This window comes from Leucopleurus acutus (genome assembly GCF_964270905.1).
Source record: "Leucopleurus acutus genome assembly, chromosome: 13".
NCBI classification, from domain to species: Eukaryota; Metazoa; Chordata; class Mammalia; order Artiodactyla; family Delphinidae; genus Leucopleurus; species Leucopleurus acutus.
Genome location: NC_139155.1, coordinates 820,770 through 1,108,330, shown reverse-complemented (window position 1 = coordinate 1,108,330; position 287,561 = coordinate 820,770). Strand labels below are relative to the sequence as shown.

Below are 287,561 nucleotides of genomic sequence, written 5' to 3'. Positions count from 1 at the left end.
TGCTAGTCTGGAAAAACTGCATGTTCTTCAAAAGGGCTTTTCTGCCTTGAGTTTTCCTCTGATGTCCTGGCCTTCCAAGTCCTATCAGTAAAGTTAAGAATACCTAAAATTTTCTTACGGCATCTTCTGTTCAAGAATTTGTGATACGTGTAGTTTTCTGTTGTTTTTTTTTTAATAAAAAGAGTAAGTAGTTTTCATCATATGTTTTAAAAAGCATATTCAAGTCATCACCATCAAAACTGTGACGTATCTAAGCTCTAGAGTAAAAGATGGGGAAAGCCTGAGCAAGTGAACTGCCCCATCGTCTACCTGCCTGTGGGCTCAACACCAGCCTGTTGAGAGGCGTGGACACCCGTATCCGAAGGTCGCGTTTCAGAATTTGCTCAACACTTAATTGAAGGTTATCAAAGCTGTGTAGAATGGAACACTGGAAAGAATAATGCATCATGTGACAAAGTAGAGCTCAAATTTGCCTTTTAAAGACAGTTCGAGATGAAGAACCAAAATCTATCAGATGAAATTTGACAGGAATACACAGAAACTCCTGTGTTTGAGATTTAAAATGTTAATAAACTACAGGATTGTGGGTTAGGTGAAAAGGGTCTGGTGGTCCCACTGAGTTCTGGCTGAGCTGAGGCGGGCGCACTGCTGGGGCTGTGGATGGAAGCTGCGGCTTGGCGGGGGTGGCTGTCACTCTGGCACCGGACCCTGGAGCCGAGTTTAAACAGGACTTCGATGGTAGGGGACAACGCCCTGGGAAGGGTTGGCTAAGCCTGTTGTGAGACACGCAGGGGAAGCTGCAAGGTTATTCCGTGGCAGAGGAGAGCTGAGACCAAGACCGGCAGCAGCAGCTGAGGAGGAGGCCTGAGCTCCCCGCCTGGGGCACCTGCAGGTCAGCTTTGAATCTGCATTTTTACCTTGAGATGTTACCTCTGTTAGAGGCAAAGGCTCCTTGCTAAGTGTTTGACTCACATGCACCCCTCTTTTCCCCAGCCCCCCACTTGTCACCCGCCTGCAGGCTTGCTTCTCTCCAGGACCCCTCAGCACAAGAGGCCACTCAAGCCACAGCCCTGTGGGCAGGGTCCACGCTTGCGCACAGCCTCCCCTCCCGGTGCCTCACTGCACTTGCTCCTGCGGCTGCATCAGGCCTCACGCTCGTCCCGCTGCTCCCGCCTCTCCTGGTGAAGAGCCCACATGCCCATAACCCGGTCCCCAAGGCCCTGAAATGTGAGCGTCAGCCTCTCGGGGAGAGCCACGGTCCTCGAGACCTGCTAGGCAAGAGTGAAGCACGTGTCGATCCTCCAGCAGTGGACTGCTGTTCAGGTCTGCCCCAAAGTTGAGGCAGACGTTCTCGCTGCTCAGAGGAAGGAGAAGACGAGCAGCAAACGCAGGAGTGGCTTTGAGGCTCTTTCTCACCCTGTGCCTGAGAAAAGCAGAGAAGAAACAGATGCGGAGCCAAGAAACCAGACAGACGTTGGGCATTAGGATCACTGGAAAAAATCCGGGTTTGAGGGTGAGTGGGAGAAGCAGAAAGAAGACAAGACACGATTCTCTGCATACAAGGAGGGTGGAGCCCCGGGTCATCCAGGTCCGACAGGCGGAAGCGGCAATGTGCTGCAGAGAAGGGCTTTCCAGCCATTTGACTCTTAAACCTGCTGCCCTGGGTTCAGTGCTTGGATCTGACACTTGGTGGCGGAGTGGCCTCTGCTCCGTTTTCTCCGTGGATACTGGTAGCATCTACCTCAGAGGTCACTGGGAGGACTGCCTGGGTGGCACGTGTGGCAGCACTTAGCAGAGCCTGGCACATGGTATGTGCTCCACGAGCCTCAGTTCTCGATGCTGCCTTCCTAGGGCTTTGGTTTCAGTGACAAGTAAAGGGAATGAGGGGGGCAGTTGGTTCCGTCATGTCCTTTGGTGGAGATGCACACAGTCTACCTCGTGAGGACGTGCAGAGCAGGACTGTAGGTGCCCCTGGCTGGAGCTGGCTGGGGCTCTGCAGGGTGGGCCCACAGACGTGACTGAATTGTACACGTGGCCAGGTTTTCATGTCTTTGGGACATGAAGATGAAAGGAGGAGATCAAAGCCTGCCTGTTAGAAGTGAAATTTGTTGATCAGAACCCAGAGCACCAAGGATACACCTGAAGAGGCTTATTGATGCAAACATCTCTGCAACCCCAAAATAAATCCTGTTGGGAAAGCAGAAGCACAAACAGCCTTCTCTCTCAGGTTTTGTCTTTGGAACATGAGTACCCCTGTGTGGCTCTTCTGCATTAATTTGAATACCGTCCAGCAGTAGACTTGAATAACACCCGAACAGGAAGCTGAATGTTGACAAGTTGTTTTCATTCTGGAAAGTGAAGCTTAGTGTGATTCTTAGGTGTGGACTCCTTATAACCTCCTATGTTGAGATTCCCAAGCTGCGGCCACAGTCCACCCGGTTAAGCCGGTCATGGGGTCTCAGGAGCCCCCTCGGAGGAGATGGGACTCAGACATCCAGGATAAACAGTATGGAGGAGATGAAAAGATGCAACAGAGCATCACACAGTCCAAGGCCAGTGGTCAACGAAGACCCACCAGGTCCCGTTAAGGACGTCTCTGTTTTGTTTCCAAACCTCCCTCCCCAGCTTGGCTCGTTTGCAGGCCGCAAGCTCCGCGTGCTCGGATACATTGCCTTGTCTTTCTGGATGCCTCCTGGGCGTTTCTGATGCTCCTGTCTTGCCAGGCCAAGACCAGAACTCACACTCATGCCCTCAGAGGCTGAAGAGATGACGTCTCAGTTCTGCATGAAAATTCATGGCGCTGCAGTAGCATTCACGTTGAAGAAACATGTCTTCTGCTTGCATTGGGAGGAACCCCTGCTTTGCAGTGGTAACAGCACCAAACTGGCCAAGTCTAGTCGGATGGCAGCAGAATTCCAGCTTTCCTAGATCTCGGGGCACCTTCCCTTTTAAATCCCCCCCCCCCCAACACGCACACTCTCAGCGCAGTGTCTTAGTGCAAGAGTCTTGGTAGCCTTCCCTGCCACCAGGCCTTGGTTTCTGAAACTCTGAATCTTGGTGCGACGAGGGTTGGAGGCAGGGTGGAGGGAATCATGCTTCTTTCCCTTCTAGAACAGGAACTATGCAGATTGGCCCATCTTACAGATTTCGGCCATGCAAGGTGTCAGGAGTGAATTCTCTGTCCTCCAGGTGCAGAGGGCAGATGGAAGGTACTGTCACATTCCCCTGGGGGTGGGTGCTTGGGTGCCCAACGACTCACCTCTAGAAACATCCAAGCAGCATCTTCTTTCCCTGAGAAAACTTAAGCTCTGTTTAACCAGGCACTTTGCTGGCCATGCTGTGTGGGAAGCAGCTCTGACTCAGCCTTTCACCGTCTCCCCTTACCCTCCGTGAAGTGCACACAGGTAATCAGACCAGTGTTAAGAGAACTCCCTTCCCTTCGCAGCTCTGAGGAATCTTTGGTGGAAGACGGATGTGGGACGTCTCATTGTGCCACATAATCCAAGATGACATGCAGTCACTATACAACTACTGCTGAGATCAGAATCCAAGTGTTCCTGGTAAATGTGGAAGCAATCTAATTTACATCTATTTTAAAAAATAGGTTTTCAGTAACTGAAGGAAAAAAATGTAGCCTACAATATATTTTATTTAGCTCTGGACAATGGTTCCCAGTTTTATAGAATGCAGGTCCCTGCAACACTGTTTTCTGTACGTATTTTCAAATTCACTTATGCCTAGCACCTCTCAACATGGAGCATGACATTACTAGGAACAGCTTTTTAAAGTAAGCTGTTCTGGGAAGAATGTGTATAGAAGGAACTCTCAACTGTCCAATAAAGCTTCTTCCCTCAGCCCCAAACATAAAATTCCCCTCTGTGCCTCCACTGCATGCAGATGGCTCATGCACTGGCTTTGGAAACGTGCTTGATGCAGGTTCTGCAGAAACTGGTGAAATGCAATGGGGAGAGATGCCCCTGAAGCTGGCAAACATTCGGTGTGGGGTGGGGGCTGGTGGGCGGGTGCTGAGCCATGTCAGAAGAGCAGCCAGCTGTGTTCATACCGTGACCAGCATGATGGTGGCATCTGTGTTGCGTAGGCTGGTCCTCCCATCTGGATAAGCGGAATTCCTGATGTCAGTCCCTGCTCAGGCCCACGACTTGCAACTTGGCTTGTGGGCTGGATGGCTGCGTCACACACTATTGGGATCAAGAAGCCGCATCTGGCTCCCATGCCCAACTACTGGATCTTCAGAGCAGGTTTCATCAGAGATATATTAATCTTGGTCACAAAGCCAAGAATGATTGTGTGTGAGTGTATTTTAGTGACCAGAAGAGGAAAAGTGGAGAAAGTACCATTGAGAAATGACAAAAGATTCATTGCAAAATCTTGCCTGAATTCTATCTGTGTAACTCTTAGAGGCTGGCAGTGTAGTACATATAACAGAGCACTGCATCCTAACTTTCCCCCCCAAAATGAAGAGGCAGGAACGCTTCCTACCTTTCTCTAGAAGGCCAGTATAACCCCAATACCAAAGCCAGACAAAGACACTACAAAGTAAGAAAAGTAAAGACCAATATCCTTTGGACATTGATGTAAAAATCCTCAACAAAATACTAGCAAACAGGTTTCAGCAGCATGTTGAAAGGATTAGGACTTCCCTGGTGGCGCAGTGGTTAAGAATCCGCCTACCAATGCAGGGGATATGGGTTCGTGCCCTGGTCCGGGAAGTTACCACATGCCACAGAGCAACTAAGCCTGTGTGCCACAACTACTGAGCCTGCATTCTAGAGCCCACTGTCCACAACTACTGAGCCTGTGTGCCACAACTGCTGAAGCCCATATGCCTAGAGCCCATGCTCCACAACAAGAGAAGACACTGCAATGAGAAGCCTGTGCACTGCAACCAAGAGTAGCCCCCACTCGCCTCAACTAGAGAAAGCCCACATGCAGCAATGAAGACCCAATGTAGCCAAAAGTAAATAAATTTTAAAACTTTAAAAAACTAGCCTTAAAAAAAATAAAAAAGGATTATACACCATGACAAAGTGGGATGTATTCCTGGAATGCAAAGTTCAACACAGGAAAGTCAGTGTTACATGCCACATCAACAAAATGATAGGAAAAAACACATGATCATCTCAAATCATGCAGAAAAATACGAGACGAAATTCAACAGCCTTTCATGAAAAAACACTCAACAAAATAGGAATAGGAGGAGACCTTAATATTTATAATATCTGTATATGAGAAACTCACAGCAAACATAATAATGGTGAAAGACTGAAAGCTTTTCCTCTAAGGTCAGGAACAAGACAAAGATGTGTGCCTGCTTTCACCATTTCTGTTCAACATAGTACTGAACGTTCCAGCCAGAGCAAGTAGGTAAGAAAAAGAAAAGGCCTCAAATTAGAAAGGAAAAAGTAAACTCATCTGTTTGCAGATGAATGGTCTTATGTGTAGAATATCATAAAGATACCACATTCAAAAAGCTGTTAGATCTGGTAAATGAATTCTACAAAGTAGCAGAATTAGAAGTTAACACACAAAAAGCAGTTGCATTTCTATACATGAGGAATGAATGATCTGAAAACATTACAGCGAATTCCCTGGCAGTCTAGTGGTTAGGACTCAGCGCTTTCACTGCCAGGGCCTGGGTTCAATCCCTGGTTGGGGAATGAAGATCCCACAAGCTGTGTGGTGCAGCCAAAAAAACAAACAACCCCCCCCCCATATTACAATAATAATTACATTTACAATAGCACCAAAAAGAATAGAATGCTTAGGAAATAACCAAGAAGGAGAAAGACTTGTACAATGAAAACTACAAGACATTCTGAAAGAAATTAAGAGAAATAAGTGGAAACCTGTGTTCACTAATTGGAAGACTTACTATTAAAACGCCAATATTACCAATATTACTATTAAAACACCAATACTCAAAAGTGTTCTGCAGGTTCAGTGCAATCCCGATCAAAATCCTGATGATTTTTTCTCAGAAATTGTAAAGCTTATACTAAATTTCATAAGGAATCTCAAGGGATCCTGATAGTCAACACAATCCTGAAAAAGAACAAAACTGGATGATTTTCGGTTCCCAGTTTCAAAACTTACTGCAAAAACTAGTCAAAACAGGGTGCTACTGGCTTAAAGACAGACATATAGACCAATGGAATAGAATAGAGAGCCCAGAAGTGAACCCTCACTTATATGGCCAGATGATTTTTGTTTTTTAATATTTTACTTTTTATTTATTTATGGCTGCATTGACTCTTAGTTGCAGCACACAGGATCTTCGTTGAGCCACACAGGCTTCTCTCTAGTTGTGGTGCGTGGGCTCAGTAGTTGTGGTGCACGGGATTAGTTGCCCTGTGGCATGTGGGATCTTAGTTCCCTGATCAGGGATCAAACCCATGTCCCATGCATTGTAAGGCGGATTCTTAACCACCGGACCACCAGGAAAGTCCCTGGCCAGATGATTTTTGACAAAGGTGCCAAGATCATTCAATGGGGAAAGGAGAGTCTTCTCAGTAAATGATGCTGGGAAAACTAGATATCCACATGCAGAAGTATGAAGTTGGGCTTTTACCTAACACCAAATACAAAAATTGACTTAAAATGTATCAAAGACCTAAATGTAAGACTTAACAGTATAGGGAGTAACCTGGCAGTCTAGAGGTTAGGACTCCATGCTTTCACTGCCGAGGGCATAGGTTCGATCCCTGGTTGGGGAACTAAGATCCCAGAAGCCGTGCAATGCAGCAAAACAAACAAACAAAACCCACTATAAAACTCTGAAAAGAAAACATAGGATAAAGCTTCAGAACATTGAATTTGGCAATGATTTCTTGGACGTGTCACAAAATGCACAGGCAACAAAAGAAAAAATAGGAACTTCCCTGGTGGTCCAGTGGCAGGGGTTAAGACTCCATGCTTCCAGGCTTCCCTGGTGGCGCAGTGGTTAAGAATCTGCCTGCCAATGCAGGGGACACGGGTTTGAGCTCTGGTCCAGGAAGATCCCACATGCTGCGGAGCAACCAAGCCCGTGCGCCACAACTACTGAGCCCACGAGCCACAACTACTGAGCTCACACGCCTAGAGCCCCTGCTCTGCAACAAGAGAAGCCAACGCAATGAGAAGCCCGCACACCACAATGAAGAGTAGCCTCCGCTTGCCACAACTGGAGAAAGCCCGTGCATAGCAATGAAGACCCAACGCAGCCAAATAATAATAATAAAAAGAAATTCATGAATCCTCATTGGGTCATAGATTTAAAAAAAAAAAAAAAGACTCCACGCTTCCACTGCAGGGGGTGCGGGTTCAGTCCCTGGTCGGGGAACTAGGATCCTGCATGCTGCATGGTGTGGCCAAAAAGAAAAAGAAAAATTAGACAAATTGGACTTCATGAAAATCTTATAATTTTGTGCAGAGCCAGTATCAGTAAAATAAAAAGGCAGTCCACAGAATGGGAGATAATATTTGCAAATCATATATCTGATAAGGAATTAATATCTAGAATATATTAAAAATGACTACAACTCAATGACAAGGACAACAAAACAATTCAAAAACAGACAAAGGACTTGAATAGAACTCTCTCCAGAGAAGATGTACAAGTGACCAAAAACCATATGAAAAGATGCGCAATATCACTAATCATTAGGGAAATGCAAATCAAAACTACAAGATACCAACTCACAACCATTAGGATGGCTACTATTTTAAAAAATAACAGAAAATTACAAGTGTTCTTGGGAATGTGGAGAAATTTGAACCCTTGTGCACTGTTGCTGGGAAGTAAAATGGTATAGCCACTGTGGAAAACAGTATGGCTGTTCCTCAAAAAATTAAAAATGGAACTGCCAAATGATACAGCAATTCCGCTCTTGGGTATACACCCCAAAGAATTGATAAACAAAATGTGGTATGTCCATACAATGGAATATCATTCAGCCTTAAAAAGGAAGGAAACTTTGCAATATGCTACAACATTGATGAGCCTTGAGGACATTATGCTAAGTGAAATAAGCCAGTGACAAAAACCCAAATTACTGTATGATTCCACTTATATGCAGTACTTAGAGTGCTCAATAATCATAGAGACAGTCAGTAGAGTAGTGGTTGCCAGGAGCTGAGGGGAGAGGGGATAGGCAGTTAGTTTTTAATTCTTATAGAATTTCAGCTTTACAAGATGAAAAGAGTTACGGAGATGGATGGCGGTGATGGTTGCACCACAATATGAATATTTCGTGCCACTGAACTGTGCACTTAAACATAGTTAGGATGGTATATTTTGTTTCGTATATTTTACCACAATAAAAAGTTTGGGAAAATGTGTGCAAATAGCTGACATACAAAGATTCAAGAAAGACAAAATTTTATCTTATTTATACTAGTAACACCTCTGAAAAGTACCCATAGGCCTGTAATCCCTTATCTGAAATCCTTAAGGTTTGAGGCAGCAGCACACTGGCTCAAAAACATTAATATTTATGCAGTTAAGCATTTAAGTATCCACACTAAGTAGTTTAAGTAGAGGAAGGCCCTTGGGAGAAAGGACGTAATGATAGTCGTAGCAGCTGACATTCGCCACACTCTGACCGAGGGCAGTCTCGGGTGTTCCTTAACAACACCCCGAGGATGCAGGTGCTGGCAACCCCACATGACAGAGGAAGCTCTTTAGCTCTGCGCGCTTCAGTAACTCGTAGCAGTAACTCTGCTAGTAACTGGCAGGTCTGGACTGTCCACCAGTTTGACCAAAGTCCCACTGTTCCTGGTGGGCTTCTTGGGGTCGAAACATCACAGCATGTGGGGGTAATGGGGTCCCCCCTCCTCCTTGCTAACCAAAATCCTACTGGGGCAGCAATGTGTTCCCTGCTCTTCATGCCAGCACTGGGTTTAGAAATGGACACTCGGCCGATGAGAAGTGGGGGCCAGAGGAGACCGCCCCTTTTTCTGCCTCTGGACACCGTGGCTGAGGTGTGCTGGGCAGACGTGACGCAGCACAGAGAACCATGGCCTGGGCATCTCTGCCCCTTTCTCTCGTTAGTGAGATGAGGAGTATCTGTACTGTTAAAGCACATTCACTTGTCCTGTCAATTGTGTCCACACGTACCCTGACAGATGTAATCCCTGAGAATTCCCCAACTGAAATCCAGATGCTGCACGGAGGGGGATAGGCTAACTCACTACTGGCCATTAACACCTCAGTGGTGATGAGTTTATCAGACACAACCTACCACGTTTGAGAGCAGAAGCCTATGGTGCCAAGGAGAGTAACAATAGAGCGCTTTCGGCATCCGCGGAGGCAGACTCCATTATCGCCTTTATTTATAGATGAGGACACTGAGGCAGAGGCTACATAACCAGCCCAAGGCCACAGAGCCAGAGGCAGCCTGCCGTCCTGACCTCCGCTGCGCACCCTCATCTGTGGGCGGGGAGAGGCCGCTCTGATGCCACCTTTAGTAGGGGAAGCGTGCATCCCTGGACACACCTAAGATGGGCAGGCTATTTTCTTGCTACCAAAGATATTGTTGCCTTCGTTTTGTCTCTGGGGTCCTTTCCAGCGTGTGACAGGACTGGTGTGTCCCGGGGCGGTGAGGCCGGCACACTGGAGAAATCCAGGGACGGGAAAAGGCAAAGGGGGGGGGGGTCGGTGTGGAGAGCGGGACAGAAAGGCGCCGGCTTGCAAGCTCAGTCCTCATCAGTCCTCACCCATTCTCTGGAAACACCTCTCGCTGCGAAATGGCTGCTGAAACGCGAAACGAGTCTACGCGTTTCAGTCTGAGAAACTATTGTATCAGAGCCTGTTATTTTGTTAGATAGGTCAGCGGTTCTCAAGCTTCAGTGTACACCCCTGGGGCGCTGGTAAGATCAGACGCAGGCCAACCCTAGCCCTCCGGATTCGCAGGCCTGAGGCCTGAGCACCTGAACTTCTGTCGAGCTCCCTGGAGATACGCATGCTGCCGGCCCAGGAAGTACACTCTGCAAACCACCGAGGCATGTCCAGGAGAACTTCTCCCAGGAGGTAGCACCACTCGCCGTTCCCCGCTGCACCACGGGGGCTGCGCGCGGACCGGCTGCACGCGTGGACCGGAGCTCTCATGGGCAACATTGGCCGTCTCGGGGCCGCTAGCGCAGCGCGGGCCGCCGCGGAGTGACCGAGACACACCTGCGTCCGGACCCAGGCTCAGGGCTTGGAGACCTGGGCGAGCCTCTTCCCCTTGCGAACCTCCGTCTCTGGTCTGGGTCTGGGGACAAGGCCCCCAGCCTCCGGCCAGCGATACCGGCCCGGCAGAGGTAGCGGGTAGGAGTTGGCGCCGCGTCCGCGCCGCCCTGAACCGCAGCCCCGGCCCAGGACGGCCCCCTGAGCGCGCACAGGTGTATTATCTTTGGGCCTCATCCCCGGCCCCCTCCCGCCGCCCCGCCCCTCCCGCCGCCCCGCCCCTCCCGCCGCCCCGCCCCCAGCCCCTCCCTACCGCCCAGCCCCTGGCTATAGTCCGGGGCCCCCCCCCGACCGCCTCCCGCACCTTTCCGTCCTTGGCTCCTGCGCCGAGAGCAGGCCCCGCGCCCCGCCCGCCCAGGCTGCGCCCATGCACGTGCGTGGGTCTTGCGCACCGAGGCTGCCCGCCTAGCTGCCCCGCCTCCGCGGCTCCGGCTCCGCCCGGCTCTCAGGAGGGTGGTCTTCCATCGGCCCGGCAGCCGTCCACCTCTCCCGCGCCCCGGGCCGGGGTCGCCTGCAGCGGTGGAAGGAAGGGCGGGAACCCTGAAGCCTCGCCTGCTCCGAGGTCTGAGGAGGAAACTACTCGAGCCGCCGAGCCAAGTGGACGACCTTCGCTCCGGCCCCCTCGTTCCGGCCCTTTTCACCTGCAGGCGGACCTGGGAGCTCGCGCAGGTGCGGCGCGGGGTGGGTCCGGGACACGGCGCGTGCGGGGCTCAGTGGCAGTGGCAGGGCGCTGCGGGCCGGCGCAGCCTTCCCCCAGGCCGAGCGGGAGCAGCTGCCGGTCCCGCCCGATGCCCCGGACACGTGGCGCCGGCGACCCCGGGCTGTCCCCTCCCCTGACCGCGGGCGGGCAACTCCGAGGGCGACGTGCTCTGGCCGCGCGGGTGCCGGCGGAGACGCGGGTCTCCAGCTGTTGCAAGTACCGCCCACCTCCTTTGAGCCGGGGAGCGGACCTTCTCTTTAGCCTGGATTGGGGCGGGGGACGGCGGGGCGCGGGGCGGGGTCGGGAAGAGGAGTCTCTGACCCTGGGCCGTGGGGCAGCCGGCGGGGAGCCTGCTCCCAGAGTTTGCTGCCCGCGAGGTCGCAGATCCCGCCCAGGCCGGTCGGCTTCGGCGGCTCTAGGTGGGAGAACCGCTAAATGTTCTTCGCAGGCTTGTAAAGCAGAACGTGGAAGCAAGGTCGAGGGGAAAAGACGTTAGTCCCTTGTTTAAAAGAAAATCTAGCAGATGGTTTTCTCCTGTGTTTTGTGAAAGTCAGCAGGTAAAGGGGGCGGGGACCGGACCACCTGCTAGAAACCCCTCAAGTGTGAAGCCCGGCCTCTGGTGCTCTCGCCAGATTCCTGAGCGACTTTGAAGGGACTGGATCATTCGTCCTGGGAAGGAATGCGCCAAAGGACGGGGTAGTGTGGTCTTTTCTGAGCTGACGATTATAAGCAGAACATCCATTTGCGTTTTCTTGGTCTGAGAGCCAAAACCCAGGAGCCCTCTGCTCAGCTGTCCTTGTGAATCCCACGAAGTGGCTTGCTGGATCTTATGGTAGTTCTATTTTTAATTTTTAAAAGAACTTCCATAGAGGCTGCACCAATTTACATTCCCACCAGCAGTGCGTGGGGGTTCCCCTTTCTCCACACCCTCACCAACATTTGTTATTTGTTGTCTTGTTGATAATAGCCATTCTTCTAACAGGTGTGAGGTGACATCTCGTAGTTTTAGTTTGCATTCCCCTGATGATTAGATGTTGAGCATCTTTTCATGTGTCTGTTGGCCATCTGTATGTCTTCTTTGGAAAATGTCTGTTCAGGTCCTCTGCCCGTTTTTTATTTGGGTGGCTTGTTGTTTTGGTGGGGGGAGACCAGGGAGGGGCCCTGGTGAGCGTTTGTCTTGGACTAGAAAGGGGCGCGGGAGGCCCAGGGACTCCTGTTGGCAGCGGCTGTGCCTCCCCGTTCTGAGTCTGAGGGACTTTGGGAGGCTGGGGCCCTGGAGGCCCCTCTAAAGGCTGGAAGCAGGCGCTGTCGCAGGACATCAAAACAGGACTGCACTGCCCGCTGGTCCTCACCCTCCTGCAGCTGCCGCTGGGGGCGCAGCTGTCCCCCAGGATGGCCAAGAGCTAGTGCAAACCCAAACTGTCTACAGGGCAGACGATGTAGGTTCCTGTTGATGATTTTTGAGCATTAGCAGTGTAACAGGGCAAGGCCGGACGCAAATTTTACTTCTAATTTTATAATTTGGAGTTAGATAAAGGACAGTGAAACCCCCAAGGAGAAGGATAGGAGAAGATCACTAAGGAAGAAAAAAGAAGTGAATAGACGACACATATAAAAATTACACTACATTGTGCAGACAAGCTTCTGTGTGACATGCGATGCTGGAGACGGGGGAGATTGCTTTTATCTTAAAGCCTAAGTTTTAAGCTTTGTGCCTGTTTGAAGAATGGTGAGCATTCTGCTTTTATAGGAAAAGGAGTAAAATTTATTAAAACATGACAATTATGATAAAGGAGAAATTCTGAATTAGGTATTGTACTGTTTTGTTTTCTATATAAAATATATAGTTTGCATTTTTGTAAATGTCTACCTTTAAAGCTTCCTTCACTGCATTCCATTTCATCTGCGCCTGCCAGGGTGCAAGGCAGAGTAGATGTGACTGTATGCATGTTACCTGCAGAGCCATCCTCTTAGCTGAGTGAGTTCAAATGAGTTCTCAAAGTGAGCCTCACTGACATTTTATTTTAAAGTGCAGTCATAAACTTTTCCTCTAAACAATTCAGAAATTATTTTTCCCATGGCTTTTTGAAAGAAAGTGTGTTCTGGTATGTAAATGAACAAGAATCACCTCCATTTCCGGCTGGTTGGGACCAACAGTTTATGAAAGAAAAGAAAGGCAGTGACAAAGGCGGGAGTGGAGAGGTGTGTCCGGCAGTAAAAGCTGTTTCAATCACAGTGGGGAGAACGCAGAGGAATGACTTGGCAGACAAGTCCCAGTGTCATTAAGTGGTGGCTCTGAACTTGAATAAAACCCAGAAAGTGAACCTAAATTAGATATGGAGGGAGAAGATGACCAAAAACGCGGTTTAGAAGACCTCAGTGTTCAGGTAGTTCTCTACTCAACTTCCGCGCCTCATGGAGGGTTTGCACTCCACCTGCCGTGCGGGCTCCGTTCCGGTGTTGGAGGTGATTATGACACCTGTGGCAGTCGTGCAGGAAAATGGGAAGGACCAGGAGCGCGCAGTCCGGTGGCCTGTCTCTGCACACAGCTGGGGGTGTGAATTCAGTCACCTCCTTCGTCTCTCTGAGTTGCAGTTGCCTCACCTGTAAAATGAGACAATAACATCTCTGTGATTTTTGAGAATTAAGTATTAATTCTCCTTTCCCTTTGCTACCTTTTATGATAACTGTGTGTTTGTTTTTTAGTTTGGGAATAAGTGTGTGTAAACCAATTTTTAAATGATGACTTTTTCCCCCTAAAAATACTTGCATTCCTCTTCTTTTTTTTTCTTTGGCGGTACGCGGGCCTCTCACTGTTGCGACCTCTCCCGTTGCGGAGCACAGGCTCCGGACGCGCAGGCTCAGCGGCCACGGCTCACGGGCCCTGCCACTCCGCGGCACGTGGGATCTTCCCGGACCGGGGCACGAACCCGTGTCCCCTGCATCGGCAGGTGGACTCTCAACCACTACGCCACCAGGGAAGCCCTCCTCTTCTTTTTTAAGATTTATTTGGCTGTGCTGGGTCTTCATTGTGACATGCGGGCTCTGTAGTTTTGGCGCTCGGGCTTAGTTGCCCCGCAGCATGATCTTAGGTCCCCGACCAGGGATCGAACCCACATGCCCTACGTTGGAAGGCGGATTCTTAACCACTGGACCACCAGGGAAGTCCCACTTGTATCCCTCTTCTAATAAAAACTTAAAAATACCACTGGGAGGCCAGAAGTTCCCAATGTTTTGCTATTTCTCCATTATGGCGGGATGAATCTGATTAAAACAGCTCGTGAGACTTAATTCTGGGGAACCTGAGAGGCAGAAGGAAATGACTGGGGGAAAGACTGGAAACACGAAAGGAAATGAAGCGAGGAGGGGCTCGGGATGCAGCCACTCTGCTCTGTTAACAGTCTGCTCTGTGGTGAGACATTGCTGGCTGTGTTCTCTTCCGTCAAAGGGGCAGAGGTTCGTGCTCTGCAGAGCACCACAGGGGCACATACAGTTGATTCTTAGGATCTGAGGTCCTTATGCACAAAAAGCCACTGTGAACCCTGAAGCCTGGCTCCTCGGGAATTACCCGGGCAGCTTCCGCCAGGCCTCTGGTCACAGCATTCTCCTCACCCGACCAATAGAACCTTGCTTTGTGCGTGCTTTTGTTTAAAGATGCCCTTCTTCTACATATTGTCGATGCATTAACATTGACCTTGTGGCCAGCAGCGCCTGATTCAGCCTGAATGCAGCTCATCTAACACTGTGTTTTCTCCTCCTGGGCTCAGGAACCCTGAAAACACAAAGAAAAGGCACCAAAATGCAAAGAAAGTGTCACTAAATGGACCACAAAAGAATATGTGTACCTGTGAGCTGAAACAGCAAGGCAGAGTGTGGCCTGTGCCACGTCAGCTAAGTCAGGGTGTCCAGAGCACGCGGCGGATACTCAGAAATCAGCCTTGTCGTCAAAGGCTGCGAGGCTCCCGGGAGGAACCAGAGAGGGTGCTGCTCTCGAGACGCTGGCTGGGTGGCCCAGGAAGGATGCGCACTTCATACCTCACTGGTAGAAAGCTTCCTTAGTAACAACAAGTTTTTACTCTTTTTTTTTTTCTTTTTTTTTTGGCCGCGTCACGTGGCTTGTGGGATCTTAGTTCCCCAACCAGGGATTGAACCTGAGCCCTGGCAGTGAAAGCGCCAAGCCCTAACCACTAGACCGCCAGGGAATTCCCCTTTACTTTCTATTTGAAAGCAGAATAAACCCAGCAAAGTCTTCAAGGAGCGAGAGTGACTGCGTTCTTCTCTAAATTCGCTTCTCTTGACCTTGAGCCTGCCCTAGGCTTTCTAGGGCCCCTGCCCCACACCCTCCAGCGTATTTCAGCTCTGGTCTGTGATGCGCGTGTGAGCTGCGGCCTCCACGCCTCTGTGCTGTGAAGGCCCCCACTTGGCTTCTCCTACCTAAGCCATCACTGCTGTTTTCCGAAACACCAGACAGTTTTGGAAACTTTCTCCTCCTCCTCTTCTCTGAATGACGCTGTACTTCCTCTTTTTTTTTTCTTTAAATTGGAATATAGTTGATTTACAATGTTGTGTTAGTTTCAGGTGTACTGCAAAGTGAATCAGTTATACATACATCCACTTTTTGGTTTGTTTTTTAGAATCTTTTCTCACATAGGCCATTACAGAGTATTGAGTAGATTTCACTGTGCTCTACAGTAGGTCCTTACTAGTTATCTATTTTTTTAAAAAAATTATTTATTTATTTATTTAATTTTGGGCTGTGTTGGGTTTTCGTTGCTGCATATGGGCTTCTTCTAGTTGCGGCGAGCGGGGGTCACTCTTCGCCGCAGTGTGCGGGCTTCTTACCATGGTGGACTCCCCACCGTTGCGGAGCACGGGCTCCAGGCTGGCGGGCTTCAGTAGTTGTGGCATTCGGGTGCAGCAGCTGTGGCTCGCGGGCTCTAGAGCTCAGGCTCAGTAGTTGTGGCGCACGGGCCCAGTTGCTCCACAGCATGTGGGATCCTCCTGGACCAGGGCTCGACCCCGTGTCCCTGTATTGGCAGGCAGATTCCCAACCACTGCCCCACCAGGGAAGTCCTAGTTTTATACATAGTAGTGTATATATGTCAATGCCAATCTCCCAATTTATCCCCCCTACCTTATCCCCTGGTAACCATAAGTTTGTTTTCTACCTTTGTGACTCTATTTATGTTTTATAAATAAGTTCATTGGTACAGTTTTTTAGATTCCACATAGAAGCAATATCATATGATATTTGTCTTTCTCTGACTTACTTCACTCAGTATGACAATCTCTAGGTCCATCCATGTTGCTGGAAATGGCATTATTTCATTCTTTTTATGGCTGAGTAATACTCCATTGTATATGTGTACCACATCTTCTTTATCCACTCCTCTGTTGATGAACGTTTAAGTTGCTTCCATGTCTTGGCTATTGTAAATAATGCTGCAGTGTAAATTGGGGTGCATGTATCTTTTCAAATTATGGTTTTCTCAAGATATATGCCCAGGAGTGGGATTGCTGTGTCATATGGTAGTTCTATATTTAGTTTTTTAAGGAACCTCCATACTGTTCTCCATAATGGTTTACATTCCCACCAACATTGTGGGAGGGTTCCCTTTTCTCCACACCCTCACCAGCATTTATTGTTTGTAGATTTTTTTGATGATGCCCATTCTGACTAGTGTGAGGTGATACCTCATTGTAGTTTTGATTTGCATTTCTCTAATGATTAGTGATGTTGAGCATTCTTCATGTGTTTTTGGCCACCTGCATGTCTTTTTTGTCTACTTAGATCTTCCACGCATTTTTTGATTGGGTTGTTTGTTTATTTGTTTTATAATATTGAGCTGCATGAGCTGTTTATGTACTTTGGAGATTAATCCCTTGTTGGTCACTTCATTTGCAAATATTTTCTCCCATTCTGAGGGTTGTCTCTTCTTTTTATTTATGGTTTCCTCTGCTGTGCAAAAGCTTTTAAGTTTCATTAGGTCCCATTTGTTTATTTTTGCTTTTATTTTCATTACTCTAGGAGATGGATCAAAAAAGATATTGCTGCAATTTATGTCAGAGAGTGTTCTGCCTATGTTTTCCTCTAAGACTTTTATAGTATATGGCCTTACATTTAGGTCTTTAATCCATTTTTAGTTTATTTATGTGTATGGTGTTAGAGAGTGTTCTAATTTCATTCTTTTACATGTAGCTGTCCAGTTTTCCCAGCACCACTTATTGAAAAGACTGTCTTTTCTCCATTGTATATTCTTGCCTCCTTTGTCATAGATTAGGTGACCATAGGTGCATGCGTTTATCTCTGGACTTTCTATCCTGTTCCATTGATCTATATTTCTGTTTTAGTGCCAGTACCATACTCTCTTGATTACTGTAGCTTTGTAGTATAGTCTGAAGTTTGGGAGCCTGATTCCTCCAGCTCCGTTTTGCTTTCTCAGGATTGCTTTGGCTATTCAGGGTCTTTTGTGTTTCCATACAAATTGTAAACATGTTTTTTTCTAATTCTGTGAAGATGCCATTGGTAATTTGATAGGTATTGCATTGAATCTGTAGATTGCTTTGGGTAGTATGGTCATTTTGACAATATTGATTCTTCCAATCCAAGAACATGATATATCTCTCTGAATCTGTTTGTGTCCTCTTTGATTTCTTTCATCAGCATCTTATAGTTTTCTGAGTACAGGTCTTTTGCCTCCTTAGGTAGGTTTATTCCTAGGTATTTTATTCTTTTTGATGCAAATGGGATTGTTTCTTTAATTTCTCTTTCTGATCTTTCATTGTTAGTGTATAGAAATGCAACAGATTTCTGTGTATTAATTTTGTATCCTGGAACTTTCCCAAGTTCATTGAAGAGCTCTAGTAGTTTTCTGGTAGCATCTTCAGACTTTCTATGTATAGTATCATGTCATCTGTAAACAGTGACAGTTTTACTTCTTCTTTTCCAGTTTGGATTCCTTTTATTTGTTTTTCTTCTCTGATTGCCTTGGCTAGGACTTCCAAAACTATGTTGAATAAGAGTGGCAAGAGTGGAAATTCTTGTCTTGTTCCTGATTTTAGAGGAAATGCTTTCAGTTTTTCACCATTAAGATAGATGTTAGTTGAGGGTTTGTTGTATATGGTCTTTATTATCTGAGGTAGGTTCCCTCTATGCCCACTTTCTGGAGAGTTTTTATCATAAGTGGGTGTTGAATTTTGTCAAAAGCTTTTCTGCATTTATTGAGATGACCATATGGTTTTTATTCTTCAGTTTGCTAATGTAGTGTATTACATTGATTGATTTGCATATATTGAAGAATCCTTGCATCCCTGGGATAAATCCCACTTGGTCATGGTGTATGATTCTTTTAATGTGTTGTTGGATTCTGTTGGCTAGTATTTTGTTGAGGATTTTTGTGTCTATGTTCATCATAGATATTGGCCTGTAATTTTCTTTCTTTCTTCTTTTGTGTGGTATCTTTGCCTGGTTTTGGTATCAGGGTGATGGTGGCCTCATAGAATGAGATTGGGAGTGTTCCTTCCTCTGCAATTTTTTGCAATGGTTTCAGAAGGATAGGTGTTAGCGCTTCTCTAAATGTTTGATAGATTTCACCTGTGAAGCCATCTGCTTCTGGACTTCTGTTTGTTGGCAGTTTTTAAATTACAGTTTCAATTTCATTACTTGTGATTGGTCTGTTCATATTTTCTATTTTTCCTGGTTCAGTCTTGGAAGGTTGTACCTTTCTAAGAATTTCTCTATTTCTCTACTTCCTCTTAAAAGGAGTTTGTTCACACAGGGCCACTTCATTTTACTACCTTGACTCCTAAAATGGTCAGACCTTTATTCTGGCTTTTGAAAGCACTAAATCAAACAAAACATGAACTGACAGCATTAAAAAGGTGTGTGTGTGTGTGTGTGTGTGTGTGTGTGTGTGTGTGTGTTTTAATTATGGAGCTTCTCTGAGCTTCTAAGAGAAACTCATTGCAAATCTCTAAGAGAAGCCCGTGAGGATCCCCTCAAGGGTGAGGGGCCTTCAGGGTTGTCTCAGATAACTCTCAGGTAGGGTGGAGACAGAAAACAATAATGAGGACATAAACGAGGTGAAGGATCCAGAGAGGAGAGCTCAGAGCAAGAAACTTTCTCAGAGTAATAAAAGCAGGGCTTGTGGAAAGGGGCTAAAAGGAAATCAGGGAATACTGTGCGGGAACTGAGGTCTTGGATGTACTGATGGGAAAGGGGCTTGATGGGCTGGGCAGGAACTTCCTGCACACAGAGTCCCAAGGACACCAGGTTGGTTATATTTTCCTAAGCTGTTCTCACTTAGAGTCAAAAGCAGGTGGGCTGGGCCCCAAGCTGTAAAAGAGCCCACTTCTCTGTGTTTGACCCAAATCTTATCCTTCAGGTTTCTGAAGAACAACACAAGATGACGTCACACCTCTCCAGGCATTTTACCAAAAGGGCATTGACTGGGGAAGAGAGGAGCCCTCAGCAGTGGAATAGGGATCTTTGGGTGGATCCTGATGAGTATGAGAAGCTCGAACCTCCAAGTTCCTCTGCACCTCCCTCACTGCTAGAGTCCAGTGTCCTTCTCCCATCCGAGGAGACCAACCTCCCCTTGTGAAGACTTTGTAATGTTCTCAGCGAGGCAGTTAGCTTTCAAGAGAATGCCATTCTCAAGACCCACCCACCACAGTCAGATCCCTGTGCATGGGGGATGCATACCAAGTCTGGCCCGGGGAGAGAGGTGTGCAAAAGGCTTGTTCTAGTTGTTATCAACGGATATCTGAGCATAACATTTGAAAATGGATTTTATTGATATTATACGAGGAGGAAAACAATGTTGGGTTGAACAGAATCTATTGATATGGGGTACTTAGCAGATATTCTGGACTCAGCGTTGGCCTCAGCAGCTGGGAGTTGTTCTCACAATTTTCTTAGTTGGTTGACTGACAGCCAGAGTAATTGGTGGCCACGTTAAATGAATTTGAGATCCATAACTTTCTTGATTTAATGTATACAAAGGAATCTCCTGGCTTAAGGAGTTAAAAAATAATGGAATGGGTATGTCAAGTAAGACCCACTTATCCATTTCCTCCCTAGGTTCTGGTAAGAAGGCCCTGAGACACTCTTACCAAAGCATGGAGAAATATATTAATTAAGAGAACACTAATATAATCCACTTCTACTTGAGAATGGGATGCTGCTGCACATGCACAATTTGATGCCTCTCTTGCCTCAGCCTGAGGATGGTCCTGGGGTGGGTGTCTCTTATCCAGAATCAGAGCCAAGCCTCATTATTGCTTTCTCCTTGGGTAGCAGGAACTCTGGAGAAGGTGCTCATTTTAGATGCGGTCATAGGGTGGTGAGAGAAAAATTAGACTGTTCTGTGATACAGGAAGGCTCCTCGTGCAGCAACTAAGATCCAGCACATCCAAAAATAAATAAATAAAAATAAATTAATTAAAAAAAAAGAACAGACATTCACTGTTGATTCAAAATTTAATGACCAACATGCACTTAAGAATGTGTATTCTGCTGCTGTTGAGTGGAGTTTTCTGTATATGTCTGTTAGGTTTAATTGGTTTTTAACGTTGTTCAAGTCCTCTGTTTCCTTATTGATCTCCAGTTTAGATGTTCTATCCATTATTGAAAGTAGAGAATTGAAATCTGCAACTGTTCTGGTAGAACCGTCTCTCTTCCCCTCCAATTCTGTCAATATTTGCTTCATATGTTTTGAGACTCCACCTTTTTAGTGCATATATAATTATAACTGTTATATCTTTTTATTTTTTATTTTTATTTTTTTAATTTTATTTATTTATGGTTGTGTTGGGTCTTCGTTTCTGTGCGAGGGCTTTCTCTAGTTGTGGCAAGTGGGGGCCACTCTTCATCGCTGTGCGCGGGCCTCTCACTATTGTGGCCTCTCTTGTTGCGGAGCACAGGCTCCAGATGCGCAGGCTCAGTAACTGTGGCTCACGGGCCCAGTTGCTCCGCGGCATGTGGGATCTTCCCAGACCAGGGCTCGAACCCGTGTCCCCTGCATTGGTAGGCAGATTCTCAACCACTGCGCCACCAGGGAAGCCCTGTTATATCTTTTTAAAAAATCACTGAAGTATAGTTGATTTACAATGTGTTAGTTTCTGCTGTACAGCAAAGTGACTCAGTTATATATATATATATATATATATATATATGCACTCATATATTTCTGTATATATATATATTTTTTCATATCTTTTCCTTTATGGTTTATCACAGGATATTAAATATAGTTCCCTGTGTTATACAGTAAGACCTTGCTGTTTATCCATCCTATATATAATAGTTTGTATTTGCTAATCCCAAACTCCCAATCCTTCCATCCCCCCTACCCTTGGAAACCACCAGTCTGTTCTCTATGTCTGTGACTCTGTTTCTGTTTTATAGCTATGTTCATTTGTGTCGTATTTTAGATTCCACGTGTAAATGATATCATATGGTATTTTTCTTTCTTTCTGACTTACATCACTAAGTATGATAATCTCTAGGTCCATCCATGTTGCTGCAAATGGCATTATTTCATTCTTTTTTTAAAAACATCTTTATTAGAGTATAATTGCTTTATAATAGTGTGTTAGTTTCTGCTGTATAACAAAGTGAATCAGCTATACGTATACATATATCCCCATGTCCCCTCCCACTTGCATCTCCCTGCCCCCGCCTCCCTATCCCACCCCTCTAGGTAGACACAAATCACTAAGCTGATCTCCCTGTGCTATGCGGCTGCTTCCCATTAGCTCTCTATTTTACATTTGGTAGTGTATATATGTCCATGCCACTTTCTCCCTTCATCCCAGCTTACCCTTCCCCCTCCCCATGTCCTCAAGTCCGTTCTCTACATCTGCATCTTTATTCCTGTCCTCCCACTAGGCTCTCCAGAACCATTTATTTATTTATTTATTTATTTAGATTCCATATATATGTGTTAGTGTATGGTATTTGTTTTACTCTTTCTGACTTCTTTCACTCTGTATGACAGACTCTAGGTCCATCCACCTCACTACAAATAACTCAGTTTCATTTCTTTTTATGGTTGAGTAATATTCCATTGTATATATGTGCCACATCTTCTTTATCCATCCATCTATCGATGGACACTTAGGTTGATTCCATGTCCTGGCTATTGTAAATAGAGCTGCAATGAACATTGTGGTACATGACCTTTGTTTTTTTATAATTTTTAAAAACTTATTTGTTTGTTTGTTTATTTATTTATTTGGCTGCATTGGGTCTTTGTTGCTGCTCATGGGCTTTCTCTAATTGCGGCGAGCGTGGGCTACTCTTCGTTGCGGTGTGCAGGCTTCTCATTGCAGTGGCTTCTCTTGTTGCGGAGCATGGGCTCTAGGTGCGTGGGCTTCAGTAGTTGTGGCACACAGGCTTAGTTACTCCGCGGCATGTGGGATCTTCCCAGACAAGGGCTCGAACCTGTGTCCCCTGCATTGGCAGCCAGATTCTTAACCACTGTGCCACCAGGGAAGTCCCCATGACTCTTCTTGAATTATGGTTTTCTCCAGGTATATGCCCAGTAGTGGGATTGCTGGGTTGTATGGTAGTTCTATTTTTAGTTTTCTAAGGAACCTCCATACTGTTCTCTATAGTGGCTGTATCAATTTACATTCCCACCAACAGTGCATGAGGGTTCCCTTTTCTCCACACCCTCTCCAGCATTTGTTGTTTGTAGATTTTTTTATGATGGCCATTCTGACCAGTGTGAGGTGATACCTCATTGTGGTTTTGATCTGCATTTCTCTAATGATTAGTGATGTTGAGCATCCTTTAATGTGTTTGTTGGCAATCTGTATATCTTCTTTGGAGAAATGTCTATTTAGGTCTTCTGCCCATTTTTGGATTGGGTTGTTTGTTTTTTTGATATTGAGCTGCATGAGCTGCTTGAATATTTTGGAGATTAATCCTTTGTCAGTTGCTTCGTTTGCAAATATTTTCTCCCATTCTGAGCGTTGTCTTTTCGTCTTAAGGTTTCTTTTGCTGTGCAAAAGCTTTTAAGTTTCATTAGGTCCCATTTGTTTATTTTTGTTTTTATTTCCCTTTCTCTAGGAAGTGGGTCGAAAAGGATCTTGCTGTGATTTATGTCATAGAGTGTTCTGCCTATGGTTTCCTCTAAGAGTTTTATAGTGTCTGGCCTTACATTTAGGTCTTTAATCCATTTTCAGTTTATTTTTGTGTATCGTGTTAGGGAGTGTTCTAATTTCATTCTTTTACATGTAGCTGTCCAGTCTTTCCAGCACCACTTATTGAAGAGGCTGTCTTTTCTCCATTGTATATTCTTACCTCCTTTATCAAAGATAAGGTGACCATATGTATGTGGATTTATCTCTGTGCTTTCTATCCTATTCCATTGATCTGTATTTCTGTTTTTGTGCCAGTACCATACTGTCTTGATTACTGTAGCTTTGTAGTATAGTTTGAAGTTTGGGAGCCTGATTCCTCCAGCCCCATTTTTCTTTCTCAAGATTGCTTTGGCTATTTGGCGTCTTTGGTGTTTCCATCCAAATTGTGGAATTTTTTGTTTTAGTTCTGTGAAAAATGCCATTGGTAGTTTGATAGGGATTGCATTGAATCTGTATATTGCTTTGGGTAGTATAGTCATTTTCACAATGTTGATTCTCCCAATCCAAGAACATGGTATATCTCTCCATCTGTTTGTATTATCTTTAGTTTCTTTCATCAGTGTCTTATAGTTTTCTGCATATTGGTTTTTTGTCTCTTTAGGTATGTTTATTCCTAGATATTTTATTCTTTTTGTTGCAGTGGTAAATGGGAGTGTTTCCTTAATTTCTCTTTCAGATTTTTCCTCGTTAGTGTATAGGATTGCAAGAGATTGCTGTGCATTAATTTTGTATCCTGCTACTTTACCAAATTCATTGATTAGCTCTAGTAGTTTTCTGGTAGCATCTTTAGGATTCTCTATGTATACTATCAAGTCATCTGCAAACAGTGACAGTTTTACTTCTTCTTTTCTGATTTGGATTCCCTTTATTTCTTTTTATTCTCTGATTGCTGTGGCTATAACTTCCATAACTATGTTGAATAATAGAGGTGAGAGTGGGCAACCTTGTCTTCTTCCTGATCTTAGTGGAAATGGTTTCAGTTTTTCACCATTGAGAATGATGTTGGCTGTGGGTTTGTAATATATGGCCTTAATTATGTTGAGGTAAGTTCCCTCTGTGCCTACTTTATGGAGGGGTTTTGTCATAAATGGATGTTGAATTTTGTCAAAAGCTTTTCCTGCATCTATTGAGATGATCATATGGTGTTTCTCCTTCTGTTTGTTAATATGGTTTATCACATTGATTGATTTGCATATATTGAAGAATCCTTGCATTCCTGGGATAAACCCCACCAATCATGGTGTATGATCCTTTTAATGTTCTGTTGGATTCTGTTTGCTAGTATTTTGTTGAGGATTTTTGCATCTATGTTCATCAGTGATATTGGCCTGTAGTTTTCTTTTTTTGTGACATCTTTGTCTGGTTTTGGTATCCGGGTGATGGTGGCCTTGAAGAATGAGTTTGGGAATGTTCCTCCTCCTGCTATATTTTGGAAGAGTTTGAGAAGGATAGGTGTTAGTTCTTCTCTAAATGTTTGATAGAATTCACCTGTGAAGCCATCTGGTCCTGTGCTTTTGTTTGTTGGAAGATTTTTAATCACAGTTTCAATTTCAGTGCTTGTGATTGGTTTGTTTATATTTTCTGTTTCTTCCTGGTTCAGTTTGGGAAGGCAGTGCTTTTCTAAGAATTTGTCCTTTTCTTCCAGGTTGACTATTTTATTGGCATATTGTTGCTTGTAGTAATCTCTCATTATCCTTTGTATTTCTGCAGTGTCAGTTGTTACTTCTCCTTTTTTCATTTCTAATTATATTGATTTGAGTCTTTTCCCTTTTTTCTTTATGAGTCTGGCTAATGGTTTATCAATATTTTTTATCTTCTCAAAGAACCAGCTTTTAGTTTTATTGATCTTTGCTGTTGTTTCCTTCATTTCTTTTTCATTTGTTTCTGATCTGATCTTTATTATTTCTTTCCTTCTGCTAACTTTGGTGTTTTTGTGTTCTTCTTTCTCTAATTGCTTTCTTATTTGAGATTTTTCTTGTTTCCTGAGTTAGGATTGTATTGCTATAAACTTTCCTCTTAGAACTGCTTTTGCTGCATCCCATAGGTTTTGGGTCATCGTGTTTTTATTGTCATTTCTTTCTAGGTATTTTTTGATTTCCTCTTTGATTTCTTCAATGATCTCTTGGTTATTTAGTAGTATATCGTTTAGCATCCATGTATCTGTATTTTTTATAGGATTTTTTCCTGTAATTGATATCTAGTCTTATAGCGTTGTGGTCGGAAAAGATACTTGACACAATTTCAGTTTTCTTAAATTTACCAAGGCTTGATTTGTGACCCAAGATATGATCTATCCTGAAGAATGTTCCATGAGCACTTGAGAATAAAGTACATTCTGTTGTTTTTGGATGGAATGTCCTATAAATATCAATGAAGTCCATCTTGTTTAATGTGTCACTTAAATCTTGTGTTTCCTTATTTATTTCATTTTGGATGATCTGTCCATTGGTGAAAGTGGGGTGTTAAAGTCCCCTACTATTATTGTGTTACTGTCGATTTCCCCTTTTATGGCTGTTAGCATTTGCCTTATGTATTGAGGTGCTCCTCTTTTGGGTGCATAAATATTTACAGCTGTTATATCTTCTTTTTTGTGTGTGTGGTACACGGGCCTCTCACTGTTGTGGCCTCTCCCACTGTGGAGCACAGGCTCTGGACACGCAGGCTCAGTGGTCATGGCTCACGGGCCCAGCCACTCCGTGGCATGTGGGATCTTCCTGGACCGGGGCACGAACCTGTTTCCCCTGCATCGGCAGGCGGACTCTCAACCACTGAGCCACCAGGGAAGCCCCGCTATCTTCTTCTTGGATTGGTCCCTTGATCATTATGTAGTGTCCTTGTTTGTCTCTTGTAATAGTCTTTATTTTAAAGCCCATTTTGTCTGAAATGAGAATTGCTACTCCAGCTTTCTTTTGATTTCCATTTGCATGGAATATCTTTTTCCATCCCCTCACTTTCAGCCTGTATGTGTCCCTAGGTCTGAAATGGGTGTCTTGTAGACAGCATATATATGGATCTTGTTTTTGTATCCATTCAGCCAGTCTGTGTCTTTTGGTTGGAGCATTTAATCCATTTACATTTAAGGTAATTATCGATATGTATGTTCCTATTACCATTTTTTAAATTGTTTTGGGTTTGTTATTGTAGGTCTTTTCCTTCTCTTGTCTTTCCTGCCTAGAGAAGTTCCTTTAGCATTTGTTGTAAAGCTGGTTTGGTGGTGCTGAATTCTCTTAGCTTTTGCTTGTCTGTAAAGCTTTTGATTTCTCTGTCAAATCTGAATGAGATCCTTCCTGGGTAGAGTAATCTTGGTTGTAGGTTTTTCCCTTTCATCACTTTAAATATGTCTTGCCACACCCTTCTGGCTTGCAGAGTTTCTGCTGAAAGATCAGCTGTTAACCTTATGGGGATTCCTTTTATGTTATTTGTTGCTTTTCCCTTGTTGCTTTTAATATTTTTTCTTTGTATTTAATTTTTGATAGTTTGATTAGCCTGTATCTTGGCATGCTTCTCCTTGGATTTATCCTGTATGGGACTCTCTGTGCTGCCTGGACTTGATTGACTATTTCCTTTCCCATAGTAGGGAAGTTTTCAACTATAATCTCTTCAAATATTTGCTCAGTCCCTTTCTTTTTCTCTTCTTCTTCTGGGACCCCTATAATTCGAATGTTGGTGTGTTTAATGTTGTCCCAGAGGTCTCTGAGACTGTCCTCAATTCTTTTCATTCTTTTTTCTTTATTCTGCTCTGTGGTAGTTATTTCCACTATTTTGTCTTCCAGGTCACTTACCTGTTCTTCTGCCTCAGTTATTCTGGTATTGATTCCTTCTAAAGAATTTGTAATTTCATTTATTGTGTTGTTCATCATTGTTTGTTTGCTCTTTAGTTCTTCTAGGTCCCTGTTAAGCATTTCTTGTATTTTCTCCATTCTATTTCCAAGATTTTGGATCATCTTTACTGTCATTACTCTGAATTCTTTTTCAGGTAGACTGCCTATTTCCTCTTCATTTGTTTGGTCTGGTGGGTTTTTACCTGCTCTTTCATCTGCTGTGTTTCTCTGTCTTCTCATTTTGCTTAACTTACTGTGTTTGGGGTCTCCTTTTTGCAGGCTGCAGGTTCATAGTTCCCATTGTTTTTGGTGTCTGCCCCCAATGGGCAAGGTTGGTTCAGTGGGTTATGTAGGCTTCCTTGTGGAGGGGACTGATGCCTGTGTTCTGGTGGATAAGGCTGGATCTTGTCTTTCTGGTGGGCAGGACTGCATCTGTTGATGTGTTTTGGGGTGTTTGTGAACTTATTATGATTTTCGGCACCCTTTGTGCTAATGAGTGGGGTTGTGTTCCTGTCTTGCTAGTTGTTTGGCATGGGGTATCCAGCACTGTAGCTTGCTGGTCGTTAAGTGGAGCTGGGTCCTAGTGTTGAGATGGAGATCTCTGGGAGAGCTCTTGCTGATTGATATTATGAGGGAATGGGAGGTCTCTGGTGGATCAATGTCCTGAACTCAGCTCTCCCACCTCAGAGTCTCAGGCCTGACAACCGGCCAGAGCACCAAGACCCTGTAAGCCACGTGGCTCTCGGCCCTGGTTCTTGTGCTTCCCATCACTCTGCCAGCTCCTGCCTCTGTGCTTCCCTCACTTTCGGTTTGATATTTACTTCCCACACCAGGTCGGGGGGCGGAGGGCAGTGCAGAGAATGCCAGCAGGCAGCTGCCCCACCGCGTCCTCGTCCGCACCACACACCAGGCTTGCCAGGTCCCTCCCAGTCATGGGGCAGTGTCCACAAAGACAGCCTGACCGCTGACAGATCCACAGACCTGGCGAGGAGGGAGGGATTGGAGCAGGCATGGCCTACATGTCACCCACTGGCAGCAGCACCAACCTATTTCATTCTCTTTAATGGCTGAATAGTATTCCATTTTATATCTATATATATACCATATCTTCTATATCCATTCATCTGTCAATGGACATTTAGGTTGCTTCCATGTCTTGGCTATTGTAAATATTACTCTTATATCTTCTTGATGAATTGACTGTTTTATCAATATGTAACGCCCTTCTTTCTCTCTTGTAATAATTTTTGACTTAAATCTACTGTCTCATATTAGTATAACCAGCCACCCTGGTTCTTTTGGTAACTATTTGTATAGAATATCTTTTCCCATCATTTCACTTTCAGCCTATTTTTCTCTTTGCATCTAAAGTGAGTCTCCTGTAGGCAGCACACAGTTGGATCATGTTTTAAAATCCATTCTGCCAATATCTGCCTTTTAATTGATGTGTTTAATCTATTTACATTTAAAGTGATTACTTACAATGATGGATTTACTTCCGCCAATTTGCTATTTGTTTTCTATATTTGTTATTATTTTTGTTCTTTAATTCCTCTGATACTGCCACCTTTTTTGGGGATTGATTTTGGTTCCCTTTTTTTTTCTGTATAATTTTTAGGTTTTTTCTTAGTGGTTACTATGGGGATTAGAGTGAAATTCTAAATTTACATGACTCTAGACTGAATAAACACAGACTTAGCTTCAACAGCATATGTTGACTCTGCTCCGATCCAGCATCATCTCCCCTTTGTGTTGCTGTCATCACTAATTGCATCTATATATGTTGTGTACCCATTAACATAGATGTAGAATAATTGTTTTATGCATGTGTCTCCTAAATCATATAGGAAAAAAAGAAGAGGAGTTATAACCCAACAACACAATAATACTAACTTTTATATTTATGTATATATTTACCTTTCCCAGAGATCTTTATTTCTTTGTATGAGTTTGTGTTACCATCTAGGTTCCTTTAATTTCACCCTGAATTTCCTTTAGAATTTCTTGTAGGGGAGGCCTAACCATGATGAATTCTCTTAGCTTTTGTTTCTCTGAGAATTTCTTAATTTCTCCTTCTTGAAGGATAATTTTGCTGGACATAAAATTCTTAGTTGACAGTTTTTTTCCCCCAGTAATTTAAATATATTTTCCCATTACCTACTGGCTTCAGTGGTTTCTGAAGAGAAATTGACTTATTGGCTTATTGAAGAGTGCTTTTACAAGTTGCTTCTCTCTTGCTGCTTTCAGGATTCTCTCTTTGTCTTTGTCTTTTGACAGTTTGATTGTAACATGTTTCAGTGATATCTCTTAGAGTTTATCCTGCTTGGAGTTCATGGAACTTGAGTGTGTAGATTCAAATTTGGGAAATTTCTGGCCATTATTTCTTCAAATATTTTCTGCTTCCTTTCTATCCTACTTCTTCTTCTGGGACTCCATAATGTGGATATTGATACACTTGATGTCTTGTAGGTCTTTTTTTCTTTCTGCTCCTCAGACTGGGTAATTTCAGTTGCCCTGTATTCAAGTTTGCTAATCCTTTCTTCTGCCTGCTCAAATCTGCTGCTAGATCTCTCTAGTGGATTTTTTTTTTTGATGTGGACCATTTTTAAAGTCTTTATTGAATTTGTTACAATATTGTTTCTATTTTATGTTTTTTTTAGGCCACGAGGCATGTGGGATCTTAGCTCCCCAACCAGGGATCAAACCCACACCCCCGTGCATTGGAAGGCAAAGTCTTAACCACTGGACCACCAGGGAAGTACCTCTAGTGGATTTTTAATTTCAGCTATTGTACTTTTCAGCTCCAGAATTTCCATCTGGTTCCTTTTTTATAATTTCTATCTCTTTATTGATATTTCCTACTGTTTATGCATTGTTCCCCTGATTGCCCTTAGTTCCTCGTGCATGTTTTTTTTCTGCTTCCTGAGCACATTTAAGACAGCTAAAGTCTTCATCTAGTAAATCCAGTGTCTTGGTTTCTTCAGAGATGTTTATGGCCAGTTGCTTTTTTCCCCCTGTGAATACACTACATTTTTCTGTTGCTTTGTATGCCATGTAAATTTTTTGTTGAGAACTGGATATTTTGAACATTGCTATGTGGTAATTCTGAAAATCAGCTTCTTCCCCTTCCACAGGGATTGGTGATGTTGCTTGTTGAGGGGTTCAGTCATCTGTACAGTGACTTTTCCAAGGATAGATCATATGTAAGGCATATAACAATTCTCAATAAATTTTTTTTTTTTTTTTTTTTTTTTTTTTTTGCGGTATGCGGGCCTCTCACTGTTGTGGCCTCTCCCGTTGCGGAGCACAGGCTCCGGACGCGCAGGCTCAGTGGCCATGGCTCACGGGCCCAGCCGCTCCGCAGCATGTGGGATCCTCCCAGACCAGGGCATGAACCCGTGTCCCCTGCATCGGCAGGCGAACTCTCAACCACTGCGCCACCAGGGAAGCCCCTCTCAATAAATTTTAAAAGGTTGAAATCATACAAAGTATCTCTTCTGACTACAGTAGAATGAAGCTAGATATCAATAACACAGGAACACTGGAAAATTAAAAAATATATGGAAATTAAACAACATACTCCTAAACAACCAATGGACCAAAGAAGAAATAACTAAGCAAATTAGAAAATAATGTGAGATGAGTGAAAACAAAACCACAATATACCAAAACTCATGGCCTGCAGTGAAAATAGTGCTCACAGAGAAATTTATAGCTACAAATGCTTACATTACTAAAAAAGAAAGATATCAACAGTCTAACTTATACACCTTAGGAATGAGGAAGAAGAGAGCAAGCCAAACCCAAAGCCAGCAGAAGGAAGAAAATAATGAAGATTAGAGCAGATTTAAATGAAATAGAGAATATAAACATGATAAAGTCAATGAAACCAAAAGTTGGTTCTTTGAAAAAATCAACAAAACTGACAAACGTTTGCTAGATCAACAAAGGAAAAAACAGAGAAGATGCATATAACTAAAATTACAAATTAAGGGAGGTCATTATTACCTAACTTATAGAAATAAAAAGGATTAGAAGAGAATACTATGAAAAACTGTATGCCAACACATTAGATAATCTGGGGGAATTTGACAAATTCTTGGAAACAGACAAATTACCAATACTGACTCAAGAAGAAATAGAATATTTCAACAGACCTATAACAAGTAAAGATTGAATCAATAAACAAAAATCTCTCCCCAAAAGAAAAGCCCAGGTCTTCCCTGGTGGCACAGTGGTTATGAATTTGCCTGCCAACGCAGGGGACATGGGTTCAAGCCCTGGTCTGGGAAGATCCCACATGCCACAGAGCAACCAAGCCCGTGCACTACAACTACTGATCCTGTGCTGTAGAGCCCATGAGCCACAACTACTGAGCCCACGCTCCACAACAAGAGAAGCCACCGCAATGAGAAGCCCGCGCACCGCAATGAAGAGTAACCCCCACTTACCACAACTAGAGAACACCCACGTGCAGTAATGAAGACCCAACACAGCCAAAACTAAATTAATTAATTAATTAATTAATTAGTTAGTTAGTTAAAAAAAAAAAAGCCCAGAACCAGATGGCTTCACTGATGAATTGTACCGAACATTTAAATAAGACTTAAACACCAATCATACTTAAACTTTTCCAAAAAACAGAAGAGGGAACACTTCTTAACACATTTTCTGAGGCTACTATTACCTTGATTCCAAAGCCAGATGAATATACCACAAGAAATGAAAACTACAGACCAATGTCTCTTATGAATATAGTGTATTAGTTTCCTAGGGCTTCCGTAACAAAGTACCACAAACTAAGTAGCTTAATACAACACAAATCATTGTCTCAAAGTTTGGGAAACTAGAAATCCAAAGTCAGTGTCAACAGGGCCATGCTCCCTCCAAAACCTGTAGAGGAATCCTTCCTTCCTCTTCCTAGCCTCTTGTGGTTTGTCAGAAATCTTTGGTGTTCTTTGGTTTGCACTGCATAAATTCAGTCTCTGTCTTCATCTTTACATAGCATTCTCCCTCTGTGTCTCTGTCTTCTCATGGCTGTCTTCTTATAAGGACATCTGGAACATTGAATTAGAGGTTCATTCAACTCTAGTATGACCTCATTTTAACTAATTTCATCTGCAGTGAGCTCATTTCCAAATAAGGTCACATTCATAGGTATCTGGGATTAGGACTTCAACATACCTTTTCTTAAGGGGAACAGAATTCAATTCATAACCTAAAAATTGAGCAAATTGAGTCCAAAAGCACATTAAAGAATTATACCCCAAGACCAAGTGGGATTTATTCTAGGCATGTGAGGGTGGCTCAACATAAGACAATCAATCAATGTAACCCACCATATTAACAGAATGAAGGAACCCCCCCTCCCATATGATCACCTCAATAGATGCAGAGAAAACACTTGACAAAATTCAACACTCTTTCATGATAAAAATGCTCAGCAAACTAGAAATAGAAACTTCTTTAACATGATAGAGGACATTTATGAAAAATCCACAGCTACTAAAAATCAGCGTCCTACTCAATGGTAAAAGACTTTCTCCCAAAGATAAGAAACAAAACAAGGATACTCCCTTTCACTACTGCTATTCAACATTGTACTGTATGTCCTAGCCAGAGCAATTATGCAAGAAAAATAAATAAAAGGCATCCAAATTGGAAAGAAAGAAGTAAAACTATCTCGAATTGCAGATGATTCTACATATAGAAAATCCCAAAGAATAATAAAAAAAAGTAGAGCTAATAAATAAATTTAGCAAAGTTGCTTGTAGATTAACATACAAAGAGCAGTTGTGTTTCTCTGAATCAATAATGAACAGTCTAAAAGAAAATTAAGAAACAATTCTATTTACAATAGCATCTCTCCAAAATACCGAGGATCTGATTTACCCAAGGAGATAAAAGACTTGTTTATTGAAAACTACAAGACATTAATGAAAGAAAGTAAAGAAGACCTAAATAAGTGGGAAAATATGCCCTATTCTTGAATTGGAAGACAATACTGTTAAGATGACAATACTCCAGAAGCAAACTACATATTCAATGCAACCCCTATAAAAATTCCAATGGCCTTTTTTTTGCAGAAATGGAAAAGCCACTACTCAAATTCATTAGAATTCAAAAGAATTGCAAGGGTTCCCAAACAACCAACAACAAATAGAAAAAGAAAAACAAATTTGGGAGACTCATACTTCTGGTTTTAAACCTGATCACAAAGCTGCAGTAATCAAAACAGTATTGGTACTAGCATAGGGATAGACACATGTACTAATGGAATAGAAGAGTCCAGTAATAAACCTATATATTTATGGCCAATTGACAAGGGTGCTGTGACCCTTCGGTATGAGAAAGAAGAGTCTCTTCAACAAATAGTGATGCAGCAACTGGATGTGCACACAGGAAATAATAGAGTTGGATTCCTACCTCACTCCGTGTACAAAAATCAACTCAAAATCAACAGCCAAAGTGTGAAAGCTAAAACCATACAACTCTTTGTAAAAAATATAGGGGTAAATCTCTTTGTCCTTGGATTTGGCAAAAGGCATTCTTAGGTTTGACACCAAAACATGGGCAACATAAGAAATAATAACTGGACTTCATCAAAATAAAACTTTCGTGTATCAAAGGACATCATCAAACAAATAAAAATAAAAGTACGGAGTAGAGAAGATATTTGCAAATCATGTGTTGATAAGTTTAGTATTCATAACACATAAAGAATTCTAACAACTCAACAACAAAAGGCAAACAACCCAGTTTAAAAATGGGTAAAGACAGGCTTCCCTGGTCGTGCAGTGGTTAAGTATCCGTCTGCCAATGCAGGGGGCACGGGTTTGAGCCCTGGTCCGGGAAGATCCCACCTGCCGTGGAGCAACTAAGCACGTGCGCCACAACTACTGAGCCTGCGCTCTAGAGCCCGTGAGCCACAACTACTGAGCCTGAGTGCTACAACTACTGAAGCCCGTGTGCCTAGAGCCCATGCTCCACAACAAGAGAAGCCACTGCAAGGGAAAGCCTGTGCACCACGACGAAGAGTAGCCCCTGCTTGCCACAACTAGAGAAAGCCTGTGCACAGCAATGGAGACCCAACACAGCCAAAAATAAATAAATCACATTTTTAAAAATGGGTCAAGAATCTTAGTAGACATTTCTCCAAAGAAGTATATAAATGGCCAACATGTACATGAAAAGATGTTCAACATCACTGGTCATTAATGAAATGCAAATCAAAACCATAAAGAGATACAACTTCACATCCATGAGGATGGTAACAACAACAAAAACAGCAACAGCAACGATAACAGCAATGAAAAATAGCAGGTATTGGCAGCATGTGAATAAATTGGAGCTTTCCTAAATTGTTGTAAAATGGTGAAACCACTATAGAAAAAGGGTTTGGCAGTTCCTCAAAAAGGTAAACACAGAATTACCACATGATCCAGCAATTTCACTCCTGTATATATAACCAAAGATATAAAAACATATATCCTCATAAAAACTTGCACATGAATGTTTATAACAGCATTATTCCTAATAGCCCAACATGGGAATACCTCTAACGTTCATCAGTGGATTGAATGGATTAAAAAGTGTGCATATGTACAGTGGAATATTATTCAGCCGTTAAAGGGAATGAATTATGATAGATGATATAGATGCTATAATTCGGACGAACCTCAAGAACATTATTCTAAACGTAAGTAGCCAGTTACAAAAGCTCACATATTGTCTGATTCCTTCTATATGAGTGTCCAGAATAGCCAGATCCGTAGACAGAAGAGACCAGTGGTTGTCAGGGGCTGGGGGTGGGGGAGGGGAGTGACTACTTCATGGATACGAACGTGATCCTGGGGGGATGAAAATGTTTTTAAACAGGAAAGAGGTGGTGGCTGCATGGCACTCTGGATGCACTAAATGCTCCTGAATTGTGCACTTTGAAATGATTCAGTGCACACTGTATAAACTTCACCACAGTGAAAGCAAACATTAGTGATCCGTGGATCACCCTCTGCCTTCCTCTCATCATCTTCACTCAAAAATGACAATTTCTCTTAGATTTTTGACCCTCCGTAAACACTGCCGTGACATATTGCTATGTGTTGAAGCCCCCCGCCATTCTCCCTTCTCCATCTACACAATCTTGTAAAATCAGGTAATAAAGTAAATTATTGGGACTCTTTTGCCATCTTCCAATCAGTAATGGACAATTACAACTTATCTTTGATGCTACCATTCTCTAGAAGTAAGGCTGATAGCACTCAGCTGACACAGATACACGTCTGCAAGCAGAGAGACAGGTCACCCGAGTGCTGGCTGGTTTCAGGCACTGTGCCCAGATACTTAGAAACGACATCTCATTCCACCTTCACACAAAATCCTGAGATAAATCTGATCGCCAACTCATAAATGTGGCGGTGGCAGTGGGGTCCCGCCGCGGTCACTGCCCAGAGGGGCGTCCAAGGCGGGGGACTGGACACCCAGGGTGAGGCTGCCTGTCCCCGGGCTGTTAGTGCGCGGCCGCAAAGGGGCCTGCACGGCCCTAGGGGTCAGGAGGAAGGGACCCTTTCTCAGGTGAGCAGGTCCTGAGGGCCACCAGTCCACCGTCACAACTTCACTCCCTGCGTCTTAAGGACTTTCTGGGGTTGAAGCACAGACGCCTCAGGGGAGGCCAGGTTCCCCTGACTTACGCCCCTTTGTCTGCGCACAGGTCAGGTGAGCGCAAAGACCCCGAGCTTCAGCCCCGGCTCCAGGGCCTGAGAGAGGAGGTGGGACGTGGCCATGATGCAGCCGCCTGGTCTCTCACCCTGCTTCCAGCTCAGAGAAGGCGAAGCCTGAGACACGGGGCGCCCTGCTTCAAGGAGCCACCTGCAGCGCCCTGGTCCCGGAGCCTCCTTGCAACACACAGAGGCTTCCCTTTGACCCACTCCAAGGCTCTCCCACGCCCCACCAGCCTGTGACGGGGGCGGCTGACCCCTGGCCACAGCAGCTCTGATACCCAGCCTCTGCTTGCTCTCATTTCCAGTCTGTCCTGCCTGTCACCGCCGACCCCTGCCTCTGACCGGCTGTGGTCCCCACAGAAACCCTTGCGGGAGGTCCCACTCTCTTTGATGTGAGTTCCTAAGCGTTTACTGCGCTTGGTGCCCAGGTCTTGTTATTGGTTCCCATCTGTGCGGCATCCTTGCTGGAATCAGACCATTCCTTTCTGTCCTTTTTTGCCATCTTGGCGTTGCTGTTTTGCGCTGTGCTGACTAAAAGTAGTTTGGTCATAATTATAATCACAGAGTAGAACCTGGCATAGGTCCCATGAGCCTGTGGCTGGAGCTGGCCTCCCAGACCAGCGGTCAGTGATTCCTGTGGACCAGCGTCCTCTCGGGCAAACTCTGCTTGGGGTCGGCAGTGACATAGGATGAGCTTGTTCTTTCATCTCAAGCCTGTGTCCTGAGAGCCTGGCTTTGGTGCAGAGACAGCGGCTCTCTCTGGTTCCCACCTGCTGGGGCCAACGGTCAGGGGGGAGCTAAAGGCACCATGTTCAAGAGCATCACATTCCTTCCGACTGGCAGCAGCTCTTGTGGCTCATCCACGCCTACATCCCCCGCCCCACCCCGCTTCCAGGACAGCCCCCGCTTCTTATATGTTCTCTCATTGTAGCCCCAGTTATTGCACCTGTCATTCTCAATGACATCACTTCACCAAGGACAACCTGGGCCTTCAGTGACCCCTCTGGGGAACATCTGGCTTGAAAAGAGGTCCATTTGAGAGGTGTGTAGAAGAGAAAGGGAGCCGGATCTCTCAGGCTCAAATGGCGCTGAGAGATCTCAGCACTGTTTGATTAGTGGAGGCCTCCCAATTAAATTCTGAATCCAAATTCTTTCGCTGGAAGTGTATTTGGCCAAAGCTAATGAACAACTTGACAAACTTCAGCTCCCACCAACTCCTCTCTGAAGTAGGAAGCCCCGTCCCGAGGGGCCTCCTGCACCCAGCTCTCCCTCCCCCACTCCTATCACTTCCCTTCCGCACCTGCATCCACTCTCCCTGCCTCTTCCCCCGTCCAGGCCCCCTGCCTTTCCCCAAAACTCTCCTAAAACCCCAAATTGGCAGGTACCTTTCATAAGCCAAATATGTAGGCAGCTGTAGACTGTAAACCATGGACTCGAGCCAAATTAAAAACTATAATTAAGGATTTCCCTGAACCCAGATAAAACCAGCAACTCTTCATAGGATTTAAGTTCTTTCAGATTCAGGGGCCCCCCGGTGGCCCCGCAGTCCTTCTCCCAGTGCGGGGGGCCCGGGTTCATCCCCGGTCAGGGCACTGGATCCCGCATGTCGCAGCTAAATAAATAAATAAGTAAATATTTTAAAAATAAATTCTTTTGGACTCATATGAGCCAGGGTTGCCTGACCCATATCAACAGAACCTCAGGTTCTAAATCCTGGATGGCAAAAGCTGACTGGACTGACTTGGAGAGGGATCTACAGAATAAACCTGAGGGAGCAAAGAAGGCCAGATAAGTAGGTCAGAGTTTCCTAAAAGCCATACAGGAAACATTTGCTGTAAAAATTTACTGGACGAAATTCATCATGCAAACAAAGAAAGGTGAAACTATAGGAGATTTTGAGGACATTCTGGAGTTAAAGGAGGTGCTGATGAAACAGCAGCTCTTTTGTCCCATCTGGTCTATGCAGTTAGACCCGAGATTGGAGGCCTAATTCAAGAACAGAAATCAGAACGGGAAATAGCCCTTCACCTGAACGACAGCACCTGGCTTTAGAACAAAAATGAGGCAGGACCCAGAATAAACCTGGGACCCTGCAGATCAAAGAGCCAGCTGGCCCATCCCCCAACCAACCATCTCCTGATGGAACGTGTGTAGATACTGTACACAGAGGGACACTCGAACAAAGATCATCCCTTCTTGCAAAAGAAAGACCAAGACCAAGACCAAGCCCCGACTCAGATCCCTGAGGGTGCTCCAAGGAGGGAGCAGTGCCCTGAAACACTCAAGGTGAATTAACTCAGTTAAGATCACTGAGGTTATGGTCAACTTCATCAGTTCCCGGTCCATACGGGTGCTACCCTTCCTACATTAAACTCTGCTACCTTTTAGTCAACACATCACAACAGGTGGGAGGTATTTCTGATGACCCCCAGATTTTCCAGATCTCTCAGCCCTTAATTGTAATGTCTGAGCCACTGGCTGAGAAGCATTCCTTCCTGCTCTGTGGTACCACTCCAGCAAATGCCATAGGGAGCGACTTATTCTGCTAATGGAATTGTAAGATGAAATGCACACCACAGGGACTATTTCTTGAGTCCCAAAAGACTCCTGTATTCATAATCAAGTTGTGTCTGCCCTGGATATACCTTTGCCTCCCCCATGATATTTATGCAGACCCCAGATAAAGGTCTTGGTGCAGTACCTGACAAGGATAAACATAATTGGACCAGACCTGTAATAGTTCAGCTAGATCCTACCAAACCATTCCTAAGCTTCCCCCATATTCCTTGAAGCAAGAAGCAAAGGAAGAGATCAAACCTCTGTGGAAGGCCTTACGTCCACAGGCTTCTCATATCCTGCGCTAGCCTTCGCAACGCTCCGTCCTGCAAGCAAAGGAACCAAATGAGTGAGGCTACTGCTTTGTTCAAGGCCTCAGGGCCATCAGCAAAATGGTGATTTCTCAGTTCCCAGCAGAGCCCAGATACCATCCTACGTCCAATTCCTCTGGAAGCCACTTGGCCACTGTGGTGAACCTCTGCCCCTTTCAGGCTGCCCCCCGGATCCTGAATCAAGACCTAAAGGATCTAAAGTTCTCTCAGGATTTAGTGCTGGCACAACATGTACATGATTTCCTACTTTTCTCAGAGAACAAAGCCTGTGAAAAGGACTCCATTCACTCTCTCTCAGCTTTGGAAGAAAAGGGACTTAAGGTTTTGAAAGGTAAGTTACCAAATTTTACCAAAACAGTCCATTATTTAGAGTATGACCTATCTAAAGAGGAAGGCTCACTCCTGGCAGACTAAAGACGAGCCGCACTTACCCCAGACCCCTCACCAGATGACACGGGGGAGGACTTCTAGGCTTAACTGGATGTTGCAGACAATGGGGGCCAAAGTTTTCTAAGATTGTATCATGTCTTTATGAAGTAAGTCCTCAGTGAGGGTCCTCTTCCTCTTGGCGCCAAACATCAACAGGCATTCAGAACCTGAAGAAAGCTCTTCACCAGCCTCCTTCCCTGCACATCCTGGCTACAAACTCCCCATTGTCTGTTTGCGGAGAAGCAGTCTGGACGAGGCCTTGGAATTTTAACTCGGTGTCCTGGGAACCAGCAAACCCCTCACTCACTAGAGACCTGGGCAGAATTGCTCCACTGTCGAGGTCATCAGCTCACTCTGAATGTCTTGTCTGAATGGGCTGCTTCTCAGGAATCCCGGGATTTTGAGGTCCCTTCTGAAATAGTCTTCCAGCTAGATGGAATTCTGGGCTGCTTCTCTAGTTGGGAATCATGAACCGAGCTGTGAAATGGGACTCTGGAGTTTAACTGCTGGGTTTTGTTGTTAACAGTGGGTGGTAAGGGGCCTTTCAGTGAAATTTAGGAGCAGTTTTCTCAGGTGTCTCTTCCAACAGACGAGCCCCCTGAGCTGAAGATCATGAAGAGACTGCTTAGGATGATGCTGCGGGGAGGCGGCCTCAGCCGCTGACGATGGGACTGGGTGTAGTAGGTGAGTCCTTTGCAACGTTTCGCCGTGACCTGTGTGCAGGAAGGCAGAGTCTAGTGTTGGAGGTGAAACCCCTAAATGCATCGGCCTTCCCTGTTATCAGATCACAGGGTAACTGATGTATCCCTGGAGGAGTCAACCATATGCCCATAGGGCTATTGGAGCGCTCTTGGTCCAAGGAGCTCAGGGTTTCTGAAAACAGCTAACTTTTTGGGGTTTTTTTTTAGTTTTTTTTTGCGGTACGCGGGGCTCTCACTGTTGTGGCCTCTCCCGTTGCGGAGCACAGGCTCCAGACGCGCAGGCTCAACGGCCATGGCTCACGGGCCCAGCCGCTCCGCGGCACGTGGGATCTTCCTGGACCGGGGCACGAACCCGTGTCCCCTGCATCGGCAGGCGGGCTCCCAACCACTGCGCCACCAGGGAAGCCCTATAACAATCTATTGATCAGATTCTAGGTAATTATAAATTTGAATTTAACAACCTTCATAGAGCAATGGGCCAAACACTTGCCACCTGAAAGAGCCCAAAGCATGTAAGCAGCTGAGGTAAGGCCTTGCGTCCCAGGCAACTTCTCTTTAACTGGGTCTCCATGGGCCCCTCCTGGGCACTAGTTTTGGGGGACCAGGACCTTAGGTGCTGCTGCCTCAGACCAACCCCTCATGAACTTTAGGAAGAGTTTCTCAGACTTGTCTATACACAGAGGCCCTAAATCTAGAAGTCACTAAGGCTGGAAATTCTAACTGAGACATGAGCTCTGAAATGAGGCCACCTTGATTACTCAGGCACTTTTGCTGGAGGAATCAGACTCATTGTGATGCCAACAACCAGAGCAGTGTTCCCAAATGTGGGACCATACAAAGAGAAAGGCTCTAAGAGAGTTACCATTAACTCTGGGGAAGCTATGACCACCACCCCACCACCACCCCCGCCTCCCCACCCCCGGGAACTGCAGACTGGCAGGGCAGAGAGAGATGACCACAGTGCTCTAGATTTCGGGTTGGCCAGTCATGTGCCACTGCTAATACTTGCTGTGCTTGGATCAATGAAACAGGCCAAGCAGAACACATGATATGTCACCTTAAAGAAAAAGCTATTTGTCTCTTTAGGGTTAATCCTCATGGTCTACGGGACTTTCTTCTCTCGCCCTAGGTTGGGCAGCTGGTATTCCTAGTTCAAAGCAACCTACAGGGACTACTGATGGCTCTTGTTTTTGTTGTGGTCACGACATTCCATCCAGCCTCACAGGCTTCTGTGCAGCTGCTCCCTCATCAGCTCAGATGATTGCCATGACGGGACAACTAAAAGAAAAAATAAATCTCGTGATATGATTGTTGATGGAGACAGCTAGAGAATCCCCAAGCTGTGAAGACCTGGATCCCTCACCGTCCCTGAACTGATCAGCTTCCCACAGGTGAGACAGAGACCCAAGTGGGAAGGGGACTGAGAGACTAAATACACAAATGGACAAGGGTCAGACCATATATGACAGTCTCTGACTCACAGCCTCTGCAGCGATCAGCCCGGAATGATCAGGACTTCGTCAGTGACTGCCAGCTTCCTTATTATTATTTTTTGCTTCCACTTCCAACTTAGGACCAGCCAGAAAAAGCCAAATGTGCTCCCTAGCCCGGCTGCTCCACAACTCTAATTAGCCGCCCGCAGCTCCCCAGGGCACCTGCCTGAAGCCTTCCCTTTTCGCTCCAAAGGTTTCTCACTCATCTGCCTGCCTCTGAGTCTCTACCAAACACAGGTGATGGCGGCTGACACGCCTGCTACAGCCAGACCCAGATAAATAGCCTCTGTTTGTTCTCATTTGGGGGATCTTCATTTATTTCCACGTGACAAACTGGACTTACGGAGATTGTGAAACTGTCTGAAAAAGAAGGATGCTAACAACTGAACCTGGAGTGACCGTTCCAAAGCCTGTGCTATTTAGATCCCCGCCCCCGCCCTGCTCTAGAGCCTTTACTGGCTCCCCTGCCGCTGCTCTTCTATCTTGGTTGGCTTGCAGCCTCTCTCCCTCACACTGGTAGCCAAACTGGCCTTTTATTTTCTGGAACGTGCCTTGCTTTCTTTTCCTTCCTGGCTTTGGGACAGGCAGCTTCTTCTACCTGGATTTCTCCCCCATTTCTCTCTCCAGCTGGATGCGCCCGCGCTGCCCCTCAGGCGCGCACGGACATCACTTTGTCTGGCCAGCTCGCCTCCATGCCGGCCTGTGTTAATTGCCCCTCCTCTTGTCACCATAACAGACCATTTTCCCACTGATTATTTGGTTGCGTTCACCATTCAACTGTAAGCTAAATTATAGTGGCCACACACCACACCAAGCCTAATCCCATCAGCCCTCACAGTAGTTTTGCAATTCCTTATCTAGATAATCTGAATGAACGTATCTGACACGTTTCCTCTGAAGAAATTATTTCTAGAATTATTTTCTATTAGTATGGGATCTAATGCTTTGCTGATTACATAGTACCACCAACTGACTGTACAGTTCAACTTTTCCGTTATCTTATTTGTCATAACTAACCTAGGAAGGCAGTTGTCTACAAAGTGTTTTGTATTTTAACTTTATTATTATATTAAAATCATAGAATCTCAGGGTAGAAGTGACTTCAAGAACAAGTCCCATCTAGTACATTCCTTTGTGCTGGTTCACTCTTTACTCTCTCTCACCCATGTTCATGGCTTTGTAACTGAGCAGGACCCTATGGGGTCTTCTCGGGACAGACCCCTCCCCCACATGCTCTGCTGCAGCTCCTCTCTGAAGTACCTGGATAATAGTATCCGATGCACGCTTCCTGAGTTGTTTTACAGATGCTAAAACCACCACCAAGTGGAAGAAATTAACTACCTGATGCCCATGAGCATATAGCCCCCAGGCCTCCTGGAGCCTAAGGATTGAGCCTAAGGTGAACCCCTGTGACACCACCTTGGTACCCCATCATCAACCAGTCAGAGAATTGTGCACGAGCTGATCACATACCCTGCGACCCCCACTCCCTCCCTCACCCGGCCTTTAAAAATGCTTTGCTGAAACCCTTCAGGGAGTTCGGGTTTTTTGAGCACTAGCTGCCCTGGGCTCCTTGTACGGTGCCTGCGATAAACGCTGCACTTTCCTTCACCGCAGCCCAGTGGCAGTGGATTGGCTTTGCTGTGCGTAGGCCGGCTGACCCAACTTTGGTTCAGTAACAGCTTCGATTATTATCTGTATTATGGTGACTTTATATTTCTAACGCAGACCTGCATTCTTAGATCCAGACCTGTATTTCTAACTATTTGATTTTAGCATCTAGAGGTCTCAACAGCCTTCTTCAACAATGTCAAGACCAACCTTGTGATCCCTTCATTCCCTTTCCAGTGTTTCCACTATCTGTCCTCACTGCCCTCGTTCTTGACACTTCACTCACAGCCCCGTCCACACTGTCAGGTCTGGTTCCCATCACTTCCTAAATACCTCTTGGAGCTATCTGCTCTCCATCTCCAGGGCTACCCGCCAAATCCCGGTTCCAAATGGCCATCGTCTTCCCCCTGCACCTCTCCGGCACTCTCCTCTGATTCCCACACCTGCTCTCCTCCACACTAGAGCCAGCTGTGCTCTCCAAAAGCAAATCGCACGCTGTCATCCCACTCACTGAAAACACTTCACTGGCTTCTCACTGGTCTTAAAAAAGACCCAAACGGTTTACTGATCTGGCTCCTAGCTTCCCCTCATAGTGTACTTTCTTCCTGTGACCTGACCTGTAATTCAGTCCTTCTGGTTTCCTTGGTCAGCCTGTGCCACACCTGCCCCAGGCACCGGGCTTTGCAGGGCTGTTCCCACTGCCCGGAGTCATTTCCCCTCACCACCTCTCTCTGCCTTGATCAACTCATGCCTCCTTGCCCTCTGACCTCAGGTTGCCACTGCAACAGGATTGCTCAGCCGGATCAGGTCTCTGGGCTATAGATACCTGGAGAGCCTACCTTCTACTCAGCTGGTAATTAAACTTTCACTGTGTACTTATTTCACTAACGACAATCTCCCTCACTGTTCTCTAAGCTCTGTGAAAGCAGGGATTGAGCTTCTTTTTTCTGCTCATCGCCGTCTCCTTGGCGTCTAGTAGACACACAAATAAACGTAAAACCAAGGTGAGAAAGGGGAGATCCCATGTCGGGTTCACAAGGAATATCATCTCCCCTTCTATAGACATTTCAGCGGTTTTGGATTAAGCGTAGCAATTAATTTTATTGTAGGTGAGCACGCGGACAGTTGTCTCTGTGTGTTGCCAGATGCAACAGTTGCAGAGGGTGCTAGCCCAGCTCCTCCCAGAGGAAGGGACACTCCTTTCTCTTTCTTTGTCTGGAAGCTGGGTGGGGCCCTCAGGGCAGCACACGCCCAAGGGCTCCCTCTGTGGGCCAACGTGTCAGGCTCTGGGGCCAGTTTAAGACTTCTCTCCGTTCTGTGGTCACCCAGATTTTGCTCTTTTTACGGTGGACAGTGAGTTTTGCAAAAGCTGATGCTGATTTTATAGAAGGAACCAGATGAGAGAGTAGGAAAAGCCCAGCACATCTGTAGACTCAACTGAAGCTGAAATCAAAGCATCTGTACTCGTACTGACACCAGGTAGGTTGAGAAGAAGCAGAACAAACTTGTTTGTGCTACGACGTGCCCAGCATATAAGTCCTCAGGTCTACCTTCTGATTTTGAATGATTTGATGACTGAGTCCCTCTGGGTCATATTGCTCATTCCTCTGTCATGGGGAGGGACAGTCCTTTCAACATCAAAGCCGTTGATTGTAGTTTTAAATGTCATTTGTCACATATCCATGCGTACTCAAGTGTTTAGCGACATTAGCGACATAGTAGACCAATGTCTGCAATTTCCTTTGAATGCATCCAAAAAACAACAAAAAAAAGATGGAACAAGAGATGAATAGTTGATTCACATTAGCCAAAACATGGAAACAACCTAAATGTCCATCAACAGATGAATGGATAAAGAAGATGTGGTATATATATACAGTGGAGTATTACTTAGCTATTAAAAAGGGTGAAATAATGCCATTTGCAGCAACATGGATGGACCTAGAGATTATCACACTAAGTGAAGTAAGTCAGAAAGAGAAAGACAAATACCATACGATATCACTTATATGTGGAATCTGAAATATACCACAAATGAACCTATCTACGAAACAGAAACAGACTCACAGACGTAGAGAACAGACTCGGGGTTGCCAAGGGGGAGGGACGTGAGGGAGGGAAGGACTGGGAGTTTGGGATTAGCAGATGCAAACTGTTGTATACAGGTTGGATAAACAACAAGGTCCTCCTGTAGAGCACAGGAAACTATATTCAATACCCTGTGATAAACCATCATGGAAAAGTATATAAAGAAAGAACGTCTGTATGTGTAGAACTGAGTCATTTTGCTGTACAGCAGAGATTGGCACAGCATTGTAAATCAACTATACCTCAATAAAAAAAAGAATTGAAAGAGATGAATAGTTAGATAGCTGGGTGATAAAGCAAATAGAGTAAAGTTGTTCATTATAAGATCCAGGTGGTGATGGGCTTCCCTGATGGCGCAGTGGATAAGAATCCGCCTGCCAATGCAGGGGACACGGGTTCGAGCCCTGGTCCGGGAAGATCCCACATGCCACAGAGCAACTAAGCCCGTGTGACACAGCTCAAGCTCTGAGCCCAAGCTCTGAAGCCCATTGAGCGACAACTAATGAGCCTGTGTGCCACAACTACTGAAGCCTGCGCACCTAGAGCCCGTGCTCCGCAACAAGAGAAGCCACCGCGATGAGAAGCCCGCGCGCTGCAACAAAGAGTAGCCCCCGCTCGCCGCAATTAGAGAAAGCCCACGTGCAGCAACGAAGACCCAACACAGGCAAAAAATAAATAAATTAATTAAAAACAGAAAAGAATACTGGATACTCTTAAAAATAATTGTTAAAAAAAGGATCTAGGTGATGGTGTTCACTGTGCATTTATTTCAACTTTTCAGTATGTTCAAAGTTTTGCATAAGATGTTGGGAGAAAATTCAACATTTATTAAAACCTTGTGATATTTATTAAAATATTTATGAATATAAATTTTATTAAAGTAACCTAGGCATCAGGGATACAGTGATGATCAGAAGACATGGCTCCTCTTGGTACAGCACTCGCTGGGAGAGACAGACACGTCAGCAGGTGATGATCAAACAGCATGGTGAGTGAAGTGATGGATACACACAGACTTCTCTGGGCGTGTCAAGAAGAACCCACCACATTTCGCCATGTGTATTTGTGCGGTGGTGTTGGTCAGGGAGATCTTCCTGGAAGAGAAGCCACCAGAACTCAGCCTCGAATGGCAATGGGATAGAGATCAGGTCAGGTAGTAGGGAAGGAAGGAATTCCATGAACAAACCCTGTATAGTGTTTGCAGCAGCGGGAGATGGGCTGGACTGGTCAGCTCTGGGGAGCTTGTGTTCCAAGCTGGCCAGCTGGGCTTGCTCCTTGGTGGGGGGGGGAGGTGGAATGGCTGAAGGTACGAATGGAAACGGCAGGGTCAGATTCGCTTTTTGCTGCGTCTCTACCTAGCTGACTGCAGAGCATCCCTGAGACACCAAAGCTGGAGGTCAGGTCGGTGCCTGACTGTGCAGGTGTTCCTGTCAGGAGATGCACACATGGCAAGAGGGCTGTAGGTGGGGGAACAGATTTGAGGAGCATTAGGATGTAAAATTAGAAAACTGGAGATGGGAAAGATGAAGGGTGGTAAGCACGCTGCTTACGGTTAGAGGGGCTGTTGAGGGATGATGGGCTCAGCCTTGAACACCTGGGGCACCCAAGTGGAGCTGCCAAGTTGGCAGCCAGAAAACAAAGCTGAAACTTAGGGAAGAGGTGGATACACTTCATTACTGGAATCGAAATAATGAAGTTTGAATCTGCAGTTGAGACTAACAAGGGAGAGTATGGAGAGTGATAACTGAAAGGGATGGGGTTTCCAATACCTGGAACAGTGCCTGGCACATAGGACGTGGTGATGAATATGAACAAAAGTGGGAAGAATTCTGGGACAAACATTCAAGGATGGGCTGAGAAAGGGAAGCTGGTAAAGGTGTAAGGACTGATCAAAGAGGGTGGAGAAGATTAAAGGTCATGTTTGGGAAGGAAGTGTTTCAGGACAGGGAGGAGGTTACAAATAAAAGATGAGGCTAAAATCTGTTCATGGGTGTAACAGTCGGGAGGTCACTGGTAGCCAAGGGATATCTACAGAGTGCAGAGGGTGGGGACAAGAGAGCACAGGGTGAGGAGTGGAAGCAGCTGAGGCATCGGGAGAAATGTGACACAATTCCTCCATACTGGAGCGCCGTGGTCTAGATCAAGGGTGACTGGAAGGCTTTAACTTTTCATCACACCCATAATTACTTGAAGAAGGATATCTAGGGACGTCATACCCATTTACTGCTGTGATTTATTATCAAATTAAATCATGATTCATAAATAACTATAAAGAGCAAATTCTCCTTCAATTATGGCCTGTATTCCTGTAGGAAAAAAGCAAATTGTGGCTAAGTAACATCAGCCCAGCATTCAACACAATTTTTAAAAATAAATTTTATGTATGTATGTATTTATTTTTGGCTGCGTTGGGTCTTCGTTGCTGCACACGGGCTTTTCTCTAGTTGTGGCGAGCGGGGGCTACTCTTCTTTGCAGTGAGTGGGCTTCTCATTGCTGTGGCTTCTCTTGTTGCGGAGCACGGGCTCTAGGTGCGTGGGCTTCAGCAGTTGTGGCTCGCGGGCTCTAGAGCACAGGCTGGGTAGTTGTGGCGCACGGGCTCAGTTGCATGTGGGATGTGGGATCCCGCGGCATGTGGGATCTTCACGGACCAGGGCTCAAACCCGTGTCCCCTGCATTGGCAGGCCGATTCTTAACCACTGCGCCACCGGGGAAGCCCTCAACACAATTTTTAAATTAACTCAGACATTTATTTAGTGCCTGTCATGTTTTTAGTCACTGGGCTAAACTGAACAGAAGTTACCAGTAGAAAGAGAGAAGCTGGAATTACGGGAGAGGGAGGGCTGGACAATGAGGTGCTGGGCAGGGCAAACAGGCCAGGGGTGAAGGTGCTGGCCATGGGTGTGAGCAGACGCAGCCTCTGATCAGGACGGGTGCTCAGGAAACAGGCGTGTGCGTGGGGCCAGGAGCGGGTTCCAGGGAGACCAGGTCTGATGGTCTTGGTGTTCTGGAAGAAGGAGGAGACTTGGTCTTCTGCTGAAAAGGAAGCTGAGGATTATTCCGGCAGCTTCAATGAAGTGAGAAAGGTCTGGAATAGTTATTGAGGAGCGATAAATTAAAGTAGCTGTGTGCAGACACACCAGGCCTCTCGTTAAACTGCAAGTTCTCTGAGGGCGATGTGGCCCTTTTCTTCCCCCTTGGGCGCTTGACTCCACGAAGGAAGACCCAAAGGCATTTTGAAAGCCTCCTACTCCATGATTTCATTCATTTTGAAAAATAATTATTGCCTCACAATTTTTTAAAGAGTTGGGCATCAGTGAACTTCTAGGCCGTTTAAGAGATTTAACAAATGTATGCAATTAACTTTTCTCCTACACAACATGTAGTAGCTCTAACTTAAAAATCAGAACTCTCAAGAAAAGGTGTGACATTAATTTTCTCAGAAAATAATTACAAAGTCAGGAGACCCTATCCAGTCAGTTCACCAAGATGTGTCAATCAAGGGCATACTTGTCAAAGTTCTGATAGTCCAAGTTCTATCCTCCAATGGCAGGGCAGGCTTCTCCTCACATCTGGTTTCCCATTGGCTCTGAGATGTGGGCGGGGCCACCCATTCCTGCTGCTGCCACTAGCTCCACCCCACCCCATGCAAATGAAATCAAAGCTTTGGTGAACCCACGTGATTGGTCACGTGGCACGACACACTCGCCCCACCCCCTCAAATGACATCATCACCCTCTCAAACTCTCACGAGAGTTTGCACAGATGCTGGTGAGAGGCTGGCAGGCCAGTCCACTGTGGCAGGAGGGGGGGGTCAGGGGAGGGAGCTTCAATACAGACCCCCATTCCCACTGCTGAGTCTCCAGTCCAGCTTAAGACAGGGGCCCCTAGGGGCCTGTGGGGCAGTGCCCAGGGGTCCCATGCACACTCTTCCCCCATTGGCTGGCTGCTCCGGCATGCAAATGAGGGCGCGCGTCACTTCCGGAGGCCAATCGAGCGCCATTTTCTCTTTCTGGCCGAGCTGGGAGGAGGGGACGGGGTCGCGCGGGGTGGGCGCGCGCCGAGCCGGGGTCCCGCCGCGCGGGGCTGAGGCGGGCGGGCGCGGGGCCCCAGCGGGCGCGGCGAGAGCGGCGGGGGACGCGGCGGCGCTGCGGTCGCCCAGCGGTAGGTAACCCCGGCCCGCGCCGACGCCCCTGGCCCGGCCCGGCCCGGCCCGCGAAGTCCCGGCGGCGGCCCCGCCCCATCCCGCCCACACCCCGCGGCCCGGGGCCGCCTCATGAATCCCGCGACGTTCTCCCGGCGCGGGGTAGCCGCCAGAAGGGCGCCCGTCGTTCCTCCGCGTCACGTGGGGGCCGGGGGTGGGGAGGGGGCGGGGATGGGGGTTCGGGGGGCGGGGCGGGGGGCCGGGACCGGGGTGAGGGGGACAAGGGGACTGGGCGGCGGCAGGGGAGGGCCGGGCGTGCGGAGGGCGGCGGGACGGGGATCCGGGGAGCCGCCCGGGGCGAGTGCGGACGCGGGCCGAGCGGATGCGAGCTCACCCGGCCTGCGCTGTGGCGGCTGTCTCAGGAGGAGAGAACAGCCGGTAGCAAAGCCCAGGCCCTTCACCCCTGAGCGTTTGGTGTGAATATTGACCACATGCAGTTGTTGACATGAACGTTTTAACTTTTCATATGTCGTCGCTTCCTGCGTGGACGTACAGTCTGGGTGCAGAATTTCTCCTCTCACTTGGCTTTGGAACGTCCAAACCTGTAGCCACCAGTTCACCCTGTACACAGTTGCAAAATGATAAGTAGTTAAATATTTAAAGTATTTTCTTTGAATTTGAATGGGAGGCTTACCTGAATGCTCTTAAAACTCGTTCTGATTGAATGGAATGGGTGATGGCAGCCTCTTGAGACCTGAAGGACTCTTCTGTGTGGTGATTTACAATGCAGATGGGCAAGTGCCGGCAGACAGCGGCGGGTACCCAGGTCTCGCCGGATAGGTGGGGCGGGGAGTCAAGGTTGTGGGGAGAGGACCGCGTGAAAAGTGCGGCTTCTGGGAAGTGCGTGTTCATCTTTGGAAGTGAAGTAATGCGTGCGTGACTTATTTAGCGCTGAACGAACTTTGATATTCCGGTTGGAGATGCAGCTGTGTTGAGCCAGTGGTCTTTAGGCGTGGAAGTGACAGACCTGTGTGCAGGAAGGGAACGGGTGCTGGCCTGGAGGGTGGGGCGGAGGTGCTCACCCGTCCGTCTGAGCAGTGGCGAGGACGTGAGAGCTGGATTCAGGGTTAGGAATTGAAGGTCGGTGACGGGAGGTGAAGGTGGAGTTGTTAAAAGATTTTTAGCTGCAGAGATCTGGGACACCTTTTTAACTTGAACCCAGGTTTGCGATGTGCTTTTGGTGAATTTGTGGTTGAAGTCCCTTTGAGGGGTCACGCCCCAGCTTTCTGCCGTGGCCGCCACTCTGGATGTCACACACCTGTTAGGGCAGTGTTTAACACGTGGGGAGACTGACTGAAAGATGATGACTTGCTGAAGGCCACAAGTCTGAGAAGGGGTCTTCCTGTGTTTGAACCCAGACCTTTGACTCTTGCTTTCATGCATTGTACAAATACTGTGTGTGTTTTTTTTTAAATTAATTAATTAATTTATGGCTGCGTTGGGTCTTCGTTGCTGCGCGCGGGCTTTCTCTAGTTGCGGCGAGCCGGGGCTTCTCTTCCTTGCGGTGCGTGGGCTTCTTCTTGCAGTGGCTTCTCTTGTTGTGGGTCACGGGCTCTAGGCGTGCGGGCTTCAGTAGTTGTGTCTCCCGGGCTTCAGTAGTTGTGGCGCACAGGCTTAGTTGCTCCGCGGCGTGTGGGATCTTCCCGGACCAGGGCTCGAACCCGTGTCCCCTGCATTGGCAGGCGGATTCTTATCCACTGCGCCACCAGGGAAATCCCTGAATATTATGTGTTTTCAAAGTTACTTAAAAACAACAAACCTGTATTCCAATAGTTGGGACATTTCATGTAGATTTTTTGGAGTTAGATAATGGCAACTCACAGTTCTAAGTGCTTTTCTTGTATTAAACTGTTCTTTCTCAAAAGTGCTTCTCAGAGTAGGTTGTGCAGAAGGAACTGAGGCCCCAGGATTAAGTGACTTGTCGAAGATCACACAGCTAGTCAGCTGTGGAGCTGATTTGAGCTCAGGCAGTGCAGCTCCAGAATCTTTTGCTCGTGAGATGATTGTGTGGGGTTGCTTCTGAAGTGAAATCTTTTTAGAACTGAAAAGAAACTGAACTGAAAAGAACTGAACTGAACTGAAAAGAAAGTTCTGTGGCTTTAAAAAGTATTATATTACCTGAATGATTTTCTTTTTTGCAGTGTATTTTTTCAATAATGGAATATTCTTAAATAATCATGATACTAAAAAGCAACAAAAGAAACCCTTTAAGTGCCTCTTTGGGAAGTAATATGTTCTTGTGCACATCAGCACAATTTTTGGTAATCCCGTGTCTACCACACACTGTGAAATTAAAGGTAATTTACTATGAACAGAGGTGGATAGATTAGTGCAGCTGCATTAGCCTGCTGTTTTCTAATGGTGAAGATACAGATTTAACCGAGTACTAAGAGTATATAGAGAACAGCATCAGTAAAGGATCTATAGCTATGGAAGCACTGAACAACTTCTTTCCTAGTTAATTAATCCACTAGGTCCTCTTTATGAAATCTTGCATCTCTTAGAATGGAGAAATAATGGTAAAAGGCACCTTCTGTTCCCCAAAGTGATTGGCAACAGTAGACCAAGGATTTTGAAAGAATTGTTTTAAGGTTATGAAACGTCTATGATTTACCTACGTTTTATTTTTTATTATCTTTACTTGGTTTCCCTAAAACAGCAAACTGCTGAAAAGGGGAAACTTTTTTTTTTAATTAAGAATGGATCTGTGTACTTGTTTTGGGAGGGGGCGGGGAACCACAATAGCGATGATGAGGGAATGGGGCACTTGCAGTTGAGAATAAAAAGCTCCGATTCTCCAAATTGAAGAAGACACACTTCCTTGGCCCTCCTCCCAAGCCTTGAACAAGTAACTGCCGAGCCCGTTAAAACTTGCCCAGTCACTGGAAGCCTCTTTTCAGTGCCTTCCTCCTGAGGGTCGGCCTGTCGGTAGCAGCCTTGGGAACCATCCTGTGAAAATTGGCCAATCCCTAAACTGCTTCTGAGAGTGTACCAATCCCTGTACTCCTTGCTTCTCAAAACTGTGATAAGATCAGCACTTGCTTTGTAAGGCCAGATTTCTTTGCAAGCAAAAAATTCAGCTTTTTTGTTTTGGATATATGTGGATGGTGGTCTTAACCTTGGACAATTCTATTTACCAGCTTTGGGGAAAGAAGAACCCCAAAGGATAGGATAGTGGGACTTTAAGGAGGAAATAACGGCAAGTCTGATAAAGTGAGTGGAAAGCATAAAGAAGGATTTTTGTTGAGGCATGCTCTGGCCAAGGAAGCCAGTCTGGGCTTGAAAGTGACCTTGTGCTTAATATTTAGGAATGCCACCACGAGGTTCTTGACAGCTCCTCTGTTAAATTATGCTTTTGAAGGCTAGAACCCAATTCAGTGAATTTTATTGTTAATAATTTTATTATTAGTTTTTTTTTTTTTTTTTTGCATGTACGCGGGTCTCTCACTGCTGTGGCCTCTCCCGTTGCGGAGCACAGGCTCCGGACACGCAAGCTCAGCGGCCATGGCTCACGGGCCCAGCCGCTCCGCGGCATGTGGGATCCTCCCGCACCGGGGCACGAACCCGTGTCCCCTGCATCAGTAGGCGGACTCTCAACCACTGCGCCACCAGGGAAGCCCTAATTTTATTATTTTTAACTTTACTTCCTATGATTTTTATATCTCCCAGTTCTAAAATGCTAAATGATCCTTCAAGCTCACTTTCTACTGAGCCTGAGATATACTTTTCACATAGATAACTTGTCTGAAAAGCGTGTCTGTTCCAAATCAGCTTCTCAGACACTTCATGTTTCTTTATTACCCACGAAAAGTTCCTCCCACTGTTAACCCTCCCTGCCCCGCTCATCTCTCGTTTTATTCCAGTCCACCTTTTTGGTTTTACTTACCTTTTGCCCAGTATATTCAGACTTTTACTACCTTACCTCAGTCATTTTCTGATGCTGATCTATTCACTTGGAATGTCTTGGACTCTAAGTCACCAACCCTCCATAGCCTTTCCATTTTGAACCTCAGTGATAGGCCCAGATGTGCAAAGAAAACATGATTCCTGCCCTGAAGAAGTTCAGTCCAATAGGGAAAATAGGTGTAGAAGTAGATAATTACAACGTAGTGAGGTGAGTGCAATGAAATAAGTATAAACTGGCCACTCTGGGAATTCCTCGGAGGGGCACCAAGCTTATCCTTGAGGGAGGAGGGGTTATAAGAGGGTATAGAAGCGGAATTGCGGGCTTACAGAAATTATTTAAGATCTTGGGAGGTACTGCCAGTTGTCCTGTAAACATGCAGAAAGTACAGTTTTTCTACTTATCCTCACTACCAGTGGATATTATCAATCTTTAAGTTACTGTTTTGATAATAAAAAATTGGCATTCATTTTTTTACCTGGCATTTCTTTAACTCGAGTTTAACTGATTTTGTTTTATAGCTTGCACATTAAAACTTTTTTTGAAATAGTTTCGGATTTATAGAAAGTTGCAAGTACAGTACAAAGAACTTCTTCCCCTGAATCATTTGAAACTAAGTTGACAAAAATGATGCCACATTACCCCCAATATTGTCTGTTTCCTACAATAAGAACATTCTCATATATATCCAGAACACAACCATCAAAATCAGGAGATCAATTTATTACCATCTAATCCTCAGACTCCATTGAAGTTTTGCCAGTTGTTCTAATAACATCATTTATAGTAAAGAATCTAGTTGGAATTGCGCATTGAATTTAGTTATCTTTAGTCTCTCTCAATCTGGAACAGTTCTTAGTTTTTCCTTCCATGATCTTTTTCTAAGTGTATAATTAGTTGATTTTTAGTAAATTTATAGAGTTGTGCAACCAACAGCGCAATCTAATATTAGAACATTTCCAGCACTCTCCCCAAAAACCTATCCATGTGCAGTTACTACCCGTTCCCACCCGCAGCTGACTGCTAATCTACCTTCTATCTCTGTAGATTTGTCTTTTCTGAACATTTCATGTAAATGGAATCAGACAGTATGAGGACTTTTGCGTCTGGCTTCTTTCACTTAGCGTCATGTTTTCGAGATTCATTCATGTTGTAGCGTGCATCAGTACCTAGTTACTTTTATTGCCAGATACTATTTTGTGGTATGGGTATGCCGTATTTTGTTCATCCAGTCAACATTTGGTGGACACTTGGGTTGTTTCCACATTTTGGCTATTATGAATAGTGCGCCCTTGTATCATCTGGACACTTTTGAAGATTGCAGGTTAGATATTTTGTACAGTGTCTCTTAACTGAATGTCTGCCAGACTTCTGTGAATTACACTTTCCCCTTTGGTTATTAACAAGTATTTTGTGGGGAGATGCTTGGAAACCATGTGAAATATCCCATTCCTCACTAAACTTTCAATTTATTAAATTGTTTATGTTACCATGGACTTAAGTTTACATTCTAGTGGGTTATATTTTGGTTACTATTTCTGAATACCAAACCACCCCAAAACTTTGTAGAATGAAACATTTTATTAAAAAAACTCAGTAATTCTTTGGGTCAGGAGTTCAGGTGGGAGCAGGGAAGCTGGCTTGTTTATATTCCACAATGTCTGGGGCCTCATCTGGAAAGACTCAAAGGCTCAGGGTGACTGGACAGCTGCAGGCTCTAGAGCATCTTCACTCTTGTGTCTGCTAGTTGATGTGGAGCCTCTCCATGTGGGCTAGTTGAACTTCTTACAGTAAGGAGTCTAGATTCCAAGAGTAATGGTACCCAGAGGCCAGGCAAAAGCATGTGGCATTTTTATGGTCTACCTTTGGAATTCACATGGCATTACTTCTGCCACACTTTATTGGTTGAGGTTGCCAGAAAGTTCTGCCCAGGTTCTAAGGGTGGGAGCATAGATGCCCCTACTTTTTGGGAGGAGTGTCAAGGACATATTTTAAGGAAAGCATGTGGGATGGGAGATCCTGTTACGCTATCTTTGGAAAATTCAGTGCCACAGATTAATCTGTTATTGTCATTACTTATTTGGTACCCACATTGTCCCACATTTGGCTTGTGGGAACTTCTTCAAGCGCTTGACTTCTTTTGAGTCCTTTTGACATGTCTCACCATTCTTTGAGCAACTTCGTTATTTTCTGGCATAAGACATTCTAGGCTCATCTTGTCTTTTATGTGCTCCAGCCCTAGAATCAGCCGTTTTTTCCAAGGAGCCCTGTTTCCTTTTAATGGAAAGCGGTATTTAGAAAGTAAGATTTGAGGGACTTCCCAGGTGGCACAGTGGTTAAGAATCTGCCTGCCAATGCAGGGGACACGGGTTCGAGCCCTGGTCTGGGAAGATCCCACATGCTGTGGAGCAACTAAGCCCATGAGCCACAACTACTGAGCCTGCGCTCTAGAGCCTGTGAGCCACAACAACTGAGCCCGTGTGCCACAACTACTGAGCCCATGCCCTGCAACAAGAGAAGTTGCCGCAATGAGAAGCCCCCATACTGCAATGAAGACTAGCCTCTTCTGTCCGCAACTAGAGAAAGCCTGGGCGCAGCAACAAAGACCCCACGCAGCCAAAAATAAGTAAATAAATAAATAAAATTAAAAAAGAAAAGAAAAGTAAGATTTGGGCCCAAGGAGTGCTCACTGCTACTGGGGTGTGTAACTGCTTCCAGGCTCTCGCAGTGGACAGAGCTATACAATATACACAGACACATTAACAAATGTATTTATTTTTAATCTGTGTATGTGTTAAAAATAATGAGGTCACAGCTATACCTCTTACCATGGTCAAGTACCACAGGATTTATTTTAATTTTATGCTTTTTCAGGTATTTTAAAAACAGCTTTATGGAGATGTAATTTACATACCATACACTTCACCTTTTTTTTAAAAAATTATTTATTTATTTATTTATTTATTTATTTGGCTCTGCCGGGTCTTAGTCGCGGCACGTGGGATCTTCACTGAGGCACACGGGATCTTTAGTTGCGGCGTGCAGGATCTAGTTCCCTGACCAGGGGTCGAACCCAGGCTCCTGGCATTGGGAGCGTGGAGTCTTAACCACTGGACCACCAGGGAAGTCCCCAGTTCACCTATTTAAAGTGTACTTACTAAGTGGCTTTTAGTAGGTTCACAGAGTTGTACATACATCACCACAGTCGATTTTAGAATATTGTCATTATTCCAAAAGGAAACCCTGTTCCCCTTAGCCATCACCTTCCAGTCCACCTCAGCCTTAAGCAACCAGTATTCTCCATTCTGTCTCTATAGATTTGTCTGTTCTGGATACTTCATATACATTGAATCATATAATATGTGGTCCTTGGTGTCTGGCTCCTTTCACATAGCATAATGTTCCCTCACACAGGATCTTTGTTGAGGCATGTGGGAGCTTTCGTTGAGGCACCAGGGCTTCTCTTTAGTTGTGGCTCATGGGCTCAGTAGTTGTGGCCCACGGGCTTAGTTGCTCCACGGCTTATGGGATCTTCCCAGACCAGGGATTGAACCCATGTCCCCTGCATTGGCAGGCAGATTGTTAACCACTGCGCCACCAGGGAAGTCCCCTTAGCCTATTTTTAAGTTGGGTTTTTTATTTGCCTTTTAATTATTGTTATGTATTCTGGATATAAGTTTCTTATCAGAAATAAGATTTACAAATATTTTCTCCCATTTTGTGGATTCTCTTTGCTTTTTTGATGGTTTCCTTCAAAGCAGGTAGGTCTTTAATTTTGATGAAGTCCAACTTATCTATTTTTTCTCTTGTTGCTAGTGCTTTTTGGTGTCATATCTAAGAATCCATTGCCAAATCCAAGGTCACGAAGATTTATGCCTGTGTTTTCTTCCGAGAGTTTTAAAATTTCACCATGTGCATGTATGATCCATTTTGAGTTAATTTTTGTATGTGGTATAAGGGAAGAGTCCAACTTCATTCTTTTGTATGTGGAAATCTGATTGTCCCAGAGTAAAAATTACTCTGCTTTACCAGCCCTGTTTTAAAAAATTTTATGTGTGTATGTGTATATGTACTTATTACAGTTTTGTTTTCTTCCCTTTTAAGGAAAATTTCAAAAATGTTTCAAATTCCCGTGGAGAATCTTGACAACATCAGGAAGGTACGGAAAAAGGTGAAAAGCATTCTTATGGATATTGGGCTTGACAGCTGCAAGGAGTTGCTGAAGGTAAGAAGACATAAGTAACAGATTAAGAGAAGACAGTAATATTGGAGATACTGGGGGTGGTGAGATTTGAACTGGGAGGTTTTGGAGAATGGGTAAGATGCCTCAAGATGGAAATTGCCGACTCTTGAAATGAGGCGTGGGAATAGCATTCGTTTTTATTCATGTCTTTGACTTAAAGTGGGCTACTTTAGGCTCTTCCAGTTTTTAACGTTACTTTTAGGAGGGACTGTTTATAGTCATTAGTTGCAACATATTTTTGTTTTTGATCTTTGAGGGGAGTGTCTTGAATTACATAAATTATTTTATCAGAAGAAAACTAACTCAATTTTGTTAGAGTGATCGTCAAATGGGGATGCATTCTTGTATGATAGGGTTGTTTGTTTTCTTTTTCTGATTTGTGAATTTAATACATTCAGTCTTACAAAAGTTTAAAAATTAAGGTCACAGTCACACACTTTATTGATAAATTATGGTCTCATATAATTTTATCTTTTCTTATAACTGGAGAATATATGGCTGGCATAAAGAAATAAAAATTGTTAAATAAAGCTTGCTTTGTAGCTTTATAGCCACTTATAATTCTATGCATGTTTAATTCATAGCTATTGAAATAGGGACCGTGTCTGCTTTGAATTTTTCAGACTTGTGAAGAATTCGATTCAAGGTGTTATTGGCCTGGGAAGGGTTCAGTTTCTTAATTTTCAAATCTCAGACTTTGAATCAGATTGACTTTTATTTCTAAAAAGGTGTTCAGGTGTTCTGATGCTGAAAGACCAATTCGTAACCAGGATTCTCATTAATGGTCAGAATTGATTTTTGCTCTAAAGTAAAATTTCTCAAAGGTAGACCTCAAATAGTTATCTTCAAACATTACCACCCCAGAGAGACCTTCCCCCTAAAATGCTGCCCTTTTCACTTTGTTATCTTACCTGTTCTTTCTTCAGAGCTCCTGCAATACCTGATGTTATTTGTTTATCTGTATCCCTCACTTGAATGTAAGAAGGCATGGACCACATTGTTTTGTTATCCACTCTATTACCTGTACATGCTTAACATATATATTTTTTTTAACAAATATTTTTCGAGTGAATGAATGAAAGTAAAACCCAAGTAGAGAAGTACTTTCAATAACAGACTGTGCCTGAAAGTTTATTTGGAAATAAAAGGTTGGAGGAGATACTGAATTGGAAGCTCTTAGACACTGTTGTTCAAGAACAGTCTTAAAGTGAGAGCACGGTCATTGTTCCTGCAGCTCTGTCTGTAAGTCATATTTTATGCATGAGGAAGAAAGCAGGATAATCTTTTGGAGACAGGTTTGAGAAGGTAGATAGTGGACACATAGTCCATTAATAATAGATAAGTATGTGAGTTTAAGTAATATTTGCAGAGAATATAAAAATAACAAGCTAAGAGCACAATATATATAGACTGAGGAAATTTCAAATGATAATGTATGAGAAAATTTTTGGAATGGTGCCTGGCACGCAGTAGATGCTCAAAAAATGTGCCCTGAAGGTATAGCAGTGCCTTCAGTAACAGACTGAAACTCTCTTTGGAATATTTGGGGGATGAAGGCGTGGCTTTCACTTTAGTCCTGGCTAGCAGCTAGCGGTGTGGCCTTGGGCACATCTGTGACTCTTTGGGCCTCGGTGTCCTCGTTCCAAGGAATGTAGAGAATTAGTCAGGATACTTACCCTTGAAAGGGGTTGACAGTCTAGCAGGAGCTGAGACAAACTTGAAACAGTCATAGTGAGAAACAGACAGATCACTTCTAGCTGAGGAGGCTAGAACAGCCTTTATGGAGGAGATGAGATTTGAACTGTTTTTTGTTTGTTTTTATTTGTGTATTTATTTATTTATTTTTGGCCGTGCCGCATGGCATGAGGGATATTAGTTCCCCAGCCAGGGATAGAACCTGTGCCCCCTGCGATAGAAGCACAGAGTCTTAACCACTGGACCGCCAGGGAAGTCCCCATGTTTTTAAAGATAGGGTAGGATTCTCCAGTGGAATTAGAAAGAATATTTCAGGAACATGGAATTTAGAATCACAACCCAGTTGATTAATCTCCATCACACTAGGCTAAGTGAATTCAGTTTTTTAAAAAACTGTTCTATTTGGAAATAATAATTCAAACTTACAGAATAGTTACAAGAATAAAAATAGTACAGGGAACACTCATTACCCTTTACCCAGACTTACCAGTTGTTAACATTTTCTCCCATTTGCTTTAATATTTGCACACTCTTGCCTGTGCTGTGTGTGTGTAGTATTTTTCCCTGAGCCACTTAAGTAGGTTGCTTATCTCATGACCCTTATTACCTAAATACTTAAAGTGTGTGTTTTCTAAGAATAAGATTAGTCTCTTATATTGCCACAGGATGGTTATGAACTTAGGTAAATTTAACATGGATATGACATTTTTGTCTAATCATTTATAGCATTTTTTCCCCCTGTCAGTGGTGGACCCAATTTAGGGTCAGGTATTGCCTTTGGTTGTCATCTCTCTTTAGTCTCCTTTAATGTGAATTTACTTTTTAAATGGAATTTTTACAGAATTAGTTTTATTTTTAGGTAAAATGCCAGAAACAACTAAAATTTTTCATCCTGGAGTCCTTTGTTTTTGACATGGCGTAAAACTGGACATTCCTCACTAACTTGCTTCCTCAGTCAGCCTAAGAATTGTTTACTCATCTGAATTTGTTCAGGACTGTTTACTTTTTCTTTCCAAGACTATAGTGACACAGAAACATACATACTTCACAAGAGAAAAGTAAGAGATTTGAATGGCATACCAGAATTGTTAATTAACTATTAGGTTAAATTTTACTATTTCTTTTGGGGGAAAATTTTTGTTTTATTAATTTGTAGTTGGTCCTATATTTTGCAAAATTTTTGAAAATTCAAGCAATGTAGAAGTTCATTATAGAAAAATTAGAAAATATACACAAACTTAGAGGAAAAAATGACTCAATTGTAAACCATTACCCCAGAATCTCCATGGTAAACACTGTTATATCTTTCCAGATTTTTAGAAACAGGACATGATCTAACTATAAAATACTATACTAGTAGCTTTGTTCTTACTTTTCTCTGAATCTCCTATGAAGAACTTCTTTCCACGTCAAATGCATTTATTCTTAATCCATTGTATTATTTAGAGTCTCTTGGTCTCAAGCAACGAAAACCAGTACTGACCAAGTTAAGTTAAGCAAGAGGGAATTTATCTGAAGTCTGTGGGTGCTTACAGAGAGTCAGCCCTGGGGACACCTGTCCATGTGGTCCTTTCCGTTTCCTTAGCCAGCATTTCAGATTTCATAGTGAGAAATCACTCTGCCTTCTCTGATTTCCAAGGTATATATGACTCCACTTATCCTAAGAGTTAGGCCCTCAAATCGTAGGCTGTACAGTTCTTGTCAAAAGCCTGGCTGAGAAAAGTGAATCTTAGGGGAAATAGGCTCTTCCAAGAACCTTATCTCCTTTTCTAAAAATAGATCTAAACCCTGCTACTCCTTAGAGTATCTTGAGGAGTTTTTTAAAAAGTTAACATTTGGGGCTTCCCTGGTGGCCCAGTGGTTAAGAATCCGCCTGCCAAAGCAGGGGACATGGGTTCGAGCCCTGGTCCAGGAAGATCCCACATGCTGCAGAGCAACTTAACTTCTGTGCCACAACTCCTGAGCCTGCGCTCTAGAGCCCGTGAACCACAACTAACTGAGCCCTCATGCCACAAGCCCGCATGCCTAGATCCCATGCTCCACAACAAGAGAAGCCACCGCAATGAGAAGCCTGCCCACCACAACGAAGAGTAGCCCCTGCTCACTGCAACTAGAGAAAGCCCACGCACAGCAATGAAGACCCAATGCAGCCAAAAATAAATAAAATAAAAATTAAAATAGGGCTTCCCTGGTGGCGCAGTGGTTGAGAGTCCGCCTGCTGATGCAGGGGACGTGGGTTCGTGCCCCGGTCTGGAAGGATCCCACATGCCGCAGAGCGGCTGGGCCCGTAAGCCGTGGCCGCTGAGCCTGCACGTCTGGAGCCTGTGCTCCGCAACGGGAGAGGCCACAGCAGTGAGAGGCCTGCGTACCGCAAAATAAAATAAAATAAAATAAAATAAAATAAATTAGATCAAGATACTCAAAAAAAAGTTAACATTTGATCAGTTAAATTAAAGGCTACCTACATAATTTGGAGGACACTGTGCAAAACGAAAATGCAGGGCCATGGACAGGCCCCATAGGCGCACTGTCCCAACCCACAGTAGATGGGTGACTCCCAAGAGATTGCAACTTCTGTGCCAGGATGCTTCTGTTGCCTGGATCCAGGGTGGGCTCAAGGCCCCAAGTTATCTACCAAACACCTTGGTGCTGCCAGTCCAGGGTTGGGCTGGTTACCACCTTCCTCCTCCTCTCCCCGGGTCTGCCTGGCTCCCACCAGGGCGACTGGGGAATAGGGACCTCTTGACAACTTGGTTATTGCCCCAGGTGGTGGACAAGAGTCTAGGAGTGGTTGCAGGGTGAGGGGAGTTTGGAGGGTTGTGGAGACTGAGGGCAGGGACAGAATCTGTCCCAGGACAGTGGAGGTAGGACCACGCGTGAGCTGACGCTTCAGGCCCCTGACACATGCTCCACGGTCCTATCAGACTTCACTTTATAAAATAAATTCAAAGATGAAATTATTAACACTTTCAAAATGCTGACAACAGGGATTACACCCCAGCACTGGCCTGTCTGAGCACAGGGCTCTGTGCAACTGCATCGGTCGTTTTGAAAACTTTCCCAGTTCTTTATTTTTTTAATTTAGTTAAAAAAAAATTTAGTTATTTAACCTCATGTTGAAAATATTATTTCAGTATGTAATCAGTATAAAATAAGTAATGAAATATTTTAACCTCTTTTTTCTCTTAAATCCTCCAAGTGTATTTATAGAATTTTTTTATTATGGTAAGATATATATAACATAAAATTTGCCATTTTAGCCTTTTTTTTTGGGCCATGCTGCACGGCTTGTGGGATGTTAGTTCCCTGACCAGGGATTGAACCTGGGCCCTGGCAGTGAAAGCACCGAGTCTTAACCACTGGACCACCAAGGAATTCTGCATTTTAGCTATTTTTAAGTGTACAGTTCAGTAGCATTAATGATATTAACACTGTTTTGCAACTAGATTTTCATCATCTCAAACAAACTCAGTAACCTTGAAGTAGTAACTCCCCATGTCCCACCCCAGCCTCTGATAACCTCTAATCTACTTTATGTCTCTATAGATTTGCCTATTAAAAATATTTCATGTGAGTGGAATCATGCAGTATTGGTCCTTTTGTGACTGGTTTATTTCACTAGCTTAATGTTTTCAATGTGGCATGTGTCAAAATCTTAACTCCTTTTTATGGCTAAGTAATATTCCATTATGTAGACATATACCACATTTTATCAGTTCATCTGTTGATACACACAGGTTGATTCCATCTTTTGGCAGTTGTGAATAATGCTGTGGTGAACTTTGCCTCACAGGTATCTGTTTGAGTCCCTGTTTCAGTTTTAGGTTATATACCTCAGAGAAATGCTGGGTCATGTAATAATTGTTTAGCTTTTTGAGGAACCACGTAACTGTTTCCACAGTGGCTGCACCTTTTTCAGTTGCCACCAGCCATGCATGAGGGGTCCAGTTTACCCACAGCCTTGCTAACATTTGTTCTCTCTTTCAGTCTCTCCCTCTTTCTCTCCCTCCCTCGCCATTGTGGCCACTAATGATGTTGAGCATCTTTTCATGTGCCTATTGTACTTTTTTGCCCATTTTTAAATTGGGTTGTTTGTCTTTTTGTTGTTGAGTGTAGTTTTTTATGTATTCTGGATATTAAACCGTTATTAGATATGTTTTGTAGATATTTCCTCCCATTTTTACTTTCTTGATAATATCTTGATGCACAAAAGTTTTAAATTTTGATGAGGCCCAATTTATTTGTTTATTTATTTATTTATTTTATTTATTTTTTTTTGCGGTACCTGGGCCTCTCACTGTTGTGGCCTCTCCCGTTGCGGAGCACAGGCCCCGGACCATGGCTCATGGGCCCAGCCGCTCCGCGGCATGTGGGATCTTCCCTGACCGGGGCACGAACCTGTGTCCCCTGCATCGGCAGGCGGACTCTCAGCCACTGCGCCACCAGGGAAGCCCGGTCCAATTTATTTTTGTGTTTGCAGTGCTTTCTATGTAGTATCTAAGAATCCATTGCCAAATTCAAGCCAAGAAGATTTTCTCCTTTGTTTTTTTCTAAGAGTTTTATGGTTGTAGTTCTTTTTGTTTAGGTTTTGATCCATTTTGAATTAATTTTGTATATGGTGTGATATAGGGGTCTAACTTTATTCTTTTGCATGTGGAAATCCAGTTGTCCCAGTGCCATTTATTTGACTAATTTTTCCCACATTGAATGGACTTGGCGGCCTTGTAGAAAATGATTTGGCCATAGGTGCATGGATTTATTTCTGAACTCTCAATTCTAGTCCATTAATCTTTATGTCTATCCTTATGTTAGTATTACACTTTTGATTACCCTAGTTTTGTGATAAGTTTTGAAATTGGGAAGTGTGAGCTCTCCAACTCTGTTCTTTTTTTTTTTTTTAACATCTTTATTGGAGTATAATTGCTTTACAATGGTGTGTTAGTTTCTTCTGCACTTGCCCTTAGTGTGTTTTCGATTACCTTCATTATTTTACTCAGGTTTCCCCATGTAAAACCCTAAAAGAAGTTTTTTTTCAGAACTCGCGCTAGGAGAGTATGTGGCATGTCTTGAGTGTGCTGGACCCACATCAGGGATCGGTCCTGACCATCCTTTTCATTGCTTGGTCAGCCTCGTTAGGCAGGCCCATCCCTTGAATCTCATTAAAGCGTAGAGGAAACTAGTACTGGGTTGCTTGATTTAAAAAAACAAAAAAACACATGTAATCAGTGGGAAAGTGGAAGAGACATTGGATGTTCTTTCTGTGTATGATGTGTGTGTTGCTTAGAGGAGAGATTTCTAATGTATGATGTGGACCCTTGAGGAATCATGAAGTTATTAGGGAGTACTACAATTTCTCTGGTGGCTGCAAATTCAAATGAAGCATTGTCTGAGAATTGAAAGTAATCTCTCCCATTAAATTACTGTTATATATCAAATGTTCATAGATACTGAGGTGATTAATATTATCCAAATTTATTTAAAAGTATTACTCTTCCTATCAGCTTTTGTCATCCTCTGTTTTCTCAATTAACAGCTATCAGAGATACAAATACTGTCACATGGAGGCCAGAAAGCTTTGAAGAAGCGGTAGGGAAAAAGGGGATTAAAAAAAGAAGGTCCCTAGGTTAGAGTGTCAAAGTATCTATCAGATTTATTGAGGGAGTTAGAGATAGAAGGAATTAATGTTGACTGTCTAGTAGAAGTTTGGATCCATGATCATTTTCGCCTTTTTGTCACCTTGTGGGTTATTACCTTGTAAGCCTTTTTTTCCTCCCAGTCTTGCCTTTGGTGCAAAAGCTTGACTACTCTAGCTCTTGCTTCTCAGTGCACTGCACCACGTTCCTTTCTGTGCTGTTCTGCTCAGAGCTGCCATTTCTGAGGCAACTAGTGCACTTCTTTGCATCAAGTTACAGATTAGATGAGAACATTTCAACCAATGTTTACAAATTTGGGGTTGCTGCATCTAAATTAGGGAAGCTTAAACAAAAAGAGTGCACTGAACCCACCCCATGTCAATCTTCTGAGACCTGTATATGTACAAACAGATTTTTAAAAATGTGTTAACCTATGTTTCTACATCTTATGTACAAAAATATATTGAAATATTCTTAATCCATTTATTTCCTAATGATTGTGGTTTTTTTCTTACTAGCTCTTTTTTTCCTGCATCTGACAATGGAAAGCACTCTTTCCTTTAAACCCTTCTCATCGCCTGTCATAGAACATTACTGCTTCCCTCTTCCTTTTCCAGTATTTTCTTATGAAAAATTTAAGCCTACAGAGATACTGAAAGGCTTGTACTGTGAAAACCCATGTACCTACCACGTAAAGTCTACAAAATTAACATGAATATGTATCTACACTCATCATTTTATCTTATTTTTTGATGCATTTCAAAGAAAGTTGCAGGCATTGATAAATTTGCTGTTTTTGTATTTGAAGTGAGACTTTCGTAGACAGCATATAATTGGATCGTGGTTTTTAACCCAATATGACATTCTCTACCTCTTATTTGAGTGTTTAGACCAGAGGTAGGCAAACTATGGCCCATGGGCCAAATCTGGCTTGCTGCCCATTTTGTAAATAAACTTTCTTGGAATACAGCCATGCTTATTAGTGTTTACATATTGTCTATGGCTGCTTTTGTGCACAATGGTGGGATTGAGTAGTTGTATCAAACAGAGACTGCATGGCTGTCAAAGCCTTAAATATTTATCATCTGACTCTTTACAGAAACAGTTTACCAGCCCCTGTTATTTAATGTGATTGTTGACATGATTGGGTTTAAATCTCCCATCTCACTGTTTGTTTTTACCTATCTTATCTGTTCTTTGTTCTTTTTATTCTTTTTCTGCTTTCGTTTGGATGAATATTTTTATGATTACATATTATCTCCATTTCTGGCTTATTAGCTATACTTTGTGGGTACCTTCCTCATATAATACTGCTTCACATATAGTATACAGCAGCATGCTTTCATTTCTCCTTCCAGCCTTTGTGCTATTGTTGTCATATATTTTACCTCTATATATGTTACAAACCTCACAATAAAAGCAGTGTTCTATCCAGTTTTTTTTTATTTTATTTTTTTTTGCGGTATGCGGGCTTCTCACCGTTGTGGCCTTTCCCGTTGAGGAGCACAGGCTCCGGATGCGCAGGCTCAGCGGCCATGGCTCACGGGCCCAGCCGCTCCACGGCATGTGGGATCTTCCCGGACTGGGGCACGAACCCGTGTCCCCTGCATTGGCAGGCGGACTCTCAACCACTGCGCCACCAGGGAAGCCCCATATCCAATTTAAATCCTTGTAATAATTTGCACTTTTCTCTAGTTCTGAATTGACCTGGTAGCAATGTATTAGCCTAGGTATAGTCCAAAGCAGATGTGATATTAATTGTCATTCTCTGGCTTAACTAATACTTTATTTTATATTAAAATAGTCTTTAATTATTAAAAAAAACCCAGTAATATATACTGTGAAAGTTAGAAAGTACAGGTTATCATTTCTTTAGAAAATAGAAATATTAAATGCCACGTACCTACCGTTCAGAGATTTAGCTTTCTCTTTGTGTGTAAACATATAAATGCGTGTAGTATTTACCACAGTGAGCTCATAGCGGTCACTCTTTTTTATTGCATGCTTTTTCAGTTACCTTCATCTTTCTGTGTCATTAAATGTTCATCCTATCTAATACCCAGTCCATATTCAGATTTCTCCAGTTGCCCCCAGATATTTTTCACACTCTGTCTCTTTGAAGCGGAATTCAGTCTGAACCCTGCTGCATCTGGCTTTAGTGTCTCAGAGTCACGTCCCTTTCCGTCTTGCCGTCCCTGTGGTGGTGTTAGCCACACACTTGAGCCCCTACGTCACTCCCCACCCTGACACTCTTCTCCGTGGTGCTCGCGCTGATGGAAGACAGTGTCTGCTCATGCAGTTTCTGTCTTTCAAAACTTACTTGTGGAAATCTCATCTGTTTATTTCTTATAAAACTGTAACTTTAAAAAATATATATATATATTTATATATATTTTTGAATTTACGGAAGACTAAATACATGGAAAAAAATCCGGTACCCTAACAAGTACGGCCAGGAAGGAAATCAGCTCTGTAATAGGATGGTTTAATGAACTACAATCAAGAAAGGATGGGAAAGGAAGAAAAAAATGTGCATTGAATTTAAGACACTGTAAAAACTCGGAAGACATATTCATTTATTATTCAAGTGTAAACTCAGTAAGTACTTGGTATAAATTAAAAGGCCGCTGCTGAGGTACAAAAACTGTAATATTAACTTGGATTATTTCAACATTTTCCCCAGGTCTCCAACTTGATGGGAACTCTGTCACAACTTGCCCTGGGCTGCATTTTCATTTCACTCTTCCCAAGTAGATTTCTTAGGTGCCAAGTAATCCCATCAGGTTCTAATTAAATATTTCTTTATCTTCTGAAATTATGTAATAATCTCTCTTTTTCTCCCTTTTTAAAAGGACCTTAAAGGCTTTGATCCAGGAGAGAAGTACTTTTATAACACATCATGGGGAGATATTTCTCTCTGGGAACCTTCTGGAAAGAAAGTGGTATGTATTTTCATTTTTGATTTTCATGTTTCCTAAGAACTTGGGGGTAAGTGTCAATTTAGTTCTGAGGAACATCATATGTTTTGGGGTTGCAGATGAATGAATGGGAGGAGGAGGAGGTGTAGTGTAAATATTCAGGGAAGTAGAAAGAAAAACAAAGTTAAACGTTTTGTGGTATAGGATTATTGATGCTTTGAGAGTTTTCCGCCTATCAAGTTGGTAAAGTGATGTAGTGAAACTATTATTTGTCCTTGATTATTATACGTCTCTGATGTAAGAAGGGCTTCTGATTTATATAACTGTTCTCAGTAAAAAGAAGTGTCATGACTTTATATGTAATGAAGGTGCATCCTGGTTTCAAAAATTAAAATAAGAATATGGAGTTTGAATCGAGGAACACAGTTTATAATAATTTGAAGCCTCACACTTAGGCAGATTCGAGCTAAAATATGTGACATACCGCTGAATTCTCCTTCTTAAAGTGTTTTCTTCTGGAACACCCTTCCTGCCCCCCAGCCACTGGACTATAGCACCTTCATCAGCGTCAAACCAGCACGTCCCAGATATGACGTCACTGCCTCCCCTCACCGCTCCCCACCCCCATTTGGCCAGATCATGCGTCCCAGATATGATGTCACTGCCTCCCCTCACCGCTCCCCCACCCCATTTGGCCAGACCGTGTTGACCTTGGGAATTCTGGCTTTAACAACAAATTCCTGTAGCCAGTGAGTCATTTCTCTGTCAGAATTTTACTTAAAAAAATTTCCCTTGTCACCTTGTCCTCCTGAGTCCTGCTTTCTGCCCTGTTTTGTGTCTCTTATCCTCCTTAACCCGAAACTCCCCTCTCTACCCACAGATACAGGGTTCCTTGAAACTGCTTTGATTTGGTTATTCTGCTCAGAACAGCTCATAGCTATTCAAATATGCCTTGTTTTGAAGACCTTGGCTTTGTGAATATTTTCTTGGGCCTCCCTGATTTTTCTCATCCGAATTCTTAAAAGATTCTGTAACATAACATGCAATATAATTTATAATTTATGCTTTTCATCAATAAACATATTTTGAATTCCTGTTACAAACTAGGTAAAACTTTGAGTGCTTGATACAGAGAGGTGAAAGTTAGGGTTCTTTTCCTCAGGGAGTTTATGTTTTTGTTCGGGTGAATAGGGCCTAGCATAAAAAGTTAAATAACAATATGAAAGAGTGGAGATTGAATTTGTTAAGTAGATACCATATTGAGAAGAAAAACCAATAAACCACTGTTGCCTGGCATGGTGGAGGCTGTGTTGTCTGCTCGTTTTAGTACCTTACCCCTCTCTGTGCCGTAGGTAGCTTCTTGCTTTAATTTGTCTCTGGGTAATAGGATATGTGAACAGAGACAGTTTCGGGCACCATAGCAGAAAAGTGTGACCCTGCTGGATTATGTGGCTCATGCTGCACAGAAGTGAGATGTGTTGGACTTTTGGGTTTGGGACTGAGACGCTCAGGTTATATCAGGTGATGGAGCCCAGCTGTTGTGGGACCTGAGGACGAGGCCTTAGGCTGACAGAGAGACAGGGACTATCACAGGGACAGGATTTCCACCAGCACCCAGAACACCTGACTCCCCTTCTTTTCTGCTTCTCTCCTTGGTTATTTTTTCTAACTCTGTTACAGTGAACCAAGGTCTCACGCTCAAATTGTTTCTGATTGGTCACTGTCCTAGAACTTTCACATACAAGTTTTTCTCTGAACATTTTGTCAGGGATTTTGTGCTTATGGACTTACTATTTATTTTCCATTTTAATAGGTTTGTAGTGGTATCTGCTCTGGTGTTAGTTTGCATTTCCCTAGTGACTAATGATTTTGAGCATCTTTTCGTGTGTTTGGCATCTGGATACCCTCTTTACTTTAAAGTATTTGATGCTTAAAATGTTTTGCCAGTTTTCTAAAAATTGGGTTATATGTTTTCTTACTGAGACTTTAACATGTCCACAAAAATGATTCTGGACACAAGTCCTTTATTAGATATGTGGTTTGCAAATATTGTCTCCTAGCCTGTGGTTTGTCTTTTTATCTTTTAAACAGTGTCTTTCAAAGAGCAGATTTCTTACTTTGATGAAGTCCTGTTTATCATTGTTTTCTATTATGGATCATACTTACGGTGTCATATTTAAGAAATCTTTTCTTAACCCAAAGATCTGTTCAATACTAACAGATAGTAACAAGTTGTTAGTAAGTGCTATTGACTCTTTAATTGGGTGTAATTTTCATTAAGTATCTGGTTTTCAGTACAGCATTTTGTGGAGTATAAGATGCACCATTTTAAAATGAACCACTAATGAAACTAAAGTAATACTTCACACTTAAGCTGTGTTGCAGCATTGAACTGTCAGTTGTAAGGTGTTTTCAGATTTCAGAGATATTAAAATATGGGGGGAAGAGTGTGTCAGAGTTAGTGAAAAATGTTTTTTTACTTTGTGATCTGTGGTTGGCTGTTGCCCTAGGTTTATTATAGATCCTCCTTGAAGTGCCAGAACCCGGGATTTCTAATTGCTGGGAAGGCAGTAGTAACATGTTGTTGAATGAGTTTGGGTGATTTCTCTGACCAGTGACCCAAGAGGAAAACTGCATGACTAGGAGAGAAGGTGACAAAACCCACTGGAGGGGAGTATGTGTATGTGTGTATGAGAGAGAGCGGTCACGAGAGCACAGATCTGGGAAGGAGCGGGGTGGCCTGTGGCCACTGCAGTAGCTGGAAAAAGGGTTGCAGAATGGGAAGGCCTCTGCCCCAGTGTTTAACCTGTCCGCACCTTAACCTCCCTCCTTTGTGAAACTAGGGCCCGTGTTTCCTGGGGCACCAGCTCTGGGGTCCGGAGGCTGTCATACTGCTCCAGGTTGTCAGACCAGCAAGGTTTCCTGGATGCTAGAACAGACTGTGCTCCTCAGTTGGCCAGCTGCTGTACAAATGTCTGTTCTTGTGCCCCAAGCTTGTTGAATTTCCCGTATTTGCCTTACAAAGAAATACCGTACTGTCAGAGTTACAGTCTGTGGCCTGAACTTACCTCGGGATTATTCACAGTGAGTTAGGCACAGTCCCTCTTTCTTCAGTGCTTGTCGCATGGTTTATTGGCTACTTGCTTGTGCCATGCGCTGTCTGTGTGTCTCCTGCCTTCTCCAGGAATCTGGGAAATGGAAGACAGTGATGATGGGGTTAACAATTTGCAAGTTTGGTTATATTAGATAAATTCCAGAAGTTTTAGAATTTGGAGTAAAAACAGCATTGGACCTAAGAGAAGTGGGATGAGAAGGGGAGACAATAACTTTTTCGTGCAGAAAATTGAGTTTATTTTAATTAATGCAGTTAGGACTGCATCAATTCAAAGTATAGGACTAAGTAATGAGATTTGTGGTTTAATGGCTGGCTTGGAAACAGGGTTCAGCTAACTGTGATTTTGGGGCCAAACTGTGTTTGTATGGCCTACATGCTGAGAATAGTTGTTACATTTTTAAATGTTTGAGAAGGAAAGAAATTGAAAAGAATACTGTTTTGTGACATGTGAAAATTTGAATTAGGGTCTCTAGTGTTATTTACACGTTATCTGTGGGTACTTCTCCCTTACAACACAGCACTAGATCTAGCCAGTTAGAAGAAAAAGAATCATATACTTGTCAACTGTAGAAGGTGTAGCATCTGATAGTTTTATTAAACTATGCTTGACTTTCTTTTCTTTTAACAGAGATATCGAACAAAACCATACTGTTGTAGCCTCTGTAAATACTCCACAAAAGTGCTTACTTCATTCAAAAATCATTTACATCGTTACCATGAAGATGAAATTGACCAAGAGCTGGTGATCCCTTGTCCAAACTGTGTGTTTTCCTCTCAACCCAGAGTTGTGGGAAGGCACTTCAGAATGTTTCATGCACCTGCTCGGAAAGTCCAGAACTACACTGTGAATATTTTAGGTGAAACTAAATCATCTAGGAGTGATGTGATAAGTTTTACATGTTTAAAATGTAACTTTTCAAACACTCTGTACTACAGCATGAAGAAGCATGTGCTGGTAGCCCATTTTCACTACTTAATTAATTCCTACTTTGGCCTGAGAACTGAGGAGATGGGTGAGCAACCAAGAGCTGACGACCCCCGTTCTACAGAGAAGACGCCCCCATCCGACAGGTATTACTGTAAAAAGTGCAGCGCCAACGCCAGCAGCCAGGATGCTTTAATGTACCACATCTTGACGTCGGATACACACAGGGATTTGGAGAATAAGCTTAGGTCTGTGATCTCAGAACATATTAAGAAGACTGGACTTTTGAAGCAAATGCATATTGCTCCAAAACCAGCTGCACGTGTGGCTGTACCACCCAACAGCAGTGCTCCGGGCATCCCAGCCACATCTCCTTGCTTCCACCTGGCCTTGCCACAGAACAGTCAGAGCCAAACTGTGGTACAGCCAGTTCAGGGTGCGCCCCCCCCGGTGACTGGGGCCTCGGGCGCTTCTGGAAGCCTCACCCACTCCCCGCCTGCCGTTGCCCAGTCTCATGTGACTCTGGTCTCCAGTCCTCTGCCAGTGGGCCAGAGCAACCTCACTCTGCCGCCCTCAACACCTCAGCCTGTCTTTCTCTCTCATGGAGTTCCACTTAATCAGGCAGCAAACCCTCCTGCGTTGCCCTTGAGTCAGCCAGTGGGACCTGTAAATAAGTCGGTCGGAACCGGCGTCCTCCCCATAAAGCAGACCATCCGCCCGGGGGTTTTGCCGCTCAGCCAGCCTGTTGGGCCCATAAGCAGACCAGTTGGGCCTGGAGTTCTCTCGGTAAATAGACCTGTTGCGTCCGGTGTCCTTCCTGTCAATCCCTCTGTCACCCCTGGAGTTCTTCAGGCCGTCTCGCCAGGGGTGATTTCTGTGAGTCGGACAGTCCCGTCAGGGGTCCTTCCTGCGGGACAGATGACCCCTGCTGGGGTTATCCCTTCAGGACAGACAGCAACTTCTGGGGTTCTCCCTGCTGGCCAGGTGGTTCAGTCAGGGGTTCTCCCCATTGGCCAAACAGCGCCATCGGGGGTGCTCCCCACTGGGCTGACAGTCCCGCCGCGGGTCCTCCCTCCTGGCCAGACGGTCCCACTGAGGGTTCTCCCTGCAGGCCAGGTAGTCCCACCTGGGCTTCTTCCTCCCAACCAGACGGTCTCGTCAGGTGTTCTCCCTGTGAACCAGGGTATTAACTCTGGTGTTCTTCAGCTCAGTCAGCCTGTCGTGTCAGGGGTCCTTCCTGTGGGCCAGCCAGTGAGGCCGGGGGTCCTGCAGCTTAATCAGTCTGTGAGTACCAACATCCTGCCTGCTCATCAGCCCATCAGACCCGGGGCTTCGCCAAACACCACTTTCCTAACATCAGGCTCTATTCTCAGACAGCTGATACCCACAGGGAAACAAGTGAATGGGATTCCCACATACACACTTGCCCCAGTATCTGTCACTTTGCCTGTGCCCCCTGGAAGTGTCGCCACTGTTGCCCCCCCACAGATGCCCATCCAGCTCCTGCAGTCGGGCACGGCTGCACAGATGGCCAGCTCCATGGCCAGCCTGCCCTCCCCACCAGTGGTGGTAAATGCCACTCAGAATATGTTCGTTCAGCCTTCTTCGTCTGTGGCAGAGGCAAATCAGGTGCTCAAACAGGCAAAGCAGTGGAAAACCTGTCCAGTTTGCAACGAGCTCTTCCCTTCCAATGTCTACCAGGTCCACATGGAAGTGGCACATAAGCACAGCGAATCCAAATCCGCTGAAACACTGGAGCCGGAAAAGCTGGCGGCATGTGCACCGTTTCTAAAGTGGATGAGAGAGAAAACAGTTCGGTGTTTGTCCTGTAAGTGCTTAGTCTCAGAGGAGGAGCTTATCCGCCACTTGCTGGTGCACGGCCTGGGGTGCTTGTTCTGCCCGTGCACTTTCCACGATATTAAAGGCCTCTCAGAGCATAGTAGGGCTATGCACCTAGGGAAGAGGAGACTGCCCGTGGACTATAGCGACAAAGGATTTCAGCTGGATGTCGATGCCAATGGCAGCCTGCTGTTTCCCCACCTCGACTTCATCACCATCTTGCCCAGGGAGGAGCTGGGTGAGCGGGAGGTCTACTTGGCCGTGCTGGCTGGGATACACTCCAAGTCACTGGTGCCCGTGTACATCAAAGTGAGGCCGCAGACCGAGGGTGCGCCCGGGAGGCCTGGCAACCCGGCGCTGACCTGCCCTTTTTGCTTCGGCACCTTCGTGACGGCTGAGGCGTACGAGCTGCATCTGAAGGAGCGGCACCACATCATGCCAACGGTGCACACGATTTTGAAATCCCCGGCTTTCAAGTGCATCCACTGCTGTGGGGTTTACACGGGCAACATGACTCTGGCAGCCATTGCCATACACCTGCTGCGCTGTCGGAGTGCTCCAAAGGACAGCAGCTCAGGCCTGCAGGTCCAGCCTAATTTTATTGAGAACAGTGAACTGCTTTTAGTCAATGGTGAGGTGATACACGACTCCAGTTTTTCTGTAAAGAGAAAGATGCCTGACGGCCAGTTTGGGGCTGAGGAGCAGAGGGAGGGCGAGGAGCGGCCTGTCCCCACGAGCGCTGACAGAGAGCCATCCCCGGAGAAGGCGACGAGCGCCGTGCCTTCTAAAAGACAGAGGAGCGAAAGCAGGACGGAGGCGCCCCTTGTTCACGACGACGCTCTCCAGGTTTTAGCGTTAAATCCTAAAAGATATGAAGACCGTTCTTACGAAGAAAAAAAGCAGTTTCTTAGAGATTATTTCCACAAGAGACCATATCCCAGTAAAAAGGAAATAGAACTGTTATCCTCACTCTTATGGGTGTGGAAAATTGACGTGGCTTCATTTTTTGGAAAAAGAAGGTATATTTGCATGAAAGCAATAAAAAATCACAAGCCTTCTGTACTTTTAGGCTTTGATATGTCTGAACTTAAAAATGTTAAACACAGATTGAACTTTGACTATGAACCACAAAACTTGTAAAAAAAAAATTAGGAAATCTAAAGTACTAGATACTTAGTAGTCTTTTTCAATTGAGATTTTTAAAAATGTTATTTTCTTCACTGTATGTTGAACTAATCAATTTCAGTGGTCTTTATGCTGCTCTTTAGATTTATTTCAGGTGCTCAGAAAGACTTTTATATAAAGAACTGAATAGTTCTTTCAAATTTATTGTTTCCTGCAGCTTGATTTTGTAACAGTTGTTTTTCATTTTTTCCTCTGTCATGTAAATTAAATCTTTTGATATTGCATGCATGCCTTGTTTTCCCAGTAGTGTCAGTATCGTATGATAAAAACTGAAATCTATATATGTTTGTTTTTCATTTAAGGAAATTTCAGCTTGTTTCAGAATACTTGATTAACTGCGAATTAAAACTGCTCTCCCTCAGCTTCACAAGTAGCAGCAGATGATACAGTAAATGTTTAGAGAAGTGAGTAGAAGCCCCTGTGACATGTCTGGTTCCTTAAGGATGCACTGCATTAACTTATGCTGATTTCTTCTTGTAAGGTATTTGCTTATTAGATTATACTTTCGATTTACGTTTTTTCAGGTTTGTCCTAACAGCTGTTTTTGATTGTAACTCAGAAAACCAAATGTTTTCATTTGTTAAAAATATACTGAACCTGAAGTCTGGTATTAAAGCTCATAAGTCAAGTTATTTTACAAATAAAGTAATTCTGTAGGTACAAAAATACTTCTCAGTGTAGACTTTTCCCCTCTTTTTGATACGCTGATAAGTCTTTTCTCCATTCAAAGATATGACAATAAATCTTTAGTGCCTTTAGAACAAACACTGAAAACACACACACAAGCTCTCCTCCTAACCTAACTGTTCATAAACCAGTGAAAGGGAAGGACCGTTGTTACTCAGGAATAAAATGTTGACCCCTGGGTGTGGCTACTAACTGAAATATAAACACAGGTTTTCAGGGGACAAGGTGAAATGAGTAGACCGGAGCTAGTCTCCCGGTTGGTGTATTAAATCTCTGACCGTTTCCTAGAGGTAAATGTATTCATTTGGGGGAAATGGGCTTTCCCATAGCCTAGTTGTCCAGGTTAATGGGATGGGGTATTGCTAAGGAGCTCAAGTGTATTACTCTCCTTTGGACAGCTAAGCCTCGGTTTTTTCACACAATATAAAATAACTTAAAGCACCAGAAGCAGTAATGGAGACCATCCAGTTTAGACCTTAAGTCGTAGTGCTGGTGATACACAGCAGAGGCACCTGTGCAACATACTCAGAAGATAAGACAGTCTCTGGGAAATAAGATAATGTTACCGTATGGATTTTTAAAATATAGCTGCATGTCATTGCTGTAATGTGCGTTTTTGAGGCAGTCGTGAAACTGGTGTGTGATTGTTGGTGTGCTCTGTTGTAAATTCAAAGAGCTTGTTCAAGTTTATTTTTTTTTTACCTATTGTTTTCAGAGTGTCTATTTTGAATTAAAACTTGTTACACCACTGCAAGTAGAACTGTTTAATTCTTTTAACTGTTAAAACATCACGGTGACTCAGGAACAATCTAAACGTAGAAGTAGATACCATATTTATTTTCTAAAAAACATTACTTGTCATTGTGAAAATAAGCACAACCCAAAAGGGCTAACTAATTACAGGGTCACAAAACAGATGTGGCTAGAGATCCTTGCCGTGTCTGGCAGCGGCTGGGAGTCGGCCTTTCTCCAGGTTGTGCTCTGCTGAACGGCGCAGCTTGCCGTGTGCATGGTTTGACTCTCCCTTCTTCAGCTGTGCACGTTAGGGGTTCTGTTGGCATTGGGGCCTGATCATTCTTTGCTCGGGTGACTGTCCTGTCCACTGCAGGATCGGGGCAGCATCCCTGGTCTCTACCCTCCAAGTCAGTGGCACCTCCACCCACCCCCCGGGCCCCCCGGGCTGGCAGATGTGTCCCTGCCAGGTGTCCCTGTGGGGCAGCATCAGCCCCTGAGGAGAACCACTGTGATGAAGGAATTCTGATTTCTAATTGTATTTCAGCTTTCGATGTGGAGTCTTTTTACACTACGCTAGTTACTGGTTATTAAATAATGTTTTAGGCTTATGGGTCAAAATTTGATATAAGCTGAGCTTCAAAAAGTACATGGGAGTTCTTGCAAATGTAAAAAATGAGTAAATTTAGTACTGTTTTTGCCTCTGCTGTGCGGCATGTGGGATCTTAGTTCCCTGACCAGGGATCGAACCTGTGCCCCCTGCAGTGGAAGCGTGGAGTCTAACCACTGGACTGCCAGGGAAGTCCCTAAATGTATAATTTGAAAATGAAAAACTAAACTATAGATTAATAGTGGTGGAGGTTTTTTAAACTACTCCATTAAAAGATTAGAAATTGAGAAGGAAAGGAGACAATCCTTTTTATTACCACGGTTACGAATAATTGTATACTTTAAAAAATTTTGTAATCTATGTAGCATGAACTCTAAAAATATTTCATATTTGGAGACACTGCTTAGGAAAGATCCTCCGTGTTCTCCTTGCTGCACGTAGTAAAGCCTCCCTTCTACCCTCTCCCCCCCAGATTACATATTTGAAGTCTATTCAGTGAAAGACAAATTAGAATGTAGGATACTAGTTTAGCTTCTGAATTCTGTTAACACATCCTTGTTTTGGATGTGTTATTTTTTAATAACTAGGAACCACATCACTTCATTTGTTACAGTGACTAATAAATGAGAGACAGTAATTCAGGAGTGCTCCAGAAAGCTTTTCATCCACCAAATAACAGGATAAGCACCTTCACCACCCACACCTTTGGTTATTTCTTCTTTTGACCACTGCTCTCCCACGCATCCCTCAGCATGCTGCTTCCAGAATGAAACTGCTAGCAGATCTCAGTCTGTCGGATTTTGCCTTAGCAACTCAGCTGAGGAGCAAGTTGGCTTTGATTTCACCTTGTCCTAAGGCCCATGAATGTGTTCTCTAGAAAGCTGCAGGCGAATGAAGTAGGAAGGGCTGAGTGTGGACCCTACAGCTCTCGAGGACAGTAGGCCTCGGAGTCCGACACAACGGCAGGAGTACCTGCCTTCAGTTTCTGTGATGTGGGCCACAGGGCTGGCATGAGGGCAGGCAGACAGCAGAGGTGGCCGTGTCGAGGACAGTGCTGGGTACAAGGGGAGTGTTGGTACCACAGTAGCTTGAAGACTACATGGTATAGGTGGTGTCCGCCCACTCTTCCCCCTTCACCCTCATCAATGAGATCAAACAAAACATAGCCAATCAGTGAAGAGGCCAGGCCGGTCCTGAAAAGCCCACAGGGGCTAGAAGACCCTCATCCACGTACCACCAGGTAACCACAGAAACTAGGCTTCTGCACCACCGCACTGGACTGGCATTCCCGGGCCAAGGAGCTCTCCCAGGAATTCCTGGTCTGGGTGGTTCTCAGGAAAGGGCTGTTGCTCATATGAGACTCGTCAGTTGGCCTCCCTGGTGTTGTGGACACATCATCCTCTCCCTCAGGCTCAGGCCGGTTCAGTCTCCCTTGCAGAAGCCATGTGGTTCTGGTTCTTCATTCAGTATTGAAATAAGACCTCTGGAAATCCTACGCTGTGCTGTAGTTGGGCAGCAGCTGGGCCAGGCCTGCAGTAGACAGTTGCTCTTCTGCCCCCGAGTTCCCAGGGGTGTGTGGCCAGGGAGGGCAGTCGCCCACCTCCTGTTACCCTTTTCCAACAGCTCTTCACATATGATGATTATGTGCAACTTTCTAAGAGTTCACTAAAGAAAGCAACAACCCCAACCAATTAAGAAAAGAAAAAACAGCCCCAAAACACTAACCTAGTTTTTACATTGTTTTTAAACAGACCTTCCTAGTAGATAATAAACATTTATCCACAGTTTACTATTGCTAGGAAATGGGCTGAGTATTTTAACGACAATGATAAGGATCTATTTAGTGCTTACTCAGCTGTGCACAGCTGACATGCATTTTAACTCTCAACCATCCTACAAGGTAAATGGTAGTATCTCGTTTTGCCTAAAAGGAAACCGAGGCATGGAGAGCTTAAGTAAGTTGGCCAAGGCAGGGAGCTAGTTAGGTGAAAAGAGCTAGGGCGATACCTGAGGGCCGAGCGCCATGCTCTTAGCTGGTATGATACATTCCTATGTTCACGTATTTCCCCATTTAAGCCTCATAATACTCTTATGATGTAGGGTTTATTTTACCTGCATTTTAAAGATGAAGAAATGGGATCCAAGGTAGAGTGACCAGCTGTACCAGTTTACTCAGGACTGAGGGATTTCTCTGAACTTTCAGTACCCAAACTGGGAGCATCCAGGCAGGTGGGGATAAGTTGGTCACCCTACTCAGAGGTCAGTTCACCCCCCACGGTGAATGTCCCTTAACTGATGCAGTACTGTCTGTAATAAATCTCTGTCTGCTCTCTCTAGACGCACACGTAGCCCTTTAGGGTGTCGAGATATACAGGGCATCCTGATCCTAGATGGTTACAGCACCAACAGTAACAGTGCCCTCTGTGTGCCAGGTATTGTTCTAAATGCTTTGTGTAATGAACTCAATGACATGATGTGTTGTGAATGAAAAGTGAGAGGAGGGAAGTCCTGGTTAGAACAACAATAAAAGAAGTACACACAGATTTGCTATTTAGATATCTTATAATGTCTCCCCATGTTACTAAATAGAGTCCCTGCTGAACTATCAACTAAGGAATAAAAATTCCAACTATGAGGTACTGCCAGAAAACTTTTCTTTAGTTTTTTAATATTTATTTATTTATTTATCTATTTGGCTGGGCCAGATCTTAGTTGTGGCATGCGGGATCTTTGTAGAGGCATTTGGGATCTTCAGTTGCGGCATGCGAACTCAGTTGCAGCATGAGGGATCTAGTTCCCTGACCAGGGATTGAACTCGGCCCTCCTGCATTGGGAGCGCAGAGTTAGCCACTGGACCACTAGGGAAGTCCCACTTTTCTTTAGTCTTAAAAACTTAAACTTAATTTCATTCTCTTACTGATAGTTATAATTTTAATGTTCTCAAACCAATTCCTTTTTCATAGGTGCTGAGAGTAAATATCTAAGCATGCATTCCTTAACATAAAGCTTCACCTTGTAGCACACCTGCTGATTTATACTTCTGGAATCTATTTTTTCTGTTATGCAGTTATTAAATCTCAGCTTTAGAATTTTTCTAGTTTTTGATAACCTGTCCTAATTACTACTTAGTTTTTAAAATTTAAAAGTTAAAAATCAGATATCTGGGAGGGTTACCTTGAAAAGTAGATTAAAATCCAAATCAAAATCTGTTGTATCTGACAGGGATCTCTTAAGGCCGCCATATTGGCAGGTGGAAAACAAACACTAACGCCATTCACTCAGATGACCTAGCTCACTTTTTTTGTTCTAAGTCCTTATTGAATTTGTTACAACATTGCTTCTGTATTATGTTTTGGTTTTTTGGTCAGGAGGCATGTGGCATCTTAGCTCCCTGACCAGGGCTCAAACCCTTGCATTGGAAGGCAGTCTTAACTATTGGACTGCCAGGGAAGTCCCCTAGCTCACGTTTTGAGAGGGAAAATGTATATAACGCTGCTAAACAGTAGCTAACACGTTTTCCACAGCCCGTTAAAGGAGGTGCTTCCCAAACCACTTTTCTTTATCCGACTCATAAAATCATGAGCAGTGTTCGTTTACTTTTAAACAAACAAAAAATTACATAAATTCCTTTTCAGAAGGAAAACTTTAACAATTAAAATTTAGAATTTTATCAATATTTAAATTATAAATAAAACCAGCTATATAGGTATGTTTGCTATGAACAAACTAAGACAGATCATGTGGTCTTACTATCAAATGCAAATTCAGAATTAGTTGTCATAAATGAATATATTTTTTCAGAAATTAGTTGCTTACAGTTTACAGTCCACGATATGGAAAGTTTAATATATTAATTTACCATTTGCCTAAACATAATCTGGAGAAAATTGAATAATAGCAACGAATAATGGTTCGGTAGTTTTTCTTAAAACAATGTTTCTATATAGATCTATCTTGAGCGTTAGTTGAGTTGTAAAATCCGTAAAAACAACAGTTTTGCTAGAGTTTATAGATAAGTTGACTCATTCTGCCTCCCCAGTCCTCTGTGGAGCAGCTTTCAGAATTGTTAGACTGAAGACCCGGAAAATCCTACATTGACTATGAAATAGTGATACTGACACACATACACACACACAAACACACACACAAGTTAATATGATATCAAACTTGGACTACATCTCACAGATTCTAGAAGGAGTTTCCATGCAGACTTAGATTTAAGGTCTTCTCATTACAAGGAAAGCACCTTTGGTCCTGCAAAGGACAGGAGATTTATCCTCAGTTTGCTGTTGTCTTGTGGAAGATGACTTAAGAATTCTTAACACTGGGAAAGTCATGAGATCATTTTAAAGAAATTATGCGTTTTGCAGGGAAGGTAATTTTTGGTTATTTTTAAAATTTAATTTTGTCTAGATTTTATATGTGCTTTCAAATAACTAACTGGAGTGGCTACGTACATCAATAAGACAACTTACACAAAAGAAGGAGGGCAGCTGATGCAGGAATTTCTGAAGCTCACTGGGGAAGCCTAAGTTTAGCCGGGCCAGTGGCTCCTCCCCACTCCAGTCACATGACTCCAGGCATGTTAGCAGAGGCCTTTTCACTACGTTCAGCTCTAAGGTGAGTGCCCTTCTCATAACTAATCAGAAGATCAATAGCCTCGCACCAGAACTCACATTGTTATCACAGTAGTTCTTGGTGCCCTGTTTCCTTGTTGCCTTATATTTCACTGCTGACCTTGTTTTTCTTCACAGGTGGTGGTAATGACCATCTTGGTCCAATAAGCCACTAATTTAGAAGTAAGCAGGATACACATATATCAACACCCACTACGTAGAATTTTCTAACCATATCCTAGCTATTGGCATTGCCAATTTTTTGGCCTCTACATAACATTCTGTGTTAGATGATTTGATGACTAAAGGTGAAGCTGGGATACTGAAAGTAGATGTATTGTTACAACATGGAATCAACTCAGAATTTTAAAAACGAAAATGGAAAATCTTGGTAAATTCATTATGAGATCTATTCAGTAATCAAAGTAGATTGACATTACTGTGATTACAGGTTCTTATCTGAGTCCCACTTAGAAATGAATCTTTAAATATATGTTTAGAACTGCACACTTTTTTTTTTTTTTGGCTGTGCCACGCGGCTTGTGGGATCTTAGTTCCCTGACCAGGGATTGAACCTGCGCCCTCCGCAGTGAAAGCCACTGTACTGCCGGGGAATTCCCAGAATTGTACACTGTTGTCCAAATGAAACATATCTTATTTCCAGGATCAAAATACCCATAATGTCTGAGGGTTGCAGTGTAATTAAATGATATCCTCAATCTAATTTCTCAACACTTAAGAAGTTCAGGGTGTGAACTACTTAACCTTACTCTGCCATCTGAGAAGCTACGCCGGTTCTGGCTGTACTTTGCCTGTTTTTCCATTCACAAAATGGCAGGTGGGGAGAGGTGATTCCTTCTGTGTTTCATAAGATATGGCCTCAGTATAATCATATGTTTTATTTTCAATGCACTAGAAATAGAGAATGGGTCTTTGCCAATTCCTGGACAGTTAATTAGTAATTAACTGCTTCCTTGCAATGACTTGTGTAAGAATAGATTATTAGTTTGGCATCAATGCATTCCTGCCCTACAGGGTTGCCAAAGTGTCTACAAGAAAAACACTAGACACCCAATATCTTGTAATAACCTATAATGGAATATAATCTGCAAAAAAGCCTAGTCACTGTGCTGTATGCCTAAAACTAACACAGTGTTGTAAATCAACTATACTTCAATTAAAAAAAAGACTAGACAGATTCAAAGAGTTCAGAACACAGTATATTCTTGAGGGTAACCATAAGAGTCTTTTGCCTTCTGATATAAAGTCCACCTCAATCTAGGTCATTTGGTTGTAACTCAAACTATGTAGACTAGCATAAAAGTCTAAGAGATTGTCTTTCATTACATTTCTCCATGCACCCCGCATGGTCAGGACCTTTTGCCCATGAGGATAAGCAGTGTGAAGGAAGACAGTGCCAGAATGATTAATTTTCTTTGATTTAAAATTTAATATTCATTTATTTAAAAAATTAAGCTGCTACCTACATTTGGTAATGTTATATTCTTCCAGTAGTGGTTTCTCACTGCTAAGACACTATTTGTGTGCATAGTCTAAGATTATCAGCAACATTATTTTATAAGTATTTCACTATCGGGATAATATTGCAGACTTTTCTTCCTAAAGCAGTAAAGTACCTTTGGACCAGGTTTTCCTGGGTATGTGCTATATATATCTGTCTGCCTATCATAGTTTATATCGATTGAGATGATATGTCCAGTAGTAGAAAGATGCTAATAAAAATGCAAAGGGCAACTTAAGTCGCAGTAAAACAAGGTGAAGTGCTTTGACTGTTGAGTTCATCTGAAGCTGTCAGAATATGTTACACACATCAAGTGTGTCTGCCTCACTTCAGGGGCTTTAGGGAAGTGGGAGGTGCACTTTCACGTACAAGACGTGCAGAGTCCCTACAAACCTAAAATCTAAAAGAAAAGGGTGAGGCTAGAACAAGTTACTCTGATGACATGATTTTGGATAAATGTGGTCTTCATTACTGTATAACGTACTATAGGTTTCCAAAATTTGTCAAAATCAGCCTTTCATTTTGGACCTTTTGAGTTCAGTGGTTCAGTCCCTCGTCACTGGAGGCTCTGGGAGTTTGTACAAGCGTGTGTGGCTTGGGTCTGTGTTTACATTGCTTCAGCCCCTTCCCCGTGATTCGTTCTCATATTTTCACCTGAGCCCACCTGTGAGTTGGCGTTAAATTGCCACAGACTGAAGCGTGAACTGCCCTAGAGATTTAAATCCTAACATTGATTCCTTGCCAGGTGCTAGTTACAAAATCATAACCTGAAATGAAAAGATGGTAAATAGATCAAATAGCTTTTTTTTTCTGTTGCAAATTCGGTTGGCATCTGAATATTTGGATAGATTAGTTAAAAATCCAAATATCTTGGTAATTTAAATATATCACTATATCTTAGTGTTTAAATCACAGCAATGTCTGAGATATAATCCAACATACCCGCAAACTCATCAACTGTCCTTAGAAGTCTTCAAGACTCCTGTCTGAATCTTCGTTCTGTAATAAAGAAACATTAGTTTAGGATTAACTGAATTTGTGCATTTGATTTATGAATAAAATTTATTTTTAAGTTTTTAACGACTGTGCAAAGAATAGTGTTGGTTATTAACTTGGTAATTTGAATTGCAAAACTATTTTTACATGGAATGCTTATGTTTTTAAGTTGATAGCGTTGCTTAATAGAAGTAACTATTAATTCAATTTGATTAACTTCTTGTTTCCATTATCGCCATTTGTAAAACCTGACAGGAATTTTACAAATGAGCAGGGGCTGAGGTGCTTTCTGACTTGTATTAATTTTAAAGGATACATATTCAAAACCTCTTGATCACGTGCAGTGGTGGCATGCTAAGTATGCAATGCAGCCACTGAAGATGGCGACCAGTGTGGTTGTAGACGGGCACTTGTAGCCACGAGGTACCTCACTCATCCATTCGTCATTCCCAGCTACTTCAGTGGTGATGCCAGAGGGAGCAGACTTGCCTCAGGTGTGACCTGAGCCCGAATCCAGCACCTGTGCCCTGTCGACTAAGAAACGTGCCTTCCTGAGCTGCTTCCTTAACAAAGGTTCATACTCCTTGTGCCTTATACGTTGTTTGATGGTAAATGAGGCTTTCTTTAAAGGCAAGTTTTGAGAGTTGCAATAAGAAATAGGTGTGATTTTGTTTGGATGTTTCAGTAGAAAATGTTTCTGAGAGTATGTGTTTTGCATTTGCTTAGTACCTGCAGTTTGCTCACCTGAGTCTGACAATCCTGTGGAAGAGATAAGTTAGGCTTTGCTTCTTGCTGATGAGCAAACCGGCCCAGAGAGGTAAATGACTTTTCTTAGGCCATATGATACAGTGGTTGGCAGAGCCAGATCTAAGTTGGAGTTACTGACTTATTTTCTAGCATACACCACCTCTCCATGAAGATAAGTCTAAAAAATAATGTTTTAACGTGGGATAACAGATGACCTCAGTGAGAGAGAAATGGGGAAGCTGCTCAGTCAAGCCAAGTGCGGCCGAGGTTGCTTACTGGTGGAGGGGAGGGAGAAGAGGCCGGCCACACCTGCAAGCACTTGAAGCAGCACCTGAAAGTGGGGTCCTTGTAACAGGAATCCCACAGGCCTGCTGCTTTAAACTGATGTGATTCCCACAAATCGAAGGAAGCGGCAAACTGACGCAACTTGTGTTTGACTTTCAGATTCTCCAGCAGTGTTTTTCAACCTGGGAAGGGCCGAACACCCTACAAAGGTTAAGGAGCGTGAGAAAGAAACACTTTCAAAGCTGGACAGCCCTAAAGCCCAAGCGAATTGCAAGCTGCTAACAGCAGTGCACGTGACGGCGCTATCTCCACCCCCGACCCTGACGTCAGCAGACCTTCCCGTGGGCTTCAGCGAGGACGGATTCTGCTCTGGACAGCCCAGAACTTACTTGAAGAAAGCGTTCTGCTGTTTGAAGAGGTCAGGATAAGTGTTGTCTGAGAGGACGTGAGTGATTCCATGGCCCTGGAGCCTGCCTGCTCTGACACCTCGGCCTTACCTCATTTCAGGTTCAGAGAAAATTAAAGTCTCCGGCTCCACCAAAACCCTAGGACACTAGCTCCACCCCTTCAGCAGAGGCACAGCCCAGGGGCGAGGACGAACACCTCCAGGGCGGCTGGAGCACCTTCTTCTGACACTGGCTGCCCTTCCAAGGTGGGTGATGGTATCTCACTCATCGCTGTGCCAGCTGGGCTTGTGCAAGGACAGTGTAAAAAGCTTCGTTCTTTAAAACCTGTAGAGTCTGAGTGGCACATGAGTCCTGTCTTTGCTGCAAGGGTCTGGGGTTCATGCCGTGCTTTTCCTTTGGGTACTGAATTCTACATTCAGTTAGGAAGCATCACATTCAAGTTATTCCTTGTCCCCAGACCTCACTGCCCTCACCTTTCTGCCTGGAACGCTCCAAACCACGCTTAAAGCAGCTACTCCTTTTGTTCCTCAAACTAAGACCAGCGTGATCCTTAGATGCATTGTCGAGAAATTAATGTAATCTGGGAATGTGTCATGTGACCTTTAAGGCCCGTTCATACACGGACCCCAAAATGGTTCATTGCTCCACATATTCTTGGTTATCAGACCACAGGTCAACAGGGCAGTGTGTGTGTGCAAAAGGATGTTTGTACACAGGCACCTGAAGAGAGAGGGAAGGAGCCTGGATGAACAAATCAGCTAAGAATCCAAAGCGTTATTTCTAGACTGCTTATGACCAGAAATTTGTACTCGTTTCCTTTTTTCCCCCAATTTAAAAAATTGTTAGAATACACGTAATATAAAATGTACCATCTTAACCATTCTTAAGTGTGCAGTTTGGTGGCATTTAAATACATTCACATTGTTGTGGAACCGTCACCACCATCCATCCAGGGAACATTTTTATCTTCCCAAATTGAAACGCTGTCTCTATTCAACACTAACTCCCATATTTCCCCTCCCCCAGCCCCTGGAACCCAGCGTTCTACTTTCTGTCTCTATGTATGACTTTGCCAACTCTAGTGATCTCCTTTAAATGGAATCATTCAGGATTTGTCCTTTTGTGACTGGCTCATTTCACTCAGCATAATTCCTCCAGTTTCATCCATGTTGTAGTGTGTGTCAGAGTGTCTTTCCTCTTAAAGGCTGAATAATATTTGGTCATATGTATTTCCATTTTTTGTTTATCTGTTCATCCTTTGATGGACACTGGGGTTACTTCCACGGTTTACCTACTGTGAACAAAGCTGCTGTGAACATGGGTGCCAAGATGCCATGCTCATTTGCTTTCAGTTAACGCTCAGCATGTCTGGGCTCCCGTGAGGCTCAGCTGTGACCTCTACGTGTCCGGGGAGATGGGCTGCGAAGCCCTTGCTGCACCTGGTGCGGGACGAGATGTGACTCCCTTCTTTGTATTTTTCTGTATTTTACAAGTTTTCTAAAATTAAAGTGTGTTTATTTAGTTCTTTAAAAATACAAGGAGTGTATCATCGAACAGTGCTACCAGTTGGGAAAGGTGATTAAATCCAATCGACCCACACATAAGTGAGATCACCATATTTGTCTTTCTCTGACTTACTTCACTTAGCGCGGTGCTTTCAAGGTCCATCCATGTTGTCGCAAATGGCAAGAGTTTATTCTTTTTTATGGCTGAGTAGTATTCCATTGTGTGTATGTATGTGTGTGTATTTATGTAAATATGTATTAATGAAAATTATATGTATATAATTACACTAGGCCTGTCAATATTTTCTTTATATACTTAGGAGCTCCTATGTTGGCCGCATAAATATTTACAAATGTTATATCCTGTTGTGGATTGAGCCCTTTATCACTATGTAATGCCCTTTTTGTCTCTTATTGCAGACTTTGCTTTAAAGTCTCTTTTGTCCGATATAAGGATAGCAGCCACAGCTTTCTTTTGGTTTCCATTTGCATGGAACATCTTTTTCCATCCCTTCACTTTCAGTCTGTGTGTAATGGAGACAGCATATAGATGGGTCTGTTTTTTTAATCCATCAGCCACTCTGTCTTTTGGTTGGAAAATTTAATCCATTTAAATTTAAAGTTATTATTGGTAGGTATGTACTTATTCCCATTTTGTTAACTGGTTTCTGGCTGTTCTGTAGCTCCTCTGTTTCTTCGTCTCTTGCTCTCTCCCTTGTGGCTTGATTACTTTCTTTAGTGCTGTTCTTAGAGTCCTTTCTCATTATCTTTTGTGTGTCTGCTATAGGTTTTTGTTTTGTGGTCACCCTGAGGCTCACATCTAACAGTCTGTATTTACGACAGTCTACTTTAAGTTGATAACAACCTAACTTTGAACACATTCTAAAGCTCTACATTTTAATTGCCCCCCAACATTTTATGTTGTTGGGGGTCACATTTTACACCTTTCGTCTTGTATATCCCTTAATATTATTGTAGTTATCGTTACTTTTACTACTTTTGTCTTTTAACATTCATATTAGCTTTGTAAGTGATTAATGCAATACCTTTACCTTTATCAGTGAGAATTACACTTTCATATGTTTTCTTCTTAATAATTAGAGCTTAAAGTCATCCTTTTAACATTTCTTGTAAGGCCGGTTTAGTGCTGATGAACTGCATTAGCTTTTGCTTGTCTGGAAAACTCTCTCTCTCTTTCAATTCTGATTGATAACTTTGCCAGGTAGAGTATTCTTGGTTAGAAATTTTTTTCTTTCAGCACTTTGAATATATTGTGCTACTCCTTACTGGCCTGCAAAGTTTCTGCTGAAAATACTGCTGATAGTGTTATGGGGGTCTCTTGTATGTAATAAGTTGTTTTTCTCTTGCTGCTTTTTTTGGAAGTGTAGTAGATTTACAATATTACATTAGTTTCAGGTGTACAGCATAGTGAATACATATTTTTATAGATTATACTCCATTAAAAATTATTACAAAATCATGATTATAATTCCCTGTACAATATATCCTTGTTGCTTATCTATTTTACACATAGTATTCAATAGTTTCTATAACTTAATCCCATCCCCCTAACATGCTCCTCCCCACTTCCCTCTCCCCAGTGGTAACCACTAGTTTGTTTTCTATATCTGTGAACCTGTTTCTGTTTTGATATATACATTCATTAGTTTTATTGTTTAGATTCCACAAATAAATGACATCATACAGTATTTGTCTTTCTCCGTCTGATTTATTTCACTAACATAATATTCTCTAGGTCCATCCACATTGCTGCAAATGGCAGTGTTTCATTTTTTGCTTATGGCTGAGTAATATTCCGTGTGTGTATCGTTTATCCATTTGTCTCTTGATGGACACTTAGGTTGCTCCCATATCCTGGCAATTGTAAATAATGCTGCTCTGAATGTTGGGGTACATGTATCTTTTCAAATTAGTGCTTTGATTTTTTTCTGGATAATACCCAGGAGTGGAATTGCCAGGTCATATGATAGTTCTATTTTTAGGTTTTTGAGGAAGCTCTGTACTATTTTCCACAGTGGCTGCACCAATTTAAATTCTCACCAGTATGAGTTCCCCTTTCTCCACATCCTTGCCAACATTTGTTATTTGTAGACTTTTTGATGATAGCCATTCTGACAGGTGTGAGGTGATATCTCACTTGTTGTTGTTTAGGTTTGCATTTCTCTAATAATTAGTGATAGCATTTTTTCATGTGCCTGTTAGCCATCTGTATGTCTTCTTTGGAAAAATACCTATTCAGGTCTTCTGCCTATTTTTTGATTGAGATGTTTGTTTTTATTGATATTGAGGTATATGATGTGTTTATATATTTTGGATACTAACCTCTTGTCAGTCATATCATTTACAAATGTTTTCTCCCATTCACTAGGTTGTCTTTTTGTTTTGTCAGTGGTTTCATTTGCTGTGCAGAAGCTTTTAGGAGCTTCTTAAAAGCTTCTTAAAAGAAAGCAAAAGCTTTCTTTTGCCTTAGGAGACAGGTCCAAAAAATACTGTTATGATTTATGTCAAAGGATGTTCTGCATATATTCTCTTCTAGGAGTTGTATGGTTTCAGGTCTTATATTTAGGTCTTTAATTCATGTGAGTTTATTTTTGTATATGATATGAGGAAATATTCTAATCTCATTCTTTTACATGTAGCTGTCCAACTTTCCCAGCACCACTTATTGAAGAGACTGTCTTTTTTCCATTGTATATTATTGCCTCCTTTGTCATAGATTAATTGACCATAGTAAGTGGTTTTATTTCTGGGCTCTCTATTCTGTTCTATTGATCAATGTGTCTGTTTTTGTGCCAGTACCATACTATTTTTTTTTTTTTTTTTTGTGGTACGTGGGACTCTTAGTGTTGTGGCCTCTCCCGTTGCGGAGCACGGGCTCTGGATGCGCAGGCTCAGCAGCCATGGCTCACGGGCCCAGCCGCTCCGCAGCATGTGGGATCTTCCCGGACCGGGGCACGAACCTGTGTCCCCTGCATTGGCAGGCGGACTCGCAACCACTGTTCCACCAGGGAAGCCCTATCATTCCATTTTGATTACTGTAGCTTTGTAGTATAGTCTGAAGCCAGGGAGCATGATACCGCCAGCTCTGTTCTTCTTTCTCAAGATTTTTTTGTTATTTGGGGTCTTTTGTGTTTCTGTGTAAATTTTAGGATTATTTGTGGTAGTTATGTGAAAAATGTCATGGGTATTTTGATAGGGATTGCATTAAATCTGTAGATTGCTTTGGGTAGTATGGCCATTTATTTATTTTTATAGCTGTTTCAGCTTTTTAAAAAATTTTTTAAAATTTATTTTATTTATTTTTGGCTGCGTTGTGTCTTAGTCGCAGCATGCAGGATCTTCGTTGAGGCATGTGAGATCTTTTGTTGCAGCACGTGAGCTTTTCGTTGCAGTGCACGGGCTTCTCTCTAGTTGTGGCGTGTGGGTTTTCTCTTCTCTAGTTGTGGCGCGCAGGCTCCAGCGCGCGTGGGCTCTGTAGTTTGCGGCACACAGGCTTTCTAGTAGAGGCGCACGAGCTCAGTAGTTGTGGTGCGCGGGCTTAGTTGCCCTGCAGCATGTGGCATCGTAGTTCCCTGACCAGGGATCGAACCCGTGTCCCCTGCATTGTAAGGCGGATTCTTTACCACTGGACCACCAGGGAAGTCCCAGTAGGATGGCCATTTTAACAATATTAATTGTTCCAATCCAGGAGCACAGGGTATCTTTCCATTTCTTTGTATCATTGTATCATCTTCAGTTTTCTTCATCAGTGTTTTATAGTTTTCAGAGTATAGGTCTTTCACCTCCTTGGTTAAGTTTATTCCTAGGTATTTTATTCTTTTTGATGCAATTTTAAATGGGATTTTTCTTGGCTTTCTCTTTCTGATAGTTCATTATTAATGTATAGAAAAGCAACAGACTTCTGTATATTAATCTTGTAACCTGTAACTTCACTGAAATCATTTAGTGGTGGAGACTTTAGGGTTTCCTATGGATAGTATCATATCTTCTGAAAATACTGACAGTTTTACTTCTTCCCTTCCAATTTGGTTACCTTTTATTTCTTTTTTTTGGTCAGATTGCTGTGGCTAGGGCTTCCAGTACTATGTTAAATATCAGGGGTGAGAGTGGGCATCCTTGTCTTCTTCCTGATTTTAGAGGAAAAGCTCTTAGCTTTTCATCATTGAGTGTGATGTTAGCTGTGGGTTTGTTGTAATGGCCTTTATTATGTTGAGATATATTCTGTCTGCTGCAACTTTGATGAGAGATCATGAATGCATGTTGCACTTTGTCAAATGCTTTTTCTGTGTGTATTGAGATGATCATGTGATGTTGATCCTTCCTTTTATTAATGTGGTGCATCTCATTGATTGATTTGTGGATGTTGAACCATTCTTAGGTCCCTGGAATAAATCCCACTTGATCATGGTATATGATCCTTTTATATATTGTTGTATTCAGTTTGCTAATACTTTGTTGGGAATTTTTGCATCTATATTCATCAAAGATACTGGCCTGTAATTTTCTTTTTTTGTATTGTCTTTGTCTGGTTCTAGTGTCAGGGTGATGGTGGCCTTGCAGAATGAATTTGGGAGTGTTCTGTCTTCAGTTTTTTGGAATAGTTGGAGAAGGATGTGTATTAGCTCTTGTTTATATGTTTGGTAGAATTCCTCTGTGCCACTGTCTGGTCCTGACTTTTGTTTGTTGGCAGGTTTTTTTTTTTTTTTTTTTTTTTTTTTACTACAAACTCAATTTCACTATTAGTGTTTCACAGATTGTCTATTTCTTCCCAGTTCAGTCTTGGAAGATTGTATATTTCTAGAAATGTATCCATTTCTTCTAAGTTGTCTTACTTGTTGGCATGTAAGTATTCTTAGTGTTCTCTTATGAATTTTTGTATCTCTGTGTTATTGGTTGTTATTTCTCTTCTTTTGTTTGTTTGTTTCTTTTTTTTAGCCTCTATTTTTATTTGTTTCCTCTCTGATCTTTATTATTTCCTTCCTTCTGCTGACTTTGGTCTTTGTTTGTTCTTCTTTTTCTAATTCCTTTCACTGGTAGGTTAGGTTGTTTATTTGAGATTTTTGTTTGTTTCTGTATCACTTTAAACTTCCCTTTTAGAACTGCCCTTTTGCTGCATCCCATAGATTTTGGAAAGTTGTGTTTTTATTTCCATTTGTCTTGAGGTATTTTCTGAATTCCTCTTTGATTTCCTCATTGACCCAATGTTTTTTTAGTAGCATGTTGTTTAATCTCCACATGTTTGTGCTTTTCCTATTTTTTGTCCTGTGATTGATTTCTAGTTTTATACTGTTGTGGTCCAAAAAAAAATGTTGATATAATTTCTATCCTTTTAAATTTGTGAGGCTTTTTTGTGGCCTAGCATGTGATCTGTCCTCAAAAACGTTCCATATGCACTTGAAAACAATGTGTATTTTTCTGTTTTTGGATGGAATGTCCTGTAGATATCTATTAAGTTCAACTGGTCTATTGTGTCATATAACCACTGTTTCCTTATTGATTCTCTGTTTGGATGAAATATTCATTGATGTAAGTGGGGTGTTAAAGTACACTATTATTATTTTATTATTGTCAGTTTCTCCTTCTATGTATTTCAGTATTTGCTTTATATATCTAGAAGCTCCTATATTAGGTGCATTTATGTTAACAAATGTTATATCCTCTTCTTTTTTTATAAATTTATTTATTTTATTTTTGGCTGAGTTGGGTCTTCGTTGCTGCGTACAGGCTTTCTCTAGTTGCGGCGAGCGTGGGCTACTCTTCGTTGTGATGCGTGGGCTTCTCATTGCAGTGGTTTCTCTTGTTGTGGAGCACAGGCTCTAGGCGCGCGGGCTTCAGTAGTTGTGGCAGTCGGGCTCAGTAGTTGTGGCTCGCAGGCTCTAGAGCGCAGGCTCAGTAGTTGTGGTGCACAGGCTTAGTTGTTCCGCGGCATGTGGGATCTTCCCAGACCAGGGCTCGAACCCATGTCCCCTGCATTGGCAGGCGGATTCTTAACCACTGTGCCACCAGGGAAGTCCCTATATCCTCTTCCTGTGTTGATTCCTTTATCATTATAAAATGCCCTTCTTTGTCTTTTGTATAGACATTGTTTTAAAGTCTGTTTTGCCTGATATGAGTATTGTTACCCCAGCTTTCTTGACATTTCCATTTGCATGCAGTATCTTTTTCTATCCCTTACTTTCAGTCTGTGTGTGTCTTTAGCTCTGAAATGAGTCTTTTGTAAGCAGCATACATATGGGTCTTTGTTTTTTTGGCTGTGCTGTGTGGCATGTGGTATCTTAGTTCCCAGACCAGGGATCAAACCTATGCCCCCTGCAATGGAAGCGTGGAGTCTTAACCACTGGACTGCCAGGAAGTCCCTAGCGAACATATGACTTTTGATTGGTGCGTTTAGTCTATTGCCATTTAAAGTGATTACTGATAGGAATGTACTTATTGCCATTTTGTTACTTGTTTGCTGATTGTTTTTGTAGTTCTTCTCTGTCTTCCTTTAGTTTCTTCTCTTGTGGTTTGATGATTTGCTTTAGTGTTCCTTTCTCTCTAGTTTTTCTGTATCTATTGTAGGTTTTTGATTTGTGGTTACCATGGGGTTCATATATTTCGACCTATAACTATATCTACCTGTTTTTTTTTTACCTGTTTTAAACTTGTAGTCATTTAAGTTCAAAAAGATCTAAAAGATTCTTCTAAAAGAGCTACATTTTTCTTACTTTCACATGTTACGAGTTTTTGATGTCATATTTTACATCTTCATGTTTATCCCTTAACTGTTTATTATAGTTCATTTTACAATTTTTTGCCTTTTAATTTTTGTACTAGCTTACTGAAATGGTCAATCACAGCCTTTAATATACATTTGACTTTACTAGTGGGATTTTTCCTTTCCTATGGATTCTTTGTTCTTGTAGCCTTTTGTTTTCCGCTTCAGCATTTCTTTTAGGGTCAGTTTAGTATTGATGAACTCTTTTTGTTTTTGCTTATCTGAGAAATTCTTGATCTCTCCCTCAATTCTGACTGGTTATTTTGCTGGGTAGAGTATCCTAGTTTGTAGATTCTTCCCTTTCAGCACTTTATATCATGCCCTTCCATTCTGGCCTGCAAAGTTTCTGCAGGAAAATCAGCTGCTAGCCTTTTGGGAGTTCCCTTGTATGCGACTCTTGGTTTTTCTCTTGCTGCCATTAGAATTCTCTCTTTAACTTCTGCTGTTTTCATTATGACATGTCTTTGTGTGGGTGTCTTTGGGTTCATCTTGTTTGGGACTGTTCTTCCTGTACCTGAATATCTGTTTCCTTCTGCAGTTTGGGAAGTTTTCAGCCATAATTTCATCAAATACATTTTGACTCCTGTTTCTCTCTTCTCCTTCTGGGACCCCTATAATTCAAATGTTGGTATGCTTGATGTTGTCCCAAAGGTTCCTTAAACTGTTTTCTTTTTTATGTTTCTCTTTTAGCTGTTCTGAATGAGTGATTTCCATTACTCTATCTTCCAGATCACTTAGTATTCTTCTGTATCACCTAGTCTGCTGTTAATTCCTCTTGTGTATTTTTCATTTCAGTTATTGTATTCTTCAGTTCTGAGGGGTTCTTTTAATATTTTCTAGTTCCTTGTTAAATCTGTCATGTGTTCATCTCTTTTTTTTCAGTCAGTATTCTTATTCCCAATGCTGTGAACTCTTCATCTGGTAAATTGTTTATCTGTGTTACATTAGTTGTTCTCACAAGGGTTTTTGTGTTCTTTCATTTGAAACAAATTCCTGTCTTCTCATTTTGCTTATCTTTCTCTGTCTCTGTGAAACTAGATGAAGCAGTTACCGATCCCAGTCTTGGAGGGGTGGCCTTGTGTGGGGATGTCCCGACACAGTCTGCGTGTGCCAGCTGCTTTGCTGGGAGAGCTGGATCTGACGTGGGCATGAGTCACATCTTCCCCCAGGGTGCGCTGGCACCTACCACCTTGGTAGGAGGTGGGGCTGGACGTGGAGGAGGCAGAGTCAGGTGTGAGCTGGGTTCGCAGACCCTGAGGGTCAGTCTGAGCTGGTTCGTTCCCTGTAGGTGTGTGCCCTCCCCTCCGAGCGTCAGCACGTTTGCTCCAGAGGGGAGCGCACTGGAGCGGGCGCCCAGGGCTTGCTGGGGGGTGCCTGAGCAGCACAGGCACCAGTCACAGTTGCAGCCAATCCTGACCTGCTGTGAATGCCAGTAATAGCCATCCTCGCCCTGTTCAGGTGCCGTGCTGGGTTGAGTCAGCTCTGGCTCCTCAACCAAGCACTCTCCTCAGCTGCAGCGGCCTTCACCCTCCTGAGTGCGGTGCGGGCTGCACCACAGAGCGAGAGGGGCCGCAGAGGGTGCTCAGTGTGGGCCGGGCCGTGGCCCGGGTTGGTGTGGAAACTGACCAGAGCCCGGGCAGTTTCTGTCTGCTTCCTCCACTTGGCCCGGGAGTGAGCAGGCATGTGCCCACTCTTCACGAGTAGAGTCTGGGTTTGTCACATCCCCACTGCTGGTTCCACTGGTTTTCAAACCAGCTAAGGGGACTTGGCCTCCTCGTGTTGGACCCCAGGGCCGGGGTGCCCAGAGGTGGTTCCAACTGCTCACTCCCCAGGGAGGGTCTCCCGAGTCAGTGTCATCCCCCTCCTCCTTTGTGACCCCTCCCAGGGGCGCAGGTCCCGACCTGATCGCTTCTCCCCCCTTCCTACTCAGCCCTGTAGGGCTCTGTCTTACAGCCTTGGTTATAGAGGAATCCCTCTGCCAGTTTCCAGTGAGAATTGCTCCACATGTAGATATATTTTGATGTGTTTGTAGGGGTAGGTGAGCCCCGTGTCCTCTTCCTCTTCCATCTTGATGTCCTCTGGAAAAAGCCTTTTTAAAAAATTGTATTGAGGTATAGTTAATTTACAATGTTGTGTTTAATTTCTGCTGTACAGCAAAGTAACTCAGTTATACATATATATATTGTTTTTCAGTTCTTTTCCATTATGGTTTGACATGGGATTTTGAATATAGTTCCCTGTGCTCTACAGTAGGACCTTGTTGTGTATCTGTGGCAGTAGCTTTTACAGTATAGAAATATGTAGTCCTGTGGGACTGCTGTGGAGGCCTTGCTGGCCACCAGACGGGCGATCTGAGGTGTCCCCTGGGCAATAGTTGCAAAAACTGGGGCTCTAGACGAGTTTATAAGCTCCTTTCTGGAAGATGCCGCTGAGCGGGAGTGAGGCAGAGGGGGCGCATAGGATGGTGTCCCAGCCCGCGTTCCCTCAGAGCACCTCTGTTCCAGGGCCTCGGGCTGAGCCACACCTGGAGCCTGACCCTCAGGCCGAAGCTCCGGGACAGGAAGTAGGCCTCTTTCACGGAGAGAGTCGGGGTGTGTTCTGGTGTGGTGTCTGTGCGGTGTCCTGGGGTGGGACCCTGCCAAGAGCTGTCTCTGACCGTCACAGTCCTGTGGGCCCAGGAGCACAAGCCCACTGGCCGCCAGAGCCGGGTGTTCACGGGCATCCCGGGGCAGCAACACCAGTGGGCAGTGGGACACCAGCGGCATGTAGGAGCTCCCCCCGAGCCGTGGGCTCTGGACATGCTGGAGCGAGGATGCAAACACCCAGCTCTCGAGGTCTCTGGAAAGGTTTGCGCTCAGCCGTTAGATGTTGTGTGTCAGCCTGCTCCTCAGGCTTCTGCCTCGCTGGTGAGCCAGCAGAGCCTCTTTCACAGGAAGGCTGAGCTCCTGGGCCTGCCGCCTCTTGTTGTGCCCTGAGGGTGGTAGCTGTCTGAGACTCCGCCTCCACTGGTTATGGTGCTCTGGGACCTTTTCGTGTAAGGCCCACTGGCAACTGGAGCCGGGTGACGTGGAGGTGTCGCCTGGCAGCAGCTGCAAAAATCAGGGCGCCAGAGGGTATAAACTCCTCTCTGGGAGATACCAGTGAGGTGCAGCAAGGCAGGGGGTGGGCAGGAAGATTGCATCCACCCGCCTCCATTCCCTGGAGCACCTCTTGGGCCCCTGCAAGCCTGCCATTTCAGAGGCCTGCCCCTCAGGCCAAAGCCCCTGGACAGCAAATAGGCCTCTATCTCACAAAGATGGGCGAATGTTTTGGTCTGTTATCTGTGCAGCGCCCTGGGTTGTAGCCTGCCAAGAACTTTCTCCAATGTTACAGTCCCAGGGGACCCAGAAACGCAAGCCCTCGGTGTTCAGAGCCAGGTGATCAAGGGGCATCCCCTGGGCCGAAGCCTCAAAAACCAGGCACCTGACGTAAGAACCGGGGCACTGGTGTGTGTAAGAGCTCCCCTCCCAGAGGTGCCGGTGCTGTGGGCGTGGCAGAGAGAGCGGTGAAGACATGCACCCTCCCAGGAGACAGGAAAAATGATGGGGCTTGCCGGCCCTCACGAGGCAGAGAGAGCGCCAGGATGGCTCCACAGAGACAAAAGGAGAAAGGTCTCAGTTAACCAACAGGCCTCCCCCAGCTTTAGCAAGAGGGAGCACAGTGGCAGCGCCAGCGCCCTGTCCCTGGAGAGTGTCCCACCAGGCCGGGCTCCTCGGGCCGAGGCTCTGAGATCAGCCAGTGAGCCTCTGCCGTCAAGTCTGGGCCCTGGGCTGAGTGAGCCTGCGTGTCAGGGCGCCTCTGGGCCTCCTGAAGCCCGCTGGGTCTTGGGGATGCGGGGCTGGGTGGGCTGCAAGCCAGATGTTTTGGGGGCTCGTCTCTCGCCGGGGCGCCCTTTGTGGGGTGCAACCTCTGGCTCCTCAGGGAGAAGCTCCAGGTTTGTGATTCCCTCCTTGTGTTGGGCAGCTGTGCCAGGGGTGGGTTTATGGGGAGACTGAGTCAGCCTCTCCTACCCGCTTCCACGTGGCTCTTGTCTCGTTTGTCAACGTGAGGTAGCTGCTCGGCGAGTTGAAGGTCTTTTTCAGAGGAGATGGCCGCACCTGCAGCTGTAGACGCGTGTCTGGAGGAGGGGAGCTCAGGGTCTTCCTGAGTCACCCCACTTGGGTCCCGATGGCTGCAGTTTGGGGCATCAGTTTGGCAGCGTTTCAGCTTTCTTTTTTCTGCTGTGCTTGCAACTTTTCCGTGAGATTGTTTCCAAAGAGAAAGAGAACTTCAAAAATGTTCATACCCTTTGATTCAGTGATTTCATCTAGGAATCTATCCTAGAGAAATAATCAGAAATCTAAGCCACGATTGATGTATAAAGCTTCCACACTTTTTGTAATATAAACACTGTAAATAACCCAGTATCTCAGGGCCTTTGTGCTTTTCGTTTGTCTACACTTTGTTACTTCAGTGCTGAACTGTCTAGACGCCTACGGGGCCATCTTTCTTCAGGGGTTATATTTTTGAGAGTCACACTCTGTGAAGCACCTTGTGGATAGTTTGGGTTGGTACACGTGAAGACAAGGCGGAAGGAAATGGCTCTGTGGGTAGAAATCTAGGTTCAGTATTTGAAGGTGTCTGATGTGCACTTCTGAATGGGCTCAGATACTTGTGGCGTTTCAGGGCTCCCGCCTGAACACCCAAAGAGCCCGAGTGGAAACAGGTGCAGCAGAGGCTTCCGATAGCACCAGGTCTGTGCAGGGGCAGGAATATGGACGTTGAGCCGGAAGCCTCGACTTAGTCTCGGTTGGCCTTGCACAGCCAGCGACTGGCCTCGCTCAGCCGGGCAGTGAGGGAGGCGTGTGAGGGCCGCGAGGGGTGCCGCTGTCGGCTGTGAAGGTGCTAAGGGGAGTGGGGATGAAGCGTCTGCACGGACGGAGCAGCTGCAGTGGGCAGGCGGAGGCTTGTCCCGGGGCCACAGTGTTTCTCAGTGGAGCGGCGCTGGCAGTGCAGTCCCAGCAGCACCATTTCCGCGCTCCCAGCACGGCATCATCCACGGGGGTCTAACTCGTTGCCAGCAGCCCCGGGAGGCACTGTTTCCGTCACCTCCACCCCACCGCCAGCCTGAGGGTCCACAGGGACCTCCAGGTTCCCTGCCAAAGTGTCTTCACTCTGCCAGGCATTTCAGACAGAGGAGATTTCACGTGGGGAACTGATTACAGCTGCCCCCCAACCCACCGCCAGCCGGGGCTGGTGGAATAGAACAGGGGTGATGACCAGTTTGGCTATAGAGGCAGGAAGCCAGGTGACGAGACCGGGAATGCCGGAGAGGCTGCCCTTCCTCCCACCTGCCAGAGACCGCTTGGAGGCCGGTGTCTCGGGGCCCAGCGCTGTGGCTGGCACACTTCTCCCTCGGCACCACAGAGCATGGGAGGGCGGGCCTGCATCCAAAGAGCGGAAGGTGAGCCACTAGCAACTTAAGGTGTTGTCAGCTCACCTCAGATTGTGGCACCGCTGCCAGGCAGCCGGTGTGATACGTCCCTCTTCACTGCCAAAGCTCCAGTTTTGTCTGGGTGGCCATTCCTCCCATCGTGGTGAAGATGGGCTCCACATCCAGGGTCCACGCCCACTGTCCTGGCTAGTGCTGGATTTGGAGCGTCACGTGGCCTGGAGCTCCACTATCTACCCGTGTGGACAGAGCTGGCCTTTTCTCACGTCTAGTGAGGTGTCGCCAGTCCTGGCGGGTGAGTGTCCTAAGTCAGGAGCAGTAAGGTACTGCCGACCCCACATATGCGTTCTCATTTACTGTGTTTATTTAATGCATATGTGTTCTTTGATCTTAATTTGTACCTGAACCTGGATTTATAGTCTGAGAACTTTCACGTTGCACAAGGGCGGGGCTGGGAAAATCGGGCTCTCCGTGGTTCACCCGCAAGGTCAGACTGATCCCAGCCCCGAGCTGCGGCCGCAGTGGGATGATGTTTCATCAGCACTAAATATCCTGACCACGAACGTAGCCTTTTCTGCGTTTTGAACCCGAGTTCAACCTGGGATACTGACAAGGGGCCGGGATGGTGGGAGTGGAAACCATGCAGCCCCTGAGGGAGCAAAGAGAATATGAGCACACAAATTAGGAACAACGTACAGGAGTCCAGGGAGTGCACTTTGTTCCTGTCTAAGAAAGTTCTCACTAATAAACACACCTGTCCCATGCCGGGGAGCCTGACCCCTGACCCCTGACCCTGGGGCATGAGGAGGAGCCGGGGTGAGTGAGCCAGAGGAAAACGGGCTGTGGTTAGGGTAAGCTGGCTGCTGCTGAGCACGGCTGGGTCTCCCAAATAGGCTACCATTCTAGCAGCATTCAGTTCTCTAAGGTGCTTTTAAACACAGAAATCATGATTCTGAAGAAGGGAAGAGAAAGGATGTTTAGGGTCAGTGGCCCAGAACAGGGAAGTTTCCCTTTGATATTTTCTACCTGAGTGATCCTGGTATGAGCAGCCCTTCAGTGTATATTCTTTTTTTTTTTTTTTTTTTTTTTTTTTTGCGGTATGCGGGCCTTTCACTGTTGTGGCCTCTTTAGTTGCAGAGCACAGTCATCCAGACGCGCAGGCTCAGCGGCCATGGCTCACGGGCCCAGCCGCTCCGCGGCATGTGGGACACGAACCTGCGTCCCCTGCGTCGGCAGGCGGACTCCCAACCACTGCGCCACCAGGGAAGCCCCAGTGTATATTCTTGATGTCACTTATGCTGGATGACAAATCCTGGAACCACTATTGTTAGATGGACTGGAGGTTTATGGCTCAGTCCAGAATAATTCAAGGAGGAGACTGGTGTTTTTCCTTAGTGGGAACTGTGTGGATGAATGTTGCATTTCTTTTTTTATAAATTTATTTATTTATTTTTTGGCTGCATTGGGTCTTCGTTGCTGTGCTCGGGCTTTTTCTAGTTGCGTTGAGCGGGGGCGACTCTTGGTTGTGGTGCACGGGCTTCTCACTGCGGTGGCTTCTCTTGTTGCGGAGCACGGGCTCTAGGTGCGTGGGCTTCAGTAGTTGTGGCTCGCGGGCTCTAGAGCGCAGGCTCAGTAGTTGTGGCTCACAGGCTCTAGAGCGCAGGCTCAGTAGTTGTGGTGCACGGGCTTAGCTGCTCTGCGGCATGTGGGATCTTCCCGGGCCAGGGCTCGAACCCATGTCCCCTGAATTGGCAGGTGGATTCTCAACCACTGCATCACCAGGGAAGCCCCGAATGTTGCATTTCTGGAAGCAGATAGATGGGGCGGGAAAAGTACTGTCAAAAAATATGGGTGTGAATTATGGCTCTGCAAATTACCATGTGATCCCGGAAATATCAGTCTACCTTTACTTCTTCGTTTTATAAAGTAATGGTAAAAATTTACAATATCCTCCTTCTGGTTTTGTTTTTATTCATAGCAGTTACTGGCAAACAAAATATTACGTCTTATACTCATTTTTTATTATCTGTTTCTAAAGTACAGGGTCCATGGAAACATCTGTATGCTCCCACTCACTAAATAAAAAAAATAAGAGAATATAACAACCTCTGAACAAAGAGCTTATGCTGGTTTAGGAGACAAAACACATAAAACCAAAACAGCAACCTGAGGACATTGAGTAGGGTTTGCAGTGCTTCCCTGAGTCCCTGGAAGCTGGTCTATGGAAGCTGCTTCTCACCTGTGCTCTGGGCTTCGGGTGGGGTTCATATGAAAAATGTAACTCGGGGGGCTTCCCTGGTGGCGCAGTGGTTGAGAGTCCGCCTGCCGATGCAGGGGACACGGGTTCGTGCCCCGGTCCGGGAGGATCCCGCGTGCCGCGGAGCGTCTGGGCCCGTGAGCCATGGCCGCTGAGCCTGCGTGTCCGGAGCCTGTGCTCCGCAGCGGGAGAAGCCACAGCAGTGAGAGGCCCGCGTACCGCAAAAAAAAAAAGTAACTTGGTCCTGGAGCAATCAGGCAGACGACTCAGTTTGCCGTGAAACACCTGTAGTCTCGCTCAACAGATCACTGGGGTCCCTACTAGAAGTAAAACTTGTGTGCAAAGAGCTCTTCCCCCGGCACGCTGGCTTGGGGTCAAGAGGGTTCAGGTTAAGAAATGTGTTTCCTGTCAAAGCTCCCTGGGGAGGGAGCGTGGAAAATGGCACTGGTTTCCTGGGCTGGGGACACCAATGGTGAATCATTCTGTTTGCTTTTTAGTAGCATAGGAACAGTTGATGCCACTCCTTGGAAATGTTGTTCAGTAACGCAGTGTTCTCAATCCCTGAAAGTTATCTTTTTGTGAAGGTAAAGAAGAAAACAAAATAAGTGAGGAAACGTAAGAGGGTAAAAGAATTTGTATGTTGACTTGGGATGTGTTTGGGATACGAAATACTTAGCAGACTGATGCCAGAGGCAGACAGGAGGAACAGGTGTAGCTGGAATAAAAAGTAAACCACAGAACAGTATTTCTGCCCATCAGGAAATACTTTTTGCAGGCTACCTGATATTAGGGTCTCAGTACCAGCATTATCCAGGTATCTTTGCGACTTGCAACAAGGCCCCGCTCCCTGTCTCTGGCTACTTTGTGTAAAACTGTGAGATACTATATAACCTCACTGATTCGTGGACAGGGTCTCCCTATCAATCAGCTGAAAGGTTGGCCCTCCTGAGATGTCACAGGCTCTGGGGCTGGCAACGTGCATTACTACGAGGTCAAGTGACCTGCGCTCCCTGGCTGGTTAGCCAGGTATCTGCCCCTGCATCTCCGACTCCATCACAGGAGCTAACTCAGAGCATGTATCCAGCTTCAGTACCTGCCTGCCTCAGCTCCACCTCACAGGCTGCGGGGGTGACTGTCCCAATGCTCGAGTCCCCCCAACTCTAAATGGAAAAGGGCTGCCTGCAGCTCAGCGTCAGTGAGGGGATTCAGCGAGGTGGTGCACACTGGTAAAGCTGAGATAGTTGCGCCTCTTTCTTCCAGGAGTTATTGGTGTTTGCTGCTGTCACCTTGACATTTGTAATTTACTGAATGAGATCTTGATGTATTACACATTTAGTAATGTCCATGATGATAAAGTGTTAATGGAGGTTTTGCAAACCAGGGTATATTTTGAAAAAGCTGTATAGTAAGTATTTCAGAAAAGCTTTTTCAAAAGGACTTCAAAAGAAGGTTCTGGACCTACAACACATCTATCTATCTCCTATCAAGTACGAGTATAATTTGGTTACCTGAAATGCCTTACTACCTGCTTGAGTTTGAGCCCATTTTTCCCATCTGTAAAATGGGGCTACTACTACTTGCCTGTGGAGGAAGTGTGAGGATTACGTGAAAAAAAAAAATAAGGCACACAAGAGGCACTTGGTAAATATTAGGTATTTCATCCTGAGGCTGAGTTTCTCTCTGCTGATCGTTAACTGACATTCTCTCCAGTATTTAGAACACAGCTGAAAGCAGCAAAGAAAAAGTTTTATTCTTTGATATAAAAGAAAACTTTAATGTGTATACAACATAGTTTTTTTTGTCCTTTTTTTTTTAAAAAAAGAAAATTGCAGAAATATAGACCTGGATAGAAAAATACACTCAAGCAGCTGCTCAAGACAATTCATAACTCCTAAAATAATGAACAATCGCACACAAATCTCAGCGTAAGCCTTTTTTTCCTTTAAAAAAGTATTCACATTTACTTAAAAACACGCCTAGTTATTTGACAAGATATTCAATAACCAGCAATAACTTAATAAAAGAACATTTCCTTTGTGATAGTAAGAGTTTTGGTTCTACAATACTTGTCATAGTAAAAAAACACTTCTGACTCCTGGTGCCCAAAAATGCTCATACAGTTCATTGGAGCCCATAAATTTGGGGGTCCTAGACCTCAAAGGGGAGCATCTTTGGTCTTCCCTGTACTTAGGACCAAAACAGACAGTGATCCTGGCATACAAATAACAAAAACAAAGGTGCAGGAGACCACAACTACTCAATAAAAGCTATTTATGCCCAATAAATAGTTTCCAAAAGAAAAATAATTTGCTTTTCACTGAATGAATTCAGGAGAAATGAACACATTGAGATACACTGTTTTCCACCTGTTATCAACCTGCCATCCATAAAGTCAGTTCTGCCACTACCAGCAGGGGGTGCCTGACCACAGGAGAAACAGCCACATAGTTTCCCAAAAGGCAACCTACAAAAATACGTTTACCTGTATTTACATGAAAACTTCTTTGGGTGAAAGTTTAGTTTTCAAAGTACAAGTGTAACATTTTCTCCTCGACACTGGATTCAAGTAGAAAATACAGGTCATATAAAGTTTGATTGGCTGAAACATGAATAAACCTTTAAAATTACTAAATATGTGAATATTGCTAGAATACCAAAGGAAGTGACAATGAATTTAATCTGTGTTAGAAATCTTTACATTCCATGTGACTTGTTATTTAAAATCAAAGATAACAGAACCCATACATCCAAATGACTGACCTTTCAAAGGCCTGTGTGAAGTGTTGGAAACACTTCAGAAACTGCCCTCAGAGTCACAATCCACAGGAAAAGACTGGCTTTTACCTCAGAGTAAATGCTGGCTTTTGATCACAGACGGTACTGGTGAGCTGTGCCTTCCACTGTCTTCCCAAAATTGAATTCACCTCAAAGGCTAAACAGGGCACCTCTGACGGCCTCACAAAACTGCCTGTCGGGGCGAGTCCACCGCTGCGGCCACCACGACCACGTCACGCTATGTGAGACAGGACTGCAAACAGTGCAACGTTCTGAAATTCATCCTCTACCGCCATGCTTATTATTCCAGGTGTGGGTGCATTTGCTCTTGAAAACCAGCCTCTACCTTCCTGCCACGTCCCATCTTCATAGCCTCTGGCCCGTCAGCAGAATCAGTGCAAGTCGGCAGGAAGCACAGTGAAAACATGAATTCGACTATTTTAAAAAAGTAATTTTAAAGCTTCATTTTAAAACGTGTATTTTTAAAATTTAAAAACCAAGTATTTTCTGCACTTGGTCGGATTCTTTCTACCACTTGACAAAGGTGCTAGACCCTCACCCAGCCTCGTACAGACGGTGCAGGTATTTCATGTTCTGTGGAGAAATTCTACAAAAATACAATGTGCTTTTCTCTCCATAAGTTGGAATAAAGAGTAGGGTGGTGGGAGAAAAGGGAGGGATAAGTAAAAACAACAAAAAGGAGGCGTGCAGTATACAATGTTTTCTTATTTTAAGACTGGAATAAAACTTGAAGAAGTATTTCCCCTCGGGAAACTGACCTGTCTGACGCCTGGCCCTACAGGGTGACTGCCGGCCCGTGCTCTTCCACCCCTCCGGGGGGCAGGGCCAGGCTGTGGCGGGGGTCAGACCGGAGGGAGCTGAGCAGCCTCTGGACACTGCCCTCCCGCCCAGGGCTGTGCAGGCCAGGCGCCAGGCCAGCGCCGTTGACCCGAGCGAGGCTGCCTGGTGGCGGCCTGGGTACCAGCCGGGGCTCCAGGACGCCCTCGAGGACCACGTCGGCCTCTTCGTCGCTCTCCATCTCGTCAGGGGGCAAGTTCTGCAGGACGTGGGCTGTAGGCAGGCTGTGGCGGCTGGCCGTGCTGTCCGAGGAGCGGCTGGAGCTGCCCAACGCACGGCTGCCACGCACCACGTTGTTCCTCTGGTTGGCCGGCTTGACCGTGACGATGAGGTTGTGGCTGTTGGCGATCATCATGTCCGTGACCTGGTCCAGTGTCTTCCCGGCCACCTCAATCCCGTTCACCTCCAAGACCTCATCGTCCACGGCCAGCAGCCCAGTGCTCTCGGCCAGGCCGCCAGGCACCATACGGGAGATGAAGATGCCGGGCACCTTCTCCAGCCCCTGTGGGGCCACGCGCACGCTCGTGCCGTCGCGGATGTAGAAGCCCAGTGGCTTCTGGCAGCCATGCCGGTACAGCCTCACACGGCGGTGTGTCTCGGGGAGGATGTCCACGTCGATGATGGAGGACACGGGGCGGAAGTCATGGGGCAGGCCAATGTGCAGGTGTGTGCGCCGGCGAGGGCCGTCCTCCCGCAGGGCCAGGGGGCGCCGCCGCCTGGACAGTGAACCCACCCCGAAGCTGCAGCGCTCGGCCTCTTCTGGAAGAGCACAGAGGAGTCAGTCAGAGGAGAGACCCGCGGGCAATGGGGAAGCACAAGTCGAACAGCATCGAACACCCAGAGCCTGAGGCTGGCCGTCCAGGTAAGGCCTGGCCTCCTGCAGCTCCCTTCCCACCACTTCTCTGACTTGTGGTGTGACCCCAGGGAAGTCTGAGGCAATGGGCAAATCAAACCGTATAGAGAACTGACTGAAACACAAGTCTCCCACACATGCCCAGGAGCTGAATGATCGATTCATTTTGTCACACTTCAGTTTTGGGGAAAGTCCCAACCTCCTGGATGATATGCAAACACAATGCAGTAACTTTATGGGTTGTTTTGCTGAGCCCACAGCAATCCTGGCCTCAGGTGAGCTGGCCCAACAGTATTCACCAGGCAAAGGTTTGATGCCGAGTTCAAGCACAATCACCTCCTTAACATTAGCTCTCCGGGCAACCAACAGAATGGTTGAAAGGTTAAGAGAATTAACAATAGATGAAAGGTTTAAAAGTGCCTGACTGGATTCTGCAATGACAGTGGAGCGGGAAGCACCAGGAACGTCTTCCAACCTGGACCACAACTGCAGGGGCAGAATCTGTCTGATGTAACTAATTTGGAACTTGAGAGTCTGTTGAAGGCTCAACTTCCAGGGGAAGAACTGGACGGTAATTGCAGTCAATTTTGCTCAGTTTCAACTCTCAGCACAGTAGCAGCTGCCTAGCCCACGCCCCAGCACCCTGGGAGGCAGCTGTGCACTGTTCCTGGAGAGTATGTGGGCCAGGGTGGGCAAAAAGGACCCTGCTCTCCAAACATCAGGCATCTGTGCCCTGATTACGGACTGCTACTTCTGATCACAAAGGTGTAGATAGAGGTAGGTGGCTATTGTACCTCCCTGCATTGTTGCAAGCCCCTCTCCTTCTACCTGAAGGAACGTCCAGGAGAGTTAAAGGACTGGCACCCTTTCTCTCCCTTCATTTTTCACCTTTTTTCATTTTGGGAGCCAGACCTTAAAGTCTAGGACAGTAAAAACAACTGCATATATGGGGAAAGTTAGAAGTGACTGTGCATGCTCAAGGAAAGACTCAGAAAGGACCTTAGAAAACCTTAAGTTCACACCTTAATGTTGATACTCAGCAAAGAGCCTCCAACAATTAAAAAAAAAACACCCCAAAACAGTAACAAAAACCCAGCAAACCCTGGGGAAGGGGTAGAATCTGATTTCCAGAGCTACCATGTTATTAGCTTAATCTCCAGTGTTCAACAACAACAAAAAAAGTCACAAGACATACAAAGAAACGAGAGTGTGCCCCAAAGGAAAACAGTAATAGAAACTGTCCCTGAAACAACCTGACGGCAGATTTACTAGACAAAGACTTTAAAACAATGGCCTAAGACATGGTCAAAAAACTAAAAAAAAAAAAAGAGATGTGGGTAAAGTCAAGAAAACAATGTATGAACAAAATGGAAACATCAACAGACAGAAAACCTAAAAGGAAACTAAACAGAAATTTTGGAGATGAAAAGTACAATAATGGAAATTATTGAACAGGGGACTTAAAGGCAGATCTGAGCAGGCAGAAGAAGGAATCAGTGAACTTGAAGACAGGACAGAGAAATGATCATATCTGAGGAACAACAAAAACAAAAGGTTAAAGAAAAGAGAACAGAGTGTAAACAATCACTGGGACACCATTAAGCAAACTGATATATGCCTTGTGAGAGTCTGAAAAGGAGAAGAGAAAGGGGTGGAGGGAATATGGGAAGAAATAATGGCTGAAAACTCCCAGACTTGAGGAAGTGTGCAAATGCAAACATCCAAGCTCAACAATCTCTATGTAAGATGAAGTCAAAGAGACACAAGATTACAAAATAATCAAACTTAATAAAGACACAATATAGGGGGCAGAGTCAAGATGGTGGCATGAGAAGACGCCAAGTTAGCATCTCCCCACAACTAGGGCTCCTGCCTGCCACTGATGGGGGACCGTGATGCCCAAGGAGATGGGAGGAATCCTCAAGTAAACCGGTAGGATGTGGGGGGACTGGGGGGGAGGAGAAGTGGAAGCCAGACAGGATGGGGCCCCTGAGGCCGGGGAGATCAGGAGAGGCAGGGGGAGGGGCCCTGTGAGAGGAGCAGGAGAGGAGTGGAGGGCGAGTGCCCGCCCACTCAGGCCCGGGGAGCCTGCTGGGCTCCCAGGCTGATCCCCGCCCTCCAGGACAACCCCCCCACCGGCAGCATTCGTCCTGGAGGCATAGGAAGGAGGCCGAGAGGAGAACAGGAGAGGCAGGTGGGAGGGGCCCTGTGGGAGGAGCAGGAGAGGAGGGGAGGGTGTTTGCCCCGCCCACTCAAGCCCAGGAAGCTTGCTGTGCTCCAAGGTGAAGTCCCCCGCCCTCTGAGACCAGGAGTGGGGGGCACGCCTTGGCCCCTTCTGTTCCGTTGAGCCTAAGCCCCACCCTGCACAGCCCCCAGGGCCTTTTCCAGCCCTGTGGGTCCTAAGCATAGGCCCCGCCCACCACCCAAACCTCGCTCTTGCTTAGGCCCCGCCCTCCACAGCCGGGGCCTTTTCCCCCCTTTTTTCCTCCTCTTTTTTTTTACTATTGTGGTACTGTTGTACCCTTTGGTTGTTGATCCATCGATATTTTTACTCATGTTATTTCTAACATATCTGCTAGGTTCCTAGTCTAATTCTATTTTGGGCTTTGATATTGTCCTCTGTTTTTGTTTTGCCACCCCACATGGCTTGCAGGCTCTTGGTTCTTGAGCTGGGGGTCGGGCCGAAGCTCCTGCAGTGGGAGCTCCAAGTCTGAACCACTGGACTAACAGAGAACCTCAGACCCCAGGGAATATTCATCGGAGTGAGGTCTCAGAGTTCCTCATCTCAGCACCAAGACCCAGCTCTACCCAACAGCCTACAAACTCCAGTGTTGGAAGCCTCAGGCCAAACAACCAGTAAGAAAGGAACACAATCCCACTCATAAAAACAACAACAACAACAAAAAACATGGGACAGCAAAAAAATATTTCCAGATGAAGGAGCAAGGTAAAAACCTACAAGACCAAATAAATGAAGAGGAAATAGGCAGTCTACCTGAAAAAGAATTCAGAGTAATGATAATAAAGATGATCCGGAATCTCGGAAATAGAATGGAGGCACAGATTGAGAAAATACAAGAAATGTTTAACAAAGATCTAGAAGAACTAAAGAGCAAACAAACAGAGATGAGCAACACTATAACTGAAATGAAGAATACACTAGAAGGAATCAATAACAGAATAACTGAGGCAGAAGAACAAATAAGTGACCTGGAAGATAAAATGGTGGAAATAACTGCCGAGGAGCAGAATAAAGAAAAAAGAATGAGAAGAATTGAGGACAGTCTCAGAGACCCCTGGGACAACATTAAACACACCAACATTCGAATTACAGGGGTCCCAGAAGAAGAAGAGAAAAAGAAAGGGTCTGAGAAAATATGTGAAGAGATTATAGTTGAAAACTTCCCTAACATGGGAAAGGAAATAATCACCCAAGTCTAGAAAGCACAGAGTCTCCCATACAGGATAAACCCTAGGAAAAACACACCAAGGCACATACTAATCAAACTAACAAAAATTAAATTCAAAGAAAAAACATTAAAAGCAGCAAGGGAAAAACAAAAAATAACATACAAAGGAATCCCCATAAGGTTATCAGCTGATTTTTTAGCAGAAACTCTGCAGGCCAGAAGGGAGTGGCAGGATATACTTAAAGTGATGAAGGAGTAAAACCTACAACCAAGATTACTCTACCCAGCGAGGATCTCATTCAGATTCGATGGAGAAGTCAAAAGCTTTCCAGACAAGCAAAAGCGTAGAGAATTCAGCACCACCAAACCAGCTTTACAACAAATGCTAAAGAAACTTCTCTAGGTGGGAAACACAAGAGAAGAAAAATACCCACAAAAACAAACCCAAAACAATTAAAAGAATGGTAATAGGAACATACATATCGATAATAACCTTGAATGTAAATGGATTAAATGCCCCAACCAAAAGACACAGACTGGCTGAATGGATACAAAAACAAGACCCATATATATGCTGTCTACAAGACACCCATTTCAGACCTGCGGACATATACAGACTGAAAGTGAAGGGATGGAAAAAAGATATTCCATACAAATGGAAACCAAAAGAAGTTGAGTAGCAATACTCGTATCAGATAAAATAGACTTTAAAATAAAAACTGTTATAAGAGATAAGGAGGGACGCTACATAATGATCAAAGGATCAATCCAAGAAGATATAACAATTATAAATGTTTATGCATCCAACATAGGAGCACCTCAATACATAAGGCAAATGCTAACAACCATGAAAGGAGAAATCGACAGTAACACAGTAACAGTAGGGGACTCTAACACCCCACTTACACCAGTGGACAGATCATCCAAAATGAAATAGATAAGGAAACACAAGCTTTACATGACACAATAGATGAGATGGACTTAACTGATTATTTATAGAACACTCCACCCAAAAGTGGCAGAATACACTTTCTTTTCAAGTGCACACGGAACATTCTCCAGGACAGATCCCATCTTGGGTCACAAATCAAGCCTCAGAAAATTTAAGAAAATTGAAATCATATCAAGCATCTTTTCTGACCACAACGCTATGAGATTGAAAATCACTTACAGGAAAAAAAAAACTGTAAATAAACACAAGTATGTGGAGGCTAATCAGTGAGCTACTAAATAACCAAGAGATGATTGAAGAAATCAAAGAAGAAATTAAAAAATACATAGAAACAAATGACAACGAAAACATGACGACCCAAAACCTATGGGACACAGCAAAAGCAGTTCTAAGAGGGAAGTTTACAGCAATTCAGTCTCACCTCAACAAACAAGAAAAATCTCAAATAAACAATCTAACCCTACACTTAGAACAACTAGAGAAAGAAGAACAAAGATAACCCAAAATCAGTAGAAGCAAAGTAATCATAAAGATCAGAGCAGAAATAAATGAAATAGAAATGAAGAAAACAATAACAAAGATCAATAAAACTAAAAGCTGGTTCTTTGAGAAGATGAACAAAATTGATAAACCCTTAGCCAGACTCATCAAGAAAAAAGGGAGAGGATGCAAATCAATAAAATTAGAAATGAAAAAGGAGAAATCACAACTGACACTGCAGAAATACAGAGGATAATAAGAGAGTACTACAAACAACTATATGCCAATAAAATGGACAACCTGGAAGAAATCGACAAATTCTTAGAAAGGTACAATATTCCAAGACTGAACAAGGAAGAATTAGAAAATATAAACAGACCTATCACAAGTAATGAAATTGAAACCGTAATTAAAAATCTTCCAACAAACAAAAGTCCAGGACCAGACAGCTTCACAGGCAAATTCTCTCAAATATTTAGAGGAGAGCTAACACCAATCCTTCTCAAACTCTTCCAAAAAATTGCAGAGGGAAAAACACTCCCAAATTCATTCTACGAAACCACCATCACCCTGATACCAAAACCAGAAAAAGATACCACAAAAAAATTATAGACCAATATCACTGATGAACATAGATGCAAAAATCCTCAACCAAATACTAGCAAACAGAATCCAACAGCACATTAAAAGGATCATACACCACGATCAAGTGGGATTTATCCCAGGGATGCAAGGATTCTTCAATATACGCAAGTCGATCAATGAGATACACCATATGATCATTGAAATAGATGCAGAAAAAGCTTTCAACAAAATTCAACACCAATTTATGATTAAAAACTCTCCAGAAAACGGGCATGGAGGGAACCTACCTCAACATAATAAAGGCCATATATGACAAACCCATTCAAGCATCATACTCAATGGTGAAAAACTGAAAGCATTTCCACTAAGATCAGGAATAAGGATGTCCACTCTTGCTACTCTTATTCCATGGCAATCAGAGAAGAAAAATAAAAGGAATGCAAATTGGAAAAGAAGAAGTAAAACTCTCACTGTTTGCAGATGTCATGATACTATACATAGAAAATCCTAAAGATGCCACCAGAAACTACTAGAACTAATCAATCAGTGAATTTGGTAAGGTTGCAGGATACAAAATTAACGCACAGAAATCTCTGGCATACCTATACACCAACAACAAAAACTCAGAAAGAGAAATTAAGGAAACACTCCCATTTACCATTGCAACAAAAAGAATAAAATACTTAGGAATAAACCTCCCTAAGGAGGTAGAAGACTTGTACTCAGAAGACTATAAAACACTGATGAAAGAAATCAAAGATGACATAAACAGATGGAGAAATATACCATGTTCTTGGATTGGAAGAATCAATATTGTGAAAACGACTGTACTACCCAAAGCAATCTACACATTCAGTTCAATCACTATCAAACTACCAATGGCATTCTTCACCATTGAATTAGAACAAAAAATTTTACAGTTTGTATGGAAACACAAAAGACCCCAAACAGCCAAAGCAATCTTGAGAAAGAAAAATGGAGTTGGCGCAATCAGGCTCCCCGACTTCAAGCTATACCACAAAGCTACCATAATCAAGACAGTATGGTACTGGCACAAAAACAGAACTATAGATCAATGGAACAGTATAGAAAGCCCAGAGATAAACCCATGCACATATGGTCACCTTATCTTTGATAAAGGAGGCAAGAATACACAATGGAGAAAAGACCGCCTCTTCAATAAGTGGTGCTGGGAAAACTGGACAGCTACATGTAAAAGAATGAAATTAGAACACTCACTAACACCATACACAAAAATAAACTCCAAATGGATTAAAGACTTAAATGTCAGACCAGACACTATAAAACTCTTACAGGAGAACATAGGAAAAACACTCTTTGACATAAACCACAGCAAGATTTTTTTTGACCCACCTCCTAGAGTAACGGAAATAAAAACAAACAAATGGGACTTAATGAAACTTAAAAGCTTTTGCACAGCAAGGGAAACCTTAAACAAGACGAAAAGACAACCCTCAGAATGGGAGAAAATATTTGCAAATGAAGCAACTGACAAAGGATTAATCTCTAAAATATACAAGCAGCTCATGCAGCTCAATATCAAAAAAACAAACAACCCAATCCAAAAACAGGCAGAAGACCTAAATAAACATTTCTCCAAGGAAGATATACAGATTGCCAACAAACACATGAAAGGGTGCTCAACATTACTAATCATTAGAGGAATGCAAATCAAAACTGCTATGAGGTATCACCTCACACCAGTCAGAATGGCCATCATCAAAAAGTCTTCAAACAACAAATGCTGGAGAGGGTGTGGAGAAAAGGGAACCCTCCTGCACTGTTGGTGGGAATGTAAATTGATACAGCCACTATGGAGAACAGTATGGAGGTTCCTTAGAAAACTAAGAATAGAACTACCATATGACCCAGCAATCCCACTACTGGGCATATACCCTGAGAAAACCATAATTCAAAAGGGTCATGTACCACAATGTTCATTGAAGTACTGTTTACAATAGCCAGGACATGGAACCAACCTAAGTGTCCATAAACAGATGAATGGATGAAGAAGATGTGGCACATATATACAATGGAATGTTACTCAGCCATAAAAAGAAACGAAACTGAGTTATTTGTAGTGAGGTGGATGGACTCAGAGTCTGTCATACAGAGTGAAGTAAGTCGGAAAGAGAAAAACAAATACCGTATGGTAACGCATATATATGGAATCTAAAAAAAAAAGAAAAAAAAATGGTACTGATGAACCTAGCTGCAGGGCAGGAATAAGGATGTAGACGTAGAAAATGGACTTGAGGACACGGGGAGGGGGAAGGGTAAGCTGGGACGAAGTTAGAGAGTGGCATGGACATAAAAACACTACCGAATGTAAAACAGCTAGCTAGTGGGAAGCAGCCACATAGCACAGGGAGATCAGCTCGGTGCTTTGTGACCACCTAGAGGGGTGGGAGGGAGGCTCCAGAGGGAGGGGATATGGGGACATGTGTATGCATATGGCTGATTTGCTTTGGTGTACAACACAAAGTCCACACCATTGTGACGCAATTATACTCCAATAAAGATGTATCAAAAAAAAAATACTAGACTCAGTATAATCTTACATGCTCCAGGACACAGGGCAGGAGCAGTAATTTGAAAGGAGGCTGGGTCACACCCACCTGCTGATCTCAGAGCGCCCCCTGGAGTGGCAGGAGGCATCTGCAGCTCACCCTGGGGACACAGACGCTGGTGGCAGCCACCTTGGGGAACTCATCCTACCACATGGACACCCGTGATGGAAAGTGCTGTTTTTGAATTCTCCCTATAGCTTATCAGCTTCAGGACCCAGCCCTGTCCTGCCCAGCAGCCTGCAGGCACCAGTACTGGGAGGCCTCAGGATAAGCGACTAGCCAGGCAGGGACACAGCCCCACCCCCACCAGCAGGCAGGCTGCCTTAAGACCCCCCCCAGCCCCCAGCCACTCCTGCCGACAGCCCCGCCCACCAGAGGGGCCTAGGCCCTGGCACCACACCCTGGAACTAGATGCAAGACCCCCACGGCCTTGCCAGAGGGGGTCTTGGATCTAGCCAGAGACTAGAGACTAGATCCACAGCCAGAGACTGCAGGACCCAGCTCTGCCTACCAGTGGGTAAGTACCAGCCCCAGAACCCCCTGGGCCCCCAGCCCTGACCAGAAGCAGGCAGACACCAGCCCCAGGACCACTGCAGCCAGAGACTCCAGGACCAAGCTTCACCCACCAGTGGGTGGTCGCTGACCCGAGGATCCCTGCCGCTTGCCTTTTCAGGTGTCAGGCGACATGTCAGCAGGCTGGCAACAGTATCAGGACACCCCAGGACTCAGCCCCGCCCACCAGTGGGACGACACCAGCTGTAGGACCCCAAGGACCCTTCAGCCAGAGGCCTCGGGACCTGGCTTCACCAAGCAGTGAGCTGGAACTAGCCCATGGACCCCCCAGTCCCCAGAATCACCCACCAGAAAGCCAGACCAGCTCTGAGATAACCTTAGAATCCTCAGCTAGCTGCCCAGGGATACAGTGGGCCAGCACCAGCCTTGGGGTACTGTAGAACCCACAGCCAGCCATGTCAGGAGCAGGACCCACCCATGTCAGGAGCAGGACCCACCCACCAACAGGCCAACACTAGATCCAGGAACCCCAGTTCCGCAGCCATCTGTGCCAGAACCAGGCTCTGCCCAACGGTGAGCACCAGATCTGGGACCACCCTGGGTTCTGCAGCCAGCCACCTTGTGACCTTGTCCTGCCAACCAGAGGCCAGCAGCCTCCGCACAAGGCAGGGCCTGGCAAACAACCAGACGGGGCCAGCTGCACCTACCAGACTGCCCACAAAAGTCATCCTGCCACAACAGAAGGACCAGCGCAGCCCTCATATAGCCCTAGAGCAAACAGCTCTGGTGACTAGAGGGCAGTGTGCCGCAGGGAACATAGGACATCTCCTAAAAAAGACTACTTCTCTAAGATCAGGAAATGCAACCAACATATGAGACACACAGAAATAAAAACAGCAAATTAGGTAAAATGAGGCAACAGAGGAACATGTTCCAAATGAAAAACCCCCGAAGAACTAAGAGAAGTGGAGATAAGCAATCTACCCAATAAATAGATCAAGGTAATGATCATAAAGATAATCAAAGAACTTGGGATAAGAATGGATGAGCAGAGTAAAAAGTTAGAAGTTTTTAACAAAGAGTAAAAAAACAGAAGGACCAGAGACAAAGAATACGATATCTAAAATGAAAAATACACTAGAAGGAATCAATAGCAGATTAAACGATGCAGAAGAATGGATCAGCTAGCTGGAAGATAGAGTAGTGGAAACCACTGAAGCTGAACAGAAAAAAAGAATGAAAAGAAATGAGGACAGTTTAAGAGACCTCTGGGACAACATCAAGTATACTAGCTTTCTCATTATAGGGGTCCCAGAAAGAGGAGAGAGAGAGAAAGGGGCAGAGAACATATCTGAAGACATACTAGCTGAAAACTTCCGTAACCTAGGAAAGGAAACAGACGTCCAGGTCCAGGAGGTAGAGAGTCCTAAGCAGGATCAATGCAGATAGGACCACACCAAGATACATTGTAATTAAAATGGCAGAAATTAAGATAAAGAGAGAATATTAACTGCAGCAAGGGAAAAGCAACAAGTTACATACAAGGGAACTCCAGTAAGGCTAACAGCTCACTTTTCAGCAGAAACTCTGCAAACCAGAAGGGAGTGGCACCATATATTTAAGGTGATGAAAGGCAAAAACCTACAACCAAGAATACTCTGTTTGGCAAGGCTCTCGTTCAGATCTGATGCAGAGGTCAGAAGTTTTACAGCTAAGCAAAAGCTAAGAGTTCAGCACCATGAAACCAGCCTTACAAGAAATGTTAAAGGGGGGGCCTCCTTGGTGGCGCAGTGGTCGAGAGTCCTCCTGCCGATGCGGGGGGCGTGGGTTCGTGCCCCGGTCCGGGAAGATCCCACATGCCATGGAGCAGCTGGGCCCGTGAGCCATGGCCGCTGGGCCTGCGTGTCTGGAGCCTGTGCTCCGCAACGGGAGAGGCCACAACAGTGAGAGGCCCGCGTACCGCAAAAAAAAAAAAAAAAAAAATGTTAAAGGGACTTCTTTAAGCAAAGAAGAAAAGGCCACAACTGGAAACATGGAAACTATGAAAGGAAAAAGCTCATCAGTAAAAGCAAGTACACAGTAAAGGTAGCAAACCTACCATGTACAGAGGTAGTAAGAAGGTTACAAGACAAAAGTAGTAAATCACCTATATCTGCAATAAGTAGTTAAGGGCTACAAAAACAAAACAAAATGTAAAATATAATATCAAAACAGTTAATTGTGAGGGGAGGGGAGTAAAAATGCAGGGTTGTTTAAATGTGTTTGAAATTACGAGATCAGCAACTTACCATCCCTCATGGTAACAACAAACCAAAAATCTATAATAGATACACACAAAAGAGAGAAGTTTCTAAACATAACACTAAAGATAGTCATCAAATCACAAGACAAGAGAACAAAAGAAGAAAGTATCAAAAAAGAACTACAAAACAACTCAAACAACTAAAATGGCAATAAGTATGTACCTATCAATAATTACTCTCAATGTAAATGGACTAAATGCTCCAATCAAAAGATACAGAATGGCTGTATATGGATACAAAAACAAGAGCCACGTATATGCTGCCTACAAGAGACTCACTTCAGATCTAAAGAGACACACAGATTGAAAGTCAGGGGATGGACAAAAGTTATTCCATGCAAATGGAAATGAAAATAAAGCCAGGGTAACAATACTTACATCAGACAAAACAGACTTTAAAACGAAGACTGTAACAAGTAACAAAGGACTTTACATATTGATCAAGAGATCACCCAAGAAAAAGATATAACAACTGTAGATATATATGTACCCAACAGAGCAGCACCTCAATACATAAAGCAAATATTAACAGATATAAAGGGAGAAATTGACAGTAGCACAGTAATAGTGAGGGACTTGAACATCCCACTACCATCAACAAACAGATCATCCAGACAGAAAATCAATAAGGAAACTGGTCTTAAATGACACATTAAACCAGATGGACATATATATATATATATATATATATATATATTCCATCCAAAAGCATCGGAATATACATGCTTTTCAAGTGCACGTGGAACATTCTTCAGGATAGATCACATGCTGGGCCACAAAGAAGTCTCGGTAAGTTTAAGAAATCATATCAAGCATCTTTTCCAACCATGATGCTGTGAGACGAGAAAATCAACTACAAGAAAAAAAGTGCAAAAAACAAAACCATGTGGAGGCTAAACAATACTAAACAACAAATGGATCACTGAAAAAAATCAAAGAAGAAATTAAAACATATCTGGAGATAAATGGAAACGAAAAAACAACGACCCAAAATCTATGGGACGTGGCAAACACAGGTCTAAGAGGGACGTTTACAGTGATACAAGCCTACCTCAGGAAACAAGAAAAATCTCAAACAGCCTAACCGTACATCTAAAGGAACTAGAATAAGAACAAACAAAACCCAAAGTTAGTAGAAGAAATAATAAAGATCAGAAGAAATAAGCGAAATAGAGACTTAAAAAAATAGAAAAGATCAATCAAACTAGGAGCTGCTTCTCTGAAAAGACAAACAAAATTGGTAAAACCTTCAGCAAGACTCATCAGGAAACAGAGAGGACCCAAATCAATGATAGCAGAAATGAAGAAGGTACAACTGACACCAGAGAAAAACAAAGGATCATAAAGAGATTACTATGAACAGCTGTGTGCAAAGAAAATGGACAGCCAAGAATAAATGGACAAATTCCTAGAAGTGTACAATCTGCAAAGACTGAACCAGGAAGAAACAGAAAATATGAACAGACCAATTACCAGTAATGGAATTGTTGGAGGCTTTTTGATTACTAATTCAAACAAAAGTCCAGGACCAGATGGCTTCACAGGTGAATTCTACCAAACCTTTAGAGGAGAGTTAACACCTATCATTCTCAAACTGTTCCAAAAAATTGCAGAGGAAGGAACACTTTCAAATTTGTCCTATAAGGGCAGCATCACCCTGATACCAAAATCAAAACCAGACAGAGCTATCAAACAAAAAGAAATTTATAGGCCAATATCACGGATGAACATAGACACAAAAATTCTCAACAAATTATTAGCAAACCAAATCCAACAATGTATTAAAAGGATCATACACCATGATTAAATGGGGTACATAGGGTGGTTCAACACCCACAAATCAATCAGTGTGATGATATACCACTTTCACAGATTGAAGAATAAAAATCTCATGATCGTCTCAATAGATGCAGAAAAAGCTTTTGACAAAATTCAACAGCCATTTATGATAAAAACTCTCTACAGTGGGTATAAAGAGAACCTACCTCAACATAAGCAAGGTCATATAGGATAAGCCCACTGCTAACATCATACTCAACGGTGAAAAGCTCAAAGCATTTTCACTAAGATTAGGTGCAAGACACCATCGCCAATTCTCACCGCTTATGTTCAGCACAGTACTGGATGTCCTGCCCACATCAATCAGACCAGAAAAAGGAAGAAAAGGAATCCAAATTGGAGAAGAAATAAAACTGTCACTACTTACAGATGACATGATACTATACATAGAAAATCCTACAGATGCCACCAAAAGACTACTAGAGCTCATCAACTAATTCAGTAAAGGTGTAGGATACAGTTAATAGACAGAAATCTGTTGCATGTCTATACACTAACAATGAACTACCAGAAAGAGAAGTTAAGCAAACAATCCCATTTATAATCATATGAAAAAAGAATAAACTACATAGGAATAAATCTAACTAAGGAGGTAAAAGACCCGTGCTTGGAAAATTAGAAGACACTAATGAAAGAAACTGAAGATGACACAAAGAGAAGGAAAGATACACTGTGCTCTGGATTAGATTAGTATTATTAAAATGACCATACTGCTCAAGGCAATCTACGGATTTAATGCAATCCCTACCAAAATACCCATGAGACTTTTCACAGAACTAGAACAAATAATTTAAAACTATATATGGAGGGACTTCCCCGGTGGTCCAGTGGGCAAGACTCTGCACTCCCAATGCAGGGGGCCTGGGTTTGATCCCTGGTCAGGGAACTAGATCCCACATGCATGCTGCAACTAAGATCCTGCCTGCCACGACTAAAGATCCCACGTGCTGCAACTAAAGATCCCATGTGCCGCAACTAAGACCTGGTGCAGCCAAATACATATGTATGTATGTGTATTTGTGTGTGTGTGTGTGTGTGTGTGTGTGTGTGTGTGTGTGTGTGTATAAACACGAAAGACCCTGAACAGCCAAAACAATCTTGAGGAAGAACAGAGCTGGAGGAATCAGGCTCCTGACTTCAGACTGTTATAACCTACAGTCATCAAAACAGTATGGTAGTGGCACAAAAACAGACACATAGAGCAGTGAAACAGAATAAAAAGCTCAGAAATAAACCCATATGCTTATGGTCAATTTATCTATAACAAAGGAGGCAAGAATACACAATGGGGAAAAGACAGTCTCTTCAGTAAGCAGTGCTGGGAAACCTGGACAGCTACACGTGTAAAAGAACGAAAGTAGAACATTTTCTCACACTATATAAAAAAATAAACTCAAAATGGATTAAAGACCCAGATGTAAGACCAGAAACCATAAAAATCTTGGAAGAAAACATAGGTAGAACACTCCTTGACATAAATTGTAGCAATAATTTTTTGGATCTGTCCCCTAAGGCAAAGGAAAGAAAAGCAAAAACAAAGAAATGGGACACCATTAAACTACAAGGGTTTTGCACCGCAAAGAAAACCATTGACAAAATAAAAAGACAGCCGACTGAACAGGAGAAAATATTTGCAAATGATATGATTAATAAGGGGTTAATATCCAAAATATATAAACAGCTCACACAACTCAATAAAAAACAAACAACCTTTTAAAAAATGGGCATCAGACCTGCATAGGCACTTTTCCAAAGAAGACATACCGATGGCCAACAGGCACGTGAATAGATGCTCAACATCACTTATCATCAGAGAAATGCAAATCAAAACCACGATAAGAGAGCACCTCACACTTGTCAGAATGGCTATCGTCAAAAAAATCGCAAATAACAAATGTTGGTGAGGATGTGGAGAAAAGGGAACCAGTGTTCACTGTTGGTGGGAATGTATATTGGTGCAGCCACTGAGCAAAACACTATGGATTTTCCTCAATAAACTAAAAATAGAACTACCATGTGATCCAGCAATTCAACTCCCGGGCATATATCCGAAGAAAACAAAAATATTAACTTGAAAAGATACGTGCATCCCAATGTTCATTGCAGCATTATTTACAATAGTCACAATATGGAAGCAACCTAAGTGTCCATCAACAGATGAATGGATAAACAAGATGTGGTATATATATTCAATGGAATATTACTCAGCCACAAAAAGAATGAAAATTTGCCATTTGCAACCACATGAATGGATGTAGAGAATATTATGCTTAGTGAAATAAGTCAGACAGAGAAAGACAAATACTGTATGTTCTCACTTTATGTGGAATCTAAAGAATGAAACAAACTAATGTATATAACAAAACAGAAACAGACTTACAGAGTAGAGAACAAAATAGTCGTTACCAGTGAGGAGGAAGAGGGGCAAGATGGGAGAGGGGATTAAGAGGCGCAAATGACTATGCATGAAATAAACTACAAGGATATATTGTAAAACACAGGGAAAATATCCGGTATTTGATAATAACTTTAAATGGAGTATAACCTATAAAAATTTTGAATCACTATGTTGTATACCTGAAACTAATATAATTTTGTAAATCAACCATGTAAAAAATATATTTACATATACATGAAGCAAAAGCTGACAGAATTCAAGGGAGAAAGAGACAGTTCTTAGGAGTAGTTGGACTTCAGTACCCCACTCCTAAAAGTGGATACAGTGACTGGACAGAAGTAAGGAAATAGAGGACGTAACACAATAAACCAATGAGATCTAACAGACACACACAGAGCACTCCACCCAACAGCATAGAGAGTCTTTTCAAGTACACACGGGACTTTTTCCAGGGTAGACCATATACTAGGCCACAAATTAATTCTCAGTAGATTGAATAAGACAGATATCACAGAAATTATCTTCTCTGATAACAAGAGGATGAAGTTAGAAATCAGTAACATAAAGAAAACTGAAAAATTCACAAAAATGTGTACCTAAACACAGTTTTAAACAAGAAATGGATCAAAGAAGAAATTACATGGGAAATTAGAAAATACTTAGAGATGAATAAAAATGAAAACACAACATACCAAAACTTAAGGGTCACAGCAAAGGCAGTGCTAAGGGGAAAATTTATAGTTATATGCTTGCATTAAAAACCAAGAGATCTCAAATCTACAACCTAATTTTACAACTAGGAACTAGAAGAATAAGGAGAAAATAAACCCAAAGCTAGCAGAAGGAAGGAAATAATAAAGATTAGAGCAGAGATAAATGAAATAGAGAACAGAAAAACAATAGAGAAAAATCAATACAACAAAAAATTTGTTCTTCAAAAAGATTAACGAAATTGACAAACCCTTAGCTAGGTGAACTAGGAAAAAAGACAGAAGATTCAAATTATTAAAATCAGAAACGACTGTGGGGCATTACAACCATTTCTACAGGGAAAAAAAAAGGATTTTAAGAGAGTATTATAACTGCACACCAACAAATTGGAAAACCTAGATGAAATGGACAAATTCCTAGAAACACAAAACCTACCCAGACTAAATTATGAAGAGATGGAAAATCTGAATAGTCCTATAACTAGTAAGGAGATTATACCAGTAGTCCAATTTCTTCCCACAAGGAAAGGCCCTGGACTTGATGTGTTCACTGGTGAATTCTACTAAACATTTAAAGAAGAACTAATACCCAATCCTTCTCAAACTTCTCCCAAAATTCAAGAGGAGGGAACCTTTCCACCTCATTCTATGAGGACTGCATAACCCTGACAAAGCCAGACAAACACACTAAGAGGAAAGAAAACTACAGACCAATATCCTTCATGAACATCCTGGGCAATTCCAAGTGTGAAGGATTTGGGGTGGAGTGAGGGGGCGGGCGGATGGTCTGAGTGGCAGCATCCGGTCCTCCACAGGCTCTGCCCCCGCCCAGAGCATCCTCTCCCCGGACTCAGGACCTGCGCTGTGATTCCATCAGAGCCGCTGGCCTTCCAGCCCCCCCATTCCCCCAGGCTCCCTTCCCCGCGTCCCCAGGCTGGGTGGCCCCAGGGCAGTGGGCACTCCAGGCGCGGTCACCGGACGGAGGCCCGAGGGCTGCGTCCCTGTGCGTCCACCCAGGACTCGGGGGACAGAGGACAGCAGGGCTCCCCACATACACAGGTGGACGAGGCCCCCGCACGAGACGGAGTGGGCTTCTGCTTCCCGAGGCGGGGGGAATGCCCACCTGCCCACCCTACTCCGGGTTCACCGACGTCACACAAACCGCAGGACCACCCTGAGGGTGGTGAGCGGAAGGCGGCCCCAGGACCGTGGCCCCAGGGACCACTTGCTGTCCAGTGCCTGGGTTTTCTGTTTCCAAGGCCGCAGCCTGAGATGCCAGTGTGCACAGACCCCGAAGCCCAGCAAAACCGCTCTTTCCACCCGAAGCACCACGAAGGGGCAGCCTGAAGAGACAGCACTTTTAGGAATCTCTTCCCAGTCCAAGTCCAACAGCGAAAAACGCCGCTTTACCCGCATCCGACAGCAAAGGCGGAGGGAGGAGCCCCCCCCCCGCCCCCAGGCCGGAGAAGCCCCTGCAGGTCGGTGAAGGCCGAGCCCAGAGGCTGGATGTCCACCCTGGGCGGGGGCGTCAGAACAGGACCCGCCCAGGGTCAGCTGCAAGTCCAATCCAATGTCCTAATGTAGGCGGGTTAAAAGGACGGAGGAGCCACTCAGACATAAATCAGAGGAAAGCAGAAGCTGCGCTGATAGGTAACATATACCTCGGGCAGAGGGACAGACGGGCCACACGCAAGACAGTCCACCCGGGAAGCCCCAAGTGCCCCAGCGGGGCCGCAGCGGGGCGGAGCAAACCAACAGAACGAAAACCGAGCAAAACGCCCTAGAAGAGCTGCAGGAGAAACCGACAAGTCCCGTCACAGCTGGAGACTCGCCCTCAACCCTCCTGACCCAGCACAGGACCCAGCAGGACAGCCTCTGGGGACAGCCCACGGGGGGGACACCCACTCTTCCAAGCGCCCAAGAGCTCCGTGCCGGGACGGCCGCGCCCCGACCTCAACAAACTCTTCACACCTGGAGTCACACCGAGTGTGCGATCAAAGCAGAGATCAGCACTGGGGAGGCCACGGGAGGGTCTCCAAACGCTGGGGAGATAATCCAAGGTAAACCGGCGGTCTCTAAGGAGAAAACCCGGCACTGGCTGGAGTGGAAAGGAAACACAGCCGTCCAAGCACATGAGACGGGGCGGCTGGGATGGCCTGGGGGGAGAGGAGTGCGGGGTGCAGGGACGGGAGAGGCACCCAGAACACGTCAGACAAGGGGAGCAGCCTCTGGTCAGCAGTCAGGGCCCACACCGGAAGGAAGGAAGGAAGGGATAAAGAGAAGAAGTGACTCAACAAGCCTGAAAACAACAGAGAAAATCCATGACGCTAGGAGCCGAGTCCGTCACAGTCTGATGGGGGCGCTGTCACCCTGTGGTCCTGGGCCCTTGCCCTGGGCTGCGTCCCCATGTGCGCTCCAGGCCTGCTGGGGCTCACGCACCATCGCGCCCCCCCTGACCCCGCGCTCAGCTGCCTGAGCGGGTCCTCCACAGCTCTCCTCCCTACCTGCCTTACATGCTCTTGACACGTTCACCCCACCGTCATGCCAAGTCCAAACTACAGCAACCGCACGTCCCCCCTCCTTTGGAACCCAAACCCTTCAGACTCCAAGGGCATCCCCTCCATGACGTGTTCCCTTCTGGTCTAGAGGGCTCCAGCTTTCCACTTTCCTGTCCGAGTGTTTTTTGAAGGGTCCGTACTGTCCCCACTAGTGTCGTGTGTGAGTGTTGTTCAGCGTCAGAGCACAGAACCACTGGTCCTGGGCCTCCCCAGACCCTAACAGAGAGGACAGGTATTAGGGGGCCTCGCTGGCCCACAGACAACAATATAAAAATCCCAGCCAACTTCACGTTGATAAATGTTTTTAATGGTGTTGAATGACTAACCTCTAGGAAGTTGCCAGAAACCATCATTTATCATTGCTACTTACTTCCTGAGTGAAAAAGCTACCCCTGTCACCATCTGGACGTGGAAACAAATGCTGTGACGCTTCCGCTTGTATTTTTCCTTCTGAAATGAAGGCAGGCCCGCCTGCAATGCTGCCCACACAACACAGCCTCGCTACCTGAGGCTGTACGGCCAGGGGGGCACTAGGCCACACGCCGCCCAAGCATCACCGCTGTGCCCCTCCACCCAGGGGCGCCCACCCCAAACGAAACAAGCCCAGGAGCGCGACTGCGAGGTCTTTCCGCAGCAGTCCTGGCCCCGTGCCCTGGATAACCCAAGGAGGCAACACAGCCTGGGCCACCTGTGTGCGGACGGACGCCCCTGCTGATCTGACCTGCCCCCCCAGCCTGCAGGCATGAGGAGGACTCCTCAGCTTGGTGGAATGTTCTGGAATTAGATATTTTTTGAGAAGGGCGGAGCGCTGGCAGGAAGGCCTCAGAGCTGCACCCTCTCGGCATGGGTGAACTATTAGTGTGTTCAGGGCTGGAAGTCGTAGCTGGCGCGCTCAGTCACTGATGAAAACGTAGTTCAGGAAATGCGAGATTTTCCCATTTGTTGTTAAGTATTTCTCATATTTGCCTAACCATAAGTCAGAAAGTTCCTGTAAGAAAAAGCAGCCCTTACTTCCAAATAATACGCCACAGGTTTTTTGTTCAAATCGCTGGTAATTCCATCCGGGAAGCGTATCAGCCGGGTACGGTTACTTCCTTAATGACCCTGACATTTTGGACACAGTTTTTGTTTTGACACCTTCCCGTGAACATGTTATTGTTATACACTAGTTTTTCAACATTAAGGTTGTCAGTCTGTTTCAAATGATAAAATTCTCACGCTGAACCAGATGAATGTTTGAAACTGAATCTCGGTGTTATCAAACTGAAGGCACATAGCTACACATACCACCCCCTCCTTCAGAATCCAAAGAGTTCAATACGTTTATCGTAAGCAATTAATTACAATCTCCCTGGTCAGGGCAGGGCCTGGAACCACGCTTCCACCGTGAGGTTTAATTAGCTGCCAGATGAGAAAACACAGCTGCTCAGTGGCCGCTTATTATTTACAAACAAAACAGTATTTTCCATTTTCTGCTAAATGTCCTCAGTAGAGATCGTCAGACAAGTGGGAGGAAACTTGCTTATTTCAGCCCATTCCTGCTTCTTGCAGCCACATGTGATGATTTACAAGCCTGTTCCCATCTTCTTGGTGACCTTGGAGAAGCGACCAGGAGTGTGAGGTGAGGGCTGCAGGCCCACGGCCAGAGGGGGCGGCTGCCTTGTGGGTCCTGATCACACTGTTAGCCAGACCGGGTCCCGGCTGCAGCACCTTCTTGCCTTTCTCCATCTGCTGGCGAGGAGGCCTGCTCACCTCTGGGGATGGCAGGGGAAGCGGGAAGGGGGTTAGCTGGTGGGGCTGGAGCCTGGAGGCTGACCCGGTCCCCTCTCTACCACTTGGCCTCCTTCCTTTGAGGAGCCTCTGAACACAGACACTGGAAGGCCCAGCATCTGACCCTGATCATGCTGGCTGAGAGCTGACACTCCATGCTGACCCTACCCTGTGTGCCCAGCTGCCTGGTTTATTTAGCAGTGCCTCCAAAGGAGTGTCAGCAAATCCAAAGGGGACCAAGGCACCATACCGGGTGCTCAGTCCTTCCAGCGAAGACCCTGTCCAAAGTGAGCAGCTACATCTGGGGACCTCATGGGCCCTGTGGGTGTCAAGGAGCAGAGGACATTCTGTTGTGTGGTTCCCATCCTGGGAGTGCCCTGTCTACCAGGAAACACGTATGAACACGCATGGAAGCACGAAGACACGGGGACCTGGGGGCAGGGCAGTAAGCCTGGGTCCAGGGGCCCTGAGAAGTGCCCCCTGGAGGGTGGGACGGGGTCCAGAAAGGCCTGGGGGAGGCGGGTCCTGAGTGGAGCCTTCACCACATTCCCGGGGGCTGGGAGAGGATGCTGGTGAGAATCGGGTAGGAGTGACCCTGTCCTTTGCTTTGTCCAGCACAGATCCCCTCTCTGGAAGGGAGGCGTCTCAGATCCCTGAAACTATAGTGGCTCAGGCAATTATGGAGACCGAGAAGTCGCACCATCTGCTGTCTGCAAGCTGGAGGCCCAGGTGAGCCAGCAGTGACCCAGGAGCACTGATGTCAAAGGGCAAAGAGGACGATGCCCCAGCCCAGCAGAAAGAGGGAGAATTCTCCCTCCTCCACCGTTTTGTTCCATCCAGGCCTCCGGGGACTGAATGCAGCCCAGCCTACTTCACTCAGTCTATTGACTCGAATGCTCACCTTTTCCGGAAACGCTCCGAAATGCCCACCCTCTGGGCCCCGTGGCCTGGCCAGGCTGGCACATGCAGCCAGCCGTCGACGTTTCCTCCAGGCTCGGGGACCCCTGTCCTCCTTTCTCAGGTGTGGCTGGCGGGGACTTGCAGCGAGAGGTGAGGTGGTCCGGACCCGACCCCGGGTGAGCGCGTTCGGGGTCCTGGGGACCTGCTTTTCAGGCAGGTTGACGCTGGGACTTGTGCCAGGCAGGTTCTGTCCCTGGCCTGGGACGCAGCCCGAGAGCCTCAGGTGATGCACGCGGTTCACGGCTGCTTCTGAACGACGAGGGGGCTGGCGCCAGGCCGGCAAACAGCGGTTTGAACGGAAAGGCAAACGAGTCTCGGTGGCGGCGGCGGCATCAGAGCAGGCGGCTCAAGGGGGAAAGAGCCGACGCCCTCACGAGGAGGCGGGGCGCCCAGGCTTCACCGCGAGTCCCGAGGCCAGCGGCCCCGCGCCCGGGTCCCAGGCGTCTTCCCTCCGTCCTCCCACGTCCTAAGCAGCGCGGCAAAGCTCCGGCCAGACGCCCGGTGCCGACACCGGCGGGGCAGCCCTGCGGCTCAGGTCGTTTCACACAGAAGCCGTCGCACGGGGACCAGGACCTCAAAAACGAAACTTGGTGTCTAGAATGTCCCACTCCTAAGATCCCGGCTTTGGTTCCTGGAATTCCTTTCCGCAAGAGCAGCACGGTCACGGCTTCTTTATCCCGCAACGTGTTCGATCTTGTTTTCCACGAAGTCAAGCATGAAGGGAGGCCCCCGTTTTCTGGGCGCATGGCCACCGCCCTCTCCCGTTTCACCTTTCCACTCACGTGAAACTATGTTCCCTTCCCCACCTCTGCTTCCAGACGCCCTCGGCAGGAGGGGAGACAGGCCTGCCCGCTTCCCGAGCGCGGCTCCCTCCTCGGCCCAGGTCCAGCCGGGGGAGGGCAGGCCGACCGCTCCGCAGTCCTTCCTCACGGGCGACAAGGCCGCTCAGCGCGCCGCGCGTGGCACACGTTCGTGGCGCGAGGGGGCTCCTTGGGGCCGTCCTGGGTCCGAGGGCCGGCTGACGGGCCGCAAACCGGCCTCTTTGCCAGCAAACGGGCGCCGGAGGGCCGCCACCTGCACGTGCTCCACTTCTGCCCATGTGGAGCGCGCTCAGGCCCCGAGGGCCTGGCGGATGCGAGGACACGGGTAGGTGGGCGCGGGCCCCGTCGGGAGCACTCGTCAGGCGGCGGAGAGGAGACGGGCAGGGCGAGGGAGAGCCGTGACCTGAAGTGCCTCTGGGCGCTGGGTTAGGGACCGGCCCTCCCCCGCGAGGAGGGAGCCGTGTCCAGGAGACGCGGGGATGCAGGCCAGCTGAGGGGAGGCTGGGCAGGGGCTGACGGGGGCCCAGGCGGAGGGCTGCGCGCCCCCCGGGGCAGGGTCAGTAGGAGGAAGGGGGGCCGGGCGGAGGGAGGGAAGCGGCAAGGCGCCCGCAGCTGGGGAAGGCACCGTGTCGTGGGCCGCTCCGCTGGCTCAGGTCTACTCTGGAAAATCGACCAAGTTACATGAAAGGAACTTTAAAACTTTTAAACTTGAAACTTTTAAATTTGGAAAACGCAGAATCACGTAGGGTGTCCATGGTATTTTCCATGTTATAAACACGGGAACTTGTGGACGAATAGTACTTCCTTTCAAGCAAATTGTTTTTTGGCAATTCACTAGAAACTGGACATTGAATTGAAATTTTATTTTAAAAATTCACTGAGAATTTTTTAAATCCAGATGACCAGTAAAAATGCTTAAAAAACAATCCCGGAGTTCATAAAGATTAGCGGCTCCCCCTGCCAAAGCCCCAAACCCTCTGATTCTGAAGAACAGGAAACAATGTCCTGAAGTGTATGTAAAAGGCTAAATCTTCATGTGGTGCATACGTCAAACCAAGTTATTCCCTTAGTGTAAGTAAACATTTTACTGTGTGGATGTCAACAAACCGATTTAAAGTTTACACAGAAAAGCAAAAGGACCCTGAATAGCCCGTGAAATACTGAAGGAGGAGAACAGGGTCGGAGGACCGACGCCCCCGACTTTAAGACTCACTGTAAGGTTGTGGTGAAGGGACAGAGACACAGCAACTGAACAGAATAGAGCGCTCAGAACAGACCCGCATAAAGACACTCAACCGATTTTTCTGACAAAGGGGCAAAGGTGATTCAACGGAGAAAGGACAGTCTGTTCAACAGACGGAACAGCTGGATGTCCACACGCAGAAGGTGAATTCAGACCCAGACCTCACAACCCTCAAAAAACTAAAAAGGGGCCACAGACCTAAATGTAAATGTGAAACTGTAAAACCCCTAGAAGCTGACAGCGCAGAAAATCTAGGTGACTCTGGGCTGGCAGCAAGTTTTTAAATACAACACCAGAACATGATCCAGGAGAGGAAGAATGCATAAATGGGACCTTATTGAAATAAAAACTGTTCTGTGAAAGACAGAGAGAATGGAAAAAAAAAAAAAAGAGAGGAGCCGCACACTGGGAGAAAATATTTTCAAAACACACATCTGATAAAGGACTTGTTTCTAAAAAACACAAAGAGCTCTCAAAACTCAACAATAAGAAAACAAACAACCCAATTAAAAAAATGGGCAAAAAGTGTGAACAGATACCTCGCCCAATACACAAATGACAAGCACTGAAAAATGCTCCACGTCACATCATCGGGGAGACAGAAGGTAAAACAACGAGATACCACCACACCCCTATTAGTTCGGCCATTCTAACAGAAGAGCCAAACTCCAGAACACTGACAACACCAAGTGCCCATGAGGACGCGGGGCAACAGGAACGCTCATGCGCCGTTGGTGGGAACGCAAAATGGTGCAGCCATCGCAAGACGACAGTTCAGTGGTTTCTAACGAAGTTAAACATAATCTAACTATATGATCCAGCAATCGCACTCCTTGGCATTTGCCCAAATGAACCGAAAACTTATGTCCTCACAAAAACTGACCCGTGATGTTTACAGCAGCTTTATTCGTAATTGCCGAAACTTGGAAGCAACCGAACTGTGAGGAGATCACCCGTGGTAAAGCCAGACAATGGAGAATCATCCAGCAATAAAACGAAACGACCTATCGAGCCATGAAAAGAGCAGAAGGAACTTTAAAAAGGTCTATAACTACGTGAAAGAAACCAATCCGAAAAGGCTGCGCACTGTGTGATTCCCACTAGATGACACTCGGAAAAAGACAGAACTGTGGAGACACTGAAGAGACAGACCCGTGGCTGCCCAGGATGGAGTGGGCGAGGGGGGGCGGGGGAGAAACAGAGCACAGATCTTCAGCACAGTGAAAATACTCTGCATGATACTGTTGTGATGGACACGGGTCACTGTGCACGAGGCAAACTCACTGAACACCACAGCACCAAGAGGGGGCCCTGATGTAAACTACGGACTTTAATTAACAGTAACATATCAATACTGCTCATCGGCTGTAAAAGTGTAACGCGTTAATGTGGGATGCTGTCAGCAGGGAGAGAGGGCGATGGGAATTCTCTACTTCCTGCTGCATTTTTCTATAAATCTAAAGCTGCTCTAAAAAATAAAGTCTGTTCATTTTTAAAAATGCCTTAAAGCATAAAAGGCTAGAAATCAGTCTATGGTTCTTACACAAAACAAACTACTCCCTCAGTAGCACTGACCGTTTTCTTTAAAAGTAAACTAGGTAGTAGTGGTCGAAAAGCCATCAAAGCAGCTAGAACTGCCTGGAACCATCTCCCCTTGGCCCTCGCAGCCCCGACTCGAGGGCCAGCCCTGGCCAGCTGGCCGGGCGAGCACCCCAGACACAGAGCTCAGATGGGGGCTCAGCCTGGCAGGTTGAGGAGACCTCGGGTTGCCCCAGAGGCCGGGGGATGGTACCTCACTCCCCGCCACCTGCCCGCACCTGTGAGCACAGGACAGACAGACAGAACCTCTGTGTCACAGAGCCCCAGTCCAGCGTCGGAGTCAGGAGAACACGCAGCCGGCAGCAACGTCCAGCAACTGTGCCAGGAAGAAAACAGGCCCGGGAGAGGGTCCGGAGCAGCCCTCTGTGACGGGCGGGACAGGCCGGCAGCCTAGGCAGTGCCAGAAGGCTGCAAGTCACTGTGCTGTAAGCAGTGGCACAGTTAAAGGCCTGCTTTCCCTTTAAAGTAACGCACGGCAGGTGGGCAGGGGACCCCCAAGAGACAGACGGAACCTGGGTGGGAGTCCACGAGTCAGCACACACACCCTTCTCCGTCCCCTCTCCCACAAAGTGTTCCCACCCAACCTCCCCCCTCCCTGGGTCTGGCTTTGCAGGCCGCTTGATAACACTCTTGACCTGGAGAAGGGGCCTGTGCGTGGGGGGCCGGCACTCGGCGCCCGGAACCCCGTCCCCTCTGGGAAGCACAGGGCGCCCCCGGGTCTGCTCCACCTCCCTGGGTCTGTGTGTCCTCCTGCTGCCTCGTGTGGGCCCTCGAGGTCAGTCCACGGTGGCCCCGAGAAGCTGCAGCCCATCCTCAGTCCACACTGCCCAGCACCCTGGACACAGCTTGAGGCGAACCACAACCTGCCGGATCACGGTGCCGAGCGGTCATGCCTTGTCCATGCCCAGGGGCCCCACTGACCGAGACTGGACGGGGGGCGGCGGTGAACTACCACCACTGCCACGGCTGCCCCTTGCAGCCCGGTCCAGGTGCGAGCTGCTGCGAGCCGGCTGCGTGGCCCCCAGAGGCAGCCAGCAGAGGCCAGGCGTGCGGTCCCACCCCAGGCCGAGTCTGGGGGATCCCTGTCTGGAAGGACACCCGTTTTCCCTACCACTGCTCTTCTGGGTGTTGGCTGTGCTTTAAATAACACGTTTTCATCTGATTTCAGAAGCAATACATGCTCACTGCTACACTTCCCAGGCTGCACACACGCGGCATCATAATCGCGTGGCCGCCGGTGTTGGGATGCTCTCTGTGCCCTTTGGCTGCTGCCTCCCTGTGTGTGATGCTTTCCCCATTAATGCGGTGCGTTAGGAGTCTGTTCAGTAACTGTTCTGCTTTTAAAGACTACATAAGACACCAGGACATGGATTTGCCCGCAGCTGTCTAACCTACCCCTCACAACTGGATATTTGGTTTGACATCACTTTGCAGTCCTACAAATAACAACGAGGTGGCCGTACATTCCTCCGTTTCCTTAAGGCAGATGCCGGGACGTGAGTCGCCAGGCCAGCTGGCCAGCGCATCACCAGGACTCCCAGTCTGAATGCACTCAACCAGGGCATCACAATGGAAGCACAAACGTGAGAAAACACCACCCATGCCGCTCTAATTTGCAGTTCCAGGAATGGTTTTGCGTGTCTGCAGGTGGCACAAGGAAACAGCTCGGGGTGCACTTTCCGCAGAGCCGGGCTGTGTCCGGAGAAGGCAAGCTGGGCGGGCCGAGGGCAGGAGGCCGGGGGCGCGGCCTCGGCCAGGCTGTGCAGGACCTCAGCGCCCGGACGCCTCGAGCCTGCAGGCCACGCTCCACCCACAGGTCCCTTACGTTCCTGTAACTGCTCAAGGGGGGACGCACCAGACAGATGCAGAAACCTCTGGCAGAAACCCTGTGCCCCATCGGGCGCTCAGTGGCGCTCTTCCTCCCGCATCAGACAGACTAGGCCTGCGGGGAGGGGAAGGCCTCTGCAGGCGCCCTGCCTTCTGTCCAATAAGCTGTCCCCACTGTCCTCCATCCTGCTGCTGCTGACTCAGCTTCTCGAGACACAAGCTGAGGAGGCCTCCTTCCCTCCCAGGACAGTTACCCGACTTTAAAGCACCTCGAGGAGAAGAAGGAACAGCTCCCCAACGAGCCCGATTTGCCACCAGGATCACAAGAGCTGCTGCGAGTCGGCTGCGTGGCCACCAGAGGAGCATCCTGGGCCCCGCGGTGCAGGAAGCGGGGCCAGCAGACGGCTGCTGGCTTCTGTGTAAAAGGATTCTAGAAACAAAAAGTGAGAGGAGGGAGAGGGATGGAGGGGAGGGGGGAGGCGGGAGGAGGCCGGAGAACAGGCCGCAGAGAGCTGGAGGCCCTTGCGGTGACGTACCACACGGGACGGGAGGCTCACACGGGGGACTTTAATCAGCCGTCAGCCTGGCTGCACGGAAACACCTCCTCCAGGCTTGGCTTGTCCAAGGGTGGTTAAGGCCAAACAGCTCCCCTTCCCACAATTAAGCAAACACTGCAGACACATACAGAAAACATCCCGGAAGAACCGCACCACTGGATCAAAACCCAAGTCAGAGCAAGATGTTATTCCTAGAGACACTGGAAATGTCAACATTTTAAAAGTCTGCCACATACGCTGAAGAACAAAATATGCCACATATCACAAAGGAAGCCGGAAGCCCCGCAGTTTTCTCCCTCCCCACAAACTCTGTCGTGCAGACTTGGGACCTGTCTCCTTGTTCTATTTCCCCCCGGCGCCCCCAGATGAACTCGCGGAGCGGAACTCCCTGGAGCCCCCGCCACGCACCCAGCTCTCTCGCCACTCCCGGCTCATCCGATTTGCTGCGCTGAGGGACTCAGTTGGGCCACTCCCGGATGCCCCCCACCCCCCTGAGTTTTCCTCAAAGGACGCCATCCCGGTTGGTCCCCCATCTTCCCCAGGAGTGCAGTCCTCTGGGTTTGGGACGGCTCCACAGGGCACCCGGGGGCCCACAGCTCAGGAACCGGCTGAACGTGCTCTGAGCGTCGGTCCTGGCATCACGGTTGCTTCGATCGGGGCTGGTTCCAGCTTCAAAGGAAGTTTAAAGAGCATTTCTGAGAAATGACTCGAAATGGATGCAGAATCAGGCCTAGGGCGGTGAGCCCTTTAAGGCCTCTGGCGGTAAACAGCTCCGAGGATCGGGGATCGAGGAATGCGTGGCTTGGGAGCGGAAAACTCTAGCCCGTCACCCGTCAGTGTGTCAGTCTGTGCCCTTCTGGAAACAAGGACTTGGGCGGGGCTGGGCTGGGCTCAGGCCAATCAGGGCCCCCTGGAGCTGCGGTGCGAGGACCCCTCCCCAAAGGTAAACATGCGTTTCAGTCCTTCTCGGGAAGAGGCTGTGAGGCCCTGCTTCAGGGCAAGACGCCTCCTGACAGCTTCGGGGCTCCTCTCGGAGTCGTGGTCCTAGGAGCCCTGCCGACAGCAGACACAGACCTGTCCTCCAGGGGCTGCACGCAGGCTCTGGGGGGCTCGGCACGGCCACTCGCACGAGTCTTGAGCGTCTGCTACTCACCCAGCAGAGGAATTCGGGTAGGTCTGGGTCACCGAGGCCCATCTAGGGGACGAGGAGCGGCAGATCCTTGCTGCGACACCACAGACGGCCCCGGCCGCGGTGACCCCCAGGCCAGTGTCAGGAGGCTTGGAGGGAGGGCACCCAGCGGCGGGGCCTGGGCATCACTCACAGGGCTCCTGGGGTGGAGCCTTCTCGGTGGCTGTGAGCTCCCCGACACCCCAGGGCAGGGTGTGTCCATGAACTAGAGTCGGCTTCTGGGCCCTGTGCTCAGGTGATGAGATCTCTTTCAACGGGGCATAGCGGTGTCTCCTGTGCCTGTCTTCTGTTCCCAGGCGCTTGTTTCCTCTTGGGTTTTTGCCTCTGTCCACAGCAGAGCTCCCACCCTCCTGCCCCAGCTTCACCGGGACGAGCTCTGCTGTGCATCTCACGCAGAGGCTGGCTGTGGCTTGGCCGAGCTGCAGACGGTGGTCGGCAGGGCACCCCAGCCTGGGAGCCGCTGGCACTGGGAGACAGGCCGGTGACCCTGAGCAGCTCCCAGCACCTCCGTCCCCACCTGGGTCAGGTCTGGGAGGGCTATAAGCCTCCCCCAAGAGCTGACTGACCGACGCAGTTTCCTTAGAATCATATCTGTGGGCCCACCCTTTCTGGTAAACTCTAAACATCTTCAGTGCTTTGTTCTTAGCAGTACTAACTTATTTGTAACCCAGCTCAACGTAGACTAGGACCCTGGGTCCTGTATAGAAGGATGCCATGCGGTACTCAGGTAAGGACGAGCTCCCAGCAGGTGGGCTGAGACACACCTGTCTGCTAGGTGTGCACAGAGAGCCTAAGAACGCTGAAAACAGGCAGGGACTCCGGTGCCACTGAGAGCTGGAAGGTGGGGGAAGAGGGGCACCTCGGACTCGCCACAGACGGAGGAAGGGAAACAGACAAGAGCACGCAGCCAGGGACCCCTTGGGGAGAAAACCTCCCTAGTAACACGGCCAGTCCTCCAGCCCTCCTTCCCTCTCACTTTAAAACACATTCTTTCAAAATAAACTCTCCTCACATGAGCTTCAGAGAGCCTGGGTGCTTGACAACAAGCTTTCTTTTGACAAAAAACCAAAAAACAAAACACAGTACAGTCATTCCTCAGTATCCGAGGGGCACTGCTCCCAGGGCCCCCCGTGGACACCAAAATCTGCGATGTTCAAGCCCCTTACGTAAAATGGCCCAGTGTGGTCGGCCCTCCGTATCCGTGGGTTCTGCATCTGTATCCCCTTCGATCCTCGGCTGGTTCAATCCATGGATGTGAAACCCGTGGATACACAGGGTCAACTGTACTAGTTTTCCCCTGGGTAGTGTCTTCTGTAACTAGGGCATGGAATTCTTAACTTACTTAGGGTGCTGTTTCTGGAAGGTCCCCCACCCCAAGTCCAGGGCAAGGAAAGGAAGAGAGTTTATGTTTTCTTTTGCTTCTGGGCGTCTAGTATCTCATTCTATTAAAAAATTAACACAATTCATCCATATTCATTATAGGAAAAATGGAAGCAAAGAATAATCAGAAAACCCCCAGAGCTGTAGCCCCACTCCTAGGTCACCAGCGTCAGCGTCCCCACTAGAACTGTCTCAGAAAGGACTCAGGCCGCCCACCTGCTCCTCTGTGAACCTCCAGCAGGTGACCATGGACACAGCTAGAGGGCATCGTCATCCCAGGTGGGTGTTTCCACACGCCGCCCCCCAGCCCCCCGACCCCCCACCCAAGAAAACCTCTAAGACAGAGGAGCTTCCAGGCTCCCACCTCTGCCCCAGTCCATGGAGGCGGGGTCAGCAGCGAGCACCAAGTGGTCCATGCAGCAGGCACCGCCCAGCTGTTCACTTCACCAGCCCACGTTTGCTCCCTGTGCATCTGGCTCAAGGAAAGGTGTTTTTTTAAAAAAATTGAGATAAAATTCATGTAACATAAAATTCACCATTTAGATCATTTAAAAATGTACAGTCCGGGGCTTCCCTGGTGGCGCAGTGGTTGAGAGTCCGCCTGCCGATGCAGGGGACTCGGGTTCGTGCCCCGGTCCGGGAAGATCCCACATGCCGCGGAGCGTCTGGGCCCGTGAGCCATGGCCGCTGAGCCTGCGCGTCCGGAGCCTGTGCTCCACAGCGGGAGAGGCCACAACGGTGAGAGGCCCGTGTACCGCAAAAAAAAAAAAAAAAAAAAAAAAAAAAATCTTTTCCTTTAAGATATTTCCAAACAACAGTGAGAGGCCCGCATACCGAAAAAAAAAAAAAAACTGTACAGTCCAGAAGTTTTTGGTAAATTCACAGTGTTGTGGAAACATCACCACTGCCTAATTCTGGAGCATTTTCATCACCCCAGAAAGAAACACCGCCCTTCAAAATGGCTCCCTCCCTCCAACCCCGAGCAAATACTAACCTGCCTTCTAGCTCTATAGATTTGCCAATTCCGGACACTTCCTATAAGTGGAATAATACCGTATGTGGCTTTTTGTGTCTGACTTCTTTCACGGAGCATAATATTTTCAAGTTCATCTACACTGTAGCATTTATCAGTGCTTCATTTCTTTCTATGGCTGAGAAATATACCACTGTGTGGATGGACCACACTTTAAAAATCCATGCCTCCTTGATGGACACTTGGGTTGTTTCCACTTTCTGGCTATTGTGAATAACGCGGCTACGTATGTTTTTGTGTGGACATATATGTTCATTTCTCTTGGGTAGGTGGCTAGGAGTGAAATCGCTGGGTCGTATGCTAACTATACTTTCACCTTTTTGAGGACTCGCCGAATGGTTTTCCACAGCGGCTGCACTATTTTTTATTTCCATCAGCAGTGCCCGAAAGTTCTAGTTTCTCCATATGTGTTTTTATCTGTCTTTCATCGTTTCCCGTGCTTATTGGCCATCTGAATATGTTCTCTGGAGAAACATCTTTTCAGATCCTTTGCCAAATCTGACACATTCAGGTTTCAATTTGTCTTTTTATCATTGATGAGAATGTTCTTTATATTCTAGACACGAATCTCTTAATAAGATACAAGACTTTAAAATATTCTGTTCTGTGGGTTATCTTTTCATTTTCTTGATATTGACACAGAGAAGTTTTAAATTTTCATGAAGTCCAATTTATCTATTTTTTCTTTTGTTGCTTGTGCTTTTTTTTTTTTTTTGCGGTACGCGGGCCTCTCACTGCTGCGGCCTCTCTCGTTGCGGAGCACAGGCTCCGGACGCGCAGGCTCAGTGGCCATGGCTCACGGGCCCAGCCGCTCCGCGGCATGTGGGATCCTCCCGGACCGGAGCACGAACCCGTGTCCCCTGCATCGGCAGGCGGACTCCCAACCGCCGCACCACCAGGGAAGCCCCTGTTGCTTGTACTTTTAATATTATATTTAGGAAACCATTGCCTAACCCATAGTCATGTCCCTGTGCATTTCTAAGTAGAGCAGCAAACAAAAGTAGCTGTGGCCCTGGTTTTAAAAAACAGAAGCATAAGTAACACCCTGTGTGTGGGGTCTGGTCTTAGGAGCTCTTTTCTGGCTTCCCCGGAGAAGAGGCCCAACACAAAATACCAGGCGTTAATAGAAGCTGTCTGGAACCAGCATGATGTAAACATGAACAAGCCAACCACACGATGTAGAAAGTCCTAATTTGAGAGGCTACGTGTGGCGCTCAGCTCCCCGTTTCCCAGCCTCATGTGAGGGTGGTGAACACCGGGAGCCTGAACAAGTTTACCAGGAAAACAAGACTCAGACCAACACTTGGTGTTTTCTGTTAAAAGCTGCCGCAAACAGTGGATCGGGTCTTGAGAGCCACCTCAAAGTAAAAATAAAGTCAGCTCTGAAATACCTTTCTCTGCCAAAGGAAGCCATGCCCGAGTTGGGAGGTGTCTGGACCACTCCCCGAAGGGTCTGCTGAGATGCTTTCAAAGCCCACAGTGAAGAGTGCTGGGTCCTGTGTGGCCAGTTCTGGGCAGCACTCGAAATTCTCCACCGAGATTCAGGGTCCAGGCTGCTGGCAGAACCACTGAGGTCAGTGACAGGTGAAGCTTTATGTCGTCAGGACACGGGAGAAGCCCCAGCTGAGGCTCAGCCCGGGCAGCCCTGAGAGCTGTTTGCCGTTTCTGGGCCACACTCGACCTCCCCCAGGGCTCCAGAGGAAGAACGCGAAGACGCCTGCAGCCAGGAAGCAGAAGCCGTCCTCTCCAACTCTCTGTGGGTGCTCAGAGCCCACCCTTCAGGCCCACAGACACGGGAGCCACTCGGGCGGCTTTCCTGAGGCCTGGAGAGGCCGGCTCAGCCGGGAACAAACCTTCCTGGAGGCCGAGCCGACTAAGCTTCCCAGCCCATCCTCCTCGGTCCTCATGGCTCCTGAGGCCCAGGGTACCTTCCTTTGACAGATGGGGAAACTGAGGCTAGAGGCAGACGCCACTAGGCACGGGACCCAGGTGCTCGCCTGCGGCACTGCGCCGGTGGCCGGGAGGAGTGTGAGCCCCTCAGCAGGGGTAAAGGTGGCATCGTGAAAAGTCGCTACCTTCTGCTGGCGCATTCATTTAAACAGCGTGCAGAGAAAGCGCTCGGCACGCGCTGGGGGCAGAACAGCCCAGACTGGATCACGGATTAAATACACAAAACAGAAAGAAAATGCCCCGATGGCCCTCCTTCCTAATAACTGTCTCGCGCACACTTTCCCAGGCTGTTTAGCGCGACTAAAACGTATCTGTACTCTTGGGGGCCTCAGCGGCATGGAGCTGACAGGACACATACAGACACAGACGTAGGAGGAGACTTCTCACGGGAAGCGGCTCCGGCGGTTACGGGCGCCAAGGCAGCCCCCAGCCCTAGGCGAGCTGGGGACCCAGGAGCGCCATGTCCGAGGGCAAAGACAGGGAGATGCCCCAGCTCCAGGAGAGAGAATTTGCCCTTCCTTCACCTTTGGTCCCATTTGGGCCCCTAACCGACTGCGGGGGGCCAGGGGTGACCTGCTTTACTCAGTCCACTGATGGAAATGCTCATCTCTCCTGCAAACACCCTGACAGACACACCGGAAATAATGTTTTATCCGCTCTCCGGGCATCCCTTACGCCAATCAGGTTGACACATGAAATTAACCATCATGATACCACAAACAGAAAATACATAAAACAGCACTTTAGTAACTGGGAACTTCCTACGCTAGCTCGAGCTGGGTGGTTTAAACGGAAGACGTTTACTTCGCACAGTCCTGGGGACTGGAGTCCACCCTCGGGGCGCCGCGTGGTGGGTTCTAATGAGGCCTCTTCGTGGTGGAGGGGGAGCTCTGGTGTCCTCTCCTCTTCTTAGAAGGACACAGGCCCCCTCCCATGACCTCATTTAACCTTAATCGCCTCCTGAAGACCCTCGCGTTGGGGTGAGGGCTCCGGCGTGTGGCTTCGGGACATAGCTCGGTCCGTGTTGCTGGGTGCCCGGTTCACAGCTGGCTCCATTTACCGTACCCTGGGCGCTCTCCAGGTAGGACAGGTCTCTCTCTGTCATAGTTATCAGGTGCACACTGCAGGGACAGGCCTCCGCGTGCCCACCTGGATGCTCGAACCACTCTACGATGACCCTAAGACCGTCACTGTGCCTGCAAGTGGGCTCTTCCCGGAAGCGGGGCTGCGAGCTTTGGGTCAACGTGCACGATGAGCCACGCCGGGCCTGCTGCTGTGACGCCGCCGCAGGCAGCGCCTCTAATCCGATGACCCCAACGGTCCACCAGCGCCAGCGACACTGTGACGGCTTTCCGGTCAGAGGACAGTAAATCCTGAGAGGCTTCCTGGAGGAGGAGCTTTGCAAGGAGAGGAGAGGTTTGTGGTTTATGAGGACCAGCCTTGAAGGTGGACGAGGAGAGAAGAGCTACGGTCATGATGAAGAGAGAAAGCGGTGAGGGGGTGGAGTTCACATTTTACCTGGAAAGGATTGGTGACAGAAGCAAGTGTGTAGAAGAGGAGGGAATATCGGCTTAAAGGGACAGGTGAGAAACAGAAATCAGAGCAGATACCCGACCACTCTTAAAGTAGCTGACACCTGCTTTTTATTTATTTCTCCATTTTGAATTGTATTTATATTTTTACACATCAGGTTCTCATTAGTTACCTGTTTTATACATATTAGTGTCTACATGTCAATCCCAATCTCCCAATTCATCCCACCATCACCACCACCCCCAACCTGCTTTCCCCACTTGGTGTCCGTACGTTTGTTCTCTATATCGGTGTCTCTATTTCTGCCCTGCAAACCACCGGTTCACCTGTACCGTTTTTCTAGGTTCCACATATATGCGTTAATATACGGTATTTGTTTTTCTCTTTCTGACTTACTTCACTCTGTATGACTGTCTCTAGGTCCATCCACGTCTCTACAAACGACCCAATTTCGTTCCTTTTTATGGCTGAGTAATATTCCATTGTACACAGGTACCACATCTTCTTTATCCATTTGCCTGTCGATGGGCATTTAGGTTGCTTCCATGACCTGGCTATTGTAAATAGTGCTGCAATGCACATTGGGGTGCGTGTGTCTTTTTGAATTATGGTTTTCTCTGGGTATATGGCCAGTAGTGGGATTGCTGGGTCCTATGGTAATTCTAATTTTAGTTTTTTAAGGAACCTCCGTATTGTTCTCCATAGTGGCTGTATCAATTTACATTCCCATCAACAGTGCGAGAGGGTTCCCTTTTCTCCACACCCTCTCCAGCATTTGTAGTTTGCAGATTTTCTGACGATGCCCATTCTATCTGGTGTGAGGTGATACCTCATTGTAGTTTTGATTTGCATTTCTCTAATAATGAGTGATGCAGAGCAGCTTTTCATGTGCTTCTTGGCCAGCTGTATGTCTTCTGTGGAGAAATGTCTATTTAGGTCTTCTGCCCATTTTTGGATTGGGTGGTTTGTTTTTTTAATATTGAGCTGCATGAGCATACCTGCTTTTTAGTGAAGTCTTTCCTAGTGTCTCTACCCAGAAAACTTCATGCCCTGAGAAAAGACTGATGATATACCTGTAAGTTACGTTTAAACTTCGAACACGTGAAGTGTTTTTCAGAACCAGTTATCCTACTTATAATGTGTATTTCCCACTTCCTTCAAAGCTGAAAAAATACCCCCAAACCCCAGAGAAAAAACCCAGCACCTGCTCTGGGATCTCAGCGCCCACGCGGGCCTCGCCTGAGAGCGGGCACAGCAGGTAACCCGGGCTGGGGAGCAGGGTAAGGGGCGGTGGTTGTGTGACGGGGGTGAGGGGTCGGCAGGGAGAACGGGAAGGAGTGAAGCACACTCGGCCTTACAGCTGCCGCCTGCCTGCTTTCGGAGGGCTGCTTCTGCAGCTTGCTGTGGGACGCAGGCCCCAGGACAGCTCCACGGGGGAGGAAAGCACTCTTGGGAGGCCGTGGCCGCGAGGGCTGACAGGTGTCAGGCATGGCCCACAGACAAACACTGCTGATGTGAGTAGCCCGTGACCGAGCCCTACGAGGTAGGAAGCACTCGTCAATCGCCATCTGATGGGGCAGAACGTCCTGCCACAGATGGGAAGTGGCTCGTCTTTGTGTGTTCAGTCTTACCAGACACTGCTGTGATTTGCTCTTAAAAATCATGCCAGCACCCACAACTGGGTGCCAAGTAAAGTTAGGCAAACCTGAACAAGGCGCGGGTGTGTCACGTGTGACACTTGTGACAGTTTCGTAAACTACCACCACGGGGGGGAACTGGGCAAAGTACACTGGGATCTCTGTATTATTTCTGAAAATTGCAACCATCTCAATAAAAACCCCATGCCAGCGGGGGGAGGGTCCCGCACGCCCAGCCCCCCACTCCGGCTGAGGCTCTGCAAACTCAGTGTCTTCGGGAGAGTCGGGTGCTGCCATGAGGGCCCCTGGGCCCCCACTGCAAGGCCCCAGCACCGCACTCCTGGCTGCATTCACGGCAGGAAAACTTCTCCCAAACCTTCTGCTCTCTCTGCAATGCAAAGATGAGCAGAGACGCCCAGAGCCCACAGGGATGTTCCTGGAGAATTCCTAACGTGTCCTGCTGGCCAGCTCCCAGCTCCCCCCACCCCGCACCCGGGCCAACACACACACACACACAGGCTCTCGCCAGACTCTCAGGTCATCTCTGCTCTAGGGCTGCCCTGCTCACTGGAGCGGGGTGGAGGCCCTCAGAGTGTGACGGAGCGTCACCTTCAGCACAACCCGCTTATCCAGCCCTTGTGGGAAACCAGTCTTTATGTACATAACACAGGGCAGGAAGCAAACGTCAACAAATCTGGGTGAGTGGAGACCCAGCCCCGGGGAGGGGTACGTGGGAGGGGCTGCGGCTGACTGCCCTGCGTTGCTTGGAGAGGACGCGGATCTAAGGCAGAAGGGGTGAGGAACAGCGTTTGGGGGCATCCAGCATGGTTTCCTTGAATGTCTCTGCCCGAGCCAAGCCTGCAAATGCTGAGAATCAGGCGTCCTCTCTCCCCTTCCTCGGCCCCAGTCCCTTCCTGCCACCTACGGGACCATGTCTCCTCGGGAAGGAGCGGGGGAGGACGCACCCAACCTGGGCAGACAGCTAATGAAGAACACGCCGAGTCAAGCGGAGACACAGCCAAACTCCCGAATCCTTACATTTTTGCAGAAGCCACGAAGGGGGGCTGATCACAAAGCACCAATCGGAACCCGGCGTCCCCGCCTCAAGCCCACGTGGGGGGACGTCTCGCCAAACCTCCCGGCCTCGTGCCGTGGCCCGGCCCCCGCGGGAGGGGCCGGGAGGAGGACTGCAGTCATGGTTTTAACTAGAGGGGAACATTTTCACTCGGAAATCCCGGGAACTGAAGTCACTCAGGTGTGTCTCGGTGAAGCAGCCTCAGACGCACGTCGAGGCCGGGGCAGGACGACGTCGCCCCTCTGCAAGCAGGCTCGCGTGCCCCCAACTGCAGCAGCGCGCCCCCCGGCTCCTTGGCCGTCGCAGGGGAGTACCCCTTTCCTCGCCAGGACTGCGTCCTGCCCTCCGCAGGCCACTGCGAAAGGGCTGACGGGGTGGGAGCCCCCAGTGAATGCCCCGCTCCCCCATCCCCAGCTCCCCAGGCAGGTCTCGTCTGAGGTCTCCTGCCTCTGCGCCTGAGGCACTGCACCGACCATGGCACCCTGGGAGCCACTCCAGCCCCAAGGCCGCGTTTTCTCATTGGGTACATGAGCACGGCGACAAACACCAATGCCGTGGGCTACCTGAGTGTTCGGAATACGTGGCGCCCCGACACTGTCTCATTAGAGCAAATGGCCTGGGTAACGCAAATTTCAGAACGAGCCTCCACTGCCTGCGTGCTGGCTCGGAACACAGCTGACACAGATGCTCCTGTGGTCTGAGGGCCAAGGAAGCTGCCCCGAGGCTCCAAGAGACAAGGAGAAGGCAGGCTGCGGGGGCCTCTGCGAAGGGGTGACAAGGCGGCGGCAGCAGTAGGCGTGTGCCTGGCTGGCAGAGCTGCGGACAGAGGCAGAGGTAACAAAGTCCAGCGCCCTCCCGAGAGACGCAGAAAGGAGACTGAGGTGCCCCGTGCGTAAGTGACCGGAAGGCCTGGTCTGGCAGCCCCGGATTCAGGGCTTGGAGCTCACTTTGCCTGAAGGTACGGTCCTGGCAGCCCTAACGGCCTGAGCTCCTGCTGGGGGAGTTCGCAGCAGGGCCCGTGGTACAGCGCTCGGCTCTCACCCTGGGAGGGTGGGACGCTCGGCCCACACGGGCTCCCCGGCAGCCCTGCGAGGGGGAGGGACCCCTGCCCACGTCTGTGCCCACGTCTTCGGAAACATGGGCTCCAGGCTCTCCTCGGACCAGTCCCCGAGTGGGGACCAGAGCTCACTTCCCTCCAAGCTCCCTGGTCACGTTCACCTGCAGCTCAGCTGGGAGCCGCCCGTAGCCGGGCAGGCAGCTGCCCCCAGAAGTTTCCAGCAGGACCGTCTCACGTTAAGCTTGCTTGTCTCTGTCACACCACACTGACGGGGCGCCCAGTGTGATGGGGCCGCTCCACCTCTGTAGGAAGCAGGCCTGGCCCAGCCCCTAGCACTTCAGTACACACTCCACACGCCCCAGACCCCAAGGGCCAGCCTTTCCTGGGGAGGCCAGACCCTCAGCCTGAGAGCACAGCGCCTTCCTCATGACCGCAGCACAGAAAGTGACACCCAACGCAGGGAACGGCCACGAGGGTCCCGACCCCCAGGGGACGTGTGGCGACGGTGGAGACGCCTGTGGTTGTCATCAGCCGGGTGCTACTGGCGCCGTGCAGGTGAGGGCCAGGAGCGCCGCCACGTGCCCGCAAAGCACAGACACCCTGCAGCAAAGGGTTATCTGGCCCAAGCGTCAGCAGTGCCGCAGGGGAGAACACCCGCCACGCACACATCTCCAGCAGGTGGGAGGGGCCCCCGCAGAGTCAGGCCGTCTAAGGCGCGTGGCAACACACGAGTGGTCGCGACGTGGAAACGTGGGTCACAGGAGACAGCCGGCCTGGGCGGGCGGGGGGCAGGTGCAGCCTAGAGGGTCCATCTGTGGTCAGGACGCTGTGAGGACCAGCCCTGGTGCTGCCACCGGGGCCTGCAGGGCAGGCCGAGCATCCCAGGCCAGGCACAGGGAGGCATCCCCACTGGGGCTCTGCACTGGCCCCTGGTTTCCCGGTGCTGTGGCCTCAGTGCCCCCGACTGGCATGGCCTGCACATGCCCGAGATGGACGTCAGGCCTGGGGCGCACGTGCGCGTTACACACACTCGGGCACCAGGAACTGGCCGGAATGGGGCCGTAAGCACCCAGGGGGTCCGCAGGCCTTTGCTCCCGCCCCCTCCCCAGATTTAGCAGTCTCACCAAAACTGCGTCCGGAGACCCCTTCTCCTCTGCACACTCCCTGAAGGGTAGATCTTGCCGTGTCCGCTCACAGCTCCCTGCCGCCAGGACCCCAAACAGCGAGAGGGCCGGGGGGCCCCCAGGCTGCCGTTAGCGCTGGGAACCGGGGGCACCGTATCCATGTGATGGAGAAGACTGTGGGCCAGCGGGTGACCCTGCTGGCGGGACCTGAGGCCAAGGGGGCTTGGGGGCAAACCTGGAAGCCGTCTGCGGTGGACAAGCTGGCACAGACGGGCGACCAGCACGTGGCCGTCCTCTGCCCAGTCCGCTCTCCACCTGGCGGCACACATGGGACACACGGGGGCAGCGCTCGGGTGCCTGTGAGCCCGGGCCACCCTCTGAGGACCTGCGCCCCAGCTGTGCTGGGTCGTGACTGGGGACACAGGGGCGACCTCCCAGCCCGGTGCCCCACCCAGTGTCAGAGCTGCTCGCCACAGCCTGGGGCCGTGGCAGGCTGAGACAGGAGCGCCTGGCCTTTTGCCTGCCGGGAGTCGCCCCCTTCCTGGCGGGGGCCTGGTCCGGCACCCTCCTCGTGCGGAATGAACGCGGGAAGCAGGCCCTGGGTCTGCCGAGCAGGCTGGGCCGTGGAGCTGCCCCAGAGATCAGACCAGGCCCCGCCCGGCGGAACCCGCATTTAACCGGACCCGGGAGCACACACGCGTGGCCGTGGGAAGCCTGGCGCCTGGCTCCGCCCCCTCTGCCCCTCGTCAGGGGGAACCTGAGGCTGGAAGCGGGCACCCAGAGCACTTACAGCCCTCCTGTGTCTGCAACTTGACAGCTGCCCTGGACCTCGAGCCACTGCGTCCCTCTCCTGAAACGCCCAGGCCGCCTCTGCTGAGGGCCTCGGAGAAACGGCAGCCCCGCCTTCCCTTCGGTACCCCGATGTCCCCACGAGCAGACGTACGCCAGGCAAGGGAAGGTGGCCAAAGGACAGGTTCTGTGTCTAATTCTATGTGTTTCTTTTACTGTAGCCAGCAGAAGCTGGCGAGGGTGTGTGTTGAGGTCAAGGGCAGGCAGTGTGGGTAGAGGCTAGGGTGGCTGTGAGGCTGAGCGAGGGACCTGGGCTCCCTCCCGCTAAGCTGAGCTAGCCGCGGCTCCAGCTCGCCCATGGGTGGCACCCCGGGGAGTCAGCAGCGGGGGCCTGCCGTTGGCTCGGTGGTCACCGGTCCTCACAGCTTGGCGGACTCCCTGGTCGTGCCCTTGTCCCTGAAGGTGGTGGCGGCTTTGTGGTGGGTCTGCAGTGGCTCGTCTCCCCCTCTCCCCTCCTTCTACTTGCAAAGTAGTGGCTGTGCAGACTCTGGAACTGCACTTAGAAAGCTATTAGCTTTTCTAAACGTCTTTGTCTTCGTTCATGGCTGAGGAATCAATCTTCCATGTTTAGACACCTCAACTCTGAATTTATTTCCAACGATACCTGAAAATACACACTAAAAATTAATTCACACTTTAAGGTCATGATTTTGGCCAATGTGTTCTGAGAGCAAACGGACACTGCATAAAGATAGCTTTCACAGGGAAAAAAAGGTGCTAATCCAACACTTTCTCCAATTCCCTGGAAATCACCTGGGAGGTACAGCCCGAAGCCGATTCCACATCAGCAGTGCCTCAGACAAAGCACGTTCTCAGCGCTTACAAAGCTCGTGCTAACTCTTTAAAAACGCACACTTATTGTTTGGGCAGGACAAACTTCCAAGAAGACAGCTGTATGCTTTAGCTCTGGGGCAGGGCTAGACACTCGGCTGAAGGTGGCACGCGCCCAGAAGCCGAAGGCCCTCCTGCCACGTGCCCCTGCCGCGTGCGGCTGGACCTCCCGGACGGGCTGGCCGGGGGGCAGTTGGCAGGGGTCTGGTGGGGGTCACAGGCGTCCTCCCCTGGCGGTGGCAGGATGCGCTCAAGGGTTGCACCCAGCCCACCCTCGTGAGCTCCGTCTGAAGGAGCACCTGCGGGGAAACTGAGGAAGGAGCGGGAGCTGAGGACGACAGAGAGACACAGGCTGGGGGACGATGCCGTGAAACAGCACAAAGGGCTCGGGGAAAGCCGCTCACGGGCAGAGTGGAGAAGCACGCCGCTCCTCCCACGGGTTCTTCTAAAAACGAAAACAAAGCCACCCAGAAGACAAAATCCCCAGCACCATTCTCCTTCCTTTGCAGTCAGACAAGCCTCACCGGCCCCGAGGGCACACGCTGGTCAGAGAGGCAGCGCAGGCTCCCGAGGTGAGGGCGGCCCCAGCTGAGCCCACTTGCAGGATGCAACGGCAGGGCAGGGCCGTCTCTCCCCTCCAGCTCTGTGCTGGGAGAAACCCCGCATTTGTTTCTGCAGACATTCCTAGGCTTGAGCACAGCACGTTCCCGAGACCACAAAGATACGCATTTAGCCAAGCCAGGCATAATGACCTTTCCATATCAAACCCAGCCCGAACGACCTTTCACACAACGTTTAAATAAAAGCGAATGGAAAATACAACAAAATGAATCCTCTAAATGGAGCTGCGGTGTAAAGTTTCAATGCCCTAACTCAGGAAATCAACTCAGTTTTCCTAGGCTGAGCTGAGAGCCCGTGGCACACAATGAAACCACAAGTACAGATACACACTGAACTGTAACTCTGACGACGTGTGTGCCGTGAATGCTGACGCTGATAAAAGTGCTTTACCTCTCGTTTTTATGGGTTTTCTTCTTATAAATATGTTAGTAGTCAAGTAGCTCTATTCTCTTTGGTCGTTTTTATGAAGAAGATGAAATTAAGAACCCACTCCCAGATGCATTTGCCCCGATATAAAAGGAAACACTAGGTCTTCAGCCTGATAAAGGGCATTCATGAAAAAGCCACCACAACCTCACACTCAGGTGACAGGCTGGGTGCTTGTCTCTAACCTCAGGCGCAAGAGTGTCTACTCTTTACTCAATGCAGCACCTGGAGGTTCTAGCCGGGGGATTAGGCAAGAAGAAGAAATAACAGGCATTCATTCAGGTGGGAAAACGTGAAGTACAACCATCATTAGAAGTAGGACCGCTGGGTCCCGTGGTAATGCCACGCTAAACCTTTTGAGGAGGCACCGAACAGAACTGAATACATACGTCTACACAGACACTTGCACAGGAATGTTTACAGCAGCCAAACGGGGGAAACGACCCCAGTGTCCGTCCACTGAGGGATGGATGCACGCATACATGGAATATTATTCAGCCATAAGGAAGGACCGAAGTACCGACACAGGACACAGCACGGATGTGTCTCAAGAACACGATGTCAAGTGAAGGAAGCCAGTCACAAAAGACCACACGTGATGCGAGACGCCCAGGATGGCAAATCTGGGGGGACAGAAAGCAGATCAGGGGTTGTCAGGGGCTGGGAAGAAGCCGTTTTCTGGGTTCAGGGCTCTTTTTGGGGTGATGGAAATGTTCTACAATCGCTGTGATGGCTGCACAATTCTGTGAACACCCTAAAAGCCAGTGAATTGCACACTTTAAATGGGTGAATTATATGATACAGGAATTACATCTCAGTAGTAAAGTTTTTATTAAAACAAAGAAATAAAATTGTTCCTTCCAGCTCTGGGGGAAGAAAAAGAAATACTAGATACAGCCCAGCGCTTCCTAGTTGTTGCATCCTCAGAATGCCTTTCAAGAAGAAGACATTTGTGAGACACTCTCATCTTCTCCCTACTTTTAATCGACTCTCCTTCCCCCAGTTAGACTACAATCAACACTAACGAATTAAAACCTGAACATATTTGCCTTTAACTGGTTTTGCATTTTATCGGGTCCACACCTTCCTTGTCCACATTCTCCGCTTCCAAACAGGCTCACCTGCACCCGTGTCCCAGGACGGGGCCTTGCGAGGGCAGGGCCAGGAGACCGCTGGGGAGGCTCCACGCGCCACAACTGGACGGCTCTGCAACGCCCGTGAACATGGCGGCCGTTCATTTCCGCTGAAGGCTTTTTCCTCCTGACTAATCTGGACTGGTTCCATTTGCGCTACAAACCTGGAGCTTTGGGTCCTTCTGGCTTCTGTGCAGGGCTCTGAGGAGGCAACGGTAAGGACCGCAGGCTTTGCAGAAGGAAGGAGCAGCAATTTGAGGGGTGGCCCCAAACGTCTGCCTTTGTTTGCAGTCCCCGGGAAGAGAGGCGGGTGAAAGGAACCTGCTCCCTACTGCAGCTTCAGGGACGCTTCACGCGGACACAGAGCCTCACCGCTCAGAAGCTTGCCGTAATTTGCCAGTTATTTCATTAACTCTAACACCACCTTTATCAGATGAGCAACTGACAAGTAAAATAATCCTCATTCTGTTGAAGACAGAAATTAAGACTTGACAGAGGCCAGACGATGATCGGCAAACAAGTGGCCAGTGCCTCCTTCACTCTGAATTCCCCGCTTCAGTGAAGTCCTGCCCCCTTGGGCAGCCCCGAGAGCCCGAGCCCACTCTTCGCGCCTTGGAAAGCAGCCTGCACTCGGCCTTGCCCCCCACAGGGGCAGGTCTGAGCTGGCACCCCTGCTGCCCCTTGGCACAGCCCTCTGGGAAGCTGAGAATGAGCAGAGCCGATCAGACAGCGACTGACCTGCCGGCGCGGTGGGAAAACAGGCAAACGCCAGGGAGGCACTCCCGGGGGACCGGGGCCAGGCTTGCTGTCGGGCTACTTCCTCACGTCGCCTGTGCTGGGCGGCCTGGAAGTGCACGGCGGGTCCGGGTCGAGCTCAGGATCTGACGTGAGACGGTGCGCGTGTCTTAACCAGGGCGTCTCGTCCTCCCAGGTCCTGCTTGGGGCCCAAGGAGACTGTTCTTTCGGGTGTATTATCGGAAGATCAGGTCGTCACTGAATTGGAAGGTCCCGCCCTCTTCAGGGTCTTTTCCAGCAACTGATCTTGATGAACAGAAGTCTAGTCAATGCTGCTTCGCTTTGCTGACGTCAGTAATCAGTTCCCTTGAGCACATAGGTGGCAAAGTCTCTACTTACAAATCCATTTTGCATGGCCAATTATATCCTCAGAAGGTGATTCAAGGTTCAGTGTGTTAGGAATAACTGATTTTAAAACTAATTTTAATGAAGGTAAATTAACTTTCACTGTCTTTCCTATCTAGCTACACTTGGGCCCAAAGGTACCTAAGTGTCACACCACCGGGGTGCAAAATCATTCCAGGCACACAACCAAAGACCTTGGGACACAACAGGACACACACACACGGGCACGTGCACACGCAGGCACACACCAACCGCTGGCTGTGATCAAGCGCTAATAAGCATTTCTTCTGTGGCCGCTCGTCTTCCAACTGTTTCAGAAGTTAACGTGTAAAATGTTATCCTCCATCCCTAAAGTCTGTTTCGTGCCCAGTGGCTTTTCATCTTTTCTGGTCTTCAGAACCAGCTTAAGTAATGGGGGAAGAATCCAACAGGAGTCACTCTAATGCCCCTGAAGCCCAATTAGAACGCGTCCCATGGTGGGGTTGCTGGCTGACAGCTCAGGACGCAGGACTGCCCCTGGCTCCAACCTGGCTTCTGGGAGGAACCGGCAACACACGGGTGCGTTCTGCTCAATGGGCCCCTTCCTAGAGAGCCCTGGGTGTGCAACACCGGCCCTGACCACTCTTAACTTGTGCCCCAGAGTGGAGGGAACTGTGTCCCGTGGGCAGGACACGGAAGACGGGTGGTGTGAGAGCCACGTACCCCTCGGGCCGAACGACCAGTTTCTCGAGGGGGAGGCTCACTGCTGCCCTGCACTCAGGGAGGTGCTGGGCAGCGGCTGGGCTACTGTGGGTCTGAAGGACACCCAGCCCCGCCCCCGATGCTCAAGGACCGGGACCCCTGGGCCCACACCCCGTCACACACACCCCGTCGTCACTCACACCTCAGCCAGGTGCCATGGGAAAGGGGAGGGTGGTAACAGCTAACCCTCACAAAACGCCCTAAGGGGTCAGGCACAGTTCTGAAGATTTAATCCTCCCAAACTGAGGTTTCACAGATGAGGAAACTGAGGCACAAGAGGGATGAAGTGATTTGCCCGAGGCCACGTGGCTGGTGGGGTGAGGAACGGGTCCTCACTATCATCACTGCCATGTCCGAGGAGCACGACTGACCCAGGAGGGAGAGCACGCTGGTGGTCCTAAGGGAGCCAGACTGAAGAAACTCCAAGTTCTGGGGGCTGATCTCAGACAAGAAGCTTAACGGAAAGACCTCGGCGCCAGCAGTGAGACGGCTTGGACTCGGTCAGTCCCACTCACTTTGCAGGACTTCTGCCCCTCCCGAGTCTGCAGTGCAGTGTAATTAAGGTCCAGACTCAGTAACCACTGAGAAGTGGGCCGTGAGCAGGCCCTCCTGGAGACCCACCGCATCTCTGGACATCCAGGGGACAGAGCTGGTGTCTCTCCCAAGCAGAACACCTTCAGAAACCTAGAATCGAGGGGCACTGATGCCAGCCGTTCTGAGGCTCCACCCTCAAGTCCACCCTCACCTCCAAGCGGGGCCGCGGTGCTGACCCGCGGCCCAGACACGATCAGCAGTAACGGCCTGGCCTCACCAGCCCCAGGGCGGCGCGCTGGCGGCTAAGCCCGGCTCGGGCCCCCGGCGGGTAGTCCTTCCCAGTCCCTCTGCCTCGCGGAGGTCGGCCCGAGGAAGAGCTCTCCCCGTTCCCCGCCCTCTCATACTTAACCTTTGTTATGACGTAGGAGAAAGGAGATCAGATAAAAAGCAAGGAAATATGAACCCCCAAGTTCCAAGGAAAACACTGGGCCTCTCACAGCCTGTCTCAGGAGCAGGGTTGGATCGCCGGGGGCAGAACTGGGTCAGGCATTTCCGAAAAGCCAGCTCTCCGATGCCCATCAGAGTCGGTGGCTCTGCCCCCAGCTCACAGCGGGTTCCTGAACACAAGGTGATTTCAGGTGCTGAGCAGAGGGTGTGGGAAGAATAGCACGATCGAATCAGAGAGAAGGGGCGCCGTTCACTGGCTCCCCTTCCTCCGAGCGGTCACTTAAAAGCCCCACGGGGTCGCCGTCCCCTCCAGGAGGAGCGGGGCCATCCACGTGTCCACCCTCCCCCGCTGGCTCCACAGCCAGGGGTTGTGATTCGGCCTGTATTTACGGGATGCTACAGCGGTTACCAGAGGGGACAACTGTAATTGAAACAGCCGAAAATAACTGCTGGCAGGAAAGCCTGTACTTAGAGCAGACCTCCTCCAGCAGTTCCCATGGCCAGCCCTCCACGCTGCAGGCCAGGCCAGCACAGCACAGGGTGTCACGGAAGCTCCACGGGAGCCTGGAGGAGGGTCACAGGTCCCCACCCCTGCCCTCAGCGGCCAGGTCTCTGCGCCACCCGGCACTACAAGCCTCACAGCACCCCGTCAGCTGAGTCCCACCCACGGCAGCTGCGCCTCCGCAGCAGAGGCTGCTGGGCAGTGGCGATGACGGGGAGAGGTCTCTGTTCCGTGAGCCCACAGCCAAGGCCGCCGGCTCCAGCTGCCCCTCTCACCAACAGCTCCTGAGCGTGAATCCCAGGGAGCAGTTCCCGGGACCCTACGACAGAGCACCCGGGGGCCAGCCCTGCCCTGGGTCCTCTGCCTGCTTCACCCCGAAGACGCTGCGAGAGACACAGCCTCACGGGCCCTCAGTCCACGAATCCAGAGACGGGGCGAAGACCAGTGCAGCTCCGCTAGCATTAAACACTTGGCTCAATGAGGCTCGGAGCCGAGCGAGATGCCCGCTTCAGGAAGAGGCTTTAACCGCAGGACTGAGCTACACGCCACGTGACTGGCTTCCACAGTGCCCCTCGTTAAGGGGTACAGTTCATCGGGTTCGGCGCACTCGGCTGGGCAACCATCGCCACTGCCTAATTCCAGAACACTTGCATCACCCCGAAAGGAACCCCCAGACACGTCAGCAGTCACTCCCCACCCCGTACTCGAGGTTGTGACTTTTGCTAGTTTATCAGTCACTCCAGGTCTGTTTATGCAACTACAAGCAAATATGAACAAAGATTCGTACTCCCTCATTTTGTTTCAGGGGTAACGAATTATACACACAACTTTGCACCTAGGTTTTCCACTTAATACATCTTGAAGGCCCTGGATTTTAAGAGCTGAACAAGTCATCTTCCTGCTGTTTCTACGGAGCTGCCCAGTCCACCGGCGACAGTCTGGGTCAGGAGAGGGTCCTGACCGGCAGGATTGTCCAAGATGGGCAAACCACGGCGACCAGGAACCACAGTGCGTGTCTTTCTCCCGTCCAGAGGAATCTGTGGTCCGTCCGGGGGGCACTTCCTGATGCCCCCCCACCTCAGGCCAGTGGAAACTGCAGCCTGCGGGCTGGGTTTGTACCAGCGCCTCGGTCCTCTGCTGACCGCTCGGGAGCGCTGCGGCCTCCTCCTTCCCTCCCCACTTCAGCCACGGGAGGAAACCAGAGAAACCTGCACAGCCGTGTGGACCTCTCTGGGACTCAGGTTCGTCCTCTGTAAAAGGGACAGGTCACCCCACTCGGGGAGACCATGGACTTGAGGACGCCTGCCTCGACCATGAGCGCTCCGCAGCCCTCGGAGTCTTCACTGGTGCCAGCGGCCCACGCGCCACACCGCCATCTTGACGCAGAACACAGGGCTCGTTAAGTTCCCGCTGTAACAACAGACCCTGACGCCGTACTCCCAAGCCCCTGTGAAACACACACCACTTCTGCAGCTCCCTTCACTCACTGTCCTGGGAACGCCTGCCCGTTACGAGGGGGCCGGCAGAGCAACGCAGGCGGCACACAGCACAAGAGGACCAGCTGGGTCGGGGGTGCCAGGTGGATGAGGGTTTAAAAGGCACACAGGGTAAGAAGGATGCATTTTCATTTCAGAAGCACCTGGCCATAGTTTGCGGTCAGCAGGCATTCCCCGGGAACTCGAGGAGGGTCCACAGCTAAAGGGTCGGAAACCTCCTCGTGTGAAGCCTGGAGCCTGCAGCACGAGGTACGCGGTCCTCCTCGCCTGTCCGTGGGCGCCTGCGCCAGAGAGCTCGCCAAGCTTTGGCAACTGCTCTGATGGACGCCGGGAGCGCAGGAGGCCCGCCAGGGTTCACTAGCTAAGTGCGCCCCCACGCTCGACAGTGAGGGCCGCCAGAAAGAGCTGCTGGAGGGAGGGTGGAGGAGGGTCAGGTCCTCGGGCGGACACACCCCAAATTACACGTGGGCCGGTCTCAGGCTCTGCCTCTGATGAGCCTGAGCGTCAGAACCGTGCTTCCAGCGCCAGCCGCACGAAGAACTTCCGTCCGCGAAATGATGCTCAGAAAGACTGGGATGGTTCCGAGGCCAAAGGCGACATCAGGAGACGAGGCGCCCTCTGCCTGGCGCCTGCTCCCGAAGGCCAGCACACTTTTTCGTGGTGTCTGAAGCTGGCAGGAGATGGGCAGGGGCCACGTGGGGCAGATCTGTGTTGGAGCCCCCCTCCCCCCGAGGGGCCTCAACCAAACGTCCACCCCACCCGAGGCCCACCCGAGAGCGAGCCAAGGCCAGGGCTGGGAGCACGCCCACGGCTGCGGACAGTGGCTCTTGGGGCTGGGAGTGAGGACGTGCTCGCACACCGCCCGGCGTCCACCACCGCCAGGACAGGCTGGAAGACGCGACCAGCACACCGGCCTGGGCAAGGAGGGCCGCCAGCCTCAGCCTCCCCATTCTCCTGCTATTCTGTCCGCCAGAAGAGAGTCCCAGGCCTGTTAGCCACAGGAGGAGCCACGGGGGCCCAGCCATCTCCAGGCTCCCCTCACCGGAGTCTGGGAGGCGCGGGGAGAAAGGTCTGCAGGCAAGCAGATTTGCCACACTGCCGCAGCCGCCCTGGCAGAGGGCATCCCGCCCCCAACACACAGATACCCGTCACGCTGCATGCTGCACTTCCCCGCTCAGAGGGGTCCCAAGAGGAGGAGGACAAGTGAGGCTGGCTGACCCTTCTGAGTCACTGCCGATGCCCTGACGTGTCCAGAGGAGCTGGATTAATTTAACCTGAGACTCTCCACGTGCGACCTGAAGTCCAAGAAGCCCGGCCCTCACTGCCAGCCTCCGGTGCAGGCGTGGTCAGCGCACGGGAACCAGAGGGGTGAGGGTGGGCCGCAGACACAGCCCCCAGGGAAGGCCTGGGGTCTCTGCAGGGACACGATGACGCCACTAGTAAGTGACAATTATTTCCTAAGCGATTTGCTCTTTGCAAAAGTATAATCCCTCACCCTTGGATCTGAAATTCTAAGAAGACCACAGACACTATCAGTTATAAATGTGCCCCATGGGCGTTTTATAGGAATTCATACTTACACGGATGGAGGTACTTCTTGGCGTTTGACTTTAACTCACCAAAACACATGTTTTAGTGGGTACAGTTTCAGCTGGGAGATGAAAAAGTTCAGGAGGTGGACGGTGGCTGCGCAGCCATGTGAACGTACTGAACACCCCTGCACTGCATACTCATAAACGGTTAAAATGGTAAATGTTATGGTACATATGTTTTACCACAATAAAAACAGCCTTTCTTAGTTGGTATGTACTGTATCAACTCTCTCCTTTACAGTTTAACAAGGTACAGAACTCCCAGCCGCAGCCTCTCCCCGTCCGTGGTTCTAGCGGGCTGTTGGAATACGGGGGCCGGGGGGCAGGGCCTAGAGGGCGTATCCTGCTGCATTCACGTCCCCATAGAAAACAGCACAGGAGTAAACAGCCCCAAATCCAACTGTCAGTCTAATCCTAACTCTCCGCCTGCATTTGTTAAATGCTACAAAGTGGCTCGGGGCTTTACGAGGGTCCGGGTGCAGGTGGAGTCCGCTAGAGATGGTGGCCTCTGTGCTGAATCACTTTCCCACAGGAGAGGATGGAAACTACAGAGATACAGGGCAAAAACAGGAAGACAAATCACTATGCAAGAGGAAATCCAAATCTTGCTTACGCTTCTGGAAAAGAAAAGAGTTCATGATGGAAATTTTAATCTCTGGACTCCAAACTAGTACAGGTAAATCATTTGTACAGTAAACTACTTGGCACTAAGGTACCACTGAAGTTTACTGTATTCTAAATAACGATTCTCCTGGCTATGGGAAGACAGTACGGTCTTTAATGTGGCCTTAATTCCAGTTCCCAAGGCTGACTGCTTGTTCTGAGCTGCGGACCGTCGCATGTCACACCCATTACAGTGAAATGGTTGGATGTCACCGGCTCTACATCCTTTGTTGAAAGGTGCCAGATAAGCCCTCCCCAGGGGGTATTTTAAATAAATTCCAAACAACTTCAGTTGAGAACTATATTTGGAATGTTTAACCTTTCCTGAAGCTTCAGTTTCAAAACGAGAACAATTATACAACTTGGTTTGTTGTGACAGTCACATGATAGCTTCAAAGCCCTTAGTCAACAGTAAACTGCTAAATGAGCATTCGTCTTGAGAGTAGAAGGGATATATGTGTTCTGAGGCTGTGTGCGTGAGTCACTGGAGAAGCCAACTCTGACCTTCACCCCAGAGGTTCTGGTTCCTGGGTTGGGACGAGCTCCAGAATCTGCGTCTCACAAGCTTCCTCCCCTCCCTGGGGTTCTGATGAAGGTGGTCCCCAGGCCACACGGGAATTACTTTTAAGGACTCCTCAAGTAAGATGGTAACAGCGGTGGAACTTAGGAAGGAATGGATGTTAAAGGGAAACAAGCGGGCTATGACTGAGCCGGGGAATGACATAAACACAGAAGCCAACATGCGAGATGCTGGCGTGAGAAGCCATGATGCGCGGTAACGAAAAATGTGATGAGGATGCTCGCAGCTGCTGTGGGGCGTGAGCTGTACGTCAGGGGCCAGTCCAGCCTCTAAGCTGCTGAACCAGGTGTCTGGGCAGAAGGAGGGAGTGACAGGCAGGAGGCCAGCTCAGCCCACCGGGGGTGCCACAGGCTGCCAAGAGGAGGGGTCAGGCAGGCAGAACATGGAGAAGTAGTCAGCAGAGCTGGAAGACAGGCCAGAGTTTGGGAAGAAAGTTAAAAAGGAACAAACCGGCAAGCAAACGTCTCCAGAGCTGTGAGTTTAAGGGCCTTGGACGAAGGTGGCACCGAAGCAATTTCACTCAGGGCTTTGGAACCATTCTTCTAAAACAGAGCGTCCTCTTCCCCCCCAGCCGCCTGTTTAGAACGATTCCCTCCTCTTCACTGGTGAATTCCACTGAGGACAGATCACAGCGGATGGGTGGGCTTCAGACGAGCCCACCCGGACTGCCACCAGCTTCCGGTCTCCACAGCCGTCCTGTGCAATGAGAAGCCCTTTTAAACAGAAATGGCCACGCAGAACTAGCGGAACCTGTCACAAGAGTGTCCTTGAGCTTCTCCATGGGCTGTGCTTTCATGGGACCTGCACCCGGGGTCCAGTCTCCTCCCTGGGGCTTCCATGGGGCCCACACCAACTGCAGGCTCTCCTCCAGCCATCTTCATTCTCTCCCCAAAAGAATTTCTTCCAAATGGAGTGGCATTTAATTGGACTGAAAATGACTACTAACGGGAACATAAACAGCTTCCCAGCCCAGCGGCCCTAAGCACACAGGTAGGTGTAGGTTAGATGGGCTAGCCTTTAGCTAAGAGGGAAGACGTCACTGTTTTGAGTAACCTGGAGCTTTTTTCTAGCAAAAACGTGTCAAATGCAAAATGCTTAAAAGAACACAATTTACGATTAATACCGGGCTTCCCTGGTGGCGCAGTGGTTGAGAATCCGCCTGCCAAGGCAGGTGACACGGGTTCGAGCCCTGGTCCGGGAAGATCCCACATGCCGTGGAGCAACTAAGCCCGTGCGCCACAGCTACTGAGGCCCGCGCGCCTGGAGCCTGTGAGCCACAACAAGAGAAGCCGCTGCCGTGAGGGGCCCGCACACCGCAACAAACAGTGGCTCCCGTTCGCCGCAACTAGAGAAAGCCTGCGCACAGCACCAAAGACCCACTGCAGCCAAAAATAAAATAAAAATAAAAAAAGATTAATACCGATCAACTACTTCTCACCTACGCAAAAGATGTTTTAGCCAGCCACTTTGTAAACACGCTAAAAAGAAAGGTCTCGACTGAAGGCAACTGGAATATAGATCTCCCAAGGGATGTGCAATTGGTCCCCAGATCTTATCAAGACCTTGAAGGGCTTCTCCTATGTGCCCCCTCCTCTCATCTGCAAGCTCTGAGGGGGATCTGTCATCTGACCGCATCCTTGGCCAGAAGCTCACTAACGTAGCCACCAGCTCACGAGTGAGCTCCTCCTGTTTGCAGGTGGGGATACGCAATCCCCAGGCTCTCCTGGAGCTCAGAGACCCCTGGTCACCTCCCACCATTTCCTCCCGTCACAGACTTCAGCCTGGCGCTGCGAAACAGAGCCCCCCCCCCCCCCCGCAACTTCCTGCTTCTCCCGTGGCCCCGCACACGCTTTTTAGTCGACACTCAGCTCTGGCACCGCCTCTTCACAAAGCCCTCCTGGTCTCTCCACCTAACGCAGCTCTTCCCAGTTCCCGAAGCACAATCCCCTGAGTGGTCGCTGTTTTCACAGCAGACTGTGGGGCTGCAGGTCCCTTGTTAGCGCAGGAGCCATGACCTGACCTTGTGCCCCAGGACTTGGCAGTGCTGAGCACAGAGCAGGTGCCCATCAGCGAGGTGAGCCTGTCAGTAGATCATGTTAGCCGAATGAGTAAGTCAGCAAAGAGCTGGCAGTTCTGTGACCATTATGAATGATGGCCGAGAAGCCACATCTTTAGTAGGGGCTCTGCATTTTCCAGTGCAGAGTTAGGGCTGGCTGACCTAGGAACCATTACCCGGATCAAAGGGGAATGAAGCAAGGACCTGACTTTTGGAAGCTGCCCGAGGCCAGGTCACCTCTCCAAGATCCCTGTGCTGACACCTGTGGGCACCCATCCCCAACAAGGGCCAGGAAAGCTCAGCCTTAACCCCTTGCTTACAAAGGTCCACGGGGGCTGGCGCTTCTCGATCTGCTGGCCTTCAGAAACACTCGGCAAAACCCGGTTTTAACTCCAGGCACAGGGCCCTCCCCCAAAGCTGCACACCTGCTGCGGGGACACTGCAGCCTGCTCGGCAAAGCAGGCCTTCCGGACGGAAAGGAGCGGGGCCCCAGCTCACGGACAGTGTGGCCCAGGACACGCAGCGGGCACGGGTTCCCTCGGGCCGAGGGGAAGCAGGTGCGGTGGGCAAGGCACCACCCACAGGGCACCTCGGCCCCTTCACAGGGCGTCTGCTTCAACCTCCCCACGGCTCTCCATCAGCCTTGGAGCAACCCGCACGGCCCTGCAGCAGCGGGCCCAACCCTGGGGCTACAGTGCCTCCCTGCAACATGCCTCCCAGTAGAACCTGCACCCAGAGAGCAGGAACACGACCCAACGTGCATGCCGCAGCACTGGGGGGGGGGGGGGCGTGAGGTTCAGCGAGCCCAAGAAGGAATGACCACTTGCCGGCCTGAACGCAGGTGGGCCCCACGGGAGGTGCCTGAGTGCCAGGCTCTGAGCGCCTCCAAGGCCTCAGGCACACATGGGAGGCTGGGGCGCGGGTGCAGAGTTTACGGGCTGGGATGCTTCAGAAGGCCAAAGAATCCCTCCCTTCTAAAAGCAGGTGACACCACATAACCCTCACCCGCTCTGGAAACAGAAACACAGCCCTGTTACATTACCTGAGGAGTATGTTGCTTTACGTTTAAAAAGAGTTTTCAAAGAGAAATACTATGGAGAACAGCATGGAGGTGCCTTAAAAAACTAAAAATAGAACTACCATACGACCCAGCAATCCCACTACTGGGCATAAACCCTGAGAAAACCGTAATTCAAAAGGGTCATGTACCACAATGTTCATTGCAGCTCCATTTACAATAGTCAGGACATGGAAGCAAACTAAGTGTCCATCGACAGATGAATGGATGAAGAAGATGTGGCACATATATACAATGGAATGTTACTCAGCCATAAAAAGAAACGAAACTGAGTTATTTGTAGTGAGATGGATGGACCTAGAGTCTGTCATACAAAGTGAAGTAAGTCAGAAAGAGAAAGACAAATACCGTATGGTAAGGCATATATATGGAATCTAAGGAAAAAAAAAAAGGTCACGAAGAACCTAGGGGCAAGAAGGGAATAAAGACACAGAACTACTAGAGCATGGACTTGAGGATACGGGGAGGGGGAAGGGTGAGCTGTGACAAAGTGAGAGACTGGCATGGACATATATACACTACCAAACGTAAAATAGCTAGCTAGTGGAAAGCAGCCACATGGCACAGGGAGATCAGCTCGGTGCCTTGTGACCGCCCGGAGGGGTGGGATAGGGACGGTGGGAGGGAGGGAGACGCAAGAGGGAAGAGATATGGGAACATATGTATATGTATAACTGATTCACTTTGTTATAAAGCAGAAACTAACACACCATTGTAATGCAATTATACTCCAATAAAGATGCTAAAAAAAAAAAAAAAGAAATCCTACTAACACAGGCAGCCTGACAACCAGGATTATCAGCTGAAACATGAAAAGAAAGTCCCAAACGGTGCCTCCGTTCCTGGCCTTATTTCCCATCAAAGCAGAACTCCTTGAGCTCGTCCTCACTGAGAACTGGCTTAAATACACGTGTTCATCGTCACAAACGAGCCACTCTGATATCGAAGACAGGAAAGAAACGATACGACGCCCACGTTCAGCCACACGGTCCTTTGGCCTCCGTGGAAGCAAACGGCTTCAGCTGGTACCGTCCGCCCCCCTGGGCGGCTTCCCCCCAGGAGCTCACGTCCTGCGGGTCTTCAGCTCCCACCCAGGGAGGCCAGGTTGCGAGGGGCTCCCTGAGCTCAGGAGCCCGGAGCAGGATAATCAGCTCGTGGGGGCAGGCTGGGACCTGCAAGGCACCGGACTCAGGAGTCCACGGCGGCTGCCATCCTAGCAGGAGGGCAGCCCTCCCCCCACGCCACTCGCCAGCCCCTCACTGGCCTTTGCTGCAGCGTTCAAGACGGTAAATCCAAAGCTCACGAGCTTCCATGCCACACAAGAACGGCCTTCAAAGATGTGTTTTAAAAAGACACAATTCAAAGGTCATTCTAATGCCCTGCTAAAGAGAGGTCCACTGGCAAAAATATACTTTAGTTAAAGATACGCATGCCTTTTAATCCAGCAAGAACATTTCTACCAATTAATCCTGAATCTGACATGCACATAAAAAGGTACAACAGTTTATTATAATGAAAAATTGGAACAGTTTAAATATAAATTATTACGGGATTGGCTACATTTTGTTAAATTCATACAACTGCTATGTCTGTTAGAAAGATGGTGTATATCTATGTATCTACAAGGAGTCAAAAATATGATGTTAGGGGCTTCCCTGGTGGCGCAGTGGTTGAGAGTCCGCCTGCCGATGCAGGGGACATGGGTTCGTGCCCCGGTCCGGGAAGATCCCACATGCCGTGGAGCGGCTGGGCCCGTGAGCCATGGCCGCTGAGTCTGCACGTCCGGAGCCTGTGCTCCGCAACGGGAGAGGCCACGACAGCGAGAGGCCCGCGTACCGCAAAAAAAAAAAAAAAAAAAAAATGATGCTAGGCTAAAATAATCTCTACAGTATGTGTATTATGACCCTGTTTATGTGAAACTATATCCAACTAGTTGTATCTACAGCAAGGGGTGTGGAGGGGGCTCACCAAACTGCTAACAATGGTCACCTCAGGGCGGTGAAGTTATTTCCATGTTGTTTGAATTTTCTTTTACAAATACGTTATAAACAGAAAAAACATCTTTTAAAACAAAAGTTTCACAAAGGGTTTAATGACATAGGATATGTTTATGATATGTAAGGATTTCAAAAAGAATCCAAATTGTTAGTATACTATGGGCTTGAATACATAAAAAGTACACATGACTCTCAAATAAATAAGGGAAGAGGAGAATGCAAAATTCCATCCGTGTAAACTCTCACTGTTTATACGCAAGGTGTTCTGTGGGACAGTGAGAGAATAAAACCACCATCTGATGTTCTCCCCTCCCTCCCAGAGGCCCAGCTGGAGGGGAAGTTGCAGACCCAGCGACATGGGTGGAGTGAGCCACGTCCAGGACACGGCGAGGCCCGGGCTGCCCGGCAGTGCCTGCACAGAGTGGCCAGCTTTTCCAGGACAAGCTCTTTCTGGACGGTGGGCGGCTCTGGCTTTGTTTGCTTTTTAATGAGCTACATCAGCACATTCTCTCCCCCCCGTCCACTCCCACTCCAGGGGTGAACACCGGCTTCAGGCATTTTGTTTTCTGCATGTTCCCACGGTAGAGCAGTGGCAGAGTTTTTGCCCTTTTTCACAGTTGGAAAAAAAAAAAAGGAAATTCTCCAAACACACGAACTTCCAGGAATCAGTGACAATTAAAACAGCAAATGTGTCTCGTGAAAAAGACCCCAGAGCAGAGGGGTGTTTAACTGCAGGTTCTCCTCACACACTTGTTCCTATATGTGAGGGCGCATAGATGAAGCTAATCCAGCCAAACTACATCTTTACCCTGCCCTCAACACACAGCCTCAAAACCTTAGGCAGCATCTGAGGAAAGAGAGTAAAACGGGGAGAGAAACAGAGAGATTCAGCTGCGGCAGCTAAACTGTTAGACCCGCTGAGCGCTTCCTGCTAAGCAGTAAGCCACCAACGTAAGAGCCAAACACGCCTCCTGCTAATTAATGACGAATCCAAGGAAAGCGTTTATAAGCAGAATTTGCAGGCCTGATACTTTTAAGAGTCTGCCAGTGTCTATAACCAAATTTTCAATGATTCTATACGTTTTACTTTGAAGAACTTCCCTTAATTACTTTTTCCGGCAACACGCTTAAGTGACATCACAAGCAAATACCCCTACCTCCCCACCCTGCCCCGAGTCATGCAACTTTCTGATAAGTCAAAAGTTTTAAAATGTGTCTTCCTCATTCTAGAAACCCCAAAGAATGCTAGAATGCCAAGAGCAGTTAACAGACACATGTAAATGAGCAATATTTACGCTTATTTTACAAGTAAATAGTTGAGAGCGCTCTAATTGTGCTGGAAATCTTTTGGTATAATTGTCTTCAACAAGCCTCCTCGACACCCTGGGAGGCCCCTTACCCCAGGAACAGAAAGCAACTGAAATTCCATCAGGGTTCCTCCCCTGGTCCTGGGCTGGGACCTGGGGGTAAAGGGCATCTCTTAAGTGATGAGAACACAGGGGTTGCTAGTATTGGGAGGGTTTATTTGATGGGTAAGTGGTGACAAGTGAGTGTCTGCACTTCCTGTTTATTCTGCTAAAAATAGACTCCCAGCTCCTTTGCTGGTCTCGTCCTGCATTCCCTCTGACTTGGGTCGGTTTCCCCAGTGTTCCTGCAAGCTCGGGGAGGACAGGAGTATGCAGGGGATGGAGAGGATCTGTGGTCCAGGTTCCCCACTGTGACTACTTCATCCTGGTAAGGGCTCTTCTTCTTCCCTTAAATGGGCAAAGCATTAAAGTGAAAGGCATAATGACATCTTTTATTCACCCAAGGGAAAAACCCCACAGCTGGTAACAGTAGCCAGCCCAGGACAGAGGACTGACAAAGTCTACTAAACGCAGAAGGAAAGAAGTCTGCAGATGTGAAGGCCAAAGGCGTGGTTCTCTGCCCCCTGTGGACACAAATGCCCCTGACTGGGTCCCAGGAGGGCGAAATCCCAGTCATCGCTGGCCTGTTGTCTGAGCGCCCAAATGCAGACTATCTACAGCTGGGTTCTTAACTCTGCGTCCCAAGAACCCTCAGCAATCTGATAAGGCCTGGGAACTCCTCCTCAGAATAATGTTCTTCAATGCATAAACTAAGAGACAGGGGATGACAAAAGAAAGAAATTACTTTGAAGGCAATGATCAAAGCAAGTGTGGGATACAACACTACATATGCTTTCTCGCCAATGCATTCAATAACAATCTGCACTATTTAAAAATAATGATTACTGTAAATGATATTCAAGATCTCTGGCTGATATGATCACATGATATGAAAATGCTATCTGTGATTTCTACTGGTAACAATGTTGCAGGTCCTGCTAATTTTACTGTGCCTGCCACTGACATTCCCAATGAGTTCAAGGATGGCAGCCAGGGAAGCCCCTTGGGAGCCACTTGGGTGTCCTGAGCGCTGTCTTGAGTCCCAAAGCCCGTGCGTCAGGACAGCAGGTGGTGCTTACAGCTGAGGCCACAGCGAAGAACAAAAAGTCCCTATTACCAGGGGAAAAGACGATTTAAAAAAAAAAAAACCTGTACAAATAAATGAGTTAAAAAGTCAAAGTATTCACACGGATTGAGGATGGCTGAAGTTTGGAAATAAAGGCTGGAGACGAGCCCAGATGACTTCACTCAGGGCCGAGACTCAGATCCAGGAGAGTCTGGTTTGAATCTCATACTTCTAATTTTTAACAACTTTACTGGGATATAATTTACATCCCATAAAGTTCACCCATTTAAAGAGTATAATTCAATGGTTATTAGTATATCTACAGAGCTGTGCAACCAGCACCGCTATCGAATTTCAGAATATTTCCATGATCCAGCAAAGAAACCCTGTACCTCCCACCCTCATGAATGTGCCTTCTGTCTCTACAGGCTGCCCATTCCAGACTTTTCATATACAGTTGATTCTCGTTATTCACAGTAGTTACGTCTCACAGAGTCTCCATGAACACTGCATTACTGAACACTGAACCATGGCTGCCAGGAAATACAGGGTCCTGTGAGCCTCCGATCACAACATTTTCATCCACCGAGCAATAAACTTGCATTAGTGTGTTTCTGGTTGAGACGCCTGATTTCATATACACTATTGATTCATTAACACCAAACACATGGCCAAGAGCGTTTTCTAAGTAAAGCACATCCCACGCACCCTGGGCTCAGAGAAGCCCTACAGCACTCTGGCACTACGCTTGGGGCAATTTTAAACAGTGAAATCACATGCACACACATGCACACACAGGAGAATTCTGGGATGACGGTAGAGAAGGGAGCACCAGGGACACCCCCCACCTGGATAACAATGGCAGGACCTGTCTGGGGTAACTAATTTGGAAATCTGAGGCCTGTTGAAGGCTCACGACTTCAAGGGGAAGAACTAGAAGGTTACTGCCCTCAACTCTGGTTCATTCAGGTCTTAGCACCCACCCATCGCACCCCCAGCCACACAGCAGGCAGCTCTGCATGTATGTCTAGAGCAGCTTGCAGGAGCCAGGGTGGGCAAAGAGGACTCTGCCCTGCAAATACCAGGAATCTGTGCTCTGATGCTGACTGCTGCGTCTGATCGCAAAGGTGCAGCCAGAGGCAGGCGGCCATTGTTGTTACACTTTCCCCCACTGTTGCAAACCCCTCCCCAAGAAGCTGAAGTGACCTGAAGGGGATTTCAAAAGTGAGTGCCCTTTTATCCCCCCTTTTTCTCTTTTCCCCTTTCATGAACCAGACATTAAAGACTAGGACATTGAAAAACAACTGCGAAAACCAGAAAGTGACTGTGCGTGCCCAAGGAAGTCTCAGAAAAGACCTCAGAAGTTATTAATTTTACACCTCATGCTGATGGCTTAGCAGAGAAAGCCTACAACAATAATTTTAAAAAACGAAAAAAACAAAAACAGAAGAAAAAACCCCAGCAAATCCTGGGGGAGGGGTAGAATCTGATTTCCAGAGTTGCCATGTTATTAGATTAAAATGTCCAGTGTTCAACAAAAAATCACAAGGCATACAAAGAAATAAGAGAGTATGGCCCATTCACAGGAGAAAATAATTCAACCGAATATGTCCCTGAAAAGACTTAATGGCAGATATATTAGACAAAGACTTTAAAACAACAGTCCTAAAAATGCTCAAAGAACTTTAGGAATATGTGGAGAAAGTAAAGAAAAAATATGAACAAAATGGAAATATCAATAAATACACAGAAAACCTAAGAATAAACCAAAAAGAAATCCTGGAGCTGAAAAGTACAATAACTGAACTGAAAGATGCCCTCGAGGGATTCAAAGGCAGATCTGAGCAGGCAGAAGAAAGAATCAGTGAACTTGGAGACGGGGAAATGTAAATCATCAAGGCAGAGGACTAGAGGCAAAAGATTGGGGGGGGGGGAGAAAATACCCTAAGGGGCCTGTGGTACACCATCAAGAGGACCGACATATGTATTATGGGAGTCCCAGAAGAGGAAGAGAGAGAGAAAAGAGCAGACTATCTGAAGAAGAATGGCTGAAAACTTTGCAAATTTGAATAAAGACATGAATATAAAATTCAAGAAGCACAGCAAATTCCAAATAAGATGAACTCAAAAAGACCCACATTGAGACAAATTTTAATCAAACTTTCAAAAGCCAAGAACAAATAGAGAATCTTGAAAGCAGCAAGAGAGAAGCAAAATCATCACGTGCAGGCTATCCTCAATAAGATTATCTGCACATTTCTCATCAGAAACTTTGGAGGCAAGTAGACAAAGGGCAATGTATTGAAAACGTGGAAAGAAAAAAACCTGTCAATGAATAATCCTATACCCGGTAAAGCTGTTCTTCAAAAGTGAGGGAGAAATCAAGACATTCCAACATATACAAAAGCTGAGGGAGTTCATTACCACTAGACCTGCCCTGCAAAAAATGCTCAAGGGAGTCCTGCTGATGAAATGAGAGGACAGTAGACAGAATTTCAAAGCCAACTGGGATATAAAGATCTCTATAAAATTAAATATATGGGTAATTATAAATGCTATAGTATTGTAACAACGTTTTAGACTGGACTTTTTTTTTTTTTTTTTTTTTTTTGTGGCTATACGCGGGCCTCTCACTGCTGCGGCCCCTCCCATTGCAGAGCACAGGCTCCAGACGTGCAGGTCCAGCGGCCATGGCTCACGGGCCCAGCCGCTCTGCGGCATGTGGGATCCTCCCAGACTGGGGCATGAACCCGTGTCCCCTGCAACGGCAGGCAGACTCTCAACCACTGTGCCACCAGGGAAGCCCCAGACTGGACTTTTTGCTTTCTACATGGTTCAAAACATTAACACATCTTTAAAAAAAGAAAACAATTATAAGTGTAAAGCCAATATTAAGGTAACTTTAATTTGTAACTCCAAATCTTCTTTGCTACATAATTTAGGAGTCTAATGCACTTAAAAGAATTATTAATTTACGTCTGGGGGCACACAATGTAAAAAGATGTAATTTTGTGACATCAACAACAAAAGGAGTAGGGATAGAGCTGTAAAAGAAGAGAGTTTCTGTATGTTACTAAAGGTAAGATGGTATGAATTCAAATTACAGTGTTATAACTTTAGGATGTTAAATGTAATTGTCATGGTAGCCAAAAAGAAAATAGCTGTATAATATACACAAAAGGAAATGAGAAGTGAAGTTAAACATTTCACAACCAATAAAACCCACAAAAGAAGACAGGATTACAGAAAATGAGTAACATAAAAGACAGTCTTATATGTTACTATAAGACATATACTAAACAAATAGCACGATGGCAGAAGTAAGCCCCTCTTATCAGTAATCACCTTATATGAAAACAGATTAAACTCTTCAATCAAAAGACAGAGATTGGCAGAATGGATAAAAACATATGTTCCACCCATAGGCTGTCTGCAAGAGACTCACCTCAGACCCAAGGACACAAACAGGTTGAAAGTGAAAAGATGAAAAATGATATTCTATGCAAAGAGTAATCAAAATAGAGCAGGGGTAGCTATACTTACATCAAATAAAATGGATGTTAAATCAGAAAATATTACAAGAGACAAAGTATAACACTGTATACTAATAAAAGGTTCATACAGCAAGAAGATATAACAATTATAAACATTTATAAACCAAATGACAGATCATCAAAATATATGAAGCAAAGCCTGACAGAACTGAAGAAACAGACAGTTCTACAAGAATAGTTGGAGACTGAAATACCCGTCTCACAATAATGGATACAAAAGCCAGACAGAAGATAACAAAGGAAATAGAGGACTTAATACAATAAACCAAATAGATCTGACACACACGGAACACTCCACCAAACAACGACCACATACACAGTCTTCTCAAGTGCACATGGGACATTTTCCAGGACAGACCATATGTTAGGCCACAATGTAAGTCACAGAAGATTTAAAAAAGACATCATACAAAGAATCTTCTCTGTTTACAATGGGATGAAGTTACAAACCAAACAGAAAACTGGAAAATTCACAAAACTGTGGAAAGTAAACAACACACCTTTAAACAACCAATGGGTCAAAGAGGAACTCACATGGGAAGAAAGAAAATACTTAAAGACAAATGAAAATGAAAATAAACATACCAAAACTTATGGGATGCAGCAAAAGTAGTGCTAAGGGTAAATTTATGGCTATAATGTTTGCATTAAAAACCAAGAAAAGCCTCAAATCAACAACCTAACTTACAACTTAAGGAACTAGAAAAATAAGAACAAACTAAACTGAAAGCTAGCAGAAGGAAGGAAAGAGTAGAGCAAAAATAAAAGAAATGGAGTATAGAAAAACAGTAGAACACATCATTGAAACTAAATGTTGGTTCTTCAAAAAGATCAAGAAAATCAGCAAATCTTTAGCTAGATAAACTAAGAAAAAAGAGTGAAGACTCAAATTACTAAAATGAGAAATGACAGTGGAGACATTACTACCATTTCTACAGAAATAAAGATTATAAGAGAGTACTATAAACAATTTTACACCAACAAATTGGATAACCCTGATGAAATGGACAAATTCCTAGAAATAGAAAACCTACCAAGACTAAGTCAAGAAGAAACAGAAAATCTAAATAGACCTATAACTAGTAATGAGATTGAATAAGTAACCAAAAATCTCCCAACAAAAAAAGCTCTGGACCTGATGGCTTCAGTGGTGAATTCTACCAAACATTTAAAGAAGAACTAATACCAGTCCTTCTCAAACTTTCCCCAAAACTGAAGAGGAGTGACCACTTCCCACCTCATTCTAGGAGGCCAGCATAACTCTGATGCCAAAGCCAGACAAAGATACCACAAGAGAAGAAAATTACAGACCAACATTCCTTATGAGCATTGATGCAAAAATACTCAACAAAATACTAGGATACGGAATTCAGCAGCAAAGTAAAAGGATTGTACACCATGACCTAGTGGGATTTTTTTCTGCAATTCAAGGATGGTTAAACACAAAAATCAATCAATCAACAACATGAAGGGAGAAAAAAATCACATGATCATCTCAAATGATGCAGAAAAAGCATCTGACAAAATTCAACATCCTTTCATTATAAAAACACTTCACAAAATTAGAAATAGAAGGAAACTACCTCCAGATAATAAACTATATGTGAAAAACCCACAGCAGACATATACTCAATGGTGAAAGACTGAAAGCTTTTCCTCTAAAATCAGGAAGAAGGCATAGATGCCTGCTTTCACCACTTCTATTCAACAAAGCACAGGAAGTCTAGCCATAGCAATTAGGCAACAGAAAGAAATAAAAGGCATCCAAACTGAAAAGGAAGAAGTAAAATAATCTCTGTTTACAGATGATATGACCTTATATGCAGAAAATCCTAAAGACTCCACAGAGAAGCTGTTAGATCTAATAAATGAATTCATCAAAGTAGCAAGATTCAAAGTCAACACATAAAATCAGTGGTATTTCTATTTATAAGCGAGGAACAATCTGAAAAGGATATTACAAAAACAATTCCAGTTATAAGAGCATCAAAATTTATAAAATATTTAGAAATTAACAACCAAGGAGATGAAAGTCTTATACAATGAAACCTTAAAACACTACTGAAAAAAATTAAAGACATAAATAAATGGAAATATATCCTATGTTCATGGATTGTACGACTTAATATTGTTATAATGCCAAGATTACCCAAAACAATCTTACAGATTCAAAGTGATCCCTATCAAAATCCCAATGCTATTTTTTTTTTGCAGGAATAGAAAAACCATCCTAAAATTCCTATGAAATCTCAAAGGACTCTGAGTAGCCAAAACAATCTTGAAAAAGAGACTAAAACTGGAGGACTCACACTTCCTGATTCTAAAACTTATTACAAAGCTACAGTAATCAAAACAGTGTGATACTGAGATAAAGACAGACATAGAGACTGATGGGATAGAATACAGAGCCTGGAAATAGACTCTCACATATAGTCAAATGATTTTTTACAAGGGTGACAGGACCACTAAATGTTTAAAGGACACTCTTTTCAACAAATGGTGTTGGGAAATAGGATATCCACATGCAAAAGCATAAAGTTGCACCCTTACCTAACATCGTACACAAAAATTAACTCAAAATGGATCAAGAACCTACACTGAAGACCTAAAACTATAAAACTCTTACAAGAATACGTAGGACAAATGTCTTATGACTTTGGATTTGGCAATGATTTCTTGGATGTGAGACCACAGGCACAGGTAACAAAAGAAAAATTAGACAAATTGGACCTTGGGAAAAATTTAAAATTTTGTACATCAAAAGGCACAATCCACAGAGTAAAAGGCAACCCACAGAATGGGAGAAAATGTTTGCAAATAATATATCTGATGAGGGATCAATATCCAGATAAATACAGAACTCCTAAAACTCAACAACCAAAAACAAACAACCTAGTACAAAATGGGCAAAAGACTTGAATAGACATTTCTCCACAGAATACATACGAATGGCCATTAAGCAAGTGAAAAGATGCTGAACACCACTAGTAATCAGGGAAACACTAATCAAAACTACAATGAGCTACCACCTCACACCCATCAGGATGGCTATTATCCAAAAACCAGAAAGCAATGAGTGCTGGTGTGGATGTGGGGAAACTGGAACCGTTACACACTGTTGGTGGGGACGTAAAATGGAACAGCCACTGTGGGAAACAGTGTGCGGGTTCCTCAAAAAAAATCAAAAATAGAATTACCACGTGACCCAGAAATTCCACTTCTGGGTTTATACTCAAAGAGGGTCTCAAAGAGATATCTGTCACTCATGCTCACAGCAGCATTATTCACGATAGCTTAAATGTGGATGAAACGTGTTCATCAACGGATGAGTGGATAAGCACAATGTGGTATCGTCATAGAATGGAAGGAGGACTAAATTGTGACACAGGCTACAACATGGATGAACCTGAAGGACGTGATGCTCAGTGAGATGAGCTGGCACAAAAGGACAAATCTTGTATGACTTCACTTATAGGAGGTACTCAGAGTTGTCAAAATCCTAGAGACAGAAAGTGGAGTAGTGGTTGCCAGGTTTGGGGGAGGGGAAATGGGGAGTTACTGTTTAAAAGTCAGAGTGATTCAGTTTTACAAGATGAAAAGGGGACGGATGGTGGCGGCTGCACAGCGCTGTGAATGTATTTAATGCCACTGAGCTGAACACTTAAGAATGGTTATGATGCTAAATTTTATGTTGTATGTATTTTAATACAATTTCACAAAACAAAGCAGTACAAAAATGTGGAAAATGTGGCATTAAATAGACCATGAAAAGGACGCTTGTTCACAGCGTGAGCTGAAACAAGCAGGCAGAGCAGTGCCTACTTAGACTCGTCTGGAACATGCGTTGGCAACCTGTGCACGTCTGCAAACGATTGTGAAAGGGCCCTGCGTACTGATGTTGGGTTACAAACAAACTGGACTGAGTTCACAAACACAGAATCTGCACAGGGTGAGGACAGATCATAAATGGAATCCTATAACCCATGGCTGTTTCATCCACTTGGCATTCTTTCCCATCCATACTGCAGTCTGGACTCTTTAGTACTTTGTTCCTTTTTATGGCTGAATAATATCTCACTGGATGTATATACCACATTCTGTTTATCTATTCATCCACCACGGAAACATGTTCTCCATATCCTAGTATTTTGCTGAGGGGTTTTTACATCTATACTCATAAGGGGTGTTGGTCTGTAGTTTTACTGTGGTGTCTTTGTGTGGTTTGGGGAGGGGATTAGTAAGTGGCAAACAAATTCATTTTCCTAAACATCACTGTGGGTCTATTTCAACATCTATTAGAAGAATGACTCTTCATTTGTGATGGTCAAACAATTTCCTCTTACAATACACATCAATGTACAGAAAGTTATTAAGTAAACTACAGACCAGGTGTGGTTACAGTAAGATCATGAGAATGGCATTACTGTGACCCAAATCTCAGGACCCACGCTGTAGGGAAAGGACATGGGACTTGAGTGTCACCTCCAGAGGAACCTCATCTCTGCCCCACCCGTGACGGACAGCCCCTCTCACACGGTTAGCGAGTCCTTCCTGAACACGCAGGGCACCGGGATGGCTCCTGCTTGCCGCCGTCCACGGAAACACAACTGCCCTCGCCTCTCCCCCTGGGATGCAGTCTTTACAGTTGGACTCCATTGAGGAGAGTGAGAGGAGAGCCCCAGTCTCGCCAGTGATGGAGCGAGGGGCCAGGCTTTGGGACCATCAGGAACATTTTCCTCTCGAAGCCTGACAATAACCTGAGGTAGGTTCTCCCACTGTACAGATGAGAACATTAGGGTGGGGGGTCGTAGAGCCAGCGAGAAAGTGCTGGGGGCAGGGTATGAATGCGGCTCCCTGCCGTCACCTAACAGAGAAAGGCAGGGGCTGGAGGTGAAGCCTGCACCCTTACAACACAGGACGGTTAGAAACCCTAAGGCAGCTAGTTAAACTCTGGGCTGTTCCTCTGAGGCCAAGGGAAAGAGAAAAAGAAAATAATAAAGACAGGAGGCAGGGCCTGAGCCAGCAAGCCGAGCAGCAAAGCCATCCGAGCGACCCGCGGAAGCTGGTACATCCCCGCCTGCGGCTTCCCGCCTCACCTGAGCTTCGGTGACTCGACAGCACAGGCCGCCAAGTGTCCCTAGGGCTGCCCTCACAAAGGGCACGAGTGCCTGCGGTGGTGCTCCCAACGCAGCAGTACAGAGACGCCTGCTGCCTACACAGGTGGCAGAGCCCGTGTGCACATCCGTCACTCACAGGGCTTCACACCCACTACTCACCCTTCCGCACCCTGTGAGACAACGCCGCGACCTGGGATGGCCAGGGCAGAGCTGTGGACGTGGGATCTGGACCACGCGCCAGCCCTGGGAGCAACTGATGATACAACACAGAGAGAGCAGAATAGAGACAAGGGGATGGGGGCGGGGGGGGACACAGGACAATCGAGACCAGGCCTCGCCGAGAGGGTGGACGGACGAGAAGAGGCACCCAAACGACGTGAGGAGCGGCAGGCTCCCCGCGGCCCCAGCAGCTCCACAGGAGAGCGAAAGCCAGTTCCCCCAGGCCACCGTGAGGAAGTGACAGCTGTGTTGACTTTCGGTACCATCAGCAGGACACCCAGGCTAAACCAGGGCTGCAGATGCACAGCTTTCTGATCTAGTGCCAGGGAACCAGCCCGAAGTGAGGTCAGCAGATCCCCTGCCGTTCCCTTGCTACACACTCCCTTCCAACACCACAGACGAGAGGACAGCAGCAGCCAGTGTTCAGAGCACGGGCTGCCGGCCAGCACGCTTTGAGCACTCGGCATGTGCGGCCTCCCAACCTCGGGACGGCTTGGCGGGCGAGCACGCTTCGAACGCCGTCATGCAAAGGGCGGGACTCGGGCGGAGGAGAGAGAGCCAGGCACCTGGGCCCGCACTTCGGCCTCCTGCAGTCTCACGCTTACCAAGCCTGGCTCCGGCTCCCGCAGCCTGGAGGGCGCCCTGCCCAGCACGCTGTGCTGCGGCTTCTAGTGTCCGTGAAGCTGCCCCACTGCCCCAGAGGCTAAGACCGTTCTCTCTCCTGCGCTACGCCGGAAGTCCACAACGGCGAGTACGGTGTCCCCACCGCCACGCTGCTCCCCCGGGGTGGTCAGCACTTGCTGCGGGCACAGAGGCCTGCTCAGGGAAGGAGGGACGGTGGTGACCAGGGCAATCATAAGGTGCCTCTTTCTTTAACCTCAGGCCTCGCCTGCAGGTGGCTCTTTTCTTCAGGACGTTATGTAGAATGTTAGGGTTCTCCCAAGTTCAGAGACGATGAAACAAATCTAACAGGCAGCTCTGAGAAGTGACTCCACAGCAGGGTGCCCCACCTTTCAGCCGTTAATCTGTGTTAGTGACTTATTCTCACATAAAATGATATTGTTCTTACTTACAGCAAAGCTAGGCCTTCAGAGCTAAAAGTTAACTAAAGTTATAATCTAAAGCTAACATTTTTTTCAACCCTAAGAAGACAGTGGAAAACATATACTAACAACCTTAAGTTTCACTCTTGGGTTACTGGCTAATGCATCCAGTTAAAATACTGAAAATATCGAGATTATTTTTCCTCGGTATTTACAAATCATAAGTCAACACGATTTCAGGTGGAAAATGCAGCTTAAATATTGTTAAGCCTTTCTAAGAAATTAACGTCGACCAAACAGATGTTAATTTCTTTAGTCTCCCACCAAAGGCTAGAAAGCAGAATAACATGGTTCTGAAATTACAGACAAAATAGAAAACTGTATTTATTTCTTAAACGAGTGCCAAGCAAGAGCACGAGCTCAGCCTCCTCGGTACCTCGTTTCTGGATGAAGACCCTGAGCAGGGGGTTTGCGCTGGAGACCGCTTTGCAGAAGTTGTCATCGTTGTTGATGGGCAGCAGGTCGCCATGCACGTCCGCGTAGCCGATGGTCACCTCGGTGTTGGAGATGTGATGGGTGTGCACAACCAGCTTGTAGAAGTCTTCGAACTTTCCAGGCTTTTGTCGGTCCAAGGAGAACCTTCGGAACTCGGCTCCAAACTACAACGAAATAGACAGCGGGTCCGCGGACAGCAGGGAAAGGGCAGCAGCGCTGTGGCTCGTTCGCCTGACAAAGGAGCACTTACAGGGCCTCCAGGAGGCCTGGGACACAGCTGCAAACGGCACCCCAGTCCTCGGGGCTATGCGAGCCCTGAGGGGAGGGACCGGCTTGCTTGAGTGCAGGACAGGCGCTGGAGCTCAGTTTGTGGGGGACCCTCACCTCCTCTGAGGACACTGGGGCGCATCTCCAGGCCCAGGCAACAGCACAAGCCCGGGGCAGCCTTAGACACTCAAAGGTGGGAGGGAAGCAAAGGCCAGCTGCAACTTCTGCACTCTTTCCTAAGGGCAATGGGAAGTTCTGGAACAATTGTAATATTAAGGAAGGAAACGACTTGATATGATTTGCATTTTTAAAAAGACCAAACGGCTGCACTTCAAAAGGATCAGATGCTTCACAAATCTCTGGGGCAGGAGCATGGGTTCTGGACTGGCCAAAAGGACAGAGCAGGTCTTTTCAAAAGAGATGCTATTCACTCTCCTGTTGTAGGAAACATGCAGGGCCCACCTCCTTCCTGTCAGCCCCTGGCTCTGGCTCAGATGCCCACAGAGTTGCCTGCAGACCTCCAGGCCACCTGCCAGGGGAGGTCCCTGGGTCAGCTCCCATGGGCCGACTCTCCTGCGATCTCAGGAGAGGATCCTGGGTCAGCTCCCATGGCCGACTGTCCCGCGATCTCAGGAGAGGACCCTGGGTCAGCTCCCACGGGCCGACTGTCCCGCGATCTCAGGAGAGGACCCTGGGTCAGCTCCCACGGGCCGACTGTCCCGCGATCTCAGGAGAGGACCCTGGGTCAGCTCCCATGGCCGACTGTCCCGCGATCTCAGGAGAGGACCCTGGGTCAGCTCCCATGGGCCAACTGTCCCGCGATCTCAGGAGAGGACCCTGGGTCAGCTCCCATGGCCGACTGTCCCGTAATCTCAGGAGAGGACCCTGGGTCAGCTCCCATGGGCCGACTGTCCCGCGATCTCAGGACACCGCCTGTTTGTTCGGCCTGAGGCTGCTGGCTTAGGACATGCTGTTGTCCCGCACTTGCCAAAGGGACCTTTATTCATCAGGCAGGACAGATTCTGTGCCCTTGTACATAATTGACAACTAACTATATTGGTTCCAAAATACACAAAAATGAAATGTCTAATGTTTACACAAACTAATAGTTACATCATCTAGACATTACGTCAACTACTCAAGGGCAATGTGACTCAAACCATACAGGTGTGAGTGGTTCTGAACTTTGGGGAGACATCAGAATCACCTGGAGGACCCCAGAGTTCTGGAATTGCCTGATTTGGAATGCAGCCCAGGAATGTGCATTTTAACAAGTTCCCAGGAGAAGCTGATGGTGCTGGTCTGCAAAGCACACAGACAAAACCACAGGTTTAAAGGGTTAGTCTTCAGACCTCAACCTCCACAGATCTTTTAGAAACAGAGCCTCAGATCCCATTTCCCTTTTAAAAAGCAAAGGACAACACCCATCCTGCACTGCCCCAGGAACGAAAAACTTCAAGTTTGGGAAAACCACCTTCAATGGCTAATCGAAACTAAAGCCTGGCTCCGCAAGCCAGTGCCCAGGGGAGCACTCTCCTTCGTCCCCTGCTGCTGCCAGAGATGCCTCCCCTTGAGACGGGTCCCTCTCCCCTTTACTTAAAAGACAAGCCCCATTCTCCTTCTCAGTATTTTCTCCAAGCGTTCACAAGAGCAGGCTCACAGTGAGCAGGGCGCACCCCACGCCTTACACACAGGGGAGACACCCCGGCCGGCAAAACTTCCAGACACAAGAGACGAGCAGACAACACAAGGTTAATGGGATTCTTCATCATCAGTTATCCAGTCACATCACGAATGTTTATTTCAACAGCAGTCAACCACCATCCTTCCAGTCTCATATATCTCACACATGCTGACTTCCAGAGCAATTAGTTTTCATCAGTCTATGCCTTATTCACTAAATACACAAGAAGAGCTTCATCATGTCTAATGAAACCGGGTATTTTTGACTTTTATATATAATTCCCAGTTGAATATTCCCCCAAACTGGACACAACACACTCACTTTCATCCAAAGGACACCAGGGAACTCTCATTCTTCTCCCTCACGCTAGACTTATGCCGCATCCTGCAACTTAAGTAATGAGGAACAGCATGCATTAAATAAGTCAGTTCTGCAATGTTTTAGTCCTAACTGCACTTGGTAATTAATTTCAGATGAAGTTTCATTTGTTTCTCAGTTCTTGTAATAATTTTCCTCAAAGTACATGTTAATTTGAAGTGCAAATGAGTTCTGGCTTTTTCCTGACAGAAAGTCTGATTTCTGTTGGATAAAGAGGCTGGCTTTGTCAATCCAACTATATGTTGAATATGCTTTATATGCTGAATGAGTTCCACAGTTGGGCAAAGAGAGGTGTGAAATGTGATATGATAAAAGCATTTTTTTCAAGCTTTTTTTTATTGTGGCAAAATATACATAAAATTCACCATCTTAACCATTCTTAAGTGTACAGTTCCGTGGCATTAAGTACGTTCACACTGTTGTACAATCATCACCACCATCCATCCGCCTTAACTCTTTATCTTGTAAAGCTGAAAGCCTATACCCGTCAAGCAATAACTACACATCTCCCTGCCCCCCAGACCCTGGCAACCACCACTGTGCTTCCACTGTGCTCCCTCTCTCCCTCCCTCCCTCCCTCCCTCCCTCCCTCTCTCCCTCCCTCCCTCTCCCTCTCTCTCTCTCTCTCTCTCTCTCTCTCTCTCTCTATATATATATATATATATATATATATACACACACACACACACATATATATATATATGCATATAATTCTTTATTAGATACATGCTTTGTAAACATTTTCTCCCATTCTGTCTTTTACTCTGTGGATCTGGGTCCTTTAAGTAACCAGGGTCCTGGGAGGGAAAGCTGGACTTTTTTTTTTTTTTTTTAAAGCTGGACTTTTGATACAGTTCTGTAACTTACTTCCTAACCTAGGTCAGGCACATTTAAGGCAAGTTTTTCTTAAAACTTTCCTTAGTAAGTATTGAACTTCATTTGAAATTGGTAATGGAGTGAGCCATTTTATGGGTCTGATTATCGGATAATAGGTGAAGGAGTGAAGCTCTGCGGTCACCCTTTCGTGAGTCCTGCCGTGGGAACACAGTCCAGTGAGATGCTGAACACCTTAAAGGGGTGGTGAGTCTCCAGTGAAATTCACTGTTGGTTCAGGCATTTCATAGGGATCCCTCTACCCTAATGCAGTGGTCTCCAAATGTCACATATCCCCTCAAGAATTCTGGAAAACCTACCACTATGAAGAGGATAATATACTTTTAAGTTGGCATCTAAATTCTTCATAAAAAAAATAAATAGTTGCAAAGGATATAATTTCCAGCATGCTGTAAATATTTCATTTAAAAATATTTTATCATATGATCTTTTAAATATAGTCAGTGAACTCTAAATGCCATAGTGATTTGATACTACTGTCACGCATTTTAAAATAGAATGAACAAGCTCTTTTATAACAATCAGAAATTCAACAAGGATGAGAAACCCCTGCTCGCCACAACTAGAGAAAAGGAAGCCCATGCACCGCAACGAAGACCCAACGCAGCCAAAAAAAAAAAAAAGAAAGAAATTCAGCAAGGTTCCTTTTTCTCTTTGATCTCGTTTCCATTACACTGCTCCAAGAGAATTTAACCCCGATATTTTATCCTAATAATTTATGCTTGATTACCCTATCAGTCTTCTCTACAACAAAGTTAGATAAATTGAAATTAAACATTTTCCCCAAGGCCATAAGGCTCTCTTTGTGAAAAATATTTCCAAGTTGTTTCTAATGGGTGTAGAGTTTTAGTTTTGAAAAATGGAAAATATTCTGGAGTGGATGCACAACAATGTGAATGTAATTAACACTACTAAAGTGTACAATAAAAAATGGCTGAGACGGTAAATTTTATGTATGTGTATTTTACCACATTTATAAATCAAGTAATATAAAATAAACAAAAATAGATTTTTACAGTAAAAAAGTTTCTAGATTGAGTCATTACAATTATTAAATCAAGTTGGAACACATTTATAAAACTTGACAAATAATTATTAGCCTTCCAAAGTAAACATTTAAAAAATCTTTTAACAGAAAGTATTTATTGCTAAATGAGGCAAGGGTAGCATCGATTCTTCTGCTGTTTCTTGTTGTTGTGGTGTTGGCACTGAGAAGCCTTTTCACATGAAGCAGGAGATAGGCACAAAGATGCTCAGCCCTGGCCCAAGTCTTGGGCCAGAAGTAACCACAGAGCAGCCTATCATTAGAATTATTTCAGACAAACTATTCACTGACAATTCAATTAGGAGCACTTTCAAGTGTTTTGAAAACAAAGAATTGGAAAATACTTGACTTGGAAGATTTATTGCCCAGTCATTAGAGCCATTCACTTTTTCAATTTCTGGTAACTATACCAAGAATTATACGACAACGAATTGTGCCGGCTAATTCCTTCATTTAGAGGCAACCTGTCTGATCTGATAGAACAGGGAAGTAAAAATATAAAATTAGTACCACATGCCAATATTTTTAAAAAATAAAATAGTTCTGTCATAATAAAGTTGGACCCTTACCTAACATCATTACAAAGATTAACTCGAAATGGATCCATGACCTAAATGTAAGGCCTAAAACTATAAAATTCTTAGACAAAAACATAGGGCAAAAGTTTCAGTCCATGAGGTTTGATAATGAGTTCTCGATATGACACCAAAGGCACAGCTAACAGAATTAAAAAAATAGACATTGGACTTCTTAAAAACTAAATTCTGTGCATCAAAGGACAGCATCCACAGAGTAAAAAGGCTTTAAACAGTGATAAATACAGTCGTACCTCTGTATCAGCAGAATCCTAAGAAGCCCAAGTCCCTTATAAAATGCCACACTGTATGCATATAACCTACGCACATGCCCCACCCCCACACTTTAAATCAACTCTAGATGACATATAATACCTAATACAATGTAAACACTAGGTAAATAGTTGTTAATACAATGTAAATAGTGGCCAGTGCACGCCAAATTCAAGTTTTACTTCTTGAACATTTCTGTAACTTTTATTCTGAATATTTTCTATCCACAGTTGGTTGAATCCACGGATGCAGAACCTGTGGACACTGAGGGTCCACTGTATTCAGAATATATACAGAATTCCTAAGCAAAATGTTATTCAGCCTTAGAGAGGAAAATTCTGGCATCTGCTACAGCATGGGGCCTTGAGGACACTATGCTCGATGAAATAAGTCAGCCATAAAGGACGATACTGTAGGACTCCAATATATGAGGTACTCAGAGTCGTCAGAATCATAGAAAGTCCCATGGTGGTAGCCATGCGCTTAGGAGGAGGGGGAAATGGTTAGTTATTGTTTAATGGGTATAGAGTTTCAATTTTATAAGATAAAAAGAGTTATGGGGATGAATGGTGATGGCTGCACAATAATGTGAATGTATTTAATATCACTAAATTTAAAAATGATTAAGATGGCAAATTTTATATTCTGTGTATTTTTAAAATTTATTTATTTATTTGTTTATTTATTTAGTTAGTTTTGGCTGCGTTGGGTCTTCATTGCTGCACGCAGGCTTTCTCTAGCTGCGGCGAGTGGGGGGGAGACGCTTCATCGTGGTGCGAGGACTTCTCATTGCGGTTGCTTCTCTTGCTGCAGAGCATGGGCTCTAGGCGTGCGGGCTTCAGTAGTTGTGGCACCCGGGCTCATGGGCTTAGTTGCTCCGTGGCATGTGGGATCTTCCCGGACCAGGGCTCAAACCCGTGTCCCCTGCATTGGCAGGCAGAGACTCAACCACTGCGCCACCAGGGAAGTCCCTGTTCTGTGCATTTTAACACAAATTAAAAAAAAAAAAGATCTAGGGTTCCTTGTGAAAATGGCTAATTCTAGATATGAGTCAAGAACTTTATATGACCCCGTGAATCTCATCCTTCTAAGAAGCAAGAAATTATCAAAGACTGTTAGGGTCATATGAAAAGGACTCAGGAACTAGTTTGAATGATCTCCCAACAGCTGAAGATGGGACATTTGTGCATTTATCATCTATAAGGATAATAACTGCTATGGATTGGAACACATCCAATATGCATAAATAATGCATATTTGTTTATAATGAGAACCAAAATTTTATTTTTTACTTTTTGGAGGATGCCAGGGAACCAACCTACTATTTTGTTTATAATGAGAACCAAAATTTTGTTTATTTGTTTATAATGAGAACCAAAATTTTATTTTTTACTTTTTGGAGGGTGCCAGGGAACCAACCTACTACTTTGAAATAAGTAAATAAAAGGAAAGAATCAAGCACTTTCCCCAAAGAAACAACATTAATTATTGGGAAATTAACAGATGTAACAACTCCTTATTTCCCAAAGCTTGCAGATAAATAAACTGTCATTCCATTATTATCTTGATAATATTTATTGAATTTTACAGCTGACCCCACCTGTTATTCCCACAATAGGACAGTAAAAATGGGGGAGGGGGTTCACCTCTTTAAATTTTTTAGTTATCGCAAATATGAAATAATTAAGTCAGTAATCAAAAATGAATCGGCCTCTAAATGAAATGTACTTTTATTTCCTTTAAAAATATTACATAAGTAATAAAATGATCATTATAATTAGAAAACAAAGATTTACCTACACATCTATTTTGACCCTCTTTCCCTTCAGGAAGAAGGGATCCTTCTGACAAATGCTTGTTGAATGAATAATACCTAGAACTTAGTTGCTACAAAAGTAATATGCTATTGAGTACACTATGTTACTGATAAAGTCCTTTGTCAACAAGAAGCTTTTCCTTGGTCAAGAAGCAAGGAGACAAAAAAGAGTGGTAGAAACCCAAGATAGCTAAGAGCTGGGGAAGTACGAGTTGTTTGTTGTTCTAAATGAATCTTGAAGTACTTCTGGAGCAGCGGGGTCATGATCTGCAAAACTCTGTTCCTCCATAAAAGCAATGAGAACCCTGGCAAAGGTCGTGAAAAGTCAACTTCTTGAGAATTCTGGAAATTAACCAAAGGCTTGCAAGCAATAATCCACGGCGCATTTATTCCAGAAAAGCAGCTGAATCTAGGAACAGTAAGTTTTACAGTGCTTGAACTTCCCCCGTTCCTCAGCTTTGAAAACAAGCAGCCAAATAGCTTTACAGGGGGCAGAACCGGCTTGGAGCTCACCCCAAAGCCCCATACTTAGAGAACTGTCATCTTTAAACGTGTCTCACAAGTCCCTGGAAAAGCCCTGTTCACAGGGTTTGTCTCTATGTGACCTGAGTCAGAGATCACTCATTGCGAAAAGCCCTTTCCTCAGGACATTTGTTGAGAACAACCAGCAGCAACTGTTTAATGATTAAAGATTATACAATAAAAGTTCCATTTTTAAATGGAATTTTTACAACATGAAGGAAATTATATTCTTTCTAACTATATTTATTACAAGAAAACTTAGATGTAAACTTCAAAATATGTTATCTGTTCTATAGAGGTAATTCTCAAAATTCTTTTAGGGGGTTGTAACATATGAAGGTTACTGCATTAGGGTATAGGAATCTCTACAAAAGTACCTGAGTCAAGTACCAGCTGGGACAAACACAATAAAAAGAAATGCTGGGGATTCCCACCTGTTAGGATGACTACTGTCAAGAAACAGAAAACAAGTAGTCGTGAGGATATGGGGAAAGTGGAACCCTTGTGCACTGTTGTTAGCAATGTAAAACGATACATCCACTGTAGAAAATAGTATGGAGGTTCCTCAAAAAATTAAGAATTACCATACGGCCCAGCAATTCAAATTCTGAGTACACCTCCAAAATAACTGAAAGCAGGTTCTCAAAGAGATATTTGTACACTCACGTTCATAGCAGCATTATTCACAACAGGTTAAATGTAGAACCAACCCAAGTTTCTATCAACAGATGAATGAATAAGCAAAATGTGCTTTATCCATGCGATGGAATGTTATTCAGCCTTAAAAAAGGCAGGCAATTCTGGCATATGCTACAACATGGACGAACCTGGGAGACAGTATGCTCAGTGAAATGAGCCAGTCACAGGAAGACTAACACTGTATGACTCCACTTACATGATGTACTTAGAGTTATCACAAGCACAGAGACAGAAAGTAGAACGGTAATGCCAGGGGTTGGGGGAGGGGGAAACTGGAAGTTACTGGCTTTTTCTTTTTTTGAAGGGAGGTCACTTAGTACACCTTCTTTTGTTGTTGTTGTTGTCTTTTGGCTGCGCCATGCGTCATGCAGGATCTTAGTTTCCCAAGCAGGGATTGAGCCCGTGCCCCCTGCCCTAATCACTGGACCGCCAGGGAATTCCCAGAAGTTATTGTTTAACAGGTATAAAGTTTCAGTTTAACAAGATGAAAAGAGTTACGAGGATAAATACTGGCATGGTTGCGCAACAATGTGAATGCATCTAATACCATTAAACTGTACACCTAAAAATGGCTAAGATGGTAAATTTTATGTTATGTGTATTTTACTACAATAGAAAAATGGAGGAAAATTTTTAAAATGCTGGGGAATGAGGTTTCCATAGAAGGCTTTGATAAGCTCTGATATATTCCTGGAAATATAAGGGCGCATTCATGTGCAGGACTGTGTGCATGGTCAGGAAAGACGTGAGAAGGTTGTAATCTCTCATATCTGGCTGACTTTGAGATTCTGTGCAATCAGGAAGTGAAGGCTAAAGCAAAGTTGTAAACTACTGAAGTGTTGACTGTGTGCCCCAATACGTGCCCCTTTTGGTACGTATAACCAAAAGGACTGGAGACTTACTGGTTAAAATCACTTGAGGAAATCTGTGTCCAATCATCAGATGACCATGAAGCTAACTAAGCAGAGCTTCAGTGGTCACATAAGAGAAGGAATACACTTTTTTACAGCATTAGTCCAGGAAAAGTCACTCAACAAACCAACAGCAGCAACAACCACAAACCCCTGAGGGAAGAGTCTGGCTTTCAGAGTTATCATGTCATGTTATTTAAAATGTTTAGTTTTCAACAAAATTATGAGATATACAAAGAAATAGGAAAAAATGGCCAGAGTTAAATAAAACAGTCAATGCAAACTGTCCCTGAGGGTGCCCAGAAGTTGTACTTACTAGACAAAGATTTTTAGATAAGCTACTATAAATATGTTCAAATTAAAGGAAACCATGTATAAAGACTAAAGGAAACCATATAACAATGTCTCACCACTAGAAAATAATAGAGACTAAAATCATTTTTTAAAAAAGAACCAAACAGAAATTCTAGAGTTGAAAATTATAATAACTGAAATGAAAAATTCCCTAGAGGGACTCAGTAGTAGATTAGAGGTGGCACAGAAAGAATCAGCAAACTTGAAGATAGGTCAATTTAGAGTATCCAGTCTGAGAAGCAAAAGAAAAAGGAATGAAGGAAAATGAACAGAGTCTCAGAGACATACGATCTGTGCCATACTATCAAGCATACCAAGAAACACATCTTGGAGAAATCCTAGAGGAGAAGAGAGAGAGAGAAAAAGGCTAAAGGATATCTGAAGAGATAGTGGCCCCAAACTTCCCAAATCTGATGAAAAAGTTTAATCTACATATCCAAAAGTTCAACAAATTACAAGTAGAATAAACTCAGTGAGACCCACATCTAGAAGCATCATAGTCAAACTACCAAACTCAAAACCAAACAGAGAATCTTGAAAGCAGCAAGAGAATAACAATTTGTCATGTCCAAATGATCCTCAATAAATTAACAACTGACTTCTCATCAGAAACCACGGAGGCTAAAATGCTGCAGAATGACATGTTCCAACTTGTGGGTGGAAAAAAGAATGTCAACCAAGAATTCTATATCCAGCAAAACTATCCTTCAAAATGAAGGAGAAATGAGACATTCTTAAATAAACAAAAACTGGGAGAATTTGTCACTAGCAGAACTGCCTTACAAAATACTAAAGCCATCCTTTAGGCTGACATGAAAGGACACTCTACATTAACTTAAATTCACATGATGAAATAAAGAGCACTGTTAAAAGTAACTACATAGGAAAAACAATAACTACATAGGTATGTACAAATGTGTTGTTGTTTGCTTGTAACTTTTTCTTCTCTCTGATTAAAAGACAAGTGCAAGGACTTCCCTGGTGGCGCAGTGGTTAAGAATCCGCCTGCCAGCCTCTTCAATAAGTGGTGCTGGGAAAACTGGACAGCTACATGTAAAAGAATGAGATTAGAACACTCCCTAGCACCATACACAAAAATAAGCTCAAAATGGATTAAAGACTTAAATGTAAGGCCAGAAACTATGAAACTCTTAGAGGAAAACATAGGCAGAACACTCTATGACATAAATTACAGCAAGATCCTTTTTGACCCACCTCCCAGAGAAATGGAAATAAAAACAAAAATAAACAAATGGGACCTAATGAAACTTCAAAGCTTTTGCACAGCAAAGGAAACCATAAACAAGACCAAAAGACAACCCTCAGAATGGGAGAAAATATTTGCAAATGAAGCAACTGACAAAGGATTAATCTCCAAACTTTGCAAGCAGCTCAGTAACAAAAAAAACAAACAACCCAATCCAAAAATGGGCAGAAGACCTAAACAGACATTTCTTCAAAGAAGATATACAGATTGGCAACAACCACATGAAAGGATGCTCAACATCATTAATCACTAGAGAAATGCAAATCAAAACTACAATGAGGTATCACCTCACACCAGTCAGAATGGCCATCATCAAAAAATCTAGAAACAATAAATGCTGGAGAGGGTGTGGAGAAAAGGGAACACTCTTACACTGCTGATGGGAATGTGAATTGGTACAGCCACTATGGAGAACAGTATGGAGGTTCCTTAATAAACTACAAATAGAAGTACCATATGACCCAGCAATCCCACTACTGGGCATATACCCTGAGAAAACCATAATTCAAAGAGTCATGTACCAAAATGTTCATTGCAGCTCTATTTACAATAGCCAGGAGAAGGAAACAACCTAAGTGTCCATCATCGGATGAATGGATAAAGAAGATGTGGCACATGTATACAATGGAATGTTACTCAGCCATAAAAAGAAAGTAAATTGAGTTATTTGTAGTGAGGTGGATGGACCTAGAGTCTGTCATACAGAGTGAAGTAAGTCAGAAAGAGAAAGACAAATACCGTATGCTAACACATATATATGGAATCTAAGGGAAAAAAATGTCATGAAGAGCCTAGGGGTAAGACAGGAATAAAGACACAGACCTACTAGAGAATGGACTTGAGGATACGGGCAGGGGGAAGGGTAAGCTGTGACTAAGTCAGAGAGTGGCATGGACATATATACACTACCAAACGTAAAACATAGCTAGTGGGAAGCAGCCACATAGCACAGGGAGGTCAGCTCGGTGATTTGTGACCACCTAGAGGGGTGGGATAGGGAGGGTGGGAGGGAGACGCAAGAGGGAAGAGATATGGGAACATATGTATATGTATAACTGATTCACTTTGTTATACAGCAGAAACTAACACACCATTGTAAAGCAATTATACTCCAATAAAGATGTAAAAAATAAAAAATTTGAAACATAAAAAAAAACGATGAATGTTGGAAACTTCAATATTCCACTTTCATTACAAAATAGAACTAGACAGAAGATCAAAAAGGAAATAGAGGACAATACTAGACCTAACAGTCTATACAATATGACACCAAACAACTATGGAATGCACATTCTTCTCAAGTGAACATAGAACATTCTCCAGGATGGACCACATTTTAGGCCCTAAAACAAGTCTTAATAAATTTAAAAGGATTGAAATTATACAAAAATATGTCTTCCAACCAAAATGGAATGAAATTAGAAATCAATAATAGAAGGAAATTGGGGAAATTCACAAATATGTGGAAATTAAACAACACACTCCTAAATAACCAATGGGTTAAAGAAGAAATCACAAGGGATATTAGCAAATACAGAGAGATTAAAGAAAATGAAAACATACCATAGCAAAATTTATGGGAATCAGCTAAAGCAGTGCTTAGAGGAAATTCACAGCTATAAACACCCATAGTAATAGAAGAAGAAAGATATCAAAACAATAACCTAAACTACCACCATTAGAAACTAAAAAACTACAAAAAGAACCCAATGCAAGCAGAAAGTAAGAAATTATAGAGATTAGAACAGAATGAATGTGATAGAGAATAGAAAAAAATATAGAAAATAACAAAACCAAAACTTGGTTCTTTGAAAAGATCAAAGATCAACAAAAGTGACAAATCTTTAAGTAGGTGGACCAAGAAAAAAAGAAGATTCAAACTACTAAAATCAGGAGTGAAAGAGGAAACATTACTATTGAGCTTAAGGAATTAAGAAGGAACATAGGCATCCCAGTAGTAACAATCACACCTAACACCCAAGAAACTCCTTGAAGAATCGACTGGTTCTAGAACTGGTACACAAAATACATAAGATGAGCCTAGGAAATTTTATAACACCAGAAAGTAAGAAAGTGCTGAAAACAGAAACAAAACACATCATCATGGGGGTATGTCAAAGGAAACAGGAACCAACTGAAAAAGCTCCCAATTGCTGAAGCTGGAACCATATGAGCAACAAGATCAACAAAGTATACTGGACTATAACGCAGCATGCAAAATAAATGTCCATGTGACCATAATGACATAATAAATGGTGAATAAATAAATGGGAGAGAAGAGACAGATCTCCCATGCAGAAGAACACCAAATAATTTACGTAGATACACCAACTTCAAGGAGGTAGAACATAACTCCTTAAGTGTAGGCTGCACACAGAGTTCACTCCACAGAATACAGTATGGAAAGGGAGAGAAAGAGTAACTTTAAGTGGAGCAATCTGGCAAACATTCTCAGCCAGGTCATCAAGGTCAACATCGGCAGTGATAAGCCATGTTGACGGCATGTGCCCTTGATGTGGTGTGATGAAAATGACACTTCCTATAACCCCAGTATAATCACGAGAAACACAGCAGGCCAATCCCAACGGAAGGATAATCCACAAAGGATCTGACCATTACTCCTTCAAAGTGCTGAGGTCGCTGCTTGAGCTGCTACAACAAAATACCGTAGACTGGGTAGTTTAAACGACAAATATTTCTTCCTCACAGTTCTGGAGGCTGGGAAGTCCAGAATCAAGGTGCTGGCAGATTCAGTATCTGGTGAGAGCTCTCTTCCTCATTTGCTGATGGCCGCCTTCTTACTGTGTGTCCTCACATGATGGAGAGCTCATGCATCTTTTCCTCTTTTTATAAGGACATTAATTCCATCATGAGGCTTCTACCCTGATAACCTAATCTAACCCTAATTACCTCCCAAAGGCCTCATACCTCCAAATACCTACAGTCAAATTGGGGATTAGGGCTTCAACATATGAACTGAATTCAACATTCAATTCATAGAGGTAATAAAAAACAATCAAAGTCAGAGAAATTGTCATGGTCAAGAGGAGCCTAAGGAGACATCACACAAATATGGTGTGGTATCCTGTACAGGATTTTGAAACATGAGGCTAAAAAGAATACTAGGTGAGAACTAAGGAAAAATAAAGTATGTATTTCATTTAAATGTATCAATATTTACAGACTATAACAAATGTACCATTAGATTTGATTTTATTAACATTAGACGTTAATAACAGAGGAAACTAGATGTGGCACATACATGGAAACTCTCTGTGCTATCTTTGCAACTTCTCTGTAAATCTAAAGCTGTCCTAAAATTAAAAGTTTATTTTTTAAAAGTATGACAAGGGAATACTACTAATAACTGTGTGTCAACAAATTTGATAACCGAGATGAAAAGGACAAACTGCTAGAAATACACAGATTACCAAAAGTGACTCAAGAATAAATAGACAATCTGATTAAACTTACTGCAAGGTATTTATTTAATTTTCAAACTGCCCACAAAGAAAAGCCGATGCCCATATGGCTTCACTGGAGAATTCTAGTAAACATTTACAAAAATAATACCAATCCTTCACAAATCTTCTAAAAAGTAAAAGAGGAAGGAACATTTTCCAACTTATTCTATGAAGTCAGTATTATCCTGGCAAAGCCAGAAAAAGACATTACAGGAAAACAACAAATCAATATCCACTGTGAAGAGAAACACAGAAATTCTCAACAAAATACTAGCAAGCTATATCCAGCAAAGGACTATATAGAAAGGACAATACATCATGACCAGTGAGATTTATCACAGGAACACAAGGTCAGTTTAACACCTAAAAATCAATGTAGTATATAATAGTAATAAAGAGCAAAGCCACGTGATCATCTCAAAAGATGCAGAAAGAGCATTTGACAAAATCTAACACCTTTTAATGATCTAAAATACTCAATGAATTAGGAATATAAGGGGACTTCTCCACCCTGATGGAGGGCATCTAAGAAAACTCACATGTAACCTCTGGAAATTAATAAAGGAGACCTCAACTAAAATTAGAGTCAGGAATGACCTGTAGAGGGAGCTCTCACGCATTCTCACTCACCATCATTTGCATGCCCTGAATTTCATGCGTATGCCCACAGGAAGAAGCATACCTTGCACTCCCAGACAGGAAGTGACTACATTACTATCCCAAAGGAAGAATTTCTCCTTGCTCAGCAACAGTTCAGCCAATGAGAAACATCACAGCTCGACCAAGGAGAAGCCATCACCATCCTGAACTTCTACCTTCCTCCAATGAACTTTCATTTAGAACAACCCCTGCAGCTCCTCCATTTTCCCCATAAAAGCAGACTCCCTTTGTTCTCTGGACATGCCTGTGGTTTGCCATAGACTGCATGTCTCAAATTGCAATTTTTTTGCTGTTCCCAAACAAACCCTATTTGTTGGTAAAGTAACTGCTTGTTTTAGGTTAACACCTCACACTTAACGGTTAAAGACAGAATGATTTCACCCTGAGATGAGGAACAAGAAAAGAATTTCCACTTTCACATCTACTATTTAACACTGTTCTACAGGTTCTACCAAGGGCACTTAGAGAAGACAATAAAGGACATCCAGATTGGAAAGGAAGAATTAAAAATACGTCTGTCCCCATCTGATAGGTCCTTACATGTAGAAAGTCCTAAGGAATCTGGAAGAATTAATTATTAGACCTAATAGATGAGTTCAGCATGGTTGCAGGATACAGTATCAATACACAAATATAAATTTATTTCTGTACACTAGCAATGAACAATCTGAAAATGAAATTAAGAAAATTTCACTTACAATAGCATCAAAAAGGATTAAAGTATTTAGGAATAAATCTAATAAAAGAAGTGAAAGACTGGTACACTGAAAACTACAGAATAGTGTACAGAATACTGTTTAAAAATTAAAGAAGACCTAAATAGTGTGAGCACATATATGGACATCTAAAAAGGACAAAACAAAACAGCTCTTAATTCATAAAGTAAGACGACTAATACATTAACAACAATTCCCTGATGAGTTCCCATTTTGTCAAATATTTTTCTCAAAGTTACTGGCAGGTGTCTCCAGGGAGCAGATGGCTACCTATGGCATGAAAGGAAGGGGGGCGGAGGAAGGAAAAAAGATATTCAATGCTTATGAAGTGCAAGACTTAAGACTGTTAAGATGGCAACAATCCCCAACTTGACTGCAAATTCATTTCAAGCCCTATGAAAATCCTAGCCACCCTTTTGCAGTAACTGGCAAGCTGTTCCTAAAACTTATGTGGAAATGCAAGGGACCCAGAAAATCCAAAAGATCCTTGAAAAAGAAGAACAGGGAGGACTCACACTTCTTAATTTCAAAACTTACAGACTAATGCTGGCAAAGAAGTAGACATATAATCAACATTATAGAATTGGGAGTCCAGGAAAGTAACCCTTATATTTGTGATCAATTGAGTTTTGACAAGAATGCTAAGGCAATTCAGTAGTGGAAGAGAATAGTCTTTTCAATAAATGGTGCTGAGGCAATCTGATACTCACAGGCAAAACAATGAAGTTGGACTCCTACCTCATATCATATACAGCTAAACTAAAATTGGATCACAGACGTAAATGTGAGAGCTAAAATTATAAAACTCTTAGAAGAATACATAGGATTAAATTTATTACTTCACTTAGGCAATGATTTCTTCGCTATCATACTAAAAGCATAAGCAACAAAAGAATAAATTAGATAAACTGGCCTTCATCAACACTGAAAGTGCTGTGCACCAACAAAGCGAAAAGATAATCTACAGACCGGGAGGAAAATGCTGCAAAAATATATAAAGACCCCTTAAAACTCAACAATGAAAAGACAAACAACCCTATTAAAATGGGCAAAGGACTTGAACAGACATTTCTCCAAAGAAGATATACACATAGCCAATAAACACATGAAAAGAGCTCAACATCATAAGTCATTAGGAAAATGCAAATCAAAACTGTAATAAGCCACCATTTCATCCACTGTGATGACTACAATCAAAGACACAGATGACAGGGACTTCCCTGGCGGTCCAGTGGTTAAGATTCCACGTTTCCACTGCAGGGGGCATGTGTTAGATCCCTGGTCAGGGAACTAAGATCCCACATGCCATGAGGTGCAGCCAGAAAAAAAAAGAGAGATAGATGACAATGTGTTGGTAAGAATGTGAAGGAGTCTGAACTTTCTCATACATTTCTGGTAGGAATATAAAATATGTGTCTGTTTTGGTAATCAGTTTGGCTCCTAAAAATGTTGAACAAAGAGTTGCCATGTGGCCCAGAAATGTCACCCCAGGTATGTACCCAAGATTAATGAACACATAAAAACTTGCACACGAATGTTCACAGCAGCATTGTTCACAATAGCCAAAGAGTGAAAAGTATCCCCATGTCCATCAACTGATGAACGGATAAACAAAAAGTGGTATATACCCTATTAGTGAATATTACTCAGCCATAATAAGGAATGAAGTATGACACACGCCGCGACAAATTTGAACCTTGAAAACATTATGGTTAATGAAAGACGTCAGACACGTAAGACCATATACTGTATGATTCTATTTATATGAAATGTACAGAATAAGCAAATTCATAAAGAAAGTAGGCTAGTGGTTTCTAGGGACTAGAAAGGAATTGAGAATGGCTGCTAATCGGTATGGGGTTTCTTTTTGGGGTGAAGAAAATGTTCTAAAATTAAATAATGGTAATGATTGCACAACTCTGTGAAAATACCAAAAACTACTGAATTTACACTTGAAAGGTATGAATTTTATTTCATATAAATTACAGCTTATAGAGCTGTTTTTGTAACTTTCACTTCAAAGAATAAGTTTTTTAAACCGCCAATTGAAGGCTTATTGGCGGTTGCGTTGAGAAATATGGAAACCCCGGAAGACGGTGGTGGACTGGCTGGTGCACACGGAGGCTCGGCTTTTGCCCCAGGAAATCCCAAGAGACCAAGGATCCAAGCATTGGCTGCCAGCGCACCTCAGTTTGGAAGACGAAGACTTACAAAGAACTCAGGGAAGCCCACCCCCCGCCCCGCCGCCATTGCTGCTGGCCCTTGCAGAGGAGAACGGGATGTGAGACTTCGTCCAAGCTGGTAGGGCAAGCTTTTCCAGTTCGAATTGGTCCAACAGCGTAGAGCTGGTAGGGAAGACAGAGGGCAGGCACTCTGAACAGGGCAGAACTTGCCTCCTTCACACGCCCATCTCCACCCTGACCCCAAACTGCAAAAGGCCCTCAGTCCCTCTCATCCAATTTAGAAGCTAAAACTCCATATGAATGACGTTTTTGGAGCCACAAGGCTCTGGCAATACAAATGTATTTCCATCATTCAATGTCACATGACTCCAAGGTTCGTTCATTACCATTACCATAATTATCTCTTACTTTCCAGGTTAAAAATATTAAAAATGTAAAATTTTCTTTTTCTTGATACCTAAGGAGTTCTCTCTACAGTTATCCACGTGTTTAAACAAATCCTTTTTGTATGGAAACATATTTAATTCAGAGCGTGAAAGGCTCATTTGGTGTGCACTGCAAGTCTTGTTAGCTGTCTTCACGCCCACAATTAAATCATAAGCTTCCCCAGTGGAAGTGCACTTCCAAGCTCCTATGCTGAGGGTCTCAGAGAGAGAGATTTGCCCAAGGCCATAGAGCTACTTGACTCCAGGCTGGAAATAAAGGCCATTTTCTGACTCTGCTCCTGCGTTCCATCTGCAGCAGTGAGCTGCTGCCACTTCAAGCCGACCAAAAAATTCATTCTTTTCACGACGGAAATCATGGTCCCAGGTTTCATCTTAAACTCACTTAGCTACTCTTTGCTTAAACACTCTAACATGGCACATTTTTGATAATTAAGATGCAGCTCTGGCTTAATACCATTCCCAGAGAAACTGAGTGAGTCAAGCAGCTGCTGTCCTCCTGTGGTCTAACACCAAAGGCAAGGGTAGGAGAATGATAAATGGTATTGTCTTCCCACCTAGGTCCTTTCCCACTGTCATCTTTCTAACTAGGGAGGGCTCCTAGGGCCTGAACCCCACGTGATGTCCCTCCACGGCCCCCGGTGGGGGGCAACCAATCACCATTTCCATCAGTTGGGGGAAGGCTGTGGGAGGTAAAGGTGCACCCTTGGCTGTGTCTCTAACAGCTATATGGGGGCAGGAAACGCACCACACTACTGTTACTTTCAAGCTGCCCCCTCCTAGATGTAGGCAGCTAAAACCCAGAGGCAAAGGGGCACTTGGTCACTCTTTGCCACAGCGTCTGAGTCAACCACCCCCAAGCCCCAGCTCACCTCCCCTTTCAGGTTGCCTTTCACAAAAAAGGGGAATTGAACTTTAAGGACAAAGGTCTGTAACTCTGAATTTCTATCCTCCTTCATCATTTCCTTAAGATACTCTGCTGTTTTTAAAAAAGCATCCTTTCCTCTCCTGCATGCAACTCACGGTAATCTTCGCCTCAGAGGCAGTCAGAAAAGCCGACCGCATGTGCCTGTGAACACAGTCACTCTGGAGAAACCAGCAAGATTCATGCTGGACCGAAAAAGGGGCGGAAACGCCAAGGGCTGGTGTCTGGTATGACACTTGAGGTGCCACTGGAGCCCAGGGCTCACTGTCCTGCGGCCATTCCAGTCCTGCCTGGGCCGGGAGGGACAGCTGACTGAGAGAGCTCTGCGCTCGGGAGAGGACGCTCCTCCAGGCTTCTCCAACATGTGTGCTTTTTAAACAATTAGGATCACACAGTTTGGTACATTTATCTTTATGGTTTGAATGGGATAGAACCATACAGCTCAAAATTCAGAAGGAATCCCAGCCACCCAGTGTCCCCTGCACAGGAACCAATGATTTCAGTTGCAGTGCCTTCAAAAGGCATCTCCTGCATGTAAGAGCAGTATCTGTGGCTTGTATCCATATTCCCTCTTCTTTAAACAGGAGGATACTGTATGCACTGGTCTACTCTATGCATTTTCCACTTATCTGCTGTACTTGAAAACATTCTTTTACTGAACGCTTGTGGTCCTATGAGGTAGGTATCTCAAACTTGCACGTCATCTGGCTCCTGGCTTGTAAGGTGCCCACAAGGTGCCCACAGGGGCGTGATGAGGTATTGTCAGACTCACCAGGCAAGGCCAGAGGAGCCAGGCATCAAGGAGGAGTCTTTACCTGTTGAAATCTGCTTAGTGACTGAGTCACTTATAAGCTACCCCCAAACCCCAAGCAGCCACAGACTTTCAATTACCGCATGAGCGAAAGCAGGAACCTGCCACCAGACCACAAGCCCGTGAGGGCAGGGTCTGTCTGCTGCAGCCTAGCACGGTCCCTGCTAGACCGTAGGCACTCAAATCTTTATTGAATTAATGAAATAAACCTGTGTTAACCAGCGTCAAAATAAAAGTCTATAAGCTGACATTACCGGACAAAACAGGAATGCGGCAGATGTGAGCACGGAGTCAGCAAGCAGGCCCCGCGCCTCAGGCCAGCCCTGCCACATCCCAGCAACCTGAAGCTGAACGCCAGCCGCCCCTGCCCGCCACGTGTCAGCACGAAAGTGAAGACACCTTCACCAGCAAAGGCACTGTTCCAATGAATATTTGCAAAGGGGCGTGACCCGGCAGGTGTAACACACTCTGGCTGTGCCTCTGCTTCCGAGGGCACAGCTCAACATCAAGTACCAGCTTTAGGACACAGAGGCTCAGGGGGTCTCAGTCAGACCCAGTGGCTGCCTGAAGGTGTGCCCTCCGCTGGAGACCACGCGGTGGGCACCCTGCGTTTGCGGCAGGAAGGTAGACCCCGAGCCTCTAGGCCGCTCCCACCACTGCCCGCCCCACACCCTCCCTGCAGCAGAACTGACCCTAGAAAGAGGAGAACATCCGAGAAGCATCGTTTGCTTTTGCCGCCCTCTCACAAGAGAGGCCCCAAGAACCACCAGGACACTTCCACAAAAGTGTCGTTGCACGTGACATGTGTCTCTTCATTCATGTGAACTCACTCCTCCAAACTACCAAGTAGGAACTTTTTTTTTTTGATGTGGACCATTTTTAAAGTCTTTATTGAATTTGTTACAATGTTGTTTCGGTCTTATGTTTTGGTTTTTCTGACCTCGAAGCATGTGGATCTTAGCTCCCCGACCAGGGATAGAACCCGCACCCCCTGCACTGCAAGGCGAAGCCTTAACCACTGGACCGCCAGGGAAGTACCCCAAGGAGGAACTTATTCATTGAAAAAATATTTTCATGAGCTGGACTTTATAGCTTCAAAAAGAAAACTATGGTCTCCATTTTATCCCCACTGACCCTGGCATAGAGCAGGCACTCAAAGTACATCTGCTGAGTGGACAGCTAGTAATGAGGTATGGCCCCTGCTCTCACTCACGCAGAGAATATCCATGGAGAGGTTCCAAGAAGCAGGTACGACCCCTCACACTGGGGCACGTGAGTGAACAAAACAGAAAAAATGTCTGCCCTCATGAGACTTACATACTAGTGGGGAGGACAGACAGCAAACAGTAAAAATAGTGAATAAGCAGAGCCTATAGCGTGTAGGAAAGTGGTAGGTGCCACGGGGAGAAGGAGAGAATGTAAGGAGATGGGCTGATGGAAGCCACGCGTTTTCCATAACCTGCCGGACGCTACACAGGAGCACAGACCATGGCAGCTCAAAGGCCTGCTGGATCCCTCCCACAGGGCCTGGACAGGTCGCCCCGGCGCTACAGCTCTCTGGGCTTCAGTTATCCCATCTGTAGGGTGGGGCTACCTTAAGGTTTTATGCACACAGAGCAGGTTAGCTGCTTCTGACCACTGTAACAATTTAACCATTACTGTGAAATCAGTACTTTCCTTCCAAAATCTTCAGGGCTAGACTCTTCCCAGTGATCCTGAGACTCTGCCCTAACCTTGAGGGACCAAGGAGGATGCTAGATGCTAAATCTGCTCATTCCAATCCCCACTGACTGCTCCCTGGCAGCGGCCTGGGGCTGAAGCACCCAGGATTCCTCTGCTCATCTTCCTATTGTAAAATGTGTTTCTCTTGAAGATACCCGAGGGTTATCCAGGGGGCTACTATGTTCTTCCACACACGAACGACCCCTTATAAGTAAAGGCTGTCTTACAACGCAGACTTCAAACGACGCACACACGTTACCCAGCCTTCTCACTGCAGGAAGCGACCTGGCCCAGCACCCTGGATCCTGCGGTAGAGGCTCCGCCCCCAGGCGACCCCACCCCGGGGCACCACCCCATACCAAGGCCACCACCCCTGGCCTCTCAGGTGAGAGCAATCACAGGAAGAGAAGCACAGGTAGATTCTGATAGAAAATCTTCATCAAAATACGGTGAAAAACGGAAACTGTAAAAGCTCGTCAAACAGACGAAGCACGCGCGCAGGATGAAACACGATGAAGCCAACACGCGCAGGATGAAACACGATGAAGCCAGCAGAGGTGCTGCTTTAGCGCTCAAGGAAGCCTTTACAGTATGGACAGTGAAAGAAAACACACCCAACGGTAAATCCACAGTGTGATCCCAATCAGGTTGAAAATTACTTGGGTGCAGCACAGAACGAAGCAGCAAGGCCCCCCCCGGGCCTGGGACTCCTGCCTAGGCCAAGAGCCCAGGGAGCGGTGTACACCCGGCCCACCTTTGGCCAGTGAAACCAGGCTCTCTGGGCTGGGCCCAGGCACAGGGAATCAGAATCTGCATTCTAACAAGATTCCCAGTGACCCAGGTGCACACTAAAGTCTCAAAAGCAGTGTCATAAACATCCCAGTAAGCATCTTGCCAGTAACCACTATGGGCTACTTTTTATTTTTTTGCGGTACGCGGGCCTCTCACTGCTGTGGTCTCTCCCGTTGCAGAACACAGGCTCTGGACGCGCAGGCTCAGCGGCTATGGCTCACGGGCCCAGCCGCTCCGCGGCATGTGGGATCCTCCCAGACCGGGGCACGAACCCGTGTCCCCTGCATCGGCAGGTGGACTCCCAACCACTGCGCCACCAGGGAAGCCCTGGGCTACTTTTAAGTACTCATTCATTCATTCAACAAGATTTCACTGAATGCCCAATACGGGCCAGGCCCTGTGCCAGTGATGAGCGTCTTCGTGAGGCTGATGGTTTAGCTTGAGAGCCCAACACTGAGACGCTGAACAGTAATCACATATGCAAATGTGTAATGACAAACTGAGAAACGTAAACGAAGAAGCGGCATGACACAGGCCCTGGTTTAAACTGTGCGCACGAGGAAAGCAACAAACAGATGGAGAAGGGGCTGCAGCACATCACCCACGTGTGGCCCGAAGGAGGTCCCAACAGCCCAGGCACCGGGGGGCAGGACCTCACTGTGCACCACGAGGCTGCTGGGGCAGCCCTGTGGGCTGTGTCCTATGGCCTGCTCTTCATCGGGGTGGGTCCTGGAGTCACAATCAACACGACATTCCAACCATAAAAGATCTCAGGAGTGTACATTCAAAGGGTAAACGCCAGCACCTTGGGACCATTTCAGGACGGGGCCAAGGAACATGTGTACAAAGCATGCCACGTGGAAAACTGTGGAGAGACCTCCATTTATGGGATGATCAGGTAGCACAGGCTGTCGTCCTAACGAGGCATCTGTCAGAGCGTGGGACCTGCCATGGGACGACCTCCTGGGCTGACACGCTGGGACAGTTTACAATCGGGCCACAGACCTGTGAGACAGATGGCGCGGAGCCTGGCCCCTTGCTGTGCCCCGTCCACCCACCTCAATTCACAGCAATGGTGGTACAGCTGTCAGCACCTGCACAACTGCTCAGACAAGCACCAATTCCTGCATGAGGCTGCCAGACAGCTGCTGGGGACTGAGAACCCACTGCACTTGTGGTCACCTCTACGAGCCCCACGTGTGCTCCAGACAGGTGGGCACACACTCCTCTGCTCACGAATGCGTGACCGGCACCCATGGACCCAGTACTGCTAAATGTAGCGGTGGGGCAGGGTTGAGAATGGAGGAGAGATTTAGGAATATGGCCTGTGGTCCCTGCCTGGCAGGGGTTTCCACTGTGGTAGAGGAGGTGTGGTGGGTGCCAAGCTTTGCGTGCATGCTCTACGTGACCTTGACGGCGACCCTGAGGTGTCACTGTTCCCATTTTACAGACCAGGAGACTGAGGCCTGGAAGGATTCCATAACAGTGCACGGGTACAAGGCTAGTAAATGAAGGCACTGAGGCTAATACAGGGGAGAATTTAGACAAGACCTAAAGAGCACCCATGGTGTGGGTGAGAATTCCAAGGGACAGGGACGCCCTACGTGGGAAGGGACGGCACCCAGACCAGCTGACAGCGTGGACAAAGGGGGGCCATGGTGGGGTTAGCAGGATGAACCAGAGACGGGCTGCTCTAGAAGCTGGGGGTAAACATGCAGGGAGACCCTGGTGTTGAGGTGGGGCTGGCGGACTGGAAGGTCCACCTGGGCCAGAGTGTGGAGGCAAATGCCAGGGTGCTCATCTGTCTTTGCCTTCACAGAACTTTCCTGGAACAGAAATCCGCTCAGGCAGAGGACTGGAGCCCCAGCCTGAGTGGGGAGGCAAGGTCACGTTCAGACATGAGCTCAGGGTGCATGGAAAACCGTCAGTGTCCAGGGAGGGGATGGGCTGAGGCGGGACGCTGCCTGGGCCAGTGGTAGCTTATCACACAAAAGGCAGAGTCACGGAGAGCGAAGGCTCTGGACCAGTGTACTAGGTTCAAAGTCCTGACTCACCTTGACTGGCTGGGTGACTCGATAATTTCAACTTCTCCAAGACTATCTCCTCCTTTGTGAAAGAGGGACAAAGCATATTCCTCGTAGGGTTGTTGTGAGAACTGGATACACATCCATGTGCTGCTCGGAGTGAGATTCCAGCAAACAGCAGCTGGTCACCAGCTCGCCCTCGATCAGCTTTGCTCCCGGAGTTTTTGCTCTTCTTGGCCAAGCACGCATGGAGAAGTTTTGCACTGAGCTAGACTTGCCACACGCATTCCCAGGGCTGTACTGAGCCCTCCTCAAAGAGTCAGACTTGCCAGCATCATAAAGTGAGGCCTTTTGCCGGTGTGGGTTTATAAATGACAGAGCAGGAAGCTCGCGGGCCCCAACAGCAGCGTTCCCTCCTTCAGCTGAGCCACCTTCCTGATTTCTGAACGCGAGTCACGGCTTCCATAGGCCCTGTCCCTTCCGCCACTGGCAGGCAGCTGCTGTTCAGGGCATTTTTCACAACGAAACCACCTTTTTATAACTCTGTGAGAGAAAAGCTGTGCTCAGGAGTGTGGCCCTAACCCCAATCTCTGCATGGGGACTCAGCGCTAAGCTGAGCTGGCGCTGCCCACCCCAGCCTTGCAATCCAAGGGGCCTCCACTGAGTCACATGTCCAGTGCGCTAGGGACCTGGGAGGTCACCGCTAACACTGACCACAGTTGCAAAGAGCCTCTGCAGTGCTACAGAGGAAAAGGCTCTCCCTGTACCCTCCCCATCTCCCTCCAGTCCGACTGTACACAGGCCAGAGCTCATGGGGCTGCCGAGGAGAGGGGATTTCACAGGATGCAGGAGGGATATTTAAGAAGCAGCACAGCCCTGAGCTGGTGTCCAGGAGGTGCTGGGGAGGAAGGTGGAGAGACACGTGCTGTGACTTCAGAGCACGTCTGGACCAGGTAGGTGTTGTCTGTCCTCCATGAGGTGGAGCCAGGGGATACTAACTAGATGGGAAGCAGGACGGCACAGCAAGTGAGGGTTTAAGATCTGATTCTGCCACTTGGCTGGGGCCTTGGCTGGGTGAGCTAACAGCCTGGTCAAGACCCCAGGTCCTCCCCTCTACAGCCCATGTATAAGGTGTCAGGAGCGTCAAGGAAACATCTGTGACGAGCACCCGGCAGAAGGGCCGGCAGGAAGCTGGTACACAGCCGATGCTCCAAGAAGGGAAGCTGCAACCATGAGACGCCCCTGAAACTGACGAGAGGTCACACCTGCCCGGACTGTCCCCCAGGTGAGGTGGCCTGGGTGGCAACCGCTCCCACCAGTCTGGACCTAGCTCCTAGGGCGGGGAGGGAGCCCAGAGACTGTGCGTCCCCCAGAACCTCACTCCAGGGAGGGCTGCAGGGCAACCCCGGTAGCACATGCTCGCTCACGCTCAAGGGTGGTCCCTGCGGATCCTCGGCCTGGCGGCGACCAGAGTCTGCGGCCCCCCACCGGGTGGGCTGAGAGGAGGCACCACTGATCAGCAGGGCGGTCGCATTCCTGGGAAACTGCTCCCAGTTCGGGGCGGCGGCGCACAGGACCGGCGACTCCGAGCTCGAGACGAGCAGGGACAAAGCTGCTCCAGGGCAGCTCCTCTCCGGAGAACCCGACACACTGCTGCCCACAAGAGCGTCCAGACGTACGGGCTTCTGCATCCCCTTCCAGGCCAAAGGAGCACGTCCTTGTGCAATCCGGGTGCCCCGCACGTCCTGCACCTGCAGCTGCTACCAGGAGCCAGGGGCCGCCTCCTCCTCTGTGTGAAGGACCTTCGTGCAGGCAGAGTATTTTGCCCCACAGCAGCAGCCCGTCATTATGCCAGGCCAGCGAGGGAAGTAAGGGCAGGGCTTGTGGGTGGGGAAGCAGTCGCTCAGGCCCCCAAGCGTGGAAAACAGGATGTGAACATTCCTTTAGTCTCCCAGTTCCTCTAGCATAGCTGACCATGGAAAGACAGCCGCTTAATGGTCCTCACAGGTCTTTTCCACAGCCCTTAACCAGGGACCCTAGGGTCCTTCCACGGCAACACGCACCCCGAAAGGAGGCCGTCGGGGGCGCTTTCTGCCCCTGTGCATCAGTGCCCCACGTCCTGTCTCGGAAGCAAAGGCACAGAGAGATCTGCTCTGTAGACTGACGGACATAAAATCCAGCTTTCGACAGGCACACTCACGCCGTGAAACGGAAAATAAACATGCCGGATCACTAGGCAGGACTTTCAGGGAGAGCGAAGTAATTCCCGAAGGCAAAGGGTGCAGCTCACCAACATCCTCAGGTGTGTGAGTGGTGAGCTGCAGGGCGACACAGGGACACCCCTAGGTGAAGGCCACGTGAAGCTCCTGGCTCCACAGCCCGCCACGGTCAAGGCCGCCGTGGGGGTCTTCGTTCCGCGTGGGAAACTCAGACAGTTTTCAAAAGGACAACTGTGCACCGTCACCAAAGAGACTGTGGCAGAGGTAGAGAACAAGCGTACGGACACCAAGGGGGGAAGTGGCGGGGGGGGGGGTGGTGGGCTGAACTGGGAGATTGGGATTGACATGTACACACTGATGGGTATGAAACAGATGACTAAGAAGAACCTGCTGTATAAAAAATAAATAAAATTCAAAAAAAGAAAGAGACCGCGACACGAGCTGTCCTGGACCCGTCAAGCAGCACCAGGCCCGTCCTGGTTCGTGTCATGTCTCAGTTTCTCCCCGAGCACCTGGCCCACCAGAAGGGCCCACGCAAGGTAGTACGGGGTAAAGCGGGGCAGAGGAAGGCAGGACAGCAGCAACTCAAACTGCAGAATTAAATGAAAGACCGGGGCAGGGGAGGGGGGGCTTCCCTGGCAGGCCAGTGGGTAGGACTCCACACTCCCGATGCAGGGGGCCCGGGTTCCATCCCTGGTCGGGGAACTAGATCCCGCGTGCGTGCCGCATCTCAGAGCCTGCGTGCCACAACTCAGAGTCTGCGTGCTGCATCTCAGAGCCTGCGTGCCACAACTGACAGTCTGCGTGTCGCATCTCAGAGCCTGCGTGCCACAACTGACAGTCTGCATGCTGCATCTCAGAGTCTGCGTGCTGCAACTAAAGATCCCGCGCGCTGCAACTAAGACCTGGCACAACCCAAATAAATAAATACATAAATATTTTTTAAAATAAATAAAGGAAGGACTAGGAAGGCCCTTCAATTCTGTAAGACAAATTCCTCATTTGTTTGGATTCAGTAATCAACAACCTATTAATAAGCTGTGGCTCAAGGCCTTCGGGAACTCCTTAACCCTCAGAACCCTACAACAGCTGCTCCACCCAAATCCACCCAAGTCCAGGGTCAGAGCCCGCACACCTGACGCTCCAGAAGAGCCACAGTGGGCTGTGCGCTAGCCTGACCAGGGCCTCCGCCAGCCGGCCCCCAGCAGCATCGAGAACGGCTCGTGAAACTCACAAGCACGCTGAAGGGGAGCTCACAGGAGGCTTTGGCCGCCTGGACCTCCAGCGACACAGACGGATGCATAAGAATACTTTTTTTTTAGCATCTTTATTGGAGTATAATTGCTTTACAATGGTGTGTTAGTTTCTGCTGTATAACAAAGTGAATCAGTTATACATATACATATGTTCCCATATCCCCTCCCTCTTGCGTCTCCCTCCCTCCCACCCTCCCTATCCCACCCCTCTAGGTGGTCACAAAGCACCGAGCTGATCTCCCTGTGCTATGCGGCTGCTTCCCACTAGCTATCTATTTTACGTTTGGTAGTGTATATATGTCCATGCCACTCTCTCACTCCGTCCCAGCTTACCCTTCCCCCTCCCCGTGTCCTCAAGTCCATTCTCTACGTCTGCGTCTTTATTCCTGTCCTGCCCCTAGGTTCTTCAGAACCATTTTTTCTTAGATTCCATATATATGTGTTAGCATACGGTATTTGTTTTTCTCTTTCTGACTTACTTCACTCTGTATGTCTCTAGGTCCATCCACCTCAATACAAATAACTTAATTTCGTTTCTTTTTATGGCTGAGTAAAATTCCATTGTATGTATGTGCCACATCTTCTGCACAAAGGAATACTTTGAATCCATAAAAAACAGATCTCTGGAGGCACACAACACGGATGGACCCTGCGGACACAGACTGCATTGTGACATCGCGCCTGACGACCAGCAGGCTCATCTCTGGTGACAGAGACCCTGCTGGCGGTTACACTGGGGATGCGGGCTGACTATACAGCGCACGAAGGCACTTCCTGAAAGCCGAAATGTCCCACACTGTGTGCACAGTGCTCACTGGGTGTGCAAACATGTAAAATTTCATCAAGCCACACGCCTGAGGTTAGTGTACTTCACTGTCACACACACCGCACTCCACACAGGAGAGATTCCCTGGTGTGAGGCGGCGCTGGAACAGTTTCCTGAAAAGGCAGCTGTTTCAGCCTTGAGGCATGGCAGAGCTTCCTGCATAAGTGCAGGAGAGGATCGGGTTGCAGCCGGTCAGCCCGTGGACCTGGGGAGGGTGACAAGCCCGTGGACCTGGGGAGGGTGACAAGCTAAGAACTTAACAGGGATGGGCCATGCAGGAGGCTCTGGGTGCTTTCCACACTCCTTAAGCGGCAAAAGCTTTTTTTTTACTTCCCTCAAGTAAAAAGCTACACATATACCCCAAAATACAGAGCGCATGCTCTGGCTGGGGATGGTGAGAGGAGCCCACCCGCTTGGTCTCCTCTGCCAGCAAGCATCTTTGCAGAGCCCCAGAGGAACACAGTCTTGGCGAGTCGGAGAGACGGATGGTGGGGTGCGGGACACATGTCCCTGGCCCCCAGGAACCTGGGAAGCACTGAACTTAGGGGACAGGGAAAGGAGGCATCGAAGGTAACTGCTGTCCCAGCTGTAACAGTGAGAGCCCTGTCCTGCTTCCCCTATCCTATGGGTAACACAGGGCTGCCCAGGCAGCTCTGGCAGAGGAAGCAGGTAGGGCCAATGGGGTTTACAGGGAAGAGGGGTGGGCAGCGCTCGTGGAGATGCACAGGAGCTGGTTCTGACGACATGCCCCGAGCTGGGCCCCTGCAGCTCTCAGCCTACAATTTAGCACTAAGGAAATAAGGAGACACTAACAACAGCAGCGGTGTCCACGTGGACTTTTAAATCAGCTTCCTTTGAACTTCCAAATTTTCTCTTCTTTGTTCAGCTCATCTGCTACCCCGTTCTCTCCCTTCCCCTCCGGGGCACTAGCAGGCAGATGACAAGGCCCCTGACCCCTCTCAGAGATGCCCTGGGAATAAGTCAATTGGTGAATCCAGCTTTGGTCACCTGCCCCAAAAAGCAGTTCTTTTTGAAAGTACCCTGACAGACCACTTCTGAACTAGCAGCTATCAGGAAAATCATCTGATTTCAACTCAACTAACATTTATTGGGTACCTACTGCATGCAAAGCACTGCTTGTCACATTTTAGCCACTGAATGTTTTCCCTGGAGCGTGCTACTGAGAAAGGCAGCACAGGGAGAGAGCTAGAGTCCCCAGATGCGCACAAGTGGGGACCAGAGCCCAGCTGCTTCTGGAAGCAAGGAGGGGAGAAGATGATCTGACTCATCTCAAAGCAACCCGTGGGGGCACCGCTGTTGCTGACGCCAGAGAAGATAAGAGCAGCTCCTGGATGCCCGAGCACCGACTGCTCTTGCTATGTGGGCAAGACAGCCAGGATGCACCGGAAACCTCTGGTCTCAAGATGTGAAACTGTGGATTTGGTGATACTTCGGATATCAGAATGAAGGACCCCCGCATCCACCCACTCCGATATGCCCATCAGTGACTGATCCTTCATTGGATCATACGTTTTTAAGGTGAGGATACTGGCTGTCTTGGTTACCTTTGTACCGCAGCACGAACCCCACACCTGTCACACTGTAGTTGCTCAGTAAATGAATACATCAATGGATGACAGGCTTTTAAGAATGACTACTGAACACTGGACTTCCCTCAAGGCCACACGGCTAGAAACTGCTCCCGGATGGAAGAAAAGTAGAGCTTCCTCCCCACAAAGCACTAGGCCTAACCCTTCCAAACTCCAGATCCAGACAGCCCGAGAGGGACTGCCTCATTCTACACGGGGTGAGCTGTGAACACTTGCGTCAGTATCCGGACCTGGACTTGAGGGCTTGTCAGAGGGAGAGGGGCAGCAGTCCTCCTCCAACAGGGCCACAGACCGTTCATGGTAAAGAGCATGGGGTCTGGAGCCGAACGGCCTGAGCTCCCTGACCTGGGCCAGGTTAGTGGAGCCACCTTGACGTTTCAGTGTTCTCTCGCGTAAGGGAGGTTATAACAGAACCCATCCGGCAAGGCTGTGATGGGGATTAATGAATTATTATTTGTAATGTATTTAGAATATATATGTATGTGGTTAACCAAATACTAAGAAATACTTTGAATGCAACCTATACACAGAGGGCAGCACCCAGCCTGGACCATCTCTCTACCCCTAGTGTGTTCAGGGCAGCCTCAGAGGAGGGCTACCAGGTGTGTGTTGGGGCTAGAAAGGGGCACAGCACCTCACACTGCTCCCCAGGTTCACAGCTGAGGAGAAATCTGCCGAGAGGAAGTAGGGAGCCTATAAACATGGAAACAGCTAGTTGACCAAATGCAACTCCCAGACCCCTGAGGCCCCTTTCACAGACGCCTCTGCCATCGTCATTCCAAGCTCCTTCCTTGCTTGTCTCTAAAAGTCCAGGAGGCCCCTTCATGGGAAAGGGGCAGGATGCCTCTCTATTTTCGCCGATTCAGGATGTGATTCACAAACATTAGAGCTTCTGACACCTAGAAGCAACCTTGAATGGTTGCATCTCCCAGGCCCTGACACTCCTTTCCTTCCCTAAAATTGGAAGAGCCCTCTATCTGAAATGTCATGGGTCCTAGGAAAGGGCTTGAACCCCTGCTAACTGGGGTGCCCCTAGGAACGCCCATAGGGCTTTCTGCTGCTCACGGGTCACAGACCCACAGGAGGTGGGCCGCAACACCATCCATGCCCACCAGACCGACACTCCCCACCTGGGTCCCTGATGAGAGTCTCCTCTAGATGCAACTCCCCAAATCAAGTTACCGAACCTGTTTAAACGCAGACATGCACGGATACAACAAAACCGGAATCTTAAAAGGGTGTAGCCAAACACAGAGGTGAGTCAAACTGTCAGGCGGTTCTCAACTGGCCCACAGGAGGCAAGTGCCCAGCCACCCCACGGGGAGGGCCTGGCCCAGGCTCCAGCCCCCAGATGGAAGGGCATGGCCAGGCAGCCGACAACCTCAGCAGAGACAAGATCCGGGACCACAGGGAACACTGTCACCTAGCACCATCTGCACTGACTGGAAAATCTCCTGGGACGAGCAGCTCCATCACTCAGTGGAAAATAAGAACACTAATCAAAAAAAAGAAGGGTGGAAGGAGACAGGCAGCTAAAAATAGACATAAAATAGCTAACAAATATAAGAATTTTCTATTCACTAATAACCCAAGAAAACAAATTAAATGGGGTGGTGTTTCACTTATCTAAATGGGATAGAATAAGAAAATACCCAGGACTGGAGGGAGGGAGAGGGCTAGATATGCAACAAGGTACACATGTATAGAAGAGACTTTCTGGAAGGAAATTCAGCAATATGTACTCAAAGCCTTAAAAATGTGCAGACTTTTCACTTAGTAATTTCACTTCTAGGAATCTGTCCTAAAGACATAATAAAAGTTCTGCATTGAATTAAGGGAATCAGTATTCTTTGTATACTTTTTATGATATACGTTCTATATGTACTCTTTATATAAAGATTTAAATGCAAAGTTGTTATTCACAGCATTGTTTATTCTAGGACAAAACTGGAAATAACCCAAAGGATATTAGTTAGATTAATTATGGTTTACACATAAGATGGAATACTACATAGTCATTTCGAAAATATGTTTTCTAAAATTATTAATGACATGAGAAAACACTTCACTGTTAAGTTCAAGGTGGAAACTTGAAGGCTACAGAATAATATACCTATAAAATATGCCTCTGATTCTGTAAAACAAAGACATCTGCATGTATACATGCATATATAAAGGGTCAGAAGGACATGCGACCACACTTTGGATGTGAGAATTACCCCCTTGTGCCTGTTATGGTTTCTACATTTTCTACAATGATAATGTATTTGTTTAGAATGCAGAAAAGTCTCCAACATTATCTAAACCAAGCAGCCAAAACTGGATTAAAACCTTTAGAGGTGTTACTCTCCCCTCACACAATGAACACAACAAGCCATGGGGGTGTAAACACAGTCCTGGGTTCCTGTCACCAGCACCGTGACAAAGGCCATAAGATGAGAGAAACACGGGGAAGGGGTCAGAGGATGCAGAAGGCTTGGCCTGGTGAAGACATCAGATGGGCCTTGTAGGAGACGGTGGTCAGGATAGGGCAGATTCTTCGAGAAAACATTTCAGGTGGGGGGAAAGCCACATAAACGGGACCCAGAGGCTGAAGAGAACACGGATGATGCCTGAGGGGTAAGGAAACCGGGACAACACGGGCCTCATTTAACACAGGGGCCTCCAGCCAGAGGGTGAGGGCTCAGTGAACAGCAGCTTGCGGACATGGGTAGCTGTGCTCCTCTAGGCTTTTCAGGCCTGTGGCTCGCAATGGCCCCGGGCGGCCTTCTGCCTTCTCCTCAAACAAGTCATCCCCAATTACTCTGCCCCTGCAGACCCCTCCCCCAGTACTGGCCTTCCTGCTGCCCCTCTGATGGGCCAAGACTTGCTCCCCTCGGCCTGAAACATGCTCCTGCAGACAGCTGCACAGCCCCTCCCCACTGCAGGTCTTACAGGGAGAGAGGAAAAAGAGTGAGTGTGAAATGGCGGCCCCATGAACCAGAACTGGGGAGTCAGAAGTGCGTGCACCTAGAGGGGTGGGATAGGGAAGGTGGGAGGGAGACACAGAGGGAGGGATATGGGGATATATGCATACATACAGCTGATTCACTTTGTTATAAGGCAGAAACTAACACACCATTGTAAAGCAATTATACTCCAAAGTGCAGAGAAATGCAGCTGGTGGGGAGAGAAATAGATGCATCAAGGTATTAAAACAGAAATGCTGGGGGAGAGCCAGGGGCTATACGATGGGGAAGACCCACCAGGTCAAGATAATGTCTCTGCCTCCGACGCTTTGGGAACTGACCAGCTGTGGCAGATGGCTAATGCCAAAAATTCTGAGAGGATCAGATTTTCAGACCTGATATCCTGAAATGCCACAGAATCCTGACCTGCAGTGCTTAACTCTTACAATTGTGGGTGCTCTGCGGTTTAAAAGTACTTCACATTCATTACCTCATTTGATCCTGGGGGGCTAGCGGAATAGGTACAATGACCATTTTACAGATGAAATAACTAAGGCTCAGAACAGTTAAATAACTTGCCTGAAAACTCCAAAGGGTAGGTGGCAGAACCGGCCGGACTCAGCTCCCGGGCACCACTTTCTCCACATACAAACCCAGGTGTTACGGTGCTACCTTTAGATGGTGGAAAGACATCACTGTCGTAACGTCTGGCCTCCCATATTTTGACATCAGCAGCTGGACTAACGCTCCCTGCACAGATGGACTCCATGCGTGCAAGTATTCACTACCAAGTGGGTGGGTGGGAGGGCGTGTACAGACGCACGAGCCGCGTGGACCCTCTGGACAAACAGTAAGGCAAGCCCCCTCTTCCAAAAGGGCGGGGGTCAGTCGTGGTGCTGTGTGTATAACCAGCCAGCCCAGCAGGGCCCAGGCTGGTGTGGCCTGCCAGGGGTGCTCCCAAATTCAACCAAAACTCTCGCTCTGCCACTCACCCCCGGTGGAGCATTCAATGCATCTGCACTTGAACCCAGGCTTGGGCCATGGGGCAGTGCCCCTTCTTCACTGGGCAGTCAAGAAGGTGGGGCAGCCTCAGGCAACCCGCTGGGCCACCCGAACGCCCACAGCCCCCAGTTCCCCAGGAGAGGCAAAGGCAGATGCCTACTCTCCAGTCCCCAGGGGTCCTCACAGTGTCCACACTGCAGAACTGCAAGATAAGGCCTGGTGAGGGCATTTCCTCCAGGGCTGTCCCTCTGGACGGACCCTCTGGAGTTGAATCTGGTCAGGCAGCTGCAAGCCGCCCGTGGCTACTGAGCACAGGGGATGTGGCCAGTGAGACTCAGGAACAGCATGTGATGTTAATCACTTAGAACCAAACTGCCACTGTGAAAGGGCAGCAGGAGGTACCCTTGCATTCGAAGTGGTCTGTGTTGTGACCGTGCTGGGTCTCAAGAATGAGCACAGGACAAAAGTGTGTGACCCAAAAACACCCCATGAACAAGTCTGATAAGGTCCTGGATGTGACACTGTGATACAAGATGTTACCTTTGGGGAAGTCTCTGTATTCTTTTCCACAACTGCCTGTTAATCTATGATGATCTCAGAATAAACAGTTAAAACGAAACACCACACGGGCTCAGTGGCTACTGCAGGCGACAATGAGCTCCACAAAGCCACCTTCCCACTGAGTTGAAGAAATGTCAATTATTTGGGGCTCCCACTCACGCCTGTCAGTTCTTCTCCCCCACGCAACTCACAGCGGGCACTTCTGATTCCGGGGTGTGGGCACTCTGGGGCTAAAAGCGGGGAGGAGTGCAGGGCGAGGGTCCCAGAATTAGCACACGGGGTAGTTAGAGATGAGGGGTTCCTAAAAAGACTGTCCAACAAGATGGTGATGAAATGCCGCAACTCACTGCAGTGGGGTTCCCGCAGAGAATCCCTCGTCCTCGGAGGAAGCCCTGGAACTCCTACGCCAAAGCACCCCCCTTGCCCGGTAGGGGCAACCCAGGCAGGGGGCCGCCGGGTTCGTCTTCCCAGAGACCGGACCGGGGCACAGACGCCCCGCGACCCAAGCGTGCGCAGAGTTGGAGGTCAGAGCCCACCCTCGGGTCCGGCCCCCTCCCACCAACCACTCAGTTGCCTCTGCCTTGCTTGACCGAGGCGGGGGGCGCGCAGAGAACGGGCGAGAGCCGGATCCCAGGCAGCGGTAAGCTGGGCCCCCTCCCTCCAGGACCCTGAACAACTGCAACTCCTCCTCCGCCGCGGGGTCCACCACTGAGACCCTCGGAAACAAAAGCGTCTGCCGCGAAGTAGCCGCCCCCGCAAAGGGCAGAAGCGCCAGATCCTATCAGCCAATTACCCAAACGCGCACAGCAACCCGCAAGTTCGGGCACGCTGGGGCCGGGGCGCGGGCAGCGGGAGGGGCCGCCGGCCCGGCGCGCCCGGGCAATCTGGGCCTGGGGCGCGCCGGGAGGCTGAGGGACTGGTACAGAGGGCCGGGCCGGGGGCTGGGGGTCCGGTCCGGGGATCGGGGACCGGCTGCCCGTCTCCCCTCACCGATTCCGAGACTCCTCCGCAATGAAGGAGGCGGCGCGGCCAGGGCCCTCCCCTGGCCCGGGCCCCCGAGGCCCCTCCACGGCCCCGAATCCGAGCAGCCCCTGGGTCGCCCCGGAAATGTCGCCCCTCCACCGTGCGGCGCGCCGGGTCGCCGCCAGCTTTTGGAACAAAAGAGCCGCTCTCGCGAAGGGTCAGGCGGCCGCGCGGCCCTCCGAGCGCCGGGGCTCCAGCTGAACCCTATCGGGCTGCCGGGCTTTGTGCGCGCGCAGGGGCGGGAAGGATTGCGGGACCCCTGCACATCCCACGGACGGCGCCGCGTTCCAAAGTTGGCGCCGGCCCGTCTCGCACCTCCCAGTCCCCTTCGGGGTGCCCATTCATTCGCGGGGGTGGGGGGCGCAGACCGCCGGCCCCCGGCTCACCTTGCTCTTGACTTCCACCGCGCTGCAGTCGTAGAAGCGCAGGGTCTGAGACTTGTGGAAACTCCGGTTCATGGTTCCGGCCCCGCTTAGCCTCGTCTTCGCCCTCGCTCCTCGCTACGGGGGCTGCAGAAGGACCCTGGGTGCAATACCCACCGCCGCGGCCCCGACCCCGGCCCGCGCTCGCTCGGCCGCGGGGCAGCTCGAGTGCAGCGGCCCGAGCTGGGCTGGCCGCGCGCCTTGGGCACTCCAGGGGCCGCGCGCGGGAGGAGCAGGGGAAGCCGGCGCGCGCCGCCCCGAGGACCCGCCCCCCGAGCCCCTAGAACCTACGTCCCGCCCCGAGCCCAGAGTATCCGCCACCAATCCCCGCCCCGCGCCCAGAGCATCCGCCGCCAATCCCCGCCCCGTACCCAGAGAACCCGGCCCCACGCCCCGCCCCGCGCGCCGAAGACCTGCCCCGCGTCGCCAGCACTCGTACCCCGAGGACACGCCCGGAGCTCGGAGGGCACGCCCTCACGAGCCCCAAGGGCCCACGTCCTGCTCCGCGCCCCGTGGATCAGTCGCCTGTTCCCGCCCCGCGTCCCGAGGACCTGTTCCCCGAGGACCCGCCCCACGCCGAGAAAACCGGCTCACGTTCCCGAGGACCCGCCCCACGAGCCTCAAGGCCCAGACTCGCGCCCTGAGGATCCACCTCCCGAGTCTGGAGGACACGCCCCCTGCCCCCGAGGACTCACCCAACGCCCCGCCCAGGGCTCGCCAACCCGGCCCCCCGAACCCGCCGTCAATCCCCGCCCTGTGCCGCGAAGACCCTCCCCCAGCCCCGCCCCGCGGGCCCGCCCCCAAAGACGCCGCGACCGGGTAGGTGCGTGCTCCAGTCCGCAAAATCAAGAGCGGGGAAGAGACGCCGCGCTGACCCACGCGGGGCGCCTCATTCCCACCTCGGCGCCCACGCTTTTTCTCCCTTGCTCGCTCCCGCCAAGATTTTGTTTGCCTCCACCCGTCGGCCAGGGAAGGGGACTGATCTGGGGTGATCTTTAACGTTGTCTTGGATAATAGGGGAATCATCGGAGGCGTGACGCCCTTGGGTCCACGTGTCCGTAGGAGCTGCCAGGTGGTAGATGGTCTGGGCGAAGGTTCTGCCGGAGGCAAACTCCTAAGGCATAGTCTAGCATAGGCCGAAGTAAAGGGATAGGGAATGGTCAGAAGCATCGTATAGGCCTGTCTGATGAGAAGGAGGACTTCTGCCAAGGCTGGTAGAAAAAAGAACATGTTAGGAGAAAGAGGTCGTCAGTCGTTAGCAATGACATGAGTACTTATTATCTAGAGAGCTGGGGAAGTGGGGCTGCCAAAACCAACATCCTCGCTGCCAAAACCAACATCCTTGTAATGAAGTTAAGAACACAGGGCAAATAGGTGTTTCAAAATTATTATAAAGTATACGAGTTTACAATCCAATTTTAGTTTATTATATAACTTTTCTTAGTGTAAATTCATAGGAGGAAAAGGAAGAGGAAATACAAACATGCTAATTTAATTATTATACATACAGAAGGGTGTGTTAGTTAAATCTCTGGTTTTATATGTAATCAAGGACTTCCCTGGTAGCGCAGTGGTTAAGAATTCGCCTGCCAATGCAGGGGACACCGGTTCCATCCCTGGTCCGGTAAGATCCCACATGCCACGAAGCAACTAAGCCCATGCCCCACAACTACTGAGCCTGCGCTCTAGAGCCCGTGAGCCACAACTACTGAGCCCGCGTGCCACGACTACTGAAGCCTGTGCGCCTAGAGCCAGTGCTCCACGACAAGAGAAGCCACGGCAATGAGAAGCCTACGCACCGCAACGAAGAGTAGCCCCGGCTCGCTGCAACTAGAGAAAGCCCACGTGCAGCAACGAAGACCCAACGCAGCCAAAAATAAATAAAAAAAAAATAAATTTCTAAAAAAAAAATTAAACTACGTTAAAAAAAATAAATGTAATCAAGAACAAATTTAGAAAACAATATAACCCCTCAAATTTTCAGAACAGTTTATGTATATATACATATATATATATAGAGAGAGAGAGAGAGGGGTGTGAAACGAATGCAAACACGTTGTGAAATACTTATTAAATTCTATAGACAGAAAAAATAACACAGTAAATAGGAACTGTGAGTGTATATATATATATATATATATATATATATATACATCTGTCATGCCTATAAATGTGAGTGAGATAAAATTCACCTATTTTAAGACTTTCAGATTTGTTCACTAAGTAATACCCAGTCAAAAACAGCAAACAAGAGGGGCCCTCCCTGACGGTCCAGTGACTCAGACTCCACGCTCCCAATGCAGGGGGCCCATGTTTGATCCCTGGTCAGGGCACTGGATCCCGCACGCCGCAACGAAGATCCCCAAGGGGCAACGAAGATCCCCGCGTGCAGCAACTAAGACCCGACGCAGCCAAATAAATATTTTTTTAAAAAACGGTAAACAAGAGACATAACTACAACAAAGTGACATAGAAAGGATGAAATTTAAAATATCAGTAAAAGAGAGAAAATGGGGGTTCTTAATTTAAGATTATGTTGCTTTAGGGACAAAGGCATTACCTCATTTAATGAAAATGAGCCTTCAGATACCACAGACGACAGGAGTTTTTTTTTTAAGGAAAACAAGTCATATGGGCAAAATTTTTCTTTAGGAATAGTTATTCCTTACTCCTGTTATATTAAGCTTACTCAGTCATTGTACAGACTTTAGACATCTCTTACATGATATTTAAATAAAAGGCTCTATATTTTGGACACACACACAAAAGGAAATGATCCTTCATAATGAAAATGGTCCTTCATAATGAAAAATGGTATGCCAACATGAAGGTCTAATATATATGAACACTACACGGCTCAGCATTCATAAAATAAAATGGCAGGAAATAGAATGAGAAGTTAACTAATGTACCTTTGTTAAAATGCACAGTAATAGGTAAAGAATAGTAAACTTAGTCATTGAACTTATATAACTGTTGAATTCTGCCTAAATACAGACAATGGTCCTTTTGCAGTTTTCATAGAACATCCACAAAATAACTGTGTATCAGGACATATGTTAGGACAGGGCCACACGCTACGGCCCATGTGCCAAATCTGCTCTGCTGCTTGATTTTGTAAGTAAGGTTTTATTGGAGCACAGGGATGCTCATTCTTTCATGTCTGTGGCTGGCTTTGTGCTCCAGGTGCAAAGCTGAATAGCTGAGAGGGAGATTGCATGGGTCACAAACTCAAAAACTCTTGCAGTCTTGCCCATTATACAAAAAGTTTGCTGATCCCTAAATTAGTTTGTAAACACTAATCATTCCAAAGTATAAAAAGAGTATTAATATATATGTATCAATATATAGATAGATATTGATATGTATATGTGGTCACAATGTTTTAAAAATAGGAATGAAAGAAAAAATTAGAAAATAAACACCACAACAAAAATCCTTACTGTCTGGAAGCTAATTTTATGAACTCAAACTGTTATGAAAATACACACACCTTGAATAAATGAGTAAATAAAAATCAGATTAAAATATCTAAAGTAATAATGAAAAACCATAGATTGGAGTGTATATGATATAGTTCCAGTAGTGCGCAGAGGAAAATGTTATAGTAAGTAATTATACTAATAAATAAGTGAGAATGAAAATAAATGAATAAAAGATCAAATGTAAAAATTTAAAACAATAACAATAAAATAAAATTGTAGGATGGGAAGTAGAAAGATTGAATTAGGAAAAGAATAATAGAATCAATAAATAAATGCAGGAGGTGGCTTTTTGAAGAAAACAAATAAATATTAGGTAACCTAACCAATTAAAACATTATTATCAAATATACCATAAATGACTATAATTTATAAGTTATGTAATTATAAATGTACCATAAGTTCATTGTAAAAGAAATATGGAGAATACAAACACATAATAGAAAGAAGTTAAAATCACCCATAATCAAACTACTCAGCAATCCAGCAAACCTTTTTGGTATATTTTACCTGTATTTCATTTTTTGGTATATTTTACCTGTATTTCATTTTTCTGCATTTATATTTATATATTTCACAAAATTTTGATCATGCTGTTTAACCAGCTTCGCAACCTGCTTTTTTTTTAACCTCATGTTATATAAAAAACATTTTCATTAAATGTTCTTAGAAAATATAGTTTTTAAGAACTGCATATATGAATACAGGTATAATTTTTAATCATTCCATTATTGAATATTTAGAATGCTTCCAATGTTTAGGTTTTATATAATGCTGTGTTTATTGAATTCTCTTATTTCTGATTTCATTTTAACTCCTAAAAATGGAATTACTAGGCCATAAAGCACACCTATCCCTAAACCCTTCAATATAGATTGACAAACTGCAGTAGGCACAATTTACTTTTCATTTCCTTTTACTACATATGCTGTTACATGCCAGGGACTACAATCAGAGAGGCAGCGATTCACGGTCCCTGCCCTTAAGAGAAGGGTGGCCAGGGCTTCCCTGGTGGCGCAGTGGTTGAGAGTCCGCCTGCCGATGCAGGGGACACGGGCTCGTGCCCCGGTCTGGGAAGATCCCACATGCCGCGGAGCGGCTGGGCCCGTGAGCCATGGCCGCTGAGCCTGCGCGTCCGGAGCCTGTGCTCCGCAGCGGGAGAGGCCACAGCAGTGAGACACCCGTGTACCGCAAAAAAAAAAAAAAAAAAAAAAAAAGAGAAGGGTGGCCAGTGGTCCAGACATGTAGACAGAGTTCCACAACAAGGCAAAAAGTGAAGTAAGCAGGCAGACAAAATGCTGAGAAATTTCCACAGAGAGCCAGGAGAAAACTGTTCCAGACAGCAGGCTGAGGATGTCTGCTTGTCTGAAAGCTACAAAAGACCTGGTATATTAGTTTGCCATCTATGCAAAACTTAATAAATTCCAGGTAGAACAAAAAAATGTCAGAGAGATACACAGTGGGCAAGTGGGAGAGTAACCTGTGTACAGAGATGCTGACTTTCTCTCAAAGGGAAATTTCCTAATCTGAATGCAGGTCTTTGGCTCCGAGGAGAGTCACAGGTTATGGCTGACAGTGGGCACCTTCGTCTGGTGTGGGTAGGAGAGGCTCCGGGCATGCTCACGGCGAGCTCCCACCCAGATGTTTTAAGAAGGAGGGCTAGAGGCAGAGGGAGGATGAACAGTGCCCTTGGGGCAGAAGAGAGGAAAGGCTGGAAGCCACAGGATTCCAGGCTTGGCGGAGGAAAGATCGCCTCTGCCACGTTTGTGGCCCGTGTGGTCCGAGGCCCCATAACACGTGTTCCCGTGGCTCTTGTTAGGGATCCCCCAGGCCCGCTGCAGCGCGATCTGCACCTGAACATCTGCACCCTTTCTCACCCATCTCTCTTCTCTTCTCTCTTCTGTTGCCGGTCACTTGTTGGTCGGCGTGGTCAGCAGGAGGGAAGGCTGGGAAAGCTGCCTGTCTGCATGTGGGGCCTGAGTGTCCAGCTGAGACTTGAACAGGATCCTTTAGGGCTTCAAGGCTGTGGGTGGGTTGGGTGTAGACAAACCAACTTGCCTAGTGGAGCCTTCAGGTGGAAAAATCTCTTCAAAGTTCAGAAGCATAATTGAAAAGCTCTCCACAGGTCCTGGCCTGACACACACCGTGGGGTCACAGAGCCCTGGGAGGCCTCGTTGGGAGGCTCTCTATGGCTGGAAGGTGCATGCTTGCCCCACAGGCCAGATACAAGATGTTGATTGCTGTTCCGTTAGTTGTCTCTGAGCTAGCTGCCTAGTCAGGTATCCAGAGATTTAAATGAAGTTAAATTTGGGGTCTCTCAGCAGAAGTGTTGGGAGTGTGTGGAGGCCTCATATTTCCATTGTGCAGCCTGCAGGCATCTTATGAAGGACCTGGATCTAGGTCAACTTGGACAAGTCACTTAACTGAGCTTCAGCGTTCTTCCTTCGTAAGGTAGGCACCGCCGTGCTTCCCTCGCCTACTTCAAGGCGATATCCTGGCAACAAGAGGACACCATGTGGGCCCACTTTGAAGTCTTTAAAGCGGTCTGCCAATAAAAGCGGCTGGAGGTTGCACCTTCCCAGCAATGCCTCACCTGGTCTGGGGTGGAGAGGGTGTCAGGAGTGAGCACACTGTCCTTGAGATGAACGAACACAGCCCAGCCAGAGGTGTTCCTTCACTGAGGCCTGGGCTGCAGAGGTTCACACTTTCCATGTACACAGGCTAGTTTCAGATGGAGACCGGAAAATAGGCAGGTGTAAGGGTGCAGTCCTCCTCAAATCTTTGGCTTCAAACAATACATCCCAAACTGGTACCCGAGCCCCCCAGTATCAAAAAGGAAACATGCTATAGACCCCGAAAATCTGTTTCCCAAAAGGCCTAGATTTGCTCTCACAGTCATCAGTATCTAAGATGGAAGTAGCCGTAGGCTTAAAATCTTAAACTTCTAGGTACTCGGGGACCAAAGGCACTTTCATCAGAAAGAAAGGGATTTAATAATGAAAACGCAGAGAGGTAAGTTGTTTTCAAACCCTGAAAAGAGAGAAGAGAAATGTCAACCTCATGGGAGTGGCAGAATCAGCAGTTAGGATTTTCGGATGTCAACTCTGGTGGAGAAGAGACTCCAGCCTGTACCCTCCCTGCCCACCCTCCCCGGTATGCCTGGTTAGGAGGTGAGTCCTGCATGCATGGTGGCCCCTGGGCTGGCCAGAGCAGCAGGGTAAGTGCAGGGGTTCCTGAACAGAACAGTTTTACCCTCCCTCCTCAGGGACACCTGGCAATGTCTGGAGGGTGGGCTAGTGGCAGGTGGCCAGGGACGCTGCTAAACACACCATAATGCCCAGGACGAACCCCACCACAGAGAATGATTCAGCCCAGAATGTCAGCAGTGCTGAGGATGAGAAACCTATGTATGTGGTAATGCTGGCCTCCAGGAGGAGCTCAGGAGACAGCCAACCCTCTTCCTGCCCACAAGGGGGTGATGATCCTCTCCTGTAGCTTGGTCAAATTCAAGGACCTTTTGCTGTCCACTCTTGGTGAGTGACCCACTGCCCTGGCCTTAGGATCTGGGAACTGAGGGCCTTGTTAGCTCTCCGAATTCCATGGACTCAGAGTGCACCTTACCCCACCCTCCCCTCTGTTGTGGAGCAGGGTCTGAAAAGCCAGAGGGAGTGGCTGCTGGATTTGGCACTAGCAGACTTGGTCTTGGTCTCACTGGTAATGTACAATGTATATTTGGGGTAGAAAGAGACAAATTAGGCCAATGAGTAGTGAGGTGGCGGCTGCTCTGTGGAGCACCCTTGAGTCGCGACACTCCAGGGGCAACTGATAAGTAGCAGAGGGGTGACGAAGACACAGCCTCACACCCTACTGCACAGCCTGGGCCTTTCAGAGTTGACCTTCAGAAGGCTCTCCAGGCACCAACAGCCCCCTCCCCAAGCCCCAGCACGCTGCCGACTCTACACTGGACATCTGGGGTAGTGCGGGGTGTGGTGTCCATGCCAGACTGAAGTCCAGGCCCGAGGGGCTCAGCCTGAGGCTGCAAGGAGACGGGGGGATCGGTAGGTTAGTGGCGCGTATCTCTTGGGAGGGAATCACAGGGAGCTTTGACTTCTTCTCAGTTATCTTCTGCCGTAGGTGTGCATTTCTGCAATCAAAACCTTACTAGAGGGGAAGCTTAGTGGAGCAGCTTTGCAAAAGGATCCTGCCTGACTCCTGACCCACCTGTATGCCTAAATGCACGTGAAGTTGGGGGCTTGGTCGGCAGCGGTGACCTCCCGAAACTATTTACAGCCTGTAAACGGTGCGTGCTCCTCCACGGGAGACTTCAGTTCTGTGATTCTCAGGTTCTTCATCTGTGCAGAAAAAGGGCAGATATGTTCTACAAATGTCCACAGTTCCCCGTGGAGAATGTGCCTCTGGGCATGAACATGTGCTGGAGTGCAGTGATGCTGGCGTCTGCCCCTCACAGCTCGATCTCAAACACTCCAAGCAGAGCTACTTATTTTATACTTTTCTTCCCTTCTGAAGACATTGGCTGGCACTTGGCCTTGGTCCAGGTTGTACGCCTTCTTCAGGACGGGGCTTTGAGAGGGTACACACGCCCCTCCTTCCCAGCCACACACCTTCTTTTCCTTGAAGAAAGCTTGTAGAAGCTCTCCCTTCTCCTACTTTGCCAGCAAAGCAGCTGCTTCGTCCTCTTCTGTAACCTGGGCTCTCCCATCTGTCTTCAGTTTTTCATGTGCTCATAGCTGGCTAGAAACCTGCCAGGGGTGTTTTTCAGATGAACTTGAGTAACTTGCCCTTGTAGATTAGTTAAGAGCCTGTAGGTCTCGAAGGGATTTGTGGAAAAGACCCAGCAGAGTCTCCTAGAACCCGAGGTGGCTGGGGCTGGAGCCAGGTGAGCCACAGGTTAGGGGCGTCTGGGCCTCATCCTGTGTGAGGTGGATGTGCTACTGCTCTTCTCTGCCTCGGACCCTCATCTGTGAAATGGGGATACAGTGAGGACTCCCCTCCCAAGGTTGTTATGAGGCTTAATGTGTGAATGCACTGACCACTCAGAACAGCCCTCACAGCAGGGAGCAGTGCGTGTGTGTGTGTGTGTGTGTGTGTGTGTGTGTGATTGTAGCCACCGGGCTTCGCTTTTCTCCACTAACTCCTTCTTCAGGGGAAGCAAGGAGAGGCATGGGAGGGAGGGAGGGAGAAGGCTAAGGAAACTTGGCAGAGGGAGGTCCCTGGGAAGGGTTTCTACCACTCATGCATGGGTGGCCCGGGGTCCAAACTTGGGGTTTTATACCAGGGCATGTGAGCAAGGGGCTGCAGCTAGGAGCAGAGCGTTTACCGACGCGCACAGGTCTGGACAGAGCAGGAAGACACCAAGGCTATGCTTCCTCCCAGCTGTCAAGGCCCGAGGCCATAGGTTACTCCTTCTGAGTCCCTGAGAAATTGGGAGCTGCTATAGTCCAAGGGCACAAAGTTTCAGTTATGCCAGATGAACAAGTTCTGGAGTTCTGCTGTATAATATGGTGCCTGTAGTTAACAATACTGTATTGTGTGCTTAAAATTTACTAAGAGGATGGTTCCTTTCTTAAGTGTTCTTGCCATACACACAAATGATGATAATAGGAATAATAATAAATAAAGGAATGAACAGGTCAGGAGCAAACCTTTGGAGTGACAGATATGTTTACAGTGTAGGTTGTGGTGATGGTTTCATGGGTGTAATCTGTCTCCATACTCACGAAGTTGCATATATATTAATTATGTACAGCTTTCTGGATGTCAATGATACCTTAATAAAGTGGCTTAAAAAAATAAAATAGGGGAGAATATAGTCACTCCAAGTACTGAGCACATTTCCTGTCACAGTAAATAAGCAAATAAATGTAATTATGGTTTAACCTTAGTTCAGGACTGAGAGTGGGTGCTTGGCAGGTGGTGTCTGTGGCCAGCTGCTCCACCCTGGCTCAGCACCGCTTCTGTGAAGCACAAGGGCTGCGCAAACACAGAGACCAGCTCCAGGTGCAGCTCCTGACGGAGGAGGCGGGCTGGTCGCAGACACCTTGCTTTGGTTACTTACTATTCCCTGCCCTGCACACCCTTTCACTGTCCTGGTCCTTAACCTTTAGCTCTGTAAGAAGCGGGATTTGCAGATTCCTGAAGACATTTTGCAGTGTGCAGACCTGTTTTGCCTTTGTTCCCCATCCTTGGGTCTGGAGATAAACGCAGGAAAACAGTGCTCTATGAAAGCAGCAATCGTAAACATCAGGCACGCTCACCGTCAGATGTCTCAGACTTCAAGGAAATGGCACGCTAAGCACATCACTTTATACGCGGCCCTCTTTGAGTACACGTGTATGCACATAAAACGAAACTGTACTGAACATAAATCGTATTACTGAACGTTTGCTTTCCAGAAGACACTTCGGTATAAAAGTCCCTAAGAAAATGTATTTTTTAAGGGACCAAAAATGGGGTGAATGTGTAAATGCAAAGTATGTTCCACGGGTAAAGACCTTTTTCTTAACGACGGAAGGTGAAGTGAGCAGGCTGTGCAATTTGGATTCCAGCTGCATCTCCATCACTGCACTTGGGAGTGTGCTGGAAGGACCCAGAGGCCTGGCTCGCTGGGATGAGCTTATAGACTTTGACCCCCGACTGGGAGGATGGTACGCATCCCTGCTGCTCTGGGTTCATCAAGACCCAAAGTGGGTGAGGAGGGGGCTGGGTGGGAGGTGAGCGAGGGCACAGTTTTGCCCAGAGCTGTCTTGGTGGCCTGTGTTAGAGGAACAGAAGGCCAGAGCAGGCCTGGGTGAACCCGAGGTGCTGGCTGAATGTCTTGAGCTGGGGTAGCAGTTGCCTTTTCCTGGTGCCTGGTCTTCCCCTCAGCGTCCCCTGCTGGTCATTTTCTGGTCCGGTGACCTCCCGCCAAACCAACACCAGTAGCTGTTCAAGGAAACAACTGCGTCCTTCCTCGCGGAGGCTCTCCACCCCACACCCCGGTCTGGCCGGCCCAGCACAGCCCCTTGGTCCTCCTGCTGGCTTCGTTGTTCCCCTGAATGTTCCCTGTCATAGCACTCGTCACACCATACTGTCATTTCTGTCTCTCTGTCTGTCCTTGTCTGGATACAGTTTATTCATTCTAGATTGTTACGGGTTAACCCAGCACTCTTAGAACTGGGTGGAAATCTTCCTGGAAGGTGGTGCTCCAGTACGCGATTATAAAACTCACAGTAGCGCATGAAGAAAGTGAACAAGGAACTTCCTTAGCCTAAGGAAGACAAGGTTTGGATTCAGGCAACACCCAGTTTGACATCCAGTCCTTTAACCAGAGGCCCTCTGTCCTCAATATGCACCCACTCTAGCTGTTCTAGCGTGTCCTACGAAAAACCCCAAGGATAAACTGGAAGCCCACTGGGTTCCCTCGGACTATCCTCTTCTGATCTCTGGTCCTGTTCATTTCCCCTTATCCACATGTCTGCATCCCCTTCTGGTGTCTTCTTCTCCTTGATTAGTCCTGGATCTCCCCATTTTACTGGGAGAATAACTGCTCAGACTTTCACTCACTGGGGAATCTTCACATTCCTCCAATCCTCAGCGTGGTAAGCAAGTAGCAGAACTTGGGCTCCTCTTTCCTCCTTCCTTCCTACTCATATTTCGCAAGATCTAAATCATGCACTCAGGCAGACCGTCTGGACACTTGTCACTATGGCTTGACCTATGCAGCGAATCTCATCGTTTCTGCCCTCGCTCCTCTCTCCCCAGATTGCTGCTCCTAGACGCTCCCCGTGATGTGCCCCCTGTCTGCCATCCCACCCCACCTGCCCAGCAGTCACCCAATCTCATCTACCGCCTGCACATGGTCCCCTGGCGCGATCTTGTTCTGGCGTCTGCTTGGATGCCTGCAGCCTTTCCTAGCTGCTCTCTGCAGGGCCCCGCTCCCCTGCATCGTCCTCACAGGGGCCCAGGGCTCGCTCTAAACCCTGGAGCCTCCCAGCCCTCTATCAGGGCCGCCCCCCTGTTCCCACCAGCAGCTCAGCCCCCATCCTCAGGGGCCTGTGGTCCTGTCCACATAGTGTCTCCCGGGCCTGCCTTGTGAGGCAGCTTCACTGGCTGGAGCCCTGGGTCCCTTCCATTCCTCACCAACCCTCCTCCTCCTCCTGCGGCTGCCCCTCCCACCCCGCATCCCCCGTAGGGATCCTCGACTGTGGCTGGCTCTGACACTTCCACTCTGGGGAGGGGCACAGGAATTATTCTCTGCCTCCCCCATCAGCCAGCACCTTGAGAACAGAAATTCTGCTTTTATGTATTTATTTATTTAGGCCGGGCCATGCAGCATGCGGGATTTTAGTTCCCCCACCAAGGGTTGAACCTGCCCCCCTGCAGTGGAAGCCCTGAGTTTTCACCGCTGGACCACCAGGGAAGTCCCAGAGATTCTGCATTTAAACTCTATATCTGCCCAGTTTCTGTGTCCTGTGTTCCTGAGCGGCACGTGTTCGTAGAAGGGAGGTAAGATGTGTGGACTCTCTTTTCTGGTTGTTGGCTGAGTATCTAATGTCCACTGTGGGTCATGTAAGGGCCGAGACCAAGTACTGTGTTCCTGCTGTGACCCGTGCTTCTGCTACCACATCCTGCACAGGGTAAGTACCTCAAAGTCCTAGCTGAACAGCTAATAGAGAGACAGGTCTCACCGTTGCTTCTCCACCTGCATCTTACAGAGGTGGAAAGTAGGAACTGCAGCCCAGCAAGCCACGGACCCAGGGAATCCTAAAACTGCAAAGTCACCTGTGTTGATTCCAGCCAGCTTTTAGTAAGTAAATCCGTGACTCTTGTAAGAATAGATGTCTGAAGATGTGTACCTTCTACAGAATTCACATTTAGTGAGGGGCGTTTGAAAAGGTGTACACAATTTTAATCTTTTTATTTTACTAATAATACATCTTAATGATTGAAAGATAGACATTCCTGTAAATAAAAAGAAAACCAGAAAGTACTCATACTTTACACACCTAGTGTTCACGATCTAATGGGCCTGCTTCGCCTTCCCCTCTCTCGTCTTTCTGAGACTCCACGATGGACAGGACTCTCCTGGTGCAAGTGACGTGGGGTCAAGCTGGACTGTTGGTTTTCTGCCCAACCTCTGCGTCCTCTCTGCATTCTGGACTCTAAAGAAATGAAAGAAATGTCTGCTCTGGTTGCTGATTGTTTCATCTCCACCTTAACCTCAGTCTGTGGTTGTGGAGGGCCTCAGAAGTCGGGAAGGTCCCCGCCGCCAACATGGGGAGTGTGGGGCTAGACCCAGGTTCCAGCCCAGCTCTGACATGCAGTGTGCTCAGTTGGACGTGTTGGCATGCATGCAAGGCTGTAGCGCTGCCAGCCCCCGTATGCTGCCTTCTTGAGGGCTGGCGGTGCCCTTCAGGACTGGCTGCATCCTTCGTCCCATTTGAGTGGGCAGTAGCACATAATAAAACCTCAGAATATCCCTTGACCTCTGACCACCCAGGCAGGCATCTGTGGTCCTCCCGCTCAGGCCTGCCTGGGCCCTGTCAAGCCCCTGTGGCCAATCACTGAGCTGACCTTGCTGCTGGGCAATTGAACAGCTACCTGGGCAGCGTAGACGGTCCCTTGGGATGTTTCAGTTCCCTACATCCACGTGATTGAGAAAAGGGCCTCATAGCCCTCATAGCCTCCCAGCCTTCTGAGAGGAAATAACCCTCCAGACATTGAGTGTGGCCCTGGCCACCCTCAGCATACAGCAGACCGTGGCCCTGCAATCCCCTGGCCTTCGGGTTGTTGCAAACCTTTGACATTCATACTCGTGAAAAATCAAAGGTATGGGAGCAAGTGGCTTCCCAACTGTTGTTTTCCCACTGAGGCTACGTGGTCTCCAGGAGCCATGTGCATCCTGGACCCAGTCCCTGTGTTCTCCGGAAAGCCAGCCTACTGTGGCTTCCACGGTATAGAATAATCCTTGAGACGCTGCTCCATTGAGTAACTGTTTCCTTACCACCTACCATTTGGTTTCTGTTCTCTGTAAAGGAGAGAGCAGAGACAGGAAAATGAGCAGATGTGTTCTGTGGAGATGGGTGATTAATATAGTCAGAGGGCAGGAGTGACTCCTGGGCTCCCACCTGCCAGGGACTCAAATGAAGTCTGTGTGCCTTTTGAGGTACACAGGCAATCAGGGCCAGCCTCGGATGTGATGCCCAAAGCAAGAGTCTTGAGTTTACCACCAACAGCAAGGTTGCTATTTTAGCAAGTGGAAGAGCTTCCTGCCATCAAGGGAGGACAGCAAGAGCCCTGGATGGGTGACCACAGCCCCTGACCTTAATTGAACCTCTTCCTTTCTGGTAAAATGGACATTGAGTGGGTGTCAGCCTGGAGTTGCTCCAGGAAGCCCTGGATGGAGTGAGAGAGACTGTTCCTGTGAATGGGGCCACCCAAAGGCATTTACAGGACAAAGGATTGGAGAGAGACCAGACCACACTGCAAGAGAGTGAGCCACCAGAACTGCCAAGTCCAAATCCACTCTTAAACCAGTCTCTTACCATTATTAATTTATTTCTATCATTTAAAAATATTGGGGACTTCCCTGGTGGTCCAGTGGTAAAGAATCCGCCTTACAATGCGGGAGACGCAGGTTCGATCCCTGGTCAGGGAACTAAGATCCCACATGCCGCGGGGCAACTAAGCCTATGTGCCACAACTACTGAGCTCACCTGCCTCAACTAGAGTCTGCTTGCCATGAACTACAGAGCCCACGCACTCTGGAGCCTGCACGTCACAACTAGAGAAGAGAAAACCCGCTGCCACAACTAGAGCGAAGCCCGCGTGCCGCAACAAAGACCCAACACAGCCAAAAATAAATAAATAATAAATAAATCGTTTAAAAAATATTGATTTATTTTACTTTAGTAAGTGTGTCCGGTCCCTTGGAATCAAAACTTCAGAGCTGACACATCAGAACCAATAATCCCTGAGACTCCTTTGGGTGTCCTACTGGGTGGGGCATGGCTGGGGGAGATGAAGACACTGAATGTAGTCAGATCTTAGGGGAGCTGCCGATTGCTCTGTCTCTGTTCCTTCCCTGTCTCAGGAGCGTGAAGTCTCAGAACAATGAGAGGAGAAGCAGCGTGGGGAAGAGGTCCTTTGATGGCTAATTGTTCTGTTTGTATTTTCCATAGTTACGTTCCATTTTGTTAATGTGTTTTTACTAGGAAGTTGCCCATTTGCTCTAGATTTCTAGTGCGATGCAATAGGTTTCTCCTATTTCACTTTCATTTTTTCCTCTCATTCTGGTTTTTTTACAGAATTGTCACAATTAATGAACAAATATCGATACCTTATTATTAACTGACATCCATATTTCACTTGGGTTTCCTTCATTCTAACTTTTTCTCTTCCAGGAAGCCATCCAGGGTATCATGTGACATTTAGTCATCATGTCTGTTTAGGCTCTTCTGGGCTTCAGCAGTTTCTCAGACTCTGCTTGTTTCTATGACCTTGACATTGGTGAGGGGGACTGGTCAGTATTTTGTAGACTGTCCCGCATTGGGATTTACTTGGTGTTTTTCTAATGGTTAGGTATGAGTTATGGGTTTTGAGTAAGCAGATCACAGAGGTAAAGTGCTTTCTTTTTTTTTTTAATTTTATTTATTTTTGGCTGTGTTGGGTCTTCGTTGCTGCGTGCGGGCTTCTCATTGTGGTGGCTTCTCTTGTAGTGGAGCACGGGCTCTAGTCACGCGGGCTCAGTAGTTGTGGCACACGGGCTTAGTTGCTACGCTGCATGTGGGATCTTCCCAGACCTGGGCTCGAACCCATGTCCCAGGCATTGGCAGGCAGATTCTTAACCACTGCGCCACCAGGGAAGCCCGGTAAAGTGCTTTCTCATCACTTTATATCAAGGCAACAGGTTCTCAAGGCCAACTTATCACTGTTAATATTAACTTTGGTCGCCTGGCTAGGTAGTGTTTGTCACATTTCCCCATAATGAAGTTAATTTTTCTCCCATTTCCATACTGTGTGCGTTCTTTAGGAGGAAGTCGCTTTGGGAACCAGCACCTATGGAGACAGGAGTTAGCTCCACCTCCACACTCCATGGATGGCTGAGTGTCTACATCAATTTTTTGGCATTCTTCTACATAGGAGACTTGTATTCAACCCCATTCACAAAACAAACAAACAAACAAACATACAAATAAAAAGAAACAAAAACTCTATGCAGTTACTTATTTTTACCAGCGTGGACACCTGTGGCTAGTTTTTTTGTTTGTTTGTTTAGAATTTGTGTTATAATCCAGCAGTACAGAGTTGGTTGCTAAGTTATTCCCACTTTGGCTACTGAGAGCCCTTTCCATTGGCTCCTCTTTTCCTTTGACATAAATCCATCCTGTGGATTTTTTTTTCTTGGTACTTCCTTACATTCTGATAGAAGATTCAAGATTCTCCCGGCTCATACATTTACTGTGTCAGTCTTAGTGTCAGCCATTTTCCCAAAGAGCTCTGGTTCCTTTTACTAGAGAATGGTATGAAAAAGTTACATATAGGGGCTTCCCTGGTGGCGCAGTGGTTGAGGGTCCGTCTGCCAATGTGGGGGATGCGGGTTCGTGCCGTGGTCCGGGGTGGGGGGGGCCACGGCAGTGGGAGGCCCGCATACCACACACACACACAAAAGTTACATATAGGAGGTAAAAGTGCTCAGCTGATAATGCAAGGAAATATGCATGTATCCCCATCTCTGTGCATTGTTGGGTCTCAGAGAGGGCTGCTTTACAATGGCGTACTGATTATTTTGAAATAAAGTTACTTAATAAATGGCTGATGCAAGAGGGACACTCTCTCTATCTCCCTGAAAGAAGGAAATAAGTCTTTCATGTGAAAGGTGCAGAAGCCTATATAAACAACCTTTGGTACTTCTTTAATTTACCGCCCCAAGCCCAAACTCTGTTTAGATTCTTCACGAATTGAATATCCAAAACCTAAGTTTCTTTGCCTTGTAAATTCTTCATAAGTTTATTGTGTGATGAAATTAAGCCTTACTTTCTGTTAAAGCTGGGGAGGGGTTTGTAAAGCACCTTGGCTTTTAAGGCAAAGGTTTGTTACTAGAACAAAGTATCCCCCCAGAAATGGGTTGAAGCTCAAGATGTCTCTGTCTGCTTCATGTAAGAGTCCAGGGCAGGTGGGTGTCAGGGCCCAGGCTCTGCCCCCCTGGTTTCTCCTCCCTGCTTCCAGGTGAGGGCTCCAACCAGCAGGGTGGGGTGACCACGTGGGCATGATGTCCTCCGTCCTAGGATGCAGGCTTGTCAAGGTCCTCACCACCTCCACCATTTCCCCTTGGTAACACGAGACACTGGGTCCCAGTTGCAAGGGGTGGGAAAGCTGGGAGGTGCAGGGTAGCTGTGAACAGGAAAAAGGGAAATGGGTTCTGATGGGCAGCTGTGCGGCCCTGCTGTGAAGGTCACCTGGACGGTAGTGCACAGACTCTGGGGCCTGTGAAGCTTCGATGCTTTGTGGTTCTGGAAATCCTATAGGAGACGGTCCACAGCAGGTGAAGCTAATGCTCTCAGTGGAGCTGGTGAAGCCAGAGATCTGCAGTTGAGACTGAAGGTGCCGATGTACATACAGGACAAAACCATCTCGTGTGATTGGACTTCAGGCACGTTTAACGTGAATGCAGCCATGTTAATGCCTAGCATCTTCTATCTTGTGCCTCCCCTCAGGGACCCCCTCCTCAGTTCCTGGGGCTCCTGTAACTCATGTACAGGGGGATGGAGAGTGGGCTCTGTCCAGTCTGAGCCCTGAGTTACCCTGCATGTGAGTCTGCTCAGGACCGCCGTAACGAATAGCACAGACAGGGCAGCTTGGGTAACAGACCTATCTCCCAGCCCTGGATGCTGTCGGAGATCAAGGTGTGTGCACGCTGGCTTCTCCTGAGGCCTCTCTCCTTGGTGCTTAGACAGCCGTCTTCTCCCCATGTCCTCACATGGTCTCCCCCTGTGCCTATCTGTGTCCTAATCTCTTCTTGTAGGACATCAATCCTATTGGATTAGGATCCACCCTAGTGACCTCATTTTTACCTTGATCACCTCTTTAAAAATCCCATCTCCAGATACAGCCACATCCTGGGGTCCTGGGGGTTAGGGATTCAGCATGTGAATTTGGAGGGACGTAACTGAGCCTATACCATCCTCCTTAGGAACCAAGTGTGCTTCAGTCCTTCCTTCCCTCAAGTCACATGAGGTGATGTAATGGCTCAAGGAGAGGCCACTCGTGCAGAGTTTGTGTCCCAGCCGGGGAACCCCTCTCTGCTGTCTCTGATCAGGCCGTGGCAGTGCCGGCCCCGTCCAGAGGTGAGCAGTTCTGGGCTTTCCTGCCGTGTCTCCTGGCCTGCTGACATGCTCATTGTCAGGGAACTCAGGAGCCAGCAGCGTAGTGGGGATGCCGGGAACTCTCAGGGCCTTGGCCGATGTCTCTCCCGGCAGATACCCTAGCGAAAGTGGGGAAACATTTGGGGGATTACAGGCGGGAGAGAGTCAGTCTCGTTTATGCTTCAGAAAGACCAGGTTGGGGTGGGATGTGAGACGCACCATGGGGCAGGGAGCTTTGTCAGGCCTGATGGAGGAACCAGGCACCAGATCGGGCTTGGGCCAGGGCTGTGGGCGTAGAGGGGAATTAGTGGGGGAACTGGCCACAGACTCCGGAGGAGGAGCTGACAGTCACTGGGGCACAAGGAGAGTGGGAGACTGGGAGACCCCAGTGTTAGCGAACCAAACTTGGGTCGGCTCTCCCGAGTGCAGTAAAGCCAGTCTACTGACACCGGGTGTGGTGAAGGAAAGTGCAGCTTTAATAGTAAAAGTGCCAATACAAGGAGGCCAGGTGGCTTGTGCTCTAAAACCCCGAATTCCCTGAAAGTATTCAGCAAAGCAATTTTAAAGGCCGGGTGAAGGAGGGGGGTCGCAGGGTATGTGATCAGCTGGTGCACAACTCTCTGGCTGATGGTGAGGTAACAGGCGGTTAACATTATAAATTCTTAGGCCCCAGAAGCTCTGGGGCTACCTGTTCATGATCATCAAGTACTTAATTTCTTCCACTTGGTTGTGGAGGAAGCGTGCATCAGACACTGTTATCCAGGTACTTCAGAGAGGAGCTACAGCAGAGGATGTGGGGGAGGGGTCTGTCCTGGGAAGGCCCCGCAGGGTCCTGCTCAGTTACACCCGGTGTCTGGGATCAGAAACCTGGGAAGGTGGGGTTGCTCCTGGGTGTGGGGAGCTGCGGGCCTAGTCCTCTGAGGGGCCTGTTAGCCCCCAAGGTGAGATGGGGATGCAGCGGCTGGACAGAGGCGTCTGGCCTGGGAGAGGGGTCCGGGCTGGAAATGTCACGGGAATCATCCCAGGGAGGGAGAGGAAAGGCCAGTGGGGGCAGGTAGGTCACAGCAGACTACGTGCAGGTGACTGCGGTCCTGGTGGAAGCAACTCAGAGCCACAAAGGAGTGGCCATCAGGGGCTCAGCTCCATTCTCTTGTTCCTTTGTAAAACCGCTCTGTCAGTTTGAGACACCGCCAGGAGACGTCTGGGCCCAGTGCTGCCATGGCTTCATCGAAGGGCCCAGGGGGAACAGAGAACCACTGCAGGCCCCGCCCATGTCCTTACTGGGAATGAACCCCATCAGGGCACCGGGGATCACAGACTTGAGGGAACCTCTGTCCTCAGGACCAGTCTTCCTCCCTCCTCTCACCTGCTGGTCAGAGGCCCAGGAACCCCCAACCTGGCTCCACACCCAGGGCCTGGATTCTGGGACAGCTTAGGGGTAAGCAAGACCCTCATGTTCCTTTATCCGCCTGGGGGTGAGAATGTCTAAAAAGCTGCAATTGACTGATTATGGAGGGATGAGTGTTTCCAGCAGTTATGGTGGAAAGATGGGGTGTGAGGTTCCTATGTCTGCAGGGTCTTCCCAGCATGAAGATCTGTGTGTTTCCCCCGGCCAGTCAACATCCTCCCAGGAAGCCCAGATCCAGGATTACGAGGGCAGAGGCTCTCCCCTTGCTTATCTGTAACTTCCCACTCCCATGGCAAGGCTGTGGCTGGCTCCCTGGCTCCCACCATCTGCCATTTATCTGTGCATTGCTCCTCTCCACGTTACATGTGCAGAGGTTTCAGAATTGTTAGCTACTACACCCTGGAAAAAACTCCATAAAATAAAGCCCACTGTTTATATACGGTCCATTTTGCCTTTAGTCTACAGATCCTGTTCATTTCCAAAGTTAACTTAGGTCAGCACCTCTTACCCCATCCTCTACAGTGAGATTTTTCCATGCATTTCTAATACAGTTAGATTCTGTCACATTGAGTATTTCATCCTGCAATATTCCTACACCCTAAATAACTAAATTTGAATAAATTTTGATTGACCCCTTGGGCTATACAAATCTATGGGCTTAGACAAATGCATAGTGACAGGTATCCATCATAAAGTATCACTTCAAACCCCCCAACCCATGATCTGCTTATCATCTTTGTAGCTTTGCCTTTCCCAAAATGTCATAAATGGGATCATACTGTGTGCTGCCTCCTCAGACTGGATTCTTTCACTTAACAGTATATACTGAAGATTTATCCATGTCTTTCCATGGGTCGATGGTTCATTCCTTTTTATTGCTGAGTATTCCACTGCATGTGTATGGGAGGAAAAACAATTTTCGCTCTGTTTTTCTAGGTTCTTGGTTGAGCACCCCCCCGCCCCTGTAATAAAAGACAGATTACCAGGAGAAAAGCAGAAGTTTAATAACATGTATACCTTCTGAATACAGGGGGGATACCACGGAAAACTGAGTCACTCCCTGAAATGACCAAAACCATCCCCTTAAATACCATCATCTTCAGCTAAAAACAGAAGAAAGATGCTGGGGAAGGGGAGAAGCCAGTTATGGCAGGTTATCATGCAAAGCACAGTAAACAAGGGTATGGTTGTTTGCAGATTTAAGTCAGGACTTCTCCGTTGACAAAAGTTACTTGAGATTTCATTATCCTTCTATTTCTGGTGCAAAGAGGGACATACCCTTATAAATGGAGACTGCTCTATTGTAAATGTCCTTCACAAAAGGACAATCTCTACTCAGTTTTTTTTCTTTCTTTTTTTCAATCAGACTGAAATAATCCTTATGATAGAGAAGCACAGTTTGGGGTGGCATATTCTACTCACATTGACATGGATGTACTCCACTTTGCTTATGCATTCATCTATTGAAGGATATCTTGATTTCTTCACGTTTTTAGCCATTATGAATAGTGCTGTTGTGTATAATTGCATCCTTGTTTGCATTTGGACATAGATTTTCAAAGCAGTTGCCTAAATACTGGAAGCATGATTGTTGGATCCTAAGGTGAGACTTGTTTAGCTTTGGAAAAAAAAACTGCCAAAGTGTCTTACAAAGTGGCTGCACGTGCATCCCCCCAGCTATGAGGGAGAGTTTCTGTTGTTCTTCACCCTCCAGCAATTGATATTGTCATATTTTTGGAGTTTAGCAATCCTAATAGGTGTGCTGTGATATCTCATGATTTTAATTTGTAATTCCCTAATAGTATATGATATTTTTGTATGATTTTTACTATCTGTATATCTTTTTCGGCCAGGTGTCTTGTTCAAATCCTAACCCATTTTTTAAAAATGGGATTGTTTTAGAACTCTTTGCCTGTTTTTAGTCCAAATTCTTTATCGGATATGTGGTTTACAAATATTTTTCTCCCAGTTTGTGGCTTGTCTTTTGACTTTCTGAATAAGGTGTTTCAGAGCAGAAATCTTTAGTTTTTATAAAGTCCACGACATTTTTTTCTTTTGTGGATTGGCTGTTTGTGTGTCTACAGACCAAACCCAATGTCATGTAGATTTTCTTCTGTGTTTCTACGTAATTTTGATAGCTTTGCATTTTAAATGTCTGATAATAAATTTGCATGAATTTGGTGTAAGTTTTAAAGTTTGTGTCTACAGTCATTTCATTTCATACAGTTTCCAGTTAATTGTTCCTTAACTATTTTGGAGAAGTCATGGGATACTTGACTGTATTTCAGTCTGAATTTCCACAGTTTAGTGGATGCAGCGGAAGTGCCCTCAGGGGCGGAGCCTCCGCTGAACTGGGAGGTGGCTTGGTCTGCACGTTCCCATTGGCTGGCAGGGAACGCGAGCCCGCCTCCCTGGCCCACCGCGGGAAGGCCCGTTCTGCCTGCGGACTTGGCGCCATGCGCAAATGATGGGAGCCCTGCCACCTCAGGACCCGCTGGGGCTTTGGCTTCTGGGACACGTGGGGCTGAGGCCACGCTGATGGCCGGGCTTCGGGACAAGCCGGGGTCGAGTCCACACTAACAGAAGCCGGCTCTCCTCAGGACCCGCTGGGGCTTCAGCTTTGGGACACCGTGGGGTCCAGTTCATGCAGACAGGAGCCTGGTCTCCTCAGGACCCGCCGGGAGGTGATGCCGCTGAGGGAGAAGGTGAGGAAAAGCGGGCCGAAGGTTCCTGTGCGTGGCTGGCTGCTGCGGGTGTCTGTCTTCAGAGGACCCAGGAGAGGAAGGGCTTGATGTGGAAAACTGGGTTTTGGCCCCTTCGGTGTGTGGTGTAGACAGAGCGCAGTGGTGTTCTTTGGCGCGTGGCGTCTGGTTTTCCCAGCACCGTTTATTGAGGGGACTGTCCTTGCCCTGGTGTGTGTTCTTGGCTCCTTTCTTGTGAATTAACCGACCACATACCTGTAGGTTGATTCCTGGGCTCTCTGCTCTGTTCCTCTGGTCCGTGCGCCTGTTTTTGTGCCAGTTCCACACTTTTTGGGGACTGCAGCTTCATAATGTAGAGTGAAATCAGGCAGGGAGACGCCTCCAGCCTGTTCTGCTTTCTCAGAATCCCTTTGGCTATTCAGGGTCATTTGTGTTTCCACACAAATGTTAGGAATGTTTGTTCCGTTTCTGTGAAAAATGCCATTGGAGTTTTGAGCAGGCTTGCTTCGAATTTGAACATTGTTTTGGGTAGAACGGACATTTAAACGGTATTCTTTGCATCCACTAAATGATAGCTTTCCATTTATTTGTGTCTGTTCAGTTCCTTTCTTCAGTGTTTTACATTTTTCAGTGTGCTTTCACATCCTTGGTTAATTTTTCTTTGATGCATCTTTATTGGACTATAATTGCTTCACTGTACTGTGTTAGTTTCTGTCATACACCAAAGTGAATCAGCCATATGCACACACATGCCCCCATACAGCCTCCCTCTGGAGCCTCCCTCCCACGCTCCCTATCCCACCTTCCGCTTCCCACCGCTCTAGGTCATCCCAAAGCACCGAGCCGACCTCCCTGTGCCATGCGGCTGCTTCCCACTAGCTAGCTATTTTACATTCGGTAGTGTGTATAGGTCGATGCTACTCTCACTTCACCCCAGCTTCTCCCTCCCACCCTGTGTCCTCAAGTCCATTCTCTATGTCTGTGTCTTTATTCCTGTCCTGCCCCTAGGTTCTTCAGAACCATTTGTTTTTCTTTTCCTTTTTTTTTTTTTTTTTTTTTTGTGGTATGCGGGCCTCTCACTGTTGTGGCCTCTCCCGTTGCAGAGCACAGGCTCTGGACATGCAGGCTCAGCGGCCATGGCTCACGGGCCCAGCTGCTCCGCGGCACGTGGGATCTTCCCGGACCGGGGCACGAACCCGTGTCCCCTGCACCGGCAGGTGGACTCTCAACCATTGTGCCACCAGGGAAGCCCTTTTTTTTAGATTCCATATATATGTGTTAGCATATGGTATTTGTTTTTCTCTTTCTGACTTACTTCACTCTGTAGGACGGATTCTAGGTCCATCCACCTCACTACAAATAAGTCATTTTTGTTTCTTTTTATGGCTGAGTAATATTCCATTGTATATATGTGCCACATCTTCTTTACCCATTTGTCTGTCGATGGACACTTAGGTTGTTTTCATGTCCTGGCTATTGTAAGTAGAGCTGTAGTGAACATTGTGATACATGACTCTTTTTGAATTATGGTTTTCTCAGGGTATATGCCCAGTAGTGGGATTGCTGGGTTGTATGGTAGTTCTATTTGTAGTGTTTTAAGGAACCTCCATAGTGTTCTCCATAGTGGCTGTATCAATTTACATTCCCACCCACAGTGCAGGAGGGTTCCCTTTTCTCCACACCGTCTCCAGCATTTACTGTTTCTAGATTTTTAAATAATGGGCATTCTAATCGGTGTTCATTGTAGTTTTGATTTGTATTTCTCTAATAATTAGTGATGTTGAGTATCTTTTCATGTGCCTCTTGGCCATCTGTATGTCTTCCTTGGAGAAATGTTTATTTAGGTCTTCTGCCTGTTTTTGGATTGGGTTATTTGTTTTTTTGATTATTGAGCTCCATGAGCTGTTTGTATATTTTGGAGATTAATCCTTTGTTGTTTCATTTGCAAATATTTTCTCCCATTCTGAGGGTTGTCTTTTTGTCTTGTTTATGGTTTCCTTTGCTATTCAAAAGCTTTTAAGTTTAATTAAGTCCCATTTGTTTATTTTTGTTTTTGTTTCTGTTACTCTAGGAGGTGGGTCAAAAAAGATCTTGCTGTGGTTTATGTCAAAGACTGTTTTTCCTATGTTTTCCTGTAAGAGTTTTATAGTGTCTGGTCTGACATTTAAGTCTTTAATCTATTTGGAGTTTATTTTTGTGTATGGTGTTAGGGAGTTTTCTAATTTCATTCTTTTACATGTAGCTGTCCAGTTTTCCCAGCACCACTTATTGAAGAGGTGGTCTTTTCTCCATTGCGTATTCTTGCCTCCTTGATCAAAGATAAGGTGACCATATGTGCATGGGTTTATCTCTGGGCTTTATATCCTGTTCCATTGATCTATAGTTCTTTTTTTGTGCCAGTACCATACTGTCTTAATTACGGTAGCTTTGTGGGTATAGTTTGAAGTCAGGGAGCCTGATTGCTCCAACTCCGTTTTTCTTTCTCAAGATTGCTTTGGCTGTTTGGGGTCTTTTGTGTTTCCATACAAACTGTAAAATTTTTTGTTCTAATTCAATGGTGAAGAATGCCATTGGTAGTTTGATAGTGATTGAACTGAATCTGTAGATTGCTTTGGGTAGTACAGTCATTTTCACAATATTGATTCTTCCAATCCAAGAACATGCTATATTTCTCCATCTGTTTATGTCTTCTTTGATTTCTTTCATTAGTGTTTTATAGTTTTCTGAGTACAAGTCTTTCGCCTTCTTAGGCAGGTTTATTCCTAGGTATTTTATTCTTTTTGTTGCAATGGTAAATGGGAGTGTTTCCTTAATTTCTCTTTCTGATTTTTCGTTGTTGGTGTATAGGAATGCCAGGGATTTCTGTGCGTTAATTTTGTATCCTGAAACCTTACCAAATTCATTGATTAGTTCTAGTAGTTTTCTGGTGGCAGCTTTAGGATTTTCTATGTATAGCATCATGTCATCTGCAAACAGTGAGAGTTTTACTTCTTCTTTTCCAATTTGTATTCCTTTTATTTTTTTCTTCTCTGATTGCTGTGGCTAGGACTTCCAAAACTATGTTGAATAAGAGTGGCGAGAGTGGACGTCCTTGTGTTGTTCCTGATCTTAGTGGAAATGCTTTCAGTTTTTCACTGTTGAGTGTGATGCTTGCTGTGGGTTTGTCATATATGGCCTTTATTACATTGAGATAAGTTCCCTCTATGCCCATTTTCTGGAGAGGTTTTATCATAAATCAGTGTTGAATTTTATCAAAAGCTTTTTCTGCATCTATTGAGATGATCATATGGTTTTTATTCCTTAATTTGTTAATGTGGTGTATAACATTGATTGATTTGTGTATATTGAAGAATCCTTGCATCCCTGGAATAAATCCCACTTGATCATGGTGTATGATCCTTTTAATGTGCTGTTGGATTCTGTTTGCTAGTATTTTGTTCAGGATTTTTGCATCTATGTTCCTCAGTGATATTGGTCTATAATATTCTTTGTTTTGGTGATATATTTTTCTGATTTTGGTATCAGGGTGATGGTGGCTTCATAGAATGAATTTGGGAGTGTTTCTCCCTCTGAAATTTTTTTGGAAGAGTTTGAGAAGGATTGGTATTAACTCTTCTCTAAATGTTTGATAGAATTCGCCTGTGAAGCCATCTGGTCCTGGACTTTTGTTTGTTGGAAGATTTTTAATTACGGTTTCAATTTCATTACTTGTGATAGGTCTGTTTATATTTTCTAATTCTTCCTGGTTCAGTCTTGGAAAATTGTACCTTTCCGAGAATTTGTCCATTTCTTCATGGTTGTCTATTTTATTGGCATATAGTTGTTCGTAGTAGTCTCTTATAATCCTTTGTATTTTTGCAGTGTCACTTGTGATTTCTTCTTTTTCATTTCTAATTTTATTGATTTGTATCCTCTCCCTTTTTTTCTTGATGAGTCTGGCTAAGGGTTTATCAATTTTGTTTATCTTCTCAAAGAACCAGCTTTTAGTTTTATTGATCTTTGTTATTGTTTTCTTCATTTCTATTTCATTTATTTCTGCTCTGATATTTATGATTACTTTCCTTCTACTGACTTTGGGTTTTCTTTGTTCTTCTTTCTCTAGTTGTTTTATGTGTAGGGTAAGATTGTTTATTTGAGATCTTTCTTGTTTCTTGAGGTGAGCTTGAATTGCTATAAACTTTCCTCTTAGAACTGCTTTTGCTGCGTCCCATAGGTTTTGGGTCGTCATGTTTTCATTGTCATTTGTTTCTATGTATTTTTAAATTTCTTCTTTGATTTCTTCAGTGATCTCTTGGTTATTTAGTAACGTATTTTTAGCCTCCATGTCTTTGTGTTTTTGCCTTTTTTGCCTTGTAATTTATTTCTAATCTCATAGTGTTGTGGTTGGAAAAGATGCTTGATATGATTTCAATTTTCTTAAATTTACCAAGGCTTGATTTGTGACCCAAGATATGATCTATCCTGGAGAATGTTCCATGAGCACTTGAGAAGAAAGTGTATTCTGTTGTTTCTGGATGGAATGTCCTATAAATATCAGTTAAGTCCATCTTGTTTAATGTATCACAGATCTCAGGGATTTAAATGGATGGAACAGGATGTCCTGACACAGAGCCTGTCTTCCAATGACTGTCACTGTCTTAGTAACATCCTTCACACCTTATTTCAGCCCCATTCAGGGTCCAGCTGAGGCCTCGATTACATTCAGTCACCTGTCCCAGGTCCCTATAAGCTACAATGTCACAGTGGAAAAGCCCGACCAGGGCCTGGGGTGTCCCTCCTGTTGACCTGGCCTCCAGGCCCTGAACTTGGCTCCTGTGTTCCCATCTCTCAACCAGGCCCCAACTTGGATGGGGCCGCCATTCCTCACAGGGTCCCATTGCCCAGTCAAGGGGGTGCATTCTCCCGAACTCAGCATCAGGAGTGGGGGGGGTGACAGCCCCCACTGGGTCTTCTTCATGTGAGACCCTGTGCTTTTGAAAGAGCAGGCACCCTGCCCTCGGGGGTGGGGGGCTGGGGGGTGACATGGGGCCCACGATGGGCAGGCGGTTCCCTGGGTGGGGATGAGCCAATGTGCAAGGAGTTCCACAGTGGGTTCTCCTCTCCAACGGCTTCTGTGCCCCAACCTCTCCCCGTGTCTCCCCTTGAAGACAGCTTGGTGCCCGTGCTGGGTGTCAGCCCCAGGGCATGAGGTCACCTGACTGGGAGCCATAGGAGCCGTCAGCCACCGCCCCTTCTACAAACACACACACACACACACACACACACACACACACACTGCAGGGAAGCAGGACCTGAGTGCAGGGTTCTCAGTGGCCCTGAACGCCCCACCCAGAATCGGCCAGTAGAATGGACAGACCGGATCTCCCGCCCCACCCAGAATCGGCCAGTAGAATGGACAGACCGGATCTCCCGGCCCGGACCATGCAGGACTGTCCTGCCTGGGCTTCCAGTGCAGCCACCTCCTTCTGGAAGCCTCGGAGGCTGGAATCAGTCCACTTCTTGTCTGTCCTTGCAGGAGACTGGGCTGCTCTACAAGAAGTTCATGGCTCACCCGTGGACCCTGACCAGAGATATTGGTAACATTTTTTTTTGCCTGTTGAAATGTTTAATGACAAAGATCTTGATCAGTTTCCTGATGTGGGTGTCCAAAGATGAGAGACCCATGTATGTGACCTGTACCTCCTATGAGTTACCCTAAGCTAGTTTAAACATGGTCAAGTTCTGTCTACATGGAAGATTTAGACCTCTGCATGTCCTGTCTACTGATTATTCTTAGAGCTGACCATGTATTGTCTATAATAAGAAGATTGAGACCTAACCATGTTCTGTGTATGCTAGGACTATGGGAACCTGGGTAGAAACCCGGCCTGGCCTCAGTACTGGGAAGCTCCGTGCCTGCATCTGAAGGTCAGTGCTTAGATGTCTGGGGTCTGGAGCTGAGGTGGGCTTGTCTAGGTAACAGCCACTCCTCTGAGTGTGGTTACCTGGCCCTCCCAAGGGTCAGTGCTATGGTCGGGGCCTTAGTATTTATCCCTGCAAGGTTCACCTTCCCTGGGGCTCGTGGAGAATCCTCAGGAGGGCTACCTGGAAATTATTCCAATTCACCAGCACGTGCATGGTGCATAGGGAGGCAGGTTTACCTGGTGAACTGATTGCAGGGCAAGCAGATTGGGCAAAAGGCTGATGGGCAACAGGTGAGGCTGCTGCTGAGCTCTCCTTCCAGTCTACCGTCCCTACTCAGCAGCGTCCAGAGCTGCCCCTCGGCTTTCAGCCCTGCTGTCCTGTGAGTTTTCTCAACAAGTATGTGAGACAAGAAAGGACTGAGCCTGCCAGAACCAAGTAGTGTGTTCATCTCTAGCATGAAAGCTTTAAACACAGGTAAAATCAACAGAACCAAAGTGAAAAGAGGAGGACTTCTCTGGGACAAGCGTGGGGAGAGGAGACCCATCTGCCACTTTTTCCAATCCCAGAAGGTCCCAGGAACCCAGATTGTTTCCATATTAGGGGAGCCACCAGCAGAGCCAGGGTATCCTGACCAAGGGGACATGTGACCCCAGGTGCAGGGTCTGGGAAGGTGGGGTCACCCTGGGGATGTGCACGTTTGACCCCAGTTGGGGGTGTCTGGGGAGGTGAGGTCACCCTGGAGACTATACATGTGTGAACCCAGGTGGGGGAGTCTGGGGAGGAGGGGGTCACCTGTTGAGAGAGAACGTGTGACTTTAGGTGCAGGGTCTGAGGAGGTGGGGTCACCGTGGTGAATGTGGATGTGCGACCCCAGGTAAAGGGTGTGGGGATTGTGTGAGTCTCACCATATCTGCATGGGTCAGGATCACATGTACGGGGAGACCACATATGTGCTCTTTGCCTGCAGTGTGTCTTGTCCCCTTTGAGATTTCCAACATCTGAATTAAGGGTGTTGCCCTGATTAACCAGTGCTTCCTTTTCTTCTCTTAATCTTGTCACATTCATATGAGGTCAGGCATGTTTGAGTGGGTTGCTGCTCTGTGTTCTGGTGAGAGACAATGCTTGATGGTATAATATTAATATCATAGCATATCATATATCTAATCTATGGGGGTCACCACTGCCTGGGTCCCCCTGGACAGAGGTCAGGTGAGCACAGACTAGGCCCCCCTAAGAATGGACCCCATGTGCCATGTGAGGGTACCATGGTGGTCCCTCAGGTGGGGGACTGTGTCTGGGCCTCCGACATTTGTGAAGGGGAGTCGAAATGGAATCTCAATTAACAAGACAGTATTTTAGGAATTTATTTGAAGTGAAGTAAAACACACGTCACATCCCTTTACCATCGTCACCATTTTAAGTGCACGTTTCTGAGGCATCAGATCTATTCACTTTCTCGTGGAGCCATCACCACCATTCCTAGAACTTTTCATCTTGCAAAACCAAAATTCCACAACCATGAAAGTCTCACTCCCCATTCCCTCCCACTGCCCCTGGCACCGATATCCACTTCAGTTCCTGAGTTGTCGACTCCAGGGCACCCACTGGAGTGGAATCCTGCAGTGTTTGCTGACGGGTCACTTTGGAAGAGCTGACTTTCAGTCTGAAGTTCTACCTGTTTGCATCTGAAGCATCTGTATTTAAGGAGAGGGTGTATGAGGAAGGGGGTGTATGAGGGACAAAGGTGTCCGGCGTGCAGGTGACCCAGGACCTGACCAGCTGCCTTTTGGGCCCTCTGGTTCCACCTCTTGTCCTGGGCCTCATCTGCATCATCACTGGCCCCGCTGGCACCCCTGGGGTGTTGTCTGAGTGAGATTCCCCTGGTGCCCCTGCTCTCCTCCCCTCCTCCTGCTGGTTGCGGAGCGAGCTGCTTGCTGTGTGGTCTCTACTCCTGAGGCATGAAGGACCCTGCAGCATGGACCTGCAGAGTGTGGGTGTGGTCCCAAGAGCATGGGGCCCACATAGGACACAGCATTGGGGCGTGACAAGTGCTAGGGCTGCCTCATCACTGACAGGGAACGTTGCCAAGATGCTGCTCGGGCGGGCATGGTGGGTGGCCTGGGACCCCAGAGGCCCCATTCCTATCCTGGAGCTTGGACAGTGCATCCCCATGGGCTCCAGACTCACCCCATATCTCAGCCATATCCCTCTGTGCTGTCTTTGAACTCAGGAAAATGAGCTCTCTTGTCCACAACATTGGCCTGGTCCTGTCGGAATTAGGATTCTTTAATTTAGGCGTCCTGGGATAGCAGCTCTTTTTCGGCCTGAGAAGGAACAGCTCAGTGGTGTACAACAATTTCAGATGAAACTAACTAATATTCAGTGACTATCTCTATACTGCTGGGTTGTTGACTTCTATTAGTCATTATTCTCCTGGTTTTAGCTCTGATGTGGGGATTACAGAGGAGTCAACGTTAAAATCTTCATAATCTGTGTATTTGCAGCTTCAGTATCATTACTGACCCATAGTTTGTATGGTTTGGGAAGAGTTATTGCTTTCATGTATCATGTAAAGGGTTCACAATGATGATAGAGCAGCTAAGATGACAATAATGGCTGGTAAATTGTTCACATTTTCTCTACCTGTGCATCTATTGTATGTATATGAGGTAGTTTAGTTGTTAATATTAGTGAAGTAATATAGAGGACTAGAGAACTTATTTTAAAAATAACTATTAATGTGTGATGATGAACATGTAAAAGTTCTTCCATAATGGGTGATGTTGCATCTTGAGAGCCTAGAAGAAATTGATGTGCCTTTTGATATATAGGAATTCAGCCTAGGATTTAACTTTGACAAAGTTACAGCACTTTTAACTTCTGTCTCATTTATTGAGAAAGACATAATTGTCATGGTGTTGGCTTGAAACTGGTTGAAAAGGACTTGAGTCCTTCCTTATTTTACATTTACATAGGTAGGATCTTCAAACATAGGATATGGTGGAGGGCATCCGTGTAACCATTCTAGGTTAGTAGTAGCAGTTTCCACTGCTGAGACTTCTTGTTTAGATGCAAATGCTTTTCAAAGTATGAAGATTATTAGCATTACTGCTGCTACTGAGATGAATGAGCCTAAAGACAAAATATTTCATGTTGTGTGTGTCTCAGGGTACTCAGACTAACGTAGTGACATCCCTGAGAGGCCAAGGAAGTGCTGCAGGAAGTCGTATTTACTACGACAAATATACCTGTGACGTGACTGTTTGCTCATGCTGAGTTAAGTGTATAACCTGAGAATTGTGGGAATCAGTGTAGGAAGCCTCCTATAATAGTGAAGACTGCTCCCATGGACACTGCGTCATGGAAGTGTGCTACTACATAGTGTGTATCCTGGAGGACAATGTCCGGGGATGAGTTGGCTAAGATGATTCCTGTCAAACCACCTACTGTAAAAAGGAAAATAAAGCCTAAAACTCATAATAGAGTGGGAGCTCATATAATATTACCTCCGTGAAGAGTTGCTGATCAGGGACTTCCCTGGTGACGAAGTGGTTAAGAATAGGCCTGCCAATGCATGGGACACGGGTTCGATCCCCGGTCCAGGAAGATCCCACATGCTGCAGAGCAAAAAGCCCGTGCGCCGCAACTACTGAGCCTGCGCTCTAGAGCCCGTGAGCCACAACTACTGAAGCCCACGCACCTAGAGCCTGTGCTCTGCAGCAAGAGAAGCCACTGCCATGAGAAGCCCGTGCACAGCGACAGAGAGTAGCTCCCGCTCACCGCAACCAGAGAAAGCCGGCGTGCATTAACGAAGACCCAACGCAGCCAAAAAAAAAAAAAAAAAAAGGGGCTTCCCCGGTGGCGCAGTGGTTGAGAGTCCGCCTGCCGATGCGGGGGGCGTGGGTTCGTGCCCTGGTCCGGGGGGATCCCACATGCCGCGGAGCAGCTGGGCTCGTGGGCCGTGGCCGCTGGGCCTGCGCGTCCGGAGCCTGTGCTCTGCAACGGGAGGAGGCCACAACAGTGAGAGGCCCGTGTACTGCAAAAAAAAAAAAAAAATTAAAAGAAGAGTTGCTAATCGGCTAGATACTTTTACTCCTGTAGGGATAGAAGTAATTACGGTAGCTGATACACAGTATGCTACTGAGTCGACAGCTGTCCCTATGGTAAATATAAGATGGGCCCACAAGAGAAATCCTAAAAAGCCGGTGGACATGACTCATATTATCCCCAAAGAGCTGAAAGGCACTTTTCGTCCTAAATAGTATGTAATGATATGTGAGTTTATAACAAAGCCTGGTAGGCCATGAACACAGTCTTCAGGGTGACCAAAGAATCAGAATAGGTGCTGGTATAGGATTCGCTCTCCCCCTGCAGCGTCAAAGAAGGTAGTGTTGAGATTTCTGTCTCTTAACAGTATGGCAATCCTGGCTGCTCGGACTGAGCGTGGTAATTATAGTAATATGGCTATAGCTGGGGAAGATTAAACTAATAATGGTGTTTGGTATTGGGATACGACTGCTGGTTTTGGATTAAAGACTATAGTGATACAAGAAATAGCAGGAAGAATTGAAGAGACACCTGCTAAATGTAAGGAGGAAATGGTTAGGTCGACAGAGGCTCCTGCGTGGGCCACACTGCAGGCTAGAGCTGAATACACGGTTCCACCTGTGCCAGAACCAGCTTCTATTGGTGATATGAGTAGGAGTAAGAATGATGGGGGAAATAGTCAAAAGTTTATATGCTTTATTTGGGGAAATGTTACCTCAGGTGCCCCAGTTATTAGTGGCCCAAGTCTGTTTTCAAACCCTGCAATCATAATGGGTACAACTGTAGAGAATATTATTACAAGTGCAAGGACTGTTATGACTACGTTAAAGATTTGGGCATCTGCAAGTAGCTCTCCAGGTTAGCATAGCTCAGCCTGGATTAATATACTCAAGATGCTGCCTGGTACTCCACTTCAAGCACCAAATAGTAAATATAAAACGCCGATATCTTTGTGGTTTGTTGAAAATAATCAGCAGTGTATGAACAGAGGTACAATGACTTGAGCTAGCATTAGACTGTAAACCTAGAGACAGAGACTGAGCCCTCTGCTCTTGTCCCGTCTAGCTGTGGATCTAGATGGGGTCAATGCAGGTTTCATCACAGCCCCTGAACGAATTTTGTAACGGTTTCTCCCTGTGGTTTGTTTTTTTTGGTAATTTATTTTTATAACGAGGTGTAGCTGATTTTCCATGCTGTCTTTCTTGCTGCTGCACATCCACTTGATTCACTTACAGAGAGACATCCATAAATTCTTTTTCACATTCTTACCAGTCGTACATATTCTTTTCTGGTGACTAGAGTGTGCCCAGTCCAGTTCCTTGAGCTATAGAGGAGGTCTTGTCGATTACCTATTTGGTCTTTGGAACGGTATCTGTGCTAATTTCAACCCTCTGGTTTATGCCTCACCCCACCCCACCTTTCCCCTTTAGCAGCCATAAGTTTGTTTTCTAAATGTGTGACTGTTTGTTTTGTAATTTAGTTCATGTGTAGCCATTTTTAGATTCCACCTATAAGTGATATCTTATGCTAAGTGTCTTTTTGTGTCTGACTTATGTCACTTAGAACGATCGTACCTAAGTCCGCCTGAGTTGCTGCAACTGGCCTTATTTCATTGATTTCATGGCTGAGTAATATTCCATTGTACAGAAGTACCACATCTTCTTTATCCATTTTTTCCTTCCAAGGACATTTACATTGTTTCCAAGTCAAGGCTCCTGCAAAAGGGCTGCACTAATAGTTGAAGTTCCTGTGTCCTATGGATTTATGGTTATCCCGAGATATACACCCAGGACTGGAGGTGCCGTATGCTCTGTAGCTCTATTTTTTTAAATTAATTCTTTTTTTTTGCCTGTGTTGGGTCTTTGTTATTGCACGTGGGCTTCCTCTAGTTGCAGCAAGTTGGGGCTACTCTTCGTTGAAGTGCCTGGGCTTCTCATTGCACTGGCTTCTCTTCTTGCGGAGCACAGGCTCTAGGCGTTGGACTTCAGTACTTGTGGCACATGGGCTCAGTAGTTGTGGCTCATGGGCTCTAGAGCACAGGCTCAGTAGTCGTGGCACACGGGCTTAGTTGCTCCGCGGCATGTGTTATCTTTCCGCACCAGGGCTCGAACCCGTGTCCTCTGCATTGGCAGTTGGATTCTTAACCACTGCGCCACCAGGGAAGTCCCTATAGCTCTGTTTTTTAGAATTTTTAGGAAACATCATACCCTTCTCCAGGGTGGCTGTTAGCAGTTGACATTCCCACCATCAGCGCAGCAGGGTTCCCTTTTCTCCACGTCCTCTCCTCCATTTCTGGTTTTTACACTTTGTGAGGACGGCCATTCTGACTGGGGAAAAGCGATGCATCTTTGTAGTGTTGATTTGTATTTCCCGCATGTTTGGTTGGCACAAGGGCGTATGGATTTACACCTTTACGGACTTTTTGGCCAACTGACCCGTAGGCAATGTTGAGCACCTTTCATGTGCTTTAACGGCGAGTCCAGTCTACGTCTTGCAATCCGGTTCCTGCAATTCTGCCTTGTTTTCAAGTTCTTTTCAATTACTTACCCCAAGACATTTTCCCACCATAGTTGTCATTTACAGCCCTGCAGGCGTTGTGGATTGCAGTGCCCCTGAGCACCTGTCTTCAACATGTTTCTGGAACCGGCCACAAGGTGGCAGGATCGCTTCAAGCCCCATTCTGGTTACGGGGGCGGCCTGAGCCTTTGGGAAATTCCTCTTCCTGATGGGAAATTAGAGTGGCATGTGCCGTCCAAACACATAGAGCTTGTTTCTCATTCTCTCCCCCCTTCCCCTTCATCCTCCGGACAAATTCCAAGCCGTGCACGACCGGCTGTTGAGTGTGCTGACTTCCCCAGGTGGGGAGACTCTAAGGAACGAGGCTGGAGCGGGGACCCCTCCCCCAGGACATGTGGAGATAAGGTGACTTTTCCAAACTCTTCCTGCCCATATGGCCCCCCATCCTCTGGGGTTCTGTCTGGACACTGCGTGGTTTCCAGCGGTGCGGGGCTCTGGCGCTGCCCTGCAGGGAGCAGCCCTGCTCCCCGCGCCTGCAGCGCCGCCTGCTGGTCTCTCCGTCCTGCCGTCGGGCACAGTCTTCACCTTCCCCGCTGCCTCGGATGCTCTGTCTCCGCACTGTCCTGTGATCAGCCCCTCGTCCCCACCGCCGTCACCCCCAGCTCCACACCCCTCCTCCAGGCTCAGGGATGACCCAGGACCCTTCGTGGGCTCCCCGCCTGCCCACCCTTGGTCTGTGTCCTCAGTCCACCTGTGCAGACAGGTGAGGATCCCCTCCAGACTCCCAAACGCTTCACCCCTACCTCCTCCCCGGGGTCGGCCCGTGTCCTGTCGGGATGTTCCACCCTCACCAAGCCCCCAAGTCCATGGCAAGGGCAGGCGTCAGGCCTGCTGCGTGCACTGCTGTGCGTCCTGCTGTATACACAGGCATGACCCTGGCCCAGGGTGCAGGAAAGGCAGCCTTCCCTCGGGACGTGGGGAGAGGGGCTGCCCACAGGGTGGACGTCAGCTCTCGGCTCACCAGGCGAGGGCAGCCGGGTTCTCGCTCCTTGGACCCTTTCTCGCCCAGCCGGACCGTGACCCGGCTTTGTTCCCACCCCTGTTGTCCCTCCATTGGCCTCGCTCTTGTGAGCAGAGCAGGGCAGTGTGGTCTGTGGTCACAGGCTGAGAGACACAGACACTGGCTGACCCGCGTGCTCCCATGCTGACCCCACGGAATGGGCACTGCACCAGGGCATGTGCAGTGTGGGTTCACCTGCGCACAGACAGGCCAGGCTTCTGTCCTGGCTCCAGAGGTCACCTTGAGTCTGATGGGAGTCTCCGTGCACCGTGGGTCTCGCTCCAGGCTGGTCTGTGCTGACGGCGTGATACACAGTGGGGCTTCCTGGGTCTCCCGGGGGCTGGAGGCCAAGGTCAGGCACATGGTGGTCCCCACACTGACGTGATAGACCCCAATAAACCCTGCACTTCAGGACTCAGGTGGGCTTCCCTGGGCTGCCACAGCCGAGGAGGCTGGACCCCGCTCGTCCCCCTGTCCTCGCTGATTTTAACTTGCATCCTTCACCATAATAAACCCTGGGTGTAACAGCTTCAGGGAATTCTGGGAGCAAGAAAAAAGAAGCCGGGGTCTCTGGGTCCCCGACTTTGCAGTTGGGGGCAGAAGTCGGTGGGGAGGATCTTGGGGCCCTGGCATCTGAAGGGCCCCCCTACCAGGGGAGGGGTGGGAGACCCCGGGTGGTAGTTAAGCTGAGTCCAAGGCCCTCCTGCGTAGGAGGCTTCCTAGCCCTGGGGATCCTGAAGCGGCCGGCTCCCTCCTCCCCTCCGCCTGCAGGCCTGGTCCCTGCTCTTGAGAGATTCCCTAGGGTGGGGTCCTGGTGCTGGAGGTGCCCCGATGCTGTGGCCTCCTGAGTCTCCAGTGAGGATAACGGGAGTGGGGGAAGACCTGTTCACAGAAAGGGAGCTTCTGCCGGAACAGAGCCTGGGTCTGCTGCCCCCGACCCCAGGTGCACTGGGGCAGGAATGTGAGAGCGAGGCTCCCTCCCCTCCCAGGACACACAGGACACATGGGCGCTGGTCGCTGGACTCCCGCACAATATTAAAATCTCCCACGCAGGCCTGATGGGTGAGAGACACTATTTAAAGACTATTAATGGGGCCAGGGGGGCCCAGAGGGTGAAGCTGGGGGTGGGGAGAGTTGGAAAATCACCCAAGGACACGCTCTCCCTGCAGCGACCCCCCAGGTGAGCCCAGGTGGAGGTGGACCCATCAAGTCAGAGCCCACATCCTGGGTCTTTGGGGGACAAATAGCCAAGCACCCCCAGTCCTTGCCTCCACCTGCTGCAGTTAGGGCCTGCCCTGTCTTCTTCATGGCCAAGTTCTCACCCCTCCCAGAAGGCCTCTTGGGGGTTAATGCGATGGGGGTGTCCATGGCAGGACTGGAGGGTCTGTGGTGGGCTGGAGGCCACATGGCAGGCAGGAGGGCTCCCACCGATCCTGCCGGTCCACACCTCCTGGTCATAGGCCCGCACAGAGTCCACCAGGCTGTGGATGTGGTAGAAGGTGCCAGGGACTGGTCCAGCCCATGCAGGTGTCTGACCACCGAGCGGTCTGTGTGGAGTATTCCCAGGGAGCCCTGGCCGTGCTCGCACCCTCCCGGGAAGGACACGTCAGCGTGGTCCCTGGAATGACCGGGAGGTCAGCCAGAAGCGCCCCCACCCAACCTCACTGTTACCACAAGAAACAAGAGACAACTCCGTGCAGAAAGACAGAACATCACCAGCCTGATGCTGTCCTGAGGAAGGTCGGCTAGCATCTGGGAACTGGGTGCTATGGTGGGTTGAATGGGGGGGTCCCCCCAAAAGTTATGTCCACGTCATGGCTCCCAGAATCTGAGAAAAGAACCTTATTTGGAAGTAGGGTCTCTGCAGGTACAGTTAGTTACGGATCTGGAGATGAGGTCATCCTGGATCCAGGTGGCCCTGAATCAGTGACAGTGTCCTTCTAAGGGACTAGAGGAGAGACATAGACACACAGGAGACACCATGTGAAGATGGAGGCAGAGACAGGAGGGATGCGGCCACAAGCCCAGGGACGCGTGGAGCCCCCAGAAGCTGGAAGAGGCAGGCAGGACCCTCCTCTGGAGCCTCCGGAGGGAGCGCGGGCCTGGGACACCTTGACCTCAGACGTCTGGTCTCCGGGACTGAGAGAGGACAGGTTTCTGTTGCTCTGAGCCTCTGTGGTCGTTTGTCACAGCTGCCTCGGGAAGCTAATGCAGCTGGTGAGCAGCTCCCTGGCTGATCTAAACCCTCCCGCCTCCCGTTAGGGGCAGCCCCCTGCGCCTGTGCTGTGTGCACAAACCATGTGGTTCATGCTGAACCCCGGCTCCCCTTCTGGGCACCGGCATTTTGGAGGGTGAGGGAAGAGCACACCACGTGACCAGCCCCCAGCCGGGTGCCAAGTCTCTAGTGAGCTTCCCTGGGGTCACGGGGGTGCGGGTAACTGTAATGGTTCTGCCCTTGTCGCTGGGGGAAGAGACACCCTAGAGACCCTCGAGGGAAGGAGGGGGCATGACGGGTCACGAGGTGACCGGAGCAGGGGCCCTCCCCCCCGGGCATCCGTACTGTGTGCTGTGACCCATGTCAGCTGTGAGGACACAAGTCACAAGCATGTGCCGGCTCCTGTGAGCCTCCCAGTCGGTACCTGAAGGTGAGGGCGGCCCTGCAGACCCCAGCCCTCTCCTCCACGTCTAGTAGGTGGAAGACCCACTTCTCCTTGCCATTCCAGAAGTGGCTCTGGAGCTGTCCTGGGAGGGCTTCTGGGGTTATGCAGGCTGAGCCCCTGCTAAGTCCCCACTTCCCCACAAGAGCCTCCAGAGCAAGCAGTTTGCCCTGTTGCCTGAATGACCGCCCACCAGTTTTCTCAGGAAAGAATCGGGGGTTTCTGTAGCAGCGTCTGCAGGCAGCTCTGCATCTGGGCCCACGTCCACATCTTCTGTGTGAACACCGAGAACCTTCCCTGACACATGCCCCCGGGTGACCACCTCCGCACGCCGACCACAGGTCCCAGTGCGGGCGTCAGACTGACCGCCCATCTCAGCCTCCTCTTGTTGTCAGAGCTGCTCCAGGCCCTGCTCAAGCCCCGTGCACCCACCTTTCACAGGGCTGTCCTGCACCCCCACCTTCAGCAGCAGTTCACCTAAGTATTTAAGTGAAGGGGTCCAGAGGTAAGAAAGGAAGCCAGAAACAAACAGATGGACCCAGCTGGGACCAGGATGGCAACGAATGTGACCTCCAACAGACCCCGAGTCTCATCACGTGTTGAATTTACTATATCGGCATATTAGGTGACACACCCACCGGCGGCCATGGCTGGACATGAAGGACCAGAAACGGGTAAAAGGAAGTGGTACCCCAGCCCCTTGGAAGAAGCCCCGCCCCTTCCCCCGGAAGGCCTCTTCATCCCATCACTAGCCTCCCTCCTCCTCCCTTTGTCTTTATTCTTTAAAATTAAACCTCTCTCTCCAGGAAGGCGAGAAGGCGATCTGTGAACTCAGTTCCCGCTTCTCCACTCTTTGGCCACTGGGTAGAGCCTGTACTGTGTTGGTCTCGGCTTTGGTTCTGTTATTTGCCTACTTGAACCCACATGGAAAAAGGAAACCTTCCCCGCTGGGGCAGAGCGCCTCGCAGGCTGGGGCCCGAGCAGGGTCCACATGACTTCACCTGGTAACAGTCTGTAAGGGGACGGTGGTCTCTGCCCGCGGGGTGGGGAGGGCACACCTACAGCCACAGCACCGGCTCCGTGGACGGCACGGCCCCTCGTGGGCCTGGACCGTGTGCTCTCGTCCCCCCATGCCTGACACCCCTGACAGTCGTGACGTGGTGACACTGGCTGCTGGGCGTCCAGTCAGGCGGGACCAGAGGCAGCACCTGGTGCCAGGTGAGACGTGCCTTTTCACGGGCAGGGGACATAGGAGATATTAGGACTTTGTGTCTAGAAAACAAACCAAGCGGCTAGAAGGTGATCTGAGCCGTGGACTTGAAACCCACGTGCGAGGTGAGGGCTCCCACTGGACACTGGCTCGGGAGCTTCCGCACAGGCGAGACCACACCCGTGCTTCCCGCCCGACCCCTCCAGGCCTCCCTGTGGGCACAGCTGGGCCTGCGCCCCTCAGGCTTCCCGACCCATAACCTGGAGGGCTGATGCTGGCAGAGCCTGGGAATGCGAGGGGTCCCTCCACCAACGCTGCTCGGCCCCTCCTGCCCAGTGACCAGGGGAGGGAAGCCCCGTGGAGTCTGAGGCCCGGCACAGGCGAAGCTTGCACGCCCCCCCCCCCAGCAACCCCGGCCCCGCCCTGCTTCCTCAGGCCCACCGCCTGCCCCTCCCGGTGCCTGCGTCCCACCGACCCCCATTCCCAGTGTGGATGTCCACGTGCACAAGGTGCTCCGTGTCCTGTTCCCACATGGGACACCCCCATCCCTGCTTCTCCCTAATGACGGCCCGGACCCCAAATGTTCTGGGCAGGAAGAGGGCCGAGGAGGACGCCGGCCTGTCCCACCTGCCTCCCGGGGGCCCAGACACGGGGCTCGGGGCTGCTGGGCCTTGAGGTCTGGATGCTCCCAGGTGTGCGGTGAACCGGCCACTGCCCGCTGGAGCTGCTCCTTCCGAGACGCAGGAAACAGGGGGACCCACCAAACGGAGCCCGTCCCCAGGCTCTGCTGCAAGTCTGCTCGGCTTTGCTCTCCCCATCCTGAAGACAGACCTGCGGGAAACAGGGCCTGCGATTCCCATACTGACGGTGTTCTGTTGAATTTCCACTAGACCCCTTCCTACCCTGTTCTGAGTGAATTACTAGTCAGTCCATGCTACCATCACCCCAGGAGCAGACCAGGAAGCTGAGGCTCCCAGAAGCCAAGTAATCCAGCCGGAAGCACAGCTGTGGGACCACGGAGTGGGGTCTGCACCCGCCGCCCGCCCAGGGGGACTGCCCACTCCCCACAGCTTCCACGCCTGCTCCCTTCACCCCCTCCCGGGGCCAGCTCACAGAGCCTCCTCCTGGGGGGACTCACTTACCTTCTTCTAACAGGATCCGTCTCACTATCCTGTTCTGGGATCACCCGGAAGCTTGTCACTGAAGCACGATCAGCCTCACGTCACCAGGGCAGCTTTCCTGGATCACACTCACCACCTGCACGTCCACTCCCAGCTCAGACCCAGAAAGGCCCCCTCGGCCCCGAGCCCCATGGCTCTGCCTGGGCTCCCAACCCCTCCTGCCTGGTCCGTCCCTCTCATGTCCCCTGCAGCGTCACCAGGAGCTCCCACCTGCCCCAGACAGGCTGTCTGCTCTGTCCTAGGGAAGCCTCCGTGGTGTCAGGTGGAAGACACAAGAGGTACCCGTGGGGCCTCCCTCATGCAGCACAGTGGCCAGCACCTGCCTACTGACCTCATCACTCTAGATGGACAGGGGTTCAGGGGGCCCGTGGCATCTCCCGGTTCTCATTTCATCCCAGCACTGTCCACAGGGAAGTTGCTAAGCAACTCTGTGCCGGCTGCACAGAGAGGACGCTCATACACACGCCACGCCCCCCCCCCCCCCCCCCAGCACACAGGGCCCTCGTGGTCAGGCCCCTCCCCGGGTATGGAGCTCACCTGGGCAGGAACCCAGCAGCCCACGGGGCTCTCGTGGTCAGGCCCCTCCCAGGATATGGAGCTCACCTGAGCAGGTCCCCCAGCAGCCCCCCCCCCCCAGGGCCCTCGTGGTCAGGCCCCTCCCAGGATATGGAGCTCACCTGGGCCGGCACCCAGCAGCCCATGGGGCTCTCGTGGTCCGGCCCCTCCCAGGATACGGAGCTCCCCTGGGCAGGTACCCTGGCAGCGCTGGACACACAGGAACTGTGCACGTAGCCCTCATTGCAGAGCACCCCCAGCCCACCTGTCGGTCAGAGCTGACACAGAGCACCTCAGAGCAGGACCTGAACTAACAAACAGCAGCTCCGGGACACGTCTGTGACCCTCTTCACTCTGTGTGGTCTCCTTCCGCCTGGTCTTCCAGAGGCTTCCACTGCAGCCGGGGCACCAGGCCTCTGTCTCCACCCACCACCCCTCCTCTCCCTGACTCCTGGGTTCCTCTCATTAGGAGAGGGTCTTCTTGAAGTTGTCTCCCACTCACGGGCCAGATAAAATGATTAGAAAACAAGCCAGAGCCGCAGCCCCTTGTCTATCCTGACTCAGGAGCCCACACCTGTTCCTTGGACCTGGCCGGTTCAGCAAGGTCCATTTTCTGCAACTGTGAGCCCCTGAGGGGTGATGATTGGCTGGCCTGGGCAGCCTTACCGTGCCGGCCAGCCCTCCCCAGGTGTGCCTGGGTTGAGATCAATATAAACACCGCTCCAGGCAGCAAGAGCCCCTGCAGCTGGGCCTGACGCCATATTCTCTGCCCCGTCAGCAGTGTCGGGGCTGGGCTGGTGGGTGGGAGTGAGGGGCCACGGCTTTGTGGGTGGCCTGGTGTGAGTGGGCTCTGCTGGACTTTCTGCAGGAGTTGCCAAGCTGCTACCTGCTAAAGAAGAGGATGTGTCACCCGTAACTGCCGCTGGAATTTCTCCCCGGGCAGAGGTGAGGAAGGAGAAAAGCAGTGGGGGCCTGGACAGGAGGGGTATCTCAGGCAGGGAAATGGAAAGCTTCCAGAAGAGCGCCCGGGGCCAGGACAATCCTGGCTGGCCTGCAGGCACCAAGTCGGACGGCGTGCTGTCGCTGGTGTGGCTCCACGGCCCTTCCTGTAGGCTTTCAAGTCCTTGTACATATTCAGGTGTTTTACCTGGGAAGGGTGGGAACAGTTCAGCAGCAGCTGGCCTGGGGCTCAGCTCACGTTTACTCACAGACGCCTCGGCACGGTCCCCCAGCTTTGCAATGAGGACGCTCCTTGCGGGGGGGGGCTGCTGGCTGCATGGGAGACGATTCCCCACCTCTGACCAACTTCAGAATTGTCTACCACTGGAGCAAGTGCCCTGATAGGGTTTTCATCTGTATAACTGGTGGGTTCTGTTTTTTTTTTCTTTTTTGGTTCAAGGTAGGTTTTATTCCTCTTTTTTGTACTTATAGATATAAGCATGGAAATAATTCATTCATATAAATACATGTATGTGAAGGGAATAACTTTTTTCCATTTTTAAAAAAAATTTATTTTTCATTTTATTTTATTTATTTTTTATACAGCAGGTTCTTATTGGTTATCTATTTTATACATATAAATGTATACATGTCAATCCCAATCTCCCAACTCCTCCCACCGCCACCCCCCCCACGGCTTTCCCCTCTTGGTGTCCATACATTTGTTCTCTACATCTGTGTCTCTATTTCTGCCCTTCAAACCGGTTCATCTGTACCATTTTTCTAGGTTCCACATATATGCGTTAATATACAATATTTGTTTTTCTCTTTCTGACTTACTTCACTCTGTATGACAGTCTCAAGATCCATCGACATCTCTACAAATGACCCAATTTCATTCCTTTTTATGGCTGAGTAATATTCCATTTTATTTATGTACCACATCTTTATCCATTCGTCTGTCTGTGGGCATTTAGGTTGCTTCCATGACCTGGCTATTGTAAATAGTGCTGCAATGAACATTGTGGTGAATGTGTCTTTTTGATTTATGGTTTTCTCTGGGTATATGCCCAGCAGTGGGTTGCTGGATCATATGGTAATTCTATTTTTAGTTCTTTAAGGAACCTCCATACTGTTCTCCATAGTGACTGTATCAATTTACATTCCCACCAATCGTGGAAGAGGGTTCCTTTTCTCCACACCCTCTCCAGCATTTGTTGTTTGTAGATTTTCTGATGATGCCCATTCTAACAGGTGTGAGGTGATACCTCATTGTAGTTTTGATTTGCATTGCTCTAATAATTAGTGATGTGGAGCAGCTTTTCATGTGCGTCTTGGCCATCTCTACGTCTTCTTGGAAGAAATGTCTATTTAGATCTTCTGCCTATTTTTGTATTGGGTTGTTTGTTTTTTTAATATTGAGCTGCATGAGCTGTTTATATATATTGGAGATTAATCCTTTGTCCATTGATTCGTTTGCAAATATATTCTCCCATTCTGAGGGTTGTCTTTTCGTCTTGTTTGTAGTTTGCTTTGCTTTGCAAAAGCTTTTACGTTTCATTAGGTCCCATTTGTTTAGTTTTCTTTTTTATGGCATTACTCTAGGAGGTGGATCAAAAAAGATCTTGCTGTGATTTATGTTAGAGTATTCTTCCTATGTTTTCCTCTAAGAGTTTTATACTGTCCGGTCTTACATTAAGGTCTCTAATCCATTTTGAATTTATTTTTGTGTATGGTGTTAGGGGGTGTTCTAATTTCATTCTTTTACATGTAGCTGTCCATTTTTCCCAGCACCACTGATTGAAGACACTGTCTTTTCTCCATTGTATAGTCTTGCCTACTTTGTCATAGATTAGTTGACCATAGGTGTATAGGTTTATCTCTGGGCTTTCTTTCTTTTTTTTCCTTTTACACCTTTATTGGAGTATAATTGCTTTACAATGGAGCGTTAGTTTCTGCTGTATAACAAAGTGAATCAATTATACATATACATCTATCACCATATCCCCTCCCTCTTGCATCTCCCTCCCACCCTCCATATCCCACCCCTTTAGGTGGTCGCAAAGCACCGAGCTGATCTCCCTGTGCTATGTGGCTGCTTCCCAGTAGCTATCGATGTTACATTTGGTAATGTATATATGTCCATGGCACTCTCTCACTTCGTCCCAGCTTACCCTTCCCCCTCCCCGTGTCCTCAAGTCCTTTCTCTACGTCTGTGTCCTTAATCCTGTCCTGCCCCTAGGTTCTTCATAAACTTTTTTCTTTAGATTCCATATATCTCTGTTAGCACACGGTATTTATTTTTCTCTTTCTGACTTACTTCACTGTGTAGGACAGACTCTAAGTCCATCCCCCTCACTACAAATAACTCAGTTTTGTTTCTTTTTATGGCTGAGTAATATTCCATTGTATATATGTGCCAGATATTCTTTATCCATTCATCTGTCGATGGATACTTAGGTTGCTTCCATGTCCTGGCTATTGTAAGTAGAACTGCAATGAACATTGTTGTATATAACTCTTTTTGAATTATGGTTTTCTCAGGGCAAATGCCCAGTAGTTGGATTGCTGGGTCGTATGGTACTTCTATTTTTAGTTTTTTAAGGAACCTCTATACTGTTATCCCTAGTGGCTATAGCAATTTACATTCCCAGCAACAGTGCAAGAGCGTTCCCTTTTCTCCAGTAAATGCCTCTCCAGCATTTATTGTTTGTAGATGTTTTGATGATTGCCATTCTGACTGCTGGGAGGTGATACCTCACTGTAGTTTTGATTTGCATTTCTCTAATGATTAGTGATGTTCAGCATCCTTTCATGTCTTTGTTGGCAATCTGTATATCTTCTTTGGAGAAATGTCTATTTAGGTCTTCTGCCCATTTTTGGATTGTGTTGTTTGTTTTTGTGATATTGAGCTACACGAGCTGCTTGTAAATTTTGGAGATTAATCTTTTGTCATTTGCTTCATTTGAAAACATTTTCTCCCATTCTGAGGGTTGTCTTTTCATCTTGTTTATGTTTTCCTTTGCTGTGCAAAAGCTTTGAAGTTTCATTAGGTCCCATTTGTTTAGTTTTTGTTTTTATTTCCACTTCTCTAGGAGGTGGGTCAAAAAGGATCTTGCTGTGATTTATGTCATAGAGTGTTCTGCCTGTTTTCCTCTAATAATTTTATAGTGTCTGGTCTAACATTTAGATCTCTAATCCATTTTGAGTTTATTTTTGTGTATGATGTTATGGAGTGTTCTAATTTCATTCTTTTACGTGTAGTTGTCCAGTTTTCCCAGCACCACTTACTGAAGAGACTGTCTTTTCTTCATTGTATATCTTTGCCTCCTTTGTCATAGATGAGTTAGCATAGGTACGTAGGTTTATCTCTGGGCTTTCTATCTTGTTCAATTGATCTATATTTCTGTTTTTGTGCCAGTACCATATAGTCTTGATTAATGTAGCTTTGTAGTATAGTCTGAAGTCAGGAAGTCTGATTCCTCCAGCTCTTTTAATTTCCCTCAAGACTGCTTTGGCTATTCGGGGTCTTTTGTGTCTCCATACAGATTTTAAGATTTTTTTGTTCTAGTTCTGTAGAAAATGCCAGTGGTAATTTGATAGGGATTGCATTGAATCTGTAGCTTGCTTTGGGTACTATAGTCATTTTCACAATATTGATTCTTCCAACCCAAGAACATGGTATATCTCTCCATCTGTTTATATCATCTTTGATTTCTTTCAGCAGTGTCTTATAGTTTTCTGAGTGCAGGTCTTTTACCTCCTTATGTAGGTTCATTCTTATGTATTTTATTCTTTTTGTTGCAATGGTGAATGAGATTGTTTCCTTAATTTCTCTTTCTGATCTTTCATTGTTAGTGTATAGGAATGCAAGAGATTTCTGTGCATTAATTTTGTATCCTGCAACTTTATCAAATTCATTGATTAGCTCTAGTAGTTTTCTGGTGGCATCTTTAGGATTCACTATGTGTAGTATCGTGTCATTTGCAAACAGTGACAATTTTACTTCTTCTTTTCCAATTTGTATTCCTTTTATTTCTTTTTCTTCTCTGATTACTGTGTCTAGGACTTCCAAAACTATGTTGAGTAATAGTGGTGAGAGTGGACATCCTTGTCTTGTTCCTGATCTTAGAGGAAATGCTTTTAGTTTTTCACTATTGAGAATGATGTTTGCTGTGGGTTTGTCATATACTGCCTTTATTATGTTGAGGTAGATTCCCTCTATGCCCACTTTTTGGAGACTTTTAATCATAAATGGGTGTTGAATTTTGTCGAAAGCTTTTCCTGCATCTATTGGGATGATCATATTTTTATTCTACAATTTGTTAATATGGTGTATCACATTGATTGATTTGTGTATATTGAAGAATTCTTGCATCCCTGGGATAAACCCCACCTGATCATGGTACATGATCCTTTTAATGTGTTGTTCAATTCTGTTTCCTAGTATTTTGTTGAGGATTTTTACATCTATATTTATCAGTGATATTGGTCTCTAGTTTTCTTTTTCTGTAGTATCTTTGTCTGGTTTTGGTATCAGGGTGATGGTGGCCTCATATAATGAGTTTGGGAGTGTTCCTTCCCCTGAAAAGTTCTGAAGAGTTTGAGAAGATTGGGTGTTAGCTCTTGTCTAAATGTTTGATAGAATTCACCTCTGATGCCATCTAGTTCTGGACTTTTGTTTGTTGGAAGATTTTTAATCACACTTTCAATTTTGTTACTTGTGATTGGTCTGTTCATGTTTTCTATTTCTTCCCGGTTCAGTCTTGGAAGGTTATACCTTTCTAAGAATTTGTCCATTTCTTCCAGGTTGTCCATTTTATTGGCATAGAGTTGCTTGTAGAGGTCTCTTAGGATGCTTTGTATTTCTGTGGTGTCTGTTACAACTTCTCCTTTTTCATTTCTAATTTTATTGATTTGAGCCCTCTCCCTCTTTTACTTGAGTCTGGCTAAAGGTTTATCATTTTTGTTTATCTTCTCAAAGAACCAGCTTTTAGTTTTATTGATCTTTGCTATTGTTTTTATTTCATTTATTTCTGCTCTGATCTTTATGATTTCTTTCCTTCTATTAACTTTGGGTTTTGTTCTTCGTTCTCTAGTTCCTTTAGGTGTAGGGTTAGATTGTTTATTTGAGATTTTTCTGGTTTCTTGAGGTAGGCTTTTATTGCTATAAACTTCCCTCTTAGAACTGTTTTTGCTGCATCCCATAGGTTTTGGATCATCGTGTTTTTGTTGTCATTTGTCTCTAGGTAGTTTTTGATTTCCTCTTTTATTTCTTCAGTGATCTCTTGGTTATTTAGAAACGTATTGTTTAGCCTCCATGTGTTTGTTTTTTACGTTATTTTCCCTGTAATTGATTTCTAATCTCATAGCATTGTGGTCGGAACAGCTGCTTGATATGATTTCAGTTTTCTTAAATTTACTGAGGCTTTATTTGTGACCCAAGATGTGATCTATCCCGGAGAATGTTCCGTGTGCCATTGAGAAGAACTTGTAGTCTGCTGTTTTTGGATGGAATGTCCTATAAATATCCATTAAATCTATCTGGTCTATTGTGTCATTTAAAGCTTGTGTTTCCTTATTAATTTTCTGTCTGGATGATCTCCATTGGTGTAAGTGAGGTGTTAAAGTCCCCCACTATTATTGTGTTACTGTCGATTTCCTCTTTTATAGCTGTTAGCAGTTGCCTTATATATTGAGGTGTTCCTGTGTTGGGTACATATATATTTATAATTGTTATATCTTGGATTGATCCCTTGATCATTATGTAGTGTCCTTCCTTGTCTCTTGTAACATTCTTTATTTTAAAATCTATTTTATCTGATATGAGTATTGCTACTCCAGCTTTCTTTTGATTTTCATTTGCATGGAATATATTTTTCCATCCCCTCACTTTCAGTCTGTATGTGTCCCTAGGTCTGAAATGGGTCTCTTGTAGACAGCATATATATGGGTCTTGTTTTTGTATCCATTCAGTGAGCCTGTGTCATTTGGTTGGAACATTTAATCCATTCACATTTAAGGTAATTATCAATATGTATGTTCCTATTATTATTTTCTTAATTGTTATGGGTTTGTCTTAGTGGGTCTTTTTCTTCTCTTGTGTTTCCCACTTAGAGAAGTTCCTTTAGCATTTGTTGTAGAGCTGGTTTGGTGGTGCTGAATTCTCTTAGCTTTTGCTTGTCTGTAAAGCTTTTGATTTCTCCATCAAATCTGAATGAGATACTTGCTGGGTGGAGTACTCTTGGTGGTAGGTTCTTCCCTTTCATCACGTTAAATTTATCATGCCACTCCCTTCTGGCTTGTAGATTTTCTGCTGAGAAATCAGCTGTTAACCTTATGGGAGTTCCGTTGTATGTTGTCATTTTTCCCTTGTTGCTTTCAATAATTTTTCTTTGTCTTTAATTTTTTCAATTTGATTACTGTGTGTCTCGGCATTTTTCTCCTTTGGTTTATCCTGCCTGGGACTCTCTGCGCTTCGTGGACTTCGGTGGCTATTTCTTTTCCCATGCTAGGGAAGTTTTCAACTATAATCTCTTCAGATATTTTCTCGAGTCCTTTCTCTCTCTGTTCTCCATCTGGGACCCCTATAATGCGAATGTTGTTGCATTTAATATTGTCCCAGAAGTCTCTTAGGTTGTCTTCATTTATTTTCATTCTTTTTCTTTATTCTGTTCCATGGCAGTGATTTCCACCTTTCTGTCTTCCAGGTCACTTATCCGTTCTTCTGCCACAGTTATTTTGCTACTGATTCCTTCTAGTGTATTTTTCACTTCAGTTATTGTATTGTTCATCTCTGTTTGTTTGTTCTTTAATTCTTCTAGGTGTTTGTTCCTTAATTCTTCTAGGTCTTTGTTAAGCATTTCTTGCATCTTCTCGATCTTTGCCTCCATTATTTTTCTAAGGTCTTGGATCATCTTCACTATCATTATTCTGAATTCTTTTACTGGAAGGTTACCTATCCCCACTTCATTTCGTTGTTTTTCTGAGGATTTATCTTGTTCCTTGATCTGGTATCAAGTCCTCTGCCTTTTCATTTTCTCTATCTTTCTGTGAATGTGGTTTTCCTTCCACAGGCTGCAGAATTGCAGTTCTTCTTGCTTCTGCTATCTGCTCTCCAGTGATTGAGTCTATCTGAGAGGCTTGTGCAAGCTTCCTTATGCGAGGGACTGGTGGTGGGTAGAGCTGGGTGTTGCTCTGGTGGGCAGAGCTTTAATCTGCTTGTCTGTGGATTAAATAAAAGTTTAATAAAAAGTTTAATCCGCTTGTCTGCTGATGCATGGGGCTGGGTTCCCTCCCTGTTGGTTGTTTGGACTGAAGCGACCCAGCACTGGAGCCTACCTTGCTCTTGGTGGGGCTAATGGTGGACTCTGGGAGAGTTCACGCCAAGGAGTATTTCCCAGAACTTCTGCTGTCAGTGTCATTGTCCCCATGGTGAGCCGCAGCCACACCCCACCTCTGCAGGAGACCCTCTAAAACTAGCAGCTAGGTATGATCATTCACCTACGGGGTGACTGCTCCTTCCCCTGGGTCCTGATGTGCACACTACTTTGTGTGTGTCCTCCAAGAGTGGAGTCTCTGTTGAGACTCTGAGTCTTTGAGTTCAGTTGAGACTCTGAGTGGAGTCGCACAGACTCTGGGTCCTGTGAAGCTTCGATGTTTTGTGGTTCTAGAAATCCTATAGGAGACGGTCCACAGCAGGTGAAGCTAATGCTGTCATAGAGGTGGTGAAACCAAAGATCTGCAGTTCTGACTAGAGGTGCTGATGTACAAACAGGACAAAATCATCTCATGTGAATGTAGTTCAGGCACGTTTAAAATGAATGCAGTCATGTTAATGCCTAACATCTTCTATCTTGTGCCTCTCCTCAAGGACCCCCTCCTCAGTTCCTGAGGCTCCTGTAAGTCATGTACAGGGGAATGGAGAGTGGGCTCTGTCCAGTCTGAGCCCTGAGTTACCCTGTGTGTATCTTAGGATACTTTGTATTTCTGTGGTGGCTCTTGTAACATCATCTCTTTCAGTTCTGATTTATTTGGGCCCTCTCTTTAAAAAAAAACCACTACTGTTGTCTTTTATTCTTTACAGAAGTTTAATAAGTGTTTGATCTACTACCCTTACTCTATGTATACTTTTTGCCGTGAGATTTTTACTTTTGTTTGTTTTCTTGTTATTGTCAATAATTAGTGAGAATTCTTTTAAGCTACCTTCAACATTGCTTATAAAGCTGCTTTATTAGTGATGACAGAGCTTTAATGGAAGTCGTGTTCTGGTTGTAAACTAGAATGCAATGTGCCAGCAAAAAGCCCCTTAAGTGTATGTCTCATTACTTCTTGTTCTTTTTTTTCCTTTTTCTCTCTCTTTTTTTTCTTGTTCTTTTTTTAATTTTTATTTTTTATCAGAGCAAATTTGATTAAAATGTTTTGTTTGTTCTAGGTGTGTAAGATGTGGTTCTTTTACACATATACATGTATCTATACTTCTTCAGATCGTTTTCTCATGTAAGTTATGACACAATGTTGAGTAGTCTTCTCTTGGTATTCCGTAGGTCTTTGGTGATTATATATTTCACATGTGTTTCTATATCTATGTTAACCCCAATATCCTAATGTATCCAGTCCTCACACCTTTCGATTTGGTGAACCATAAGTTTGTTTAATGAATCTGTGATTGCCTTTCTCTGTGGAAATATCTTCATTGGTATCAATTTTTAGCTAACACCTATAAGTGATATTATAGGATATGTGTCTTTTGCTGTCTGACTTAGTACAATTTGCCTGATTACCTCTAGAATCATCTACGGTGCTGCAAATGGCATTGTTTCATTTTTTTCCCTAGCTAACATTCCATCTGTACATGTACCAGTTCTTCTTTGTCCACTCACCTCTTGATGGACTTTTTGGTTGCCTCCATGTCTTGGCTATTGTAATACTGCTGCACTGCACATTTGCCTGCCTGTGTCTTTACAATTCTGTCTTCTTATGTTATAGGCCCAGGAGTGGGCCTCCTGTATCATATGGTATCTCGGGGTTTACCGTTTAAATGCACCACGATTCTGTGCTCATTAGTGGCTCTTTCCAGGTTACATCCCACTTAAAGTTGAGGGTATGCATTTCTCCACAACACCTTCAGCATTTATTTATTTATTTATTTTTAACATCTTTATTGGAGTATAATTGTTTTACAATGGTGTGCTAGCTTGTGCTTTACAACAAAATGAATCAGTTATACATATACTTATGTTTCCATATCACTTCCCTCTTGCGGCTCCCTCCCTCCCACCCTCCCTAGCCCACCCCTAAAGGCGGTCACAAAGCACCTAGCTGATCTCCCTGTGCCATGCTGCTGCTTCCCACTAGCTATCTACCTTACGTTTGGTAGTGTATATATGTCCATGCCTCTCTCTCCCTTTGTCACAGCTTACCCTTCCCCCTCCCCATATCCTCAAGTCCATTCTCTAGTAGGTCTCTGTCTTTATTCCTGTTTTACCCCTAGGTTCTTCATGACACTTTTTTCCTTAAATTCCAGGTATATGTGTTAGCATACGGTATTTGTCTCTCTCTTTCTGACTTACTTCACTGTGTATGACAGACTCTAGGTCTATCCACCTCATTACAAATAGCTCAATTTCGTTCCTTTTTATGGCTTCAGCATTTATTGTTTGTAGTTTTCTTGCTGATGGATATTCTGACTGGTGTGAGCTGATACCTCTTTGTGGTTGAATTTGCATATGACTCATAATCCTTTGAAATTGAGCTTTAAGGCATGTTCTTTTTATTTTTCAAACTGTGATTACAGCTTAGCTCTTCAAAGTGTTTTCTAAAGTATGTGTTACATTTTGAAATTTATTGGCCATTACCTCCCTCAAAACATTTTGAGGGCAGGTTTCATTTACAGCCCTGCAGTACTTGTTCACATGAAGTGACCATTAGCACAGGCTTTAAAGCTGCTTTTGCAGGTAACGGCCAGATTGCGGCAGCCTTTCTTTGTTCCCCATGCTGGTACTAGGGAAACAGAGCTTCCGGCCAGTGGTCTTCCTCGGTTATAAATTAGAGTGGAATGTGCCCGGATAAACCCCCAAAGGCTGATGTCTCCTTACTTTTGTTTGTTTTTTTAATTTAATTTATATTTTTATCGGAGTAATATTCCATTGTGTATATGGACCACTTCTTGGTGCATTGCTCTGTTGAGGGACATTTTCGTTGCTTCCAAGTGTTGGCTATATTAAATATTGCTGGAGTGCAAGATTGCCAGCCTGTGACTTTTTGATTCTCGTTTTCTCAGGTGATAGGCCCAGCAGTGGTGTGACTGATTGACTAGTAGCTCAATGTTTACCTTTTCAAAGCACCTCCATTGTGTTTTCATTAGTGGCTCTTACCATGTCTCCCTTAGAACCGAGGGTACGAACTTCTCCACAATCCCTTCAGCATTTATAGTTTGCAGCATTTTTGCTAATGGCCAATCTGACTGCTATGACCTGATAGGTTTTTGTAATTTGGGTTTGCATGACTTTAAAAATTCCTAAAATTCATCATTTTCCACGCCTTTTTCCTTTCTGTTAAAAATCAAGTGTGAGTACAATATATATCTTGAAGCTGTCTTCTTGGAAGGTTGCCCTCTTTTGAATTTTTGGTGGATATTCGACCCCAGGATTTTTTTGGAGGGCAGATGTCATTACAGAACTGCAAGTTTGGTGAATATTTAGTGACCATTAGCACTGGGTTTAAAGCTGCTGTTGTGGGAAACGGCCACAAGGAGGCAGCATTTGTCCTTTCCCAAATCTGGGTACTAGGGCAGCAGAGCCTTTCTGGAAGTCGTGGTCCTAGCTTTTAAGTTAGAATGGAATGTGCCAGGAGGAACGCCCATAAGTTTATGTCTCATTACATCACGGTTTTTAAAATTTATTTAATCGGGGTAATGATTAGATATTGTTTGTCCAGATGTACACAATCTGGTTCATTTGTACAATATATATGTCTATTCATGTTCAGATCCTCTTCCCATGTAAAATATTACAGTGTTCCGTAGACCTCCCTTGCTATATGGTCCGTCTTTTTGATATATGTTTATTATATGTATTTGTATACGTATGGTAACGTTAATCTTAATTTATCCATTCTGCCCACCTTTCCTTTTAGATAAGCATACTTAATTTCTAAGTCTGTGAGTGTCTTTCTCTGTAGAAATATGTTCATTTGTGTTAGTTATTAGATAACGCCTATAAGTGATATCATAGGATATAGGTCTTTTGCTTTCTGACTCACCTCATATTCTGTGATTATCTCCAAGCTCATCCATGGCGCCTCAAATAGCAGTGTTTCATTGTTTTCCATGGCTAATATTCTATTGTGAACGTGGACCACTTCTTCTTCATCCATACATCTGTTGATGGACATTTTGGTGGCTTCACTGTCTTGGCTATTGTGAATAAGGCTGCAGTGCAGCTTTTGCAGCCCGCGTCTTCTCGATTCTGGTCTTCTCAGGTGAGAGGTCCAGTGGTGTGACTGCTGCATCGAATGGTACCTCAACTTTACTTTTAATCGTAGCTCCTTTCTGTTCTCATTATTGGCTCTTACCACGTTACATCTCACCAGCAGCTAGAGGGGACACAGTTCTCTAAAACCCCTTCAGAATTTATTGTTTGTAGACCTTTTGCTGATGGTCAGTCGACTGGTGTGAGTTGAAACCTTTTTGTACATTAGATTTGCATGAGTCTAATAATTCCTGAGGTTGAGCTTTCACCCATTTTCCTTTTTTTAAACAAGAGAGTGAGTCAAACTTACCTCTTCATACTATCGTCTTGAAAAATTTGCCCGTTTTGAATTTTATTGTCCATTCCCTACCTAAGCACAGTTGTTTAGGGCAGATGTCCTTTGCAGCCCTGAGTCCTTGTGAATGTTAAGAGAACATTAGCTGTGGGCTTAACGCCGCTCTTGCGGAAAACGGCCACAAGGCAGCAGAATTTCTACATTTCCAACTCTGAGTTTTTGGGCAGCAAAGCCTTCCTGGAAATCGTGTTAGTAGGCTGCAAATTAGAGTGGAATGTGCCAGAGCACATCCCCAAGAGCTTATATCTCCTTACTTCTTGTTTGTTTTATAAGGTTAATTTTTATTAATTATCAGAGCAAACTTGATAAAAATATTTTGTTTCTCTTAGGTGTACAGAATCTGGTTCATTATATCAATGTATCTGTCATTTATCTTTGCATTCTTTACCGTGTAGTTTATTACAGAGTGTTGCCTAGACCTCTCTTGGTATTCCATAGGTATTTTGTGATTATATATTTCATATGTATTAGTACATGTCTGTTAACTCTCATATCCTAATTCACACATTCCTTACACTTTTCCATTGGTTAAACATAATTTTTTTTTCTTAATCCATGCTTTTCCTTCTCTTGGAAATAAGTTCATGAGTATCAACTTTTAGGTAACACCTAGAAGTGATGTCATAGGATATCTGTCTTTCACTTTCTTTCTTTAATTTGAGTGATTATCTCTAGGTCCTTATATGGTGGTGCAAACGGCACTGTTTCATTGTTTTCCGTGGCTAATATTCCATTGTTTACATGGACCACTTCCTCTTTGTGCATTTTTCTGTTGATGGACATTTTGGTTTCTTCCAAGTCTTGGCTATGTTAAATATTCCTGCAGTGCAGGATTGCCAGCCTGTGTCTTTTCCATTCTGCTCTGCTCAGGTGATAGGCGCATCAAAGGACCTACCAGATCACATGGCAGCTCAATTTTTACCCTTAAACGCACCTCCATTATGTTCTCACTACTGGCTGTTACCAGTTTACATCCCTCCAGCAGCTGGAGCGTACACAGTTCTCTGAAACCCCTTCAGCATTTATTCTTTGTAGACTTTTTGCTGAAGAACATTCTGACGGCTGTGAGGTGAACATTTCCGTAATTGGATTTGCATGGCTTTATTCATTGCTGATGTTGCGCATTTTTCAATTCCCTTTTATTTTAAAGAGAAAAAAAAGAAAAGACAAAATGTGCGTAAAATATGCCTCTTGACATTGTCTTCTTGAAATGTTGACTTCTTTTGAATTTTCTGGTCGATTATGACCCCAGGACATTTTTTGAGGCCCGGTGTCCTTTACAGTGCTGCACATATTTTGAATATTAAGTGACCATTACCTCTTGGTTTAAAGCTGCTGTTGTGTGAAACAGCCACAAGGCGGCAGCATTTCTCCTTTACCAAATCTGGTTACCAGGGCAACAGAGCCTTAATGGAAGTCCTGTTCTAGGTTGAAAATTAGAATGGGATGTGCCAGGAAAAATTCCTTTCAGTTTATGTCTCATTATTTCTTGTTCATATTTTTAATTTAATTTTTATTTTTTATCGCAGCAAATTTGATTACAATGTCTTATTTTTGTTCTAGGTGTGCAAGATGTGGTTCTTTCACACACATACATATATCTATTCTTCTTCGGAACCTTTTCCCAGGTAGGTTATGACACAATGTTGAGTAGTCTTCTCTTGGTATTCCGTAGGTCCTTGGTGATTATATATTTCACATGTGTTTCTATATCTATGTTAACCCCAATATCGTAATGTATCCAATCCTCACACCTTTCGATTTGGGGAACCATAAGTTTGTTCAATGAATCTGTGACTGCCTTTCTCTGTGGAAATATCTTCATTGTTACCAATTTTCGGGTAACACCTATAAGTGATATACGTTAGGTGTCTTTCACTTTCTCACTTACTACAAGTTGCATGGTTACCTCTAGACTCATCTATGGTGCTGCAAATGGCATTGTTTCATTTTTTTCCCGAGCTAATATTCCATCTCTACATGTAACAGTTCCTCTTTGTCCACTCATCTGTTGATGGACTTTTGGTTGCTTCCATGTCTTGGCTATTGTAATACTGCTGCAGTGCAGATTTGCCTGCCTGTGTCTTTCCAATTATGTCTTCTTATGGTATAGGCCCAGGAGTGGGCCTGCTGGATCATATAGTAGCTCAATGTTTACCTTTTAAAGGCACCTCCACCCTGTTCCCATTAGTGACTCTTACCAGGTTACGTCCCACTTCAAATTAAGGGTATGCATTTCTCCACAACCTCTTCAGCATTGATCGTTTGTAGTTTCTTTCCTGATGGTTATTCTGAATGGTGTGAGCTGATACCTCTGTGTGGTTGGATTTGCATGTGTCTCATAATCCTTTGAAACTGAGCTTTCAGGCATGTCCTTTTATTTTTCAAACGGTTATTACAGCTTAGTTCTTCAAATGGTTTTCTTGAAATATGTGCCACATTTTGAAATACTTTGGCCTTTACCTCCCGCAAGACATGATGAGGGCAGGTTTCCTTTACAGCCCTGCAGGACTTGTTCATATGAAGTGACAATTAGCATAGGTTTTAAAGCTGCTTTTTCAGGTAATGGCCAGAGGGTGGAGCATTTCATAATTCTATGAAACGTAACTGAACACACAATATATATTTTTTCTTTTAAATTTGCATTGTTACTTTTTTAAAGTACAATTATAATTGAAGTTCTTTGTAACAAGTGAAATTTAAAAAATTAAAGGAAAAGATAACATTTTACCACTTGCCATCCTTTCCCATTTACTGAAACGACCAGCATATTGTGTAGATTTCTCATTTTATCCAGGTGTTCTATACATCTGGAATATCATGCTTCTCACTGTAGAAAAACAGATTTAGCTCTCACACTTTTTATAGGCTACATAACAGTCCATAGAACAGAAGTACCAACTATTTCAGACTTAGCTTTTTGAGGGACACTCAGGTTACTTTCTGTTTTATTTTGTTGTTCTTTTTTGGGGGGGGTAGGAGTTTATTATTTATTTATTTATTTTTGTTGTGTTGGGTCTGAGTTTCCGTGTGAGGGCTTTCTCTAGTTGTGGCAAGTGGGGAGCCACTCTTCATCTCGGTGTGCGGGCCTCTCACTATCGCGGCCTCTCTTGTTGCGGAGCACAGGCTCCAGATGCGAGGGCTCACTGGTTGTGGCTTATGGGCCTAGTTGCTCCATGGCATGTGGGATCCTCCCAGACTAGGGCTCGAACCTGTGTCCCCTGCATTAGCAGGCAGATTCTAACCACTGCACCACCAGCGAAGCCCCCTATTTTGTTGTTCTGCTAGTTTGTTTTAACCCAAGAAAATATTTTTTTAAATACAAAAAAACAAAATTAAGCTAGGGGTAAGGATTAGGGTTTAGGGTAAGGTTTAGGGTTAGGATACAGGTTAGGATTATTGTACGGCTTAGAATATGGTTTAGGGTTATGGTTATGGTACGGGTTAGTGTTAGGGTACAGTTTAGGGTATGGCTATGGTTTAGTGTTAGGGTACGGGTTAAGGTATGGGTTAGTGTTAGGGTATGGGTTAGGATTAGGGTACGGTTTACGTTCAGGGTTATGGTTAGGTTTAGTGTATGGGTTAGTGTTAGGTACGGGTTAGGGTAAGGGTAAGGGTTAGGGTTAGGTTTAGTGTTAAGGAAGGCGTACAGTTTAGGGTACAGGATAGGGAACAACAAAGGGTTAGGGTTAGGGTACGTGTTAGGGTACAGTTTAGTGTACGGGTTAGGATTAGGGTACGGTTTAGGGTAAGGTTTAGGGTTAGGGTTAGGGAACGGGTATGGTTTGGGGTACAGTTTAGGGTATGACCATGGGTTAGGAGTAGGGTAAGTGTTAGGGTACGGTTTAGTGTTAGTGTACAGGTTAGGATTATGGTACGGGATAGTGTAAGGGTTAGGGTTAGGGTTAGGGAATGGGTACGGATTAGGTTACAGGTAAGGGTATGACAACAGGTTAGGGTTAGGGTACGTGTTAGTGTATGGGTTAGGATTAGGGTATGGGTTAGGTTATGGGTTAGTGTTAGGGGATAGGTTAGGATTAGGGTACGGGTTATGGTACGGTTTAGGGAAAGGGTTAGGATACAGGGTAGGGTTAGGATAAAGTTTAGTGTATGGCTATGTGTTACTGTTAGGGTACATGTTAGCGTACGGGTTAGTGTTCGTGTACAGCTTAGGGTAAGGGTTAGGGTTGGGGAACGGGTACGGTCTCAGGTACAGGTTAGGGTACGGTAGCGGGATAGGGTTAGGGTACGTGTTAGGATGAGACTTCTTTGTAGTGCAGATTTGAATTTCCCGCTTGCTTGGTTGGCCAAAAAGTGCGTATGCGTTTTATCCTGAATATATTCAGGATATTCAGGCCCTTTTTGGCCAAGTGCATCGTTGCCGAAGATCTGCCGCTTTTCATATGCTTTAAATGCAATTCCAATCTACCTCCTGAAATCTGTTTCCTGCAATTGTGCCTTGCTTTCAAGTCCTCTTCACAGCCTTACCTCAATATATTTTTGGACGATAGTTGTCCTTTATAACTCTGCAGGTTTGTGAATTGCAGTGACCCTGAGCTCCTTTTTTCAACTCGCTTTCTATGAGCTGGCCGCAAATCAACAGGATTGCTTCAGGCCCTAATCTGGTTCCGGCGTGGCACGCTGAGTCTTTGGTTAATTCTACATCCTGGTGGGAAATTAGAGTGAAATGTGCCCGTCCAAACACCTACAGCTAGTCTCTCATTAGTTCTCCCTATTCCCGTTCATCCTCCGCAGAAATTGCAGAGTGTGCCAAACAGGAGGTTACAAGCACTGGCTCTCCAAGTGGGGAGATTGTTAGTAAAGCGTCTGGAATGGCGAACCCGAGTACCAGAGGACGAATAATGAGATGCGTTTTAGAAACCTTGCCCGATCACACTGTGGACCATCCTCTGGGTTTCCCACGCATGTTTTAGCTGTAGGAAGAATCGCTTAAACCTGGAGAGTTGGGACCCATGGAATGGGTAGCACGCAGTACTACTTCAAAGGGTCTGCATTTGCTCACCGAACCTCACCAATCCTCACAGCCCCAAGTGTCCAGCCTTATGTCTCACCCAGCTGTGGTTGTAGATGTGGTAAATCCAGGTTTCATCACAAGCCCTGAACGAATTATTTAAGAATTTCTCTCTCTTTCACTGTCTTTGTGTTTTGATTTTGAAATTTATTTTTATAATGGGGTTGAGCTGATTTTCACTGCTGTGTTTATGCCGCTCGATGCACACTTGATCCTCTTACGGAGACCTATAAATACATAGGTTTTAAGATTCTTACTAGTCAGATATATTCCTCTGCGGTGAATAGGGGGTGTTGAGTCCACTTCGTTGAACAAGGAGTATATCTTGTCTATTACTGGCTTATGGAACGGTATCTGTGCTAATTTCAATCTCTGGTTTTATGCAGCACCCCAACTCACCTTTCCCCTTAAGCAAGCAAAAGTTTGTTTTCTAAATGTGAGACTCTGTTCTGTTTTGTAATTCAGTTCATGTGTAACCAAGTTTACATTCCCTCTATAAGTGTTATCTTATGACTAGTTTCTTTTTCTGTGTGACTTATTTCACTCAGAATCATTGTACCTAAATCCACTCATTATGCTGCTGCGGGCCTGATGACATTGATTTCATTGTGGAGTGATATTCCATTGTATGTAAGTACCACAACTTCTTTATCCATTTTCCTCTTTCTGGGATATTTAAATTGTACGGTAGTCGAGGTTCTTGTAAACACAGCAGCCCTAAACTTTGGGGTGGCTGTGTCTTGTTGATTTTAATTTTCCTAAGCTATAGGGCCATAGGTGGATGTGCCCGAGTCTCTGTAGCTTTGTTTTTTAGATGTTTCAGGAAACACCATACACTTCTCCAGAGTGGCTGTTGGCCATTTACATCCCGCCCATCAGCATAACAAGGCTCCCAGTTCTCCATGGCCTGTCCTGCCTTTCTGGATTTTACACTTTTTTCAGATGGCCCATTTGACTGGTGGGAAGTGAGACTTCATTGTAGTGCGGATTTCCATTGCACGCTTCCTTGGTTGGCAAAAAAAGGCCGTATGCGTTTTTTCCTGGATATATTCAGGAAAAATCGCATATGCATTTTTTGGCCAAGTGCATCATTGTCGAAGTTCTGCCGCTTTTCATATGCTTTAAATGCAATTCCAATCTACTTCCTGAAATCTGTTTCCTGCAATTGTGCCTTGCTTTCAAGTCCTCTTCGCAGCCTTACCTCAATATATTTTTGGACGATAGTTGTCCTTTATAACTCTGCAGGTTTGTGAATTGCAGTGACCCTGAGCTCCTTTTTTCAACTCGCTTTTTTGTGAGCTGGACGCAAAACGGCAGGATTGCTTCAGGCCCTAATCTGGTTCCGGCGTGGCACGCTGAGTCTTTGGTTAATTCTTCTTCTTGGTGGGAAATTAGAGTGAAATGTGCCCGTCCAAACACCTACAGCTAGTCTCTCATTGGTTCTCCCTATTCCCGTTCATCCTCCGCAGAAATTGCAGAGTGTGCCAAACAGGAGGTTACAAGCACTGGCTCTCCAAGTGGGGAGATTGTTAGTAAAGCGTCTGGAATGGCGAACCCGAGTACCAGAGGACGAATAATGAGATGCGTTTTAGAAACCTTGCCCGATCACACTGTGGACCATCCTCTGGGTTTCCCACGCATGTTTTAGCTGTAGGAAGAATCCCTTAAACCTGCAGAGGTGGGACCCATGGAATGGGTAACATGCAGGATTACTTCAAAGGGTCTGCATTTGCTCACCGAACCTCACCAATTCTCTCAGCCCCAAGTGTCCAGCCTTACGTCTCACCCAGCTGTGGTTGTAGATGTGGTAAATCCAGGTTTCATCACAAGCCTGAATGAATTATTTAAGAATTTCTCTCTCACTGTCTTTCTGTTTTGTTTTTGAAGTTATTTTTATAATGGGGTTGAGCTGATTTTCACTGCTGTGTTTATGCGTCTGTACACACACTTGATTCTCTTACGGAGACATATAAATACATAGATTTTAAGATTCTTACTAGTCAGATATATTCCTCTGCGGTGAATAGGGGGTGTTGAGTCCACTTCGTTGAGCAAGGAGTAGGTCTTGTCTATTACATATTTGGCTTATGGAAACGGTATCTGTGCTAATTTCAATCTCTGGATTTATGCAGCACCCCAACTCACCTTTCCCCTTAAGCAAACATGTTTGTTTTCTAAATGTGAGACTCTGTTCTGTTTTGTAATTCAGTTCATGTGTAGCCAAGTTTACATTCCCTCTATAAGTGATATCTTATGATAAGTTTCTTTTTCTGTGTGACTTATTTCACTCAGAATCATTGTACCTAAATCCACTCATTATGCTCCTACGGGCCTGGTGATATTGATTTCATTGCTGAGTGATATTCCATTGTACATAAGTACCACAACTTCTTTATCCATTTTCCTCTTTCTGGGATATTTAAATTGTATCATAGTCGAGGTTCTTGTAAACACAGCAGCCCTAAACTTTGGGGTGGCTGTGTCTTGTTGATTTTAATTTTCCTAAGCTATAGGGCCATAGGTGGAAGTGCCCTAGGCTCTGTAGCTTTGTTTTTTAGATGTTTCAGGAAACACCATACACTTCTCCAGAGTGGCTGTTGGCCATTTACATCCCGCCCATCAGCATAACAAGGCTCCCAGTTCTCCATGGCCTGTCCTGCCATACTGGTTTTTACACTTTTTTCAGATGGCCCTTTTGACCAGTGGGAAGTGAGACTTCATTGTAGTGCAGATCTCCGTTGCAGGCTTGCTTATTTGGACAAAAAGAGCGTATGCGTTTTTTCCTGCATGTATTCAGGAAAAAAACGCATACGCCCTTTTTGGCCAAGTGCATCATTGTCGAAGTTCTGCCGCTTTTCATATGCTTTAAATGCAGTTTCCATCTACCTCCTGAAATATATTTCCTGCAATTGTGCCATGCTTTCAAGTCCTCTTCGCAGCCTTACCTCAATATATTTTTGGACGATAGCTGTCATTTATAACTCTGCAGGTTTATGAATTACAGTGCCCCTGAGGTCCTTTCTTCAACTCGCTTTCTTGTGAGCTGGCCGCAGAACTGCAGGATTGCTTCAGGCCCTAATCTTGTTTCATCACGGCACGCTGAGCCTTTTGTTAATTCCTCTTCCTGGTGGGAAATTAGAGTGAAATGTGACCGTCCAAACACCTACAGCTAGTCTCTCATTGGTTCTCCCTATTCCCGTTCAACCTCCGCAGAAATTGCTAACTGTGCCAAACAGGAGTTTTAAGGCACTGACTCTCCACGTGGGGAGATTTTTAGTAAAGCGTCTGGAATGGCGAACCCGTGTACCAAGGGACAAAAAATGAGATGGGTTTTAGAAACGTTGCCCGATCACATGGTGTACAATCCTCTGGGTTTCCCATGCATGTTTTAGCTGTAGGAAGAATGCCTTAAACCAGGAGAGTTGGGACCCATGGAATGGGTAGCGTACAGTATTACTTCAAAGGGTCTGCATTTGCTCACCGAACCTCACCAATCCTCTCAGCCCCAAATGTCCTGCCTTATGTCTCACCCAGCTGTGGGTGTAGATGTGGTAAATCCAAGTTTCATCACAAGCCCTGAACGAATTATATAAGAACTTTCTCTCCTTCACTGTCTTTGTTTTTGAAATTTATTTTAATAATGGGGTTTAGTTAATTTTCATGGCTGTGTATACTGCTCTACACACACTTGATTCTCTTACGGAGACATATAAATACATATGTTTTAATATTCTTATTGTCAGATATATTCCTCTGCGGTGAATAGGCGGTGTTGAGTCTAATTCGTTGAGCAAGGAGTATATCTCGTCTATTACATATTTGGCTTATGGAATAGTATCTGTGCTAATTTCAATCTCTGGTTTTACGCAGCACCCCAACTCACCATTCCCCTTAAGAAAGCATAAGTTTGTTTTCTAAATGTGAGACTCTGTTCTGTTTTGTAATTCAGTTCATGTGTAGCCCAGTTTACATTCCCTCTATAAGTGATATCTTATGATAAGTTTCTTTTTCTGTGTGACTTATTTCCTTTGAATCATCGTACCTAAATCCATTCATTATGCTTGTACGGGCCTGACGACATTGATTTCATTGTTGAGTGATATTCCATTGTACGTAAGTACGAAAACTTCTTTATCCATTTCTCTCTTTCAAGGATATTTAATTTGTACCATAGTCGAGGCTCTTGTAAACAGAGCAGCCCTAAACATTGCGGTGGTTGTTTCTTGTTATTTTAATTTTCCTGAGCTATAGTGCTATAAGTGGGTTTAGGGTTAGGGTTAAGTTTAGGGTTAGGAAACGGGTATGGTTTAGGATGCGACAATGGTTTAGGGTGAGCGAAAGTGTTAGGGTACAGGTCAGTGTAAGTGTACCATTTAGGATTAGGGTAAGTGTTAGGGTAATGCTTCGGGTTAGGGTTACGGTTAGGGAACGGGGACGGTTTAGGGTACAGGTTAGGGTACGACAACGGTTTAGGGATAGCGTACATGTAAGGGTAAGGTTTAGTGTTAGCGTACGGGTTAGGATTAGGAGACGGGTTAGGGTAAGGCTTTGGGTAAGGGTTAGGGTTAGGGTTAAGGGACAGGGACAGTTTAGGGTACATGTTAGGGTACGACAACGGTTTAGGGTGAGCATACGTGTGAGGGCATGGGTTAGTGTTAGCGTACGGCTTAGGATTAGGGGACGGGCTAGGGAAAGGCGTCGGGTAAGGGTAAGGGTTAGGGTTAGGGTTAGGGGACGATTTAGGGTACAGGTTAGGGTACGACAATGGTATAGGGTGAGCGTACGTGTGAGGGCACAGGTTAGTGTTAGCATACGGGTTAAAATTAGGGGACGGGTTAAGGTAAGGCTTCAGGTAAGGGATAGGGTTAGGGTTAGGGTTAGGGGACGGGGACGGTTTAGGATACAGGTTAGGGTAAGACAACGGTTTAGGGTGAGTGTACGTGTGAGGGCACGGGTTAGTGTTAGTGTACGGGTTAGGATTAGGGGACGGGTTAGGGGACAGGTTAGGGGAAGGTTTAGGGTTAGGGTTAGGGTTAGGGGACGGGGATGGTTTAGGGAACAGGTTAGGGTTAGGGTTAGGGGACAGGGACGGTTTAGGGGACAGGTTAGGGTACGACAACGGTTTAGGGTGACGTAAGTGTGAGGGCACGCATTAGTGTTAGTGGACGGGTTAGGATTAGGGGACGGGTTAGGGTAAGGCTACGGGTAAGGGTTAGGGTTAGGGGACGGGGACGGTTTAGGGTCCAGGTGAGGGTACGACAACGGTTTAGGGTGAACATACGTGTGAGGGCATGGGTTAGTGTTACCGTACGGGTTAGGATTAGGGGACGGATGAGGGTAAGGCTTCGGGTAAGGGTTAGGGTTAGGGTTAGGGGATGGGGACGGTTTAGGGGACAGGTTAGGGTACGAAAACGGTTTAGGGTGAGTTTAGGTGTGAGAGCATGGATTAGTGTTAGCGTACGGGTTAGGATTAGGGGACGGGTTAGGGAATGGCTTCGGGTAAGGGTTAGGGTTAGGGGACAGGGACGCTTTAGGGGACAGGTTAGGGTACGACAACAGTTTAGGGTGAGCGTAAGTGTGAGGACACGGGTTAGTGTTAGCGTACGTGTTAGGATTAGGGGACGGGTTAGGGTACGGCTTCGGGTAAGGGTTAGGGTTAGGGGACGGGGACGGGGACGGTTTAGGGGACAGGTTAGGGTACGACAACGGTTTACGGTGAGCGTACATGTGAGGGCATGGGTTAGTGTTAGCGTATGGGTTAGGATTAGGGGATGGGTTAGGGTAAGGCTTCGGGTAAGGGTTAGGGTTAGGGGAAGGGGACGGTTTAGGGGACAGGTTAGGGTTAGGGTTAGGGTTAGGGGACGGTTTAGGGGACAGGTTAAGGTATGACAAAGCTTTAGGGGGAGCGTACCTGTGAGGGCAGGGGTTAGTGTTAGCGTACGGGTTAGAATTAGGGGAAGGGTGAGGGTAAGGCTTCGGGGAAGGGTTAGGGTTAGGGTTCGGGGTAGGGTTAGGGTTAGGGGACGGGGACGGTTTAGGGTTCAGGTGAGGGTACGACAACGGTTTAGGGTGAGCGTACGTGTGAGGGCATGGGTTAGTGTTAGCGTACAGGTTAGGATTAGGGGACGGGTTAGGGAAAGGCTTCAGGTAAGGGTTAGGGTTAGGGGACAGGGACGGTTTAGTGGACAGGTTAGGGTATGACAACGGTTTAGGGTGAGCGTACGTGTGAGGGCATGGTTTAGTGTTAGCGTACGGGTCAGGATCAGGGGATGGGTTAGGGTAATGCTTTGGGTAAGTGTTAGGGTTAGGGTTAGGGTTAGGGGACGGGGACGGTTTAGGGTCTGGGTGAGGGTACGACAACGGTTTAGGGCGAGCGTACGTGTGAGGGCACGGGTTAGTGTGAGCGTATGGATTAGGATTAGGGGACGGGTGAGGGTAAGGCCTCGGGGAAGGGTTAGGGTTATGGTTCGGGCTAGGGTTGGGGTTAAGGGACGGGGAAGGTTTAGGGTTCGGGTGAGTGTACAACAACGGTTCAGGGGGAGCGTACGTGTGAGGGCGCGTGTTAGTGTGATCGTACGGGTTAGGAATAGGGGACGGGTGAGGGTAAGGCCTCCGGGAAGGGTTAGGGTTAGGGTTCGGGCTACGGTTAGGGTTAGGGGATGGGGACGGTTTAGGGTCCGGGTGAGGTTACGACAACGGTTTAGGGGGAGCGTACGTGTGAGGGCAAGGGTTAGTGTGAGCATACGGATTAGGATTAGGAGACGGGTGAGGGTAAGGCCTCGGGGAAGGGTTAGGGCTAGGGTTCGGGCTAGGGTTAGGGTTAGGGGACGGGGACGGTTTAGGGTACGGGTGAGTGTACGACAACGGTTTAGGGGGAGCGTACGTGTGAGGGCGTGGGTTAGTGTGAGCGTACGTGTTAGGATTAGGGGCCGGGTGAGTGTAAGGACTCAGGGAAGGGTTAGGGTTAGGGTTCGGCTAGGGTTAGGTTTAGGGGACGGGGACGGTTTAGGGTCCGGGTGAGGGTACGACAATGGTTTAGGGGAGCGTACGTGTGAGGTCATGGGTTAGTGTTAGCGTACGGGTTAGGATTAGGGGACGGGTTAGGGTAAGGCTTCGGGTAAGGGTTAGGGTTAGGGTTACGGATAGGGGACAGGGACGGTTTAGGGGACAGGTTAGGGTACGACAATGGTTTAGGGTGAGCTTAGGTGTGAGGGCATGGATTAGTGTTAGCGTACGGGTTAGGATTAGGGACGGGTTAGGGAAAGGCTTCGAGTAAGGGTTAGGGTTAGGGGACAGGGACGGTTTAGGGTACAGACTAGGGAATTACACCGCTTTAGGGTGAACGCACGTGTGAGGGCACGGGTTAGTGTTAGCGTACGGGTTAGGATCAGGGGATGGGTTTGGGTAAGGCTTCGGGTAAGGGTTAGGTTTAGGGTTAGGGTACGGGGATGGTTTAGGGGACAGGTTAGGGTACGACAACGGTTTAGGGTGAGCGTACGTGTGAGGACACGAGTTAGTGTTAGCGAACATGTTAGGATTAGGGGACGGGTTAGGGTAAGGCTTCAGGTAAGGGTTAGGGTTAGGGGACGGGGACGGTTTAGGGGACAGGTTAGGGTTAGGGTTAGGGTTAGGGTTAGGGGACGGTTTAGGGGACAGATTAGGGTATGAAAAAGGTTTAGGGGGAGCGGACGTGTGAGGGCACGGGTTAGTGTTAACGTACAGGTTAGGATTAAGGGACGGTTGAGGGTAAGGCTTCGGGGAAGGGGTAGGGTTAGGGTTCGGGCTAGGGTTAGGGGACGGGGACGGTTTAGGGTCCGGGTAAGGGTACGACAGCGGTTTAGGGGGAGCGTACGTGTGAGGGCGCGGGTTAGTATGAGCGTGCGGGTTAGGATTAGGGGACAGGTGAGGGTAAGGCCTCGGGGAAGGGTTAGGGTTAGGGTTCGGGCTAGGGTTAGGGTTAGGGGATGTGGACGGTTTAGGGTCCGGGTGAGAGTATGACAATGGTTTAGGGGGAGCGTACCTGTGAGGGCGTGGGTTAGTCTGAGCGTACGGGTTAGGATTAGGGGACGGGTGAGGGTAAGGCTTCGGGGAAGGGTTAGGGTTAGGTTTGGGCTAGGGTTAGGGTTAGGGGACGGGGACGGTTTAGGGTCCGGTTGAGGGTACGACAACGGTTTAGGGGGAGCATACGTGTGAGGGCGTGTGTTAGTGTGAGCATAAGTATTAGGATTAGGGGACGGGTGAGGGTAAGGACTCGGGGAAGCGTTAGGGTTAGGGTTCGGGCTAGGGTTAGGGTTAGGGGATGAGGATGGTTCAGGGTCCGGTTGAGTGTACGACAACGGTTTATGGGGAGCGTACGTGTGAGGGAGCGGGTTAGTGTGAGCGTACGGCTTAGTATTAGGGGACGGTTGAGGGTAAGGCCTCGGGGAAGGTTAGGGTTAGGTTTCGGGCTAGGGTTAGGGTTAGGGGATGGGGACTGTTTAGGGTCCGGGTGAGGGTACGACAACGGTTTAGGGGGAGCGTACGTGTGAGGGCGTGGGTTAGTGTGAGCGTACGGATTAGGATTAGGGGACGGTTGAGGGTAAGTCCTCGGGGAAGGGTTAGGGTTTCGGTTCGGGCTAGGGTAAGGGTTAGGGGACGGGCACGGTTTAGGGTCCGTGTGAGGGTACGACAATGGTTTAGGGTGAGTGTACGTGTCAGGGCGCTGGTTAATGTGAGAGTACGGGTTAGGATTACGGGATGGGTGAGGGTAAGGCTTCGGGGAAGGGTTAGGGTTAGCGTTCGGGCTAGGGTTAGGGTTTGGGGACGGGCACGGTTTAGGGTCCGGGTTAGGGTACGACAACGGATTATGGGGAGCGTACGTGTGAGGGCGCGGGTTAGTGTGAGCGTACGGGTTAGGATTAGGGGACGTGTGAGGGTAAGGCTTCGGGGAAGGGTTAGGGTTATGTTTAGGGCTAGGATTAGAGTTAGGGGATGGGGACGGTTTAGGGTTCGGGAGAGGGTACGACAACGGTTTAGGAGGAGCGTACGTGTGAGGACGCGGGTTAGTGTGAGCGTACGTGTTAGCATTAGGGGACGGGTGAGGATAAGGCTTCGGGGAAGGGTTAGGGTTAGGGTTCGGGCTAGGGTTAGCATTAGGGGAAGGGGACGGTTTAGGGTCCGGGGGAGGGTACGACAACTGTTTAGGGGGAGTGTATGTCTGAGGGTGCGGGTTAGTGTGAGCGTACGTGCTAGGATTAGGGGATGGATGAGGTAAGGCCTCGGGGAAAGGTTAGGGTTAGGGTTCAGGCTAGGGTTAGGGTTAGGGGACGGGGACGGTTTAGGGTCCCGGTGAGTGGACGACAACGGTTTAGGGGGAGCGGACGTGTGAGGGCGCTGGTTAGTGTGAGCATACGGGTTAGGATTAGGGGACGGGTGAGGGTACGGCTTCGGGGAAGGGGTAGGGTTAGGGTTCGGGCTAGGGTTAGGGTTAGGGGACGGGGAATGTTTAGGGTACGGGTCAGGGTACGACAACGGTTTAGGGGGAGCGTAAGTGTGAGGGCGCGGGTTAGTGTGAGCGTACGAGTTAGGATGAGGAGATGGATGAGAGTAAGGCATCGGGGAAGTGTTAGTGTTAGGGTTCGGGATAGAGTTAGGGTTAGGGAACGGGGACGGTTTAGGGTCCGCTTCAGGGTATGACAACGGTTTAGGGGGAGCGTATGTGTGAGGGCACGGGTTAGTGTAAGCATACGGGTTAGGATTAGGGGACGGGTGAGGGTAAGGCCTCGGGGAAGTGTTAGGGTTAGGGTTTGGGCTAGGGATAGGGTTAGGGGACGGGTACGGTTTAGGGTCTGGGTGAGGGTACGACAACAGTTTAGGGAGAGCGTACGTGTGAGGGCGCGGGTTAGTGTGAGCGTACAGGTTAGGATTAGCGGACGGTTGAGGGTAACACTTCGGGGAAGGGATAGGGTTAGGGTTCGGGCTAGGGTTAGGGTTAGGGGACGGGGACGGTTTAGGGTCCAGGTGAGGGTACGACAACGGTTTAGGGGGAGCGTACGTGTGAGGGCGCGGGTTAGTGTGAGCGTACGGGTTAGGATTAGGGGACGGGTGAGGGGAAGGCTTCGGGGAAGGGTTAGGGTTAGGGTTCGGGCTAGGGTTAGGGTTAGGGGACGGGGACGGTTTACGGCCCAGGTGAGGGTACGACAATGGTTTAGGGGGAGCGTACGTGTGAGGGCGTGGGTTAGTGTGAGCGTAAGGGTTAGGATTAGGGGACGGACGACGGTAAGGCTTCGGGGAAGTGTTTTGGTTAGGGTTTGGGCTTGGGTTAGGGCTAGGGGACCGGGACGGTTTAGGGTCCGGGTGAGGGTACGACAACGGTTTAGGGGGAGCATACGTGTGAGGGCGCGGGTTAGTGTGAGCGTACGGGTTAGGATTAGGGGACGGGTGAGGGTAAGGCCTCGGGGAAGGTTTAGTGTTAGGGTTCGGGCTACGGTTACGGTTAGGGCATGTGGACGGTTTAGGGTCCGGTTCATGTTATGACAACGGTTTAGGGGGAGCGTACGTGTGAGGGCGCGGGTTAGTGTGAGCGTCCGTGCTAGGATTAGGGGACGGATGAGGTAAGGTCTCGGGGAAAGGTTAGGGCTACGGTTCGGGCTAGGGTTAGGGTTAGGTGACGGGGACGGTTTAGGGTTCGAGAGAGGGTACGACAACTGTTTAGGGGGAGTGTACGTGTGAGGGCACGGGTTAGTGTGAGCGTACGGGTTAGGATTAAGGGACGGGTGAGGGTAAGGGTTCGGGGAAGGGTTAGGGTTAGGGTTAGGGCTAGGCTTAGGGTTAGGGGACGGGGACGGTTTCGGGTCCAGTTGAGGGTACGACAACGGTTTACGGGGAGCGTACGTGTGAGGGTGCGGGTTAGTGTGAGCGTACGTGCTAGGATTAGGGGATGGATGAGGTAAGGCCTCGGGGAAAGGTTAGGGTTAGGGTTCGGGCTAGGGTTAGGGTTAGGGGACGGGGACGGTTTAGGGCCCGGCTGAGAGGACGACAACGGTTTAGGGGGAGCGGACGTGTGAGGGCGCGGGTTAGTGTGAGCGTACGGGTCAGGAGTAGGGGACGGGTGAGGGTAGGGCTTCGGGGAAGGGTTAGGGTTAGGTTTCGGGCTAGGGTTAGGGTTAGAGGACGGGGAATGTTTAGGTTACGGGTCAGGGTACGACAACGGTTTAGGGGGAGCGTAGGTGTGAGGGCGCGGGTTAGTGTGAGCGTACGAGTTAGGATGAGGAGATGGGTGAGGGTAAGGCATCGGGGAAGTGTTAGTGTTAGGGTTCGGGATAGAGTTAGGGTTAGGGAACGGGGACGGTTTAGGGTCCGCTTCAGGGTACGAGAACGGTTTAGGGGGAGAGTATGTGTGAGGGCACGGGTTAGTGTAAGCATACGGGTTAGGATTAGGGGACGGGTGAGGGTAAGGCCTCGGGGAAGGGTTAGGGTTCGGGTTCGGGATAGGGATAGGGTTAGGGGACGGGTACAGTTTACGGTCTGGGTGAGGGTACGACAACCGTTTAGGGGGAGCGTACGTGTGAGGACACGGGTTAGTGTGAGCGTATGGATAAGATTAGGGGATGGGTGAGTGTAAGGCCTCGGGGAAGGGTTAGGGTTAGGGCTAGGGTTAAGATTAGGGGACGGGGACGGTTTAGGGACCGGGTGAGGGTACGAGAACTGTTTAGGGGGAGAGTACGTGTGAGGGCGCGGGTCAGTGTGAGCGTACCAGTTAGGATTAGGGGACGGGAGAGTGGAAGGCTTCGGGGAAGGGTTAGGGTTAGGGTTCGGGCTAGGTTTAGGGTTAGGGGACGGGGACGGTTTAGGGTCCGGGTGAGGGTACGACAACGGTTTAGGTGGAGCGTACGTGTGAGGGCGCGGGTTAGTTGAGCGTACGGGTTAGGATTAGGGGACGGGTGAAGGGAAGGCTTCGGGGAAAGGTCAGGGTTAGGGTTCGGGCTAGGGTTAGGGTTAGGGGACGGGGACGGTTTAGGGTCCAGGTGAGGATACGACAACGTTTTAAGGGAGTGTATGTGTGAGGTCGCGGGTTAGTGTGAGCATACGGGTAGGATTAGGGGACGGGTGAGGGGAAGCCTTTGGGGAAGGGTTAGGGTTAGGGTTCGGGCTAGGGTTATGGTTATGGTACGGGAAGAGTTTAGGGTCCGCGTGAGGGTACGACAATGGTTTAGCAGGAGCGTACGTGTGAGGACGCGGGTTAGTGTGAGCGTACGGGTTAGGATTAGGGGACGGGTGAGGGGAAGGCTTCGGGGAAGGGTTAGGGTTAGGGTTCGGGCTAAGGTTAGGTTTAGGGAACGGGGACGGTTTAGGGTCCGGGTGAGTGTACGACAACGGTTTAGGGGAAGCGTACGTGTGAGAGTGCCATTTAGTGTGAGCGTACGGGTTAGGATTAGGGGACGGGTGAGGGGAAGGCTTCGGGGAAGGGTTAGGGTTAGGGTTAGGTTTCGGGCTAGGGTTAGGGTTAGAGGACGGGGACGGTTTAGGGTCTGGGTGACGGTACGACAACGGTTTAGGGGAAAGGTACGTGTGAGGGCGGGGGATAGTGTGAGCGTACGGGTTAGGATTAGGGGACGTGTGAGGGGAAGGCTTCGGGGAAGGGTTAGGGTTAGGGTTCGTGCTAGGGTTAGGGTTAGGGGACGGGGACGGTTTAGGGTCCAAGTGAGGGTACGACAACGGTTTAGGGGGAGCGTACGTGTGAGGGCGCGGCAAAGTGTGAGCGTACGGGTTAGAATTCGGGGACGGGTGTGGGGAAGGCTTCGTGGAAGGGTTAGGGTTAGGGTTCGGGCTAGGGTTAGGGTTAGGGGATGGGGACGGTTTAGGGTCCAGGTGAGGGTATGACTACGCTTTAGGGGGAGCGTACATGTGAGGGCGCGGGTTAGTGGGAGCGTACGGGTTAGGATTAGGGTGAGGGGAAGGCTTCGGGGAAGGGTTAGGGTTAGGGTTCGGGCTAGGGTTAGGTTTAGGGGACGGGGACAGTTTAGGGTCCAGGTGAGGGTACGACAATGGTTTAGGGGGAGCGTACGTGTGAGGGCGCAGTAAAGTGTGAGCGTACGGGTTAGAATTCGGGGATGGGTGAGGGGAAGGCTTCGGGGAAGGGTTAGGGTTAGGGTTCGGGCTAGGGTTAGGGTTAGGGGATGGGGACGGTTTAGGGTCCAGGTGAGGGTATGACTACGCTTTAGGGGAGCGTATATGTGAGGGCGCGGGTTAGTGGGAGCGTACGGGTTAGGATTAGGGTGAGGGGAAGGCTTCGGGGAAGGGTTAGGGTTAGTGTTAGGTTTCGTGCTAGGGTTAGGGTTAGAGGACGGGGACGGTTTAGGGTCTGGGTGAGGGTACGACAGCGATTTAGGGGGAAGGTACGTGTGAGGGCGCGGGTTAGTGTCAGCGTACGGGTTAGGATTAGGGGACGTGTGAGGGGAAGGCTTTGGGGAAGGGTTAGGGTTTGGGCTAGGGTTAGGGGACGGGGACGGGGACGGTTTAGGGTTCAGGTGAGCGTACGAGAACGTTTGAGGGGGATCGTACGTGTGAGGGCGCGGGTTAGTGTGAGCGTACGGGTTAGGATTAAGGGACGGGTGAGGGGAAGGCTTCGGGGAAGGGTTAGGGTTAGGGTTTGGGCTAGGGTTAGGGTTAGGGGACGGGGTGGTTCAGGGTATAGGTGAGGGTACGACAACGGTTTAGGGGGAGTGTACGTGTGAGGGCGCAGGTTAGTGTGAGTGTACGGGTTAGGATTAGGGGACGGGTGAGGGGAAGGCTTCGGAGAAGTGTTAGGGTTAGGGTTCGGGCTAGGGTTAGAGTTAGGGGACGGGGACGGTTTAGGGTCCAGGTGAGGGTACGACAATGGTTTAGGGGGAGGGTACATGTGAGGGCGCGGGTTAGTGTGAGCCTACGGGTTAGGATTAGGGTACGGGTGAGGGGAAGGCTTCGGGGAAGGGTTAGGATTAGGGTTCGGGCTAGGGTTAGGGTTAGGGGACGGGGCGGTTTAGGGTACAGGTGAGGGTACGACAACGGTTTAGCGGGAGCGTACGTGTGAGGGCGCAGGTTAGTGTGAGCGTACGGGTTAGGATTATGGGACGGGTGAGGGGAAGGCTTCCGGGAAGGGTGAGGGTTAGGGTTCGGGCTAGGGTTAGGGTTAGGGGACGGGGACGGTTTAGGGTCCAGGTGAGGATAGGACAACGGTTTAGGGGGAGCGTACGTGTGAGGGCACGGGTTAGTGTGGTCGTACGGGTTAGGATTAGGGGACGGGAGAGGGGAAGGCTTCGGGGAAGGGTTAGGGTTAGGGTTCGGGCTAGGGTTAGGGTTAGGGGACGGGGACGGTTTAGGGTCCAGGTGACCGTACGAGAACGTTTGAGGGGGAGCGTACGTGTGAGGGCGCGGGTTAGTGTGAGCGTACGGGTTAGGATTAGGGGACGGGTGAGGGGAAGGCTTCGGGGAAGGGTTAGGGTTAGGGTTTGGGCTAGGGTTAGGGTTAGGGTACGGGGACGGTTTAGGGTCCACATGAGTGTACGACAACGGTTTAGGGGGAGCGTACGTGTGAGGGCGCGGGTTAGTGTGAGCGTACGGGTTAGGATTAGGGGACGGGTGAGGGGAAGGCTTCGGGGAAGGGTTAGGGTTAGAGTGCAGGATAGGGTTAGGGTTAGGGGACGGGGACGGTTTAGGGTCCAGTTGAGGGTATGACAACGGTTGAGGGGGAGCGTACGTGTGAGGGCGCGGGTTAGTGTGAGCCTACGGGTTAGGATTAGGGGACTGGTGACGGGAAGGCTTCGGGGAAGGGTAAGGGTTAGGGTTCGGGCTAGGGCTAGGGGACGGGAACGGGGACGGTTTAGGGTCCAGTTGAGCGTACGAGAACGTTTGAGGGGGAGCGTACGTGTGAGGGCGCGGGTTAGTGTGAGCGTACGGGTTAGGATTAGGGTGAGGGGAAGGCTTTGGGGAAGGGTTAGGGTTAGGGTTCGGGCTAGGGTTAGGGTTAGGGGACGGGGCGGCTTAGGGTACAGGTGAGGGTACGACAACGGTTTAGGGGGAGTGTACGTGTGAGGGCGCAGGTTAGTGTGAGCGTACGGGTTAGGATTAGGGGACGGGTGAGGGGAAGGCTTCGGGGAAGGGTTAGGTTTAGGGTTCGGGCTAGGGTTAGGGTTAGGGGACGGGGACCGTATAGGGTCCAGGTGAGGGTACGTCAACGGTTTAGGGGGAGCATACGTGTGAGGGCACGGGTTAGTGTGAGCGTACGGGTTAGGATTAGGGGACGGGAGAGGGGAAGGCTTCGGGGAAGTGTTAGGGATAGGGTTCGGGCTAGGGTTAGGGTTAGGGGACGGGGCGGTTTAGGGTACAGGTGAGGGTACGACAACGGTTTAGGGGGAGCGTACGTGTGAGGGCGCAGGTTAGTGTGAGCGTACGGGTTAGGATTAGGGGACGGGTGAGGGGAAGGCTTCGGGGAAGGGTTAGGGTTAGGGTTCGGGCTAGGCTTAGGGTTAGGGGACGGGGACGGTTTAGGGTCCAGGTGAGGGTACGACAACGGTTTAGGGGGAGCGTACGTGTGAGCGCGCGGGTTAGTGTGAGCGTACGGGTTAGGATTAGGGGACGGGTGAGGGGAAGGCTTCGGGGAAGGGTTAGGGTTAGGGTTCGGGCTAGGGTTAGGGTTAGGGGACGGGGACGGTTTAGGGTCCAGGTGAGCGTACGAGAACGTTTGAGGGGGAGCGTACGTGTGAGGGCGCGGGTTAGTGTGACCGTACGGGTTAGGATTAGGGGACGGGTGAGTTTAAGGCTTCGGGGAAGGGTTAGGGTTTGGGTTCGGGCTAGGGTTAGGGTTAGGGGACAGGGACGGTTTAGGGTCCAGGTGAGGGTACGACAACGGTTTACGGGGAGCGTACGTGTGGGGGCGCGGGTTAGTGTGAGCGTACGGTTAGGATTAGGGGACGGGTGAGAGGAAGGCTTCGGGGAAGGGTTAGGGTTAGGGTTCGGGCTAGGGTTAGTGTTAGGGGACGGGGCGGTTTAGGGTCCAGGTGAGGGTACGATAACAGTTTAGGGGGAGCGTACGTGTGAGGGCGTAGGTTAGTGTGAGCGTACGGGTTAGGAATAGGGGAAGGGTGAGGGGAAGGCTTCGGGGAAGGGTTAGGGTTAGGGTTCGGGCTAGGGTTAGGGTTAGGGGACGGGGACGGTTTAGGGTCCAGGTGAGGGTACGACAACGGTTTAGGGGGAGCGTACGTGTGAGGGCGCGGGTTAGTGTGAGCGTACGGGTTAGGATTAGGGGACGGGTGAGGGGAAGGCTTCGGGGAAGGGTTAGGGTTAGGGTTCGGGCTAGGGTTAGGGTTAGGGGACGATGACGGTTTAGGGTCCACATGAGTGTACGACAACGGTTTAGGGGGAGCCTACGTGTGAGGGCGCGGGTTAGTGTGAGCGTACGGGTTAGGATTAGGGGACAGGTGAGGGGAAGGCTTCGGGGAAGGGTTAGGGTTAGGGTTCGGGCTAGGGTTAGGGTTAGGGGACGGGGACCGTATAGGGTCCAGGTGAGGGTACGACAACGGTTTAGTGGGAGCGTACGTGTGAGGGCACGGGTTAGTGTGAGCGTACGGGTTAGGATTAGGGGACGGGAGAGGGGAAGGCTTCGGGGAAGTGTTAGGGATAGGGTTCGGACTAGGGTTAGGGTTAGGGGACGGGGCGGTTTTGGGTACAGGTGAGGGTACGACAACGGTTTAGGGGGAGCGTATGTGTGAGGGCGCGGGTTAGTGTTTGCGTACGGGTTAGGATTAGGGGATGGGTGAGGGGAAGGCTTCGGGGAAGGGTTAGGGTTAGGGTTCGGGCTAGGGTTAGGGTTAGGGGACGGGGACGGTTTAGGGTCCAGGTGAGCGTACGAGAACGTTTGAGGGGGAGCGTACGTGTGAGGGTGCGGGTTAGTGTGACCGTACGGATTAGGATTAGGTGACGGGTGAGGGGAAGGCTTCGGGGAAGGCTTAGGGTTAGGGTTCGGGCTACGGTTAGTGTTAGGGGACGGGGCGGTTTAGGGTCCAGGTGAGGGTACGACAACAGTTTAGGGGGAGCGTACGTGTGAGGGCGTAGGTTAGTGTGAGCGTACGGGTTAGGAATAGGGGAAGGGTGAGGGGAAGGCTTCGGGGAAGGGTTAGGGTTAGGGTTCGGGCTAGGGTTAGGGTTAGGGGACGGGGACGGTTTAGGGTCCAGGTGAGGGTACGACAACGGTTTAGGGGGAGCGTACGTGTGAGGGTGCGGGTTAGTGTGAGCGTACGGGTTAGGATTAGGGGACGGGTGAGGGGAAGGCTTCGGGGAAGGGTTAGGGTTAGGGTTCGGGCTAGGGTTAGAGTTAGGGGACGGGGACGGTTTAGGGTCCAGGTGAGGTTACGACAACGGTTGAGGGGGAGCATACGTGTGAGGGCGCGGGTTAGTGTGAGCGTACGGGTTAGGATTAGGGGACGGGTGAGGGGAAGGCTTCGGGGAAGGGTTAGGGTTAGGGTTTGGGCTAGGGTTAGGGTTAGGGGACGGGGACGGTTTAGGGTCCAGTTGAGGGTACGACAACGGTTTAGGGAGAGCGTACGTGTGAGGGCGCGGGTTAGTGTGAGCGAACTGGTTAGGATTAGGGGACGGTTGAGGGGAAGGCTTCGGGTAAGTGTTAGGGTTAGGGGACGGGGATGGTTTAGGGTCCACGTGAGTGTACGACAACGGTTTAGGGGGAGCGTACGTGTGAGGGCGCGGGTTATTGTGAGCATACGGGTTAGGATTAGGGGACGGGTGAGGGGAAGGCTTCGGGGAAGTGTTAGGTTTAGGTTTCGGGCTAGGGTTAGGGTTAGGGGATCGGGACGGTTTAGGGTCCAGGTGAGGGTACGACAACGGTTGAGGGGGAGCGTATGTGTGAGGGCGTGGGTTAGTGTGAGCGTACGGGTTAGGATTAGGGGACGGGTGAGTGGAGGGCTTCGGGGAAGGGTTAGGGTTAGGGTTCTGGCTGGGGTTAGGGTTAGGGGACGGGGACGGTTTAGGGTCCAGGTGAGGGTACGACAACGGTTTATGGGGAGCGTACGTGTGAGGGCACGGGTTAGTGTGAGCGTACGGTTAGGATTAGGGGACGGGTGAGGGGAAGGCTTCGGGGAAGGGTTAGGGTCAG

At 47.2% G+C, this 287,561-nt stretch overlaps 2 protein-coding genes across 7 annotated transcripts; one reads left to right on the top strand and one right to left on the bottom strand.

The window, feature by feature from the left end:
• The first annotated feature begins 48,933 nt into the window (after positions 1–48,933).
• On the top strand, positions 48,934–125,542 carry ADNP2 (ADNP homeobox 2). Of its 6 annotated transcripts, XM_082853379.1 has the most exons (10): positions 48,934–48,988; positions 57,037–57,157; positions 67,356–67,445; positions 71,165–74,966; positions 78,852–78,946; positions 80,928–81,134; positions 84,102–84,221; positions 84,840–85,098; positions 85,188–85,332; positions 125,473–125,542. In XM_082853379.1, exons 2-4 carry the CDS (start codon positions 57,050–57,052, stop codon positions 74,438–74,440), a joined length of 3,474 nt encoding a protein of 1,157 aa, XP_082709505.1. In that variant the 5' UTR covers positions 48,934–48,988; positions 57,037–57,049; the 3' UTR covers positions 74,441–74,966; positions 78,852–78,946; positions 80,928–81,134; positions 84,102–84,221; positions 84,840–85,098; positions 85,188–85,332; positions 125,473–125,542. The 6 variants fall into 6 exon arrangements, with proteins under 6 accessions (XP_082709505.1, XP_082709501.1, XP_082709502.1 ...); XM_082853375.1 differs by lacking the exon at positions 48,934–48,988 and having other exon boundaries at positions 56,635–57,157; positions 71,165–74,889; XM_082853380.1 differs by lacking the exons at positions 48,934–48,988; positions 57,037–57,157 and adding an exon at positions 57,865–57,959.
• PARD6G (par-6 family cell polarity regulator gamma) lies at positions 102,322–210,649 on the bottom strand. The gene is made up of 3 exons (XM_082853381.1): positions 210,519–210,649; positions 174,204–174,426; positions 102,322–105,489 (listed from the first exon to the last, which is right to left on the bottom strand). Exons 1-3 carry the CDS (start codon positions 210,588–210,590, stop codon positions 104,669–104,671), a joined length of 1,116 nt encoding a protein of 371 aa, XP_082709507.1. The 5' UTR covers positions 210,591–210,649; the 3' UTR covers positions 102,322–104,668.
• Positions 210,650–287,561: the final 76,912 nt, after the last annotated feature.

Coding starts and splice junctions, on each gene's coding strand:
- ADNP2 (XM_082853375.1), top strand. CDS start 56,984: ATGTGTGTATGTGTATATGTACTTATTACAGTTTTGTTTTCTTCCCTT. Junction 57,158..67,355: donor GCTGCAAGGAGTTGCTGAAG/GTAAGAAGACAT, acceptor CCTTTTTAAAAG/GACCTTAAAGGCTTTGATCC. Junction 67,446..71,164: donor AACCTTCTGGAAAGAAAGTG/GTATGTATTTTC, acceptor TTCTTTTAACAG/AGATATCGAACAAAACCATA.
- PARD6G (XM_082853381.1), bottom strand. CDS start 210,590: ATGAACCGGAGTTTCCACAAGTCTCAGACCCTGCGCTTCTACGACTGC. Junction 174,427..210,518: donor CGGTGGAAGTCAAGAGCAAG/GTGAGCCGGGGG, acceptor ATTTCGTTGTAG/TTTGGAGCCGAGTTCCGAAG. Junction 105,490..174,203: donor GGTCTTCATCCAGAAACGAG/GTACCGAGGAGG, acceptor GTGCTCTTCCAG/AAGAGGCCGAGCGCTGCAGC.